The 281,553-nt window shown below is 56.6% G+C and overlaps 1 protein-coding gene across 7 annotated transcripts; it reads left to right on the forward strand.

Annotated features, from left to right (window-relative positions):
- The first annotated feature begins 29,533 nt into the window (after window positions 1-29,533).
- On the forward strand, window positions 29,534-200,344 carry NTRK3 (neurotrophic receptor tyrosine kinase 3). 7 transcript variants are annotated; one of them, XR_006739867.1, is made up of 20 exons: window positions 29,534-29,687; window positions 29,814-30,076; window positions 60,582-60,656; window positions 61,307-61,378; window positions 75,682-75,750; window positions 79,227-79,384; window positions 79,942-80,084; window positions 80,706-80,847; window positions 81,212-81,508; window positions 84,692-84,715; window positions 85,250-85,314; window positions 86,253-86,355; window positions 123,442-123,630; window positions 171,048-171,178; window positions 174,461-174,633; window positions 175,634-175,877; window positions 185,087-185,161; window positions 197,724-197,882; window positions 199,415-199,783; window positions 199,873-200,343. XR_006739867.1 is itself a non-coding variant. In XM_036411849.2 (20 exons), the coding sequence occupies exons 2-20, from the start codon at window positions 29,829-29,831 to the stop codon at window positions 199,598-199,600; spliced, it is 2,595 nt and encodes an 864-aa protein (XP_036267742.1). In that variant the 5' UTR covers window positions 29,534-29,687; window positions 29,814-29,828; the 3' UTR covers window positions 199,601-200,344. The 7 variants fall into 7 exon arrangements, 6 of the variants coding, with proteins under 6 accessions (XP_036267742.1, XP_045427966.1, XP_036267738.1 ...); XM_036411849.2 differs by adding an exon at window positions 192,851-192,892 and having other exon boundaries at window positions 199,415-200,344; XM_045572010.1 differs by having other exon boundaries at window positions 199,415-200,343.
- Window positions 200,345-281,553: the final 81,209 nt, after the last annotated feature.

A 281,553-nucleotide genomic window follows, 5' to 3' on the forward strand; every position in this document is an offset into this window, starting at 1 on the left:
CTCAGTTTCTCCACCTGGAAAATGGGGGCAATTCTGTTAACCCCTCCACGTTTTAGTAAAGATGAAAGGATACCACGTATGAAAAACTGCATAGTGTGTAGGAGGGTCTCAGTAATGCCAATGCCTTTTTTTTTTTTTTTTCTTTTCTTTTCCCTCATCATCTGTCAGCCACTTGGGGGAATTGGGTTACACCCCTTGGAGGGTCTCAGGCCATAAACTTCGCTGGGGAGGATGCAAGGATCAGGGAGGGGCCTTCCCTGCCTGTCCCCATCCCTCACGCAGGCGCATCTGCGGCTCGGCAAATAGCAGGCCCATCCCCCTTGTCCCCGGAGGGAACCGGACGTCTGAGACCCTTTTAGGTGTTGGGTATCAGGGTCCTAATGGCCATAGCTCCCGACTACTGCGTTTTTACTGTGAGCCAGGTGTCACATGACGTGCTGGGTGCCTCCTCACCCAGGCGATGCACATGGACAGCGTCAGGGCAAGGAAACCCAGGCCCCGGGAACCGAGGCTGCTTATTCAGAGGGCACAGGGTGTGAACCCCAAACAAACCGAGAGAGGAAGGGAGAGGGAGAGGGAGAAATTAACATCAAGGATGAGAGAGAATCATGGATCAGCTGCCTCCTGCACATCCCCTACTGGGGATGGAACCCCGAAACCTGGGCCTGTGCCCTTGACCGGGAATCCAACCATGGCCTCCTGCTTCCTAGGTCCACGCTCAACCACTGAGCCACACTGGCTGGGCCAAAATCTCCCTCTTAAGCAAGGGTCCCAGCAAGCGTGTGGTGTGCACGCAGCTTTTCATGGGTGCAGCACGCAGGCGTGTTACAGCCGTGCTCAGAGCTGCATAGGCATTGATCATGCGCAGTTTTAAATTTCTGACTCCAGCTCGTTAAAATGTAGGTTGTAAGTTGGAGAGAAGAGCCACTCAGATGTGTGCTGCACTGCTGGAAACGCGAATTCTCAGTCCCCCCTCCCCCCGACCTCCGCCCCCTCCCGCCCCAGGCCTGCTGCAGCCGGTAGGGATGTGTGTTGGAAGAGTCTCCGGGTTTGTGCGGGAGTGTGAGAAGAGGGGTGCTAGGAGGGACGCTTCTCTGAGACGCTGGGCACTCGGCCTTGCAGCAGGATGGAGCGTTTAAGCCCATCCCGTCTGGTCTGCTCCGCCGGTGGGTGGGAGGTTCCTGCCTTGTGCTGGAAACCTTGCTCCCCTCCAGCTTCCCACCATCCAAGACAGGCCCGCTCTTGTGCCGAGAGCTGGTGGCTGAAGAAGGAGCCGTCATCTCTTCTCCGGCCAAAATGCTCTCCGTCCAGCAACAATGGCAGCAAGCGTGGCCCCCGCTCCGGAAGATTTAAATACTCAATTAATCAATGGAATATTCCATTAGCGGGACAATCAGTTGCCATTGCCCTGATCTATAGTTACATCTCAGCTGGGCCTCCCAAATTGATTCCTGATGAAGTTCTAATTGACTGGACCATCTGATAAGGGGCCAGTGGAGTTTATTGAAATGCCCGGTGAGCAGTCCCCGAGGTCAGGGACCTTCCTTAGGGGAAGGCAGGGGTGGAGGAGGGGCAGAGCAGCGCGATTTATGCTCTGATTTCACCTCATCTTCTCTCCATTGCAATGTTTATGGGTCCCAGGCGAGGGACGAGCGCGCATGCCCGGGGCACGGGGTGAGCCAGCCGCTCTGAGCCCACCCCCAACTCCCGGGAGCAGGTGGCCAGATGGGATTTGCCCAGGAGTCCTTAAGTCAGGCAGCGGTCCTTAAGCTTGTGTGCTGGTGAGGATGACCCACAGAACTGCTGAGATCTGTGGAGTCCTGGTCCTGGTCTCAGATATTCAGACAGAGCCTTTGGGTCCAGGCAGCGTCCAGGCATCGGCATTTTAACAAACTTCCCACGGGCTAGGATCCTGATGGTCTCCAGCCCGCCCTTCGAGAGACACCAGCTCAGGGACCGGGGCTCGGCCGCCCCGGGGACGTTCGGGTTTCCTGGGCCTGTGGTGACAGATGGGTGCGTGCGGGTCACAGGCTCCCGAACTCTCCCTTGCCTAGTGTCCCTGTCATTGTGTGTGTGTGTGTGTTTTTTAACTTGTTTTGAGTGATTTTCCTTCCAAATGATCTACATTTACTACTAATAGTAAATTCGATTTTCTATAACAAAGGATGTCATTAAAAAAGCATAGTGTCACCTTTGTCTCATTCATTCACGGTCTTATTCGCAGACATCTTTTTTTAAAAAATATATATTTTATTGATTTTTTTTACAGAGAGGAAGGGAGAGAGATAGAGAGCTAGAAACATCGATGAGAGAGAAACAACCAATGTACATGCCCTTGACCGGAAGCGAACCTGGGACCTTTCAGTCCGAAGACCAACGCTCTACCACTGAGCCTAACCGGTTTCGGCTCGCAGACATCTTTTAAGACTCCTTATGTTCCTGGCATTGATAATTTATTTTATTTATTAACTTCTTCCTCCTCCTCCTCCTCCTCTTTCTTTTCCTCCTCCTCCTCTTCTACCTTCTCTCTTCCTTCTACTTTTACTCTCCCCCCCGCCCCTTTCCTTCTCTCTTAATACACTGTGTTTCTGTATATATGCAGCTGTAATCTGTGTTTAGATACATGTTCTTTCTGTGAATAATAGATCCTGGTGTTTGGGATGACGTGGGCCTGAGTGGGGAGCCTCAGAATGGGCCCGGGGCTAGTGAATGTTCTAGTTCCCGTAGACACAGCCCCGACCCAAAGCGCCACCGTAGCTGCTTGGGAGATGGAACCTTCCGTGTGGTTTCACATTCCCGTCTGCTTCGTCCCGATGCCGCTCCTGGCAGAAATCGCCAACTAGGTCAGAGGGTGTTCCCGCCATGCCTCCCCTCGCTGCCACGTATTGAGTGGCTCCTATGTAAGAAGCACCTCGGAGATGTGACTGCCATTAGGATGTCGGCTTGGCCGGCCGAGGCCGTGGCCTTGAAGAGCGCCCCCCAGTGGGTGTGGGTCGCTGGTGGGCACTCCTCATGATGATTATTTTAGGGTGCATGTCTCAGTGTACTTGCTAATCCCCCTTTCAAAGAGAGAACGGACGGCAGGCCTCGGGCCCACAGCCTGAGACAGGCTGCAGAACGGAGCCGGACTCACATAACGTGGTTAGGTTCGCCTTGCCTTCATCTCCTGTTTGTGACGAGCACAGTGGTTAACGTGGTGTGTCAGCTCGCCTGGGCCGCAGTGTGCCCGGGCATTGGTCAGGCGTTACTCTGAGCGTCTTGTCCGTGAGGCTGCTGCTGGCTGAGAGTGACATTTGGACCCCTAGCCTGAGTGCAGCAGATGGCCCTTTGCACCGAGGGTCGGCCCCTTCCAGTGTGAGGCCTGCGAAAAGGCTAGGCCTTGGTCTCAGGATCAGGCAGAGCAGAGGGGACAGAGCCAGGCCCTCCGGCAAGGGGCGCCATCACTGACGGAGGCACTGCGTGTCCGAAGGCGGCCGCAGCCCTGAGGTGGGGGCTGAGGGCAGGAGGGCTCGGGGGTTCGGTAGTGGGGACAGGCATGTGAGGGGTGCTCTAGGGAGTAGGCCAGAAGGGGAGATGCTACAAACCATCTGTGGGGTTCTGGGTATTCATTTCTTCAATCACTTATTCGGTGGGCAATGCAAGACCTGCCCCGGGGCAGGCAGAGACGGGAGGTCGCCTTGTAGCCACGAAACATTTTGGGAAAACCAGAACCTTAATATGCCCAGCTGTTTTCTCAGCAGCGTATAGAACAGACATCATCACATCCCCAAGCCGCATCCCCCGGTCAGCCTCACCCCTGAGGGTGAGCATCGTGGCTGGGATGGGAGCAAGGGTAAGCTAGGACTCGGGGGTTTACGTATGGATGTGGCTTGCCAAGAGTTGTCAGGTTGGTGATGTGAGTGTCCTGCTCTTGCCACATACCGTGCTGAGCGTGGGCAGTCGTGTGGAGGAAGTGACAACTGAGCTGGGCTTTGAGGGGAGGGGGGCGTTGACAGGTAGGGATGGAGGGGAGGACAGTCTGGCAGAGGATGGAGAACGAGCAGACCCAGGTAGGAGCGTGGGAGTGTGCCTGGGGACGGCGGGTAGACCAGTTGGCTCGAGGACGTATGGGTGCCGTGACAGATACAGCTGGAGAGATTTGCTGGGGCTGGTTAGGAAAGGTTTTGAATGCCAGGCTAAAGGAATCACCTTTATTCCGGGGGTAACAGGGCACTGAGGGGGTTGAGCAAGGCTAGGTCAGCGGGAGATGGGGATGGTGTGAGATGGGACAGAGGCTATTGCGGCTGGAGAGGGGCCGGGACCAGTGTGCTGGCACAGGCAGTGAGAGGGCTGTGTGTGTGTGTGTGTGGGGGGGGTGTATGTGCGTGTGCAGGGGGAGTGGGGAGAGGGTTAGTCACTAAAGACCTTAATGCAGGATTTGGCTCCGCAGCTCAACAAATCTGCGTCCGGTCTGGGCTTGGTCAGACAGGCCCGGTGCTCGGTGTGTGGACAGGTCAGGAGAGTGGGGGCTCGTCACACACGGCCCCCCTGTCCCCCCGGGATGTGCTGCTTGCCTGGGGGCAGAGCAGGGCCCCGCTGAGTTCCACAGCAGCGACCTCGGTCTGAGAGGGGGGCTGCTGCCGGGAGGGAGGGCTTGTGGGTGAAGATCGGGCAGGCATGGCTGGGCCCAAGGAGGCCAGAGGGCAGGTGTGTGTGTGGGGGGGCAGCAGCAGGGGCAGCGCTGAGCCAGGTGTGAGCCCCGTGGGGAGCTGGAAGCGTGCCCTCCACAGGATTGGGTGATCTGCATTCGGCACAGGACTTCCTGGAAGGAGGTTGTGCTTTTAGAAGGAAGACTTTGATGGCTGCATTGGAGTCTATGACACCACCTGGTTCTTTTTTAATTTTTTTAAATTGATTTTCAGAGAGAGAGGAGGGAGATGGATAGAAACATTGGTGAGAGAGAAACATCATTGATCAGCTGCTTACTGCTGCACACCCCCTCCTGGAGATGGAGCCTGCAACCCAGGCATGTGCCCTGACCAGGGATCAAACCAGCAACCTCTTGGTTCATGGGTCGATGCTCAACCACTCAGCGATGCCAGCTGGGCACTACCTGGTCTTTTTTTTTTTTTTTTTACCAAGGCCGGCTGGGGACCTGGCAAGAGCTTGCCTGTGCCACTGGTGATGATCAGTGTGGAAACCCACGGGGCTTCAGCGGGCATAGCGGGCGCTCCCCCGGGGCCCGGCGGGCAGCAGGTCCCTCCTGTGTGTTTCCGCAGCGGCCGGGAGAGGCCCGCCCGCCCGCCGCCCGAGCTGCGCGCCCAATTAGAGAGCTTTCAAAGGGGATGAGCCTTCAAGGTACTTGGTTTGCGGGCTTTTTTGATTCGGTTTCTCTTTGTCTCGTTTCCCCATTGTGGTTGTAATCCCAAATGGGACCGCGGGAGAAGGCAGTGTGTTATCAAGGCAGAGTTTATCTCCGCTCATTACCGCGCCGGGCGATGCAGGCAGAACCGCCGGCCGTCTCTTCGCTTCCCTGCGTGATCGGGGTGTAAACGCCCCGGGGCCGGCTCCCAGACGGAGAAACCCGGGCCCCTGGGCGAGCATGCCCTCATTTCACCCCCAGGTCAGAAACCCTCCCTGCCTCTGGGGCGGGGCGCAGCCCGGGGGGCCAGCTCTCAGAAACCCCAGGGGCCTCTCGCCAGCCTTCTCCAGCCCCGCACCCCTTTCTCAAGCGCCGCCAGTCAGAAGTGTGTGCGTCGCCATCCTCCACGATGGAGCAGTGCTGAGGGCTGTCCGGGAGCTGATGGTGCGGTGGGGACACTCAGGTTAGCCAGTGCTGTCCTGCGGGCTGGAGGCCCACAGCAGACCGGCGGCAGGGCCAGGAAGCCACGAGAGGGGTTAGCCTTGGCTCCGTGTCAGTGCTGATCGAGGTCACGTTTCATCAGGCAGGGAAGTATGTGCTCTGGTGGAGGGGGGTGGGGTCTGGCCTCTCCCTTTTCCTCCCTTCTGCCCGCCTCCCTTCCTGGGCCCCTGACCGGTCCCCTTCAGCACCAGGGAGAGCGTCATCAGCGTCGCATCCGTTTCCTTTAAGAGAGGACCGTAGACTTGGTGGCGTTTAATGCAGCGCAGACTTCACGTTGTACAGTCCTGCAGGTCAGAAGTCCAGCTCGGCCCACTGGGCAGAAGTCAAGGTGTTGTCAGGGCTGCGTCCCTTCTGGGGCTCCAGGGCTGAATCGGGCTCCTGCCTTTTCTGGCTTCTAGAGGCCGCCCTCACTCATAGGCGCAGGGCCCCTTTCTCCACCTGCACCCCAGCAGCCTGGCATCTCGGTGCCTTCCTGACCTCGTCACATCTCCCCCTGGCCCTCCTCTTCTGCCTCGCCTTCCCCATTGGAAGGCCCTGTGATTACACTGGGCCCACTCGGATATCCAGGGATGTGCAAACACCGAGCAAAAGGCCTCGGGAGGACACAGAGAAGGCAGCCGTGTGCAAGCCAAGGACCGAGGCCTCAGGAGAAACCAACCCTGCTGATGCCTCGATCTAGGACTGCCATCCTCCAGAACTGTGAGAAATAAAAGCCTGCCATGGAAGCCGCTCCATCTGTGGCACTTTGTTACGGTAACCCTAGCAACTGAGACTGGAACAGGGTGACATCGCTGTCTCCCTGGGCTCAGCACCCTGAAGAAAAAGAAGCTTATTACTGGCGTGCAACCCGATGGCTCCCACGACGCTTCCCCCTTGGGGCTACATTTGTGCATCTTCCTTCACCCAAAGGTGATTCTTTGGAACAAACAATTCTCTCTGCCCGCATTCCTCCGGGTTAGTTTTCTGGATTCTGGAAGGTGGAGGTGACTCATTGGATACCCCTGGTGAATCCAAGGACTGCAGATATCTGGACATCTCCTGGACAGCATAAAGCCCAGAGGCCTTTGTCAAGGTCACTTAAAACACGAATTGAACTTGGATCTCACTCTCCTTACCATGAAACAAAGAGGCAAAGTCAGAGCAGAGATGGCGAAGATCCGGCCTGTCCAGTTCCAGTCCGTTCTGGGTGGCAGCCTGCGGCCAGTAGGAGAGAAAGCTCCGGCCAGTGGGCCTCGTCTGCAGAGAGTGCTGGAGGAGCAGACGGAGCAGGCGAGCCAGGACCACCACCCCAGTCTGATGGCTCCCAAGGCTTTCCAAGTCCCAGGACCTCAGGAGCGTGCAGCCCCGGGTCCGAGTGTCTCCTGATTGTGTGCCTGGAGCCCCACCCCTGTCCCAACTCTGGGCCCATGCCCTGCAGTCTGCTGCCGCTGTGGCTCTTTCGTGGGCTCTTTCCCTGCTGGTGCCTCCTCTGGCTCCAGAGGATGGCCATCAAGCCCCCCTCACCGCTAATGAAGGTATTTCTTCTGAGCCTCTTGCTTAGCAGCTCGGATGGCTGATCCCGCACAGCCCTCGGGTTCCCACTGGGACCCAACTCTGACTTCCTGTAGGCGGGCGCTGTTGCCAGTGGCCACCAGCTGACGGTCGGCGTTGGGACTGGAGAGCTGCCCACACACCATTGAAGTTACGGTCACTGCAGTCTGTCCCGTGGTGGACAGAGGGACTGGCCTTTCCTCTTTGTTCAAAGCAGAGATGCGTGTGTGTGCGTGTGTGTGTGTGTGTGTGTGTGTGGTTTTCTTCCTCCGAGGAAAGCCTTTCTAATGTTCATTAGGCAGAAGTATCTATTCTACATGCACGGTAATTGTTCTCCCTGCGATGAAATATGTTATTTTTCTTAAGTAAAAGCTACAGGCAGTTTATTAGCAGAGCTAATTAACCCCCCAATCAGCAACTGGCTCACCCCTCCTCACAACCTGCCCGCATCTTCACAGGCGGCCCGGCGGTGCGACAGCACTTGTATTTATAAATCTGTACAATATGAACTATATTTATGCGCCCGGCATCACTCTGGTTGGCCACTGCGGCTGACCTACCTAACGCAGATGGCGCGAGAACTGGACCGCAGGGCCCGAGCTGGGCCCCGGGCCCCTCATGGCCGCTGCCCAGAGTCTCTTCTCGTTTGAACCTTTCAGCCTGTTTAGGTGGCTTTTCCTCCCAACTAATATTCCCGGGGGGAAGGGCTGCCTCGTGCATGGCGTGGTGCAAGTTGGGAGGGTGTCAGCCTTTTTCTGCCTCCCTCCCCCGGTTCCTACTGAATGGGGGTGCCTTGGTCAGGGGTGGTCCTTTGGAGAAGGTGGACAGTCTGCTGAGGCTGGAGCGGAGATGAAGGAATTCCTTCCGAGCATCCTAGCAGGCGGAAGTTATCCCGTGGTAGCCGGTGGCACAAATTAGGTTCAAATTTGACGGTCTGTCTGCCAAAGACCCAGCAACTCTCATGTCTTGTCCCGACCACTGTCTCTGGAGGGTTCCCGGACACTGAGTGGGAGAACCAGAGGGAGTGAGGGGCCCCTTTATCAGCAGCCGGGCTGGGCTGGACTCCGTGGTTAGGACGCCTGACGCAGACTTGACCCGGAGGCGCCTCAGATGAGGGGGATCCTGCGGCATTTGTCTTTGTGGCGAAAGCCTCCTCTCCCTGAGCCCGTCTTCACGTTCCACCAGGCAGCACAGCTCGGGGGGGTCGTGTGGGCAGACCTGTATCGGAGGCACTTCAGCTTCCGGCTGAGTTTCTTGGCGAGTTTCTCTTTTCCACAGGATTTCCTGGCGAGCCCACCCACGTGCTACTGACGTGGCCGGGATGGACCACTCCGATTGGCCAGGCCTGGGCCACGCCCACCTGTGAAGTGGAGGCTGAGCACCAGGGAGGGGTTGGTCAGCAGGGGGTGCTGACCCAAGACCAGGGCGCGGAGAGGGGTCAGGCAGCGCCAGCAGACGCACCTGCACCGTTCAGAGCCCATGATGACGCGTAGGAGATGGACGGGTGACGCGGCCCGGGGCTTAGACTTGCTCTAAGCTCATGTCCACGCCTTCTCCTGCCCCCTGCCCTCTAGTTTCTGGGTGCATGTTGGCCTTCGCCGGGGGCTCCTGCCCTCTCTCTAGCCCAGGGGTTGGTGACCCCGTCCCAGATGACCCGGTCTAGCCCATCGCTGCCCTCTGCCTGGAGGGGACTAGGGGGCCTGCCCTCCGTGTCCGCCAGGGCTGCAGGGAGCGTGCCCCAGATTGGGGGACTCGCCTTCAGAGGCCGTGCTCTCACCGCCCTCGCGCGCTCCCCCCCCCCCCCCCCCCCTGCCTTCGAGCCGTGCCTTTCCCGATCCCGGTTATTTTCTTCATTTGTCAGCTTCCTGTTGTGACGCGGGGCGCTGCTTGTCGGTGGTGTCGGTTTGTTATTTTCACTCTGCTCTCTGCGCTGACACTTCCCAGAGGTGCGGGCACATTCGGAAATAATGATCTCCCGGGTCGCGAGAGCCTGACCCTCTGCAGGGCTCGGAGCGGCTCGGGTCTGGGGGGGAGGGCCGGGGTGTCACTCGGGCCCAGCGATGGAGAATGGGGGTGCAGAGGCCAGGGCTGCGGGTGGACGGGAGGCAGGAGGGACTGGAACAGGTCCAGGTGGTGGGGCCTCACAGTGCTGGTCTGTGCTGGCAGCTCCTGGCCCCCCTCAGGTGACCCTGAGGCTGACCAGGGCAGCAGGCCCCGAGGAGGCAGGTGCTCCAGAACAGCAATGGCCGATGCGCCCTGGAGGGTCTGGGCAGGGAAGGGGTGCGGTAGGAGCAGGGGCTCCTGATCGTGAACGCTCACAGGTGAGCCCCACCCTGTCCCCACCTTGCTGTTTAGAGGCACAGGGATCATCCCGTTATTCAAGGGGGCTCGAGTCCTTGCTGGTGGCTTCCGGATTCCGTTCCCGCCTCTCGGGGCCCGGCGGCCTTGTTCAGAGCCGGGTGGAGGCGGTGTGTACCACCAGCCCCAGGCGGGCAGCCTTCTCTCGCAGGAGCAGCTCGCTTTGGTCCTGCTGCTCGGCAGCCTGGGTGCAGCATGCACCCCTCCCCACTCCCCCCATGCCCACATCCTGGCCCCCACTGCCCTGGGACGCCCCCTGTGGGTGCAGCAGTGACCATGACCTCACCGCCCAGCCAAGCAGGGCACGCTCAGGTGCTCTCTGAGGGGTGGAAGGGAAGGGGGGCCCCCAGTCCAGAGAGGAGGGGCCACAGCTGTGGAGCAGGGTCTGGGGCTGCTCCCCTCACCCCCAGGGCCTCCACAGGTGGCAGGTCACAGGTTCTGCTCCCCAGCACTATCCCCACCTCTGAGGCCTCACTGATGTCTCTGGACATCCCCCTCCCTTCCTGCCAGGAGGGGCTGAGAAGCTGAGGGATTTGGAGAAATGGAGGACGGACTGAGGAGCCAGCGGGGCAGCCGGGAAGGCAGACACTGCCCTCCAGACAGGGCTGTCGGGGTCCTTCCCCGGCCTCTCTGGGCAAAGGCAGCCGTGGACCCCGGATCAGGGGCTCCTCCCACAGAGACGAGGCCTCTCCCTGCGCTGGCCTGCCTCCCGCCACAGCCAGAAATCCAATTTGCAGAGATTTCCCCTGGCCTGCGCGTGACTGCCTGCCCGTCTCGCTGGCTGCCGGTGCAGCGGGCCCTCCCTCCCCTGCCCTGTCTCCTCTCGGGTTTCGTGGGCGCAATTGATTCTCTCGGAGCCTCTCACCCGGATGCAGCTCAGAGCAGTGGGGCCAGGGACCATTTTCTTTAGCAAACTGCCTGCCTCATGTGACGAGCAATGCCCACGAAAGCCTCCGACCGTGTGTGTGTGTGTGTGTGTGTGTGTGTGTGTGTGTGTGTGTGTAAGAGAGAGAGAGAGCGAGGAGGGGAGGGAGGGAGAGGAGAGGAGGATGTATGTATGTGGCCCGTGGGAAGGAATTGAAGGGGGCAGGGGGCAGCTCCCTTAACCGATGTGAAGGCATTGTCCCCCAAAACAGTGGCTCTGCCCCCAGGGCGGGCCAGGGCAGTGTGTAGCAGCAGGTCCCACTGGTCACCTGTGAGGACTGTCCCTTCCGCTGGGCACTGACGGAGGCAGGTGGGGGCCATGTCCACCTCGGAGGACCAGAGAGCGACGGGGTTCCGGGTGAAGCTCAGGCTCAGGAGGCAGCATCCCCCTGCGCCTCCCCCCACGCCTCCGAGGCCGCTTGCTGCCGGTGCCCCTGGAGTCCCTTCGCCTCTCATGGCCGCGGCACTTCCCGTGGACCCTCAGGGCCCATGCGGATGGCTGCAGTGGGCTCTGCTCTGCCATCGTGGCCTCCAGCCCCCATGCCCTCCAGAAGCAGGCGCATTCCGTTCAGCCTGCCTTTCCTCCCTCCATCCCCCGACTCCCCATCCTTCCTGCACACCCGGCTCCTCTCCAGCCAGGAGCGCGGGAAAGGGGCGCTGGCTCCACGCCCCGGAGTCTCTGGCCCGCGCTCCCCACCAGGCCTCACCAGCCCGCTACCTTGAACCATCAGGCGGGGCAGTGCGGGCGCGCTCTGGTGCTCTGCCACTTACCGCTGTGTGATGGAGAGCCAGTTTGCTGCTGTTGTTGTTTTTAATTTTCTGAACCTTAGTGTTCTCACCTGGAAAATGGACATTAGGGGCCAGATACGTCTTTGTTATGGGATGGAGGCTGCCCTGCATTGTACGTCCTTTAGTGGCATCCCTGGCCTCCATCCACCCGGTGCCCGTGGCCCTCCGCGTTGCGACAACTTACAGTGTCTCCAGGGATTGCCAGACGTCCCCTCGAGGGCAAAAACCACCCGCAGCTGAGAGCCACTGTTTGAGAGCTCTGTTTTCACTCCTGCCTGTACGCCTTACCTGTGTGGTCCCTCTGCCCGGCACCAACGTCCCTGTCCGTAACGCGATTGCTCGTCATCTCTGTACCATGCAGCTGCCAGGTCCCAGGGCTCTCTGATTCCCACAGGGCCCTTCGGAATCCCACACCTCCCCGGCTTCCCACTCTGCCATCCATCCTCTCCCCCACTGCAGTTCCCCGCCGATTAGTCCCTCACCCTCCTCCCCTGGTGGGAGGGTGGCTCTTATGCATGTAGCTTGACCTCTTTAAAAGCAGGATAGGTGATTTATTCATATTTATTCGGTCTTTAGCATAACATGTAGCGTCTGGAATGTAGTAGGTGTTCAAAACTTATTGAGTGAAAGAATGCAAGAACGGGTGAAGACTAGATGGATTGATGGGTGGGTGAGCTGATGGTACATTTGTAGGTAAGTGGGTGAGAGTAGTTGCATGGAGGTGAACTGGTGGATAGAAGGATGGACGGATGGGATTTAGGAATAAATTAATAAGTAGATAAGTGAATAGGTGTGTGGCTTGATGAATGGATGGAGGATAGAGAGATGAATGGATGAACGGAGAGATGACTGGGTGGGTGGGTAACAGATGGATAAGTAAGCGGATGAGAAGATGGATGAGTGAGTGAATGGAAGAGTATGCAGAGAATGGATGTGTGAGTGCGGAGGTGATAGAGGGATGGATGAAACCTGTGACTGAGTCAATGAGTGAATGAATGGATAGGTGTGTGGTCTGATGAATGGAGGACAGGTAGATGAATGGGTGAATGGATGAGGAGATAAATAGTCTGGTGGGTAGATGGGTGGGTGTGTGGGTGAACGCACAGATAGGTGGGTGGATGCTTGAGGGAATTAACCCAGGTAAGATCAGAAGGTTATGAATGGTGGATGGGACGAATGAATGGAAGGCACGGATTCAGTGTGAAGGAGAGAGGCGTCCCTGTGCTCAGCTCCTCACCTGAACGCCCTGGGGTGAGACGGGATCAGGGCACCCCATGAGGACACCCTGGTGAGGACACCCAAGGGCCTGGATTGTGAGGGAACCCAGCCTCCAACCCTATGTTCACAGGCAGCGCTTCCACACAGCAGCTCCTTCCGATCCTCCCCTCAGTGACATCCCTCCGGTGCTGATGGAGACTGGCTCTTTAAGAAGGGCCCTGTTGTCCCATTTAAGCGAGGGGCGTGGAGCCACAGAGCAGGCCCGAGCCCTTGGGTGTGGGGTCCAGATCTCTGCCTCGCGGGCTGCCCCTCCGCACACGAGCATGTGGGGCGCCTGAAGGGCTTCGGCGAGTGTGCGTCCTCTCGCTCTCCTGAGAGGCTGGGGCCGGCAGCCCTGGGGGTCAGGCCAGCGACAGTCTCATTCTGGATGCAGCGGAGGCTGCAAGCGCCAGGGCTCGAGGCTGAGCACCAAGGGGGAGGTGTGCGGAGAGCTAGAGTCTAGAAAAGCCAGCGGCGAAGGCACTGCGCAGCCAGAGAGCCGAGCGGCCTGGGAGCCGAGCGGCCTGGTGCCGGGCCTGCGGTGATGGCCCTCCCCCCCCGCCAGGCTGCGGCCCAGGAGCAGAGATGTTCATCTGCCCGATCAGCAGCGCTGACTCCGAGCCATATGCCGGCTCCGGGCTCCCGGAGGAGGCTTCCGAAATTAGAACCGCAGTGCCAAGCTGGGGTCACGCCTCAGAGCAGGGGTCAAGTGGGGAGCTGCTGGAGCCGCACAGGCAGCCGCATAGCAGGCTGGCCACCCTGGAGGGCACCCGTGGCCCGGGGAGGGGCCTGCCTCTGGGACTCCAGGGCATGGAGCAGAGGCCATCTAGCTAATGGCGGAGGGAGAGGAGGGAGAGGGCTGGGGGAGGAGGGAGAGGAGAGAGAGGGTTGGGGGAGGAGGGAGAGGAGGGAGAGGGCTGGGTGAGGAGGGATAGGAGGAAGAAGGCTGGGTGGGGAGGGAGAGGAGGGAGAAGGCTGGGTGAGAGGGAGAAGGTTGGGTGGGGAGGGGGAGGAGGGAGAAGGCTGGGGGAGGAGGGAGAGGAGGGAGAAGGCTGGGTGAGGACCCACAGCAGGTGGCTTGGAGCTGATATAATAAAAACACATGGACCAGGATGTTCTCTCCCCTCCTCCGAGATCTCAGACTCCCCAAGTTCCCCTCAGACTCCCCAAGATTCCCCCCAACTCTCCTCCCACCCAGGAAGGGGCAGCTCTTGGCTGGGCCCCAGCCACCTGCCCAGATTGGCTCCCATCCAGCCCGTGGGCCCCAGCCTGAGGCACTGGGGTGGGGTTGGGGTGGGGCTGGGGCGGGAGGGCTCTGTCCTGTGAGTGCTGAGGGTGCAGGTGTGAGAAAGGAAGGCGCTCCAATAATTCCACGGCAGAGGGTGCCTCTGGGTGGGGTCTGAGAACTGAAGATACATTTCACTCAGAGCCTCTATGCTTAGAGATTCAGGTTCCTCTCTCTTGTACACAAACGCTTTCATTATCACTGTTGTTATTTGGCAACCCAGCTCCAAGGATATTAGTGAGTTCTCTGCCTGGCGGGACCCTGAAGGCAGGGATGGTCCTTTGCATCTGAGACCTGCGGGTGCCTCTGTGTGCCTGTGCCCGGCACTGGTTACTCGAAAGGGTACAAAGAGCCTGGCATGGCCCAAGGGAGCCTGGAATGTTCCAGAACGGGGTGGTTGCTCTGGTTCTGGGGAAACTTGGGCTGGAGTTCAAACTGCAGCCTTACAACTGTTGGAAGATTGGGGGGGGGGGGGGGGCATTTCCGTGCACGGACTCCGAAGGGGACATGTGTGCTTCCAGCCCCAAGTTTAGAAACGGGGGCAATGCTACTGGCCAGGAAGGGCCTCGGGCCAGTCCACAGAGTCCCATGCAGCCAAGTCGCACCCCGAGACCCGGCCTTCAGAGGAGCTGGGGACCCCTGAGAACGGGGGACAGAAGGGGAACGGATGTGTGCCTTCTTCTTCTTCTTCTGAGGGCAGTTCTGGGAGCTTCTTCCCGTTTGCCAGAAGCTTCCTCCAGGCGTGGTCAGGACGACGGACCTGAGGCGGCTGGATCTGACGGGGCCGGGATGCGGTGCGGGGTGTTTCGTGGCCACTGGCGCAAAGATGGGGTGCGGGCAGGGAAGGGAAGGGGGCTCAGACGGCAGCCGGGCTCTGGTGAGCCCCCATCCAAACGGTGCCCGCCCTGGCCGTCCCCCTCCCCCTTCCCCTGCAGAAACGCTGGGCCCCGTGGATGAGATGTGTTTGATGCGTTTGTGGCCAGAGCAGAGCCCTTTGTTAAGCAAACACAGGGCCCTCCATGGAGCAGAAGTGGCTCCGAGCAGAGAGGGAGTGTGTCCGCAGAGCCATTTGCGTCTAGGTGTCAGAAATAAATTTCACCGCTGGAGTCTGCAGCATCTGATTAGTGAATTATTCAGTTGGGATATTGCGTTCCCTCTGACCTCATTAGTAACCCTGAGGTGAGAGGATGCATTAGAGTAACCACCAGGCTGCCACGGAGCAGACGAGTGGGGGCATTAAAGTGGATTAAAGTGCTTTACCAAGAACTACAGCACAACTCGTAAAAACAGCGCATTGGTAAACCAGGCTCAGCAGATAAACAGGCAGACGTCACGGGCGGGGCGGGCAGGGAGGGGAGAGGAGGGGAGGGCAGCAGGCGGGAGAGGAGGGGCGCGGGGCTTGGGGCACGGCTGGCAGCTCTGCCCGCCTGGCTGGGGTTTTGGGGACACGGGTCTGGGGACAGGGCGCTCTCCAGCCTGGCCCGACCAGCTGATTTGGTGTTGAGGCCCCTCCCACAGCACCTGGCACCATGCGTGCTCATCCCTTTTGCCCCGTTTTTGCCAGGGAGTCTAAAAAAGCGCCGGCGAGCTGGTAAATTCAGAGTAAACAAGAGCGTATTGAACATCTGCTGTGCCTGGGCCTCTGACCGGCTTTCCCATTTCCCTGCAGCCTCCCGCCCCGCTGGCCAGTGAAGAGCTGGCCGGGGCGGTGGGCAGTGGCTGTGGGACCCCTGGGCCCCTCAGTGCTCAGACTCCCCTGTGCACCCCACACCGGGAGGCAGTGTGGGGTGAGAAGCGGGTGTGGGGTCAGGAGGTGGAGAGACCGTCCCCCTCCTGCCTCCAAGGAGTCGGAGCTCCTTTGTGAGATCCCGGGACCCATGTGCTCCAAACCCCACTCCGACCCTCCGACCAAGCCTACTGCCCACGCTTTTGAGTCTGGTGCCCCATGGAAGGAGCGGGGATGGAAGGGGCTGTTACAGTGACTGCCCGCCTCGCTGGAACCCCCACGGAGCCCCACAACCCCTGTCCCCCGCTTTGGGGACCTGGAACCTGCGTGTGATCCTTAGCACGTGGGCACTACAGCGGCTGAATTAGACAAACGCATCTGGTTCTGAAAGCGATAGGACAGCCGTCTCTGCTCATCAGGGCATTGCCCACAGGGTGCCGCTGCCCAGAGCTCCCCCTGCCCAGGCCCAGGCCGCCCGGGGAGGCCAGCAGCAGGAGGGCTGCGGGGCCAGGCCTGCGCCCCTGCACAAAGGCCAAGGTGGGGCCGCTGCGGGCACCCCCTCTCCTTTGTTTGGGGATGGGCCCGGGCTGGAGTTCAGGGCGGTCCCAGGAGGCCCGCGGCCCGCTCGTCACGGTGTGTTTGCAGTTGTTGGTTCAGCAGCAGTCGCAAATGGACGCTAAAAGGCTTTGTGGTTCATTGATGGCCATGCGCCTCGCCAGCCCATTCTTCATCCCCTTCTTAGGTGAGCCGCAGCCCTGCCCAGCCCCGATCTGCGGGCGCTGGGTCCTAAGCCGCGCCCGCTCGCGGCCTCCAGGCCCGCAGTCTGAGAGCCCAGCCCGAGACCTGGCAGGCCCAGGGTCCTGCTGGCTTCCCCTCGGACATGGCTTCTGCCCGGGCTCCTGGTAGCTGCGCAGGTGGGTCCCTGTGGGAGCTTGTGGGTCCCGCTCGGTCAGTAGTTCCCCCAGGACACCCCTGAGGCCTTCGTCACCCGGGGAAACAGCCCAGAGAGGGGCTGTGGGGGTCCCCGGTCACTCGCCTGTGGACTGGGGCCCCACCACTGATCCCACGAAATGCCACTGTGCCTGACCACGTGGGCTCTTTTCTTCCCAGAGAGCAGAAAGCGGGGATGAGGCAGAGGCAGCTAACGGGACGCCCCTGGCTCAGGACGCCTCTTAGTCTGCTCTGCTCCCACGTGGGTGCCCCCGAAGCCACGGTGTCCGTGAAGAAGCCACGCACCGAGGGCCACGTGCTGCCGCTTCCGGCGAGGCGGCACGGCCAGAACAGGCAGATCCGCGGGCACCGGGAGACCGGGTGGTGTGGGCGGACGGGGATGAACGCCAAGGGCCCAGATCTCTGGAGGGATGGAAGGTTCTAGAATGGGCCGTCCTGGCGGGTGCCCACGGTGTAACTGCAGTGAAGTCTCTGCACTGTGTGCTGGGAGCGGGTGGCTCGTGTGCTGCGCGCACGTCTCAGTAAAGCTGTGCCAAGCACGCAGGTTTCCTCGCTCACAGGGTGGCTTCCCCTCCCCCGCCCTGGCGGGTGCCCGCCCTCAGGCAGGTTACGGGGATGCCCCTTCCACGGGCTGCTGGGCTTCAAGCCCGAACATAGGCAGGGCCAGGTGAGCTGGAGGAGGCGAGGGAAGATGCTCGGGCACAGACAGCGCGTCGTGGAGAAGCAAATAAAAAGCTGTCTTTGGAAAAACCGCCTGCCCGCGGGACCGCATGTGGCCTGGGCGAGGGCCTTGTCTAGAGCAGACGAGGCTGGGAGCCGCCAGACCCCCATGGCACCCAGAGGGGCAGGAGGCGCCAGGGGCGATCTGAGTGGGCGATGGCTGGGCCAGTCGTCGGTTCTGTTGAGGGGTTCCCAGGGAGGAGTGGCAGAGAGGCCCGAGGACGGGCAGTGTTGGGGGACATAGGCCCCGAGTCATGAGTGAAACGGGGACCTGGTCCCGGGACCTGCGGGGACCAGAGGCGGGAGAGGCGGGCAGAGCCGCTCCGTGAGCTCAGCGGAGACTAGAACTGGAGAGCGGCTTCCTAAGGATCAGGGAGGGGGCTGAGCGGAAGGAGAAATGGCAGAGAAAGAAGGACGAGGCAGGAGAGGGGAGAGAGGGAAGAAGGCGGGCGGGGGACGCGCTGTGGGCCTGCGGAGGGCCTGCGCCCGGTTCTGTGCCCGCTGTGCACCCAGCTGACGGAGCAGCTTTGTGTCTCACCCTGGCTGGCTGGGGTGGGCTGCCTGGCAGGACCCTTGCAGAGGGCAGTAAGGGTGGCAAAGGAGAGGAGCAGAGGCCGGGAGGTCAGGGGGGACCACTGGAGGGAGCTCCGAGGCCCTAGAAGCTGGGGGAAGTCGGGGTGCAGCCTCGGAGGCCCCCCTCCCCCCTGGCAGATTCCGTTGCGTTCAGGACAGAGCCGTTTCCGTGACAAAGGCACACATGGCAGCGCCCACGGGCCCCCTCGCTTGGAGAGGGTCCCGGGAGCTGGCACAGGAGCCGGGCCGGGGAGGGGGCGCGCAGCGGGGGGGCGGCTTGCCCTCCCCGATTTGCTATTTCGGACCCAGAGTCTGTTCCTCCCGGGTCTCCGCTCAAACTAAAGTGACAGGGCTCCTCGCCACAGCGATCTCTCCCTTTAACCCCTCGCGCTGGCCATCTGTTCCTCGCGCTGAGTCTGCTGGTCCCCGGAGCAGGAATCCCATTATCCCGCTCCCTGCTGGCACGCCGGCCGCCCCTCCCGCTGCCCCCGCCCCCGCCCGGCACAGCCAGCCACTCGCTCACGTCCGAGGGCGTGGATGCTGGCAGGCCCGTGGGCGACCGGCTCACGGCTGAGCAAAAAATACCGGAAGCCGGTCCCCCACGAGCCCTCCGGCAGATCGGAGCCTGGGAGCCTGTGCCTCGCCCCCGCCGACGCCCCCAGCCTGGCTTGGAAATTGCCCCTCTGCTGTGCTCCGCCACCTGGCACTCGCTCACACCCCATCCTTCTGGAGAGGCTGCGAGAGCCGAGCCGTACCCCCTCCTCCGGCTCCTCAGGCTCCAGGCCGGGGACACGCCCTCCCCTCCCCTCTCCTCGCCCTCATCTGCTTGGACATTCCCGGCGTCCAGGGCAGACTCTGGACAACACTGTTCTGTCCAACCCCGTGTGATGGTGGGATGTCCCGCGTCTGCCCCGTCCAGGATGCTGGCCACGAGCCGTCTCTCCCGGCGGAGAACGGACCTGAAGGGAGCCTCGCCGCTGCCATCCCACACGGGGAACTTGTGTGCGACCCGTTTACCATCCGATCCCCTCGCCCTGTGCCTTCTCCCTCTGTCTCTCCCCATCTTTGTGGCTCTCTCTCCCCCAGCCAAACGGAGCAGGGCCCTGAGCAGCTGCCTCTGACTGCAGCTGGGTCCCGGGAGCAGCCAGGCAGGTAGAGCTGGGCGAGTGGCGTTGCCTAGCACGGGGGCACCTTGTGGCACCTGCTGTGGCCGGGTGTGACCTCTTCCTGAGACCTCAGTGTCCCCCAGATTGCTTAGGGAGACTGCACACAGCCCGCCAGCACCCGCCCCTCCCCTCCCCGCTCTCCTTGTCCCTCTCCCCGCTCCTGCCCAGGGTGACCCCCGCTGTCTCATCTCCTCTGCTCGGCCTGTCCCGGGGCCTGACAGCACCAGCTGGCTCCGTGGCCTCTGCTTCCTTCGGAGTGCCCACGCCACCCTCGAAGCTTCCCTTCTGCCCTTGGATGAAGGATGGGGTTGAGGGGGTGGTGCGGGTGTGAAGGGGTGTGACTGCCAGGCCAGGACTGGTGTCAGGAGCCCCCTGGGAGAGGTGGCCGCTCAGCCTTCGCGTTTCCCCTGGCGGCCAGTAGGTGGTGCTAGATGCCAGCCGAGGCCCAGCTGTGGCCTTGTGGGAGCCACCGCAGCCCTCCTTGCAGGAAAGGGCTCTCCCTGCCAGCTGGGTGCCCGGTCCTCTGCGCAGGCCCTCCCTGTGGGGCGGGGTCCATGCTGGCTCTGCTCTCAGGTGTGTGGGCTTCCTTCGCGTTGTCCACAGGCCCTGCAGGAACACGGGACCCCACTCCTCTGGGCCCTTCCACAGAGGCAGCCTCCCAGAGAGTGAGAGGGCTGACTCGGCCAGTCCGCCTTCCACTTAAATCGCTCTCGAGGCCACGCTGCCCTTTGTGGGCGAGGTTTGACCCTGGGCCCCGAGGAAAGGCTGGGGTGTTGGTCGGGGAGCAAAGAATGGGAAGCAGAAGATTCTCTAGTTGAAGTCACTGTTTAGTGGATCAACACAGGCGCCGGGCTCTGCAGATACAAACCCTGGCCTCCGGGACCCCGAATCCGGAGGGAGGCAGAGCACGCCTGGCCGCCTCCGAGCCAGGGCGGCTCTGGTTCACGCTCTGAGCAGGCGCGGAGGTGAGCACGGGGAGGCGAGCTGTGGAGGCGGGTGTGCAGGCATTGGCAGCGAGGCAGGCTTTGGACAGGTTAGAGATGCATCACAAGACGTCCCAATGGGGAGAAAGCCCCTGCCGCACAGATGGGCCTATGCAGTGATCGCCCCCCTTACTCTCCCCCCCCCCCCCCCGTCCTTCTGGAGGCAGGTCGCTCCAGGTGGCATGGGCTCCTTGCTGAGCTCCTTAGGATGCCACTGGCCTTATAACGTGCCTCTCTGTCTCCCTATGGGATAACCAGGGCGTCAGTCAGGAGCTGTCCGGGTTCATGTCCATCCTTGGCAGGCAGTGTCCTGTCCCAAAGGCTCCAGTTCTGTCTGTGGAGGCCTGGCCCCTAAAGCCAGGAAAGATGACCGGCCGGGGCTGGTCCCAAGTCCGACTTCCACCATCTTGCCCAGCCTGTGGTTGGCCCTTAGTCTCTGAGAAGCTCCTAGGTTCTTCTTTTTCACGCTCCTGGATCCACAGCAGCGAGGGATGCTGGGAGTGAGAGGATATTCCCATCCTGCCCCACTGCCGCCCCGGTCAGCTGGAGAGAAGGAGGAGGCCTCCCTGCCCACCGGCCCCCTGCACAGAGTCAGCAAATTGGCCATGCTCAGGAAAGGTCAGCTGAATCAGCCCCCCTGCAGGACCACGCCGGGTATTTTTAGAAGCTTTTCAAGCCTGTGCTCCTGCACTCAGCAGGAGGCACCATAGCCTTTGTCCTGTCAACTCAGCCCCAGCTCAGCCCCAGCCCCAGCCCCAGCCCCATCCTCAGCCCCAGCCCCAGCCCCATCCTCAGCCCCAGCCCCAGCCCCATCCTCAGCCCCAGCCCCAGCCCCAGCCTCAGCCCCAGCCCCAGCCCCAGCTCAGCCCCAGTCCCGGCCCCAGCCTCAGCCCCAGATCAGCCCCAGCCCCAGCTCAGCCCCAACCCTAGCCCAGCCCAGCCTCAGCCTCAGCCCCATCCCCAGCCCAGCCCAGCCCCAGCCCCAGCCCCAGCCCCAGCTCAGTCCCAGCCCCAGCCCCAGCCCAGCCCCAGCCCAGCCCAGCCCCAGCTAAGCCCCAGCCCCATCCTCAGCCCCAGCCCCAGTCCCAGCTCAGCCCCAACCCCAGCCCCAACCCCAGCCCCAGCCCCAGCCCCAGCCCCAGCCCAGCCCCAGCCCCAGCCCAGCCCCAGCCCCAGCCCAGCCCCAGCCCAGCCCAGCCCCAGCTCAGCCCCAGCCTCAGTCCCACACTCTCATAGCTCAGGCTGGTGGAGCAGAAGCTGATGTAATCATTTAACGAGGCCGGGTGGGGAAAGCCGGCTCTTTTTCAGTGGTATAATACAGCACGTGACCCTGTCCACTCCCCTGCCCAAGGTCTACCTTGTGACCTCGAGAAGCCAGGTCCCCCGGTCATTCCCGTCTGCACAGTGGGAGGTGGTGCGTTCACCTGCACATCCCCGTGGGACGGGAGGCCGGAAGCACAGGGAACACCCACCACTGCTGAGCTCTGCTGCCTCTGGGCGGTGGTCCTGAGGCCCCTGTGCAGTTGGCCGGAGAGTCTGTGTTTCTTGGAGAAAGATGCTTCGAGAGATGATGTCATAAAATCTGTCCGAAAGCGCCGCTGTGCTCAGAGGTAGCTTTGCGTTTGGGGAGAGAGGTCCGTGGTCCAGGAGGGCCAGCTGTGTTTGGACAGGAGGCCCCGAGAGCTCCAGCCAGAATGTTTTTTGTGCTTTGCTTTTATATTTGTTTATTTTTTTCGAGTGACGGAACGGGTGCCTGAAAATAGAAGTTGTTGGCTCTGGTCCTCACTAGCCGTGTGGCCTTGGGGACATAACTTAGCCACTTTGGGCCCAATTCTACCTATTAAATGGCAGGGCCCAGCCCGCGTGGCCCCGTGGTTGAGCGTCGACCTATGAACCAGGTCAGTGCACAGGCCCGGGTTGCGGGCTGGATCCCCAGTAGGGGCGCCGTGCAGGAGGCAGGCAATCCATGATTCTCTCTCATCATTGATGTTTCTCTCTCTCTCTCTCCCTCTCCCTTCCTACCCAAAATCAATAAAAAAAAAATTATTTGTAAGAAATGGCAGGGATGGGGAAGAAGGCGTGTGGACTAAGTGTGAGCTGCTTCACGGGGGAGCTTCCACGGAGGGTCTTGTGGCAGAACACCAGGCTTCTCCGAGGGGACGGGGAAAACGGACTTGGCCTCCATCCTCCGGGCGCAGCCGCTGACTTCACAGGGAGGTCGTCAAACATTTGTGTCTACCGGAACGCACGCAGCGTGCTCTGCAGGCGCGTGGCACACTAGCACACATTTCCAAAACAAAGCGTGAGACTTCAAGGAAGTTCCGCGCCTGCTGCCTCCTCCCCCCACCCCCTCCTCTCCCTCACCCGCCACCCAGGGGTGGGCCTCATTCTCCCCTGTGCTGGGGGTTCCGGTTGGAGAAGCGTGAGAAATGCTGGACTGTTTCATCTCGAAGGTGTTTGTTTTTCTTTTTCCAAATGTGAACCTTCTGTAGTTCTATGACCCGCTATGTTATTATTGCTGTTATTTTTGGTCTGTGCGTGGGGGCAGGTGAGTTCATGCTAAACTGAGCTTACAGGGAGAAAATATCATATCTTTTTCCTTTCCCCCCCCCACCCCCGGAAGTCCCAGGACCGGAAGCTTCCGGTGGGCTTGGGCGTCGGAGGGAAAGGGAGCCAGCAGGGAGAGGCGGGAGAGGGAGTGGGAGTCAGGAGACGGGCTGATATTTAAAATGTTCTATTTTGTGAGCTTCTCATTGAGAGCTAACAGATGAGAAGCACGGCTCCTAACCTATCTGAAGACAGCCCCCCAACTCTCCCCGGGGCCAGCAGTGGCCTCCACACACACAGCACCCCCACCCCCAGGCGCCCTCAGCCCGGCGTCCTCCCCCGACCCCACACACGTGTGCCCAGCGCGGAGGTCCCTGCCTCAACAGCACACCCTCCCGCCACCCTCCTCGCCCATCGCTGTCGCTGCCCACACCTCCCCCAGGCATTGGGCACAGGCTGGTTTACCTCGTGCAGAATGAAAATAAACTTTCTGGAAGCCGTTCAAAGGCTAATGTGCATCCTCTCTTAATTATTGATCTGTTTATTACAGATGCTCCGGTAGGACATCCAGTGCGGCCCCTGAGCCAAGGGCCTACCTCTCCATCCTTCCCCTCCGCCAGGCGGGAGCTGGGACAGTGATCCCCGAATGGGAAGGGGGAGCTGGGGGCTGGGAAACCTGCTCCCAGGGCTGGTTGTGCAGTGACCCTTGTCTCCCTGACACGCCCAGCCACACCCGCCCCGCCCCGCCCAGTGACCACACCTGGGGGCTGCCTCCACCCTCCTCTTTCCTGTTCCCAGAGGAAAACCCCCGCAGAGGGCTGTCAGGGGCAAAAGGCGGGTCGCCCCTCTCCCCTCTCCTGGGCCTCAGGAGGTGGCAGGGTGGCGGTGAGGGCTCACGTCCGGCTCATGCCACCAAGCAGCTGGGAGGTGGTGGGCAGGAGATTTAACCTCTCCTCTGTGTCTGTTCTGTTTCCTCATCTGTAACACAGGGCATCGCTTTGCAAGCATTCAGTGGAATCGTGCGTGGAAAGGGCGTAGAAATTGCTACTACACACAGCAGAAAAGTGCTGCACGCAGAAGTCTGTGCATCAGGGATTGTCGCCATCATTCTGCTCACTCCATGCCTGGAACCCCGGATCGGGGAGATGGCCAGGTGGCCCGGGGCGAAGCTCCGCTTTCGGTGTGGGGCACAGCCTTCGGAGGCCCTGAGCCTGGGACCACCCTCCACCAGAGGCCCGAATTCAGGTGAGTACATGAGGAAGGCCGCCCGCCCTGGGCAAGGGGACGCGTGGTCTGCCCGGGAAAAGGGCCACGGCCATCCCTCCAGAAGGCTGGGGTCCTGGGCTCTCTTCCTTGCAGTCCTAAGGATGGTTCTAGAACATGACAGCAGGAGGGGGGCATCCCGGGGGCGGGGGGAGACTAGTGCCCCACCTTTGAGGGCCGTCTGGCTTCCACCCGTTGGATGCACCCATGGTGCCTGCCTGCCTTCAGAGTGTGTCTCCGGCCGGGTCTCTGGGACCCGCCCCCACCCTGCACCCTCACCCGCAGCTCTGGGTCTGAGTCCTCCCCGGGCCCGGCCTGCACCTTCCCCCATGGCCACCTCCGTGCCTGCTCACCCCCGCCCCCCCTCCCGGAACTCCCTGGGCTGGGCTTTTGTTCCTGGTTCCCAGGCAGTGCAGCTGGTGCTGTGGGCTGGGAGGGGGTGGCGGACGTGGCAGAAAGCCTGTGGGAGGGAGCCGGCTCCCAGTTCCAGAGCAGAGGGGGCTCCTCGGCCCCTCCCCCAACACGCGCTTCTCCCAATTCCCACGCTGGTGTCCCAGCACGTAGGACTAATTTTTTTGGGGGGGGGAGGGGCGCGGGGAGGGTCCACTTGCTCTCGATACCTAAGGTGTGAGCATGCGGTGCTCCCAGCCGCCGTCCGCCAGGGGAAACGAGCCGATCGGGTGCTTTCTTGCTTTGAGCCCCAGGTCCGCTGGCAGCCTCCCCTTCTCCAAGCCCAGGACTGGGGGCACCGCCTCTGCAGCCCTCTGAGCTGCCGGAGGCCTGGGCACTTAAAAGAGCCGGAAGCAGGCCGGGCTCCCCCTGGGGAGGGCCCCGGGGGCTGGCTGCCCTGCGAGCCGCTGTCTCCCCAGCCTTCTCCGGCTTTGGGGCTGAGAGCAGGAGCCACGAATCTTTGTGCTTCCAGAAGCCCCTCGATATTGGCCCGACCAGGGACAGGGCTGTAGCAGCAAAGGGCACAGAGGAGGTGGTCAGCTCAGGGCACCCGTTTCTGTCCCAGGCTTCCCTGTGGGTGCACATGGGGTCCCAGGCAGCCAAAGGGCGCCTTAAATCACCCCCTAAGGGGCGGTGTCCACTCTCAGCTGGCATGCAGGCCGGCCCCTGTCCTGGGAGACAGACACTGAGGGGTCAAGCGTGCGGGGCTTAAGGAGCATGAGCAGAGCGCCTGCCTGTTCTCAGGGCTGTTTGTTTAAAGGGCCAGTGACTCTGCCAGGGAAACAGGCCAGGGCCTTGTCCTCAGGGAACTTACACTTATTTTCTTTTAATTTTTATTATTATTTCAAAATATATACTTTTTGTTGATTTTAGAGAGGGAGAGAGAGAGAGAAGCATCAATGATGAGAGGGAATCGTGGATCGGCTGCCTCCTGCACTCCCCCTACTGGGGATCGAGCCCGAAACCCCGGCAAGTGCCCTAACTGGGAATTGAACCCTGACCTCCTGGTTCCTAGGTGACACTCAGCAGCTCCCAGCCAGCAGGGACAGTCCCCCGGGGAGGCCAAGGAGGAGCGAGGAGCTGGCAAGGGAAGCAGGGAGGGTCGGGGGGCTGCTTCTCAGCCGAGACATACCCCTGCCTGGGCCTGGGGCTGCCTTCCCAGGACCTAGCAGCCAAGAGCCGAGCCTGAACCCATCGGTGGGCGGAGGCTGCGCCGGCCGGAAGCATGGACTTGCCAAGAGGTGCTGCTGTGCCCCTTCAGACCGGCTGCTGGTGGACACCGATGCGGGGTTTCCTGCCGGGTCAGGACAGCCTGGGGGTGTCAGGCCCTGTTCAAAGCGCTGTACTGCCTCTCCTCCCAACAACCTCGGGAGTTAGATACTTGCGACTCCCAAGTTTGCAGGTGGGGAAACTGAGGCACAGAGTGTTAAGTGCCTTGCCCGGGCTCAGACGCCGCTGGGGGGATGGATGCAGCCAATCCAGTGTTATATGGAACCACGTTTGGTCCCCTTGCTGCTGCCTGCTCCCCTGTCCCGAGCTCAGAGCCTCTGAAAGCTGCGTGACTTCAAGTCACACTTTCCGGGCCATTGACAAACCTGAAGGCTTGGCCACTGACCGGAGGGAGGGCCGAGGGCTGTGCTCTGGCGACAGGGAGGGGCTGAGGGAGTTTGCTCCCGGAAGATGGGGGAGGTGGCAGCCTCCCATGGGCTTCTCCCTGGGGTGCTCTGTGCCAGCACTCGAACCCCAACCCTGATCGGAAGCCTCAGGGGGCTGGCGGCATTGTTTCAGACTGAGGGCGACCAGGGAGTGGGGCTGTGTGGGGGCAGAGTGGGAGCCCGGGCTGCGAACTTGGGGTGCTGGTGCGGGATGTCTGCAGCAAGTGGGGGTTGTGGGTCCTTGACCTTGGGAGTCTTTCCAGGCCAGAGCCTCTGTGAATCAGCCATTCAGGGTCAGTAGAAGCAGGCTCACCTGGGCAGCGTCCCCGGGAGGGCCCCAGCCCCTGCGTGCACTCCCAGCAGGGCAGGATGGCTCAGTGAACCTTCTGTAACAGACGGCAGTGAGCGGCGGGCCCTGGCCTGGCCCCCAGCCGCTCTCCCTCTGACGGGTGTGTGTCTAAGATCTTGGGACCTGAGTCAGGCTCCTGAGCTGGGGCCTCCTGTGGGGGGACTTCCCTGCTGCTGGGGACCCCCTGGGTGCTTGCCTGTCTCCCCTTCATGAGTGGGCGTCCGCTCCCCAGGCCTGGCCAAGGACCCGGTGTGGGCATCGCGATGATGCCATCTCCGGGGCCACCAGGGCACTCTTCCCAGGAAGACGAGCTACTCCGACCCCTGCTGACCCAGAAGAGGGCGTCCGTGCAGGAGACGGGTCTTGCATCCCTCGCCCCGGGCCCTGGGGGGACTTGGCACGCCATCTCCCCACCCCTCCTGTGTAGCGCAGCCACCAGGCACCTGGGGAGCGTGCGTGCTGACGGGCTTTCTGGGCTGGTAGGCTGGGCGGGGGCCTGGGATCCTGCATTTTTGGCAGGATTTCGGGGGACGGAGTGCCACTGGGCAGAGGGCCTCGCTGTCATTTTACAAACACCAGAGCTGAGGCCCGGAGGCTTCCGCGATCCGCCGGGGGTTAGACATTGGACTCGGCCTGTCCGTGCCCAGGCCGCCCTCTCCTGGGACAAGGTCCCCCCCCCCCCCCCCCCCGTCAGCTGCCACTTCCTGCTCAGGCTCAGGCTCCAGCATCAGTGACATCCTGTCTCCATCCCGTTTCATGTCAGGATGAGTGACGTCCTGCGCCACCGGGGCCCTTGCTGCACAGCCTGTGTTTTTGTTGTTGTTGTTTTTTGCTATCTCCTCGCCAAAGGGGTTTCTGAAGGCTCTGTTTTATTTGTTCTGAGTTATGGACACCCCCCTTTCTCTGCTGGGAATGCTAAAAATCACTTTTCATTTTCAAAAAGAAGTGTGCTGGGCACCCGGGCTGGAGACCCGATGCTGGGCGAGGCCCACCTCCCGAGGGGCCGAGCTAGAGGTCTGGCTGTGCCTCAGTTTCCCTGGCTCTCGGGTATCTCAGAGCCGACCCCAGAGCGGGCCTTGCAATGGCAAGGAGATGCCCAGCAGACTGAGGGGATCGGGATTGGCCCAGGGCCAGTAGGCACTGGTTTGAGAGTCTGAGGCGGTCTCCACTCTCTGTCCCCTCCTGCTGGTGGGAGGGCAAAATGCCAGTGTGGGGACCAGGCCATCCTGGCAACTGGGGGAGAAGTCTCATGGGGCCAAGGGCAGGCAGAATGCGAGGGGGAGCCGGGGAACTGCCTTTTATAGACATGTTCTCTCCCTTTCCTTTCCCCCCAAGTTCACTCCCGGCGGCAGTGCCACTCGCAGGCGCCAGGCCCGGCGGTGGCTGGCCTGGGCGGGCGGCACCGCGCGCCCCCTCCCCCAGCCCGCCTGCAAGTTGCATGACCTGCATCGGAATCCGCAGGGGGCGGGGAGGACCTTTCAGAGGCTGAAAGCGGCTGAATTCCGGGTCTTCTTTCCTCGCCTGCCCTCGCCCCAGCCGCTTTCTCCTCCCGGGAATGAATGCTGTATGTGTCTGCCTGCCGGGGCCCCCTAACCCTTTCTTCCCCTGCGCCCGCCAACGCGCCGCTTCCCTCCCGGGCACACGGCTCTCACACTTGGCATTTTGGCGTTTTATTAAAAAAATAAAAATAAAATAAAATGAAGTCCCTACCGAGAAAGTAGGGACTCCTCCTTCCTCTCCTCTGGGGACCCTGAGCTCCCGCCAAAGGTCGGCTGCACCTGCTCTGCGCCCCTACCAGGAAGGGGTGGCTGGGGGGGGGGGGAGGGAAGGAAGGAGGTGCCGCACCCCCATCCCGAATCCATCCGGAGACAGCAGCCCGCCCGCCCCTCACCCAGCAGCCAGAGCAGCGCCCCAGGGGAGAGCCCAGCCCAGAAGCCTGCGCTGACAGGGCTGGCCTGGCGCTTGGCAAAATATGCCCCTTGCATCTCAATTCCCCCTGCCTCTCCACGCAGGGCCACCTGCGCTCCTCCCCTGCCTGCCCAAGGCCCCACGGGGGCACAGCCTGCCGCCCAGGAGGCGCAGGGGGCACGGAGGCACCCACGGGGCGTGCCCCGCAGCCCCCTCCCCGCCGGGCCCCGCGCCGGGCTCCCCATCACGGAGGCGAGAGTCATTTTAGCCGCAGGACCACGCGTCCGCGGCCCTCCTCGGGGCTCCGGGCATCCTGTGCGCTCCCTTCAGCGAGCCGGTGCCCCCCGCCCGGGCTCGGGGGCGCTCCCCGGTCACCTCGGCCGCGCTCGCGCCCCTTCCTCCCCGCGGCGGGGATTGCAGCAAAACCGGGCAGCGCGAGGGCCAGAAAGTGGGCAGGAGAGCGCCTTTCCGCATCGCGCCGCCGGCCGGCCAGCTCCTCCTCCCCCGTCCAGACCCCCGCGATCCCGACCGCAACTTTTCCCCTTCGCCCGGGTCCCCGGGGCTGCGCCCAGCGGGCGGGCGCCGGGCCGCGGGGCGTGGAGCGGGCGCGCGGCTGCGGGTGGCGGTGCGGACGCGAGCCGGCGAGTGGGTGGGTGGGTGGGTGGGTGGGGAGGGAGGAGGGGAGAGGACGGGCGGGGAGAGGGAGGGAGGGAGGGAGGGAGGAGGGGAAGATTCCGCTCTCCTGCCGCTCCCAGCCCGGGCGGGGGGCGGGGGAGGAGGCTGCGCGTGGGGAGGGGAGGAGGGAGGGGAGCGGGAGGGAGGGAGGGAGAGAGGGCGCCGAGGAAGACGCTCTGAGCACCCGTGCGTTTCGCAGGCTCGGAGCACATTTCTGCAGGCGCGGCGAGCCCTCCGCGGCGGCTGCGGCAGCTCCGCGCACCCTCCTCCTTCCTTTCCTTCCCTTCCCTTCCCTTCCCCGGGCTCCGGGCGCCGCGCGTGTGCGTGTGCGTGTGCGAGTGTGTGTGTATCTTGCAGGTGTGTCCGTTTTAATTCTGCCCAGTAGGTGGGACTTGGTGACTTTAGCACCATTCTCCTCTCCTCCCCCCCACCCCCCACCCCGTTCCTTTTTTTTTTTTTTTTTTTTTTTTGCCTCCCCATCGTCTGTTGCAACCCTGCAAAGTCTCGGAGTGGGCGAGCGCGGCTCGCTTTCCCCGAGCCCCCCGGCCCCGGAGAGCCGCGAGCGCCCAGCCGGCCACCATGCCGGGCGGACCGAGCCGCTAGGCGCTCCCCGCGGCTCCCACCCGGCGGCGGCGGCGGAGGCAGCGGCGGAGGCAGCGGCAGAGGCAGCAGCAGTGGCGGCGCGATGGTTTCCGACGCTGAAGGATTTTGCATCTGATCGCTCGGCGTTTCAAAGGCAGAGGCCCCCTCCCCCTCCCCCCTCCCTCGCTGTCTTTGTTTCCTACCCCCCCCCCACCCCCCACCCAGCTCTCCCCGCTGCCCCCACCCCAACCCCCTCTCCTCTCCTCCTCGTCTCTTTTAGAAGCAGCGATCGGAGATGGATGTCTCTCTCTGCCCGGCCAAGTGTAGTTTCTGGCGGATTTTCTTGCTGGGCAGCGTCTGGCTGGACTATGTGGGCTCCGTGCTGGCGTGCCCTGCGAATTGTGTCTGCAGCAAGACGGAGATCAATTGCCGGCGGCCGGACGATGGGAACCTCTTCCCGCTCCTGGAAGGGCAGGACTCGGGCAACAGCACCGGGAACGCCAGCATCAACATCACGGACATCTCAAGGAACATCACTTCCATGTAAGTCAGGCGCCGCTCCCTCCCCGGCCGCCTCCCCTGCCCGCCCGCCAGCCCTCCCGCGGCTCCCCCTCGCTGGCTCTCCCGCTCCTCAGCCCGGAGCTGGGGCCGCCCTCCGCGCCCCAGGCTCGCTCTGGCTCGGAGATGCTCCGGCTGCGTACGCAGGTGGCTGGCCCTGTCCAGGCTGGTCCTCCGTGCGTGTGCGCCTCTCGGGGAGCAGACCCCCGCCGGCGAGGGTGGGGGGGCCCGCCCGTCCCCGCTCCCACCCGCTGCAGCTGGTTTCCAGGGTGCCAATCGGGTTCTCTCCCCCCGCGAAATAGCAACAGTTTGGCCACGCTCAAGTGGGATAAAGTAGAGGAGGTTGGAGCCCCTGGCAGCGGTGCTGGCTGCCTGCGGTGGCAGCAGGCACAGAGTCGCTGAGCCCAAAGGGAAGGTGACAGGGACTGCCGGCCATCCCATCCGGCCAAGATGTTTCGCCGTTTCCTTTTGGAAAGAGCACACAGCACGCCCGCCGACAAGTAAACAAGTTGAGAGCTGGCTGCTGTGTGTGTGTATGTGGGGTGTGTGTGTGTGGGGGGAGACTTTGGACAAGGCCAGGCCGGCATGGACACCCACCCCTTGCCTGCCTTCTGCCTGCCCTCCCCAACCCCATTTTGGGCATTTCCGAGACCCCTCCCCTCTCTCCTCTTCCCTGCATCTGGGCGCCCACAGATCGCCCCTGTTCGGCGCAGAACAGCTGGGGATTGACAGTGAGGATGGCGAAGGGAAGCGAGGGCTTGCCTGTTTTGCAGCCGGGGCTTCTGATATGATCGCGCAGATCTGTTTATTTGGAAAACTGAACTCTGACCCGTGCTTGTGCGGTTCCTTCCCCATAAGTGAGCCCTGTGGTGGCCTGTTCTCAGCTGGTGATGTTTCCTGGGCAGGGAAGCGGCCGGAAGCCTGGGCAGGGGGCAGGAACTCGGGGTTCAGGGAGCCTGTCCATCTTCTCTTCCCCTGACCTCAGCCAGGTGACCCCCTCCCTTCCTGCCACCAGAGAAGGGCGGGGATGGCCTGCCGCTCTGGCCTGTCTCCTCCCAAGGTCCCACCCCTTGGGGGCTGGTGAAGTGGGTGGGATGCTGGGAAGGGTTCTCACTGGAGTCTGAGAAGGCATTTGGGGGACTGGGTGCCAGTGGGGGACTGAGTGCCGGTGAGGGTGTGTGAATCTGCCATTGGCTAGGCTCTCTCTGGCGCCAGCCCTCCCTGTGCCAGAGCCCCAGCGAGCTGGGGCTGCGAAGCCAGGAGGAACTCAGTCCTCTCTCTCCCAGCCCACGGCCCTCGGCTGATGGTGTCTCTGCTGGCGTTCTGGCAGCCAGCAATTCCAGGGGAGCGCTCAGCCCGGGAGAGTTCCCACTCTTGGCCCAGGAGGCAAGCCTGACCCATATCCTGGCGGAGCCATTCAGCCCCTCGCCACCTCCAGTGCCCGGCTGGCTGGCTGGCGAGGACCTGAGGAGCAGCAGGGTGGGGGAGGGCAGGAAAACAGACCGGACAGACCATGCCTCTGCCACCCTGCAGGCCTGGCTTTCGGGCATGCCAGGGCGCAGGAGGGTCTGAGCCAGATTGTTGGAAACTCCGAGTCCCCGTGCACGCTCAGGATTGTATGTGTGTGGAGGTGGGGAGCCCAGGAATGGGTCCCAGGGCTCGGCAGAACCTAGGGATTTCTGGGGGCTGTGGGGGCCAGGGGGTCCCAGGTGCCCCGGGGAGCGGGTCTCCGGGAGCCGGGAGCTCATCCGGCTTGTTCTCTGCTCTGTGCTGTGTGTATCTGTGGGAAGTTGGTGGGTGGCAGGGCCGGCCTCCGCCGTGAAGGCTCCGTACAGCCACACAGAGCTGTGGCTCCTCTGAAAAGCAGACTTGGGCAGGGGTGGGGGTGTGGGGGGGAGGCTGTTTGGTAGCAAGAGTCCATGTGGTGTTTCCAGGCAGAGGGTCCAAGATGGGGATGCCGGGAAGGCTGGCGATGGGCAGCCTCTCTCCCCTTTGGCACAGGAGGACCCCCAGAAGGCATCTGGGGCGACCGGGAGCCCCTCTGTGTGTGTCCCCATCCTTGTTTCAGGGCTAGGCCTCCGGCCAGGGAACTGGATTCTCACAGGCGCTCGGAAGAGTGGCGGGTGTGGGGGGTCAGAGGTCGTGGGCCGGAGGCCCTTCCTCGCCTCTCTTCTCCCCAGCGCCCTGTTATGTCTATGGCTGGTATTGACTGAGGTCGGGGCAGGGCCCTGCCTCAGGCCCAGAGGCGGGACGGAGAGGGAGGGGAGCATGCAGACCCTGGGGAGCAGCTGTCACCATCCCTGCTCCCCCCCGGGAGTGGGGCTCAGGGCGGCCAGGTAACTTTCCCAGGCACACAGTCCTGGGGGGCCAGGCCCTGAAGCCGGCACCCCACTCTGGAGCTGCCCTGGAAGCAGCCGGAGGAGGGATTGGGGCAGAGAGAGCCTCTGGCAGGGAAGGGGCCTCGCCGGAGAGGAGCCTGGTGCTGCCAGAGATGAAGAGCCAGGGGTCTCCCAGCCGTGTCACCAGGGGTGCCCTCCAGACTTCACCCTCCTGGTCTGGGGGCTATGGCCCTCCTCTCGGTGGTGCGTGCTGTGGCTCCTGTGTACCCACTGGAGGCTCCTCGGATGGGGAGCCCCCCCCCCTCCCCCATGAGTATCAGAAGGAAATCAGCTGCCAGGCATCGGGGCAGAGTGTGGGTCGCACCTCCGCCCCTCCCAGCGCCCAGCGGCTCCAGCGCCCCCCCTTCTGGCCTCTCTGAGGAGGCCGGTCCCCGTGCCAGGGCAGCGCTGACACGCGGTGACCTTACCTAGAAGGGCCCACGCGCAGCCGCGCCCAGCCGGGCCCTGACGTCACAAAGGCAGGCAGGAGGGTGGTGGCCGGGAGGTGGCTGTCTGGGCCTCTCTCGGGCCAGGCCGGCTCGGGGATGGGTGGGGATGGCGCAGCCGTAGACCGCTGGGAGGGAGATCAGGGGGAAGATGGCACCGCGGGGCTGGGTGTCCTGGGGTTGGCTTCCGGGCGTGGGCTCGTGGCTGGGGTTAGCGGTCACCCGCTAGGTCTCCCGGGCAGCCCCTGCAGCGGCCCCGGTGTTGGCCGCCCACCCCCCGGCCCGCCCCGGGTTGGGTGGAGGGTCTTTCGGAGCCCTGGCTCCTTGCCCCTCAGCCTCTCCAGGGATCTAAGGCACAGCCAGCCTTGGCGGTTACCACCGAGAGCTGGGGCGCAGATGGGGGGGGTGGGCCAGGCCCCAGAGGCGTTGTGGGGCCTTACTCAGGAGCCCCAGGATTGGGGGCAGCCCTGAGGGGGGAGGCTGAGTGGGAGGGGCCTTTGAGGAGAGCTTTGGAAGCGGGAGGGGGCACTCCAGGGAAAGAGGGGCTCCAGGGTGGAAGTTGGGGAGCCTGGGCTCCGAGTCTTGGGATGCTGCCTGGAGGCCGATTGGGGTAGGCCCCAGGAGGGGTCTCCTTGGAGCAGAGTCTTTGCTCCTGAAAGCCAAGGTCAGTCTCCCGAGGGCCCAGGGCTCAGCCCTGCAGCAGGAGGGGCCCGAGCACGTGACAGCCTGATCCCCGAGTCTGGAGGTGCTCAGGGCCCTGCAAGGCGCCTGCTGCCCTCCGCATGGCCTGGGTGGCTGTGAAGGAGGGAGGGGCCTGATGCTGCCCCCTGGCACACTCCCCCCTGCCCTCCTGCCCCTGTCGCTGATGTCTCTGTCTGTCTGACGGCGGGGATGGGCGGCCCCACCGGCTGGCTCGTGGGGGGTGTGGTCCTCCGGGCGATGGCCCTCGCCAGCCTGTGGCATCTCTGGCTGCCTGGCCCCCCTTCCAGTGCCCGTCGAATGGCTTGTTCCGGGACTCCCGGGCTCCCTGGCTCCCCGGCTCCCCGGCTCCCCATTCAGCGGGGCTCAGGGCTGGGGGTCTCCTCAGAGCCCCAGCCAGTTGCTGGGCCTGAAAAGAAAACGCCAGAACTTCTCCTTCACATCCTCCCTGCCTAGACGGAGGGATGTTCAATACGTAGCGCGTGGACTGAGATACACACGCACGTGATTTAACGCACACGGGCGCTCTGGGGTTGCGAGATAAATGTTTCATTGCTGAGGAATACGTCATCAAGAGCTCACTGCCGCTGTGTGCAGGGAAGGTCTGAGCCCGAGAGGCCGATGGGTGGCCATGGCAGAGGCCAGCGGAGGCCCTGGCTCCCCGGCTCGGTTCCAGGAGGGGCTCATCGGTGGGGAGGGGGAGCAGGTGACGTGAGGGGCTCAGGCTGGGTGGCAGACCCCATCAGGGTCCCCAAGGCCCCCTAGCCCCCGAGGGCCAGGCCAGTTCTCGCAGCCGGTCTGTCCGTCTGCTCAGCACCCTGCCTTGGCCCCTGCGGAGCAGACGCGTCATCCCCGTGCCCGCCCAGCGCTCCTCCCCACCGTGCTTCCCGCTTACGGTCCTCGGGCTGGCTTTCGGGACAGCAGCTGGAGGCACGCAGGCAGGCTTACCGGTCCCACTTACTGGTCACCAGGATTTGAGTCCCCGTGGTCGAGTTGTGTGGCCACAGACGGAAAGATCTAGAAGGGTTTCGGGGCTCCTCCTCTCTTAGGGCTTCTCTGGTTCTGTCCACCCCACCCTCTCTCTGGCCAGGACTCCCCGCTGCTCGTGAGGGAGGGAGGTGCCGTCACCCACAGAGTCCTGTCCTCCCCAGAGGGCAGCATCCTGGGAAGAGCCCACCGCGAGGGCTTGTGGGACGGCTCAGCGCCTGGCAGCGGGTCTCGGCGCGGCCGGGGTGGAGATGGTGGCCAGCGAGCCATCGGTGCGGTCATGGGTCACCCCCTGAGCCTTCCCCACCTCCACCCGGGCCCCCCAGTGGGTGGCCCCTCTTCCGTGGACTGGTCAGCAGGGGAGAGGGCTCTGGGGGGCCAGAGGGGAAGGTCAGCGCCCAGTGGAGCCCCCAGAAGCCCCACATGCCAACCCCAAACTCGGGGCTCTCCAGGATGCAGGGCTGGAGGGATTCTGCAGTTCCGCCTCCCTCCTGCTGCCTACGGGGGGGGGGGCCCCACAGAGGCCGAGAGAGCAGAGAGGGGCGGGGCCTTTCTGCCCCCCTACACCCGCCCCTTCCTTAGCTAGGAGATCTCGTTTCCCAGGGGTGGGCACTGCCCTCTCCTGCTCTGCTCTGGTGCCCGTTCTGGGCTCTCTGTCAACGCCAGAGCCTCGCCCACGACCGTGTCTCCCTCTGGGACGCTGTTTCCAAATCCAGGGTCCCCAGAGGCAGCAACTATGCGCGGCTGGCAGCCCACGCCAATTAGAACTCCACTGGGCGGGCCCCTGCGGAGCTCTGCTCACACGCAGGGCTGGAGTCGGCGGGCCTCCCCTCTGCTCCCCACCCCCACTCTGTCCCCGTCTGCGGGGGGTGCCGTCCAGAGTTTCCCACTGGGGCCTGGGTGGTGGGAGACTCAGGATTCCTTCCCCAGGCAGCCAGACAGCCAGCCAGCCAGACATGGGTTTCCCCCGCAGCTCCTCCCCAGCTTTAGACACATCCCTTCCTCCTCTGGACCCGGGTCCTGATCTGTGAGGTGAGGTAGGTGACCTCACGGCCAGGGCCCTGTGCCATGTCGCGGAGGGGAAGCCGCCAGCGCACGATGGCTAGTGGTGACCAGCCTCTGCGAGCACCTGCTCTGTTCCAGCCACCCTTCCAGGCATTTTCGAGGTCGTGCCTCGTTATGGCGTCCCACCAGCCCTATAGGGGAAGTACTGCTATAAGCCCCATTTTACAGACAGGGACACCGAGTCCGGAGGTGGAGTTGGCCTTATTTCATGCAGCCAGTGAATGGCAGAGCAGTCTGACGCTTAACGTGCAGCTGTATTGCCCCGTGCAGAGTCATGCGGGGTGGTATACACACATTCACACACACACACACACACGCACACACACGCACACGCACACACTCACAAACACACGAGCTCCATGCTGGCTTAGTAAATTAAAGGTCCGGGAGGCTTCTCCCATTGATGACACTCAGTTCCCTAGGTGAGGGCTGCCTGGCCGGGGCGGAGGGGAAGGCAGATGCGATAATGATGGCATGGTGTTGGCCAAGCCGCGCCGGCCAGCAGTCACAGCCGGGCTGCTGGCCTGTTCCCGGCAGTTGCCGCCCCCAAGGCCTTGTCTCGGCCAAGCCTCTTCCCAGGCCTCCGTGACCAAGCGTGGCACCCTGGCCTCGGAGGGCAGGGCAGGCCCACAGGAGCGCGGGTGCCAGCGGAGGCTGGCAGGGGCGCAGCCGGCTGGCGCTGGGTCCAGGCCAGCTCCGCTCGGGGCCGAGGCGCAGTCAGCATCATGGTGTCCCTGACTGCCCGCGGCAGGGAGAGGCGGACGGGAGAGCAGAGGGCTGGGTGGCTTCTCCAGGTAGAGTTTGGGGTTCTGGGGTGCCTGTGTGTGCAGAGCAGGAGGGGTGTGTGAAGTGCTGAAGGACCAATCGTAATTCTCCAGGCCCTTTTCTTGCCGCCGCCTCCTCCACCGAGCAGCTTTTCTTCCCCTCGGCCCCATCTCTTTCCCCCTCCCCCTGCCCCCTTGCTCATGGAAGCTGCCAGCCCTCAGCGTAGGAGCGATCAGTCCCCGTGGAGAGAGCCCGAGGACCCAGCAGACAGGGCGGGCATTTGTGGGACCACCCTGTTTTGGACGCTGCGTGGCTGGATGAGTGGGCTAACCATATCATAGACCCTCCCTGGCCTCAGTTTCCCCTTCTGGGGGTGGGTCTGTCTGGCCCACAGGGTCGCTGTCAGGTCAGTGTGGGGACATGCGCCTGGGCTCGCCATTTATGTCCATTTCTAGATGTCTGGGAACGTTTGTGAGGTAGGACGGAAATCAGACAGGGAAGCATAAATCATCCCATCTGGAAAGGGGCTCAGAAATGACTGGAGCCGAACCCAGTTTTACGGAGGGGAGACCTGAGGCCCGGGAGGGGTGGGGGAGTTCCTGGCAGGAGGGTGGGTCCCCAGGGTGGTGGGTCTCCCGCCCCTGCCCTCGCCTCCGCTCCAGCGCTGAGGGATTCCGGTTCTCCCTAGGGGAGGCGGGAGAGGAGCACTCAGCCTCCTGCTGAGAGCGGGAAAGAGGAGAGCGATGCGACCGACTCGCAGTGCTAACCCGCTGCCTCCACCCGACCCCGTGCTCTGTGCTCCCTCAAGGGCGGCTCTGCTGCTGGGTGCACATCACCTCTGAGGTCTTACAAACAAGCCCTAAGCCTTGGCTTCTTGCCTGCCAAGGCGGTCCAGACCCCTGGCGGCCACCAGAGGGCAGCACCGCGCACGAGAGCGGCTGGCTTCCCGCTGGAGCTGGGGTGTCACACTAGCCGGGTGAGGTGTGTGCAGGTGGCCCGGCTTTCAGAGCCTCTCCTGGGCCCAGCTGAGCGGAGGGTCAGCTCTCCCGGCGGCCCGGCCGCAGCCCTGCAGCCCAGGGTGCGAGGTCCCAAACATGAGCCTCCTAGGCGGCCGCCGGGGGCCCCGGGGGCGGACAGAAGCAGCCTGGGCGCTCTCTTCCCCCCTCCTGTCTGGCAGCGCGGAGGGATCAGGATGTGGCCGGCCGCGGGGTAATGAGTTGGGTGACTGGGACACAGTCCCGCCCAGGAGGCCTGATCCTGATGGGGGCACAGAGACGCTGGCCGATGGTGCCCTTTGGGGTCAGTGTCATGGGAGAAGCGGCTTTATAAACCGCTTCAGGCCATATTGGTATCCTGGCCCCAGAGGGGGTGTCTCTCACCTCTCCTAACCCCTATCCCCCATGCCAAGCATGGGGATGGCTAGGCCCCGAGTGGCTGTTTGGTAAACACCAGGTCCTCGCATTTCCCAGACCTGAGAGTGGGGTGCTGTCCTAATCTCCCCACACCCCATCTCTGCTCCCAGAGATGCCTCTGACCTGCTGGGCATGGCGGTGCCTGCAAGCCAGCTCATGGCCCGGCCTGTCGGCTTCCTCCTGCGAGTACGTGCGGCTCTTCCCTTCACCCTGGTGGTTCCCGAAGGAGCATCTTCCACTAGCGCTGTCTTCGGCCTCGGGGCCGGACCTGGTGCCTCCGTGGTGGCCTTGGCTTAGAGGGCGGGCCCTCCATTCAGTCCTGAGGGTGACCCCTGGCTGCCGGACCCCGGGCTGCGGGCCTGACCCTGTCGGTTATGGTCAGTCTTTCCCCACCCACCTATTTCTGATGCTTTTTGGAGGGCAGTGACAGGCACCCTGACTTCAGGGACGCAGCTGACAGCTCCCCTCCTGCTGAGCCAGAGGGTCATTTGCATGATGACCTTGCATGTTGGCAGCAACTGCTACATGGAACTCGAGGTCACAGCTGTCCTTATGCGCTGGGACGCCGCGCCGTCTGCTTTTCTGGTCCCCCAGCTTCCTCACCTGAAAAACGGAGAAATAATAACGCAGGCTATGTAAGGTTTTGATGAGAACGCACACGCTCGCTGTCGTGGTAACAGTAGCGGTTTCTTTGGCCAAACGGCCTTCGGTTTAAGCCCTGGCTCCGCCCGTGTGAGTTTAGGTCCTTTCTCTGAGCCCCACTTTTCTCATCGGAATAGTCACGTGGGCTGCGCCCATCCTCCCAGAGTGCTTGGGAGAGGGCAGGGAGACTGGGCGGTGCCCGGCATGTGTGGGTGCTTGGAGGCCAGCGTGGCAAGGGCCACTGCGGGCATCTCTCAGAGGCGATGGGCAGTGACCGTTCTGGGTCCTTGAAGAATGGATTAGGGGAAGTTATCTGCCAAGAGAGTTAGCACCTGAGCCAGAGCTGAGGGGATCAGCAGAAGGACCAAGAGGGTGCGTATTTGGAAGAGGCAGAGACACGCGTCAGCTGGAAGAGCAGGGCGATAGTTATGGCTCCACTGAGAGACTCGCTGGGGTGCCAAGCGGCAGAGTGTCCCAGGCAGAGCCCGCCTGCTGCCCACCTTCCCCACGCTCCACCCCGGGGTTTGGATGCCAGGCATCTTGGTCCAGGATAACTCGGTAACACCCACCCCTTACAGACGTTGTCCAAGTGGTTCTGCTGCTATTGTCACCCCGTCACCATTCACTGGCTGACTCCCTTCTGGCTGCAGTCACTGACCACGCCTCTCAGCTACAGATGGGGCTGCAGGACCAGCCCTGGGACAGAGTCTAGGAATCCAGTAGGAAGTCCTCACCTCTAAGTCTCACCCATCCAGCCCCAAGCTTCCCACGCCCATTCATTGCAGTTCCATACTCAGCCACAAGAGGGCACTAGACCATGCCCTCTGCAGGGAGGGAGGTGCTTGTTTGGCCTGTCCCATTGTGATTGGGCCTTTGATCAGAGCAGCAGGTGGTTTCTTCCCAGATGCCGGCCTCTCTGAAGGACACCGCAAGCCAACTTGACTTAACAGGAGCCATAGCCCGTGGGCTACTATCTCAAAGGAGGCTGCATCGGGGCAAAAAGCCATGGCATTTGGCATCAGACTTGAGTTCCAGTCCTCTCCCTGCCCCTTGCTGGCTTTTCTGGACGTTGAGTCCGTTGCTTGGTTTCGCTATGGCTCCCTTTCTTCATCTGCAGAGCATGTTGTCATTGGGAGATGTTGCTGCAGGGATGGAACGACATGACCTGTGGGAAGTGTCTGGGATGTGATGGATACTCCATGGCTGGCCATCTGTTTCTTTCCGGAAGAAGGATGAAGTTAGGACACAGCACAGGAGACATTTGTGGGATCCTGTTGGCCGGATGGGATCGCTTTCCTCCCCAGTAAACTCTATGGTTCTGGTTCATTGGGGGCAGCAGTGACCCCCAGTGGCCGGAATGGAGAACAGCAGTGCATGCAGACGGGGTGGTGGGGTGAGATGGCGGGGGCGGTGCTGGCGGGCTTTGCTGGGTATTGTTGGGGCACATGAGACTGAATGTGTCAGGGGATAGTGCCTTCAGAGGATCTGTCAATCAAATTCCCTTAAGATGCTCGTGGCTAGAGATGGTTCCCTTGAGGGCTTGGTGTGATTGATGGCGGCCCCTGGGATGTTTGTTGCCTGGACCAGTCGCTGAGGCCTTAACTGCAGAACACACACGTGCAAGCGACTGACTTTACTGTAGCCACCCGGTCCCGCCTCCAACAGCCAGACCCGTGGTGCGTCCTGGGATCTGCTCCCCCTGTGAGGTGCTCTGCCCCTCATCTCTCAGGGGGGCCTCCGCCAAGGTCCTGATCCTCAGTGTGTTTATCTGGGAAATGGGCTGGCTGGCTGGTTGACTGGGAGGGCTCCTCCAGCTTGGACCCGGGTGCCCAGCCTCACTGCACATCCTTCGCGCACTGTGCTTGTTGCGTGTGGGAGTCCGTGGGAAGTGGGGATAGTGAGACCTGCCTGCAGAGCTTCCGGCCTTCCTGGCACAGAAACTGCAGCCCAGAGAAGAGAGGGGCCCCTCTCGGTGGAGGTGTGGCCCCGAGGCTGCAGTTGGGGTGTCTCTGACTCCCCACCTCACGCAGCCTCTTCGTTACCCACCTGTAACGACCAGGGGAGTCCCGGCAGATGCGCTGGCTCAGGCCAGGACGGTATCAGGGCCGGCCTTGCTCCAGATGGGGTTTCCGAGTCCCTGCCACCCCTGAGTGGCAGTCATCTTAAATGCGGTGCCAAGATGCCACATGGGAAATAGCATTCGGACTGGGAGGGGCAGGGCGCAGGGAGGGGGCAGTGTGTTCCCTGAGGGGCTGTGAGGAGGGTCAGTGGAGCGGGCAGGGCCCCTCAGCCCCGGCCGGAAGGGGAGGGTGGAAGCATGCCTGAGTTCCAGGGCAGGTGGCCCGTGGCCGGCTCTCCCCGCTCAGGGGAGGCCCTGTGTCCTTGGGGGACGCCTGGCTCCCGTTCCTGGGGCAGGTGCTGGAGGGGAGGCCCCGATTTTCATTTTGCAAAGGACGGTCTTCCAAGCGCGGACAGACAGCTAACGGGCCTGGCGCCTGCGGAGCGGCTTCTGGACCTGGGCTGTGGGCGCCAGGTGTCTGGCCGCCCGCCTCCCTGCCTGGCAAGGCCCGTCCGGCAGCTGAGCGTGGGGAGGATGAGCAGAGGCACTGGCCCGGCGGGGAGGAGCAGCCAGGCCTCCCGTCCTAGCCCGGGGCGCCAGCCGGGTGCCGGCACCGCACTGAATGCTGGGACACCAGGCCGGGGGGGGGGGGGGGGGGGGGGAAGGGGCAGGGCAGGGCAGGGCAGGGCTTTCTCTGGGAGCTCACAGCCAAGCTGGGGCGGCGGGCCTGTGCATGGACCTAACGCTAGCCCGTCTCCAGAGAAGCGGGGGCAAGATCTGTCTTATTTATTTTGTAACTTTTCTAAGGAAGCTTTCAACTGATTTCAGAGAGAGAAAGGGAGAGGGAGAGAGAAGCATCCATGATGAGAGAGAAGAGTGGATCAGCTGCCTCCTGCACGCCCCTCACTGGGGATCGAGCCCACAATCAACCCGGGCGTGGGCTCTGACCAGGAATCAAACCGTGACCTTCTGGTTCCTAGGTCGATGCTCAGCCCGTGGGCCAGGCCGGCCGGGCACAGGGGCGGGGTTTTAGAAAACGTGCCCGGTGTGAGGTTTAAAGAGAAAGGCGTTTACATGTGGGAGCATGGCTTCCTGACCCTGGAGAGGGCACAGATTTTCTAGAAGGAGATTCAGAAAGTCTGTGTGTGCCGGTCCCCGGCCCGCCTCAGACTGACCCCAGAGGAACTGCTTCAGGGTGGCGGCCTGAGCCGGGAGGTTGACCCACTGCCTTGCTGTGCCCACAGGAGGCCCCGTAGCATCTGGGGGGAAGCTCTCCCGCCCCTTTCCGATTGCCCACTGCGGGGACCTGAAGCTGGGGGGCGGGCCCTGGTGGGAGGGGAGCCCGGCAGCCAGGAGGGCAGCGAGCCAGGTTCTGCGTTGACTCGGCGGCCTGTGTACTGGGAACCTGCGAGGGGCTGGCCCCTCTGGAGAGGTGGGGAGCGTTGGCGAGTGAGGTCTCATGAACTTTCCATCAGCTTATAGGGCGTGTGAGGTCAGGCCCCTTTCTCTTGGCCCCTGGCCCCCGCTGGTGGGAGTCTACCTCCTGGCGGGGGGTGGGGGTAGGGCCAGGTGTGCTGAGGGGCAGCCATCTTCCCACAGCCCCCCACCCCCCAGTTCCTGGGAGGAAGTTCCACCCGAGGTGATGGGGGGGTAGAAGAGCTCAGGGCGGGCTCATACCCAGCAGGCGGCTCTCACTGCACAGGTGGGGAAACTGAGTCCAGGCCACAGTGCAAGGGCCCGGTTCGGGCTCAGACCCAGGCCGGCTCCAGCGCCCACGGCCCACGGCCACTGCACTGTGCAGGCGCCTGGGACGAGCTCACGCCATTGCGAGAGGGAGGGACAGAACCGGGGGTGTCTGTAGGCGGGCGTGTGGCCGTTTGGATACTTGTCTGTGTAGTAACACGGCCGTATTCCGAAAACATGGTGCCGATAAAGGAAAAGCAAGTTTCAGAATGACATATTATATGTGCGGTTTAAAAAACACCATGATAAATATGATGCATTGTCTATGGACACAGATATATAGTAAACGGATAAAATCACGGCCTGGATACAAAGCAATTTCAGGATGGCCCCGGGGAGGGAGGGGGCCATCGGGAAGTAGCACCGGGCTTTATCTGTGCTCTTTTCCTCCTCTTTTGCTGCGAGATCCCAGCTTAAGACAAAACGGAGCTGCCGCTCACACCAGGCGATGGGGAAATAGGGCGTTCGTATAGAGCCCTTTGCTTTTCTCCGCGAGAATGAAGCGTTAGCCTTGAGCAATAAAAAGACGATCACACCCTTCAGATTTGCGATTTAAAAAATAAAAACCACGTTCAATCGTCCTGTTCGGTGGCCAGGGGCTGCCATCACAGAAAAACCGCAGACGCAGAGGCCTCAACCGCAGGCGTGGGTCCCTGTCAGTTCTGGAGGCTGGAAGTCCAAGGTCAAGGTTGAGCAAGGCTGTGGAGGGCGGTCTCCTGCCCGCCGCACGTGGGCATTCCTCTGTGTGTGTCTGTGTCCGTGCCCACCCTGCTGACTTCACTCTGCCTCCCACCGTGAGGACCCTGCCTCCAATACAGTCATATGTGCAGACGCTGGCTTAGGACGTTGACATGGGAGTATTTGGGGTGGGGGTGGGGTGGAGGAGGAACAGTTAAGCTCACAGGACTCAGCAGACAAAACAGTTTGCACGTCGGCTGACTTTCCGAGGGCAGACACTCGCGGAAGTCCGTCAGAGCTCACCTTCTTTCAGCTTGAGTGCCTCCAGCTAAGGGCACCTGGGCATACCGCTTGGCTGGCCTGTGGGCGGTGGGACGCTCTGATAGCTAACCTTGTAATAATAAAATACCCCAGGTCTGTGCCAAAGTGGTTGCACCTGTGGGCACGCCAGGCCTGGTTTGGATGCACCTGGGTTAGGTAGGCCCCACACAGGCCTCGGCTGTGCCACTGGCTTGCAGAGGAGGAAACGGAGAGGCACGGGCCCTGCCACTTGCTCAAGGTCACCATGGGAGGTGGCCGAGCTGGGCCTGGCTGACTCAAAGCCCCCAGGATTTCCACTGTGACGCTACGTCTTGCCCAGGCCGGGCTGAGCAGGCAGGAAAGCAGGCGCTGGCTTCTCAGGGCACCTCTGTGTCCCCGGCCCAAGGACATCCCCGGTCCCCTAGGCCCCTGTTCTCTCTGACACCGTGGCATCAGGGCACGTGGCAGGTGGTGCTCCCAGCAGGGCCTGGGCAGGTGCTCACTGGCCTGGGCTGGGCTGCTGTCTTCTCCATCCGCCCTGGTCATGCAGCCCCGCTCAGGGCTCTGGGCTGCGTCCCATGTGGTGTGTGCTGTGGACAGACAGACAGACAGATGGATGCTAGACAGCAGCCGGGACCCACAGCTCCCCCTGCTTGCGGAGTGCTCAGACACTTTGCAGGGAGGCCCCAGACCAGCGTGCCCACGTATTCCTCCACATCCTGGGGCTGTGCTGAGCATGAGGGTGCGCTGCTCAGCCTGGCCGGCCTGGACCTGCCCCCCAGAGCCAGACTGGGGTGCAGACGGAGACGCACACGGGTGAAGTGACAGGCCGGGCCTCTGGGGTTGGAGACCATTAGCATTTCTTTTTTTTTTTTTTTTTTTTTTTTTTTTTTTTTTTTTTTTTTTTAAAATATATTTTATTGATTTTATACAGAGAGGAAGGGAGAGAGATAGAGAGTTAGAAACATCGATGAGAGAGAGTCATCGATCAGCTGCCTCTTGCACAGCCCCTACTAGGGATATGCCCGCAACCAAGGTACATGCCCTTGACCGGAATCGAACCCGGGACCCTTCAGTCCCCAAGCCGACGCTCTATCCATTGAGCCAAACCGGTCCCGGCGACCATTAGCATTTCTGTGACTCACTCAACCCAGCGAAGGGAGAAAGCCGAGGGGAGACAGGGAGACTGGCTGGAGGTGGGGCTGCTCCTTGTGAGGTGGGCCTGTTGGGGGGGGGGGCTGGGGGGAGGAACCAGGCCAGCAGTCCACTGACAGTGAGGAAGGGGGGGAGCTTAGGTTTGGGAGATGGAGGTAGAGGTTTCCAGCAACATAGCACCTCTGTGGTGGGGCCGGTGGGAGAATTTGGGGGGTGGAGTGGGGTGTGCAAGGCGGTGAGGAGCAGGAAGCCTGGCGGTGGGGGTGGGGGAGCAGGCCTATCAGCTGCGAGCTCTGGTTGAGGCTTGGGGGCTCAGTCCTGCTGCTCTTATCTTCCCAGTGCTGGGTCTCGGCCTGGCTGAGTCCAACACGCGGATGAATGAACAGGAGAATGGGGATCGAGTGTTGACAGTCAGGAGCTTGGAGGGAGCCCTGGGCCCAGGGCACAGGCGGTTGGACTGGAGTGTGTCCATCACCCTCGGCCGGAAGTCAGCCCGGTGTCCGCGGCCCACGGGGCAGGCCTGGCGCCACCTGCAGGCCCGAGGTGCAGGGTGGCAGAAAGCACCTCTGCCTAGGGAGGACCGCCTGCCGAAATGTATCTGTTTATTCAGAGATTTAATTACATGTTAAATATTAAAGAGTAAACACCGTGTCTGGTGGGACTCAGCCTTTACCAAGTCACTGTGCTTCCCCGGCCCCGAGAGCCGCAGCCCGGCTTTGTCCCCGGAGGCCCGGTTCTCCCTGGAGAAGCAGGGAGATGGGCCCAGGGGAGCGGGGAACTCCGGAAGGAGGAGCGGGGTGCCAGGGCAGGAAGGAGGGAGAGAAGGAGGGGAGGGGAGAGATTTCTGAAGAGGCGGCGCTGTCCAGGCCAGAGCACCCCCACGCTGTAATCTGTCGTCCGTGTGTGCAGGGGGAGGGAGCCCCGGGCGTGTGGGCAGCTGACAGCAGGGGCCAGCGAGGGAGTCTGGAGGGGTCTCCACCGTTGGGGGGTTGGCGGGTCTTGGGGTCTTCCTATGGGGATGCCTGCTTCCTGTGCTAAGGTTTGTGGGACCCAGCTTCTCACCTGCCGTCTAGGGGGCCGCAGCCCATAGAGCAGCCACCAAGGCTCTGCCTCGCTGGAGGGAAGGCGCAGGGTGGGGTAGGGGGCAGGGCCGCCGCCGCAGGCAGCTCTGTGCCGGGTGTTCGGGGACCTGTGCGGTGACACCCGCAGACGAGGTCCCGGGCTCGGGGAGATTACACGGGGTTATTTATCGGCGGGGCGCTCTGGGCTTTAATTTTTCCTTTTTGCTTATTCAGGCTTTGGCTCCAGAGGAAAATAGCCTGGGGTGGCTCCGAGATAGATTCTCTCTGCCCCATTAACTTATTCAGCGCGTTTAATGGCCCTCTCTCCCCTCAGCCTTGAAGCCATCATTAAAACGCAGAGATTTATAGAAGCAGAGACACTGAGCTTTAGTCAAACTTTTGCTCTGGGGTGGGGGAAGGGCAGGGGCGTGAGAGGTGGTGGTGGGGGGGCAGCCTGGCTTGCCTTCACCTGTGCCCCCAGAGCTGTGGGGTGGCCTGGGAGCGGGTCCTACCGGCACCGCCCCACAAAAGCTCTCTGGGGTGAGTGCCCCCAGCTTCTCCCACTCTCGGGCGGGCTGTCTTGGGGTGTCTCTGAAACATGGCTGACAGGCTCTGGGGTGAGCTTGTCCTCAGTGGGTCCCTGGGGCCATGTCTCCCACATGTCCCCGCCGCTCACCTGCCACTCAGGAGTCACTTAGCAGAGGAGTCCGAGCCGGAAGCCGGTTCTCTGACTGATGGACAGCCGGTCGCCCATATGCCGGCCGAGCAAGGGACCCATTTGCCACAGGCCACCCACGGAAGGCCTGCTGCTGGGCGCTCAGTGTACCGGTAATAATAATGCAGATCCTTTCACTAGATGGAGTGACACCTGTGTTGACATATGTGCGATTCGATATTATGCTATTTTGTTGTATTGACAATGAGCTTCAAAACTTCCTATGTCAAATTAGCTAAAGGTGTTGACATCCTAGATATTTTTTTTATACGTAAAAATGTTGAATTTCATGCCAAAAAGAGAGCGTTCGCGGGAAGTTTTAGTTCATTGCTTTATTCTGAACAAAAGTGCTGCTAGAAGGTATTATATACTTCGGGAAGCTTATGGTAAACGTGCTCCATCCCAAGATCCTTGTAAATGCCAGTTTAAACACTTTAAAAGGGATGATTTCGATGTGAAAGACAAAGAACATCCAGGTCAACCAAGAACATTTGAAGACCAACAATTACAAGCATTATTGGATGAAGATGCCTGTAAAACTCAGAAACAAATTGCAGAAAGATTAAACGTCGCTCAACAAACAATTTCCAACCGCTCACAATGGGAAAGATTTTAAAGGAAAAAAATGGGTGCCCCATCAACTGAATGAAAGACAAATGGAAATCCTAAAAGTCGTCATTAAATGTTGCCTCAACAGCCGAAAGAAAGTCTTTTTTTGCATGAAATTGTGACTGGCGATGGAAAGCGGATTTATTTTGAGAATCCCAAATGCACACAATCATGGGTTGATCCAGGTCAACCATCAACATCGACTGCAAGGCCAGATCGCTTCGGAAAGAAGACAGTACTCTGCATTTGGTGGGATCAGGAAGGTGCGGCGTATTATGAGCTTCTCAAACCAGGCGAAACCATTAATACTGATCGCTACTTAAGGCCGTCTCCTGGACTGCTGGGGGCTGTGCCCTCTGCTCCCAGCAGCAGCTGGCACCTCCCAGGATCGCCTCTGAGGGTGCTCTGGGCGCTGGGGGGCCGGGCAGCCTCTGCAGCTGGCAGAGCGACAGGAGTGGCGTACTGAGGCCTCAGGGTGGGGGAGGGCGGGGCAGGGGTGTGGGCTGTGCTATTTTGGGGCTCACAGTCTCAGAGCTGGGTGCTGGGTCCACAGGCAGGAGGGCTGACCTGGAGCCAGTGTGGACCAGACCATGCGACTCATACTTGCGCCTTGGACCCCCCGTCCAGCGCTCCCTTGACGACGGGGCTACTTCCTGGAATCGTCCTTCTTAGCCACAGCAGCCCTTGGCACGGGCCACCTGTCTGGTGTCTGGGGTTCGAGGGGAGGGGCCTGACTCGTTCTCTGTAGGGCCAAGCAGAGGGTGCACCCAGCTCCCCGCCCGAAAGCAAAGCTGCGTCTGCTTGAGCCCCTGTCGGACCCAGATGGGAGGAGACCCCGTGGGTGCAGGACTCATCGGGGTTCCTTGGGGGGGTCCCCTTTGGCTCCATCTTGAGGTTCCTTCCCTGTGCATTTCCCTAGCCTCACCCTCTCCCCTGCCCGCGCCCTGTGAGAGACTCCCTCTTTCTCGTTGGCCTTTACATGGAAAAACACACACACAAAACCCAACCCAACAAAAAGCAACTTCACCGAACACGAAGAGAACCAAGTGGAGGTAATTATAGGGGAAAAGCGAACGGTATTAAAATAGTCCGCTTTTGGAAGCAAAGGCGGCCGCTCTGCCCCCCAGGGCTAGCTCTAGCCCCTCCTGTGACCCCACCGGGGCCGGGGTGTGGGGGCTCCCGCCGCCTCCGCTGCCTTCGTGGTGCCAGGATCAGTCCTCAGGGGCCTCCGAGAGAGGCGGCGATCCCTCAAGGTCATCAGCAGTGTCATCTCGGGGTGTCCCAGCTCCCGTGCAGCCCGTCTGGGCCCCGTGGCGGGAGGAGGGCCGTCCCGGCCAGGCGACAGGAAGGCCGTGCAGTGGTGGGGAGCAGGTCATGCTGCCGCCGGAACTTCCCTGTTCATGTCGATCAGCTCCATGGGCTTGGCTGCTGGGAGGGTGCACCGGGCCCTGCTGGCTCTGAGGGTGCCCCATTCTGCACCCAGGCCCACCTCCGCTGCCACGTCGTCACTCGTCCCCTGGTCCCCTGCCCGAGGGTACTGCCTGTCTCCATCCTCCACCCCGGCCCTAACTTCCTGTCTCCTCCCTCCGCCCATTAATCACGGCAGCGCCGCTTCATATCAGCTGGGACTCGGTGCCGGCAGCTCTTGCCGGGCACGGCCCAGGCACTGCTCCCAGGGCCCCAGCGGCTGATGCTGCTCCTCTGCCTGCCGCACTGGAGGGGGATGGGCACCCGGGGCGGCTGGGTCCTTGTCCCAGGCACGGAGAGTGAGTGGTGATGCTGCCTCCTTACATGACACCAGCCAGGCACCTGCCTTGCTGCCCACGCCCATGCCCTCTGTCCCTGGTGCAGCCTCTGCCTCCAGCACGTGGCTGGGCAGGGCTCCCGGTGGCAGAGCACAGTCATGCGGGAGGGCCCAGCTCGCACGAACTCCCCCCACAGCCCGCTCCCACCCTGGGCAGCATGGGCGCTGAGGCCTCCTGGGTGGCCTTCGTGTGCCGTGTGCCCCGGCCAGCTGGCTGAGGACAGTCACTCCGCTGCTTCGGGAAGGTCACTGTCTGCTCTGGGGCCGTGTGCTGGGCGGGCTCCAGCTGCAGCTGCTGCCATCTGCCTTCCGCCAGGCCCGGCTGCCTCCGGCCGCAGCCCTGCCCGCCACCTCCTGCCAGCCTCCGCCTCCCGTCCGCCCCCTGCCCGCGGCCTGTGGGAGCTTGAAGGGCGCGGTGCGAGGCAGCCCGGGGTCCCCAAGGACTCCGTGGGCCCCGCGGCGATCTTATAGCCCTCTCCGCTGCTGCCCACCTGGGGGAGGCCAGCAAGCTCGGTCCTTGCCTCGGTTCCCCGTGAAGTGGGCGTCACGGGACGTTTCATGGCAGCGTGACAGGGAGTTCTGTGCAAAGTGGCGTGTGCGTGTGCGTGTGCGCCGCGAACCGCACGCACAAGATGTGGTTCCTGAACGGCAGCCTCTCAGGCTGCGGAGCTGCGCGGGTTGCGTCCTAGGCTGCCATCTGCCCGCTGTAAAACGGGCATCATCGTGGCACCTGCCCCCGGGGCCTGAGGGTGTGAGCACCCACTGTGTGCGGCCACGCGGGGGATGTGGAGATGCCTGTACTGTGAGAGGTGGGCACCAGGAGTCGTGCCGGTGCCGGTGTGACGGACAGGGCCCGCCTCGCCCCCGGCCCTCCGTTCCGGCTGCCCACGTGCGGGCCGCCGGGAGCCAGCTCTCCGGCTCCGGCTCCGAGGCAGCCCGCCCGGCGCAGAGAAGGCCTTTGCGAAGCCCTGACTCAGGGTGTTATCTCTCCAGTGTCACGTAAGCCGTATTGATAAATTAATCTTATATTGTCGGGCCCAAACGGCCCTGTAATTTTTCCATTGTGCGGCCTAATCGGTCTTGACAGCTGCGGCATTAGTTTATGTTTGTTTGTAATCTGGCTGCCCGGGCTGCCGTCTCAGCCCCAGAACAAGACCCTCACCCCCGCCTTCTCCCACCCCGCCTCCCCCTTCACCTCTCCCTAGGGCTGGGCTCCCGTTCCGATGTGAATATCGTCGGGGGCCTGGCTGGCTCCTGGGCGAGGGAGTGAGCCGGCTCCAGGATCGGCCACTTGGGCCCAGGCGTTGCCCTGGGAGGTCACCAGCTCTTTACCTTGTATATTTACTGTGTATTTACCTCTCAGGTTTTTCATCTTCATTGATTTTCTCTTATGAATCTGTAAGGACAACAGAAGACACTTAAGATGAAATACAGGGCAGGGGAGTGGGGACGGCTGGTGCACCCGCCTCGCGCTCTCTGCCCCAATGAGGCCGAGGACACGCCCCCGCGCCCAGGGTGGCTGTGGCTGCGAGCCGCGATGACGAGTGGCTTTAATTTTCCTGAGATCTTTTCATTTTTCCCAAACTTCTCACGAGGAGCCTGTGTTCCTTACAACGGGGGGAAGAGTCCCTGAGATTCATCAGCATTAAGTCCATCAGCAACAGTTGGCTCATTTGTAAAATGGAAAGGTTGGACGCAGTCCCCGGCCCTGGCCGAGCACCAGGAGGGCCTGTGAGCAGGGCCCGTCTGGCGAGCGTGACCCTGGGGCCCGGGGCTGACCCGGGACCGGGTTCCTGCAGGTCCCCCAGACGTTCCCGGTGGCATCGAGGGCTCAGATCTCCAACTCTGCATGATCACTTCCTACGCATGCGTCATCTTGGATTGTGGGGTGGGAGCAGGGAGCCCAGGGCCCGACTCCCCTCTGGCTCGTTCTGCTCCAGCTGGGAGGGAGCCGGCAGCTGTGTGTGTGGCCGGGAGTAGAAATGGGTGGTCCGAGGGCCGGGTGGCCCAAGGGGTGGGTGGGCTCCGGGCCTGCCTGGAGAGGCCTCCCTGCAGCCAGCATTCCTCATCGCCCTGCAGGGCTGGGCCGCTCCCCGTCTCTGATCGCATCGCACTCTCAGTCACACCCGGGCCCGCTCTCCCCGCTTCTCAGATCTGAGCCCAGAAAAGCTCAGTGCCTGCCCGGCGTCACACAGCTAGAAAGATGCGGAGCCTGGATGGGAAGTGCCACCTGGAGCCGCTCATTGCTGGCAGTTTCTTTAAAGATATATTTGCTATTGATTCAGAGAGGAAGGGAGAGGGAGAGAGAGATGGAAACATCAGTGAGGAGAGAGTCATCGATTGGCTGACTCCTGCATGCCCCACTCTGGGGGTCAAGCCTGCAACCCTGGGCATCGACCTGCAATTGAACCTTGACCTCCTGGTTCATAGGTCGACATTCAGCCATTGAGCCACACTGGCTGGGCTGATGGCATTTTTTTTTTTCCTACAGCAAGTGCCATTGAGGGCTGGCCACGGGTCTCTGAGGTCCCAGTGTCCCTCTGGGTGGGACAGGCAGGGGTTTTATTTGCGGCTTTCCTGTAGCCTCTGCAGTCCCAGCTTCTCCTCCCGGCCCTGCTTCCTGGGTCAGGGGGCACACAGCACACGTAACACAGCTGGCTGGAGAGGTTTGAGCCTGGTTTGATGCCAGTTAAATGGATGCCCAGGGCCCCTACCCTTTCCCGTTCCTTTGCTTTGATGTTGAGAAGTTGGTCTTGGCTAATGGGTGTTCGTCTGTGCCCAGGCACGTGGCGTCAGGCCCCGGTGGGCGCTGCTGGCTCTCCTCACCCCTCCGCCGCACATGGTCTGTGGCTGTTTATCTATTTCCATCTAGCCTGTGTCCAGGAGGCTGTCTCCTGTCATTGTTGCTAGGGCCGTTGCTAGGGCCTGCCATCCAGGCTGTGTTGTGATGACCACCTCTTCCGTGCTCCTCGTCCTTGCCGCTGGGACGGAGAAAGGCCCGGATGGGGCACCTGCTGGGCTTACTCGCAGGAGGGTTTAGGTGAGAATGAGGAGGCCTCACTCTCAGGGTCAAGATGAAATTGAGGCCCCTGTGCCGGGAGCAGACACAGGGCCGATGCTGGCGGGGATGTCATTGAGGTGCAGGTGCGGGGCGCACAGTTACACGTGGCCTGGGGTCCACCCCCCAGGGACCCAGGTCCCGCAGCTGTGAGCCTGCCAGTAGGGAGGTGGGGGCTGGGCTGACAGTTCCGTGGTGCATCTCAGAACCCTCCTTGCGTGGCCACTGTTGACTGCCTTGTACCCGTCAGCTTAGCAGATCCGCCGCTAATCCTCCGAGCAGCGCTGTCAGCGGCATGGGCTCCGGGTCCGCAGAGGGTGCCCAGGCTCAGGTCCCGAGCTGGGGAGAGGCCGAGGCAGGGTTCAAGTCCGGGTCTGTCTCCAGCATTGCCCGTGGCCACGGAGGCCTGTTTACTTCCCTCGGGTCGTTTTCTGTGGACCCTCACCCAGGGCAGCCTTCTCCCGAGAAAGCCAACCAGCCCAGCGGGTTCCGACAGCGGGTTTTGACGGCCTGCCCCGGTGCGTCTGTACATCAGCTCCTCCGCCTCCTGGCCTCTCTTCTGGAAGTCCCCAGGCCGCTTCTTCCCACCTCTCATCCCTGCCTCAGCCTCTGGAGTTCTCTCCCAGGGGCTCCCTCCCGGCCTCAGCATGGTGGGAGGCAGCTTTTGGCACTGAGTGTGTGTGTGTGTGTGTGTGTGTGTGTGTGTGTGTGAGTGTGAGTGTGTGTTGGGGAGGGGGGTGGCTGAATAAATGACGTGCATGGCAGGCGTGAGCGTGTGCACACAGAGTGAAGAACTGAATGAGGGAGACGGGACTGCCAGGGTGGCGAGCAGCCGGGCTGGTCCCAGTCGTAACGTTGTTGGGCCGGGGCTGCGCTGACACAGGCAGCTGTCAGCCCGCAGCTGCGCACACACCCCCTGCCTGTCTCCCGCAAGCGGAAGGCTCTCCGTAACCAGCAGCGTGAAGTGTCAGCGTCACCCGCGCACGTGAGAGAAACCGGAGCCTGCTGGGAGGGAGCTGTTGGCGTGTCAGGGACACGTGGTCCGTCCTTGCTCCGGGCTGCCGCACGTGTGGTTTGTGTGCTCACAGAGTAGTCAGAGTGCGGGGCCCAGCATTGTTAGCTTCGTCTTACCAAGCTGACTTGACTGAATGACAGTAAGTGTGCTCAGGACCCATATTCTGTAGCCGATCAGAAAGAAACACAAAGCCTCTCGTTTGGAGGACGCTGCGGTCTCTTGCAGAAAGAGAATGTCTCCACCACGCGACACGCACTCTTTTATGCCAGGATCCATGTTGCGGGTGCCTTTCTGGACTTGAAGTTTATCATCTGCTTTCCCTTTTCACCTCAGCTGCCGGGAAACTCGGGCCCGGCTCAGAGCCCGACGCGGAGATTAGTTCATCTCAGGCTCCTGGGAACAGAGACTCCTTTGCTCCCTTTTAAGGAGAGTCTGATTGTTCACATGTTTACATAGATGTTCTCCCAAATCCTTTAAACATGGGTGGAACTCTGGGGTGTAGACCCTCCCCCCCCAAACTGCAAATAAGTGTTCAAACAGTGAGTGATCATAGCAGCGCCGTTTAAAATAGCCAGTGGTGGAAACGACCCTGGTGTTGAGCAGCTGTTGGGTGGTTAAACAGAATGTGGTACATCTACAGTGGGCTCTTACTCAGCGAAGGACGTTCTGACATGCGCTGAAACATGGGTGATCCCCGGGCACATTGTGCTGGCCGAAGTAAGGCCGACACATCACACGCGTGTGATTCTGTTTACATGAGATGTTGGGATTAGGGAAAGCCACAGGGGAAGAAAGATTGGCTGAGGGGTGACGGCTCAATGTTGTGTTTTTGTTGTTGTTGTTTTGGGTGAGGAGAATGTTTTGGAATAGGAAGAAGCCGTGCTAAATGCCACTAAACGATACACTTTGAAGGTTAATTTTAAAATGATGTGGGTTTTATCTCAATAAGAGGGACCATTGCATTGAAATAAAAAATGAGTGGGATGTACAAACCCCTTAAATAAAAATGAGGCGTTGGGGTCTGCAAAAGCATTGGCTGTCTTGGCCTCGGAAGGCGTGTCTCCCTCCTCATTCAAAGCTGCCACTCATGGGAGATGGCACCTGACCTAGGTGCCCATCCTTTGGTCAAAGGCAAGTCACTGGCCACCATCTCAGGGTGAACTTCACGCCCCATTGGTAAACAAGTAACAGTACTGGCTGCTGTGAGGGCAGGCCTGGGCTTTCTCATGAACTTGACTGAGATGAACTTAGAGGGATTTCCGGGTCTGGGTCTGATTCTGGGTGTTGGCAAGTCTTTACAGCGACGGCTGTCCGTCTGAGCAGCTCCCGCTCCTGCTGGTCAGTGCCCGCTGCCAGCTCCCTCCCGCCACCAGCTGTGACCCTGAGCCTCGGGCTCCGCCACCTCCCCCTTCTGTCCCTCTGGCCCCTGGGCCTCCTGCTGCTGCTGGTCTCCGGGTTGCAGTGTGGTTCTGCTTGGTTTTACAGCGATCCTGGCAGATCTCTGGGTGCCCAGCAGTTCCCTCGGTCACTTTCCCGGTTGGATTCTGGTTGGCAGCCTCCAGGGACAGACAACCTGCGTTCGGATTGGCCTTATTCTCCGTGCACACCTTTCTCCTGTCCACTGTAGGCAGCTGACCCGCTGTCAGGACCCCGGGCCCTGGCCCAGCACATGCCCTGTGCTCAGTCACAGGAAAAGAGGAAGGGCCCTTAGCCCCTTTCCCCCGGGAGCCTGCAGGGTCGCACCCAGGCCCTGCCTGAGCGTTTCCTGCTCACCGTCTGCGCTTGCTCCTGGCGGGACCCATAAGGGTGGTCTCTGTCTCGACCGTTTTGGCCTGGGGCCTCGGAAGTTCTGTCTCTCACCTCCATGGTGATCCCAGGCCTGGGGGACGTGAGGGCCCTGCAGCTGGTGGCCACACTGCACACACCGACGTTCCCCTGGCGGCACCACCTCTCAGGAGGAGTGTCATGCTGAGGAGGGCGTGGCGCCAGAGACAGAGGTGGCCCTGGAGGACTCCCAGGGACAGGTCTGGGGTCCGGCCGGCCACACCTTGACAGGGAGCATGAATGAATGAATCTCTTGGCATCAAAGGGCCCCTCTCGCCTGTCACCCTCCAACCAGCAGTGCAGAGCGGGTCGCCGAAGCACTGACTCACTCGGGTTCTCAGGTTCTGCCGTAGAGCACCAGCCTCTGTCATCGCCGCCAACTATGACTTCAGAAGGCGCAGGTCGCTGGCTGGGAGAGGAGCTGGGCGCTGAGTGCGGGAGGGAGCGGAGGAAGCAGGGGGATGGGTGGCCGGGGAGGGCGGGAGGAACCCAGCCAGGCTGCTGAGAGGCAGGAGGTGGTGAGAGCAGCGCCCCACCTCCCCATTGGGGACTGGAATTACAGAGGGCCTGGAGGGCTCACGCAGCAGGCAGGAAATGCTCTCGGAGGTGTTTGGGGTGCTAGTGCCTGCACCTGGACCTGCTTCAATGAGAGAGATTGCAAATTCCCCTCACAGCGCCCAAGGCGTCCCGGGGCTGGGATTGCGAGGGCTAATGCCACTGTGCCCTCCTTAAGGCCTCGCATGTGAGCCCAGTGCTGAGTCTCTGAGGGACCTGCCTCACTCCCTGCAGCTCCCAGCCCTGCCCGCCTGCCTGCCGTCCGTCTCCATCCGGGGCCTCTTCTCGGTGGCTTGTCACGTCCCGCTTGCTGTGCAGGGAGCACCAGCGCCACCACCGGTGCGATCTTGTCTCTCTGATAGCTACCTTGACGAATCGCTCTGACACCCTCAGGTTCCAAGGATAATTATTCCTGCAAAGTCAAGGACTGCCCCCCCCCCCCCCCATGACCTGGAATGACCCTCCAGCAGTGACCTTGGAGCGACTGTCCCGCATTAACGAGCGGCAGAGTGGCAGTGAGGACATCTGCCCGTTTAATAGGGGAAAATATTGCCTTCGTGAGGCTCTACGCAACGCACTTGAGCTTAATGCTCACTTAGCAGCTCGCCTCTGGAACTTCCATGTTGAGTGAATTACGTGCTCCGGGCTGGTAGTGATTAGAGAAGTGATAAGTGCTTTGTAATTCAGTAAAGGGTGGCCTGGCCATTTCATATTTTCCTAAGGAAATTGGCCACCCGATGGCCGGTGCTCCGGGGACCCGGGGGCCAGCTGATCCCAGGCACGGAGCTCGCAATGCTGGATCCCTGTCGGGCCAGCTGCTCTGGCCGGGGCCAGACTCCTCTTGTCCAGACGGTCCCCTCCGAGGCCACTGGGGAGACAGGGTCCCTCCCGCCTCAGGCTGCTCTGCTCCTCATCAGAGCCCTGCTCGCTCCTGCTTCAAAGGCTGCGGCTCCTCGGAGGGGCTGGAGGTTCTACAGTCCACGTGGTTCAGGCCTCATCACTCCAACCCCATGAGCACGGTCTTTTTTTAAAGTTTGATTTCAGAGACAGGAAGAGAGAAACATCCGTGATGACAGAGAATCATTGATTGGCTGCCTCCCAACCACCCCCCACGGGGGAAGGAGTCTACAACCGGCATGAGCCCTGACTGGGAATTGAACCGAGACCTCCTGGTTCCTGGGTTGATGCTCAGCCACCTCCCTACTCCTGACACTTGAACTCTGGCCCATGGGCCATGCAAGGCCTTTGGGGGGTCCCCTTCCCCCAAGGCCCCACCTCATTGCTGCGCTCTGCAGTGACTCCCTGATTGCATGTTGAACGGTGTGCCCAGGGCCACATCCCTTCTCTGATACCAAGTTCAAGGTGTCAGTGGGGCCTGGCCGGGGTCTCTGGGCTGCTCAGTGGACCAGGGGGAGGGCCATGCAGGGGGAGAGCGTGGGGCGTACTTAACCGAGGTCGCTGCCCGGGTCGGAGGTGAGCGAGTGGTGAACGAGACAGATTCGGTCCCTTCCCCATGCATCATCGTTTCAGCGCACACACTGACGACAAACACATAATCAAATAACCCGATAAGGCAATTACCGCTGGTTCGTAAGGCTGTGAAGGACGTAAACAGGGGCTGTGCCAGAGCGCAGCTGGAGGGGAGGGCTCTCCGAGAAGGTGACCTTTGAGTGAGGGGGAGGGGTGACAAGGAGCTGGGAAGGGTGTTTCCTGGACGTTAGGGTTGGTATAAATACACACACACACACACACACACACATATATATTTTTTTTGTTAATCCTTCCCTGAGGGTATTTTTCCATAGATTTTTAGAGAGAGTGGAAGGGAGGAGGACAGACAGAGAGAAACATCGATGTGAGAGAGACACATCCATTAGTTGCCTCCTGCACATGCCCTGACTAGGGCTGGGGTTCAAGCTTGCAACCGAGGTACATGCCCTTGACCAGAATCGAACCCGGGACCCTTCAGTCTGCAGGCCGTGGCTCTAACCACTGAACAAAACAGGCCAGGGTGGTCGGGCCCGGAATCCAGGGGAAGGTGCTGGCAGAAGGGCCAAGGGAGCTGTTCCTACAGGACCTTTGGGCCAAGTCCCGGCGTCGGATTTTATTGTCGGAGCCAGGGGAGTGGTTTGAGGGGTTCGGGCTGGGGAGAGGGCGATGGCTCTGGTGTGGAGACTCAGGGAGAGAGACAGCGGGGGTGGGGGCCAGGGAGCTGGGGATGGGTGCGCAGGTGAGAGGTGTGCTCCCTCGTGTGCCGTGTGCCCCAATCCCAGGTGAAATGCCGCTCCGGGAAGCTAGGCCTTCTGTCTGGGGAGGGTTTGGAGGGTGCTCCCTGACCTTGTTCCTGTGGGGAGACCGGGCCGCTCAGCCCCACAGAGCACAGGGCTTGCACACGCCTCCCCAGCTCCTGGTGCGTGCGCTGGGCTGGATCAGGACGCCAGCTACCATCTGTCCGATGCAGGAATCCGATGTTCCTTTCTGCCGCCCTGGGTCCCGGGCGAGGACGGGCTGGCGTGGTCCCGGCGAGCAGGTGCTGGGGGAGCTGTGGGCACTCGTGGGTACCCTGGAGCTGTCCCCCCAGGGGGGCTCCGGGCACCGGCTCTGGGGCGAGGGAGGGCGGGCACGGGGCTGGCGCGATCCGACATGGCTTCCCCGCCGCCCTGGTGCCTGCGCTCCGTGGGGCTGCTGCTTGGGACAGTTTGTTTACAATGCTAAACATATCAGATAATTGAAAGCTAATGCTGCTGTCTGGATCACTAGACATAATATGCCTGGATAACAAATCAATTTCCTCATCGCCCCACAAGGCTTCCAAGTCAGAGGCACAGCATGTTCCGTGTGCGTGCATGCGTGTGCGTGTGTGTGTGTGCACGTGCTCTCCATCACTGACTGGGTATTTGGGAAGTGGAATTCCAGGCTGCTTTCCCAGGTGCCAGCTCCATCCTTCTGTGTGGGTCTGCATCCCAGGGCAGGATTCGGTGAGGCGGGCAGGGCACCTCGGCTCTGACGGGCCACAGACAGCCTGGAGAGAAGGGACATCTGTCCGCGGCCTTGCTCCCCGAAGCTCAGTGTTCCGTGCCGGGCGGACAGGAGCTCATGTACCAAACCACGTGCGTGCGGAGCGCCAGCTCCCACTGCCTCCTGCCGGGCGCAGCCCCGAGGCCGGGCCCCGGGGCGGCGTGTTAGCGGTGCCACCAGGTGCCACCAGGGGCGTGGGGATGGGGACACTGCCTCCCAGCAGACTTCACTCACCTGGCGACCTCCATCAGAGAGGGGGTGGGAAGCCAGGGCAAACACTACGTGTGTGTGTGTGTGTGTGTGGGGGGGGGATACATGTGTGTGAGGATCTCCTCGTATCCCCTTCCACCCCAGTTCAGCTTCTGTTTATTCTCACTGAACACAGAGTTCCCACCATAGTGAGGGAACCAGCTGCTCACCGCGCAGGTGCTGGGCACGGACCCTGGAGGGAGGTGCGGGCACCGCCTGGGCCAGTCCTCACAGCATCTGGGCTTCCCAGGAAGAAACAGGACAGGAGGGGCTGGACCAACTGGTCCAGCGGCTTTCCAGTTCAGAGTGTGGGGGGGAGGGTCTTGTCCAGGTCAGCCCGCCCCCAGGGTGCCCACTCCTGACCTCTGTGCTCCCAGAGGCCGCAGAGCAGTGGCTGAGGCACCATGGAAGGGGGCGGGGCCCTCCAGCAGGTGCTCAGGGGGTGATGGCCCCCAGCCCGACAGCAAAGAAAGTGCCAGAACACCATTGGGCGGGGATGCAGGAGCCTCAGCTTCAGGAACTGGCTCAGGGCGGGGCCGTCTTGGATGGGGCACACATGCGGGGGGCACTGTGTCACCGTTCAGCAAGCTAGTTATGGTCACCCAGGATCATTAAGAAAATGACGCCCAGCTGGCATGGTGGAGCGTCGACCTATGAACCAGGAGGTCATGGTTCAATTCCCGGTCAGGGTACACGCCTGGCTTGCGGGCTCGATCCCCAGGAGGGGGCGTGCAGGAGGCAGCCGATCAGTGATTCTCTCTCCTCATTGAGCACACGGGCTTTGCAGTTAAGGTTAGTTGTCCGGGAAGTCTGGTTACCAGGCAGCCGTGAGACGCGGCAGTGAGATCGCTGAGATCAGACAGTGAGGGCGGAGCCGGGCCTGCACAGCTGGAGGCAGGCCTTCTCCGTCCCTCCCGCTGACCCCCGGTCTGGCCGAGGCCCCAGGTGACCGCGGTGCCGTGCCCTTCCTGGGCCTCCCCAGCAGCCTCCGTCCCCTGGCGTTCCTGCGCGTACACTCAGCCGCCGGCCTTATGAACAACCGAAACGTATCCACATGACGTGTTTTTAATTAAAATACGGGTCACACAGTCTGCGCCATCTAATTTCTCTGTGCGTGGAGGTTGCCAATTCATTTCCACGTTGGCACGGAAGCTCGGCGGGATTGATTCTAGCGCCGGGGGACGCCGTGTTTTCTGTGGACGTGGCCGTTCATATCTCCCTGTGCCCTAGCTCCGTGGTGGGCAAACTGCGGCTCCCGAGCCACACGCGGCTCCTTGGCCCCTTGAGTGTGGCTCTTCCACAAAATACCACGGCCTGGGCGAGTCTCTTTGGAAGAAGTGGCGTTAGAAGAAGTTTAAGGTTAAAAACTGTGGCTCCCCAAAGAAATTTCAGTCGTCCTGTTGGTATATTTGGCTCTGTGGACCAATGAGTTTGCCGACCACCGGCCTAGCTCTTCCCCGAGGGGTGTGAAGGGCCCATGTGTGGTTTGGGGGTGTCTGCCCCAGACCTGGGCCCCGTGAATGGACGGATGAATGAGTGCACATCGCGGGAACGCTGTGATCCGCTTGTAGATCATGTGAGCCGATGGCCCGGCGGGTACGCTGGCGGGTACGCTGGTGGGGGATGGGGCTGGCACAGGGCCTCCTCCCCCAGGCCTGCTTTTCATCAGACATGGATCTGGGTCCCCACCCCGCTGGCACCAGGTCCAGTCAGCTGCCGGTGGCTGCAAGCTTCCAAGAGAAGCCTTTGGCCTCGGAGCTGGCCACCGAGCTGGCCACCTGGTCCCCGGCCCCAGCAGATGCCCGCGTGTCTGGCTGCTCAGCAGGGGCCCCGAGAGAATGCGCTGCACGTGGCTCTCGGCATAGCTCGTCACCGCGGCCCCGAAACGCTTCCCGCCGCCAGCCACTGCCCCTCGGCCTTCCTGGCTCCGGCTGCGCGTGGCGGCAGATGGCGGGGCCACGGGTGCTGGGGAGGGAGGCGACGTCTGGGGACGGTGGTTGCCACTTCTCGGGCCTGGGTGTCCCGGGCGAGCTGTCACCTCCCTGCACTTCGAGGCCACTGATGGGAAAGTCGGATCCACGGAGGGTGTGTGGGCACTGACTCTGCCTAGCCTCCTGGGGCATCTTGGGATTGAAAACTGCCTGGCAGGTGTGGGACCCACATGGGAACTGCACCCAGGTTTCTCTGGCTCTCGAGCCAGCGCGCCTTTCCGTGGCCCCTGCGCTGACCTGACCCCCGCCTTTCCTCCCATAGACACATAGAGAACTGGCGCGGCCTGCACACGCTCAACGCCGTGGACATGGAGCTGTACACGGGCCTGCAAAAGCTGTGAGTGCGCGCCCGCCCCGGGGCCTCTGGGTGCTGGGATGAGGGGGGGGCTGTCCATCTGCCTCCTGGGCCGGGGGAGGGCACTGTCTGCACTTCTGGGGGTTCCTCTGTTAGTGGAGGTGGCACTGCCCACTCAGGGAATTGGGGGGCTTGAAAGGCCAGCCCCTCCCACTGGTGCATTGCACTGGGCCTGCAGGGGCAAGGGGTCTGCGGGACATCTCCCCCGTGGCTCAGGGGTCGAGGCAGGACCCTCTGCGGGGCTAACGGGCCCCATGGAGCATGAAGTTCCCCTGCCTCCTCCTCAGGACTGCAGTGCTGGTGGTTGAGGGGCGAGGTTTGGGGGTGGGGGAGGCCCCAAGGGGGAGCCCCGCTCTCCTGCACCTGCCAGTCTAGGAAGAGGACAGCTGCCAGCACTGCCCACCCACATCCCGAACCATCCCCCGGTCCCATGGGGGGTGAGCCCGATCCCTCACTTGGCACCCTCAGTGGGTATCATCGGTGCCCCATGGTGCCCAGTGGTACCCGTGATGAAGTGAGTTCACGTCAGCGGGGCGGCTGCCGGTCCGGGCCTGGCCTGGCCTCCTGTCGCCCTCGGCCTGCAGTGGATGTCCCTCTGTCCCCTGAGCTCTGTGACCTCTCTCTCCCTCCAGGACCATCAAGAACTCAGGACTTCGGAGCATCCAGCCCAGAGCCTTTGCCAAGAACCCCCACCTGCGCTACATGTGAGTAGAGCGGGGTCCAGGCCCTGGGTGGGGCTCGCCTGAGGTGCGTGCTTTGCAGCCGGAGGCGTGGCCATGGCCCGCAGGGGGCCCGGGGCCAGCTTTTTCCCGGGTGTTTATTTTATAGGGGACCTGAGGTTTAGTGCAAAGCATCCCAGGGGGAGCGCTTCTGACCTCTGACAAGCCTCCCTTTTCATACTGGGCCACACAAAGGCCACAGAGCCAGTGCCTGCAGCGTGCCCGGTGCGGGCAGTGCAGGTGCAGGTGGGGACCACGTGTCCCTTCTGACGGAGCCACAACGCTCCCAGCTGACGGCTGCGCTGGGAGGCGGGACTTCCTGCTGCGTGTGGAGGTGGGGCTTCCTGCTGGCAGATGTGCTGATTTTTATTTTATTTTCCCAAGAAGAGCTGAAGTTCTAGTAAACCTCTCAGTTTAAGCCCTAGCAACTAAAAGTAAAACCACTCGGCCCCATGGGCCACACAAGCCTGCTGTGGGCAGATGCCATGTGGGCACATGCTGCAGGAGAGTAGCCCTCAGCATGGGGATGGTGGTGAGGGGAGCTCTGTCTCCGCTGGGGCAGTGGCGTTCTGACATTGTGTCGCCTGCAGCTCTCCGGGCAATCGGGAGGGCTTTGGGGCTGTCACGTTTCCAGGGGCCACAGAAGAGGGAGCCGGGCTGCATCCGGGTGACGGGAGCCTCTGAAGCCGGTTGCACTGGGGCGCCTTAGACTTACCCTGAGGTCCCAGACGGTGACCCACCGTCTCTTTGGGGATGATTTGCCCTCTGCTGGGTGGCGAGTGACGGGCCGATGAGCTTTACGAGGTCCCCAGGCTCCGGGGTCAGAGTGTCTGCTGGGACTCAGGACTGATGGACCTGGGAAGTCTGCCCAACCCTGGACCACGTCTACCAACACTGTTGACCTTGGGTTGTCGGCCGAGTCCTCCAGCCCCACTCTGCAGCCGGCTCAGCCCTCCCTGGTCGGGGCGAGTTAACCTCTGGCCTGGCTCACACGCTGGCCGGTCTCCGGTCTGGGGTTGCCTGAGTAATGTCGCTGCACTGCACTCACAGGAGGGCATTTTCTTTCACCCGTAGAGCACCTCATGGTTCCCTCAGTGCTTCCTCCTACGTGATCTCATTTAATGCCAGGAGGATCCTGGGTGGAGGACTGTGGTGCAGCCTCATTCACAGACCCCGAGCCCTGACTTGTAAGGAGCAGAAGTAGGTTGCCAATAAATCCTCTTGATTCTCTTCCCAGGGGTCTTTCTGCTCTTCCTCCTGGGCCAACAGGGCAAGCATTTTCCAAACAGTTCCTAAGATATTTAGAAAATTGTGTCACAAAAGGCTGGCATCAGAAGAGAGGGGGGGAAGGCTCACGTTGGTTAGGGATTCCCTGGGCGCCCAGGACTGTGCTGGTGCTTTTGCAAAGCCAGCCTCACTCCTCACAGGAACGGACGGCCGGGTTCTGCTGTGCCCATTTCACATACGAGAACATCGGGGTTTGCAAGTCACCCCTGACTTCCCTCAAGGTTGAGTAGCTGTTAGCGGAATAGCCAGGACTTGGCCTCTAGGCATGTTTTGTCTCTCTCTAGTTTTCACAGTCACTCTTGTGAGTGGAGAGAGTAAGAGCCAGAGAGAGCGAGAGCGAGAGTGATTTCCCAGGGGACTTAGCGCCAGCCATCCTCAGACAGCTCTGTTGAGATAGCAGGTCTCCTTTCTTCCCTTATTCAGGTCAAACGCTGTAACCACAGTCGCACTGCAGCCTGGATATCTTTATTATAGAAGGTTTCTGAGCGTTAGCCTCTGGCCCACTTATTTCCAAGAATATGTACCGTAAGAGTCCGGCAGCCGAAATAATTCTCTCCTCCCTCGGAGTTGTGGTGCCGGGCCTCTCTCGTGTTTAGATTCTTGTTTCCCCCGAAGACGCTCTGGGTGCCTTTTAAGCCATTTCTCTCTGTCTTGGGCAAACGTGACCTTGATCTTCAGCTGTGGGCGTGTGATGGGTGAGGAGGGGAGGGTGTCCTGATTTCGGCACCATTAAGTCAGCGACACTAGGCGGAAGGGAGGGGAAGGGGCTGGAGTCCCAGCCCTCTGGGGACATGAAGGCGACAGATTCCCCTCAGTTCCCCGGATGGAGACACAGTAAGACTGATTGGTTATGTGTTATACATCACTCAGCTCTTTCTCCTTGGAACACCCCATCCTGGGCCCCAGGACAGTGGGGTAGCGGTGACATCAGTAGGCGTTTGTGTCCCCCCTGCCCCTTGCCTCTGCGTAGAGACCTCCCTCCGAGTCCCAGCGGGATTGTCCCCCGGCACCCTGGTCCCCGCATGGCGTCCCACGTGCCCTCGTCTGCTCCGCGTGGAGGACACAGCCATGGAACTCCGTGCAGCTCACAGGCAGGAGCGTGGGCTCTGAGCTGGAAAGGCCAGGGTTCAAATCCTGCGTCTTCCGCGTCCTGCTTGCGCGACCTTGGGAAGCTGGTGAAGGTCATGAGTTTGAGGGGATTGCTCTACCCTCATTCGGGATGCGCTTATGACAGCGACGACTTCCTGCCCGCTCATTGGCCTCTGATTTCATAGGGAGAGGAAGCTGGAGGGGGCTCAGAGTCAGCCTCCCAAGGGCACATCCCGTCCCTGCCCCCACCCTGCCCTGTGGACTCCTGGTGAACTTCCCTCCTGACACGGACAATGTCAGGCTCAACCTGGCCCAAACACGTCTTGATTCAAGGTCACGGCCTCACTCCCACCTGTGTTCCCTCCGGGTTTCTTGTTAACCCTTCACCTGCACCCCTCCCACCGTTTAATTCACCCGTCCCCGAGAGATGTGCCCCCATCAGGCCCTCGCCCGCATGCTGCCGTCTGAGTTTGCGTCAGCGTCCTCTCTGCTGGCTCCATGGTGACGGCCTCCCGGGGGCTCCCTTCCCTCCACTTTTGTCCCTTACATTCATCCTGGCCCCGTTTCCAGAGTGACATTTTAAATACATAAAGTCAGTCGTGCTACCTCGCCGCACACGGCCCTCTGATTGCTTCCTGCTTTCCTTAGGATAGAAGCTACGTCCCCTCCTTCCTGCCCTCCGCCCCGGCCCCCTGCTGGGCCCGGGCCCTCTTTCAGCCCCTCAGCCCCTCGGAGCCCCATGCTCGCAGGTGGTTGGCGCCTCCTCATCCTTCACTCTGATGCCACCTTCTGAGCAAGACCCCCTGCCCCTCCACCCAATCTTCGTGGCGCTCTCCTCCTACTCCTGTCCCTCTTCATCTCCTCTTGTGGCTTCCTCGTCCCCCCCCAGCTCATATTTCTGGGGACTGGCTGCCAGCATCCTAAGTTCCTTCATGGTGCTCTGTCTTACCCCCCCCCCCGCGAGGAGGTAAACTCCCATAAGCGGGCCTTTGTGATGGTCACAGCTCGCTCCAGCGCCCAGGAGCACGCCAGCAATGGGCGGAGTATAGGGGGGACTCTAGTCTAACGTGGTCACTCTGTGGGCGGCAGGATGGATGTCCAGGGTGGAGAGCGCCCCGACCAAAATCTCACAGGTAAGCCCAGGGCCGAGGTCTCACATTCAGCTCTTGGCACTGTTTTTTTTTTTTTTTTTTTTTTTTTTAAATCATCATCTAAGGATATGTTTTATTGATTGTTTATAGAGAGAAAAAGGGGGAGAGAGGGAAACATCAATGTAAGAAAGAGAAATTGACCAGCCTCCCGTATACACACACCCTGCCTGGGACTCGAACCCGTTACCTTTGATGTGCAGGACCATGCTCCAGCCGACAGAGCGGCCCAGCCAGGACGGTGCTGTCTTTGGACACTCCTTCCACTGTGTTGCCCTGGTGACTTCCTGGGCTCTTCCTAGCCCAGCTCTCAGACTTCTGGGAGGGCAGGAAGGCGCAGTCCTGTTTGAAGGAAGGACATACGGGCAGGTGTCCTGTGCCCGGCATTGACATACAGCGCTGGACAAGAGGGACCGGCACACGGCAGCATCGCTGCTGAAATGTCACATGAACATGTGCCACGGAGGCAGCTGGTCTCCTGGAGCCTTCTGCTTGCCTCGCTCCACCTGCCCACCAGCCGACGGACCCGGTGCCCGCGCCGCGGCCTCTGACGGCTCCCGTCAACCCCTGTGCTGGTTTTGCATCTTAAACCACACGGCCCGAGTTTACATTCTGGTTCCACCACCTCCCTGTACATCCTGGCCGAGTTCCTTAACGTATCTGCATATCTGAGCCTTAACGTCCTCCTTTGGAAAATGGGATAATATGGTCGTTAGCCAGATGAAGATGCTAATGCCTGGGAAGCATTGAGAGAGGAAGGGAGGGGGGCGGGAGGGTGAGAGACAGAGAGAGAGAGAGAGAGAGAGAGAGAGGTAGACACATCAGTGATGAGAGAGAATCATGGATCGGCTGCCGCCTGCATGGTCCCTACTGGGGATGGAGCTCTGATAGAGAATTGAACCCTGACCTCCAAGTTCAAGGGTCAACCCTCAAGCAGTGAGCCACACCGGCTGGGCCTGGACTGAACTTGAAAGCTTGGCTATGATCTTGTCAGCCTTGCCTCCCAGAGACTGGGTCTGAAGCTGAGTAAGCACTGGAGCCTCCGGCTGTGTATCTCCTGGCCTTGGAGGTTAGACGGCGTGCCCGTGTTTTCCAGCTTTGTTTATTCTCAGTCGATTTTCTTTTCTCCCCCCGCCTCGAGGCTTCATTACTCCCCGTCTGTCCATATCCCTCCCCCCCATTGTTCTCGTTAGGGACAGCTTAGAAAATGAGATTAGTCCCTGGCTATTTTGGGTCATCATTAATTTCTGTCCCTCTCCATTCCTTAGCAGGCTGGCAGCCTCCCGTCTCCCCCTTGTTCCTTCTTGATGGATTGTCGCACGTCTCTCTCCTTCCCCACTTAACCCCGTGCCTCTTGGGGCTGCTGGCCTTGGTCCCGAGGGGCCTCAGGGACCATCCGTCGCCATGTTCTGGATTGGAGAGCAGAGGCGGTTACTCTACAGCACATGTGTCAAACACAAGGCCCGCGGGCCAAATCCGTCCCGCCAGGCCTTGCAATGTGGCCCGCACAGCGCTGTCATCACTGCACTCCGCTGCGTTTCCATCACAATGACAGTTTATGACTGTTCAGTAAACCATTCGGCCCGCGATTTAGGCTGGATTTTAGATTTTGGCCCCTTCTCTGACTGAGTTCGACACCCCTACTCTACAGTGTGACAGGGACCCACACACCACGAGAGGACACCTGGTCCTCCTGGTGCGCCCAGCTGTGCCCCAAGGGGCAGGCAGCTCACCCCGCACCCCCGGGAGGCAGGCAGCTCACCCCTCACCCCTGGGAGGCAGTGGGGCTGCCACACCACATGACAGCTGTCCATCTCCAGTCAGCAGCCGATGCCCAGGTTTGCATGAGCAACGGTGAGCTCCTTATTTATTGTGCGGAAAAGAAAACAAATTAAGGCATTGTAATTATGCAGTCGGGCTTGTCCTTAAATACAGCTTAAGCGCCGGGCTCCACTCAGAATATTAATAATCGCATTTCCAGCCCGGATCCCCAGCAGCGCTCTGTCTTCCCTCTCTTCCCCTCCCTCCCCCCACTCTCCCTCCTCGTCCTCCGTCTCTCTCTGGTGTGGTCTCTGGTCGGACCTCAGGTGGGCGCTGGCTGTGACTGGACTTCCTTTTCAGAGATCAGCAGTGGCATTTGTCACGTGATTTCATCCCCCGGGGCTGTGCTAGGATGTCTTTCCCTGCCCGCTCCCCTGTCTTGGTTGAGCATTGTGGGGAGAGGTTCCGTGTTGGACTCGAGGTCACAAATACCGCAGTCAGGCAGGCGGGCACCTTTCCCAGCTGTGAGGCCTGGGTCATGGCGTCCCACCTCTGAGCTGACTGTCTCCTGTGGCGAGAAAACCACCGCCCTCTTAGGCCTGTTTGGGACTTGGCTGAGATGCAACATGTGAAAGTCCGGCAGACGGCCGGTTCTTTACAGATAAGTGGTCTCGTCCCTTCTGTAGTGTGGGGCCACATCAGAATTTTAGGGAGTTTCTTTTTAAAAAAATACATCTTTGTTGATTTCAGAGAGGAAGGAGAGAGAGAGAGAGAGAAACGTCAATGATGAGAGTGAATCATCAGCTGCCTCCTGCACGCCCCCTACTGGGGATGGAGCCTGCAACCAGGGCCTGTGCCCTGACCAGGAATTGAACTGTGACCTCCTGGTTCATAGATCAACCCTCAAGGACTGAGCCACGCCTGCCAGGGGAGGGAGTTTCTTATTCTTGTTGTCCTGATGTCCTCTCACATTGATGTGCCTAGAACATGCCAGGCACCTGTTAGACCCTGCTGAGCCCCTCTGAGGTGAGAGCATGCGTCTCTTTGGGGTGCCGTATGGGGACATAGGATGGGGGTGTCACCGTGTGGTGCGCAGCTGTGCGAGTCCACTGACCTTTCCCTCTTACGGCTAAGGACCAGCGCCCTGGGGATTCAGCACCATGGCCAGAGCTCAGGGAGCACCCTGCGCAGGTGCGCTGTGAGCAGCTCCCTGGAGAGGTGCCCAAGCTCTGGCTACCCCTTACCTTCTCTCCAGCATCCTTGGCACTGCCGGCGGCTGCCCTCTGTCCTTCGGGGCAGGTGGCACGCTAGACGAGGCGAGGACACGTGGCGGACAGGGGCCTGCTCTCTGCCTGTCCGCCCAGTGGGATCCAGATACAGCCAGGGGGAGGATGGGAGGAGGGCCTGCTCCTCCAGCCCCCGTCCTCCCAGGCCCGGGCACAGGGACAAGGGCTGTGTTTATGACTTCGGTCGCCCCCCCCATGGGGACTGTCGGGGCCACGGAGCTGGGAAGGGACCTGCACCGGAGCGCCGTTTTTCCTTCCAGGCAGAGCTCCCAGGTGTGCGTCCAGGGCTCACCCTGCCCATCGCTCTGCCTGCCCTGCTCCTGCTGTCCCCCTGTCACGTGCGTTGTCGCAGGAACAGTCACAGGGGGACAAAGTTTTCCCCTGGGTGTGTAAAGCAGAGTCCCAGCCGGAGCTCTGCACACCTGGCCTGCGCATGTGTGCGCAGGCCAGGTGTGTATGTGTGCGTGTGCATGTGTGTGTGCACATGCAGTAGTGAGCTAAGCATGTGGATTCTGGAATTAGACACAGTGAGTGATTCAGGCCCTATTTTGCCATTACCAGCTTCGTGACCTTGAACTAGTTGCCTGACCTCTAAGCCTCGGATTCTTTATCTTGAAAATGAGAACAAATCATAACAAGAACACGAGCCATAACAGGTGGCTGGGGAAGTTCAGGGGCCTCATACCTATAAAGCATATAGTGATTAGTTCCTGACAGGCACTCGTAAGTGATATTTCCCAGAAAATTGCTTCTGCATCCCAATTTCCTTCACACGATTGTCATTAATGATTCTGAAAAAAGTCCCCATAGCAGGCGGAAATGATTACAAGTTAATTAATTGTTTGCACTTGTATTCAAAGCTCCAGGCTTTAAATTAAGTTGAGGTCAGCCGCGGTCTTGCTGGTATAAGAAAGAGCCGGGTGAGGTTGGCACCATGTTCAGTGCTTGGCGGGTGAAGTCCGTGCCATTGGGTGAAACGTACCTTCATGCGCTCACTGAGCAATGCCTGCGGTCAAGGTGCAACCCGTTCTTCCCTCTGTGGAAAGGACTGTGAGCAGAGACCCGGCTGCAAACCCTCGTGGGCACGGTCACCTGCGAGGCCAGCCCGTGGCAGGCCCCAGCACCCACTGCTCTTTCTTCTCATTTCCCGGAGTCTCCATTCAAAGGGTTTTGTCTTGCCTGGCCAGTGTGGCTCAGTGGTTGAGCATCGACCTATGAACCAGGAGGTCACTGTTTGGTTCCCGGTCAGGGCACAGGCCCGGGTTGTGGGCTCCACCCCCAGTATGGGGCGTGCAGGAGGCAGCTGATCCATGATTCCCTCTCATCATGGATGTTTCTCTCGCTCCCTCCCTCTCCCTTCCTTTCTGAAATCAGTGAAAAATATTTTTTACAAGGGCCCTGTCTCATAGACAAATGGCCTCTCACCCCCAGTTTACCTCCGTCCTCACGCAGACGCAGAAGAATCCACGTGGATCCCAGTGGGGTGGGGGTCGGCTCCGGGTCCACGTATTCAACACGAGATACGGTGCTTGTCTCATCTCGTCCCTGCGTCCGCCGGTGCACGCTGCCAGGTCCCTGCTGGGGGGCGGTCTTGGGAAACGAGCAGACACTGCTTTCCCCAGACATGGCGTGGAACCGGACAGCAGCGGGCAGAAGGCCGAGCGTGGCAGGAATTACAGAAAGCGGGCGTGATGGCCTTGTTCGGTGACTCAGTGAAAGCCCTGAGTCATGAGGCCAATGGCAGAGAGGGAAGCAGAGAAGTGCAATTAAAAGGAGAAAAGAGATGTTTGCAGCTGACACTGGAGCGAGCGAGACGGAGGTGGGGGCTGGCGGCCGGGCAGCCGGCCCCTTCGTGGCTGTGGCTCAGGACACGCTCTTCCTGGCAGGCGAGGCGGGCAGGGAGGGCGGCCCGCGCTCTGGGGGCCGAGGAGAGGGGTGGCCGGGAGGACTGCGGGAGCTTTGGGAGCGGGATAGCGGTAAGGTCTGAACGGGCAGCACTTGAACGTCAGCCAGGACGGAGAGGTCTGTGTGTGGACAGCTGGGAGCGGGGTAAAGTGGGACCTGGCCTGGGGCGGGTCTCTCAGAGCCGCGGGATCCCGCGGAAGCTTCGTCAGGCACCTTGTATCTGCAGCTGCACCTGCTTGCCAACACTGTGCCTTCTGACCTGCCCTCTCTAAGGGTTAGAAATGAGATCCTCGCTACCGCCTGTGGGGCCAGACCTCATTCCGTATCAACTCAGCACCACGCGGCTGGAGGCTGGGAGTAGGACTGTGCCAAGCAGATGGGCCCTGGCCTTCACCGGCTGGGGGGACTCTGTGTCCTCAGATGTAACATCAGAGGACCCTCCAGGCTGTGATGGGGGGAGGGAGCCGGGAGGCCGGCGTCTGCCCAGACATGGGGTGGGGTCCTTCCCGGGGGCTGGCCCTGGCCCTGGCCGTGCCCTGGGCAGGGCGAGGGGCTCCCAGACACCCATGTGTACTGAGAAGGGGAGCTGGTGCCCCCTCAGCATCGGGCCCCATGCACCTGCCCTTCTTTCTCTGCTGGTGTTGTCTGGGCAAACAGTGGCCACAGCACTGGGCCCGGGCAGCCGCCGCCCGTGTGTGCGGGATGGCAGGTCCAGACTCCTCCCTGGCCCTCCCTCGCGTCCCAGGAAGAGGCCGGGTGGGGGTGGCGGGCGCCCAGGAAGCCGGCCCAGGAGCTGGGCGCTGGGCGCCGCTCAGAGAAGGCCCATCTGCCTCCCCGTCCCGGGCTTCTGACTGTCATCTGAAAACGTTCCTCGTTGTTTTCCTTGGACGAGGTTGGTATCCTGATGATATTAATTATTCTTAAAGGTCAACAGCGCTCTTTCGAATCCCCTTCTGTTCTAGCCCGTAATCAGTTAATTAATTGGAAACCGTTTAGCAGCGTCTGCGAGCACGGTGGGCTGGGGGTCTGGCGTGAGGTTCCTCCTTGGTTCCCGGCACATGCCCGTTGCTCCCAGGGATTGAGGGCCCGGAGCCTGGGCCCCGCCCCGGCCCCTGCTTGGCTACTGATGCTTAGGAGGTGTTGCCTTCTCAGCTTTCTTCTTGTGAGTGTTATGGGTGCTGGTAGCCCATTGCCACTGGGCACCTCCGTGTGACAGGCCCGCTGTGGGGCGCCCCTGTGTTATTGCAGTCCGTTCTCACCATCAAGTAAATGTGCCCATTTCCGAGGAGAGAAGGGTGAGGCTCAGCCAGGAATCGCAGAGCTAGAAAGTGGCCAAGGAGGTCGGAGGTTGGGTGTCAGCCTATGAACCAGGAGGTCAGGGTTCGATTCCCGGTCAGGGCACAGGCCCTGGTTGCAAGAGGCGGCTGGTCCATGATTCTCTCGCATCATGGATGGTTCTAGCTCTCTGTCCCTCATCCTTCTTCTCTGAAAGCAATAAAAATGTACTTTAAAAATCAATAGGAAAATATCCCAGGGTGAGGATTAGCACCAGAAAGGTCACTAGGCTGGTCGGAGGTCCGGGGAGTGGCTCCCGGGCTGTCCCCATCGCCCGGAGCTGGAGCGCTTCTCCCAGGCGCTTCCCGGCCCCACACCCGGCCTGCTCCCCTCCCACGGCTCCGATCAGGGAGGCTGGAGGCCTGAGAGGTGTGTTTAGAGAGGCCCAGAGCGGCCCTCGAATGAGGACCAGTGTGATGTCCTGGCTCTACCACCATGACGTGGTTTGCGTGCAGAGCCTCCACGAGGCCCGGGCCACTGGGCCCGTGTGTGGGCACCGCTGGGGTGCCCAGTGTCGGCCAGGCGTGCCCCCCTGGGCCCCAGAGGCCGCTCACGTGCTGAGGGCAGATTCGCTTTTGGTTGATTTGTCTGAAAAGGGCACAGCCCCCTTTCCGTGTTGCCTCATTGACCGGGACTTCGTTGACGCTTGAATTCAGCGGCGCAGCCTGGGCCTCGGGTGTTCTCTCTAATGGCTGGGACTCGTGGCGACTGGAGATGGGCAGATAAGGGAGAGACGCCAGGCATGGACAGTGACAGATGGGAGAGATCAGCCAAAGGACATGTGTGCACATACCGGCCATTGGTGCCCGATTCACCCTGCCCTCTCCTTCCTGGAACTGCTCGTGGTTTTCCTGGCCACCACCTCCATCTGGTGGGGATTTCCACACCCACCTCACTCTCCGAGGTGATTTCAGGAGCGGAGGACCAAATACATGTTTTTAAAATATATATTTTTATTGATTCCAGAGAGAAAGGGAGAAGGCGGGGAGGAGAGAGAGAGAGAAAGAGAGAAAGTGAGGGGGAGAGAGAGAGAGAGAGAAACAACAACGATGAGAGAGATTCATGGATCGGCTGCCTCCTGCACGCCCCACACTGGGGATGGAGCCCATAACCTGGGCCTGTGCCCCGACCGGGAATCGAACCGTGATCTCCTGGTTCCTAGGTTGATGCTCAGCCACTGAGCCACGCCCTGGTGAGACCAAATGTTATGCCAAAGATGCCCTGATTGTGCTTCTCTCTCAGGAAGCCCCAAGGGCTTGGGGAGCTGTGAGCAGGAACCACGGACTAAGAACAAACCTCTATTTCTTACCACAACCATCGTTTCTGCAGACACGCCGTGTGGCTGATGTTTCTGCTGGTGTCTTCACGGAGAAAGCTGTGGCCAGTGAGTGTGAGGCCTCGGGCCAGGGCCTTCTTTCATAAAGGCTCTGAGCAGTCCTGCAGGGCAAGCCCTTTTGATTTTGCTCGGTAGGACACTTTTTTAAGCAACATGACTTTTTTTTCTCTTTTCATACCATCCATACTCTGCAGCCCTCGATTCCCAGGAACTTACCCCGGGAAACCCTGGTGCAGCCCCGCGCAGGGCCTCGGAGAAAAGCCGCCTCAGGCCTCCTGATCGAAGGTCAGGACACCAGTCATGCCACTTGAGATTTGATTAGAGAAAGCATTTTGGCTTCATTAAAGTTCATTAAACGAGCCATCCAGTGCCATTTAGCTGAATAAAAATGGCTCAAATGGCTTTCACCCCCTCCCCCCACCCACCCCCTTTTAGAGCAATTTAATTGAGGAAAAAGCAAATATGTCAGTGATGCAGACAAACATCTCTCCGCCTTCGAGGGGCACATCGCGGGCTCTGGGTTTGCCGGGGCTGGCTGCAGGCCGTGGTGACGAGATGACGTGGTGCTTGCCTGAGGGGTGGATGGCGGTGAGGCTGACCGAGCCGGAAGTCACAAGGTCAAGGCTGATGAGGTGTCGGGTCCCTGCTCACAGGGAGGTGGGCAGCACCTGTCGGCCTCCCCACTCCTCCCGCGGGTTGTTCCTTCCACTCGCACTCTCTGTGGGGCTGGGGCTGCCCTGGGCGTCCTCCTCCCCTGACCTTGCCTCCACGTTCTTCATCAGTTTCAGAAGAGCCCCGCCTGACTTGGAGGGGCAGGGGGATGCTTCTTCCAGGGGGAAATGAGAAGACAGACAGACAGACAGACAGCCGAGGGGCCGGTGGTCTTAGGGAAGGGCTGCCTCGGTGGATGAAGGAATGAGGTTTACGTCATGTGCTTGCAGCCAGGCGGGGCAGCCTTGCCGGTGTCTGGCCAGCTGTGCTTGGTGCTCTGAGCCCACACTGCACTCCGAAAAGGGCCTTTTGTAAGAGCAGAGAGATCCCCGAAGGGGCCAGGGACCGTGGCATCCACCTCAGAGGCAAGCGGAGCAGACCGCTGGTTCTGGTCTCTCTGTTAACAGGGGAAGCTGACCGAGTGGACAGAGAGCAGATGGGAGCTCAGGGGCTGGAAGCTAGAGTGACTGGGCACAGACAGAGAGAGGGAGGGAGGAAAGGACAGACTCCTGGACAGTAAGCTTGGAATCGATGCTGCGGGGGCTTCTCCGTCTGCCCAAGGGCTGGAGGCTCTGGAAGCCGAGGCCCCTGGGTGAGCTGGTGCCCACTGCAGTGTCCCCGCCCCGCCCCCTCTAACTTGTGCGATAATTCGATTTCTTATTCTTTATTTGCCCGGAATGCCTGTTATTGTAGTTCTTTCAGAATCCAATTTTCTCGTGACATTTCTGCCTAACATAGCAAAGCGTGACCTTTGCCAGGGGACATGGCCGGCCGCCCGCGCCTGCCTCGGCCCGACGGTCCTCCCACCCCACCTGGGCCACTCGGGTCTCGTCCCCTCACCCCCTTCCAGCTTCTGTTCCCTGGGCTCAGGGAACAGATCGGGTTCCGGTTCTGATCGCTCGGTCTGTCCCGGTCCTCCGCCCAGCACAGCTGCCGTTCTCGGGGCTCCTCGTTTGTGACTCCAGCGTGAGTTCCAGAGGGGCCCTCCCAGGCGTCCACCCCCTCATTCCTCAGGGAAGCCCGTATTTGTCTCCATGCAAATATTTGTGGGAAAAGCCCTCTAAATATAGACGCACCTGGGAGCTACGCGCTTACGGGTGTGTGTGTGTGTGTGTGTGTGTGTGTGTGTGTGTGTGTGTCTCTGCATCAGTTACCACGTGTCTAACAGACACAAACACACACATTGTGTGTGCACGTGTGCGTGCGCGTGCAGGTGTTCACCTGAGTGGTTCCTGACCTGTCATCGCTGCCAGATGAGAGCCTTCCCCTGGGGCCGCTTCGGCTCCCGCTCGCAGAGTGGCTGCCTCTGCAGCCGATCACACCCCATGGTGTTTGTTGGCGTGGCAATAATAGCGGTGGGTTTTCCTTCTTTTATTCCAAGACTAATGCCTGCTCCTTCCCCCGGACATCCTAACGAGGACGATTAGGGGGAGAAAAGAAGTGCGAACAAAAGGCTGATGTCTGGGTCCCTGAGAGGCATCTGCAGGGAGGGAGGCAGGTGCTGTGCGCTGTTTTCTCGGCCTGTGAGGGTGTTCCCAGTGCTTGGGGGGAAGGTTCGGAGCTCCCGTGGTGAGAAGTCCCAGTGACCTATAGCACAGCGTGCTGCGCGTGATCACACTGTATTGTACGCTCCGGGAGTGGCTAAGAGGGTGCAGCTTATGCTAAATGCTCGTCTCACAGAAAGAGAGGGGGCCCTGGCCGGTGGATAGAGCATCGGCCTGTGGACTGGAGGGTCCCAGGTTTGATTCCAGCCAAGGGCGTGTGCTTTGGTTGTGGGCTCCATTCCCTGGTCAGGGTACGGAAGGCAACCCATCGATGTATCTCTCTCACATTGATGTTTCTCTTTCTCTGTCTCTCCTCCTCCCAGCGCCCCCTCTCTCTAAAAAAAAAAATAAATAAATAAAAGAGGGGAAGAAAACTTTTAATTAGAGGTGATAGTTCAGTGTATGACATTGTTGATGGTGATGGTTTCATGGATGTATACTCACCTTCAAACTCAAAGCGTCAGCCCTCAGACTGAAGAGTCCTGGGTTCAATTCCCGGTCAAGGGCACATGCCTGGGTTGCAGGCTCAATCCCCTGTAGGAGGCATGCAGGAGGCAGCCAATTAATGATTCTCTCTCACCATTGACGTTTCTCTCTCTCTCTCTCTTCCTCTCCATTCCTCTCTGAAATCAATACAAATATATTTATTTTTTTTAAAAAAAGAGAAAAAAATTTATTTGTGAAATCTAGCTCTTTGAAAGGCTTCACAATTCCCTCCAAACCTGGCCTGTGGCCTGGATGAGTGGCAGGCGGATGGGTCGCAGGATGGGGCCAGGAGAAGGAGGATGATAAAGCCGGGTTCCCATGCAATGGCCAAGCCTGCCCCCCAGAGCACCGTCTGGGCCCAATTTGCCCTTTAACCCCCCTTTTTCTGTCCCCCTTGCAGAAACCTGTCAAGTAACCGGCTCACCACACTGTCATGGCAGCTCTTCCAGACGCTGAGTCTTCGGGAATTGTAAGTCTGGTTTTGGAGACCCGCTCGGCCTGGCGGAGTGGTGGTGGAAGGTGGGTGGGGAGTGTCCAGTTGTGGAGCCACCCGGGGCTGGGCGTCACCTGAAGGGGCTGCAGGACTTGGTGACGTGGGTGTACCATGTTCAGTGAGAGCCAGTCAGCCCGTCGCTTGATTTCACACGCTCTTTCCAGCACAGTTCTCAGGATGTTGCCCTTCCACCTTGTGTTGGCACAATAGGCATGGGGATCAGGGTTCCTTAGTCCCACAGGGCTGTGCCAGTCTATCGAGTGATGGGCGTTACTTGCTGCAGTCCTTACAAAAATCCTATAGGTAGGGGTTATTACTGTCATTCCACACTGGGACACTGGGTGCTGAGTAAGGTTAAGTATCTTGTTTAAGGTCACCCATTAACTACATGCATAGCCAATGGACTCAAGCTCTTGCCCACTGTGCTCGGCTATCTCCCAACTTCTTTAAAAAATGGATTTATTTAAAAAAAAAAATGGTGACATTGGTTAATAAAATTAAATAGGATTCAGGAGTACAATTCTATAACACGTCATCTGTACACTGTACTGTGTGCTCACACATCCCAAGTCAGATCTCCTTTCGCCATCATTTGTCCACCCTTTACCCTCTTCTACCACCCTCCACCCCCTTCCCCAATGTTTTCCGTCTGTTTCCAATCCAAGGATCTGTTCTACAATCATTTTCAAAGAGTGAGTGTTTACACTTTTTCCATATGGAGACCTTGAAGTGACAAGGGGTCCTGACATAAGGGAGGTCATTGGGGGAATCTCTTTTTTGGGGGAGTCTTGCATCAAGTTACCCTGGAATGCCTGACCCTTACGCCTGTGGGGGGGCCAGGGACTGGTGCTCTCACCTGGAAACACCTGGGGCCTGCAATTGCCTCCTCTATTGAGAAAATGTCCCGAAAAATCAACGGATGCGAAATCCGTGGCGCGCTGTCCCAGTGACGGGTTCCATGGAGTTTTAGAGACAGTTGTTCGAGGATATATATTTAAAGCAAATGCCAGGCTCCCCCCAGAGGATCACGGGATTCTGCATTCATCTCTGCCCGGGATCGATTCACCGCGCGCTGCCTGTGACTTACGGGGGAATGAAGACATTCCCTCCGCGCGTCAGCACGTGAGCCCCTGTCCACGGAGCGTCCCCCTCTGCCGCGCTGTTAAGTAGGAAGAGAATTCACTCGTCAGAGAAAGAAGCCCCTCTGAGGAGCCATCGCCCTGGCAGGGGTCTGGTTTTTGAGGAAGAATGGAATAGCCAGAGCGGAAAATTTATCTTTTGGCCGGAGGGGCCGCGTGTTGGCTCTTGGCTGTGGCTGTGATTGAAATGCAAACAATCCCAGTTCCTGGCCAGCGCGAGAGGGGCAGTGCTTTCTTGTCCGACTTCTGATGGGTCCACATGGCGCCATCCGCCGGGAGCCACCGGACTGCCAGGGCCTGCCAGTGGGCCGTGGGCCCGTGGCAGCGTGCGGGATGGGCCGGCTCTTTGCAGGAAGGAAGGGTTTCGCGCCGGAGGAGATGGCTCTGAGAGCTGTGGCAGCCAGAAGGGGGAGGCCGAGGCTCCAGCGACCTTCTGCAGGAACCGAGGGCAAACTAGGGCATCCAACCATTTCTTTCTGTTTTAAAATATCTTTTTATTGACTACTGAGAGGAAGGGAGAGGGAGGAAAAGAGAGAGAAACACCAATGATGAGAGAGAATCTTGGATCCGCTGCCTCCTGCACGCCCTCTATTGGAGACTGAGCCCTCAACTCGGGCCTGTGCCCTGACTGGGAATCGAACCCTGACCTCCTGGTTCATGGGTCGATGCTCAACCACTGAGCCACACCGGCCAGGCCCTTTCTCAGTTACTTCTGTGCGAGATGGAGGCTGTGGCCTTGGCCCAGCACCTGGCCAGGGTGTGTCCCTCTCACTGAGAGGACTGGCAGCGTCTTCAGAGCTGTCAACACTGTCCCAGGGCCCAGCTTTGAGGAGATTCGAGTTGGCACTGCTCAGTGCCCTCAGAAGTTTCTGGTTAAGGCAAGATGGTGTTTTTCCTTACAGGGAAGACTGGAACGGCCTGGCCAGAAATCAGAGCAAGAATCCGAGATTCTCTCAGAGATAATGAATTGGAAAGAAGAGAAGCTTGGATTCTGTGTCCCATGATGTAATTTAGGCAAGAGGCTCGGGGGATAGAAATGGATGGCCCAGAGCCCTCCAGAAATACCCCGGGGACCTTCCCTTTCATGCCCTGCACACATGCCCTGCAGACATGATTCAGATAGCTAGGAATACTTCATTTTTTAAAGCAAAGTGATCCGTACTCCTGGTACAATTGGCAGGTTTAATCGACTTGGTAAAGTGTTAGCTCAGGGTTGGGATGGGTTTGAGCTATCCTGGCCTGTGACCGCTCCCCACGGATCTCTGAGAAATCAGCAAGCCATCCTGGGCTCCAGGGTCCATGGCTTGTGGAACACCTGCCTCCGTCTTCTCTCGCTGTTTGTCTATCCTTTCCATCTCCTTGTCTTTGGTCTCTCTCTCCCCACTTTCCCCGATAAAGAGGCCAGTCATTGCCCTAGCCGGTGTGGCTCAGTGGATAGAGCATCAGCCTGCGGACTAGAGGGTCCCAGGTTCAATTCCGGTCAAGGGCATGCACCTTGGTTGCGGGCACATCCCCAGTTGGGGGCGTGTGCAGGAGGCAGCTGACCGATGTTTCTCTCTCATTGATGTTTCTAACTCTATCCCTCTCCCTTCTTCTCTGTAAAATATCAATAAAAAATATATTTAAAAAAAAAATAAAACAGTGCCAGCCTACATCCAGAATGACCCCATCCCACAATCCTTGATGTGGTCACGTCTGTGAAGACCGTGGGTCTAACGCAGGCTGCCTGCGCGGGCGCTGGGGCTGAGGAGTTGGCACGTCCCCTGGGCCGGGGGACCCTCGTCAATGCACTCGATCTGCCTGAGGTGACCAGCTGGCTCCACCCACGGCTTCTGGGTACTTTTCCTGCCACCGGACGGTGCTGTCAGGCGGCCCGTGCTGGCCTCTTGGCCCTTTGGGCATGTGCTCCTCTGTGAACAGCGGACCTGGCCCCTTCCTCAGTTCCCACATCCTGGGCCCAGCCCGAGTGCCTGTCCTGCTCTGCTCCTGCCCTGCCTCTGCCTGGACCTGCCCTCCGGATCGCTCAGCGAGGGCCGCTGTGCTGAGACTTCATGCTGTGTGTGTGCCTCGCTGTCTGGGAGGCAGGAAAGTGCGGGCAGTTCCCAGAAGGCTCTGGGGCAGAGGAGAGGAGCGGGTCTCACGTGCGTCCTCCCCGTGGGATCGGGTCCTAGAGGGAAGGGTGGAAGGAAACAGATGCCGTCAGTGGCCGTGCTGGCCTGTCTCACACACAGACAGCTCACCTACCCTCCCGCCCCCGGGAGGAGCCGGCCGCCTGGGCTCAGGAGCTCCCCCCCCCCCCCTTCTCGCCTGCAGGAGGTTGGAGCAGAACTTCTTCAACTGCAGCTGCGACATCCGCTGGATGCAGCTGTGGCAGGAGCAGGGCGAGGCCAAGCTCAACAGCCAGAACCTCTACTGCATCAGCGCCGAAGGCGCCCAGCTGCCCCTGTCCCGCATGAACATCAGCCAGTGTGGTGAGGGCGCCGCCCCCTGGCCCCGGGAGGGAGGCGTCCCTCACTCTCCCGGGAGGACACCCTTCCCCCTCCGCCCTCCCCTCCTGGGCACTCCTGCCCCTCCTGAGCAGCCATGCTTCGGGAATGCAGAGAGGGGTCCAGTGCGCCCCTCCTCCCCACACCCCACTACTTCCTGCCTGGCAGTCACTTGCCAGCCAGACCTGAGCGTGAGTCCTTACAGTGTGGCCCCCAGACCCTCAGGTGCTTGCAGAAAGGCAGGCGCCTGGGCCCAAGCACGGACTGACCTCAGGTGTCTGGTCCCCAGGATCTCAGAGCTCATTTCGGAGGGCCAGCTCCCCAAGGCGGAGCTCTGCCATCTGACTTCTCGCTGGGCCTGCCTCCCCCCGCACCCCGGGGCTGTGTGGGAGAGTCCCCCGGGTGATGTCTGTTGGGAGGCGGTGTGACCTCCGGGGCTCGGGGGCTCCTGAGAGCCCCAGCGGGCGACGTGGGCGTCGTCGTTGGGGCCAGGCCACGTCTGGGAGTCAGTATTTGCCTGTCCTCTCTGCCCCCGCCTCCAGACATCCCGGAGATCAGTGTGAGCCACGTGAACCTGACCGTGCGGGAGGGCGACAACGCCGTCATCACGTGCAATGGCTCCGGCTCGCCCCTGCCCGACGTGGACTGGATGGTCACCGGGCTGCAGTCCATCAACACCCACCAGGTCGGCACCTCGGCTCAGGCTGCACCGGGAGGCTGGGGCCCACCAGCTCTTAGTCTTAATGAGACGCAAGAGTCCAAGCAAGAGACGGGAAGAGAGAGAGTCGTGGGCCCGTCTCTCCAGGAAGGACACGGAGACCTGATCTTAGACATGCAGGGCCTCAGTTTCCTCACCTGTAAAATGGGTACAGCGCTGCCAGGCACCTCATGTGAGGCTGAGGGAGCCCTTGATTGAGAGAGCCTGGCCCTCGGGCTGTGTGCATTCGCTGGCGGAGCCCTCTTTATCCTCCGCTCAACTTTTCCTTTTATTAAAAGATATGTTTTTATTGCTTTTTAGAGAAAAAGGAAGGGAGAGGGACAGAGATAGAAACACTGATGAGAGAGAAGCATGGATTTGCCTGCCTCCTGCACGCCTCGTACTGGGGATGGAGTCCGCCATCCGGGCATTGGATGCCCTGACTGGGAATCCAGTTGTAACCTCCTGGTTCCTAGGTCATCGCTCGACCACCGAGCCACCCTGGCCGGGCTGTGCTTTTCCCCTGGACTCCAGAAGCTGTGTGGGGTTAGGTGTGGGAGCTGCCCGTGTAGAAACTGTCTGATGGCTGTCTTTTCACTGGCCTTTCAGACAAACCTAAACTGGACCAACGTGCACGCCATCAACCTGACGCTGGTCAACGTGACGAGCGAGGACAACGGCTTCTCCCTGACGTGCATCGCGGAGAACGTCGTGGGCATGAGCAACGCCAGCGTCGCCCTCACCGTCCACTGTGAGTGGACGCACGGAGGGGGTGGCTGTGTGCACGCCGGGCAGGGGGCTGGTCCGCCAGGAGGGGCGAGTCAGTCCTGGGCTAGTGACCCCGGGAAGGGGCATCCCTGCCCGTCGGAAGCCGGTGCCTCCCACTCAGCTGTGCCTTCACGACTTCCAGTTTGACCCCTCGGCCGAAAGGTCGTGAGAGGGAGCACTCCAGCCCTGGAGATCAGGGCGCTTCCGCTCTGTTTGGGGGTGATGTGGGGAAGGGGGGACTCTGAATCCCCGAGTCTTTTCCGAGCAGGGTGGGGGTGAGCAGTGGGATTCCCGGGCCGGCTCCTGGGAGCTCTGTGTCCTGGCACCAGCTGGCCTCTCCCCGGCAGACCCCCCGCGCGTGGTGAGCCTGGAGGAGCCCGAGCCGCGCCTGGAGCACTGCATCGAGTTCATGGTGCGCGGCAACCCGCCGCCGACGCTGCACTGGCTGCACAATGGGCAGCCCCTGCGCGAGTCCAAGATCATCCGCGTGGAGTTCTACCAGGAGGGCGAGGTGTCCGAGGGCTGCCTGCTCTTCAACAAGCCCACGCACTACAACAACGGCAACTACACCCTCATCGCCAAGAACCCGCTGGGCACCGCCAACCAGACCATCAACGGCCACTTCCTCAAGGAGCCCTTCCCGGGTGAGGCCATCCGGGAGCTCGGGGGGGAGGGGCGGGGCCTGGCGGCTGGAGAGGAGAGGCAGCAGCCGCGGTGATACTGTTACCATGGCAACCAAACGTCCGCGGGAGCGTAGTCAGCCACCCCCAGCGTCGTGTGTAAAACAGATGAAGTGTCTGGTTTCCAGTAGCCGTCGCCGTTCAAACCACGACCCCTGAGAGGTACCCGGTCGGGCACAGGAGACCTTAGCGTGTTTTGGTGGAGAAAGCAGGGTCTTGAGAGTTGGACAAGGAGGACAGAGACTCTTGACCCAGCCCTGTCTTTGTCGGGAGACACTGGGCCCAGTCGTTGCTTCTCAGAGCCTCTGTTTTCTCACCTGTGGGACGGGCACGACTGCACGGCTCCCGTAATGACCTCGAATCTCTTAAACGGCTTAAGGGGCACAAAGCACACAGTGAGGGCTCAGTGACCTTGTTGGGGGGGAGGCGGGGGCTGTGGGGCCGCTCTGCCCAGCTCTGCATGTGACGGGCGAATGAGCCAGCCTCCTCCTTCTTGCTGGTTAGGGTCCAGGCTTCCGGGTCTGCGCATCCCCCCGCCCCCCCCCCCCCCCCCCGTGCTGAGCCGATGGGGGTGTCTGATGCTGTCACCTGGGATGTCGCGAATCGCTAATGTCACCCGCACCTGGGTAGTCACGGAAGCAATGGAAGAAAGACCTTAGGATACCTGGGAGGCGATTCTGTCTCTGTTTGGGCGAGAACGTGCCTGTTACCTTCCTGACGGGGGAGGGGTGTGGGGGAAGCGGCTGCGGCTTCTCCCTGGGGGGTCGGCAGCCGTTGCTTTGCTGCTAAGGAAGCCGTGTGCCTGTGCCGGCCTCGGCGATTTGTGCCGGGAACATGCTGGGTGACCTCCGGGCCTTGGGTCCCCAGAAATCGTGGGTTCTAATGAGATGAAGGGAAGTGTAAAGTCTGTCGCCTCTCTCTCTCTCTCTCTCTGGCTTACTGCCGCATGCACACACACACGCACACACGCACACAGGCAGGGAGAGGCTGGCTCGGTGCGGCATCTGCTTGTGTGAAGGTGACTGAACAGCCACAGAGAACCAGGGCCGCAGCGCCAGGCAGCCGCGTTTATCTTAAAAAAAACACACACACACACACACAAACCAACACACCTCGAGCTAGGTGCTCCGAGGGTGAGACGGGGGAGAAACCAGGCCACATGGGAAGCGGCCTTCTTGCCACTGACGTCCAGGGCGTGATGGAGCCACGGCGCATCCGACGCGCTGATGTCCGAGTCCCCAGGGGTCCTGTTGGGCCCCCGTTTCCAGCATCATCCCCACTTTGCCCAGACACAGGCCCCGGGAACCTCAGGCGGGCCAGGCCGGCTCTCCTTTGGGAGCCAGGCGGTCCTGGCCCGCACCGTGGGCGTGGCCTTTAGGGTGCGGGGTTGCCATGGCTGCCACATGAGCGTGGACCTGCCCGGCACACAGGGCTGCGTGGCCCTGTCCCTGCTTGTGCGCGTCTCATGATCGGAGAGGGATTCTGTTCGGAGGAGGGTCTCCGCTCCCGGGTGTGTGTGTGTGTGTGTGTGTGTGTGTGTGTGAGAGGTTTCCAAAGAGAAGCCTGGGGCCTGGAGGGAGCGGGTGCGGGTGCGACAATGACTCCTGTGCGGTTTGCCAAGTGGTGATTTGTCTGCTCTCATCCTTCCCCCTGCGCCTACTAACGGGAATTCTGCTGCAAGGGAGAGCTTTCTCTTTTCCGCATTTGTCCATTCAGTTATTTATTTGCTCTTGGTATGGATTCGGGGATAGTTATTTTGCCCTATGCCTTATGACCTGTGCGTTCATTGGCCCTGGCTGCCCTAACAAAATACAAGAGCCCCCCGCAGGGGCTGGGGGGGGTTATACAATAGAAATGTACTTCCTCACGATTCTGGAGGCTGGACCTCAGAGGTCAAGTGTCAGCAGGGCTGGTTTCCTGAGGCCTGCCTCCTGGGCTTGCAGGCGGCCGCCTTCTGCCCATGTCCTCCCAGGTCTTCCCTCTGTTCACCTGTGTCCCAATCTCCTCTTTTTATAGGGACGCCAGTCATATTGGATTAGTGCCCACCTGATGACCTCATTTTCACTTAATCAGCTCTTTAAAGACTGACTCAGATGGTCATAGTCTAATGCGCTGGGGTCAGCACTGCCACGCATAAACCCGGGGCGGGAGTGACTCAGCGTGTGACAGCCCCTGGCTGTCGCCATCACTCTGCTGCTCACATGGTGCCAGGGCCGGCCGTCGGGGACCGCCCCACACGGCTCCGTGTCCTTCCTCCACGCCCCATGAGTTCCTGAGCACGTTCTCACTTTCCGGTGGCACAGAATGTGCCAAGCACGCCTGTCCTTTTCCTGAAATGCTGGCTTCTCCCGGGGCCCTCACTCCTTTCACTGGGGAATCGATGGTGAGCACCCTCTGGGTGACTCTGCCTCAGGCTGGGTTCCGAGTCCCTCTGCCAGGGCCCGGGCTCGGGTCCGAGTCCTGTTTTCAGACGAGTGAGATCGCACCAGTGAGTTCGTTTCTCTCAGCCTGTTTCCTTCCTGTTAAACGGGGGGTAGTCCCGCCTCCCTCCTAGGAGGGCTGTCAGGACTGAGCGGCACCGGACAGAAAGCGTTTAGCATAGCCCCGGGCTCACAGCTAAGCTTCCATCAGCAGGCGAGCCCCCGCTGTGGCTAAGCGGCGTCACACAGTGCCATCGGGGCCGGGACCCTGTGGGGTCCCAAGGATGCCACAGTGACCTGCTCGGATGACCTCCGCACTCTGTTTGAGGAATGCCGTCTTGAGGTCACAGCTGGGGGGCACCCAGGGAAGCCTATGCAGCAGACTCCTCTGGACTCTAGTGTACCAAGGTCCCCCGTGTGTCAGCGACCGGGAGGCGGGGACCCTGTCTCAGACTAACTCCCCACCTCATAGCTGGGTCCCTAGCTGGGCTGGGCCATTTCTCTTGAAATCGGGAACTCTGTGTTCATTTCTTCTGCCTTGGGAAGACCAGCCTCCTACGGAGGCAGCGGGGCGTGGGGCCGGGGTCACGTGCCCGGGACTTGTGTTTCCAGCTGCTGGGGTAACGTGGGGTCACCATGAGTGGGGAGGTCGTGGCTGTTAAGATCACAGTGCGCCCCGCTCCGTTGCTGATGACGCTGGCTAACAGCCTCTTTGTCTCTTTTGCAGAGAGCACGGATCCCTTTGACTCCAGTAAGTCCGCTCTGCCTTTTGCTTTGAAGCTGGTTTATTCTGAGCCTTTGGGTCACCATGGAATCCAAATAATCCTCTGCCCCAGGCTGCCCAGCCCCAGGCCCCTGGCCGCCCGGCATGGCATGTCCGAGTGACCGAGAAAGGGGACGGAAAAAGCCTGCAGCAAAGAACAGTTGGCGACAGCCACCGTCACCACCAAAACCTGGGGGATCCGGACCCTGGCTGGGACCCCAAACTGTTTTCTCGTTGTTGTTGTGCTGTTTTATGCAACAGCCCGGGGCCCACGCTGCCCGGTGCCGTTCTTTGCTCTGAGGATGGGGTGGGGGTGAAGGTCCCGCGTTCCCCATGGAGCCTCCCCTGGCGGTCACAGCGGGCAGCCAGGCGGGGCCTGGGTCTCTGGGGAGGTCAGGCAGCAAAAGCAGGTTCAAGGGCATGCTGTCCAGCATGGACTCCGGGCGTTGGGGAGCCGGTGGGGCTGGCACAGAGCCCCCCTGGCCAGGAAGCTAACCCTCCTCCTTTCCGTTCGGTTTTCAGTCTACGAAGTGAGCCCCACACCGCCTATCACTGTGACCCACAAGCCAGAGGAAGACACTTTTGGGGTGAGTTACTACTGGGCTGGGAGGAGGCCGTTTTCACGTTTCATCCGAGCAGTGGACACTCCGATTCCGCCCCACTCGGAGCCCGGGACGTCAGGCAGGAAGGGCCCTGACCAGCGACCTCCTTCCAGGCACGGGGTCCTCCCTTGTCTGAGGAGAGTAATTCACTGTTTGAGGAAGCATTGGGGCTCTGCTCCCTGCCCGGGGCCGGGAGGGAGCAGCGGGAACCCCCCCCCCCCCCGTCCTCCGCTAGCAGCCAGGCTAGGCCTGTGATTCGAAGAGGCTGCTTACTCTGCCGGCCTCGTAGGAAGTCAGTTATCCCAGCAGCTCCTGGGTGGGTGGGTGTCCAAGCCCTCCCCCACCCCCGACTGCCAGGGCCTGAGATTTCTCGGGGAAGAGTCCAGATCTCCCAGAATTCCTTGGTAAGAGTATTCTGTAGAGAACGTCCACGTGCATACCCAGCATTGGCCTGCTAACTAAACAGTAACAACATGAGAGACCGAGGCCTCGCGAGGCTTCCGAGCACATTTATAAGCACACCCAACCCCCCCCCCCCCCCCCCCCCCCCTGCCAGGGGCTCAGAACCCCGAGCCGCTGACTGGAGTTTCCCTAACCGGGGTGGGTCATTGTTAACCGGAGGCTGTTAGGGCCTCATCATTCACTGCCTCTGAAGCAGGGCCGGGGGGCCTCTGTTCTGCAAGGGCCATTGGATGTTTACGTCCTTCCCGGGCCGTACACCATGGTCAGCTTACAAACCGGCCTGCTGCGTTCAGCTAAACATCGAACGAACTCACCCTTACCGCCTTGGCAGGGCCGGGCCGCATGGTCTCACGGGCCTTGCACGGCCCGCGGGCCGGAGGTTCCCCACCCCTGGTCTATAGGCTCCTTGCGCGCTCCTGCGAGAAAGTAACTGTGGATGCTTGGCCCTCCCTCCCTCCCAGGTGTCCATCGCCGTGGGGCTCGCCGCCTTTGCCTGCGTGCTGCTGGTGGTCCTCTTCATCATGATCAACAAGTACGGCCGGCGGTCCAAGTTCGGGATGAAGGGTAAGGCGGCCTCGCGGTGACCAGGGTCTCGTGTGTGTGTGTGTGTGTGTGTCTGTGTGTGTGTGTGTGTGTGTGTGTGCGTGCCTCTCCTCAATGCTGCTTCCACTTCCCGGCTCTCGGAGGGAGGGGCCTCCTCCCGCCTGCACCTTTACGGCTACTGTGCTGGTGATGATGGACTGAACGCTGCGCTGGGATCTGCGAGGACCCAACTGGGAGCCCATGGCTTTGCTGGGACAGCGGGCTGGCGCACGAGGGTGATTTGGGAGGAAGGTTGCATTTGCAGGCCAATGAGAGGACCTGTTTCTTTCCGGTACCGGAGGGCAGGCAGGCGGACACGTTGTTTGAGTAACTTGGTTCTTTTCTTGCTGCCCATCCGCGCGGGGTGGTGGGGAGAAGGTCCTAGCAGGGTAAGATGTAGGGGGGCTCCACGGAGAGTCCCAGGGCGGGTGCTACGAGCCCCCTGCCCGTCTCAGTGCTGGCCAGCTCCCCAGACCCACCCACTCCGCCCTGCCACGGCCTGGCCGGGCTCTGGGATCACCCGGGCACCCCATGGGCCAGCGCTGCCTGTCAGCCCCAGATTGGAGGGGCGTCGGGTCCCGGGAGCGCCCCCCGGGAGTCCGCACCAGCTAATAGGCACTCAGGGCAGAGTGGTTGCCGATTTGATTACGATGGGGGTTATTACCATTTTTCCGTAAACAGATGGTAACTGCCCTCGGAGTGGCTGGGAGAGCCGTGCCAGCGTCTTGATTTGGAGGGGCTGGCTCCTGCCAACACATCTCAGGGGCTGCTGCCGCGCGCATGTCTCGTTATCCCTCTGGTTAGCTGCCCGGTTACAGGGAAGCATCGGGCCTGGGGAGGAGCCACTCCGCCTGGCTCCTAAGCTTGGAGCGGGGGCTCAGGGCTCCTTCCAGCTGCCGGGGGCGGGGGCGGGGCTGGGAGGGAGGTACCGGATGTCCAGGGCTGGGCTCTAACGGGACAGAGGGGAGTAGCGTGTGTCTGCAGCCAGGAGCACAGAGCAGGGCTCGGTGCCGGAGAAATAACAAGGATGTAGATGGAGGCTACTCAGAACATCGGAAAGGGCCCTGGGCCCGGCCAGGGAGGCACGGCTGGCACCATTGATGAGTGCTGCTTTTGCCCGGCGGGTTCAGGGGTCAAGGGCAGTGCCCAGCAGCAGTGAACCCGGTACAGGACCTGGCATTGTTGACTTCCTGCACTAAGTCCCTTCTTCCTTCTGCTTGCCCCGTCAGTGCTCGGTGCTCCACATGACCCCAGTGCCTTTGCTCAGACTGCCCCCACCGGGGCTTTACGAGTTCTCACGTCCCTCTCGGTGAGGTCTGGTCTTCAGGTCCCCACGCCGGCCTGCCTTGGCGCCCAGGGCGGGGGCGGCCCTCTCACGGGCCTTTATAGCCTCACCCACATGCCCCTTCTGCCCCTGGCACCGAGGCTGCCTCCCCAGCTCGCCCCTGGTGCGGCCACCATTAGGGTCAGACAGGTCTGGGGTCAGATCCCAATCGACTGCCTGGAAGCTGAGGCGTGCACGTGACTCATTAACTCTCCTGGCCCCCGTGTCCTCGCTGACAAATGAGAGGGATAATCCTTACCAGGCAGGGTTTTATGAGAATTAAATGAAATTATGTATATCAAGCAATTAGCTTCGTCCCTGGCCATGCCGTAATTGCTCAGTGACTGTGGCGAGGGGAGCAGTGATGATGGCTCCTGCTCCATTCATACAAGCCGTGAGTAATGCACAGCCCATCATGCACTGGGGCTTTAAAAAATATCGCAACGGCCCAACCGCTCCCCTGACCAGCGAAGTCAGAGTTTCTAAAGCCCCCCAGGTCTGCGAGGCCGGTGTGGCCCAGTGGTTGAGCATTAAACCAGGAACCAAGAGGTCACGGTTCAATTCCCAGTCAGGGCACCTGCCCGGGTTGCGGGCTTGATCCCCAGTGTGGGGCGTGCAAGAGGCAGCTGATCCATGATTCTCTCTCTTCATTGATATTTCTATTTCTCTCTCCCTCTCTCTCTAAAAATCAAAAAATTTTTTTTTTTTTAAAGAAAAGACCTCAGCTGACCGTTTTAAAGCTGCTCAGGTGATGTCAGGGGGCAGCCTAGGTCGTGACCCCGAGCTGTGGCCTCCCCGCCTCTCTCTGGCAGAGCACCACCCCATCTGGATGTAAGCAGCTGGGAGGGGGCGCTCTCATCGACTGGGACCCCAGTGTGTGCCAGGCCCCGTGCTTGGCCCTTTATCTGCACGTTCTCATTTGATTCTCACCGTGAACTTGAAACACACAAATTATTGTCGCTTTTCTTATCTGAGCTTCAGGAAGGATGAATGACTCGCTTTATGTCTGGCCTCAGCTGGCTTCAGGGTGCAGGACCAGGAGACTGGTGGGGCCAGGGCACTCTCTCCTCCTGTTTCTGCCCCCATTCCCCCCCCCGCAGCACACTCCTCCAGTGAGGTGACTCTGCACCCCAGTTTCCCCCACCCTCTGTGTGGGGGCTAGCTGCCACTCCCGTGCATTGTTAATGGCCAGCTGCCTGTCGCTGCTGGGGCCCTGGCCAGCCACCCGCCACCCGCCCTTCCCTGCGTGGTAGGTTGTGGGAGAGATGGAGCACCTCACGGAGGCTCCCCTTGGCTGAGGGAGGAGCGGTCGCGGACCAGAACGGGCGCATTGTTGATGTTTCCGCTTTTATCGCCATGAACTCCCAGGCACCCTGTTGGGTTGGGGAGCTTGTGCCCAGTCCCAGTGGGCGGGGCATCGGCTCTGGAGTCCTTCTGGGTGGAAAAGGGCTCTGGAAACTGGGGTCCCAGCCTCACGGTAGCCCCAGGAAAGCTCGTGTCTCCAGCACAGGCAATCTGGAAAACGCCGAAAGAAAATCAGTGGTAATTCTGTTATTCCGCAATCACTCCTGTTAGCGCAATCAGTAAAGCGTGTGCGTGCGAGCATTGGCTGTGAATGTGTACAGACCTCACAACTGCACGTCCTGCGTCTGTGGTCACGTACACAGTCTGCACATACCTTTAAGTGAAAATGGTCTTGAGCCGTCCAGTTATTTGCCATATTTTTTCACGTAATGTTTCTTAGACATTTCTCCATCTCATCCACTGACTAGACCATCTCCGTAGGGCTTCCATTGCTCTGCAAAGCTGACTTTCCTTTGCTTGCTTGCCTTCTGCTTCTCCCGTGGCTTGTGTGTTATATACCATTTCGCTTGGTTAATTCAGAAGTTAATTCCTTTGCCCAGAGCATGTGTGGCAGAGGGCCCGAAGGCGCAGGGAGGAGATGTGAATGAGCGCGGGGAGGACACGGGGCTGCGCCTGCTCCGCAGCCGGGCTCCCCGGGGCTCCCGCTTTGTTCCGGAGGCGGCAGGTAGAGGGACTGGGCAGCAGCCAAGCGGACCTGTTTCTGCCGGCAGCGGCCCGGCCGCCGCCTCGGTGGGCAATTACGGCTCTCCCGCTGCGGGCCGTTTCAAAGGCCTTGAGGGACGAGCTCCTCGCTGAGCAGAAACCAGCGTGGAAGCTGCGAGGGACGCAAATGAAATGTGTAATGGCAGCAGCAGAACCCTCAATCACGGGCGCACACACAGCAGCACACACTGAGGTGGGAGGGGGCGGGCGTGGGAAGCCCTGGCTGTGGCCACGGGCTCTGGGCTGCGGCTGGGGCTGGAGGCAGATCCGATCCTTTCTCTGAGCCTCAGTCGCTTCGGGTCTCAGAGGGAGGAGGGGCGCTGTTGGGGCATCTAGGGTCGCTGAGGGTCACCGAGGGCTTCTCGGGGTTCCTGGCTGCCGACTCCAGGGTGGGGGCAGTCACCACTGGATAGATGGCTGTGCCCCTCCCCGCTTTGGATGCAGAATTGGAGACTCGGGACAGAGAAAGGTCACTGGCTTCCTATTGGAAGGTCCTCCCCCGTCGGCTGCACACCGGGAAGGTAGGTGACTCCCCCACAGGAAGTCACGTGGCGGCTAGGGCGGGGGTGCGGGGCAGCTAAGACTGGACCGGCGACTCTGCAGTGGGGGATCCTCCCCGGCGAGCCCGCGTAGGACTGCGCCAAGCAGCTCCCCGGTCTAAATACCGCGCCGCCTCCGTGGCGACCTCGGCGTTGGAGGGCGCCGGGTGCTGAGTGCACGGGCTTCTTCTGTGTCCACAGGTTTTGCTGGGGAGTGTGGGTCTGTGACCTTTTCACAGTAAAAGTCACAAAGGCTGACACTGCGGGCAGCGCCGGCTGTCGTGAGGTCCTGAGCCACCCGAGGTGCCAGCTGCTTGGCCGGAGAGGCCGTCTGTCTGCCGAGAAGGGGCGTCAGGCTGGGCTGGGCATTGCTGCGAGTGGGCATTCCTGCATGTGGGCATTGCTGCGTCTGTGTGAGGCAGGGGGGCATCCTAGAGCTGGGCTTCCCACTTGCCTCGTCATCACGTATGATCCACGTGAGATGCTGGCGTTTGCAGATTTGCATTAAAACGATGAACTAGGTCCGATGAAGGTGCTTCATTCTGACTGTCCTCGGGTGGGACAGGGAGGGGTGGAGTTCAGTTCGCTCCCCTGGGAGTTTTGCGGGGATACTTACTTGGCAGGTGAGCCCTGGAGATAAGAGTCCAAGAGCCGTGACCCAGGACTTACCGGTCCCTCCCGTTCACAGATGTGGGCCAGATAGGTGTCCCCCTCGTGTGCATGGCCGATGCCCCTCGCTGACCAGGGCACTATCGGCCGGGACTCGGCACCGAGTCCTGACACGGCCCGTTAGTTACCCCGCCAGTGGGGAGGCTGACACGCATTGCCACGCCTGCTAAGCCTGCCCCAGCTTTAAGACCGCTGTCCGCCCCGATTCCCAGCAGGCATGCTGGGCCTTCCCCACAAGGCGGCCATTTAATAAGACATCTGGCCTCTCTTCGCTCAGGATGAGCTGCCGGTGTCAAACCGGTTCCTATTGTGCCACGGGCTCCCCTGCAGAGCCACGGCCAACGTCACAGGAGAGGGCAGCCCCGACTTTTCTCCGGGTCACAGATCGCAGAGGAGGCACGGGGACCATATTTAGAAATTGGAGCTCTCCCGCGATGGGGATCGGCGGTTTTTGGGTTTTGAAGGTGTGAGACTCTTGGCCAGATGCCTAGTGCACTACGACCTTGCTCCAGGCTCCCAGAGCTGTGGGTGCAAGGAGCATCATTCTCAGGTTGTCTTGGAAACCTCTTTCCCCCCACCAGACAGAGGTGCGGTGGGGCCATGTAGCTATATGAGGAGAGCGTTCCTGCAGAGGGATCTGCCAGTGCAAAGGCCCTGAGGTGGAGGGTCTGGCAGACTCAGAGAACAGCAAGGAGGACAGCGTGGCTGGAGGGGAGTGGGGGGTAGAAGATGACGTCAGGGCCTTCCAGGCGGCCTGTGAAGGGTATGAGGCAGGGGAGGGACATGGGGGAGGGACATGTGCTTTAGAAGGGATCACACTAACTCTTAGGGCTGCTGGTCCAGGCGTGCAGGTGGTCCCCACTCAAGGGCAGGAGGTTGGGGCTGGAAATGGAGCCAGTGGGTGGGGATGGGGAGCATCTTTCTCTAATTCCGCCAAGGAGCCTTGCCGCCAGGAGACCCGCTAGTTTTGTAACCCCCTCTTTCCTCCTCATACGCCACCAACATTCCCGGCGCTTTTTCCTTCTCCTGGAAATCCATATTTATTCATGAGCAGCAGCAGCAGCAGAAAACAAATGTTTATCCATGGAGACAGTGGGACGCTGCACTTTGGCAACAATGAATTAATTGCAGACACACACAATGACAAACATCAGAGAAGTAACATTTAAGTTGAAAAACACACACACAGATTTCAGTAGGATTCCGATAATACAAAGTTCAGAAACTTGCAGGATGGTTTAAGGATGTGAACGCAGAGGGAAAAGGTAAAGAAATACAAGGGAGCAGCAAACACAAAGTTCAGGAGAGCGGTGAGCGCCGGGACACCCCCGGCACATATTTTTCTTAAAAAATATATCTTATTGATTTTTTACAGAGAGGAAGAGAGAAGGATAGAGTTAGAGACATTGATGAGAGAGACTCATCGATCAGCTGCCCCCCCAACACTGGGGATGTGCCTGCAACCAAGGTACATGCCCTTGACCGGAATCGAACCTGGGACCCTTCAGTCCGCAGGCCGACACTCTATCCACTGAGCCACACCCGTTAGAGCACTTCACATATTCTCATTAATATCCTCTCCTAATTGTTTACTATTTAACAAAAACATTAGAAACACATCCAGCTGAACAAGGAGAGATGGCTTTTTGACGATGTCACGTAGAATATAATTTCCATCAAAACAAGCCCATGGAAAGGAGATTTTTAAACAATGGGATGCGAAATCAAGGAATGATAAAGAACAGATTACTCCTCACCATTTCATTACTGCAGTATCCCAGGCATCATCTCTCTTCTTTCCTCAAATGAACCAGCGAGAAACAAAACAAAACAAAAAAATAATTCCACTCTCTCAGCTTTGAGTAATTATTTTTGGAAAGGTGAAGTCAATTTTCTCGAACAAAAAAAAAAAAAAAAAAAATTAAAAAATCAAGTGCCTAAAAACATCCCTGCTGACGAGGTGTGCATTCATCTCCGTTCATCTGAGTTGGAGCTAATCAGCGGGGTGTCGGGGAGCAAGGCGCCCGCCAAGGAGCCTCCATCCTCACCCCTCGGTGCTACGGGGGGACCCTCCATCCCAGCCTCCCTTTCCGTGGCCACGCCGCAGCCCCCAGCTCTCTCAGGGGGCTTCGCCATTGGGGTGCTAGTAGCATATCCGGTATCCTCTCCCAGCACAGGGACTCACTCTGGTAGGACCAGGCCTTCATCCTCGTTCCCGTCCCCACCCCAGCGCAGAGTTACTTACCAGTGTGACACCCCGACACGCTCCCCTCTGGGCTCTCGCTGAGGCCGTGGCTCTCAGAGGCGCCGGGAGCACGTGGGTGGGGAGGAGCTGCATTGTCTGGCCTCGGGGAGGGCTGGGGGGGGGGGTGCTTGCTCCTCAGCTGAGCCTCTCCCTCAGGGCCCACAGGTGGGTGCCGCCCCACTCCCACCCCGTGTCTGTAAATGGTCCTCAAGAACAGGCCCTTTAATGGTTGAACAGCATTACCTCATCCGGATGCTCCGTAGTGTCATCAATCTTCCGCGTTGGAGATTTGGATTATTCCCAGTTATCCACTATTTCAAAAGCCTGCTGATGGACGCCATTGTACGCAAACCTCCGCGTGTGCGTCTCCGATTGCTTCCCGGGCGGCGGTGTCAGAAGTGGGGCAGTTGGGTTAAATAAGAAGGAGTTTCTAAGGCCCTCAGTTATCAAATGATGGTTCAGGCGTGGGGCTGAGCTGCGGAAGGTTATGTATAATAACTGCCTCCGGACGTGTGCGTAGCCAGGAAGTGGCAGAGTGGGATTTGAGGGTTGGACTCCAGACCCATCTTCCCGCCATCACGTGACGCTAATGACAGCTTAGACGTCACTCAGCCCACAGCCTGGGCCCCATGGCCTCAGCTTGACTGGCTTTGCTCGTGGGATGTCCGAGGACCTCAAACTGGCCAGCTTTCTTAGCTCTGCTGGGAACCGAGCTCAGCACAGAAAGTACCCCATGGGACACTCGGAGTAACCCTCCAAGGCAGTGACCGGTCCTGCTCCAGTGGAGACCTGGGAGGTGAGAGAACTAGGCGCCTTCCCGGGGCCACACGGCTAGGACGCGGGAAGCCAGGGTCCAGCCCCTCTAATGCCTGCGTTCTTCGCCATCTCGACTCGGGGCCCCCCAGGGTAGGAACCAAATGGCTAGTCCCTCCAACCATAGGCACTGGCCCACGCAGGCTGCCTGTCATCCCGCAGCTGCCCGGCCTGCCGCTTCCACAGTAGCTGCCACTGTTACCAGCAGTCCCTTACTTTTATGGCCGTGCGATATGCTCTGATGGTGATGTGTGGGTATGGATGATCCAAACTGCGGTGGCGATGGCATTTTTGCCTGCGAAGGCTGCATCCCTCACCTCAGGGATGTTTCACAATAAGTCTGCTTCTCAGGGTGAGAAGAGAAGAGGTTGGAAGTAATCAGCAGGTTATTATTTTATCCTCACTCGAGGATGTTGCTGTTAGAGTGGAAGGGGGGGAGGAAGGGCCGAGAGAGGGTGGGGGAGAGAGAGAAACATTGACGTGAGCTAGACACATCAGTGGGTTGCCTCCCTCACATGCCCCGCCCAGGGCCAGGCAACGAGCCTGCAGCCCAGGTATGTGCCCTTGACCGGGACCCGAACTCTCCACCCCTCAGGGCGCAGGCCGATGCCCTAACCACGAGTCACACAGGGCCAGGGCTGACGTTGCTTCTGCTTTATTTGACATTGGCCATCTTATTTCCTAGCCTTTGACCTTGAGAATTCATTCACATGAGAATTCATGCTTAATTCTCCTCTTGCTCTCCGGGGACTTGCAAGCCCCTGAACCACATGCTATCTGAACTGCGTGCCGTGTGCGCTGGGGGCTCGCGTGCGCCGCTGGCCCCGTGGTCCCTCTGTCAGGACAGGCTGCGGCTGGCCACACGCCGACCAGCGCTCACAGCGGCTCCCCAGGCCTCCTCCCCCGGCCTCAGCTGGCACTGGGAGGCGACCAGCCTTCTCATTCCCTGGCGCCGTGAGAGCTGCGGCTCCGCGGGGCAGAGGGCAGAGGCGTCTCTGTGGAGGTGCGGGGGCGAGCGGGACGGGAAGCTGCAGTGTCCTCTCTCCGTCCATCTGGCCTGGCCTTCCCAAGTTCACTGCCGTTCCAGAGACCCCGGCCGAAGGCCACGGCTGTGCTGGGGCCAGGGCCGCGGGCCATCTCACGAGGAACCTGCTTGTAGGGCTTCGGGTCTGAGTAAAGATGCTCCGTCTGCTGAAGCGGAACGGAAAGCCTGGCCCGCCCTCTCCCTCCCTCCCTCCCTCCCTCCCCAGCCTGCAGGCCTCTGCGGCTCCCAGAGCAGGGACCTGGCTGTGAACGGAGCGCCTGGCCCTGCAGCGGCCAGGCCCTGCCCCCTCTCCTGGCTTCCCCTGGTCGGGCTCTGGCTCCCAGCGCGGTCCAGGGAGCCAGGGGGCAGTGGGATACCCTTCTCCTTGGTGGGGGTCTCAGGGGAAGCAGGAGCTTTGAACCCAGTTTCAACCTTTCAGGGTTCAAGTTCCTGTTCTCTTGGCACAGTATGATTTCCTGTTTCAGAGGGAAAAAAAACAAACACCCAGGGTTTTAAGACCTTTAAAAAAAAAAAAGGCACTTGGACGCGAAATGGCTCTTACAAAACAACATGTTGATGAGTTAAGTATAAGTGAATCAGGGACATATGGATTGAATTTCCCTTGCAATCCACAGGGGCTTCACAATTAGGGGAAGAGCGTTTGTCAGAATGTGTGTCTGTCTCTGCCAGGGCCCGGGACAGAGTCAGAGGCTGTGGAGGAGTGTGGGGGGGAGGGGTGCAGGGGGGAGCCTCGCCCGCCTCCCGCCCCACCTGCCCTCCCGTCCAGCACTGGGGCTCCCAGCCAGGGCAGGGACAGGCAAGCCTTAGGTTGGGGCTTTTATTCTTGTTTTTATTGATATTGATTTCAGAGAGGAAGGGAGAGGGAGGGAGAGAGATAGAAACATCACTGATGAGAGAGATTCATGGATCGGCTGCCTCCTGCACGCCCCCTACTGGGGATTCAGCCTGCAACTGAGGAATCGAACTGCGACCTCCTGGCTCATAGGTCGACACTCGGCCAGAAGGCTACACCAGTCGGCCTAGGTTGATTCTTTTGACTCCTCAAGCCTGCAGTCCTTCAGCTGTTAATGGAATTGTTCTCCCCTGTGCCTCCAAAGCGGGGACCAGTGTTTTTGTCTGACTTCTCTAGTTCTGACTGAGGAGCAGACACACAGCGCATTTGGAGGGACCCCGAGCGGCTCCTGTAGCTGTGCTGGTGTTGTTTTGACTGAGAACCTTGCAGTCCAGCCCCCGGTGCAAAGCAAGTGCTGCCCCAGACCAACCAGAGGGGATGCTGCCCCCATTGAGCCCCCTGCCCTGTCCCTTGCCCTCGGCGGGGGGGGGGGGGGGAGGACTCACAGGTCTCCCGGGAGCATAGGCCATGCTCAGAGGCGGGGTCTGCGCATTCTTCAGCCCTCAGTGCCAGCAGCGAGCTTAATAAACATCTCACGGACATGCTGCTGAGTGAGAGAAGCCAGACACAAAAGAGAACATGCTGTGTGATTCCATTTACATGAGGCCCAGAAACACACAAACCTAATTAGCGCTGATGGAAATCAAGCAGCGGTCGCTCCTGGCGTGGCTGGGGGAGGCACGGGGACGCTGGGAATGCGCATGTCGGCGTGGCTGGTGGCACTCGGATCCAGCGAACTCTGGAACCGTTTCCCCGAGCGGCGTGTGCAAGGTCAGGGCACCTTACCCTTTGCATCGCCCGCATCCGATCTCGAGCAGAAAAGCCACCATTCCCTCCACCCGCCTCTGCAGTCTGGGTAGTGATGGGCTCTGGGCTTGGAGGTGTTGGTGCGGGGCTGAGACAGAGCTGCCGGAGCAAGGCCGGGGGAAGGGTCAGCCCTGTGAGCTGCAAGCAGGGCTGTTCCTGAAGCAGGGCTTTGTGGAGCTGGGAGTGCCCCGCAGGTTCTTACTGAGCAGCTCCAGCCTAGTCACAAAGGTAAAACCGGAGGGAGGCACAGGGCGAAGAGCAAGCGGGCCTAAGGCACTTCTCACCACCGTATATGGAGGGCCCAGCTCAGCTCCTGTCTGCAGCACCCCGATTCACAGGACTGGGGGACGGGGGCTCTGGCGGGAGGGAGGCCCTGCCTTCCCAGCCCTCAGACTCAGAGGGACTTGGCGCGTGGGAGGCATGCAGAGACGGAGTGTCCTCGCCCCACGCCAGGCTCCCAGAAAGGGGCTGCACGTGTCCGGGTTGGAAGGCTGGTGGAGAATGGAATGAGCTCGGTCGGGCTGGCGTGCCTGGGCGCTGGTGAGGAATCGCCGTGGTTCGGTGGGATGGAGGAATGTGGCCTGGACGAAGCTGGCAGCAGTTTGCAGAGTGTCAGGGCCCTGACAGGAGCAGGGGCGTCCAGGGGTGTGTGTGTGTGTGTGTGTGTGTGTGTGTGTGTGTGTGACCCCCTCCTACCTCACCCTTCTCCCCCTCCCAAGCCCGTGCCCCATCCCTACACCCAGGCCCCTGCCTCCTTGCTAAGGTGCACATGTGGGGGCTTGGGACCCCGCCAGGCTGGGCACACTCGTGCACAGGGCGATTGCAATTCTCTTTTGGAAAACAGTTTCCCTTCCAACCCCAGCAGCTGCCCTCTGCCAGCCCGGGCTAGCAGGGAGCTGTGTGCAGCTCGGCGTATAACCCCCCTCCCGCCTAACTCATCCCAGCCTTTCGCTCTAGTGCTACGGTGGGGCAGCCAAACGCGCCTCTCTCGCAGAGACTCCAGCAGCCACCGGCCCACGCTCTTCTTCTTGAGAGACAGCGAGTCATTTGGGTTTTTACGTGGAAAGGTTGGGCCAGCCGTGCCAGTTGTACTGTGTGCGGCCCCTTCTCAACGGAGAGGCCAGGTGTCGGCCATGCTGGGGCCGCCAGCGCCATGCTGCTCCTGAAGCGAGTGCTCCCCGCCTGGGCAGCCCGGGCCAGGGACTGGCCTCGCCTTCTCAGCTCTGGTCCCCAGCCCCTCTCTCCTCCAGTCGGCGTGCTTTGGGCCTGGGGTTGGAAGAGCCAGTTATTTATGGGGTTCAGCCAGACCTAGAGGGAATTTTTGTAAGTGATACTGGTCCTCAGGCTCATGGTGGCTTTTTAAACTTTTCCTTGTAAACCGCCTTTGGGCCTAATAAGCTCTCAAAAATCAGCATGCAGAAGATAAACAAAAGGCAGGAACAGGCAATTCCCAGAATTGAAAAAAAAAGAAAAAAAATGAAATGGCTAATAAGCACATGGAAATTTGTTCAGCTTAAGTAGGGATCAAAGAGACACTAATTAAATCAGTTACAAGATTCTGATTTTTTCCTATTAAATGGGCAAAAAATAATAACACACAATGGCTTAAATGTGGGGACGTGGTGCTCCCGTCCCAGCTCCAGGGCAGTGCGTACTGCAAATTGGTACAGTTTTTCGGGAGGGCTGTTTGACAGTACGTCTCAAAACCCTTCAAAATGGGTATTTCCTTTGACCTGGCCATTCCGTGCCTTGGCATGTCCCATACCTTACGGAATCCATCAGAGATGTTCGCAGAAGTTCACGTCCAGGACTGTGTACTTCCGCATTATCTGTAATGCTGGGAAAATTGAAATGGCTGCAGTGTCCAACTCCGCGGGATCTGTTATATAAATCACGGTTCATTCAAATAATGAAACACCAGGAAACCATTATGCTGTGTCGCGGAACAATACTTAATGGCATGAAAATATTTACCACATTCGCTCCATAGAAAAAGTCAGATTGTACGTCAGTATATTCAATGTGATTCAACTTCATGTCAACAACAGCAAAATTCATATGGACGCACAGGAAAACAAAATCGGAAAGACATATGCCGGCAATTTAATTCTGCTTCTTTCTAGGTATAGAGAGTATGGGTGAAATTTGTTTTCTACTTTTTTTGGTCAATTTCAAATTAAGAGTTTAATGCAGCCGAAACCGGTGTGGCTCAGTGGATAGAGCGTCGGCCTGTGGACTGAAAGGTCCCGGGTTCGATTCCAGTCAAGGGCATGTACCTTGGTTGCGGGCACATCCCCAGTGAGGGGTGTGCAGGAGGCGGCTGATCTATGATTCTCTCTCATCGATGTTTCTGGCTCTCTATCCCTCTCTCTTCCTCTCCGTAAAAAAAAAAATCAATGAAATATATTTAAAAAAAAAAAAAAAGTTTAATGCAGTGGTTCTCAACCTTCCTAATGCCTCGACCCTTTAATACACCTTCGGAGCCTGCTTTCTGTCTGTTCTCAAAGGCACAGCCCGGGCTGGCGTCGCTGTCCTTCAGCCTTTCTCCAGGCCGTGGGGCTGCTGGCTGGCTCCCCAGGGCCCGGTGGTCTGTGGGGCCCCGTCTGTCTTTCCCTTTGCAGCCTGTCCGTCTGCTGTCGGCCGTGCCGTGTGGTTGTGGGTGCCAGTGCTTCTGAGCTCTGTGTCTGGGAAGGAGGTCTCCCCGCTCTCTACCAGGATCCTTGACTGAGTGAATGGCTCTGCTCCCAGGGTGTGGAAAGACCCGGCTGCCAGTGGGCCACACCCGGCTTCCTGGGCAGCAGGGAGGCTGTCACGAGTGTCCTCCTCCGTCTTCCTGGCGTTATTTACGATTAGCTGAGTGCCCCCTGTGCCCAGCACGCCGGCAGACACAAAGTCAGCGTCCCCACCAGAGGCCGGGCAGTCTCCGGAGCGAGTCAGGCGTAAGCCCTTCCCAGAGAAGGTGCTCACCTCTCCCAGGCGTCAGGTTTCTCGGGGTTTTCAGTTGCACGTGGCTTTCCATTTTTAAACTCCCCCTGGCCGCAGCGGAGACAGGTCTGAGGTGAGGGCGGGTGTAGGGAGGCTGGGCAGGGCGGGCTGAGGGGGAGTGTTGACCGTGTGAGGGTCATTGAGGAGAAATAGCACCACAGGAGGCAACTTCAGGGCAGGCAGCTCGTGATGGAGACATCGCCTTGGGGTGGGACCAAGGGGACGCTGAGAAGCAGAGAACGTGAAGGCTGAATCGCAGTGAACGGAGACAGGTCTGAGAATCAGGGCCCCAGAGCCAAGGGTGTGACAGAAAGGAGAGCAAACATGTTTCCAGCCAGCCAGCCATTTCGCGGTGAAGTCAGCCACCCCTCGGTACAGGGCCAGTGTCAGCTGGGACCCTCCTAGGCCTGGGAATGCGCCTTGCCCGCCCTCCAGGAGCTCAGGTCTCCCAGGAGAAATGCGGTTTTACCCTCAAAAGTGTCCAAACCTGGGCTCCCTGGCTCACTAGCCTGTGTCAGGTCCCGCCGTGACTTCCGCTTGGGCATGTGTCACAGTCTCACGTGGTGTGTGGGGTGTGTGTGTCTGTGTGTGTGTCTGTGTGTGTGTGTGTGTGTGCGTGCTGGCTGTTCCGCATCCGGCTCCCTCCCGGAGCTTCCTGAGGACAAGGCCTGTCCGTCCTCCCCGTGCCTGCCAGCTCAGGGCGGTTCTCAGCAGATGGTAGGCAGCCGGAATCCGTGGAGCTAGACGGAGCGCAGGAAGGAGGCGCGCACGAGGCATTAGAGGTTAATGGAGGGTGCAGTGCCGGTCAGGAGGGACTCCATGGCGGGAATCCCGCTTCATCGGCTTCCCGATGCTCCCTGTGCAATGACAACAAGAGCAGGCCACCAGCCACACCAGTGCCTTCCCGCACTGAATGCCGTGTGTGCCCAGCGTCATCTCGTAGGAAGTAGGGGTGGCCACCCCTTATTTGTAGGTGAGCAAACGGGGGCCCGAGGGAGCCCAGGAATTTGTCCAAGGGCACACGGCCAGCAGGCAACACTGGGGTTCTCCTGTGACCCCCACAGGCACTTAGGGTCCCTCTGCTTTATTGCCTACCGCGACCGCTCTCGCCAGTAAGTCACAGGATTGAAGCAAGAGAGACTCCAGCTGGCAAGGGGGGACTTGGGGTGCAAGGATGCTCTTTGAGGGGGATGGAGGGACCCCTTTAGGGACAGACAGGGGCTCAGGACTCTGCTGGGGCCCACCCAGGGCTCTTTGTCCCTCAGACTGTGATCGGAAGGTGATGGTGCCAGGCGTCTGGTCCTTTGGTGAATGTATCTGCGGCCACAGGTCTGTCTGCTGCCGGGGCCTGGCTGATTTGGGAATAAATGTCACCCAGAGGGGGGCAGTTTCCCATCTGTCAGACGCGAGTAAGGGCCGCGGCTGTTGTGAGGGCTGAGTAAACCAGTGGTAGGTGCTTCCCTAAAGGCTTGATTTCCTCTCCTCTAAACACAAGCCGTCCCGCCCGGCTGCCGCGAGGCTGCCAGGAAACGGAACATTCTAGCTCTGGCGTTGTCCATCTGTGGCTTCCTGCTCCCCGCCTGGCAGCCTCATCAGCTGCCCCGCCCTGCAGCCAGGCTGCCAACCCTCCCAGCGTCCAAGTGCCTGCCCTCCCCGGCCCTCCTGCTCCCACTTCCCCCCGTTTCCCAGACAGGCCAGGGCCCTCACATTGTGCGCTCGCCGTGCTGCCACGGAATCAACGGCCTTGTTTCCAGACGACTTGGCGCTCTGGGCTGCCTCGCCTCCGTGTAACCAAAGCAGCGAGAGAAAAGGAAAGAAAGAGGATGGAAAACATCAACAGAAAGCAAAGGGCGGCTTCAGCCTGGTGCGGGTCTTGGAGATGGAGCCCCTCCCCCCCCAATCACCCCAATAAATGGCCCGCTGCCTGGCAGGGTCCTGCTGGGTCATGGGTCCGTAGAAAAGGAAAACCAGCCCTAGGCCTTTTCTCCTCCCAAACTACATGCAAGGGCGAAGGACAGGATGCGGTCCGGGTTCCCAGTGAAATTAAATGTCACAGGGAACGGGGATGTGCGGGTGGGGACATGGCCCCTCCCTCGGAGGACCCCTGGGCGGCCCGAGGGGAGTGTGAGGTGGAGGGTGGGTGGCCCTGGGTCTGTGAGGACCAGAATTCACGGTGATGGAGCTGCTCTGCGGGGCAGGAGCTGCGGGGAGCTGAGGCACAGAGGCAGGACTCGGAGCGGGAGGGGGGCAGGGCCGGAGCACGCGGCCCGCGCACGCCAGAATTCTAGGCCTGGTGCTTTGTTATCCCCACCAGTCCGTCCACTTTCTCCCCAGTTCTCCCCGGAGCGTCTGCGCTGCCCAGTCAGGTGACGTGGAGTGCGTTATTCGGTCTGCCCAGCTTCAGCTTTTCCAGCTGTAAAACGGGACCAGGGACAGCCTCGCGCACAGGCCTGCTTGTCAGGCCGAGCATGTTGGTCCCGACAGACAGCATGGTGCCTGAGGCCCAGCGGGTGCCGGATGGCATCTGTCCCCCTCCTCAGCCCAGCGGCACGGGGAGCCGGGTCCAGATGCTCTGAGATGAAGGCGTGCGCCTCTGCATGGCTCGGACCCACCCATACCCCTCTCCGGCCCCGGCCTGGCCAGCTGGGCAGACACGCCCGCAGAGCCACCCCAGCCGGGGGCATGTGGGACTCCCCTAAGCAGTGGGCACCCTGGCTCTCCCACTTCCACCTGGACCAGAGGCAGGCGAGCTGGAGCGGGGCCTCCCAGGGGTCGCCGCCCCCCCCCCCCCCCCCCCCCCGTGGAATCAGGAGGAAAGCAGCACCCAGCCCTCACCCTCATCGCTGGGATGTGGGGGGCCCCGGCCGCAGGTGCAGGCCGGCGTGTGCAATCCCCAGCTCATCAGGCCCTGGGCTCGATCGGAGCCGCCTCCTGCTTGACCGCCATCCATCTTCCCCGGGCGGTTGAGGCTCAGGGAAGAGGTGGTAGGACATGAAGGATGGGGTCGGAGTAAACCCCAATCAGGTCGCTACTGCAGCCAGAGGGAAAAGCATGGCAGGCCAAGGCTGATGTCTCTTTCTGGATCTTTTATCTGTCCCCCATACCCTGGATTTGTGGATCTTTCTCTTAGAGCGTTGGGAATCTTTCTCCTTCTCAATAATGAGAGAGGATCGCTGATCGGCTGCCTCCTGCACGCCCCCTCCTGGGGATGGAGCCTGCACCCCGGGCCTGTGCCCTTGACCGGGAATCGAACCGTGACCTCCTGGTTCCTAGGTCGATGCTCAACCCCTGGGCCACGCCGGCCGAGCTGAGCTCTCTTTAGCCTCTCCCAGTGACCTGTGGATTCTGGCTTCCTGGGCGTCTGCCAGAGAGGAGGCACTTGGCTTTTCCAAACAGCTCTGAAGCCGAGGTCCCTGGCCTTTTCACCGAGCCAGCCTCCTTCCCTCAGGGTGGTCAGCAAATGCACTTGGACTTGGACTGTGTAAACAGTGAAACACTAAAGGAGAGGCTGTGACTCCACAGCAGATGGAAAGCTGTAGCTGGCAGCTGGCAGTTTGGAAGCAGGATCTTGCATGTTCTGTGCCAGCCTACTCCATGTCATGTCCCCATCTGTCTGCCACCCTGTTAACATGGGCCCGGGCATCTCTGAGTGGCAGCAGCCTGCTTCTTGCTACTGCCCATGCTCCATTGGCGCTGCTCTCCACAGAGCACGCCTCTCCGTGGGAGGAGCCAGGGCGGCTCTGCCTGCACCCAGGCCCCCTTCGGACCTCGAATCCCAGATATTTGCATGCGACCTCAGCGTCTGGCCTCGGCTGAGGTCTTGGCTAGCACCTTTACCTTTTCCCCTCTGGGGAAACTTGTGCCCAGGTGAATGTGAGTCACTCAGACTGCAGCAGCGTCCGACTTGGCGTAACGATCCCAGGTCCTCAAGGTGATCTACCTACCACCTTCCTGACAACCCCTTCCGTTGTCATGGAGAGCAGAACCTGTCCGGAGGCTGTTACGTCACGATGGGCATCTCTCTGCAAGGTGGTTCTGACACAGCCTCACGCGTCTACTTCTGCTTCTGGGATGTGATGCAACGCTGATGGCCCTGGGCCCTCCTGGTCTGCCTTATGTCACGGACCCCTTCCTCGCCAGGGTCCTCCACTTCCACCCCTTTTCAGCCTGGAGCAGCAGGCCACTGCTTGGCTCTCCCCAAGGCTTGGGATCTCTCTGAGGTCTAGACTTTGCTGCCTCTCTCCCTCCCTTCTCGCTGCAGATTTTCTTTCTGCCCTACCTTTATGCCCATGTTGGCATCCTGTGACTCCATTTAATCTTTTCCAGACCAACCCCGTTGTTAGCCATTGAATGCCTCCTCCTATATCTCCCCCACCTGACCCTCTTCCTGACCCTCATCATGCGATCTTTCCAGCCCTGAGCTGTTGGGCCGATATCCGTGGACTCACGCTGAGTGGCGCCCTGAAAAGCTGGCCTTCAGCCCCAGCGGGACCCTCACTGCTGCTGGGCAGACCTTGCAGTCGGCAGCTGCTCAGGCCGTGGGCACCCCTTTGAGCCCACAGCACCGCCCTTCACCTCTCAGTGACCCGTCTCCCAGGCTTTGCTGAGCCCGAAGCTGCCCAGCGCCGGCACCTGCAGCGTCCCCCCCTCCGCACCTCACGCAGCTCTGCGTCCTCACCTCCCTCTCCTGGGTCGCTTCAGCCAAGAGTCCGGATCGGTCCGTTCGTTAAAGAGTTGTCGGTTTTCCACTCTGTGATTGGAATAGAAACACCAGCGTGTCCACCAGACCACAGCTGCCGCCTCTCATGAAACTGCTAAATATAGCATCACAGCTTGGTGAGAATAGCAGCAATGATGAGAGCATCCGTTTTCCGCCGTCCCCGTGCGAAGGGCTTTTCGGGTGTAACACACCTAGTCTCGCCTCCCAATCCTCTGAGCGAGGCACTTACAAGATTCTCGTGCCACAGAAGAAAACTCACGTCACAGAGGACCGAGAGCTTACGTCAGAGGGAGAGCTGGGATTTGAACCAGGATGCGCCCGTAGATTCTTCCATTCTTGCCTTCTTCCTTCCCGTTCTCCCTCCTCAGAGGGGCTCCCCCTGGGAGGGTCCCCGGGGATCTGGCAGCCCCTCCCCTCACACCCTCAGTGCCCACGTGGCTTCCCAGGCCCCTGCCTTTCTGCCGAACAAGCGCTGGCTCCGCCCCGCCCCCCGTTTAGCTGCTGAGCATGTGGGGGATCACGTCGTGCTATTAACCGTGGGCGAACCCGTCCCCTGGGAGCTGTCCCAGCTGGAGGGTTAGAAAAAAGACAGTCCTGTTACACAGAGATAAATACTACAGACAGAGGGAGGCGTGAGCACGGAGCCGGGAGGGACGGCAGATGTTGTGTCTGAAGAGAGACTAACGATAACTCCATGGAAGCCATACACGATCATTGCAGGAGCCCTGCTCCGCGGGAGGCCCTACGGAGGTACGTACAGGCCTGGGGCAGTGGACACAGGTGGAGGCAGGGAAATGAGAACAGCGTCTGGGAGACTCCGATGACCCTTGACCCTCCTCATCTGCCCCGTGTCCTGGGCCCTTCCTCCCCCATGGCCTTCCTCGGTCCCTGGAGGGCTGTCTGAGTGGGGGTGGTGACGGAGGCAGACTCGGAGCGTGCACAAGTCTGAGATGTGGAAGGCTGCATCGAGCCTGGGAGGAAGGGGTAGCGGGAAAGGGGAGTGAGAGTCAGGTCCTTCCAAAGGGCCCACTGAGTGAGTGTGGGGCCCCAGGCCTTGTGGACATCGAGAGGAGTGCCAGGTCCTCTGTCCAGCAGGGGGTGGGGGGCAGTTACCAAATATACCAGCTAATAATGCGGATTGACCATTTACCAGTTAATAACGCGGATTTTGTAATAAAAGAAAACATGGTAATTTCAAGAAAAACATCAAAAATGCTCTATTCAAAGTAATGTCCATCGATAGCTACCCATTTCCCCGGGTAGTTTGTGGGTACCGTCCCAACAGAACTTGTCTTGTTTTGAGGTAGACGGTTCAGAGACCCAATTTCCCACTTCTTCGTACGTTCTGAAGTGCTGCTCAGAAAGTGCGTGTGCCACCGATCGGGGCAAGTGGCCACCTGAAGGAGAGAGGTCTGGTGAATACGGCGGGTGGGTTCCTACTTCCCAGCAGGATCTTTTCACGTGTCTTTACCTGGCGCTGAAGTGTGTGCTGGTGCGTCGTCATGAAGCACAGTTACCTTGCCGTGTCTTCTGGCCCATTCTGGGGTGGTTTTACGATCAAAACGCGTGATTTGGCTGCCACCATGTTGTTCAGACCTCGGGCCCAGGCGTGCTTTGGAAGGATGAGGCCCGACAGTGGGTCGCTCAGTCTGCTGGACGAGAATGCTGCTGGTGTGACTCCTGGGGCAGTTCAGCACACCGGAGAGACCCAGCAAGCCCAGAGCTGGCTTCGATGGCGTTCCACGGAGCACACGGGTGCTGGGCCCCCTCGGGGTTAAAATTCCTGCCCCTGTGCAGACAAGAGGCGTCTGCGTAGAAGCAGGGGAATGGTTCCAAGAGGACCTTTCCTAGTGGGGATTTTGGCCAACTGCGTCTCTGGCTGGACTTGTCCCCGGAGGATTCATGAGAGTGAGAATGGAGGGGACAGGTGCCCAGATGGCATCTGGTGGGGAGTCGGATCGCTCCAGCCATATTCTGGGGTGCCTGCCCAGTCCCGGCCGTCTGGAACACCCCTCCCTCCACTCGAGGCAGGAGGGGTCCCGGAGAACGGGCAGCCCTGAGCAAGCCATCTGGTCACCGGGCAGAGCCCTCAGCCACCTAACGTGGGGACAGGGACCATATGGGCTTTTGGTGATTTCACCTGGCTTGCTGCTGACTTTGATTTTAAAGTCCTCTGGAGTGGAAACAGGACGAAGGAGAAAGGTTCCTGCCGGGAGCGAGAGGCTTTGGCCCCCCCTTTCCCCACCCCTCCCGGGGGCAGAGTGGTCATGATGGGCAGGACAGCGACCCAGGAGACCACGGAGAGTGGCAGAGCCGGGAAAGCCAGCTTCCGCACGGGGTCAGCTGCTCACCGCTCTGAGAAGCTAAGATGACCTCTGCTTTCTTTCTTTGTCCTTTGTTTTTAAATATAATTATAATGACATAGATTTCATAACCCCTCGATTCAACACAAAAACCTCTATGAAGCATAGGTTACATGCCAGTGAGTGGGCCGGGCGTTGGAGAGACAATAAAACAAATGAGGCCCCTGCATGTAAGGAGCTCTCAGTCTAAAAGGTGCCATTCTCCAGTGCGACTGCCCCCGCTCAGACTCAGGGAGCCCTGAGCCCATTCCTGCGGGCAGGGTCCCAAAGGGAAGGCGCCGGAATCCGCAGGAGAGACCCCGGAACCCGCGTTAGACTAAGTTCTGGCTCTTCTTCAGGCTCCAGGGTTCTGTCATCTCCAGCCTTTCTCGATGAGGACATTGACCCCCCTCCCCCCTGCAGTGCAGGGGTGGGGGGCGGGGCTGGCGGAACGGCAGCCAGCAGAGCAGTTCCGAGCACGGAGGCCAGACAGCCGTGGGCAGGCGTCCCAGCCGTGCATCAGGGAGCACGTGGCTCGCCCCCTGTGAGGCCGAGCGTCCTCCTCTGGGAAGCAAGGACAGTCGCAGAGCCAACCCCGCTAGGTCGTGGGCGCGTTAACTGAGACAATGTGTGCGTCTCTGCTGACATCTGCGGAGAAACCGGAAGGAAAGGCTGGAAAGCGGAGGATGGAGGGGCTGCAGATGAGAAGCTCCCAGCCGGAGTGAGGGAGTGTGGCCTCGACAGACTGTCTGTACCGTCGGTCGGTCCATCCCTAAGCGCCTGTATCAGTTTCCTAGGGCTGCCCTAAAATCGCCCCAGATTTGCTGGCTTAGCACGACGAGACTTTGTTCTCTGACAGTTCTGCGGGCCGGAAGGCCAAATAAGGTTTTGGCAGGGCCTGGCCGCACCAAAGGCTCTTGGGCGAACCCTCCCTTGTGTGCCAGCCCTGGGGGCTCCCCAGGCCCGTGGCTGCGTACACCCCCCCTCTGCCTCTGTGGCCACATGGCCTCCGCTCTGCATCCTGCGTGTCCTTTCCTGTCTCCCATAAGGACACGTGGTGTTGGATTTAGGGCCCAGCCTAATCCAGTGTGATCTCATCTCCATTCCAGCCTAATTGCATCCGCAGGGACTCTTTCCAAATAAGGTCGCGCTCCCGGGCCCAGGTGGCCATCTCTCTCTCTCTGTGGCATCGGCGGCCAGCGAGCGCTGTTCATCCCGCTGCGGTGACAGAGGCAGGAGCAAGGGAGCCGCCTCGCCTTGTCACCCCGCTCGCTCGTCACTGCTTGCTTCTGGGCCCTGGCGCCTCGGAATTCTGTGGCCAGAGAATAGAAGCTGCGAGGAGCAGCTCATCCATCCATCTGCCCGGCCCGCCCGCATAACGGAACAGTGCCACAGGGGAGGGGTGGTGCCAGGGGCCGGAGCACAGGGATAAAGCAAAGAGCGGACGGGACCTGCTAGTAACGGGCCGGGAACGGGCTTCCGCCCGGGAGGCGAGGGCCAGCCTGGGAGCCGGCAGGGGCACCCAGCGGGCACGGGGCTGCCCGCAAAGGCCTCCTGTGAGAAGTGACCTGCGCTGAGTCTGTAGGGAAGTGACCAGGCAGAGTGGGAACGGGAGACTGTTTCTGTGCCTGGGACCCTCGCCGCACAAACCCTTTTTCTTGTAAGACGCGTCGCCGGGGGTACGAGTGGTCTCGCTCCCAGTTGACTGAGAGGGACCCAGGGCTGCCACAGGAAGCAGGTCTTGCCATGGGGAGGGGCAGAGCAGCATCCTGAACCAGCTCCCAGTGTGCCCAGAGATGGCCCGCGGCCCCATCACGCTCCGCCGCGTCCCAGCCAGCGCCAGGAACAGGTCTGCCCGCGGGGCCTCGGAGCCCTGGACCCGGCCCAGCCCGTCTGACGTGCACGCTGGCCCGGACTCACCGCCCCGCCAGGCACCAGCTGAAGAAGCAGGAAGTGCGAAGGACTGGCCTGTGGGCGCTGGCCCCGTGGGGCGGGGGAGGCGGAGGCGAGTGAGAGTCAATGAGCCTTGTCTTCTCCCACCAGACGTGCCCTGTGGATTTGGGCAGCAGCCCATAGTCCTGGCCGCTCCTCTCCTTTAAAAAAAAAAAAATTATATTGATTTCAGAGAGGAAGGGAGAGGGAGAGAGAGAGACATCAACAATGAGAGAGAATTACTGATCGGCTGCCTCCTGCATGCCCCCCACTGGGGATCAAGTCTGCAACCTGGGCCTGTGTGCTGACCTGGAATCAAACCATGACCTTCCGGTTCATAGGTCTATGCTCAACCACTGAGCCACACCGGCTGGGCCTGGCCACTTCTCTTAATACCAGCTCGTTCTGACCTGTTGTGGGCATCGAATTCAGGGCATTCAACGTGCTCTCAGCAGCCGCAGGCCGACCCTACCTACATCGCATCGAGGGGAGGGAAGCATGAGCATTCTGTGTCCCTTTTGGCCGCGGGGGGTCCATTTGGCGTTCAGTCAGCGGTGCTGGGAAGCCTTGGTGGCACTCTGTTCTCGGAGCCCAGTTTGACTACTAAGCATTCCAGCTCGATCGCGTTGTTTAACTACGGCTCGAACCCATCAGGTAGAAGTTAAATTTATTCATTTATTTAATCTTTCTTAAAGGCAGCTCTAAAGACTTATCGATTTCTTTATTAGTAGCAGGGAGAGGGACGCTCACTCTCTTGACAAGCAAATTATTACCTGATGCCAGGTTTGAAAGCCGCTGAACAAGGGGCCTGCTTTTGAAAGACTCAAAGAAGTATTTCAACATAAAAATCAATGAAGATACATAAAAAATTGAACTGGGTGAGCAAATGAAAAACAACTCCCCTTTTTTTTCTCTTAATGAAGCTCATTTTACATTAAAAAAAAAAAAGAAATAAAATAAACGGGAAGGGAAGCATTGCAACCGTTTCCCAGGTTGCAGGCTCGATCCCCAGGGTGGGTTGTGCAGGGGGAAGCTGATTAGTGATTCTCTCTCATCAGTGATCGATCTCTCTCTCTCTCTCTCTCTCACTGAAATCAATAGAAAGTTACATATTTTTTAAAATGTGAGGATATCAGCGGCTGAAGGCAAATATCATTTAGCAAAAGTAACTTATGACGCTTGGGTTTGCATCTGTCTTTCTTCCTCAGACTATTGGGATAGCATTTATGGGGGCTCCTTGCTTCTGCTCCCCGCCCTCCTGAGACGGTGCCGCTCCCTGGTGCTCAGGCCCATGGCTTCCCGTCCCCTGTGGAGCAGGTGCACTCTGCCCCACGGTCCTCAGGTCCGTGTGGGGCCCTCTGCTCTTACCTCCCCTTTTCCTCCTCCCGTCACGTCCCACCAGGCCCCCGGCCCTCCAGGCTCCTCCTGCCCCCCCCCCCCCACCTTCCAGCATGCTTTTCCTTGGGGGCTTGGCACGTGCGGTTTCCTCTGCACTGAGCATACTGCCTGCCGTGGCCTCACCGCTCTGTCCCCGGCCTCAGCCAGGCCGGGCCTCTGGGAGTGTCTGTCTTGAGGTCTTCTTGCAGGCTGAGGGCCACTCTCAGGCCCGTTTCCTCCTCCCTACCTCTTTCCGGGTCTGAACGCACCACATTGGGGAGCTCTGAGGGTTAGGACTCCAGCCTCTCTGAGGGGACACCATCCCGCTCATGACGGGCAGCGATTCGGGGTGAAGGCAGACACGCCGGGGGTCCCGGACGATGGGTGGAGCAGGTCCCGGCCTGCTCGCCTGCCTGCTGGGGAGGCGCCTTGGGCGCGGCTGGCACTGCGCAGAGTGGAGTGGGTGAGGTGACTGCGGGGCGGGACGCGCTGGGCAGGGCCTGGGCTCCTGCGCACTTGCCCGGTTTGTGTCTGCGGCTCAGGGCTCACAGGCAACAGAGCGACAGCGCGGTGAGCACGCCGGGCATGTGCGCTGCACGCCAAGTGAACGCCGGCTCTCGGGGGACGAAATCATTCCGTATTCTGGGCTCCGGCCTCCCTGCGGAGCGTCCCGATCCATCTGAATTACACATTAACCGGCATCGGAGGGACGGCCGGGCCCGCTCAAATGAATAGCTCTCTAATTTATTAAAGGCTTATTTATGCTGCCGGGATCAGGCGATCGTTCAATTCCTGGAGTGGCTCCGGCCCCTCCGCTGCCCCCCGACCCGCCGCTGCTGGAATATTTTATCTTTCCAGCTCCGGCAGGGCTCCTGGCGGCTGTGTGTGGGGGCAGCGACGGGCTGCACACCTCTCTGGCTGGCTGTGTCTCCTGGGCCAGCAGTGGGCTGGCTGCTCGTGGCCCTCCCGTGGCGCCATCCCGTGTGACTCAGACACGTGGCCCGCGGCCTGCGCTCCTGAAAGTGACCCCCCCTCCCTTTCCAGCACGTGACCCTGCGAGGTGGGGGAGGCATGGCTGCTGGAGGCTGTTGTGTCTGAATTGACTTCTGCCAGGTCCGCTGGCACCAGCTTTTGCGGGGATTGAGCCCGGGGCGGGCCGAGGCGGGGGGGATGGGCTAGCCTTGCCTTGGGCAGCGCCAGAAGCCGTACAGGAAGGGAGGGAGGCTGCCGTGTGACCTGAGGTTCTCACTGACCTCCAATTTATTCAGCTTCGCGTGTACTAATAGCCTAACCCATGCCAAACGCTCTTCCTGTGTCAACTCACGTAACGCTGCTAGCTCCTCTGTGGCTGCAGCTGTCTTACCGCTCGCCCGTATGGATGATGAAACTGAGAGAGAAGGGCGTTCATTGTCCCAGGCCACCCAGCTAGGATCTGGGGGACTGGGACGGGACCCCCAGATCCACCTGATGTCAGATCCTTGTGCAGGACACTCAGGCTCTCCCCTCTGCCCAGCCCAGCCTGCTCCTGACCCGTCAGAGCCCATGAGGTCCCTGCCATCTGCTCTCACCTTCCCCTGCCAGGGAGAGGGAGGACCGGAGAGCGGGAAGTCTTACCCAGGGAGCGGGCTCTGTCACGGTGGCTTTTGGGGTCTGAGCATCGTCCCTGGCCCTTCCTTTCCCGGAGCAGACAATTCACTACGTCCTGTGTGTGCCCCACGCTGGCAGCAGGCTTCTCCCTGGGCCTCACGAGAGGCAGAGGAAGAACAAGATGGAAGAGGCCGGCTCCTCTATTCCAGAAAGAAGTTTGCAGTTTGGAGGGGGCGTGAGAAAGGCGGGAGAGCCCAGAGCCGACCTGTTGCTGAGGTGGGCACAGCGTGGCTGGCCGGGGGCGGGCGTCAGGCTGAGTCAGCACCTTGGCCCTAAGCACGGAGCTCCCTGCTGGAGGCTGCCCGCCTCCCAGGCGCTCCCGAAGCTGTGTCTGCTCCCTGTGTTTTCTTACCTTCCGTCCGGGGCTGGCAGGGAGCTGGGATAACTGCCCTGGGTGAGGACGCTTTAAAAAATAAATATATTTATATTGATTTCAGAGAGGAAGGAAGAGGGAGAGCGAGATGGAAACATCAATGACGAGAGAGAATCATGGATCGGCTGCCTCCTGCACGCCCCAAGCAGGGGATCCAGCCCGCAACCCAGGCGTGTGCCCGGGCTGGGAATCCAACCGGAACCTCCTGGTTCATAGGCCCACACGCAACCACAGAGCCTCGCCGGCCGGACACGGACACTTTTCTTTCTGCTCCCGATACCGCGGAAAGGTGGTCACCACTAAGCGAAGATGCTCATCAGAAGGGACTGTGCCCTCCCCCGAGCCTGCCAGCCAGGGAGAGGACGGGGTGCTCTGTGCCCTCTGGTGGGGCATCGCGGTGAGAAGACACCAGGAGAGGCAGAGGGACCTGCCAGGCACCCTCTTAGCCAGAGGGTTCCTAACCCCGGAAGCAGGCTGGGTTTTGCGGGAGACCAGGGCACTGCACATTCTTGTGAGAACGCCGTCTCTATCATATTTGAAATCGGTGTGAGGTTATTTTAATTCTTGGAATAAGTCTCTTCCCACCTCCAAATTATGATCTCATTGTCGAGTGGAGGCAGCATACTTGTTCATAAGTGAGCAAGGCCCCAGGGCGGATGATAAACTATAGGTAACGCTGTATTTATTCTCCCAAATATGGACCGAGAACTGAAAAAAAAAAAAAAAAAGGCAATTTTTATCATCACCCTTCATCTCCAACTCTCCAGCTCTCTGCCCTAAAAATTTACTTATTATTAATATTTAGGAGCTATCACTCTGCAGGAATCATTGCCTATAAAAAGCCATCCATTCTGCTACACTCCTATTTTACACACATCTCTCTCCAGCTCCCTGCCATCTGATCGAGGTTCCGCATTAAAAATACATGGCGATGGGGAGAGCTGCGCGCACACGCCTCCCCCACCTTGTCCTAGCTGGCTCGCTCGGCTGAGAGCTCGAGGAAATACCCACAGAACCCAGGGGCCTGCCACCCTCTCTCTACCCCCCCCCCCCCCGCCCTCCTCTGCCTGCTCTCTCCCCAGTTTGACCACCAGCCGTGCCTTAGCCCCCATCCAGCCCCTTCCCGCCACTTTTCTTGGCCAACTGCACGCTTCTTGCAGTTTGGCTGGTTCATCTCAGCGGCTCTGGGGGAGATAAGATGTGAGGCCCCTTTAAATCCTGCCCTCTCTCTTCCTTATCAAGGCAGCCTGAACTCCAAGTCTGCTCCAGCTGCCAGGAGGGGAAGATGTTGACTTTAACAAACGTTGTGGCTGCCCCGTTCCATGCCCCCTCCCCCTCCCCATCCTGGGTGCATGGCTGCGTGGATTCCGGGAGGGCTGAGTGGGAAACCCCGTTGTCACGCTGCCTGGCGGGTTGAGCCACCCCAGGCGTTTCCGTGGGTCTTGGTTTGGTCACAGGTGGGGAGGGCGGGACGCTGACCTGCTTCCGTCTGTGTCGGAGGGTAATGGAGAGAAGGAAGCAAATGAGCCGTGAGTGCCGCAGCGCCTGGCATCTCAGAGGCTGCACAGCTCTATCGGGACGCCGTGAGGTTGACAGCTGGGATGCCGATGGTGGCGGAGTGTCTAAGGGGTCATTGGTTTAGTGCATCTCCCACTTCCAGGAAATGTGATGGCGGTTCCCATAAGACTGCGTGATCAGGATGCGGGCTTGAGCCCAGTCCAGAAACAGGGACATGCTTCCCCTCCCGGACTCAGCTGACTCACCAGCGACCCGGGCTGGATGCTGTCACCAGGCCGCCACGGTCCCCACCCGCCTGCTCCTCTCGCTCTAACGCCCTGAGCGGCCAGATCTCCTCTAATCCCTTCCCTGCAGAGAGCAGGCGGCTGGGGCGGGCTGCTGGCGAGAAGCTCTGAGCTTGTCTGGGGGTGTCTGAGCCCCGAGGCTCCTCCGTGGGCTCGGGATTTGCATTCATCATCAGAACCAAGCTCCCAGGAGGCACCACAGCCTGGACATGCCCCCCCACCCCCCTCACCCCCAGCCTCTGCCACCTCAGGGCAGGCTCTGAGCCGGACACCTGTGCACCGAGGCCCTCGCTCTGTTTGTTCCCACGTGCTCGGGGTTGGGCGAGGAAGGACGTTTCTCTGCGTCTCTGTTTCCCCATCTGCAAAGCGGGGTTGGAAATAGAAGCCACCTGAGGATGGCTGGAGTCCCCCTGGGTTACGTGCACGCAGACGACACAGTACCCAGCACTCCGTGGCACCGGTGGGCAGTTCTGTGTCCTGCTGACCCAGCAGGACGTGCAGCCCAGGGGTAATCCGGCTGGATGCCCGGGGCTGCCACCATCATGCCAGCCACCAGGTTCTTTGCAGAAACTGCAGAATGAAGGGAGAGGTGCCACCCTGTCTGCAGTCTCGCCCACCCACCACCCACCCACTCGCCCATCCATTCTAACCGCATCACACGCCTGCTGCTCGCTGCTCCTTTCGCAGGGCACAGACGTGAACTTGAACATGTCCCTGCTCTGCACGGACCTAACACCCATGACAGCTGCAGGGCAAGGTGTGCTGTGCTGGGGGTAGAGCTGGATGCCAAGGAAGGGGAGGGGTCCCTTCCAGCTGGGGGAAGGGGTGGGTGAGCAGGGCTCTCAGATCAGAATTCACAGAGAAAGAGGCTATGAGCTGGGACAGTAGGATTCAAAGAGCGCTTGATTAAGTTCTCCACAAATGGTGACGATTACTGTTATTTAATACTTTGCTCGCTACAGGCATTTATATATATATATATATTTGGATTGACTGTGTAGCTGGCAGTACAGACAAAGGAGGCACGTTTTATTATTCTTTTTGCCCAGAAGGGCCTCGGGCTTTTATTGGCCTTGGTGCTCCATCAGTCAGGGGGCGGGGCCCGTGATACCACCACCCCATCTGTCCTCAGCCTCATTTCCCCTCTGACACACAGCAGGGCACATCCATCTACCTTGGCACAGAAGGGGGCAAACCTTCCTTCCGTTGACTTCCCGCGGAGCCAAATCAAACAATCAGCGCCTTTTTGCAGAGTCGGATCTCAGGGAGGAGAGCGCGGGCACATTGCCAAGGGACCTGAAATCCTAGCTGCCAGCAGTTTCGTTCATCACAGCGTCTCTCCCCTTCAAGGCATTCGTACGCGTCCACACTTAATAAGCCCGTTAATAACATCTCGAGTTTGTGTAGGCCCTGCTGGGTGCCAGGCTCTACGCTAGGTATTTTCCAGACATTTCAAAATGTAAGTCTCCTAGGAAGAGCAGATGTGACGGGATGGGAGTGTAGATTGCTTATTTGGGGAATAACAAGAAAAGTATTTTTTCTCAATCAACAGTGGGAGTTGTGGTCGTGGATAATGGCGGGCTTTGAGTGTAAGTCTCAATGGCACGCGTTTGTGAATCAGGGCACACTTACGTAAAATGAGAGCGTGAGCCTGATGGAAATCCTGCAACAGATCCAAGGAAAGTGTCAGAGATGCTCTCTCTCTCTCTGTATTGCTTTTCAGGTTTTCTTAAAATACCGATGGCAGACAGTTTGCTGTAGGAAAAGTCCCATCCTTGACACTAAATGTCTTTTTTTTAATCCTTACCTGAGGATATATTTTTCATTGATTTTTAGAGAGAGTGAAAGGGAGGGAGGAGGAGGAAGAAAGAGAGAGAGAGAGAGAGAAACATTGATGTGAGAGAGACACATCGACTAGTTGCCTCTAGGGCCAAAGAATCAATAAAATATATCTTAAAAAAATAAATGCTCCTGATAGGCATTGGCAGTGCAGCGTGGTGACGGGGACCAGGAGGTCCTGCCCCTGTGGATTCGTTTTTCCTGCCTGGGCTGTGGCACACTTCCTTGTGAATTCATGCCCACAGCTGGGAAGGCAGTGACCAAAGACCCTGATGCTACATTGGCACTCCCTTTACTTCTCTTAACTGCATTACTTTTTTTTAATTTTTAATTTTTTATTCTGGAGGAAAATCTACATTAATAAAAGAGCAAAATGCAAATTGACCATACCTTTGTGTTGCCCACCAGCCAATCAGGAGTGAGTATGCAAATCAACCCAATAAAGATGGTGGGTTAATTTGCATATGCAGGCTCAGCCCGGGGAGGGGGCGCAGACACAGGCATCTGCCCCTGTCCCTGGCCGCTAGGGGCCTCTGGGCAGTGTGGGAAGGTGGAAAGCTGGCTCTGGGCCTGAGTGAAAAGGCGCTTCTGGCTGGAGAGAAGGCCATGCCAGCAGCCAGAGGAAGGCAGGCCCATTCTCGCACGAATCTTTGTGCATTGAGCCTCTAGTGGTTGAGATAATGAGAATCTCCTTCAGTGAAGAAACTATGACCTGACAGTAGTTGGTAAACCTATTCCCATAGACATGTTTCCAGACTGTGGAGTCTAAAGTCCATCACAGTTGCACCTGGGAGCATGAGACAGTGCATGTGTGTATCTGGTAAACCCTGCTCGCTGTCCAGCACTTTCCTCCCCCAACAGTTCCCGACACGCTTGGTCATTGATTCCAAACCACCTTTGATTGGCAGGAACTTCTCACACTTCAGGTTTCTCTTCCCCAATTTTTATTTTTATTTTTTTTATTCCAGTTGGTTAATGATCTCGAACTGCTGTGTCTTTAGGGAGCCTGCTACTTCCAGGCACCTCAGGAGGAACCCCTGTTTTGCACATTTGCATATCAGGCCAAGGTTCTGCCTGTGCTGGGAAGTCAGCAATTCCAGATAATATCGACGACGGCTGCCTCTTGGCCCTGGCGGATGCCAGCCTGCTGCACACCCAGCCCTTCCATGTAGCACTTTGCTGGCCTAACTGCTTAGGTCAATGTCAAGATCATCTAATTAATGCTGGTGTTTGCTAAGCCCCATCAACACACACGTAACCCGAAATGAACACTTAAAGGAGGACAGATTTTAAATTCCATCATGAAGCACCACGGGGTTTTTCCTAGAATGCTAACGCACAATATTGTTAAGCAATTAAAAAAGCAGGAAAGCAAACTCACTTAAAATAGCTGTAACCTCACGGGTTCAAACTTGTGCCCGTTGCCCTGGGAACGTAAACTCGTGAGAACGAAGGCGAAGACACTGCTGCGCTAGCGGATGTAAAACAGGCGAGACAAACTGGAGAAGTGGTCCGAGCCTCACTTCCATATTCCTCGTGTGGTACCCGAGCAAGAGACAAGGCTTGGCCTTCTCTCCCCAACCCCACCGTCCGCTGCACCTCTGCATCTTTAATCAGGCACAGAGGGCAGCCCATTTTCCCACGCCTGGCCGGGCCTCAGACGCCCCCTGGTCACTCTGTGGCCTTCATTTCATTCCCTCGCTGCGCTTCAGGGCGGCGGCAGATTATGGTTGACTTAACCCGAGGCATCCAAAGCCCCAAAGATACAGAGCCTGCTTCCTGACTGCACACAGCCGTGTTCCCAGCGCGGCTGGGGCGGGGGCCCGGATTAGAACCCGGGACCCTTGTGGCTCCCATCTATTGCTCTTGCCTTCCGTGACAAATCTTCTCTCCTGCGACGCCGGCTTGACTTTTACAGGATCTTGATTTCCATTTTAATAATCCCAAGCCTTCCCTCGACACTGCAAGAGAATTACATTTAAATACACAGCTCACATTTTCTCTTGACATTTTCTTTAGAAAGCAGGAGAGGGGAAAAGGAGAAAGGGGGTAGGTAGTCATTCTTCCCATCACAGAGCGAAATTCTCCTCTTTGATCAGAACTCTTTGTTCAGATCCTGCGGGGGGAGGGGGAGGCCACGGGCTGCTTCTCGGGCCTCCCGGCTCTCCGGTTACCCCTGGAGACACCGGGCCGACTCTGCCTCCAGAGGCCCAGGCTCGGTGGGAACCCACCGGAGTCAGCATTAAGCGATAGGGCCCAGAGATAGTCTTGTCAGTCTAATTGATCTTGAGTCGTTGCCTCTGCTGTCAGAGCTGTCTATCTCCTTACCCATAATCCTCATCACTTTGATAGCCCGTCAGGACTATGGGACTTGGCCCAGCCTCGCCTTCATCCAATAACATTATGAAATTGATACTGACACTTCCATTGGCACTAATTTCTCTAAGAGATTGGAGCCAGAGGACAAGTGGTTTCGCTTCACGGCAGTTAAGCTTTCCAAGTGCATGGGGATGGCCTAAGATTGATTGACCCGTACCCCGAGGAAGGGAGGGGGGCAGGAGATGGGAACAGAGGGAGGAGAAGGGATGGAAAATCAATGGCTCCATCGCCATCATCAAGCGATATTTATCGACTGCCCAAGGAGGACAGTGTCCTCTCTGGACATCCTGAAGGTTACACCAAGTCCAAGACTGCTTCTTAGGGAGTTGGAAGAGGGGCGTGTTGGCTAGAGCAGTTCACCTCCTCACTTGTAATACTGCCCCCTCGTGTCTGGAGTCTGAAACAGCAACTGATTCTACCCAGTGTCTTTCCCCCCCACCCAACACCCCCACACAGAGAAGGCCAAAGCTACTTTTCAGTAGGGCGACTGTCCTTGATCATCCAAACCAAAGGAGGCGCCGTGAGTAATCACGCTGGATGGCAGGAATAGGTAAAGGCCGTGTGGTCGCCCTCCTCTTAACACGGAACTAAATATACCTGCACCGAGCGAGGAGCGATTCTCTCTCCGGCAGGTTTTAATTCACGCCCCAGCACTCCTTTAGGTTAACGGATGCACGCCGAAACGGGCTTTTGATGAGGGGGGTCAAAACCTCTTACTTTTGAAAGGGAGAGGGTTGGTTTTTTTTTTTCTTTTTATGAATTGATAGGTTTTATAATATGACCGGATCTGAAGGTCAGTCTAAGAATAACACCTTAGAAGCGACGGCAGGAAGAATGCATGTTTTCCGATGGGATGATTAGACGGTTGGGATTTTTTTTTTTCTTTGTGCCAGTTGGACCCCGGTGCCTGTCTGTAGAAAAGCAAAGGGATGCCTCCCCTGTGCTAGAATTTTCCCGGCCCACATCCACCTCACCACACTTTTTTTTTTGGGGGGGGGTATTTGGTCTGGGTGTTCAATATCCTTGATACATTACACTTAAGTCTGTTCTATAGGTAACCCATGGACATACGTTATCTGGTGATATGGAGAAGGGGTGAAATTATAAAGAGACACAGACCAGCCAAAACCGGTTTGGCTCAGTGGATAGAGTGTTGGCCTGCAGACTGAAGGGTCCCGGGTTCGATTCCAGTCAGGGGCCTGTACCGTGGTTGCAGGCACATTCCCAGTAGGAGGTGTGCAGGAGGCAGCCGATTGATATTTCTCTCTCATTGATGTTTCTAACTCTCTCTCTCTCCCTCTCCCTTTCTCTCTGTAAAAAAAAATCAATATATATATATATATATATTTTTAAAGAAAGAAACACAGACCAGTAAGTCTCCTTGCGATCTGTTTAATGAGCTGGTTCTATGAGCTGGTACTAACTGGTTCTACTCTTATGTGTGAGCTTGTGTCCATTCCGGCCTAGGAGCACATCTGTGTGAGCACGCCTGGGACCGGGGCCCGTTTATGAGGGTCTGGAGTGGGGTACGCACGCCACCTCACGGCTCTGCCCTGTGTGCTGACGAGAGCGTGGCGCCCCGAGTGCCGGCCGGCCTGGCCAGCGGAGCCCCTCCTCGGGGCCGGAGCAGGTGAGCACGCAGGAGCAGGAGCCGCGCGAGGGAGAGGGCGCCAGGCGGATACAGCCTCACTCCATTGATTTTGCTGTTGTATTCGGGCCCGGCTCGCTGCAAGTCATTCGACCTCTGCCCCCTCCGCGGATCCTGCCGCAGCGCCGCTCCGATGAAACGCGTCCATCACTTTTACAGCCTGTCCGCGGACGGGCCGAGCCGCCCGGAGAGTAATAGGCGCTGCCGCGCCCTGCCCACAGCCGCCCCCGTGCGCGGGGAGGAGAGGCAGCGAGCAGCCCGGGTTCAAGGTGTCCCGGGCGGAGGCCCCAGGGAAGCAGAGAGGATCTTGGGGCGGCAGGGAAGGCGAGCCCTGGGGGACGGAGCAGAGTGAGGGGCCTAGAGGCGTTTGCCGGGCTGGGGGCCCCCCTCTGTGTAGCCTTCCCCTCCCTCCTACCCTGGCTCAGGCCCCCGTGCGCCTCTCTTCCCCTGACTGTGCCAGAGGTCACTGTCACAGCTCCCAGCCTCAGTTTCCTCACCTGTGAGAGGGCAAGTGTAGGCCCTGCCCTGAGTGTCTAAGCCGGTTGCTATGGTGATCGGGTGGATGGATGGGAAAGCTCCTGGTGAGCAGTGAAGGGCCATACAGACACCTCACCAATTTGCTCTGCTGATGTGGGTTTTGGTGCATCCGGTCACCAGATTCCCTCATTCTGAAGGCTCCGTGGTCGGGATCTCTCACCGCTCTCCCTCCTTAAGGCTCCCGGGAGGCCCCTCCGCTGTCGCGATGACGAACTGAGATCAGGGGCGCTGGGTGCGCAGGGCGCGCATCCTGCCTTCTCCTTCCTTAAATGTGCTCCGGGGCCAGTCGATCGGCAGCACGATTTTCAGTCACCAGGCGATACCTCCGGGCTGTGCACGCCACAAGGCGTGAGCAATGCCTTCGGTTCCTGAAAGAGGCTGGGAGGGAACTGGAGCCAGGGAAAAAAGCTCCTCTTTTGGGAAATGGTTCAGGGCGAGAGGCAGAGAAGTGCGGAGGGCACGCCTTGTTGGTGATCCTGGTGGCGAGGCCTGTCTGGAGCCAGAGCAGCGGCGAGGGGAGGGTCCGGCGTGGAGGGGTGGTGACCGGTCCCCGCAGTGCTCTGGGGCCCCCGTCCCACGTGTGCCAATAAAAATTAAGAGATTGATTTGCTTCCGTTTGCCTGGGAGGCTGGGCTCCTTGTCTGAGGCAGCGGCCACGTTTCTAACTGTGTGTGCGCTGTGTGTGCGCTCACTCACTTCTGGCTGATGAGTTCCCGCTCCCCGTCTGTTGATGCCACGCTCTCGCCCACCAGGGACACGCCAATATTTGATTTTTATCAGTAGGAGAGGCGTGAGGTTTTTAAAAAGTCATTTTCTAAATTCAAAGGTTGGCTTGTTTGTTTCAGTCTGACACATGGCAGAAGCACGGGACTCGTTCTGCGTGGTTTTCTCCATTCCCTAAGGGGACTCGGTGCCAGGGTGGATGCTGGCATCTCCCTGGTGGCTCTCCACCTGGGCAGCTCTGTCCCCTGCCGGGGCACTGGGAAGTGTGTTGTCTGGTAGGTGGCCTCTGCCTTCATACCCCTTACATTTTTTATAGGATTTATTCTTTAGAGCAATTTTAGGGTCGTGAGTGGAAGGTACGAAGAGTTCCCATGTATGCCTTGTCCCCGCATATGGACAGCCTCCCCATTGCCAACCCCCCTCCCCCCACATTTATTACAATCGATGGGCCTGAGAGGGGGTGTCCGTGCTCACGTCCCGGGCTGTTAATGCCCCGCCAGGCCCAGCGTGGGTGGGAGCCAGCTGCGGGGTCTCCTGGCCCCTCCTCGGAGGCCACTGGGACTGTGTCTGCTTTGTTGACCTGCGTTTTAAGGCTTGTGGTTATGGAGAGATGTTTGTATCTCTCCATTTCCCTTCCTCTCTAAAATCAATAAAAATATATTTTGAAAAATAAGCTTGGGCCGAAACTGGTTTGGCTCAGTGGATAGAGCGTCGGCCTGCAGACTGAGGGGTCCTGGGTTTGATTCCGGTCAAGGGCATGGACCTTGGTTGTGGGCACATCCCCAGTGGGGGGTGTGCAAGAGGCAGCTGATTGATGTTTCTCTCTCATCGATGTTTCTAACTCTCTATCCCTCTCTCTTCCTCTCTGTAAAAAATAAATAAATAAATAAATAAATAAATAAATAAAATATATTTTTAAAAAACAAAACAAACAAACAAACAAAAACATTTCCTTCATTTCTTCAGACTTGAAGAAGGAAGATAAAAAGACCGATCGGTGCTCGGCCGTTTGTGTTCAACTGGAAATCACACTGACGTTTTCCAGAAAGTTCCCAGGGTGTTTTCGGAAACGGGCCTCTTTGCAGGACGAGCGATTCCCGTGAGGCGTTTGTCACGGCCTGGGGCTTGGAACCGGCCGCCTGTGCCGGCGGGGGGGACTCTGGGTCCTTGTGAGCAGGTCGCGGTCTCCCACTTAGTTCTGCCTCATTGGCGCTCATCTCGCTGCTGGATGAGAGCCTTCTCCTCATAAACTCGAGGGCGATGTAACGGTTCTGCAGCGGGAATACGGTTCGGGCCGCAGAATCACCTCCCAGCGGGCGCTCCGTCTGGGGACCATGTGTCCTGCCAAGCAGCCATTTCAAACGTCGGGGCACGAGGCCGCGGGGCCGCAGCTAATCCACTTGATGGGGCTTTTATTTGTGTGTGTGGGACGGTCGCACCAGCAAACAGAGTCATCGCTCCCCCGGAGAGCCCGCATTCAGTGTCTGTCAGCCGTGCTTGTAAATGACCGGACCCACGCGTTTCTCCTGGGGCTAGAAAAAGGTGGCGTTGGGTGCTGGAGACGCAAGCCGTGTGGGTCCTTTGAGGGAGGGGCAGGGGCCCAGAGGCCTGTGGGCTAATGGTGATGGAGCCCAATGACTGTCACCGTGCAAGCTGGTTCCGGCCAGACCCAGCTCACACCGGGCTTGTCTCCTGTGGGTTGGCCGCAGCTGGTGGCAGAGTCCAAACTCCTTAGGCTCCTGGTGGCCACGCTGCAGAGGCACTCAGCCCCCGAGGCCCTGGGTCACAGGGGCGCTCAGCCCCAAACCCCTCACCGAGGTCCTAGGCCGCAGGGGTGCATGGGACTCCCAGGAGAGCCTTCAGTGCAGACGCTCGGGCTGCAGCCAGCCCAATGGACTCAGACTCTTTGGGGTGGGACCCCGGCTGGGCCGTTCTCCAGGTTCCTAAAGGGAGAAGGGTCAGCATGCAAACTGCTGCTAGGTCTTTAAAAAAAAAACAACAACAAAAAATCCTACTGCAGCTGCATAAGCAACAACACTTATTATTTCAAACTAACCTGGGTTTGGGGGAAGCGGACATAATTTCCGTTGTGGTCATTGAGGTCTCTGGTTGATCTCTGCGGTGTGACGTGGCGGGTTTTCCTCTGGATTCAGAATCCAGGCCTCCGGGACGTCCTCTCAGTGGGCTTTGGGCCCGTGGGAAACACCGGAGCACAGACAGTGAGAGGGCGTGCGGGCAGCCAGCCCCGGAGCACAGACAGTGAGAGGGCGCGCGGGCAGCCAGCCCCGGAGCACAGACAGTGAGAGGGCGTGCGGGCAGCCAGCCCCGGCCCCCCGGTCACCGGCCCGGTCTCTCCCGCGCAGGTCCCGTGGCCGTCATCAGCGGGGAGGAGGACTCGGCCAGCCCGCTGCACCACATCAACCACGGCATCACCACGCCCTCGTCGCTGGACGCCGGGCCCGACACGGTGGTCATCGGCATGACCCGCATCCCGGTCATCGAGAACCCGCAGTACTTCCGCCAGGGCCACAACTGCCACAACCCCGACACCTGTGAGTACCACCGGGGAGCGCTGTCCCTTCTGGGCGGCGGGCGGGGGTGGCGATAGGCCGTGAGGCTGGGGTTCTGGAACCTTCTGGGGTGACCTGCTGCCTGCCCCCCTCCCCTCTCTCAGAGACCCTCCCTGCTTGTCTCAACACCTGCAGAGTAGCCTGGGCCGAGGACAGGACGCCACGGGCAGAGTCCCGGGAGCAGAGAGGCAGGACCCGGCGAGGCAGGGGGCGCAGGCTGGCTGGGCTTCTCGCAGACCTGGCCTGTGCGTTTAGGAAGCACTTCGACTCTGCCCTGGCGGCTCTGCTGAGGTGGGCGGATTCCCCACCCCAGCCTCCGGGAGGGAGGGAGGGAGCGAAGGGCCGAGCGCCATTCGAATGAGGACATCCCGGCAGCTGCCCCTCCAGCGCCCGCAGCGCACACTCCCCGAGGGTCCCATGGCGGAGGCGCTAGGACCCCCATGCCCTGCAGGGTCTCACTCAGGTCAGGCCTCAGGCACCCGCTCCATCCTGGCTCTCCCCTCCTGTTGGTCCTTTCTCCTTCCTCTGTGTCTGCCGGGGGGGTCTCTCCGGCGCTCGGGGCCTCTGGCTTGGCCGCCCATCCGACAGCCATTCCCCTTGCCGGGTCCCCAGGCTCAGTCTACCCAGCGACAGTAGTGCCCCCTCCCCTCCCGCGCTCCTGCCCCCCAATGCCAGCCACTTCCCCAGGGAGCACAGGCCCTGGAGACGGCCTCAGAGCTGAAGGGACAGACACGGGCCAGGGGAAGGCCTCCTTGTAGGACAGGCAACGGAGGTTCTGGCGGGCCCTTCTCTGCCCCTGGGTTTCTGCCGTTGGTTCTCCCCATCTCGCCCGTGTTGGGGCGGCCTAGGAAGGAGAGCCTGGTCTTGCTCCCCCATCTGAGTTGGGGCTCCCCACTCTTCGTAGCCCCCGAGCTGTCCTGCTCCCCGTCCATCTCCCAGCAGAGCGGGCACCTGGCTTTCCCATCGGGCTTGGCTTCTGCTCTCTGACTTCAGCGAGAGGTCACCGGTGGGAGGCGGGGCTTGAGTTGGGACGGGGCGATCGTCCTCCCCCGTTCCCCTAGGCGTCCTCCAGCATCGGGTTTGTGGGAGCCCATCAGCGTGGTTAGAGGAGGGACTGGGTTCGGGCAGGGGGAGAAAGACCGTGATTCAGATGCTCTGGGACGGCTCTCCCTTCAGATCAGGGTCGTCCTGGCCAGACCGGGGGGTGGCGAGGAAGGCCTTCTGCGGCTGTACCACGGGACCCCGTCTCGGTTGACGTCACTGCGTTTGCTAGGGTGGCATTGGCATGGGCAGAGAGATGCAGGCATGGCTGTGTTGAGTCTGCACTTGGTTCTCGCTGTTCACAGTAGTTATGTTCTCTGAAGCCCTGTGAGCACTGCATTGGGGCCGAGGAGCCATTGCGCCGAGCGGAAATGCAGGGTTAGGTTCCTGCCAGCCCCTGGCCATAGCAGTGTCCGCGGCTGGTCAGGACCAGCTGCTTCATGCTTGTTCTGCTTGAAGACTTCTTATTAACAGGTGCTGTTGCGTCACTAACATTGCCCTCAGGGTCCATAGCACTGACACATGCCTAAACGAAGCTTCCCTAACCCAGGAGTCCTGCCTAACACCCTATTCGCTCCGGAAGGCACCCCAGCTTCTTGCTCTTAGGGGCATAGCCAGCACTTGGACTCTATGCTCGTGGGACACACACAAGAGGGTTTATTTGGTCTCAGCTGGGTTCGTGTGTGTTGGGAGGATTTACCCCCTTGCATGTCTGTGAGTGACCATGAAAGTGCGGCTCACATTGGCTTGGGGTTTCACATACGCTTTAGGGCATCTGATACAGACCCAGGAGAGGACAGAGGCGGCTGGGTTAAGCACAGACCCAGGAACGCCGAGGATGGCCTATGTCCTCCTGTGGACACTCTGGGTCATGGCTGTGCTCCTGTGAGCTCCCGATACCCGGATGGTGGGGTGAATTTGGCTCGTGGGAAAGAAGTTCAGTGTAAGCGGAGAACCCCCCCCCCTGCCCCCCAAGGGAGCGTGGGATCTGCGTGTCCTGTGACGTCAGGCCCCTGCATCCAGGCAGGGGTTTTCGCCCGGAAACCGAGGGAGGTGATGCCGTGGCCTTCCGGGATCTGACAGGTCTCCTATGAAGGTCGGGCCGCAGCGGCCAGGGCAGCAGGTGGCGGACAGACCTGAGGGACAGGGAACAAGCAGTGCCTCCTGGAAACACGAGAGGCGGCTCCAGCTCAGGCCTCTGCCATCAGGGAGGCGGGTGTGTCCTGTCAGGAGACAGCAGATGGCCTTCCTGGTTTTCAGAAAACGCGCTCACTGCGGACCACAGCTGGTGTCCAAGACAGAGGATGCCCTCCGGGTGCCCGCGGGGAGTGGGCTGTCTGCTGAGGAGTGACCACTGCTTCTCTCCAGACCTCCAAGCCCACCTCCAGCCTCTCCCCGCCCTGCAGAGCCCCACACCCCATCCTTCCTCTCTGAGCCCTCTGCTCCACTCCACATCTGTCCTTCCTTTCTCTGCTCTCTGCTCCATCCCACATCTGGCTCGTCTCCAGCCTCTTCCTGGGCCCATGCCAACGCAGCGACGTCTCCCTCCCGGGAACCGCGCCGCCGCAGGGCAAACACCATGCTCTCCCCATGACTCGGAGTCACATCTCATACGTGTGCGTGTCTTACTTCCCAAACCTGCCTCGATGCTCATTCCCATGAGGGCTCTTGTGTGTCCCTTCTTCCTCCGTGGCTTTAATGCAGCTGCCTGAGGGCCTGGCTTCCCTCCTTCCCCAGGGCAGGTGCGGGATGCGTCCTCCAACACACCAGCCTACGAGGCAAGGCCTGGCGCAGAGATTCGGTCCGGTCTGCGGGCTGCGTCCCTTCGGCCGGGACCGGGACTCCTCCCGAAGGGAGCCAGTGGCTGTGTCCTCCTCCCTGGCCCCGTTGGCCACGGCGCCGCCTTTTCTGGAAGAGCTGCAGCCAGGGCCAGTCCCCAGCTGTGGTGGGAAAGCAGCCTTTTGTGCATAATGCAGTATTAATAGCGCGTCGGCATGATATAGATTTCTGTCATCTTCTCTGCTAACAAATATCGCTGACTGCGGGGTAATGATGGGTGTTTATTCCCAGCCACTTAGTTTAGCATAATGGACTTGCAGATGAAATATAGAAAATGGACTCCCTCGTCTGGGAGGCCGGGCCGGCCCTGCTGCCGGCTGCTGCAGGATAAACCTTTCTGGGTGTCTCTCTCTGCAGAAGTCGGGGGGCCCTGCCTGGCGGGAGGAAGGGATGGGGGACAGGCCGGGCTGGGAGTGCGGCTGAGGAGGGGAGGCCGCCTTGCGGGCGGCTGTTCGCTCTGTGCGTGGAGTTGGGATGCAGGCTTGGCTACGTGTGTCGCGGGGAGCATACAACCGATGTGGGGGTGCGCCGTTCTGATGCACCCCATCCTTCATCCTGCTGCGTGGATCTCGCCGGTCCCCTTTCGGGCACCTGTAGGTCGAACCTGGTGAAGGTAACGGTGATAGTTTGCCTGAGCCTTCTGCGCCAGGTGGGCGTCTCCAGGCCTTGCTTGCTAGGCCGTCTCGCGTGCAGCATTCCCAAAGAGCGGTGTTCGGCGGCTCCCTTGGGTGCCTCTTCAGCGCTGTCTGTGGATCCAGTTAGACCTGCAGGACCCCGTGGTGCTAGCTGGGGGAGCCCAGGAGGAGAGGATGACTCGGACACATCACCAGTTTTTTTCTTGTCTAGAAAGGGCCAACGGTGTCAGAATGGATGTCTGGGAACCAGTGAGTCCTGGGCCGTGTGCTTGAGCTCGTCCTGAGGGTCTCAGTCCCTGGAGATGACCTTCTATGGGCTGCTGACTCCTCAGCGCCCGATCGAGGCATCATCCAAGCATTTTGTCATTTTTTTCCCCCCCAATCCCAGGAAGAAAAAAACATGAAATGATGCCATTTCCCCCAAATTACCTGAACACCCTCTTCATCCCTAAGTGTACACTTTGGAGCTGTAACCAACTAGTCCAAAGGGGACTGACTCATGTCCGTCTCCCTGAGCCACCAGCCTGCCTTCCCATTGGACACCGTGGCCGCACCTGCTCTGAGCTTCCTGCCATACCCACTCGCTCCGTTAGCTGCATGCCGTCATGCTGCTTAAGTCATCAGGCATAATTATGCTCACCGTGAATACTCAGTTATTGGCTTACAAAAGTCCTTCAGGAGTAAGTGTGCTTCACGGTGGAGGAGGCGACAGTGATGGGGTCCCCAGCCAGCCTGGAGTGATGTCATTTCCAGTGGATCGTGAATCCCAGGGAAGTGGCGCCTGGCGGTGGCGGAAAGGAAGGGTGGGTGGGACCCGCGTGTCCTGTCCAGAGCCCTCGACACAGAAAGACTGCTCCTCATCGTGGCACGTGGTGGCCTCCGTCTTGTCTTCAAGGAGGAAGAACATTCGCTCCCTTCCAGCTCTGCTCCAGCTCAAGGTCTCCCAGCAATACCTCCGCTCCTTTCTCCTTCAGCTGCGCCCAGGCATCCAGTGTGTATCTTAGGGGGGATCATCCTGAAGCGGCTGAGAACTACAGACAGGGGTCCGATGGGAATCCCAAGGGGGGCTTTATTGATAGACTTTAATAAGTTTGCTCGGCCCAGTCAGCTTGGCTCAGTGGTTGAGCATCAACCTAGGAAACCAGGAGGTCTAGGTTCGATTCCCAGTCAGGGCGCATGCCCAGGTTGGGGGCTCCATCCCTAGTAGGGGGTGTGCAGGAGGCAGCCGATCCATGATTCTCTCTCATCATGGATGTTTCTGTCTCTCCCTCTCCCTTCCTCTCTGAAATCAATAAAAATATTTTTTTAAAGGAAGTTTGCTTGGACTTAAAAGTCAAAATGGGCTCCTTGATGCCTCCCGCAGTCTTGAACTTGGTGAGCACAGTCAGGAGTTGGGTCTGCAGAGCAGACTGTCTCTCCAGCTGCAGTGAGGACCATGGTCTGCCTCAGCTTTCACAAGCCGGGAAGCCCCAGAATATCACACACGCCGAATATCACATAGCCCCACCCAGAGGGAAAATGTGATGGGAAGGTGACGGGCTTTGCCCACCTCACCCATCAGATAACCAAGTGGCTCTCTAGGGAGGAGCCTAGGACACGGGGTGAGGGATGGGCTGGGGTTACGTCAGAGGTGTCCAAGGAGAGGGATTCCTAGTTTATGGGCAGAGGCCCAAAGGCAGGGAAAAGGAAAAAAGACACCCCATCCGACAGCCTATCCAACACCCCATCCTTGGAGACGGCAGGGGGCTTTGTCAGTGTTGATCCCCATTAGTATTCTCCTGGCAGAAGCCCTTTTCCAGGAGAAAATGGCCGTCACTCCCATTTCCTGTGAGTGAGCGCATGAGTCACACCCTGATGGGAGGCACTCCAAGGACGCTGGGCCGTTCCTGTTGGTTGGCAGTGTGCTGTGTCCAGCCGTTCCCCAGCCTCCCCTCGCTGCTCGTAGGTGTTTCTCAAAAATCCTGTTCCACGGTCAGATAGGTTTGGGGAAAGCTGGGTTGAGTAAGTCTTTTACTGTGGGATTCCGAGAGCCTGTCGTGGCAAAGGCCATTGCAGATTTGCAGAAGGGGAGGGCCCGGCCTGCAGCACGCCCCAGATTTTTGAGCCTCTGGTGTCGGAGGTGCCCCTGCAGCCCAGGGGGCTGGACCGGGCTGTTCAGGGGACCACATCCGGGCTATTCTAGGACCGGGGGTTCTGGGTGTGTCTCCCCGGCAGACATCCCCATCCGATCGTGCCCACATGGCATGCACACCGACCTGGCACCCGCACTGTCGCGTTTCTTCCCAAGCCCCTGGGAGTGGCTGTGAGCCGTGGCAATGCCACACTCAGGAGCAGTGACATTCTTCGGGATTTCCGGGAAAGCAGTCGGGAGCACCGTCTGCCGTTCTCTTCCTGAACCCGACCCCGGAGGTGCTGCTCACGGCCATTCCCGCCGCGTTCCTTGTCTCCAGGCAGATCTGCCGCTGTAGCTGGGACTCCAGGGGGGCTGTCCCTGAAGGGTGTGAGATGCTGCCTCCAAATGGCGGTGTGGGAGGGCTGCGCCCCGTCTTTGGAGAAGGAATAGGATAAATGGAGTCGCGGGGTCTGGCACCAGCTGAGGGGGAGCCGGGACTTCTTAGGAAAGACAGTGAAATGGGTGCGGGCGGTCCCAGCCCGCCAGCCCTGCGGCTGCGTGGCCGGGGGCCAGACAGCCACGCTTGTTGAACTCGAAATGGGCCGCCACAGCTGCATTTCTTGAGAGGAGGCGACACGGGACATCGAAGGGGCTCTGTCAGCTTGTGTAAGCGGCACAAACACGATCATCCTCGTCTTGACAACACTATTTTTGCAATTCCCGGTTTGACCTCTGGTTCATATACGCTGTTGGGGCAAAGCTCGACGGTGTCAGAAATAGAGGGTTTCAAAGTTTGAAGTTATTTCTGAAAAGATAAGAATCCTTCCCTCCAACGACTTCTTCCCCCACCCCCCACCCCCCACCCCGCGCCAAGAAATAGCTTTTGTCACCCAGACGGGCAGCCAGCGATGCTCCAGGAGTCGCCGCGGTAATATGAGGGCTGTCTGGACGTGACGGATGGCGGGGTACAGAGGGCTCAGGCCAATTTCCTCTCGGGTTAATGAGACCGAGGAGCTGCGGGCTCGACGAGGAGCTGGCAGGGAGAGTCACGGTGGGACTCTCCGTTTGCTGTTTACTCCTTGTCTTCCCCCCCCACCCCCCCCCCCAGCAAACGCTATTTTGTTGAAACTGCAGAGACTCTAGGTTCCCCTGCTCCCTGTAACCCCGCCAAGCGCCCCGCACCGCGTTACCGTGTGTCAGTGCCCATATGGCCCCCTCTGTGGTGCGGCTTTAAACGCCCGTCTGCTCCAGTGACTTCCTTTTGGCTTGTTCCTGCACGTGAACGCGCAGCCCTTCCATTCCTTCTCAGCAAACTTGTCCCCGGGGCCTCCAGACGGGAACGGACAGATATGTGTGTGGGCCTTGCTCATGGTAGTGCACATGTGTGTGTCCCTGTTGGTGCGCATCATGTTTGGGACACGGATTGTGTCAGTGAGGGTCCTTTGGAATGGAAGGGCTAGGCCCCCTGGGCTTAAGCCCGAAGGGAATCGGTCATCCCATAACCCAGGTCAGCAGCCAGGGGGGGGGGGGTTCCCCGGGAAGCACCCGAAGGCCCCGGTTCTGCTTCCTGAGCTTCTCGGACCTCAGCCTCTCCGTGTCTTGCTTGGCCACCAGGCTGGCTCGCCTCCTGGTTGCAAAATGGTTGCACCAGCTCCAGGCATCACAACTGAACGCTCGGACCAGGGGCAGCACAGAGTCGTCTCTTCTTGTGGGTTGATTGCAACTGAGGACACCTTTTCCCCACCCCCCAGTGGTCTCCCCGTCCTATTGGCCAGATTATGCCACGTGCTTGCCCCTGAACCAGCCGCCCGTAGAGAAACTGGCCCAGCACCTGAGGCTCATCCAGACTGTCCCCTGGGCTTGGGGCTAGGACACACTTCCTGGGAGGCCTGCGATGCCTGGAAACCTCCATAGCGCCCCCCACAGGTTTGTTAGCAAACAGAAAGGGGAACGGCTGTCAGGAATGCCGGCGCCTGCCACCCAGTTCTCCGAGGCCTCGAAGGGCAGACGTGGGGGGAGGAAGATGAGAACATCGATCTCATGTAAATGTCACTCCTCCATGTTTCTCCTCTTAGAGAGAGCAAGCTGGTAATTTGTGGTTTTGTCATTGCCGCTCTGCCTGGTAAATTGTCCTGCTAATTTCCAAGGCTGCACTTACACGCCCGAGCAGAGAGACACTTCTTCATGTGGTTTTAGCTGCATCCGATTATCCCGCCCGAGCAAGCAGTGTGGATTCCGGGAGTGGCGGACTGGCCCTATGGGAGCCGGTCCCAGGGGCAGGAGTGAGAAGGAACAGCCCCTTTTTTTAGCACTTTCATGGCAGCCATGGAGGCCAGTGAGTGTCCGGGGGCCTGGGGGTGAAGGAGCCTTGGAGCCAAGGTGGCCTCTTTCTTGGCCAAGTCTGTCTGTCTGTCTCTCTCTCTCGCTCTCTTTTTGGCCAAGTCTCTTTTGATCCCCTCCTGGCGGGTGTGGAACTTAACTGTGGCCAGCTGGGCCTCCCGCTCGCACTGTGTTAGCTTCGGTCCCCAGACCTGGAATTGCTGGCGCCGCTGCCACCGTTCGAGTCGGCTTCTGCGGAGTGGGGCGGCTCTCACCCCACTGGTAACAAGTGTTGGGACCAACCTCCTAATGGCCCATTGATTGGGCGAGTTATGCTCAGTGTAATTCTGGAAATAGACTTCAAGTATGCGCCCGGGGATTTGTGAGGATTTGTTACTTAGGAGCTGCAACTCAATCGAGGCTGGTCTGACAAAGGCATCAGCATGGTAGCCGGGCCGGGGCCATGCTGTCCGTCTCCCTGAGAGCCCTCCAGAAGGGAGTGTGGGCAGGTCCCCTTCTCCTTCATAGACACCCCTTGGCCGGGGTCTTGGCAGGGCCATCCTGATTGATCCAACCATCGCGAGCCCCTCAATGTTACTAACGTGGACAGGGACACGCAGATCCTGGATTCTTCCTTTACATCCTCTGAGCCAGGAAGTGCAGAAGCCGGTTTTTGCTTTTCCTGGCGCATCCACTCCAGGGGAGAGCCAAAGGGACATCTCCATGGAGACCTAGGCCTGTTGGCATACCCAGGCGTCCTCCCATCCACTGCAATCCTTGAACCCCAGGCCCAAGGAGGGAGCTGTGGGAGGGGCTTCTGGTCCGGGGCTGGGCTTCTAACACCCATGTTTCTTTGGCTGAATGTCAAGTTCACTTGGAGACAATAAGAAAGCCAAGGCAGGTCCCTCTGTGCAGAAGCAGCCACCGGCAGATCATACACAGCGACCTCCCAACACTCCTGCAGTCATCCACCTTAGATATTCCTTTCCTGCTGGCCTTCCATTTTGGGGTGCCAGGCGGGTGTGAAACAGTTGAGGGGTGTTATAAATGAGTCTCCCTGAGGCAGAATGGGAGGCTCAGTAAGATGGGATTTCTGAGGCCAAGTGGCCAGTGGTCCTCCTTCCAGAGTGTGTGCTCCCTCCCTCCATTTGCACCTCCGCCTGCCAGGGTGTTTCCCCTGCCCTGCCCTGGGGTAATTTACGCCCAGCTAGTTATTAGAAAAAAAAAAACAATATTCCAGGGAAGGGAGGAAGTGAAAACAAAACCTAGGAGAAAGGGGAAGAATTACCCTCAGCTCTAATAAAGAAATTACTGACGTGCTCCATCACGAACCGTATTAATTTTTAATGGCCGAGAAAGGAGTTGATTTATAATGCATCCTTCTCGGCTGCAGCGCCTGTCCCCAGCTAATAAATAAATGACAGGTCTCCCGTATTAAACGTATCCGTCATTTCACACGGCTGGAATGTAAACGGGAGAGGCCTGGGCCCAGAGGCCTGGGAGGGGCAGGCCCTGCGGGGCCAGGTTGGAGAAGGGGCGGGGCTGGTTCTGAAGGGGAGGTCAGCTCCTGGTTCCTCCTGGTCTGAGCGCAGGGACCCGGAATAGCTCCAGCTCTCCTGAATCCCTGAGAAAGCTCAGGGAAGGGTGGGGGGGTGGCATGCTTGGGAACAGAGAGGGGGGAAATGTGAACCCTGATCCCTAAGCAGAATTACGTGTCTTCCCCAGGCACTGTAGGCATTAGGTGCTCAGTAGTTGGTCATGTGTTAGTGGTGATGTTTGATGCACAAACCTGGTTCACCTCTCTGTGCCTCTCAAGGAGGATAAAAAGCCTACTGTGTGTGTCTGGATCCAAAGTGATACGTGCTCATGGTAGCTGTTTTGGGGAAAGTCCAGAGAAGTCTGGAGAAGAAGGCAGGGATGACCCCACATACCACACCCATGAGGAGTGCTGTGGACATTTTGGCGCACTTCCTTCCAGTCTTTTTTCTTCGCGTAGATACATACACTGACAGATAACACACCCAGACATGCATATGCCAACCCGCATGTAGATTGTTATGCAAAAAGTGAGATCCTGTTCTCTATACGGTTTTATCATCTGAATTTGCCACTTCATAAATCAGAGGCCTTTATGATTCCATCTCATTAAAGAGTACGCGGCTATTTTCAGTGGCTGCAGATGTGTGGCCAACATGCCGGCCATTGTAGAGCCGGCAGTCAGGGACAATGCACACCTCCATTCTCCTCACAGTGCCAGCCCCGGAGTAGACACAGTGCCCCGGAAAAGCGAGGACAGGAGACAGATTGCGCACAGAGCTCATAATGATGGAGCAGCTGCTGTGTTGCGGGGCCAGTGCTGGGAGCTGGGAAAGGAGCAGAGGGGCCTAGCCCCGCCTGAGGGGGTCCACCTGCAGGTCCCCAGGGAACACAGACCCAGCACAGAAGGGCCCGGCGTGTGGGGAGCAATGGCGTGTTCTAACCCTGGGAGCAGAGGAGGGGGTGTTAGAGCCACAGAGCTACAGAGGAGCTGGACAGCCAGAGAAGGAAGGAAAGGACCTTCCAGGCCACAGCGGCAGTAGCTGCAAGCAGAAAGAGGGTGTTGAGGGGGGCAAGGATGGAGGTCACAGGTGACTGGCGAGGAGGCCCTGGGCTAGAGGGAGCTGCGCCTATTGATGTATTACATGGTTAAGGTTATTGAAATAATAACTTTGATTTGTCTCATAGAACTTACACTTAAATGTCTTTGTTTACCACACTCTCACTGTGACCAGTTTCGCAGTAGGTAATAACTCGGAAAGCAGAGACGCCATCGAGATTGTAATAGGAAAGGTCAGACGAAGTTAGGTGGTTCTCTCTGAACGTAGGAACGTTTTCCTGGCAGACGTAGACCCCTGTTCCAGACAGCACTGAGCTCCAGCAGTCCCTGTGTAAGCCTTCAGCTCAACGGGCTGCACCTAGAAAATGAGAGTCCGCGATCGCTGCCAGCAGCTTTTGACTCCCACTGATTTATTTTTATTGTCTTCAGAGGCGTCTGGAAATGGAAGCTTGCCTGGGTTTTGAGACCAGCACTCCTGCCCTTCCGCATATGCATTTAGCGCTTGATTTGTTGTATGCATGTCTAAGCACAGATAGGCTGGGCCTCTTGCTTCCGAAAAGGAAGTAGGAAAGCCTCTGAAGCGAGAAGAGAGGAAGCAGAGGCTGTGTTTCTGGGAGAAATTGCTCCTGCGCCGTAGGGAGGGGTGCTAGGCGAGTCCCTGGCTTTGCTGGGCTCTTGGGATGTGGCAGCTGGAGATCAAGTCCTCGCGGGCCGTGGTTGTATACCAGCCAATGGCAGAATGATCGTCGCGTTTATTTTCGCCTTCAAATCTTGGACCCAAAATCATTCCCGCGATAGGACTTGGCTACAAGCAAAGTTTTTTCTTTCCTGCTCTTGAATTCTCTTCCACTTCACTTCCTTATAGGACATTGACTTTTTTTAAAATCTTCAAAAATATTTCACCAGCAATTTACTATTTCTATTTTTGTATTGTATTTTTTTTATTCTCATCTCCTCGTCCCCTCCCCTTCGACAGCCATCAAGTTCTCTATGTCTATGGGTCTATTTCTGTTTTGTTTTGTTTATTCATTTATTTTTAAATTAAAATTATTTTATTTTATTTTTTAGATTCACAGGAGGTCATTCGGGATTTGTCTTTCTTTGGCTTATTTCACTTAGCATAATATCCTCTAGGTCCATTCATCTTGTCACAAATAGCAAGATTTCATTCTTTTTATTGCTGAATAGTATTCCATTATATATATGTGCTACTTTTTTATCCACCCATCTATTCATGGAATTCTAGGCTACTTCCAGATCTTGGCTATTGCCAGTAATTTCTTTTGAGAGACAAATGTTTTAAACTTCAGCTTCTTCTAACGCCACTTCTTCAAAATAGACTCACCCAGGCTGTGGTATTTTGGAAAAGAGCTACACTCAAGGGGCCAAAGAGCCACATGTGACTCTCGAGCTGCAGTTTGCCGACCACGGCACTAGGTTGTCTGTTCATTTTGTTAATGGTTTCCTTCACTGTATAAAACTTTTTAGTTTGATGCAATCCCACTTGTTTATTTTTTCTTTTGTTTCCTTGCTTGAGGCGATATACCCAAGAAGATATTGCTAAGTGATGTCAAAGAGTTTACTGCCTATGTTTTCTTCTAGGAATTTTATGGTTTCAAGTTAACATTTAATCCATTTTGAGTTTATCTTTGCATATGGTGTAAGATAGTTGTCCAGTTCTATTCCTTTTGCATTTATCTGTCCAGTTTTGCCAGCACCAGTTATTAAAGAGACCATCTCTACCCCATTGCATATTCTTGCCTTCTTTGTCGTAAATTAATTGACCATATATGTGGGGATTTATTTCGGTTCTGTTCTGTTGGCCTATGTATCTGTTTTTATGTCAGCACCATGCTGTTTTGATTATTGTAGCTTTGATATCAGGGGACATGATATCATCTACTTTGTTGTTTTTCAAGATTTCTTGGGCTATTTTGAGTCTTTTGTGGTTTCATATAAATTTTAGGATTAGTTCTAATTCTAAGAAAAAAGGCTTTGGTATTTTGATAGGGATTGCATTCCACCCTGTATATTATTTTAGATAGCTTCAGCTACATCCCACACATTTTGATAAGTTGTACTTTCATTTTCATTTGTTTCAAGATAGTTTTTGATTGGCTGTTTTATTTCCTTTTTGATCCATTGGTTGTTTAGTAGCTTGTTGTTTAGTCTTGATATATTTGTATTTCTTCCAGTTTCATGCCATTGTGGTCAGAAAAGATGTTGGATATGGATTTTTAATCTTCTTAAATTTAGTGAGGCTTGTTTTGAGCTTAATATGGGATCTGTTCTGGAGAATGTTCCATGTGCACTTGAAGAAAATGTGTATTCTGCAGTTTTGGGGTGAAATGTTATAAAAATGTCTAATAAGTCAATCTTATCTAATGTGCTATTTAAGGCCATTATTTCCTTCCTTCCTTCCTTCCTTCCTTCCTTCCTTCCTTCCTTCCTTCCTTCCCCCTCCTCCTCCTCCTCCTCCTCCTCCTCCTCCTCCTCCTCCTCCTCCTCCTTCTTCTTCTTCTTTGTCATTACTTCCTTATTAATGTTCTGTTTGAATGATCTATCCCTGATGTGAATGGAGTACCAAAATCCCCTCCTATTATTGTATTGCTGTGGATTTCTCCCTTTACGTCCATCAATAAGTACTTTATATATTTGGATGCTCCTATGTTGGGTGCCTAGTTATTTGCATTGTTCTAGCCTCCTCTGGGATGGACGCCTTGGGGTGGTGTGTGCAAGGCGTTTTGACAGGCAGATAGCACTGAATGGATGGATGCCTAAGGCTCCTGGGGCATTGGCCCACACAGCAGGAGTGGCTCCAAGAAGGTGCGGAGGCTGGGTGTGTGCAGTAATGAATGCCCAGTTGGTCCTGCTTGTCCCCTTGTTCGGCAGAAATGGGTCTGGGAACACATTGCAGTGACTTTGTAGGCAGGCTAGATAGAGCACCTGGAGAGAGTTCTGCCCTTCTCTTCCTTCCCCCCATATGCAGGTAGAGGGGAACGGGCCCCAGAGAGTTGCTACTGTCCCCAGAGGCCTCCCTCCTGTCGTTGTGGGAGCTCCAAGGAGCCTAGCATGTGCTCTGGGCGCCTGGACATGAGCCTGACACGGGAGCTGAGCAGGCGCTCTGGGCACCTAGGCACGTGCCTGAGAGGAAGAGCTGAGCATGCGCTCTAGGCGCCTGGGTACGAGCCTGACAGGAACTGAGCATGCGCTCTGGGCGCCTGGGCACGAGCCTGACAGGAACTGAGCATGCGCTCTGGGCGCCTGGGCACGAGCCTGACAGGAACTGAGCATGCGCTCTGGGCGCCTGGGCACGAGCCTGACAGGAACTGAGCATGCGCTCTGGGCGCCTGGGCACGAGCCTGAGGATCTGAGCATGCGCTCTGGGCGCCTGGGCACGAGCCTGAGGATCCGAGCATGCGCTCTGGGCGCCTGGTCACGAGCCTGAGGATCCGAGCATGCGCTCTGGGCGCCTGGGCACGTGCCTGACAGGAGGGCTCTCGTCCTCGAGGCCGCGGCTGTGGCGCCGCCTGTGGTTCCGCCCGCTCCCTGTGCTCCGAGGCCCGAGGCTCCAGGCCGTGTGGCGGGGACAGCGGAGGGGAGCCTGCAGGTAGGCCACGGCCCAGGGGAGGGCGGCCGCCCCCTCAGGCCCAGCTTCTCCGCGTCTCTTCCCTCGTTGGTTGTCAGGGCCTCACTCCGGCTCTTGTCTCTCGGGGTGACGGCTCCCCGTGCTCACCGGTGCTTGGTTCTGCTCACGGAGGGGGCTCAGCGGATGAGCCCGAAGAAGACCCATTGGGACGGGTCTCTCTCCATTCTCCCTGCGAAGAGGCAGGGCGGGGCGTGAGCCGGTGACAGAGCGCCCCGCGCCGGGGGCCGCAGGGGCCGGACCGGGTCCTTCCTGGCTCCGTCTCCCGAGCCTGTGAGCGCAGACGCAGACTTTTCATTCCCCCCCGAAGAGGACGGTTTCGTCCGGGCCATTTAATAAGGAGTGTCTGACAGAAGTGAGCTGTCGGAGTCAGGTGCGGGAATTGCCGCAGACATTGGTTTCGGTGTCTTTGGGGGATTGTGCGCTTGAACCCGGAAGGCAGGCCTCCTGATCCGGCCGTTTGTCCCGGCGCCTCCGCGCGTTTGGAGACCCTCACGTGCCGCCGCGACTCTTTGAAGCGATTCTTCCTTCTCTTGGTCACCTTTCCAGGGACGTCCCTCCTCCGCGCACGCTTCCTGGAGCCCTGGCTGGAGGCGGCCCGTGCGGGGATCCGGGGCCGCCTGCGCCCCGCAGGTCTTCCCGAAGTGTCTGCGCTCCTAGGGGCACGGGAAGGGGGGCGCACGTGTGGCAGGCAGCCTTCATGCCCCTTACTGCGTCCGTCCTGGAGGGGACTGGTTCCCACTGCTCGCCTCACACGGGGGCTGCTCCTTCCCGGGTTCCATGCTGCTGTCCCTGGCCGCTCTAAACGGAGAACTCTGTCCAAGCTTGAGTCAAAGTGTTGTGCGAGTGATAAACGGGGGCGTAAGCAAGATGTGGCGAGGGGTCAGGGCTGGGAGTAGCCGTGCTGGCTTTGCATGTTCCTGGGAAATACCACGGCTGCGAGCATGAAGGTTTGTGTTGTAGGCTGTGTGAAAACTTGCCACGTCTCAGCAGGCTCGTCAAATGGATGCAGTGGGTTTCCCCGATGATCCAGGGCCCCTTGACTTGTGTGTTTGAAGGTGATGTAGCGATGACATGGTTCAAGTCAGCTATCTGAATGTGGATTTCCACGGAGCACAATGTGTGCTTTCTCCTTTCCTCCGTGGTCTGTGAGGTCACCAACATGTTGGTTTGAGCATTAGGCTTTCTGCTGGGCCACCACTTAAGTCTCCATGTGTTTGCTGTAAAGTGGGCATAACGCAAGGACCTACCTCATTGGCGTATCAACCAAGGGAGCTGTGCAAGGGGCTTATAATAGCTGCTGGGGTTTAGGAAGCAACCACTAAATTAGCTATCAGGCTATTGGCACTATATATTTATATTATTATTGGCAATATATATATATGCATATACATACACATACCAACATGTTACATATACATATATAATTGCACACACACGTGTAGCATGTTGGCATATGCATATACCAACATGATATATCTATTTTATATATATATATATATATATATATATATATATACACATATATATATATATATATATATAATTGCAGTCAGCTTCCGTTTCACTAAAGAAGGAATTTCAAATGTCATGAGAACACTTTTGCCCTATGAGGTCATCATGGAGTATTCGGCCTGCAGATTTGATGTCACATCATTTGTAAATCACACTTTCCCCTCCGCAGAGTGATGTGTGGTGGGAAATGTCTGCCTGCACAGAAGCCAGTGTTATGTTACACGGATGTTGTTCAGTGCCTGGCGTGTGCGCATGCTCTTAGGGCCTGTGTGTCTCCTCGCAGTCAGCCATAACTGTGACCCAACCCCCAAATTTCACCTCTTGCCAGGTTGAGGAGGTGATCAGTGAAAATGTAATGATTTTCAAATTGATTTGCAAAAATATGCAAATACAGTGAATGTAAGTCTTTCAGAGACTTATCAGTGGACCCACCTTCTAATTAGGTCCCAGATAAATTTCCTTAAATTCATCTCTATTTTGATTTTTCTAAAGCAAGCTGCAGGCTGGCTTTTCTGTTGGTGAATGCTAGACAATGAGTAGGAATTACAAGCAGCAGGAGCCGAGAGGCCGACCAGGCAGAGGGAACAGCATATGCCAAGGTGTAGAGTCCGCAGTTCTGGATGGGATGGGTACAAGCTGAGTGGCAGAGGCCAGGTTTCAGCGGTCTGAGGTCCCCTGGCCTGGTGCCGGGGTGGGGCGAGGGGTCTGTGTGCCAAGCGTGTGTATTTTAAACCATTTGGAGTTAATATTGGAGGACAGAAATATCTCCCAACACACTATGGATCAAAAAGGAAGAAGAAAAACGTTCGTTAAAAAAAGATGGAGAATCGAACTCCTTGACTGTGTCTCTGGGCTGAGGTTTCTCCCAGACTGCTGCAGCCATGGAGCCTCAGAAGCAATGGGCAATGACAGCTCTCTTCCCAGCAGACGCACTGCTGTCCCTGGGCAGACTGAGGGAAAGGCCCGCCCCCCGTTAGCTGAGTGTGGACCTCCCTGTCCTTCAGTCTTCCTTTGCTCCAGGATGGGGCTGGTCTGTGAAGCCTGGGACATCTGAGCTGCTGCTAATGGAAAAGGAATCTTCCAGCAAAAGGAGGCAGTGCTCACGAAGGTGGATCTGATTTATCCCATTTCCCGGTAGTGGTCAGGATCCTATTTCAGTAACTGATAGGACTGAATGAATAATGGAGCATGGACCGGAGGGGCTGGCGCATCTGTTTAACATGCTGAATCACCGAGGGCCGAGCCCACTTCCCCAGCAGCGTACCTTCACTGCCTCCAGGAACCTGCCAGGGCACAGGGGTGAAGACAGGAGAGCAGACTTACTCAGTGGTCAGAGAATCCAAAACAGGAGGCGCTTACAGGTCACCTGGTTCCCTGGGCCCCAGGTCTGTGTCCTCGGGCGTCTGCATTGGGATCATTGGGAGCTGTTCGGCCTGGTTCGTGGTCTGCGTGTGGGCCGGCCAGCCTGTCACTGGTTCAGATGCACAAGCGATCGTAGCGAGTACTGATTCTGTGCAGTCCTGTGGGGAAACTGGGCCTCTGAGTGGCAAAGACACCTGTCCCAGGGTACACTGTGGCTTAGCGCATCGGTAGAATTAGACCCAGGTGCCTTATCTTCCTTTTACCTCTTTCTTTCCATTATAGGGAAATACTTTGGTTTCCTTAGATCCGTGTGTGTATGCATAAGTCCAATTGTGTGGCTCTGCATGTTTCCATGTATGTGCATGTTTCCATATATGTGCATGTTTCCTAGCTCACACGTGTTTTGACATCAGTCTCAGTGTTAAAGCCCCCGATATCCTGGTACATTTTTCACATCCAAGGAGATGCTTGCTGCTTCTTCAAGCCCCAGAACCTGGCCATCCTGTGGGGCTTCTCGGTCCAACGGCAGCCACCTGTGCTGTTCGCCTTGGAGCTGCCACCTCTGAGCCGAGGCCAGGACTCGCCACCAGTGCTCCTTTCACGTGGCCTGTGGGTGTGCACGGCGATGGCTATCAGTCTGCCCACAGGCACCGGGAGGCACAGCGCTGCGCCAGGTGCCCGAGAAACGCTGCCTCAGTCGCTAATCGGAGAAGCACTTTGCGATGTAGGACACCTGAGACGTTTAAGACTGATGGCCGCAGAGGTTTCGTCCCCGTGTAATTTACACCCCTTTCTTGAGGTTCACGCTTATGGAGAGAGTGGGAGAGAAGGAGAGAAAAGCCTGGGATAATTAGAAGAGGTGTGGGAAAGTATTTTATTGGCTGACTGAAATATTCCTGTTCGATCACTCACCCTGCTGCCTTCTGGGTTTGCTCCTGAGCATTTTTTCCCCCCTTACAGTCAGGGCTATTTTGATAGTTGCAGACGCTGTGTATTATTTACGTCCCACAGATCTCTGCTGGTCCCGTGAGGAGCTCTTGAAGGAAGGGTTCCTCCGTACATCAGTTTGGGAAGTGCTGTGTATCCTGTCCGCCTCTTAGCATCAGCGTGTTCAGGGAGGAGAGGTCTTCCTAGACAGCCCGTTGTGCTCTGGTCGGCCCTGTGTCCGCTGGGTTATGAATATGTTCACGGGTAACATTCTTAGCTGAAGGAAAATGGGGTGTTATGCAGATTGAGGTGCAGACATGGAGTAGCGGTGTGCGAAGTGAGGGCCTGAGTTCATGTCGGTAAGAGGGAGAGATCCCCCATGGCGTCTTTCTGTGGATGTTAGCTGGGGGTTTTTCCAGGACTTGGAGAAGACCAGAGAGGCCTCTTCAGAGGGATGCATTACCTAGCACCTAGGGCTTATGTGGCCTTTCCGTTCATGGAGTCTACAGGTTTACAGTGAAAGCGTGCTTTCCCAGCCACAGTCTGCGATGGGAGAGTCCATCAGGCCCCTCTGGGAAGGAATCCGCGGAGACCCGTATGGCAGATAAATTCTAGGCTTTGGAGCAGCCATTGTCAACCAGCCTGCTGCAAGAATGCTTAAGAGATGCAATGCCTGACTGTGTAGTCAGGCACACTGACCCCTCTTCCCTTAGACTGTCAAAGAAAAACAGTGACAACAGCCAACACAACAATAGTCATCCGATTTGAATGAATTAAAATTATTTTCTGTTTTTCTTGTCAGGTCAGCAAAATATGTAATTTTTGAAGTGCTATGTAATAGTAATAAGCTTATGTGTGTGGTGAGATGAAAAGTGTTGAAAATCTCTGCTTTAGAGACAGGCCCACTGCCAGACCCACGGATAGAGTCACTGATGGCTCTTTGGAGTGACTGGCAGGGGAAGCCTGTCCCCACAAGACTTTCGTCCTAGGTGGTGACATCATTTCTTTCTGTGCCTCTCTGGGGCCACCAGACATCTTGACTGACCTGGAGGCCAAGCCCATAGGTGCCTGATTCCTCCTCAGGGAGACATGGCAGCCTGTCCTCAGGCCTCTCTGTTGGCACAGAGAGTATCAGTGAGGAAAACCAGTGCGGGTGTGCCTGATGGGGGTGGACCCCAGTGAGCAAGGAACCCTGGGTCAATACCCAGAGTTCTTTGCTCACTGGGCAGAGGATGCAGAGTTGCACAAATGTAGATTTAAATCCTAGCTATACTGCCCTATATTCATAAAAATTACTTAAGCTCACAGGCCTCATTTTTCTCTTCTGTAAGATGACAATAATAAATGCCCTTGTGTTAAGCATTGGGAGGATTCAGTGATACGGCATATGGGGTACCCTGATGCCGGGATAAATGCTATCCATTCCTGCTGCTGGCACAGAGCAAGAGGAGTTGAATGCTGGCAAGATCATCATTCACTTGAATCAATCCTGCCCCTAGTTCAATACCCACAACTTTGACATTATTCATAGTCACCCTGCATGCCAACTCTGAGTCCCACGGAACTTTTAAGTTTGGCCTCTCACACTCTCTCTACATCTGCTATTTCTAAATGTTTACTCTCCCTTTAGCCTTCCCTAGATTTTTCATATCTTTTCTAAAAATATATTTTTATTGATTTCAGAGAGGAAGGGAGAGGGGAGAGGGGAGAGGGGAGAGGGGAGAGGGGAGAGGGGAGAGGGGAGAGGGGAGAGGGAGAGAGAGAGAGAGAGAGAGAGAGAGAGAGAGAGAGAGAGAGAGAGAGAGAGAAACATCAATGATGAGGGAGAATGCACATCCCCTACTGGGGATCGACCCTGCAAGCCCAGCATGTGCCCTGACCTGGAATTGAACCCTACCTCCTGGTTCATAGGATCACTCACCCTCCTGCCTTCTGGGTGGAAGGCAGTGGTGTATGCACTCTGCTTGATGCAAATGTGACTTGAATTTGCACAAGATTAAGGCAGTATGCTGTTTTTCCATTAGCTGTTTTGATAATGCTTGGCAGTGTGTTGGCATTTTTGGCCACGGGAGCACATATTGAGACCATATTGTCAAGGAATACTTTGCAGTCTTTTCTGGTCTCTTTTCTGGGCTGCATTGTTCGGAGTTTCCATTGCGGAAAAGCACTCCGCTTTTCTTGCTCACATGGAAGTTTATGTGCCTGTTTTCTGGGCCACCCTTTTCCTGTTGTCTGTGGCACATGCAGAAAGTCTCTTGGGATCCTCCTGTGTGTATTCTCCACCTTTTGTTTTAGCATTATCATACTTGGGAAGCCTTAGAATCATCTAAAAATCAGATAGTCTGGCATAGTCCCTCTGGGAGGTCACGGGTGCCTGGAGGCACCTTGAGGATGGAGGTAGCAGGTAAGCGTGAAGGAGATTATGACCAGGAAGTATAGGGCATCAGACCAGTGGAGGATGGCACAGATGCCGAGGGAGATCACTGGTTAGGTAGAGCCTGGTGTCAAGTCAAGGGCACAGCAGACACACCCCAGGAAAGCCAGGGAGGCTAAGAAAGATGCTCCTTGTCCTGCTTGGCTTTTCTGAGGAATATGTGGCCCTCAAGCAAGGGATTCTGCTCTTGACTGGGCAAGCATCTCCGAGGGGCTCTGTGACCAGTTTCCCTTCCTCCCAATTGCCATGGAGACTTCCATTTTAAAAATAGTCATTGGGTGGAATCTCAGTGTAAAAGGAAAGAAAGGAAGCTAAATCTGAATATATCACTGCAGTTGGCTCCCCACACCCTGTGACTGTTGACTCCCTTGAGGTTGTCATCAGGTTTGTCTTTTCCTTACAGAGAACACGTTCATGCCTCCATATGTCCCATTGGCTTTCGCCGTGTGTGGGTCCCTGGTTGAAGCCGGTTATATGGTCCTCTTGCTTCGGGAGGGTCGGTGGACGTTAGGTGTGTGGCTGCTAGAGGCATCTCACTTGGCTCCAAATCTCAGCTTTGCCTCCTAGTTGCTGTGGAACATTGGGAAGGTTACTTAACCTCTCTGTGCCTCGGTTTTTCTGATCTGTAGTACTCTCAATAACAACGATTTTTTTTTTTTTTTTTTTTTAAAGAAAAATAAGTAAAGGAAGTAAAACCTGGCAGGTGCTCACAACAGTGCCTGGTATAAAACAGTCCCTCAGGACGGGCCAGCTACGGCTTTTCTCTAGGGAACATAGAGCTTACCTTTGGGGCCTCGGCTCTCTGCAAAGCAGTGTGAACAGTTTAGTCAACGGATAGAAAGCTCCTAGCATTGCTTCCCAGCTCACAGCTCGGAGGTAGCCGTAGCTGGCTCTCCGAGTTGATCTCCATCTCGTTGTCAGAGTTAGACCCAGAACATTCTGTTTATCCTCCTCATCTGCCAGCTGCAAAAAACAAAGGCGTGGGTAACATCTGGTTGCCTCAGTGAAGAATTAGTCAAGCAATTCAATAATCTTTATCTTCCTTGTCCTCTTCACAACCCTAGGTGTACTTTCCTCTGTGAGATGGCGTAGAACTAGGATTTATGTCCTGGCCTGCTGCCTTGGATAGATTTAACGTCCTCCCTCTGCCTGGGAGGGTTTTGCAAAATGCTGCCTGAGTGTTTGGGACGCATTGAGTGCCTGGTTTGGACCGGCTTTCTGATCTCCCTGGACCCCCTCACTCTTCCGTTTGCCTGGGGAGTCTGATTTGTGTGTTTGTAGTGTACCTCCGCTGTTGTGCTAGGCTGCGATTCACCTGTCGGCCATCTAGTTGTCATTGCTGGCTTTCTAGAGCCTGGCTGTTTTGATTCATAGGAGTCTTGTTTTTCCTGGGCTCCCTGGGGGAGCAGATGGACCCGTGGACTGGTTCCGGGGGAGCCTGTGGTCAGGCTGGGGGCAGGAGGCATTACAATGTTATTTCTCTTCCTGCCTCACAGAGTTGTTTTGAGGCAAATGCAATTCTTATTTAAAGTTTTCAGAAGAAGAAACGCTTTGCAAACGCCAAGATGCTAACTAGAGTAGAACCTCAAAATAATGTGATTCACACACAGACACACATGTGCCAGTCATGTCACATGGCTCCGAAAAACAGGTTTTCTAGTTGTGAAATCCCAGTCCATCGGGAGGGAAGTAGGTAGAGCCGGGAGATGTGCTTCCTATTGGGTGTGCGTGTAGCTGAGCCCAACTCCCAGAATGCACCGGAGCGGGACAGAGAGAGCCCGCCTTCAAGCTGCCTGCAGCTCATTCACTGGCAGCCTGGCCTGAGTCCTGGATCCTCCTGGCTCCTTGGTTTCCTCACCCACAAAATAGGGACCATAACCGGGGTGTTCTAAACAAATATTATAGAGCCTCAGTTTTCCCATACATAAAATGGAGTTAATAATATCAACTTTTAAAGATATCAAGGGAAATGGCAGTGATCTTTGGGTTCCAGGGTGGTCGGCGCTGTGTCTGATGGGAGAATTGTCCTATCTGGGCATTGCCAGGGGCCACTTCCTCAGCCCATATCTGCAGGAAGCATGTTCAAACGCTTCACCTCTTCTTACCCCTTGAGGAAAGTTGGGAATGCTGAGGCCATAATGTCCTTGACCGCGGTGGGATGCAGAGCAGGCTCCCCACATCCAACATCTGACCTGCTAGCCTCTCCTGCTCTCACTCTCTGTTTGACAAGGATCTGAATTGCTCCGTGCCTTCTCTTCCCTGTTGTTAAGCCGCCCAGTGCCGGGCTCCTGTGTGCTTCCACCCACTCTCGGGCGTAAGGCGCGCCTCTCTCAGCCCGTGCTGTGTAAGTTCTGAGCATTACGGCAAATAGAACTTTGGGATGACAGACAAATACATTTGAGGAGGAAATGTTGGAAAATAATCCAATAGTGAGCTCCATTTGGTATTGGGCCTTTTATCAAGGCCATAACCTAAACCACTTTATGGAGTTAGGTAATAAAGTTGTCAGACAATAAAAGGAGGAAGCAAGGACAGAAAAGAGGCCTAGAGACTCCTGCGTGGGATGAGGAACTTGTAGGCAGAAGATTCGGGGACCATCTCCTCACTGGCAGGTGCTGGACTCCGAGTCCTGGAGTGTGGGCGCGGCCGGGTGACAGCGGGAGGGGAGACGATCAGGAAAGCAGAAGTCTGGAGGTCTAGGCCTCCTCTGTCTTGCACAGCCATAGGGGCTGGTCCATCTTTTGCAGCCATGAATTTTAAAGGACTTGCCCATGAAGCCGTAACCAGCTCTTGGTTCAGTGGAATTGGCCCCCAGACCTCTCATCCAACCCTTGGGGGCATGCAGCGCCCCTTCTCGCTGGCCTGTCTTCACAGCCCCCCTTCCCCTTCCCGAAATGATCCCAGAGTCCCTGGCTCGCTTCTCTGGAAACATGCACCTAGACAGTCCCGGGGGCCCGGGCTTTGTTCTGAGCTCCAGGAGGCTTGCGAGTAGCTTTGCGCTGGGTGACTTCGGGGAACGCAGTCGACAGATGGAGGAGAAGGTCGGACGTGGGGACCCTGAGCCAGGGTGGGCGAGGTCTTCTTCGGAGAGTATTTGTTCCTCTTGGCCTCCCCGCCCCCGCTGTCCCTTTCCCGGCCATGTCCCCAGTGGCCCTGGCCTTTCCTGCCCTCCCCCAGCAGATGACTTTTCCTTTCTGCTCCGGGCTGTTCTGGGGAGGAGGGGAGGAGGGGAGGAGGGGAGGATGTTGGAGCACTGCCTCTTATGCTATCAGACTCCAGCATTAGAATCTTGGAAAGGCTCCACCTGGAAAAGAGTTCCAGAGAAAACAAACCTCAGATCCTGCTCATATGGGAAAAGGCCTGTGAGCACGGAGGCAGCTTCGGGGACCTTGGCAGAGGCTGACCGGCTTGGCCCTGCCGCTGATGGGCCTGCCCCAGAGCCTCCCGGGGCCATGGACGCTGATGGCCTCCAGAGGAGACTTCTCTCTCAAGCGGCCATGCCGCTGGTCACGGGCGCTGTAGTCTGTGTTTCCCTGGCGAAGCAACCGCTTTTGTTTCTCCGGCCTTTATGTCCTAACGAAGGCAAGGAAGATTTTAAGGAGCCGAACACCCCCACTCGTCTTCCCTCTCCCATCCTTGTACTTGTTTTCCTCTAGAGATGAGCTGAATTTCTTCTATGGGAGAGAAGGTGCCAGAAAGAGGGTCTTGGGACCTGCAGGGTTATCTCCCAGGTCCTAGGAATCCTCCTTCCAGCTCGAGGAACCACCCAGATAGCAGTGACGGCAGGAGCCCAGGCTGCCCTGGCCCCATGGGGAGAGGGACCAGCACGTTAGGGAAAGGGGCTGACAGAGGCCAGGTGATGGCGGGTCCTTCTCCTGACTCCCTCGCGCAGTTCTTGAATGCCACCTTGCCACACTCAGAGGATGCCAGCTAGACTTTACGCTAAAATAAACCAGGTGCCCTGCAGGTCAAGCAGCGTGAGAGCAGGGGCTGGCAGCACCTGGGTTTCTGCCTGGCACTGTGCACTCAAGAACGGTACTTCCCTGTGTTTTTGCACTCAGGGCTCAAAACTGACCATTAACTGTCTGCCTCTTCTGCCAGGGGTCTTTTCAAACATAGACAATCATGGGATATTAAACTTGAAGGACAATAGAGACCATCTAGTCCCATCAACTCACTATATATATGAGGAACCTGAGGTCCAGAGTGGGGAAGTGTCTTACCCAAGGTCACATGGTGAGTTACCTCCTTTGGCTTTTGAATGCGTAACAGACCCCTCCCCCGGCCAGTGTTGATTCTTATGATCTTAAGACCTCACTGAGTCTCCATACGCCCCAGAGGTGCCCGTGTGGGGTTGGTACTAACATCCCTTAGCTTGGAAGAGCCTTCCAGGGTAGGATGCTTCAGAGGCCTCGGTGAGGGCTGTGTGAGGGCCTGGAGAGGAGCAGAGGTGTCCCAGCCCTCGGGGCAGGCTGCCCAGACCCAGGAAAGCCCTTTGCCCCGTCAGCAGCGGGCAGCCATCCCGGAAACGTCACATCTTGAAACGGACCCTCTCTCTAAACATGATATCCTACAAGGGAGGTTCCTTCTATCTTCACAAACCCGAGCCTGCTTCCTGCAGAGCGGGGCTCCCCACATCCAAGATGACTCCACTCTGTTTAGATGAGAAGGAGGGAGAAGTCTCAACGCAGCCTATTGAGTCTCTCTCCATCATCTTCCCACCTCCAGCTGCCCGTGATGCACAGGCAAACCAACACACTTTCTATAGACACTATTTTACCAACCTCGTCTTGACCTGATGTTAACAGAAACACCTCCTCCTGGAGATGCAATCAGGAACCCCCCCTCGCTGGACACCCCCACGCATCCATGGCAGTGTGGCCGTGACGGAGCTGAGCTGCCATGGAAGCCTTCCCTTCCTACCCTTTCCTGGTGAAATGAGAGGAAAAGGCCAGGAGAAAAGGGCGGCAGGCTTGGAAGTGCAGCGTTCCCTCCTCTCCCCCCCAGGGTGGTCTGTGTCACTCCAGCTCGGGTTAGAAATGGCCCTCCTGTCCCCTCAGAACGTCAGTTCGGAGAAAGCGTCCTCCCTTCAGGGCTTCAGCAGGGCTTCCTCCCACTGAGAAGCCGAGGCCACGCCCCCGATACTTTGCTCACTTCCCTTCCGGGGTTCAACGGAGGCTGCAGCAAAACGGAGAGCTTCCGGTTTCTCTGACCACGCGTGGTTTTCAGTTAATTTCCTCCTCTCCTGCCCTTTGGCTGCCAGTTCACGGTGCCATTCCCAGTACCTCTGTGCCCGCATCTCCCGTTCTTCCCCCTTCCCAGCTCCCTCTCTGTTTGCCCTCCTAGTTTTGGTCTTCTTTGGGGGTTTTGGCTTTTTACTTTATTTTGCCTTTTTCTGTTTTTCTGTTTTGTTTTTGTTTCTGTTTTTTATAGGTTTCAGAGAAATTATGTTGAATCCAATAAGCCTTCCTGGACATTCCAAGCCTCTTAACCATGGCATCTATGTTGAGGATGTCAATGTTTATTTCAGCAAAGGACGTCATGGCTTTTAAAAAAAACAAAACTCCTTTTAAAGCCTCCCTGTTCTGATGCCGCCTGGGTAGGCTGGCCCTTCTGAGAGGTTGGAAGCTCTAGGCCTTGTTCTCTTTGGATCCGGGGATGCTAAGTAGAAACTGCATGAGCCATGGGTGCCTGCACCCTTGACCACCACCGAGACGGGAGTTCCCCATCCACCCTGCAGGGCTGCCCTCTCCCTCCAGCCATCACTGTGTACCTCTTTGTCTGGCCTCCGAGGCAGCTCCCGACGCCATCTTTAGAGCCAATAAAGAGAATTCCAGACCTGTGCACCAGGAACCATCCTGTAAACACGCTAGCCATTCTCTTTCTTTGCAAAAAAAGACCCAGCCATCACAAGCAAGCCTGCTGAAGTCCAGCTTCGCTCCGGCCTCACTTGCCCTGCCTGGAAGCCGGGGGTCTCCCTGGCTCATCTCTGAGCCACCTCGTCACCCGCAGCCTCCGGTGGGGAAGAGCATCTAAGCAGAGGTGGAGCCGGCGGTGCGAGGAGGGGGAGCCAGGCCCGAGCATTGGCGCCAGATTAGGCCTCAGAGGAACGAGTGAAAACCCAGGTGTTCTCTGCGCTTTTATTTTTGGTGGAGAAAACCAGACCGTGTATTTTTGGACACAGTTCCCCCTGCTTCCTCTTCTCTGGAGCGGCCCCCAGTGCGTGTGGCGTTAGAAACTCCTCGGAGGGTAGGACCCCGGGGTCCTCCCTGGCACCTGGGGCTGCAGGAGGTCCTGCCTGTGGACTGGCCGACCAGGGACCAAGGCCCTTTCTGGTAGTCCGTGATCCCAGGATTCTGTCTCTTCCCCGTTTCACTGGTTCTTGACTCTGAGCACTTGTGGAACCCAGTGGAATCACCACGTCAAGGCCAAGAGGAGCTGAAGGGGAAGAGAAGTAAAACCAGGCCTCCCCCAACCCCTCCCGTGGCGCCAGTGGAAGTGTCATCCTGCTCCCTGGTCACGATGTGCGCGCACCTTGCTGGCTCTGGCTCAGGCCTTTCCCCACGACTGCCCTCTCCCAACGCGGAGGTCCCCTGCTTTGATTTTTTTTTTTTTTTTTTAAAGGGGGCACAGTTGTAAGGTCTGAACCTCTCCCAGATTTGCTGCCACAGTGGTGAGAGGGCTTTGGCGTGGGCCCAGCGACCACCGCCACGGTACCTCTGTTGTGGGGAGTCAGCCCCGGCTGCCCCCGGGTGGTGGAGAGCCTGGAGCAGGTGCCTCCGCCGGGGCGGGCCTGGAGCCCCATGGTGGGGGATTGAACCCACGGAGTTTGGGTGGCGATGCACAGCACTCGGTCACAGAGTCTCCGCCTTGGGCAGACTTGCCTGGGGGTGGTGAGGATTCCCTCTTAGGATTGAGGTCCTGGTCCTGTGCGTGCATGGTGGCTCTTCGTACCAAACGCCCAGCGTGATTCTGCAGACGCTCCCATGGGGTTTACAGACTCCATGTTCTTGCCCAGTATCTGGGGTGGTCTCCCAGGCACCCGAGTCCCAAGTATCATCCGGGGATTCGGGGTCTCTCCAGGGCCACACGAGGTGTGTGCTTGTCCGGCCCCTCCCAGCTCCCCACCACCCTGCGCCCCCTGCTTCGTGTCAGGCTGTTCCCCACTGTGTCCCGCCAGCCCCTGGGCCAGGCCTCCTCCTGAGTGCGGCTTTAAGGCGCGAGCTTGAGGGTGATGTTTTTAATTATTGTGATCATTACCTCATTTCCAGCCTCCCAGGCTCCATCCATCCAGCATCTTTTACTCTGCCATTTTCCTCACCTTGTGCTATCACAATGGGGCGTTGTGTTTCCACAGAGACTTATAGGAGTGTTCAGTGTATAGTTTCTTAATAAACACTTTATTTTCTAATGAAATGGCTGGATCAGACCTCTTATTTGGCAATTTTGCAAAGAATATGGAAGATATAGAAGTTCTAAGCTAGCGCCTTCCCCCTCAGCCCCCCCCCCCCCCATTTTACTGTTAATCTTTTAAAGAAGTTTCTGAGCCCAAGTCCTGTTTCCAAAGGTGTTTATAGTCTGTTCCTTCGGTGGCTGTCATTGAGGCACCTTCAGATAGGTCAAGTCCATCCTGTGAAGTGCTTCCTCATCTTACTAAGAAGGAATTACAGGCACAGAGAGGTCAAGTGGTTCACCCGGGGCCACACAGCACAAGAGGCAGAAGTCAGATTCCTCCTGACCCCCCGGACACTACTCAAGCGACTGAGACTCTTGACTTCTTGGTGGCTGGGGATTCTTGTGTTGTCCGAGCGCCAAGGCTTGTGGAGACCCTTCCTTCAGAGTGGATGTGGGGAGGGGGGTCTGAGAGTGGGGATGGCGGTTCCTGTATCTTTAATGCACCAGCAAACCAGTGGGATGGGAGAGGTTTATCTCCTCCCTGTGGGCCTTGGGTGAGCTTGCCCAGAGGACGATGGGCCAACATGCGGATCATTTATAGAGACACCCCATGCATGCAAACACATACACATTCTCTCTCTCTCCTCTTCCTCCTCCTCCTCCCCCTCCTCCTCCTCCTCCTTCCCTACCCCTCTCTCTCGTGTGGGCTAAACGCTCATGGGCTCATGGCAGGTCTCGTTTGGGCTGCCCGAGAGGGAGGTGAGGGAGTCCTGTGGTCCTGCTGTGAACAGCAGGCTAGCTGGGCACTTCTATGTTCTTGGTCCTGGGCTCCGTCACGGCCGGAAAGGTGGAAATGCCTTCTGTAACCCATAATACCTTCCTCTTAGGCTCCCCAGAAGGGACAGAGGGAAAACTCCCCAGGGCAGCAGTAGCAGGGGATAAAGGGATGGGGAGCCACCCTCCCAGCTCTGCCGCCCACCACTGCCCACGCTGCCACTGGTGACGTGGGTGAAACTGCCTGCAGCCCCCAGGTCCCTCGGCTGGCTCTGACTCAGAGTTCGCCTTTAGAAGTCTCGTTCCCACCCCCGCACTTCCCACCTCCAGGAAAATAGTCTGGATCTGACAGTGTACTTACTCCCAGAGCTAAAGAAGCTGCCTCCTCCAGTCCTACTTGGTCCCAAAAGTGAGTCGCAGGAGAAGTACTGACAAGAGATAAGGTTCTTTGTCTGCTTCTGGGGCGCTTCAGAGATGCCAGCGGGTTCTGAGGCCCATCTGGGTAGGATTTCAATCCCAATTCTTCCTCCTCCTCTGTGGGTAAAGCTTTCCTGGAGTGACCCCCTTTTCCCATTGGGATGCCAGCTCTTGTTCGGGAGACAAGGTCTCCCCTCTCTGTATCCTGTCCCGTTCCGTCAGGGCACTGGTGCCTCCTGTCATGAGCTGCTGGGTGTGTACGTGAGGGGGTGGGTCCTCCTCACCCCCACATTTTGAAGAGGGTGGGAATGAATGCCGTGTTCAGGTGCTGAGTGCTCTGGGTGGGGGATGAAGAGAACTGGGAGGACGAGGAAGCTGTGGGGCGTGCTGGCTTTCGTGAGGACCTCTGAGAAGCACGGATCCTACAGGGCACAGAGGATGCTGACGGCCCAGAGTCTGTGTCAAAGGCCTCCAGCCCACAGCATGACCAGGTCTGTGCAGGCCCGATCTGGAAAGGCTTTGGGACCATGGGAGGTGGAGGGGAAAGGCCGAGTCTCCAGCTCCTCAGAGAACAGCCCTGCAGGAGACATCCTGGCTGGCTGAGGGCTTTGTGGAAACTTGAGCCTGGAAAGCAGGAGATGCATGAGCTTCCTACATGGTCCCGGAGGCAGCCCTGGGCGCCTCAGGGTCGTGGTGTTTTCCCAGGACTCCGTGCAAACGGGAGCTGCTCAAGGCCCCCCTGACGTACATGCGCCTGGCTCTGATCTGGCTGAGGGTGGGGAGAGGGGCAGGTGGAGGAGACGAGAAGGGAGTTTGCTTGGCTCTTCTGAGAGGCAGAGACACTGAGCAGTTCCTCCCTTTTACCCTGACTAAGAGCGATGGCGATTGCTGTCTGAGGCTTTGGAGGACGGCTCAGAGCTCCCCGCTCAGCCGTGGAGGGGCTTTAAGGACAAAGCAGTTTGAGGGTCAGAGCATCACGTCGGCTCAGAAAACCCCTCCGAGCCCCGACTCTGGTGAGGGCCACCGACACCCGGCTTGCCTTTGTGCCTCTCCCTTTCTCTTGGTTCCTGCCACCCACGTGCTGTTACCACGGTAGCAAAATGGAGCCAGGTTCTCCTTCGGGGGCCTCCCTGGAGCCGTTGGCCTGTTTCCCTTAAAAAAGGCACCATGCTCTCCCTGCTTCTTGTCCCAAGTTCATTCCGCAGGGCAAGGGCCTGCTCCCAGTAAGGTGACTTCATTGCTTCCACGTAGCCTGGGATCATTCTATCTTGGGCTCTGAAATGCCACTGACTTTCTATCCTTGTGCTGCACTAGAATTGCATCACAGCGTTCTTCACTCTGCAAGGCTGCCGACAGCCTTTTGGCCAAACAGCATGCGATCTTGACCCCCGCCCCCCCCAACGGACCTGTCAGGGAGAGAGCGGATGGAGGGGTGGGGGCAGGGTTCACTGCGTCTTTCCCAGTGGCCCAGGGAGGCGTGTACTTCACGCCGCCAGGTTCCTGAGGCTGTTGGGGCCTCATACCACGGAGAGTCCTGAGTCTGAAGCTGACAGGACCCAGGAGAGCCCTGGACCTACAAAGGCCCTCTCACTCACGTCCAGTCTTTCTCAGCACTCGCCAGACAGGCAGGCTCCAAGGTCTGCCCTCCTGCTGCCAAAGTCAAGGACAGCGAGTCCTCAAGTCTGGGTCCAGGCCCTCCTGCAGGCTGTCGCAGGGAGCAGGGACATGCCAGAGGCCAGGCTGGCTGCTGGCTAAGCCCAGCTGATGTCTTCCATACACACCAAAGTGTCAGCACGCCTTAGGCGTTAACTCTGAGAGAAAATTCATGTGACAGAGAGCCCGAGAAGCAACCTCAAAGCGATTTTTGTCCAGAGCATCAGTCTCTGAATGCTTAGGCTGGCTGAGAGGACACAGCCGGGGCCCCCGACTCTCTCTGCTTGCCCCCCTCTGGGGCCACAGCTCTGGGCCGAAGCCTGTCACCCCAGGGAAGCCAGGCACAGAGCCGGCCAGTGGGAACCTGAGTTCGCGAGGAGCCGAGGCGACACCTCCCACGGAGCATGTATCCTGAGAAGGTCCTTCCCGGAAGGATTTAAACCCCCAGCCCATGTCTGAGCGACTCACAGCATCGCTCAATCTTTATGGCCGTCCGTTTGACATTTCCCGCTCCTGTAACGGGCAATTGGCGCCTCGCACCTTTAATGCCAGATGGCCGATCTGGTCGTTTAGAAACACACAATAAGCCCGTCGCAGTCTCAGGAAGATGTCTTTGGCCACCTTAATACTTTTATTGAGTCAACCACTTGGCCGAACTGATAAGTTTTCTGGGCAAAGCTCCAGTTTCTGCCCCGCGGTCCTCTCCTCCTCTGAAACCCCCACCTTGCAGAGACGCCTCGTCCTCTGTCTGCCTCTAGTTTTCAGATAAGTGATGTTGTGGGGGTCAGGCGCCCCCTCTTCCGTTGGCTACAGCGCTGCTTCCTTTTAGTCTCACGAAACGCTACCAGTCCAATCAGGTAACTTTGGAGACTGTTGCCATAGCCACCTGTTGTAGATTCGCGCGTGCACGGGAGAATACTAAAGGTTCTGACACGTCCTGCCAAATGTAACGGAACACAGGATGCCCTTCATTTAGCACCTGTTAATAAACTGACACACACACACACACACACACACACACACACACACACTTTAGGAAAACTGAGTTGTGAGGCAGTGAGAAGCTCTTCAAAGAAGAACCAAGCAGATGTGTTCACCAATCACCGCCCTTCCGATAAATACGATGAACAGCACAGCCCGAGGCCAACGTCTGAGCCAGCTGCGGGCTCCGTCCCCACTCCCGCTGCCCTCTGCTTTGCACAGACACACAGGTGATCTGGGAGCTGGCAGGCAGGCACAGGAAACCTTCCCTGTGATCTCTCGGAAGAAAATGGTAAGTTACTTCACCTACGTGCCTAAGACGCCAGCCCTAACCCTGGCCACCCTCCCGGGCTGGTGGAGGTGGCACCCCCTAGTGGTAGCACACAGAAACGAAGACCTGGAGCCCAGGGTGGGCACTTCTAGTAACAAAATGCCTCGGGGTAAGTTGCCTTTCCCTGTTCCTTATTTGTCTCTGAGCTTAGAGAAAAGACTCTGCCTGGACAGGTGCCCCCAGGAATCAGTATTGTCTTCGAGTGGGGGACATATTTTGGTCCTTGAATCTGACTCTCTCTGCTCAGTGCCTTGGTGTATCAGCCGGGAAGAAGGACCTTTGCCCCCTCCTGAATGCTGGGGAGACTTGGAAGCAAGAGGAAGGTAGAAAGAGGGAGAGAGCGAACCACCATTCGCGTTGGGGCCGGGGGACTTCTCTGGATGAGGCAGGAAGCAGACGCTCGGGGGTTAACCGACCCTCTCTGTCGCAGCAGGACAGGGCCAAGTGGGAGTTCTCTTCGAGATTTTTTCCGACTTTGATCTCAAGAAGGCAGCTCTGCCTGACAAATAGTCTGAAATGTCAAAGAATAAATGTGAAAGCTTGAGGGGTTGCTCTCCTGGGAGCTGCCTGGGCCGGTGAGGGAGGGCGAGGAGCAGGGGAGAGAGGGCCCCAGCAGAACCCTTCACATAAAGATTCCGGCGCGGTTTGGTGATATTTAAGAGAAAAAGAAAACGCTGAATTATTTATAGCACAGAAGATGGGAGCAGCCAGGCTTCAGATAATAGTTCCCTTTCCATTACTTAGCTGCCCTGCCTTTGAACTCGTAAAACTTCTCTTACTTGGTGACGTGGGATTGGCCCCTCTTTGAGTTATCTCTTGTCATCGTCATCGCTATTGCTAATTTAATTAAGAGAATATACGTCCTTTGATATGGGAGCGGAGGGGGGGGGGGGCAGTTTCTAGGAATCATGGTTGCAAAAGGCAGGAGTTCTCCCCTCTCTCTCTCTCTTTCTCCCCCACCCTCTCCCTCTCTCTCCCTCTCTCTCCCTCTCCCTCTCTCTCTCTTTCTCTCGTGAAACGTCTTGAGCACGCCCCTCAGGACCTCTTCCCACCCCATCAGCTTCCAGCCCGTGCCTCCTCCAGCAAGGACTCGGGGGACCTCGCTCAGCGTGGGCGCGAGCATCTTGGTTTGGGCCAGGCCAACGATTGGCCGTGTTGATCTGGGAGGGGGATATTCCTTCTCAGTTGTTGCATCTGAAACAAATGGCGGCACATTTTGTCTTCCTCTTCCGGGTGTGCAGGTGTATGAAGGGTACCACACGTTCAAAACACTTCCGTTCCTGGGCAGCAGGGTTGCCGGCATGTGAGTGGGGAGAAAAGGGAGGTAAAGAATTTAAAGGGGGAAACACAGAAGTGATGGGAGTCTTGGTGGTGAAGATGGAAGGAATGGGGTCTTTTCGTCTGTTTATATTAGTGATGTTGCTTTCTGGTTGATAATCATGCCCTGATTCTATAGCATGGCCAATTGAAACCCACTAATAATCCCAAAACTGCAGTTCAATTTAAAATTACAAGCTTGAGATGCCTCACGTTCTCTTGCCACACGTAACACCGACGTGCTCTGGTCCCTCTCCCACTCATGCTTTCTGCACGCCCTTGACACTCACGGAGGCGCAAACAAACAGAGCCACTTTGGGGACCGTTTAGGGTGTTCAGGAGATGCAAATGAGACCATCAGTAAACTTCAAACAAGCAACGTGGTCTCTAGGATGCGTTGCTTTCATTACTAATACTAATAGTTCTGCTTTTTCTCCAGACTTTTTTTTTTCTACCTCCAAGAACCTAGAGAACATTCTGCAGTGAAAATGTCACAGTGACACTCCTGTTCTGAAACTCTGAAAATGTACTTATTTTTATACTCCCAGACCTATCTGCCGCTCAGAAAGGTCGTCCCCGTTGTTTCCCTCCACTCCCTACTCTCAGTGATTGTGGGCGTGTAAGGGACAGGCGTGGTGCAGACAAGTGAGCAGTTTTGAGGCAGTGTGATGGGATTACATGTGAGGTAAGCATGCAGGAAGGTTCTTTAATGTAGTTCTTTTTTTTTAAAAAAAAAAAAAAGCACACATATTTTTATTGATTTCAGAGATGAAGGGGAAGAGAGGGAGAGAGAGAGGATCATCAATGATGAGAGAGAATCATGGATCGGCTGCCTCCTGCTCGCCCCACATAGTGGACCCAGCCCGCAACCCAGGCACATGTCCTGATTGGAAATTGAGTCATGACCTCCTGGTTCATAGGTTGATGCTCAACCACCGAGCCATGCCAGCTGGGCTTAAATGTAGTTCTTAAAATCGCTGAATCGTGGTACCTGTTTGCAGCTGTGTAAATAGAAATGGCAGCTCAGAGAACCCCAAAGTGGGATGACCATTGAGGCGTTGCCTTGTTTAGAGAGATGTCCGTTCCTTGCCGCCTGGGGAAGCCCGATGCCATTGGCACTCAGCTCAGTAGCAAGGTCCTTTGGCAACCCCGGCTGCTTAAGGCAGGCATTCCACCTCCTGGACCATGTCCACGCTCGGGCAGCGCCCATACAGCGGCATGCCCTTGTCAGGTTGCCATGGAGACTGACCCTGAGGCTTTCAAAATTGATTGGTATTTATTGGGGATCTGCAGTTTTCTAGATGCTGTGACCGAGCGAGACAGAGGGAGAAGAGGGGAAGGGAGAGAGACAGACAGACAGACAGACATGGGCTGCACCCTGCCCTCCCTCATTCGTGGGCTGTTGGGAGGATAGCTTTCTCTCTGCAACCGAGAGGGAAAGGCTCTGGCTGAATTGAATGGGAAGGTTTTTCCCTTCTGATAGCACCTTGGTGGAGGTGTTTTTATTTCTGATTATAGAAGCAACTTACGTTCACAGTAGAAAAATCTCTTGAAATCCAGGAAAGCACACAAACATGTAAATTATCCGCCACCCATCACCCAGAGCACCGTTCCCATTTCCGCTTCCCACCCTCTGAGCTTTCCTGGGTGCGCACTCCATTACTTACCAGCACCGAGCCGTTCTGCCTGCACCTGCACACTCACATTATGCCGCTGCTTCCTTTTCCATAAGTGCCATTTAACCAATCTTTTGCAACATAAACATTTTTGTATAGGTGATACATTCAAAACACACACACACACACACACACACACACACACTCATGCAAATTGCACACAAATGTTCATCGTAGCATTTTTCAGAATACCCCAAAAGTAGAAACAACCCAAATGTGTATCCGCTGATGAATGGGTGCACGCACATGATAGAAGACTAACCCAGTGATGAGAAGCAGTGAGGTGCTGCTGCATGCTGCCACATGGGCAGACATCAGAAACAGTACGCACAGCGAGAGAAGCCGGGGCCGAAGGAGGCTGCTTTCTTGGAACCGAGAGATCTTCCTGGTTCTCTCGTAGCGATACACACTGTTGCATTGACTGGTGTATCCAGATGCACTTAACTTCTTCACAGTGTTTTACTCTTGTAAGTAACTGAAATGGGTTGAACCTAAATATATTTTTAAGATAATATTTAAAAAAAAATGTTGTTTTATTGATTGAAGGGGGAGAGAGAGGGAGAGAGAGATAGAAATATCAATGAGAGAGAATCATGGCTTGGCTGCCTCCTGCAAGTCCCCTACTGGGGATCGAGTCCCCAACCCGGGCACGTGCCCTGACCAGGAATTGAACCACGACTTCCAGTTCGTAGGTCGATGCTCGAGCACGGAGCCACGCCGGCCGGGGGCCTAAACATAACAATACAGGGCCAGGTGACTTCCAGGGGGTCATTCGGCCAGAGCCTCCCTGCCTTTCAGGGCTGGGGATCCTGAGCTGTCCAGCCCAGAAATATTAAAGGCACTCCGGATGGAGCTGCTAATCTTGTGTGCTGTGCAGACGACTAGCCAAGCGCGGCCCTTGACTTTCTCAGGGTCAGAGTGAGGGTCGGCAGGCGCGCCCGGCGCATACCGACCTCCTGCCCTGGCCTTTAAGCTGGCAGCCTCCCGGGAACGCATCCAGCGGGGCACCGCCACGGGGAGCGACACTGGAGTAAAAGGCCACAGGCAATTCAGAGAGAGGCACTTGCAGCCAACCCTGGATCTGGGCTCCCGGCGGAGGAGGTGCCCGCCCCGGAGAGAAGTGGGCAGCTCAGGCAAAGAGCAGGGAATAGCAGCGGGAGGAGGAGGGGTAGAGAGGTCGGTGGTGAGATTATCCAAATTGGCAGCTTTGGAGGCCAGGGGATAGCGCTGTTTTCTCTCTTGTAGCGCTCAGTGGTGACAGCAGCACCCATATGCAGGGTTCCAACACCCTCCCTCCTTTTTTCTCTCTGAAAGGGCCCTGAGAGCCCAGCTGGTGTGGCTCAGTGGTTGAGCATCAACCTATGAACCAGGAGGTCACAGTTCGATTCCCAGTCAGGGCACATGCCCAGGTTGCAGGCTCCATCCCTCGTAGGGGGCGTGCAGGAGGGAGCCAACTCATGCTTCTCTTATCCTTGATGTTTCTCTCTCTCCCTTCCTCTCTGAAATCAATAAAAATATACTTACAAGGGCCCTTAGTGTCCTTCTGGGGTGACGGTGGGATAGAAGCTGACAGGCAAGAGACATTTACTGCCCCCTCTTCCGTCTCCCTGGGCTGTGTCTGCCGGAGACCAGGCCTCGGGGAAAGGCAAGACGTGTGGACGACGCAGCAGGTGACTCGGAAGGAACCCAGACATCCGGGGCACAGACAAGCAGAAGGGGGCGGCACGGAGGATCCCGACCCGCCGGCGAAAACACTGGCCCTGGGAGGAGCACTGAAGCCGCCACCAATAGTGCGATTAGGCCGTGTCGCTTCCCACAGCCAGGCAAGCTGTTGTTGGTCATCTGTCAGAGGCGGCTGCCAAGGTGCCATGTGTGTCCAGGATCCCCCGGGGGCTGGGCCTTCCTGGCTGCCAGGTGAGGGCGGGGCCTTGGACGCCAGCCCTGGGCGCCCACTCAGGCGTGTGTGGCCATGGCCAGAGGCGTCCTGGCATCTCCTGGAAGCCAAGGCGCTGGGGACGAAGGAAGCGCAGGGTGGAAGGGACTCTGAGTTCCCGCTCTTCCCCTTCCTGGCGGTGACTGCTGAGAAGCTCGTTGTGAGTGATGGAGCAGGAGTCTGCTGGTGAAGGCCTGGCCAAAGGGAGGCCTGGTGCCCTCATCCCCTCACCCGTGCCCATCTACTGCATAGTCCCTCCCACCGTGCCCGTGGCAGGGAGCGGGGCTCGCAGACAGCGCAGTGCAGCCAGACCTGTCCCTGTAGCCACTCAGAGCTGGCTCACTTCCTGCCTGGCCTCGCCCCACCCGCCTCCTGTTCCCGCTGCCACTGCGAGTCAGTCTGCAGGTCTGCTATCGCCCCAGCACCGGGCATGGTGGCCGCCGGATAAATAGCTGTTTCGTTTTCCAAAGTTGTTAACCAAGGCCTTCGTGAAACGCTCCCTTCCTCTGAAAGATCTCTTAGGGAGGAATGTTTCCCGTTTCCCTGGGCATTCACCCACACGATCGACCGACAGACCGAGGGTTTTTTATGCCTCAGTGGCTCATATTCTCTTAATGACAGTCAGCAGGTTAACGACTATTTAAACATCCTGCAAAGTGCAGGGCTGTGCACGCGGGTGACGAAGATGGTTCCCATCTGGCCGCTGCCATAGGCACAAGGAAGTCACACACAGCATCGGGGATCAACACCCAGGCGCCTGCGCTTCCTGGGATTCCAGAGTCCTGATCACACCTGTGTCTGACGATACCTGAGCATCCCCTGTGTGCTATGCAAGGCAGCTAGCGTCGCGAGAGCTCAGGGAAGCCTTGGCCAGACCCTGAAGGACCTGAGTTTCTCCTGTGTTGAGTGAGGACTAAGAAAAAGCCATTGCAGTTGGAGTCTCAGGGAATCCCGTGATTTTGGGACCAGTGGGTCAGGGAGTGAAGGGGTAAGAGAGGGTGACGGCTTGGGAATGCGTGGAGAGCCGGAGCTGGGTAGATGGCACGGGAGAAGGTATATGGGCCGTCCGTGAGTCTGGCGGCGAAGGGGGACTCAAGGGGAATTTTCAGGGCAGGCAGGGTCAAGCATCATTTTTCATGAGGCTGGGAAACCTTATCCTGGAGGGGACACGTCAGTGGGAAGGACAGAGGTAAACACGAGATTCAAAAACTGGATGGAAGAAACGGGCCACGCAAGCGTGGGCGGAGGGGTTGGCCTGGGCAAAAAGAGCCACCAGTTCATCTAAGACAGCAGGGCCAGACGGAAAGGGGAGAGGTAGATTGGAAGAGAAAAGGGATGGAGGTCATTCCGTGCTGTTTCCTTAGCGAATCAGAGAACAGAGCCACTGAGAGTGAGTCCGTTGACCTGCTGTCCCCTTGGGAAGGGGTTCGAGGTCAGTCCTGCTTGGGAAGGGGTCCCGGTATGGAGGGCCTTTCGCTAAAGAGGCAAACGCAGCCTGTTCCCACTGGTGAAGATCTGTTTCTCTGCACGTGTCCCTGGGGTCTGCGCCTCCTGTTGCCTGGCGGCAGGCCGAGGGGAAGGTGTCGCAGGCCAGCTCCCTGGTCCTCAGTGGCCCGTCCTGCTGAGAACTGAACATGGCAGCCATTGCCCCGCAGCCCCCCTGCGTCCGAAGACTGAGTGCACCCACCCCTTGCCGGTCTCTCGCCATCCCCTTTGAAAGAGGTTCCTGGGGCTCAACTGATTGCAAAGGAACCGAGGGCTTCCCAGTGGACGAGGCGGCCCTTTGTGGTTCGGGGAGTCACTGCCGTGCTCAAGCCCTCGTCTGAGTGCAGGGCCTCAGGTGGAGGAGAAACTGGGACTTCAGGGCAGATGGAGAAGCTGAGGGTCCGGTTTTAGAGGCTCTGACATCCCCGTGTTCACTGGCGGACTCTGCGCTCAGAGGACTGTGGTCTCCTGCCCGCCCGCCTGCCCCATAGGAGCCCAGAGCTGGGACGGCCCTCCTGCGGGGCCCTGGCCGGCTTTGGTATTGCTCTGTCTGCCTCGGAGTCTGAAATCAGTTCTGCGGAAGCTGCAGCCAGCTCGGCCGGTGCCGGCTCGCCTCACTCAGTGTCTGGGAGTCCCGGGGGCCGACGGGATGACGATCATAAACCCGCCACGGCAGCCTCTCATCTGTCCGGCCAGCAGGCGCGGAGCTGCAGGGCCCTGGCTCTGACGGAGACTCAGAGCCAGCCCTCACGGAGCGGCACTCCACGGGGAGCCCGGCTGATAAACGGGCCGGGAGCCGGGGGCGGAGGCTCTCCCTGAGCACCGCAGCGGGGCCTGGGGCGGCTGCCGAGCAGGTGTTTGTTCCGGGACAGGCGGTCGCCGCTGTCCAGACGGAAAGTGTGGGGCGAGAAGGAAGGGCAGTGGTTGGAGAGGAGAGCGGTGGAGGAGGGGCCACGGATGACGTGAGAGTGGCAGGGGCTGGGGCTGGGTCAGATCCTAAAAGCGGCGACGAAGCAAGTTCGGTATTCAGCCTACGCCAAGGTTTGAATATGAGGGGAGAAACATCAAGAGGGAGAGAGGATTGGACGGGAGCAGAGCAGCTGCAGAAGGCAGCAAAAAGCAGGCCTACATAGAAAAGGGGTAGATGGGCAAGGGGGTAGAACGATAAAAGGGGTGAAGGAGTGTGTAAGGGCCAGGAGAGCGAGGTGGAGGTGGCTGAGTGTGAAGGCGGCCACAGCAGGAAGAAGGTGTATGCTGTCTCCACATGGAGCAATCCTCTCTTTCGGAAAATGAGAGGGGAGGAGTCCCCAAGGATGGAGGGAAGTGGGGTGTGGGCCCCTGTGGGGGGTGGGGGGAAGCATGCCTTCTCAGGGGGCTCCTGAGGGTGACTTCTGAGGCAGGCCCCCTCGTGATGTCTCGGAAGCCACTGAGGGTGTCCGGCCCTTACAAGGAGAGGTGGCTGCGTGTCACCACACAAGTCCAGCGGTGTCTAGTGAGGCCTTCTCTCCTGTCCCGATTCTCTACCAGGTCCAGAGAGACCCTTGACCCCAGCTTCCGGCCTCTTCCTTCTGGGGAGAAAAAATGCTGTTGACAACATTCAAGGCCCGGACTTGTCTGTGGCTCTGTTTCTTTTGGCACCAGGAGAGCCAGAAAGAATGATCTTCTCACCGGAGGCCCACGGCAGGGTTTGGAGTGGGCGCTCACGGACCCTGGTGAACCCAAACAGACCTCCCCTGAGCTGCCACGCCGGCGGGGGCTTCCAGGGGCCGGGAGGGGGCGCCCGGAATCCCCCTGGTTTTGACTTTTATTTTAAGAACAATAGAGCAGGAGGAGGTTCAGGACACAGGCCAGGAAACCACCGGCCAGTGCGAGGAACATCTGGTGCGGGGGGGGACGCTTGGAAGCCAGCTCCGAGGATGTGGTGGGAGAACACCTGGCAGAGGGAGGGGAGGCCGGGATCCGGGATCTCAGAGGCCGTGCGGAACGACTCCTGTCGGCTGTGCCAAGTTCAGGCTGCCCATGCCCAGGGCCTGCGTGGCCCACACCCGCTGGCTCTGACCTCTGACCTTGAACCCCATCAGATATAGAGCTGGAGAGAGGGAGGACCAGAGAAGAGGCTCAGAGAGGGTGGCAAGGGGCGGGAAGGGTTGGGGGAGGGGGAGCTGGCAGGTGTCTCGGCTGCAGGAGTGGGAGCCGGAGACGGGAACATCCTCCTTGGAAGAGGCCCAGCCGCCGACTCCCCTGGCCACTCCTCCTCTGCAGCGTGGGCGTGGGCTACGCCGAGGCCCGCTGAGGGAGGCCTGGCGGGGAGGGCCGGTGGGCACGCGGTGAGCAGGCGGCAGAGCGGTTTGTGCTGATGGGGCCGAAAGGCATGCGTATGTGCTGAGCTGGGAGGACGGAGGGAGCTGGCAGCCCCATAGAGGAGCCAGACTCCCCGCCTCAATCTCCCCGATGTCTGCTATGTAAGAGACTAATGCTGGCCCCTGCCCATGCCCTGGGCTCCCCCGAGGTGGCACGGCTGTTCAGAGCTTGTCTTCCCCGAGCCGCCCGGGGGTGGGCTGGGTTTACGCTGGGCAGCTCAGGGGACTCGGAGGTGGTCCGACTGCGCCTGTGTTAGCATTGGGCGTCGACATTCTGAGGAGAGAGGAGATCCTCCACAGAAGGCTGGCAGGATGTGGGGTTAGAGCCCGTCTTGTGATGTGGTGGATTCCTCCTGGGGAAAGTGGGAAGGGACTCCCGATGGAGGGATGGGGGTGAAACCCCAACCGTGAATGACCAACCTGTCCCCACGCTGCCCCTGTTCTATGCATCCATGGGAGGGATTTATGAGGTGACGTGGGCCAGAGCTTTCCATAGCAGAGATGGACATTTCCTAACGTCACTCCTGGCAACACCGAGGCTTGAGACTGGCCCAGTGAGTGGTCCAGTGCTGCCCCCCAGGTGTGCCCAGTGTGAGGGTTCACCCCGGGCCCCGTCCTTCCTCACTGCCCCTGTCCTCCTCCTGGCGCTGACGTACAAGGCCGGGTGGACGGACGAATGAGTGAGAGCTTCTCGTCCTTTCTTCTCCGTGCGCTTGCTTTTCTGCATTTTGAAAGGTTGCTGCCTCTGACTGCCCAGGTCTCTGAGGGGCTCCGCTTCCTGTTGGAGCCATTGGGAGCTGGCAGTGGTGAAGGCCAGTGGGTGATTGTGGGCTGGGGCCAGCCGTCTGGTTCACCCCGTGGTTCTCATAAGCATTCCTGCTCTCTGGCCTCCTGGGCGGAGCCCTGAGCTCCACAGCTGGACGGAATGACCGTGAACGTGCTAAGCCCTGGGTTTGCTGGTGAGGATGAGGCCACCAGACAGCCTTGGGGGACAGGGGCAGACGCCAGCGGAGGGGGAGAGGGGAAGGCTGCCTCTGGGGAGACTGGGATGCAGACGGAGCCCCTGGCGTTGGCATTCTGAGGGAGAGCGTGTCTCCAACAGGCTGGAAGGAAGCTCCAGGCCGGGAGGGGTGGGGCTGGGGGAGCCGGCGGCAGGTGGTTGGAGGGACAGATTCCCAGCCGGAGCCTGAGCTTCGTCGCTCAGCACCTAGCTCCTCACTTCCAGATGCTCTCCTCGGGGGCTCGCTCCGCGCTCTTGGCTCAGACTGTCCGCGCTTGATGAGAGCCAGAGGGGGCCCCTCACCACAGAAGGGCCCGTGCGACGCGGAGACAAAGGGCGCGGGCGTGCGATGTCGGGGGCTTTGGTGTCAGTAAACCTCTGAGCTCAGGACGGAGCCCCCAGAGGCAGCACCTGGGGGCAGGGACACGACACGGCGGAACCGTGTAGCCTCTTTTGCTGAACTCGTGTCAGGAAACGTGAGCTGGAAGTCGCCCCAGAACAGGCGGTCCTCCGCTGACCCTCTTTCTCCACCGCTTCCAGCAACAGCGGGGCCTCCTGTGTGTTTATCCGCCGCGTGGGAACACACGTCTCCATCCTTGATCGTGACCCCTGTCCTTGGCGTGACCTTCAAGGGTGCACGCGTCCCCTGGAGTGGAGACCGTGTCAGACGCAGGCCCCAGAGGCGCTCTGTTTAGGGGTCCAAGTGGCAGAGGCTGCGGGTCAGATGCCGGTCTCGGCTGCCGTGGTTCCGTGAGATCCTGATTTGGGGGCCGGTCTTGGGGCCGAGACATAAATAAGGCTGCTCTTTGGAGCTTCCTGGATCCTTTCCCGTTCTCACTCCTCTTTCCCGCCTCTCCTCCCTCTTTGGAGTGCTCTTCATGCTCCGTCTGGAGCAGTGCTGAGAGGGGCTTCTAACCCACCCCCCACCCCTCACCCAGTCATTAGTGAGAGCCTGCCGTGTCCTGGGCCCCGCGCTAGGCCCAGTGCACAAGCTCAGTAACACGGGGCGCTGGCCTTGGGCTTGAGCAGCTACCAGCACCCTCTCTAGCCGTTTTGCAAAGCCACCCAATTCCGGAAATAATGGGGGAGCCCCAGACCAGCAGGAGAGCCCTGGGCGGGGCCTGGGCTGGCCAGCAGGAGCATCAGGTGCTGAGGCGACCCTGAGTCCACCTCAGCCAGGACAGGGACAGCGGCCACATTTTTATTGATTTTTTTTTGAGAGAGAGAGAAACATTGATTTGTTGTTTCACCTATTGATGCCTTCATTGGTTGCTTATTGCATGTGCCCTGGCTGGCGATGGAACCCACAACCTTGCGTATCAGAGTGACCCTCTAAACAACTGCGCGGCCAGCCGGGGCCGGGCACAGAGCCCTGCAGAGTTCTGCTGGGGGCCCTCCGCCCTTTGTCTTCTCCTAGAAAACCCAGGACATGAGCTCGGGACACCCCCTTGCTTCCGTGACCTGTCATCCCCCGGGGCTGCTCTGCAAGCATCGTCCCTCCCTGCGACAGCTCGCCAGGCTCTGCAGGGTCTGTGCCGTCCAGGGGCGCCCTCACCTGGTCACGCTCTTACACGGTACCGAAGGGAGACCAGCTCCATGTCCACAGGAGGCGAGACGTAGCCCATGGGGCCGTGAGAAGGCGGGAGGGCAGGAGGGATGCCCCCCCCCCCCCCGTACCGGGGCGGGGCCGGCCCTCCCCGCCGTCTCCTTCCCCCTCACAGGCCGGAGCCCGCCCTCCGCCTCCCCCCTGCCACTTCAAACCCTCGGCCGGGGCCCTGGGAATGTTGTTCTTTCCCATTTAGAGACATTCCACTCCATGTGTAATTAAATGTGTGGGATTGAATTAATGTTTTCTCCCGAGCAGTCTTGGCAGCCTGAGACCCCGGGGCCTGGCTAGTGTAAAGCAAACACGCACTTCCCCGAGACCCTCCCTTCCTCTCCCTGTTCCCGCTCTTCTGCCAAGAATCTCCCTCCTCCTTCCTCCTCCGCAGTCATCCTCGGGCCTCGCCTTGGGATCGGAGGGCCCCCGAGGCTGTCCAGACCCTCCGTTCTCCTGTGGGTGTTGGGGTCTTCCGCTGTCACCTTTGGGTGGTGCCACCCTCATCTCCAGAGGCATCCTCCTTGCTCTTGGGGAGCTCCGGTGGCACTGACCAAGGCGGCAGGAAGTTCCACGGGAAACGAGTGTGGTTCCCGCCAAGGGCTGTTGCCAGTTCAGAAGCAGCGCCTCTCTCCCGGGGAGGAGGGGCGGGCCAGGGAGGCTGGTGTGGAGGAGGGCATGGGTGACACGGTCTGCTCAGGCCGGACTCAGAGTCCAGAGTGGGGGGCAGTGCCAACATCCGGGGCCTTGGGCAAGGTACTCCATCATCCTCCAACTTCGGCCTCCCCGTCTGTGGCACTTGGGGTGCTTAAGAGAGTCCAGAAGATGAACGAGGCAATTCCTGGTGAGAGCTTAGCCCAGTGCCTGGCTCGGGGAACCTGCTCGCTCAGTGGCGGCCATTTTGTTATTAATATTAAGGCACCAGGGCCTGGCTGGTGTGGCTCAGTGGTGGAACATCGAACGATGAGCCAGGAGGTCACGGTTCGATTCCCGGTCAGGACACAGGCCCCAGTTGTGTGTGTGCAGGGGGCAGCCGATCCATGGTTCTCTCTCATCATTGATGTTTCTCTCTCTCTCCCTCCCTCTCTCTCTCTCTCTCTCTCTCTCTCTCTCTCTCTCTCTCTCTCTCCCTTCCTCTCCGAAATCAATACATACTTTTTATAAAAAGGGACCAGGGGACAGCCATAAGGTAAAACAGACAAGCATGGAGGAAGGAAGGTGCAGCTGATGGGGACCCACTGTGAGACGGGGAGTTAGCGTGGTTCAGGGACGAGGGGAAGGCGAGTGCTTAGGAGAGCCTGTCGGGATGAGGTGACAGAGCAGCTGGCCAGCCTTAGGGGTGCCGGGAGGGCCCGCATCTGGTCCCCGAGGGGGCAGCCTTCAGGGAAGGACCAGCTCAGGCTGCCACACACATGGCCTCGTGGGACAGGCACCCGCAGAGCTGCAGGACCGCCAGGGAACTGCTGCCAAGGCGTCCTGGACCCGGAGCAGGCGGCTTTGGGGACTGACTGCTGCCTGACACAGGGCCCGACCCACCGTTATTTATAGTCGCCGACGCCGGGAAATCTGGTCTTTCTCTGCCGATCAATAGCCACCTCTGGTAGGTGGTTGTCTCTGTCTTGATGTCTTCATCCCAGAGTCTGGCCAGCTTCCGCCTGCAGCCTGCTTTGAACTCTGAAGGAGGACGAGGAGGGACATGGCGGTGGCAGGCTTGGACGGCCTGTGTATGACCCCTTGTGTTGGAGCTGGTTTCCCTCTTGGTTTTTTAAAATTTTTATTTTATTTTTTATTTCAGAGAGGAAGGGAGAGGGAGAGAGAGAGAGAAACTTCCACAATGAGAGAGAATCCTGGATCGGCTTCCTCCTGCACACTCCTCACTGGGGATGGAGGGCACAACCCAGACACGTGCCCTGACCGGGAATCAAACCGCGACCTCTTGGTTCGCAGGTTGACGCTCAGTCTCGGAGCCACACCTGCTGGCTCACCCCTCTGAGCAACATCAGGCCATGTGATTTCCAGGGAATGTCACCATCCTTGCCCAAGGTTCTTTCCAAGCCCCTGTGAGTTTGCAGGCGTATTTATCTCCTGGTTTTGTTTAGATGAGAACATCGCAGAAAGGGAGGAAACGTACTTTTGTTAAATGCCCATTATGTTTCAGACACTTCCTGTTATCTGTTATTTAAAAGTTATCTGTTATTTAAAAGAGTAGGGGGGAGAATAAGGCATAGGGTCAGGATTCAAACACAGACCTGGCTCTTTCCCCAGTCCTCACTCATTCGGTGATATCGTTTTGTGTGAGTGTTATGCATCCTCTTCATCCCAGGGCAGCAGGTCTGAGCAATCTATGCCTCCATTTCCCAAGAACACAGAAGTGAGGCTGACCGTGGCCACCTGTGTCTCTGGCCACGTCTGTCCAGTGGATTGACCTGTGCAGGTCACAGAAGGCGCTGCTCGTGAACAGAGCAGAGGCAGGAGAGGGGATGACCCCAGCCTGCCCTCTGACCTCTCAGGGCTCTGAGGTGGCAGGTGGCATCTCGGGTGAGCAACCCTGCCTTGGACCTCGCAGGAGTGACTCCCACAAACACGGCGGCATCATCTTGGCCCTCGGATGGAGCAGGGACGGAGACGCAGAGATTGGCGTTCTGTATCTGTCTGATGAGCCTGCTGTCCGACGGAGACAGTGGCATCTTCCCATGGATCGCAGGCGGTGGCTCTCTTACAAAAAAGGAGTTTGGGGAAAGCCGGGCCTGAAAGTGCCAGGGACCCTTTCATCTCCCCAAGACGCCTCCTCACTCTGCTGGCCTGCTTTCTCTCCAGCCGCCCGCATTGCTGGGGACTGCGAGGGCCTCCCACGCCCGGGCTGTGCGGACCCCCTGCCCGCCCTCCTTTCTCTCCCCGCTCCCCACAGTGTCCCGGCGTCTGAGCTTGGTGACCCAGACGCTGCCGGGCTGGCCCGCCAGGCAGTAAAAGGAGATGGATGCCCTCTCCTCCCAGGGAAATCCATCACTTTTTAGCATGTGGGTCAGAGGGCGGCACCAGCGGCAGCTCTGAGCAGTACGGCGTGAGCTAGAAATAAGCGCAGAAAGAGGCCCAGACAGACGCCCGGACGTCAGAAATAGACCGGCCTGCTCCAGCCCCTCCCACAACTCCTCCCGGGGCCTCCTGGAAGGGGTGCCCACCCTTCCCTTGGGAAGATGCTGGGCTAGAGTGCCCGGAGGAGCGGGTGAGAAGCTGGGCGGGAGAAGGAGGGGAGGTGGAGGGCTGAGCTGCTGTGGCCCTCACCCTCTCGGTGGCCGCAGGGAAGGGACTCCCAGGACCCGCAGCCTCGATCATGGAAAGAACGCAGGCTCAGAGCCACGAGGAGAAGAAAGAGTCCTTCCTTAGTCGTGTTTTAGCTCTGAGGACCTGGGAAAGTTACCCCGCCTCCATTTTTCCATCTGTGAAAGGGGTGCAGTAACACACATCTCTCACGAGAATCCAAAGTTGAGCCAGTGGTAGGATTGGACACAAATTGTTCCTGCCTCAGTGCAGGGAAAGCAGGTGCCACGATGGTGGCCTGGGCCCCAGAGTCCCATTGGCAAGTGGGATTGTCCCGGTGGAGGTGTGTTTGGCCCGTATCCAGTCTCTCTCTGCCACAGCTCGTGGGGCCTCTTGGAGCCTCTTCCCCCAGGGCTGGGCGGACGTCCTCTCCTGGGAGGACTCATGGGACGGAGGGGGAGGGCACACGGACGTCACCTGGAGTCTGAGCTGGAATCTGCCCCAAGCCACAGCTTATTCCTCCCAGAATCCCGTGCACTCATCAGCGCGAACTGCTCCCGGCTGCGGTCTGAAGACCTAGGGGCGTGGCAGGGGCAGAGCTGGGATTTGATTCCGGGTCCGACTTCCACGCCGTCGTGAGAGGCCGTCTCCACACCCTCTCGGGGGGGGTGCTGCCCGAGCCTGCCGCAGGCTCTGGAGCGGGGCTCCTTGCTCCAGGCCCCTGTGCTCCCCTGCCCCCCGGGTCTCTAAGGGGGACAGACTGACGTGGCCGCCTCCTCTCTGTTCCCCCCGCAGACGTGCAGCACATCAAGCGGCGGGACATCGTCCTGAAGCGAGAGCTTGGCGAGGGCGCCTTCGGGAAGGTCTTCCTGGCCGAGTGCTACAACCTCAGCCCCACCAAGGACAAGATGCTGGTGGCCGTGAAGGTGAGCCCCGGGGCGCGGGGCCAGGCACGCGGGGGCAGGCGGGGCTGGGGAGCAGGAAGGAGAGGCCCCTCCTTCGGGTGCAGTCCGGCCCCTGCTCCAAGGTCAACGAGCTGTCCTTGGGACCAACACCCACTTCCTTTGGCGTCAAAGGCCCAGCTGTCACACACACATGAGGAACAGGTTTTTGCTTGGGAAGGGCCCTGGCCGCCTTCTGGACACCCGGGGCTCAGTCCCATCCCCAGAAGGGTGTCCCTCCCTCCTCCTCAGTGACCTCCCAGGAGGTGTCGCTGCCTGCAAAGTCACCTGGCCATTGCTCTGAGGGGAGTCCGGTGAGGGTGGGCTCCAGAGGGCACCAGCCATCACTGGGAACAGGCCAGGGGAGGGTGTCGGGCCCTGAGCAGGGAGAGCAGTGCCCACGGGTGCAGGTGGCGGGCCTGAGGGGGACTGCCTGCTGGCAGCTGCGGGAGGGGCCTGTTCACTGCGGGCTTCTGTGCTGAGCCGGCTGTGCAGCTGTGAGCTCCAGACGCATCGCCTGGAGCGGCAGCGCAGGCCTTGCCCGCCCCGCACCCTCCCACAGTAAATCCGTATCCGACAAATCGCTGGACATGATTGGCACAAGCAGGAGTCAAGCCGGGCTGGCGCGGCTCAGTGTCTGAGCGTTCACCTATGAACCAGTTTGATTCTGGGTCAGGGCACCTGCCCGGGTTTCAGGCTCGATCCCCAGTAAGGGCTGCACAGGAGGCAGCCAGTCAGTGATTCTTATCATTGGTGTTTCTCCCTCTCTCTCCCTGTCCTTTCCTCTCTGAAATCAATAAAAGTAAAATTTCCAAAGAAAATAAAAAGGCAAGTAGCCTCGCCGAGGCTGTGTAAACCAGTGGTGATGGCTGTTGTTCAGTAACGTTTTAAATAAACGAGGCGTTGTCTGCCGAGCTCTGCCCTGGGAATGAGTAAGGAGGCAGAGTGCTCCCTCATGGAGGTTAGTGGTGGTTCCTGCTGGACACCCTGAAAACGGGCTTGCGCTGTGGGTCTCCGTAGACCCGCGATGGTCAGACGAGATGGGTTTTCATGTGGCTTGCACCAGGGGTGTGGGAACGGTTCTCGGTTTATCCCTGAGCTTAGGGTCTGCGCTGCCCTGAACCCTAATTTATAGGATGACACTCATCCGCTGGGCTTCCAGCAGCGCCTGGGAACTGGTGAAGGGCCGGGGCATTCCTGGACTCTGAGCAGGGAGTGAAGTGATGGCCTAAAACCCTGGGAACCGCTTCCCGCCGAGGGCCCGGCAGTGGGGAATGCAGGAAATGTGTTTCTGCTTTCCTCCTGTTGGAAGGCTTTCCTTCTCCCCCGGGGCCTGGGGACCTGGAGGGGATGGGCGCTCCGGGATGCCACACCCTCGGGTGCCCCGTGGGCCCAGTGGTGGTGATGGTGGCCATGCCAACGGCATCTGACAGGGTCCTGCTGTAGGTGACGTGTGCAGGCTCATGCTTCATTCTCACAGGAAGCCTCAGAGCCCGGCCCGGTTCTGGTCTCGTTGTCCAGAAGAGACAGGGAGGCACAGAGGGACGGTGGGCAGTGCATTCAGGACCCACAGTGGTCAGTGGTGCGGCCAGTTCACGGCCGGACAACTCCTCTCCATCCCCAAGAGGGAGTGAGACCCTCGCCACGATCATTCCTGCCCCCTCTGCCTCTCCATGCTCTGTCCCCGGCTACCATTCTCCCTGCGGTTTATCCAGTGGAGGCTCAGTCTTGTCTGCGGCTCTTGCTGTTTTAGCCTCAGTGACTGTATAATTTATTTCCGAGATAGCTAATTGGGTCTTGATTTTATTGTTATCTTACGTCTCCCTGTTTTTACTAAATAACTCTGATTTTCTTAATATATTTTTTGCTGATTTCAGAGAGGAAGGCAGCAGGAGAGCTAGAAATATCTCTGACGAGAATCATGGATTAGCTGCCTCCTGCACTCGCGCGCGCCCCCCCCCCCCCCCCCCCCCCCCCCCCCCCCCCCCGGGGATCGAGCCTGCAATCGGGCATGTGCCCTGACTGGGAATCCAACTGTGACCTCCTGGTTCCTAGGTCAACGCTCAACCCCTGAGCCACACCGGCCGGGCAGAGTGTTCTGACCATTTAGATAGCTTCCCTCCCACCTGACTGAACAGACCCTCAAAGCCAGGGAGCTGGTGCCCAGAGGGGAAGCCGGAAAGGGCAGGGTCCTCAGACGTGGGGGGAGAGAAGTAGACAAGGGGCCGAATTCCGGCTCTGCTATTTGTTCTGCGGGTCCTGCTCGAAGGACTCAGAGACCCCGGAGTGAGACCCATGTCCCCGGATCCTGGTGCCACCAACCGGTGACCCACTTTGAAGTTCTGCTCAGAAGAGGACCCCATGGAGACGGGCTGGGGTGTGTCTGTGATTTTCCTCCTCATTCTCCTCAGGTCATCTCTGCCCCAATTGTGTCAACCCCTGGCCCCTGGCCCCCTACTTGCTGAGCACCACCCTTTGCCAATTACATAAGCACTCCGGGTGTGACCCAGGAGCGGGCATCCCGTGGTGAGGGGTGTGGGCAGGCTACGGGCGATGGTGGTGCCTCAGCTCCTGGTGCCTTGCAGGGTGCCAGCCCCGGGCACGCCGGCGGGCACTGCTGGGAGCGGAAATCCAGCGGCTGCCTTTGGCCTCCGGGGCTGCTCGGAGAATGATTTACGGAGATGGAGAGAGGCCATTTGGCTGGCCCCACGTGTGATCTACTTTTCCCTCTCATAAGCGCAGGGTTCCCATAAATCTCCGCATTCTCCCATCCCACCCATGCTGGATTCCTCTCCCCCTCTGTTCTTCCTGAAGATAATAAATCGCTGGCAGTCACCCTATACCCACGCCCCGGCACATGGAGTTCAGGGCTGCCGCCAGGGCTGGGCCAGCCAGAGGCGCCCTCTGCCTTCTCCCACCCACAGCATCTCGCAGATGCCTCTGCTCTGGTTGTTGGCATCAGAGCTGGTGAAATGAGCAATGGGCACACGTACCTCAGTTGCAGGTCCGATCCTGGCCCTAGTCGGGGCCTGTGCGGGAGGCAACCAATCGACGTATCTCTCTCACATCAATGTTTCTCTCTCTGTCTCTCCCCCTCCCTTCCACTCTCCCTCTATAAATCAATGGGAAATATTAAAAGTAAAAAAGACAATCTTCTTCCTTGGGCACAAGCAGCCTTTATTCTGAGCACCAGGGTTCTGCTCAGGAGGGGGACGGGCACATCCCGTCCCCTGGCTGCTGAAAACCTCTTTCCTGCCTCGTCCCCAGGCCCTGAAGGACCCCACCCTGGCCGCCCGGAAGGACTTCCAGAGGGAGGCGGAGCTGCTCACCAACTTGCAGCACGAGCACATCGTCAAGTTCTACGGCGTGTGTGGCGACGGCGACCCGCTCATCATGGTGTTTGAGTACATGAAGCACGGAGACCTGAACAAGTTCCTCCGGTGAGCCCTGACCCCGCCCCGCCCCCAACCCCGCATCCTCTCCGGAGCCAGAAGCTGTATCTGCGCCTCTGAGCACGAAGGTCCAGGGGTCAGACGTGAGAAGCAGCCTTCCGCTCTTCCGCATCAGCTCCTGAGCGGCTGGATTCAGGCCTTCATCCCTGCTTTGGGGCCGTAGGCCCGGGGAGCCCCAGGCCTGGGGGCTCTGTCACTGGGCCCAGCCACCAACAGAGTCCCCCCCCCAGTCCTAGGCCGCCCTGTGTGGTCCAGAGAGTGGACTTAAGGGTCTTCCCACCCAGAGCATCCCTGCGGGGGAGCTTGTAGAAAATGCAAATGAACTAGCTCCATGTAGCCAATCAGAACCCTGGGGGTGGGGCCGAGGGAGCTGGTTAACAAGCCCTCTTGATGCTCCTGAGCTGCATGTCTGGCTTCCTCTGCTCCTGCTCACCCCTGTGGTCCCTCTGGCATCTCTGTGACATTGGCCAGGTGATGTGATCATTTGTGCCTCGGTTTTCTTATCTCTGGATTGAGGTGGGAGGATTACGTGACTGAATATATTTAAGATGCTTGGAGCAGGGCATGGGACAGAGGAAGGGCAACATAAGTGTTAGTCTGGGTTTTGTTAAATATTCTGTATTAGACCTCTAGAACTTGGGCAGCCCTAGATATAAAGGAAATAGTCTAAAAGAGTAGGGTTACTCCCTGACCCAGAGCACGTCTGCTGTCATCTTAGTGTGGAACCTGGATGCAGTGTTTCACCTACGTCTGCACTCATACATTTTGCTGTAGACAGAAATAGGCCATGGCTACGGCCATACCACCCTGAACGCGCCTGATCTCGTCTGATCTCGGAAGCTAAGCAGGGTCGGGCCTGGTTAGTACTTGGATGGGAGAAATAGGCCATGGGCAGTCTGAGAAGGAAGATGGCACACATTGCTATGGAGCATTCCAGAAACCTCCTGAATTCTCTCCGCTCCTCCCTTCTCCCCCGCGTCCCCTGCAGGGCCCACGGCCCAGATGCCATGATCCTTGTGGACGGGCAGCCGCGCCAGGCGAAAGGCGAGCTGGGGCTCTCCCAGATGCTGCACATCGCCAGCCAGATCGCCTCGGGCATGGTCTACCTGGCCTCCCAGCACTTCGTGCACCGGGACCTGGCTACCCGCAACTGCCTGGTGGGCGCCAACCTGCTGGTGAAGATCGGGGACTTCGGCATGTCCCGGGACGTCTACAGCACCGACTACTACCGGGTAAGGGGGCTCCTCCACCGCAGGGTTCCGTGCCGAGCTAGCGCCTCGCTTACGTGTCTTCGTCCTTGTCCATTAACCCCGTCACTCGGAGCACAGGTAGACACAGCCACGCCCACACGTGCCCTCAGGGACTCTTCCCTGGCCACGCCCACATCCTGGCACCTGTTTATTATTCCTTCTCCTGACACTAAAAGGCCATATGCATCGTGTCCTCACTTGTGTCATTAGCTAACACTCATCCTTCGTGCAACTATATACATGTATATAGATCTGCACGTGTGTCCGCAAGCGCACACGCAGACAAACCCCACGCGGTGCTAGCTTTCAGCGCCTCCGAGTCAGATCCCACCCAGCCCTCCCACAGCACATTGGCGTCTCGGATTCTCTGCTGACCGTGCAGCTCGATTTCAAAGGCAGTTCTTGATCAGAAGCCAGAACCCAGCGTAAAGGAGCAAAATGGTTCATGTCGTGCTGAGTGTAGCTCTCCACACAGCTTAGGAAAGGTGAGGGAAGGAGGCACGTGACCACTGCCCGCGCTGGAGGGGGCGCCGGTTAGAAGAAGCTTTCTGACCCGGGGAGGAGGCATCACGTCCAGTTTCACACCACGTGCTTGTCTGCATTATCAGGAGTCTTACTTTGCTCCCAGGCTTTTCCCCCTTGGTCTTGGGGAATTATCTCCCCACGGATCATTGAGTGGTTCTGACAGTGTTATTATTGCCAGCGAAAGTGGGCTGAGTGTCATTTAACTCAAAAAATAGCAGCGGGGCGGGGAGGGGATATAGGTGCAACCTGGGATACAGAGACAGAATAACTTCTGCAAACTGAATGCAGGTCAGTTGCTTGGAAAATATGGAACATTTACTTCGGGGGACGTTGAAGGGGTGAGGACTTGCGACGAGTGGCATAGGGAGAGGGCGGGGCGGTGTCTCCGGGGCATGGCAGCCATCTGTCCCATGTTGGTCAGGAGCAGATGACCATATTGTGAGTAAAGAGCTCATGGCTGTGCCATTGGCTCGCGCCTGTTGCTTGGGGCTTGGCGCCTGCAGAGCAGCTCTGTCTGCTTTTCCTCCTGTGGGCTCTGTCTAAGCATGACGTTAAAACGAGTCACTCAAGACATGTCACCTTAGCCCGGGGCCTCGAGAAAAACAGGAGGGTTGAGAACGCCCTTTGTGTTTGGAAGGTAATTTGTTCATGGGATAGACAGAGGCTGGCAGATGACAGAGCATCAGGAGAGCATGTGAAGCAGAAGTAGACAGACAGCGGGGGAGGGTGTGTGTCTGCAGCAACTGGCCGGTTTCTCGAGCCACCATCGCCAGCCACGGGGAAAGGAGCAGGGAGCGGCTGTCGCCTGACGGATGGCCGGGGCGGGCCTGCCGGGAAACAGCCCAGCAGAGCCAGTCTTTAGCTTCCAGAACTGTGCTTTCCAGTCATTTTGAAGACAGGCATCGGCCTGGTTCCTCAGGGCCCGCGGGTCACAGATTCCTCGGGTCTCGCCGGAGCTGGCACCGTTTAATTGCCTTTGCACTCCGCGTAATGGGGTTTGCGGGCCTGTCTGGCTCGCTCGGCTCCGTGTCGGTGTTGATAAAAGCGAGGGGCGGCTCGTTGTTTTTCTGGGCGAGAGAGATGTTTGATTAGGCCGGTCTGGCCTCCGCCGGCTTCCCCAGGGTCCTGGGAAACAGCATCTGACCGGGACGTGTGCAGACTCGGCACTGAGTGTTTCTCCATTCCGGTTTCAGAGAGGGAAGGAAAAAAAAAAAAAATCACATCTTCCAGCGATGCCGCGGCGCCCTTGCTTTAACAACTGCGCACTGCTGCTCTTCCCTCCCGGGAGAGCGCAGGGAGTGAATCCGTCTCATTTCCGTGGGCACCGGGCAGATTGGAACTGAGGAACGGGGGGCCTGGGGGGACTGTCCACGTGCCAGGCACCCGCAGTGCCTTTGTCGTGCCGGCCAAGCCAGGTGTGAGCTGAGGCCAGCTGGCTCGAAAACGCGTCTTCGGTCCCCAGGAAGTATGAAATAGAGACGGGTAGCTGTTGCAGTGAGAACTCAGGGCGTCCCTGGAAAGCTGCCTAGTCCATTGATGGAGGGTAGGCACTGGCCTGTCCACATTCAAAGAGCAGCTTGTATCCCATCTCCATGTCTAGGTGCTCACAAGGTGCTAATGTATGCACAGCCCCTCCCCTTCAGGGGGAAAAAGGAAGGAAGCGATTGGCCAGCAGTCACATCAATCATGCACCCGGAAGTCCTGCTGTCCTATTGGAAGGCATCAGGGAGACGGGCATTCTGCACTGGAGCCTGACTTTACCTGTCCTTACATCCCAACCCCATCACGGGGGTAGCAGCCACGGTGCCTCATGCCCTTTCCTCACCTCTGTTTTAATTTCCCACTTTAAGAACAAGGGCAAACACAGCCTCTCCACGGAGTTGTTTTGATGGTAAGCAAGTTCATTAGCGCCAGGAGCCTGGGATACACGCCTTCCTGGATAAATTATTATGTATACTTTATTCCTTAGTCCCCTGCTCACCAGACAGGAAACCCCGGGGAGGATCTCGTTTCCAGAGGCCATTCCTGAGTCAGAGAGAGGATCTCTGGGCCTCTGGACAATAAACTGGGGGTCACACAGCCGCCCCAAGGGAGAAGGGCTTTAAGGTGACTACTTTGGCAAAGTCCCTTCATCTTAGTCGGCGCTCGCCTGCTCTGGTCGGTGTTTGCAGGGTCCTGCCATGGATCTCCGAGCCACGGCCATGTCCAGGGATTTAGGAAAGCTGTGTCTGCTCTGTGTCCCAGCCGAAGCCCCGGGGAGAGCAGGGATTTGTTGGCTGAGAGGGCCAGATGCCGAGGACTCTCTGCAAGCTGCCCCAGCACCGGCCTGCTCCTCTCTGCTCCCCTCTGCTCCTCTAGGGTCTGAAGTCTATCGGGCCCGGGGGCTTGCTGGTTTTTGGTGACTAATACAGCTAAATGATGAGGATTTAGGCGTGTGTGTGTGTGTGTGTATGTGCGCGCACACGCATGTGTGTGTGTTATCTGTACACACCTGCCCAGGGCAGATTCCTCGCTGTGTATAGCAGGACCGGCGGAGAGGTAGAGATAAACTCTCTGCCTTATGTTCTTTCTTTTTCATTTTTAATTTCTTAGAACAAACAGGCACCATCTGGCTCAGGCACGAGCGGTATGCAAACAGTTTACTAAGGTGAACTGCCTAATTTCCTGCTACACGCTTAGAGAGGGAAGCGAACATCTCTGCCTCGGGGTGCCAGAGCCCTGAGTTCCTGCCTCTTAGGGCCTCCTACAGGATGCTTTTGAGCTCGCCTCAGACCGGCTCTGGCAGGGTGCTTGGAAAAGAGCTGTGACCTCCTGGTTCATGGATTGATACAACCACTGAGCCACACTGGCTGGGCCTGTTCTTCAGTTTTAAGAGCGGGTGCCTGGTGCTGACCGGAGACACGGCCACAAAGCAGACAGGCAGAGGCTCAGAGCTTCAGCTGCACAGCATCCGCCGCAGGGCTGGGAGCCACACTGCTCCAATCTTTGCAGAACCCCGTAAACGCTAAGCCCCGCGAAGCTGCACGCACAGCAGCGGGAAGGAGCACGGAGGGAGGAGTGGAGGACAGGCATGCTAATTATAGTATCACATTCCTGTTTCCCCGATGAAAGCCCCGGCTTTGCACACTAATTATCTACCGCGTAGCAGACATTTCGCAGGTCTGCGGAGGGACAGGGCCGCTCTTTAGGGCTCCTCACCGCTCCGCCAGCGCCGTGTCCGTGTGGCCAATTAGCGGCTCCCTTTCATCTGCCAGGCCTGGAGCGCGGCCCCAGCTCTGTGGTCTCTTTCAGGCTCTGCCTTCCGCGGGGCTAAGTCCCACGCGGGATAAGCGAGCAGAAGGCGCGATTTCTTCAGGAGGGGGGGGGGCAGGGCGAAGGTCTGAGAACACGGCCGGCGGCGGCCCGCTCCGGATCGGGCACTTCTGCTTTGCCCCAGGCTGCGGCTGGCCAGATCCCAGCCCCCTCCCCTGCCGGGGAAAACAGGCAACAGCCTCCAGGACCCCTAGATCCAGTCGAGCGACTGAGGTTTGCTTTTCTGCTCTTCCTTCTTCCTCTCCTGTGAGCCACGCAGGGTAATTGGCCAAATTCAGCCGGGAGGGCAGAGCATCCCTGGGAAGGCCTCCTCGGCGCTTCCTTCAGTGATGAGAACTACCTGGCTTCCTCCCTCGGCCTCGGTGCTTCCAGACCCCAACCTGCCTGGACCAGATTATACTTGGTGTCAAAACACAGCGGCGGTGCCGAAACCGGTGTGGCTCAGTGGATAGGGCGTCGGCCTGCGGACTGAAGGGTCCCAGGTTCGATTCCGGTCAAGGGCATGTACCTTGGTTGCGGGCACAACCCCAGTAGCGGCTGTGCTGGAGGCAGCTGATGGATGTTTCTCTCTCTCATCAGTGTTTCTAACTCTCTATCTCTCTTCCTTTCTCTCTGTAAAAAAAAAAAAATCAATAAAATAAAACACAGTGGTGGTGCTGGGGTATCCACCTGCCACGCAGGCATGCGCGCCACAGCGTGCAGAAGGGACTATGGGGCGGGATCTGGCGTGCTGGGCCCTGGGACACGCCGGCAGTCCTGTGTGGGGGTGACTTGCAGAGGAGGTGCTGAGCAGGAGGTCGATGGGCAAACCATGGACCCTGACAGGGAGGCGAAGCAGTTCCTTGGACCGTTTCCCCCATAGGCCTAGGGTGCTGGGCAGTTGCTCTGACGAGGGCACTCACAGGAGGCTTGTCGCCTGTGTCCGTGTAAATGAGGCTGCGAGTGAGGACCCGCCATCGGGCAGTGGCGTGTAGGATGGACAGCTGGGGACCGAGGCCTCAAGGCGAAGGCAGGCCATGACAAGGGTTCCGGGAAGAGGCGACAAGGCCCCTGCTCCCCTGTTGGTGTGGAGGGGAGGCCTGGGAAGGTGACCTGAGGCCAGGGCCGGGGCGCTCAGAGCCCCTTCGGTTTTGGGTTGTAACCGTGAAGAGGAGTGACAGTGAAATGGGAGGTCAGGATGGGCTTTCTACAAATGCGCCTTTTAGGCCACGTTCCGTGTCCCTGGAGGGTTGGAGACAGATGAACAAATGCCACATCGTTCCCTCTGAAAGAAACATGAAGCTGAGAGAGTCTTAAATGTCACCGGCTTCGCCCCATGGCCCGAGCAGCGCCGCACTGACAGCGCCCCGGACAGATGGCTCGCTCGCTCACTCTCTGCGTCTCCGGGGACTCCACAGGCCCCCCCACTCCTTCCCGCAGGGCCCAAGGGAGCTGCTGGCAGTGAGAGGTTTGTCTTTCCCTTTGTGGTTCGTAACGCCCCTTCCGAGTGGGAAGTTCTCAGTTAGGTCTCGCCAGAGTCCCACCGGCGGCAAGGCGAGTGTTTCATCCTCTGTCCTAGGTGGCGACAAGCACGATGGATGTTGTAAGACAGACTTTCTAGCGCTCAGGACAACCGAGGGAGCCAGTGAGCCCTCCTGCGCCTCATTACTCACGGGCTGTAGCTTCACTGGGAGGGAAACAATGGAAGATAAACTTCCCCGGCCCTTGCCCAGCCGAAAGCCAGACCCTCTTTCTGAAAGTAGTTTCCAGTTGTCTCGCTTTTTTGTTTTGTTTTTAATATATATTTTTATTATTGATTTCAAAGAGGAGGGGAGAAGGGAAGAGAGATAGAAACATCAACGATGACAGAGAATCATGGATCGGCTGCCTCCTGCACGCCCCCTACTGGGGATTAAGCTGGCAACCCGCCGGGCATGTGCCCTGACTGGGAATCGAACCGTCAAACCGTGACCTCCTGGTTCGTAGGTCGATGCTCAACCACTGAGCCACGTCGACAGATTCCAGTGGTCTCCTACACATGATTTTATCTCCCTGCCATTTTGAAATCTGATTGTGTTCTTTGGCAATGATGATGGCGCAAGCATCCTCCATGAGGACAGATACCGGGGAAGAAGACAGGAGGCGCCCCATCGGAAAATCTCAACGCCTCGAGGCGTGTATGTGTGTGTGTGTGTGTGTGTGTGTGTGTGTGTGTGTGTGTGCTGGAGCTCACCCTCCAGAAAGGAGGGGAGCAGCAGGTGGTGGGAGGCTGCTGTGTGGGGGGTGTGCTGCCTGACTCCATCTCTGGGAGGGCGGACAGGCACACCCCAGCACCCGGCTCACCCTGTTTGGGTCCCTCTCGAGCGGAAAAGGCTTTTATTTATTCCGAGGAAACCTGAGTTTATAACACATACAGATACATAAATTTCCATACAAACGTCTTCCTTACCGCTGTGATTAAGGTATTTGCATGTAAAGAGAGCAATGTGTCCCTGACTCCCTCCTGGTAGGGAATTGTATTTCTCCCCTCACCCTGGAAGCCCAGGTCCTTGTCTGTGTCTACACTGGAGGAGCAGGAGGCAGAGGACCGGGTCAGTGTCGCATCTGAATTTTTTTTTTCTTTTTTCTTTTATTTTTTTCCCCTTAGGGTTTAGCTTATCCCATAGGATAGTTGGAGGTGGGGAGGAGAGAGCCTGAGAGAGTGGGCAGAATACCCACTAATTCTGGACACAGAGATAGTCTTTGAACCCTGAGCTCCCGTTTATGGGCTGTTGTGACCGTAGGACATTTTCTTAAATGCTCTCAACCTTAGATCCTCATCTGGGGAGGAACAAAAAAAAGAGAGAGAGAGAACACATTTTTGTGTGGTGCAGATTAAATCAGATAATGTATGCAAATTGCCTGGTATCTATTAGGCTCTCCATAGATGGTAATTATTATTATTCTTTGTAAGTGAATAAGGTAGAAATTACCTGTAAGAAATTTCAAGTGATTTGAAGTTACAAGCCAAGGCGCTGCCCAGGGTGGCCCCTGGTGCCAGGTACTCAGGGTGAAAGGGAGGAGAACCCGCTCAGGAGGGCTCAGGGGAACGGAACCAAAGCCCCTCTCATTCAGGTTGATCTGTTCGAGGCCCAGCGGGAAGGGGAGGTGCGGGGAGCTGGTCTGAGGCCCAGCCTGCGCGCTGTGGAATGGATGGGTCTGGCCAGGAGCTCCCTTTGGTGCCCGGAGCCGAGGAATTCTACCGCAGACAAATGTCTTCAGCGTTAGATCATCACGCACATTCTGGGGGAAATGAGTCAAGTTCCTCAAGGTCCCAAAGTGGATTGCCAGGGGTGGACAATACGCCATCCCTCCCTCCAGGCAGTTACCATGACAACCTTGGCTACCTCATCCCCCCCCCTTGAGTTATGCTCTTCAGCTTCTGTAGCTTTGATTTGTGGTCCAGTTTGTTCTTGAAGTGGATCATTTCCTTACCCAGTGGGTCCATCCCCAACTTCCTGGTCTCTGTATTCGTTCATTCATTCATTCATCCATCCATTCGAGTCTTGGCGTCATTGGGTATGTGCATGTCCTACAGCTCTCTACAGCATGCGCAGAGGAATCCATTATGTTTCCATCACAGTGATTTTCCACATAAAAAGTGCTTCATAAACCTACTTAGTTAAAACATATGTGATCTCCTGTCAGATTTCTACAACGAGTAAGGAATGATGCCCCCAGTGGCATCGGCATTTTTAAATGGACAGGCCTGCGTTCTTCCCCTGTTCCTTCCCGCCTCGCCCTCTGCCACCTGCAGGCCGCCAGCTCACCTCCCTGGGACTGCTGGTCTTCCTGAGACCTTGGAGCCTGTCTCCGTCCTCTCTCCTCTGAAATCCGCCGTCTCTTCCCCATTAAAGAAACATTTTCCTCTGACCTGTCTGCCCCTCTGTGTCCTTGACCGCCGGAATGGGACGTTTTCATCTTAATTCGGGGGCCTCTGATCTTGCCACTTCATTGACTCTGCTTTTCTGGGGTCACTAATTATCTCATCCTAGCAAAATCCTAATGAGTTTCCTCTTGAAAAGTCGAGTCCTCCTTTGAGCAGTGTGAGGAGGGAAGGGATTAAGGCCCCCATCCTTTCTCCCACCTCTGCACTCCCCACCTCGTCACTTTGTTGTTCATTCCCCTCCGGGCGGTTCCTTACCTCTTCCCCTCCTCTTGTGAAGGTCTGTGTCAGACAGACATCCCCCAGGGTCTTCCCTCTGCAGGTGGCTGGGTCCTTGTTTCCTTCTGGGACTCACCCACATGACCTCGTTTTACCTCAGCTCCCTCTTTAAAGACCCTGCCTCGCTGGACAGCACATGTCAGTGCTGGGGGTGAGGGCAGCATAATCCATCACGTCTTCTGGTCCCGCCCAGCCTCCCATCTGCTCTCTCTCTCTCTCATTTCCCTCCTGTCCTTTCTCTGCCATGGCATCCCAGCGGCCCTCTCACCGTCCCCACGCGTCCGCTCAGCATCCCTCTGTCGCTGCCGGCTGCGCACACCGGTGTGTTGCTTCATAAGCTGCTTTCTCGGGCCATTCCGTGCCGCTCCGCCCCCCCGGTGGACCGAGCGCGGGCCGGTGTCCGCTGTCTCGCACGCACAGCCCGTGACCCGCAGGTGCAGGAGGAATGTCCTGGCTCAGTGACCGCCCGTCCCTCCCCGAGGCGGCCCCACACCCCTCCTCCGACTTCTCCAGGGGCCTCTGGAGGGAAGCAGGTTTTTCCTGAGGGTCACGGGCCTCGTTCACCTGACTCTGCTGTCAGTGTTGGGGCAGGGGGAGAAGATGGAGGCTCCTCCCAGCAGGTGGCCGTCCAGCCCGCTCACCTCCTTTCCAATCCGGAAGGGCGGCCGGGCAGGACATCGGGGCGGGCAGCCTGGAGGAGGTGGTGAACTTGGCACTTTCCCCCGCGGAGGGACGGATCTTCCCTCGGAAGCTCTGGGGAAGGCACCACGCCTCTGCCCTAAGGCGGGGAAGGTTCTAGAAGAAGTCCACTTGGTATCACAGGGGTCGTGGGCTGGGGTCCCGTGGGAGCAGGGCGGAGCCTCGGAGGGAGCTTTGGCTGCCGGTGGCTCACAAAGGCAGCGGGCGGGGTGCCGTGTGCGGGGAGCGGTGACGTGCGTGTGCTGAGCCGCGGGCAGCCCCTCCAGACGGACTCAGGGCCTCGACCGGGGTTGGTGCGCGCAGCCTTCCTCCGGGGGCGAGTGAGGCGTCCGAGGTGTGGCCTGGAGAGACGCGCCATTCGGTCCACAGGCTGCGGCCCCTCCCCTCCCTCTCTCTGTCCTCGGTGCTCCTTCCTGTCCTTCACCCCTCTCTTCTCTCTCCCCTGCCCTGCTCTCTCCTGCGGTCCCGGCAGGAAGGGCCGTGCCAGAGGGGCCCGGCGAGCGTGTCGTGGCAGCGCCAGAGGCTAGCGGCGCCGGCGGCTTCCACAGTGAGTCCGGGGTTCCCTCCCGGGGCCGAGGGCGGGCAGGGCAGCCGCACCCGGGCTGGCCGCTTGCGGGCTTTGGAGAGGAACGTCCATGGGGGGCTGCTTCCCCCCTCTCCCTCCTGCCTCTCCTCCTTGGGGCATCACTGACTCCCATGGAGGTCTCCTGCCAAAGCCGTCGATGTGCTTGGATGTCTCGTGGCGAAAGCATGGCGGAGCGAGGGCCGTGCCTGCTGCCAGGTGCGCCCGGGAGAAGGCCGGGGCGTGGCCGCCCGGCTCTGTCCAGCTGCGTGCGGAGGCGGGAGGCCTGCATGGACCAGCCTGGCTGCTTTCTTGCCTTGCAGGAGCGCCCGGTGCATTGGGTCGCGTTGGATGCCCGCCTGCTTTAGGGACCGAGACTACCCCAGAGGCAGGCGCCAGGGCCTGCGGGATCAGAGGCCCCTGCTGACCCAGGGGCAGTGGGGGTAGGAGGTGCGCTGTCCAGGGCAGGGCTCCTGAGAGGTCAGCCCCCGAGGACTTGGGGAAGGCTGTCCCTCTGCAGGGGGACTTCTGGGGGTGTTTCTGGCCTGGAGATGGGCGTGCTGCGGAATCAGTGATGTTCCCCCCGCCCCGGCTCCACCATCAGCCCCGGGCGATGGCTTCCTCTCACGTGTGCTTGGGGGCCCTTTCCTTCCCTGCGGGAGGATAGAACCAGGTCATGGACCTGTAAGTCCCATCTGGCCAGAGGGAGCCAGTCCTGCTGCCGTCCCGAGATCCTCCCCCCCCCCCCCCCTTCCCGAGCCACGTGCTGTCTCCATGCACTGACTGCGTGTGCGGTGGCTCGTCTGGAAGTGAGAAGCTCGGTTTCTCACACAGGGTCAGGCTGGGCGCACGGCGTTTCTGTAGTTCCACTCATCCCTGTGACTTGGGGAGGGAGGGCAATGCAACAGGGCCTCAGGTTTTCCCAGGATCAGGCTCAGCGGCGTCTGTCTCCTCTCGGCACTGGTGCTGACAGCGGCGTTGACAAATCCCCACCTTCCATGCTGTTTGCTGAGCTGAGGGCGGAGGGGACAGCATCTCCAGGGCCACGCATGTTGGAAGACGGGGTGCATGGGTCTGTGTGCAGATGATGGGGTGGGGGGGGGGGTGCATGCAGAGGTCTGAGGCTGGGCAGAGACTTCCCGGCAGGGGTTGGGGTGAAGAGTTGCATTTAAAGAGACTTCATCCCTGGGCCACATCGGGTTACGGCTCTGCTGACCATCACTCTCGCTGTGGGACTTTGTGTTTGTCTGTCTTGTGCATTCATAGACTTTCCAGGAAAAAAATAGGTAGCATCTTATTTGATGCATAACACGAGCTCTTAGTAAGGGTGCGTGGCAAGCAGGCCGCCATCTGCAAGCACCGCGCTGCGGTCGCCACGGGAAGAATTATTTGGGGACGCCAGTTACCCCCGTTTTCGCTCTATGCTGAGGCGGCTGTTTCTACCCGCGGTGCTGCTATGTCCCGGGACTTCTGGGACGTCTGCACCCAGCCGTCTCCGTGCACGTCCGGGCGGTGTGCCTCTCGGTTTCACGACATGTGTCACACGGGTGGAAAGACGGTATTAGGCTGTCACCTATCGAGGGCTTTCTTTGCCATCACAATGTCAGTGTCACTTAGGAATATACTCCGGGCACTTGGACGTCCCTCTCTGCGGTCTCCCGTCTGTCAGATCCTGGCCACCCCGCCAGGCTCTGGCTCCCTCCGTCCCTGCGATTCTCAGAGCCGAGGACCCAGCGTCACTCGCCTGCCTCCAGACGGCGGGCTTCTCTGACTTAGCCGGCCGGTCTCCCCCCCACAAAAACACAGCAGCTTCCAGCCGGCTTCCCGCCGGGCCCTGGGGTCTCTCGGCACCTTTCTCCTCCAGTGCCTTCCTAGAAATAGGCATGTGAGTCCCAGAAATAGAGACCAACCGGAGGGTTGCATTTTCCAGGGTTCTATCAAGATCCTCTCAGCTGCCGGTGACAGAAAGCCTAGCCCGAGCTGTCTTAAGCAGAAAAGACAACGTGTGTGTCAACAGTCACGGCCTCCAGATTCAGGCGGTATTTCTGGGGCGGCTTAATTCTGAGACCCAAATAAGTCACCGGCCTCGGCGTCTGTTGCTTCCCTCTCCCTCCGTCCCTCTGCCTGCCTCCTCTTCCTGCCTGAGACGGCGACGGGAGAGAAAGAGCCGTTCACGGGAAATAGATTCCCAAACGATCCAGGCTGCTGCATTTGGAAGGCGGGGTGCTGAGTGCCGCAGCCGCTGGTCTGGGGCCCGGAAAGGAAGACTGTGCTCCTTAGAGAGGCCCTGCCGTGGCCGACCACTGAGCCGCCCGACCACCCCCCGTCATGTCGGCAGGAGTCGGCCAGGCTTTCCGGGGAGCACAGCCTATGGAGGAAGGCTGAGGAGGCCACGCCAGGACTGACCGCTCTCTCCCTCTGTCTGGGGAGGGACCCTGCTTCCCGGGGTCACTGTCTTGCACTCCTGCAGGGCCCGTGTCGGGACCAGCTTCCTTCACCCCCTCTGCACGCAGATGGCGGTATTTCCGAATGAAGCCCCTCCTTCTGCGCTGACGGGTGTGTCTTTTAAAGAAAGCTGATTCTAGGATCTCCATCACACGCTTCCAAGCCTGCCGCTCCAATGTATGTCGCTCACAGTGCCTGTGCAGTGAGCCCTCTTCCAGTGGGGGGCGGGAGAACGCGGCGGGATCAGAGTGATTGCGGCCTGAGGCTTGGGTCTTGGGCTTGTCAGCCTTTGAACTCAGTCCTCGCTTCCTCCCTCCTGGCGTCGCCTCGGCACTCACCGGGTTGTGGTGCTGCTGGGTCCCTGTTCCCAGAGACAAGCCTTCCACTCCCTGCATCTCCCTGCATCTCCTGCGGCTCTGTGGGAGGGAGCAGAGGCCCAGGTGAATGATGGCTAGATGAGGGCTGCTACCCCCAGGATCGCCCACCCCAGCCTTATGTGGCGCCACCTCTTGGTGACTCCAAGAAATAGATTTCCCCCCCAGTTTTGTTACCGGTGCCCTGACTGGGAACAAGATCACAGGTGACGTGCTCTGATGTGCCTTCTGTGCCCTTAGAGACATGCATGTGTGTAAGAGTAGGAAGGCATGGCTCAGTGATTGAGCATCGACCTATGAACGAGGAGGTCATGGTTCCATTCCCGGTCAGGGCACGAATCCGGGTTGCAGGCTCGATCCCCAGTGTAGGGCGTGCAGGAGGCAGCTGATCCGATCCTCATCATTGATGTCTCTCTCTCACTCCCTGTCCCTTCCTCTCTGAAATAAAAATATATATATATGTATGTGTGTGTGTATATATATATATATATATATATATATATATATATATATATATATATATATCTCAAGAGTAGGAATGCTTTGGGAAAGCTCATGCAGCTGATTACTGGCTTTGCCTTTAAGACTTTCTCCTGGGTTCATCCGCAGAGCCGTCCTCCCCTCTGCAGTCTGACCTTGAAAGGGAAGCCAGGAGCTAGGGCTGTTTTGAAGAGAGAGGGAGCCACCTGCAGCAGCAGCCTCCCAGCAGGGCCCGGGGTGCCAGCTGCTGCGCGGAGGGACGGACAGCTCCGTCCCCCCTTTCATCCCAGCCTGCCCTGGGCTCACAGCTCAGAGCGGGCCCTGGGGCTGCCACAGAGGCGGGCTGTGCGGGACCCTGTGTCTCAGAACCCCAACCTCCTCCCGGTGCTGGGAGGGGCAGCCAGAGGTTTCAAAGGGAATATTTTATTTTGGTTCAGTCAGCCTGAATCTAAACCGAAACCTGTCAGGACCCGGGTCGTGCAGATGAATTGCAAATCTAGATTCAGCGCCAGGAGGCCCTGTTCTCCCTCTGCCTGTTACCCTGTCGCGTTGAGCAAGCACGCGGGGTACGCAAGGACCGTCCCAGGCCTGGTGGTCCATGGTGCATCTGAGCTGAGTGAATGTGGACCGGGCCCTTTTCATATCTTCTCTGAGGTTTGTTTTCGCGAGGAGACTGGAGAGCAGAGAGGAGGCTCCCCCCTGGGCATTCCGAAAGGAAGACAGGGCCGAGTTATTTTCCAAAGGACATCTCTGACCTGCAGCATCTGCTCTGTAAGGAGTGCACTGCTCGGGGCCCAAGGGGACAGTGAGGTGTCAGGGGCGCCAGCGTGTAGACGGGGCTCGCACAGGGAGACAGAAGGGCGCTCCGTCCCAGAGCTGGCTCCGGCAGAGGTGGCACCCAGTGGGGGAGCTGGGGACAAGCACAGCGGGCGATTCATCCAAGCCCTTGCCTTCTGGGGAGCCTCCAGGAGTTCTGCCCGATCCCGGGGCAGCCATTCCTCAGCTGCTTTTGCAGAAGCCGTCAGGAAGCCCTGCTCAGAGGGAGCGGGCTGAGTGAGGGCTTCGAGGGCCGCCTCTGCCCCTCTGCCTCCAAGGAGTCCACAGAACCTCTCAGACCTGGGGCCGAGGTCTCTCTCCACGGATTCCACAACAGTGGGCCCTGCACGGAAGGCAGGCAGGCCTGCCGCACTGAGTCAGGAGTCTGATGTCACTGCAGACAGCCTTGGTCTCTGTGTGAAGGTGGCATCCGCGGGATTTCGTGACTGTGTGAAGCCATGGGTAGGCGTGCGTTTGTGACTGCACTACACACACGCACACGCACACGCACACGCACACACGCTGTAGGTCTAAGTCAGACAGGCACGCAGCTGAATACACCCCCGGGCACCCTCCCACAAACGGGGGAAACAGAGTTCTGCCAGGCGCACCCAGCCTGTGCGCATCAGGGTGGAGAACAGGAAGCGGCCCAACCAAAATTTTACCGTCGTCAGACTGGACTGTATATATATGTGGGTATTTTAAATATTTTTACTGATTTCAGAGAAGGCGAGAGGAAGAGAGAGAGAGAGACAAACATCCATGATGAGAGAGGATCATGGATCGGCTGCCTCCTGCACTCCCCCTACTGGAGATCAAGCCACCAACCCAGGCATGTGCAATGACTGGGAATTGAACCAAGACCTCCTGGTTCATAGGTCGATGCTCAACCACTGAGCCACACTGCCATGCCCAGGTTGCAGGCTTGATCCCCAGAATGGGGCATGCAGGAGGCAGCTGATTCATGATTCTCTCTCACCATTAGTGTTTATCTCTCTCTCCCTCTCCCTTTCTCCCTGAAATCAACAAATTATATATATATTTTAAAGGCATGTCTGCCTCTTGCATGCTTTAAGTTGCCATCTAAAATTTCCAACATAATTTTAAAACACTTGCCAGTAGCAAATATTGACATTAAAGGTACATTATTTCTTTAATGTATCTAATAAACTCTAAATACCAGAAAATCTGATACAGCATCTATTAAACACATGAACAAGTCCTTAAACAATTTTACATGGTTTCTTTTTCTTCTTGAATTTATATTTCCATTCCAGCTCCCCTACCGAATTTTATCCTTATGTGTTATATTTCTATGCATGAAAGCCTTTTATTGGCCACTCTGTCATAATTTACTATGACAAAAGTGTGTATGAAGATTTAAATTTAATTTTTAATGCCCAATAACCATAAGTTTCTGGATGTTAAGAGCTTTTGGATTGAGTTATCATTACAATTATTAGTAATATACAGAAACAGGCAGTGGATCAACATAGCGTGCATATATGCCAACCCGTGATGAATATGAAAGATTACAAGTGTAATATTCCCAATACTTCATGTGTTTACTAATAAATATTATTTGTTGCTAAAAGTAAGAAAGGTTCCGGATCAATTCCGCTTCCTTCTCTTTTTTATAAATATCAGAAATGAGAAGTGTTACTCACAGGAGACAAGTATGTGAGAAAGGAACGGGTGTTGTTACTGACACGTGCCTCGGTTCCTGCAACTGTATTCTAGATCCTTGCCTAAACTCTCCTGTGGCTCTCTTGCCAAAATGTCTCTTTAATCTTCTCTCAGCTGATCATTCTTTTGGATCAGTTGTTTGAAAAGAACTGCAAACTACCCGACTGCAAAACGATTTATTTCCCAGCCACCAGAGACATTTATTTTTGACAACTGTACCCATATTTCATGGAGTGTCTCTGTACTCGACGTTTTCTTTCCTGTGGTTGAGAGTGAATGAGAAATTGGTCTTTCTCTTTGAGGGTGGCAGGTAGGAGTGTGTGTGTTTGTGTGTGCGTGCATGCTTGCACGCACGCGCATACAAATGCAATTGAGAAAGATTGCTGGCCCACAGGGGTCCTCAGTTTTAGAAAACACGCCCACACTGTAAATGCTCCTCGGTGGGAGAATTGACAGCCAATCCATACCCATCTCACGCCTGTACACTCATCAAAGTTTACACCAGCTCCCTCCATTCCTCCTCTCACTCTGCATCGTGTCTATAACCATCCCACGGGCCAACGCAAGAACCAATGAGGAGGAATCTGTTCTTTACAATTTTGTATTAAACGCCCCATAAATTCCTGACTTCTGTTTTTTAAAACAAGAACCCAGGTACAATAGAACATTCTACTACCTTCGATCACAAACATACCTTTCTTTAAAAAAAAAAAATCATCTTTGTGTAGAACTTAAATAAATTAAGTCCCATGTGTTCTCTTTATTCATTTCATTGTTTTTAAACTTATATATATATATGATAAATTTATATATATATATGATACATGACCAAGATAAAAGTTTGAAATATGCATAATAAAATATGAGGGGTATTTTTTCTTTTTTAAATCAGGGCTCACCATCACTCACCTTTCTAGAGGAAACCACTGGTGTAATGTAATGCTGTCTTTCTGGACCTTTTCCTGTGCACTCACAGAGTGATACACTGTTGCCACTAACACATTATTTGCTTGTGTACACTTATAGAGTCATACATTGTTGCTAGTGATACATTATTTGCTTGTGCGCACACACGTATTTTTACATGAATGAAAATGCTGATACAGATTTTGGATGTCTTGAGTTTTTTTCATGTAACATACTCCCCATCACCACACAATACTCCTTTTAACTACCGCATCCACGTCTAGTGACAACGCGTTGCCCTTACAAACAATGAAGCTGCCATCTTCGACCAAGGATGTTTGCTTCCAGAAGCAAGGATTTGTGTAAGAAAGACCCTTAGAAATGAAACCGCCGGTTCAGAGGCCATGTCACATCCCCTGTGTGGGCAGATTCTGCCAAAGGTCCCCCAGACAAGGCTGCCCTAACCTGAGCAGCCACAGTTGAGGGCCCCCCTTTCCTCACACGCTCCCCAGCACCAGACAGACGGTCTTTCCACCTTTGCTCACGTGACATTAACAAGTAAACGTGTCTCTCTGTTGCTGTGATTGGCATCTCTGCATATGTTCGTGGCCATTTGTAGCTTTTTTGTGGGTTGTCTGCTCTCTCTCTTTCCTCGTTTCCCCCCCTGGGTTGCTTTCTTAAACTAATGTAAAGGGCTGCTTTATAATACATGGGTTTTAATTCTCTGTGTGTTACATATGTATATATTGCAGATATTTTCTCTGTCATTTGTCTTTTAGCTATGTTTATTTTGTATTGTTGCCATGTAAAAAAAAAAAGTATTTACTTGTATCTCCAAGTCCTAGTCTTCATGGCTTCTTGAACATGTGTCTTATTTAGGAAGGTCTTCCTCTCCTAAAATTGTACCAATACTTTTCTTAAGTTTTCTTCTAATTATTATTATTGTTTTGTGTTTTTTTATGTTTAGCTCTTTAATCCATCTGGAAATGATTTTTGTATATGGTGTGAGGTAGGTATCTAAGTGTACTTTTCTCAATGAACAGTTCATTGTCTCGATGTGTGCTTACTAACCCATCATTTCATGTATTGGATGCCAATATTTACACACGGGTCTGCTCCCAGACTCTGTTTTGTTCCATCGATCAATGAAATTTGTCTGTTTCTACGCCAGTAACACAGTGTACGCATTGCTGTGGTTTGGTAATACGTTCTGCTGCCTGATCAAGCAAATGCCCCTTGTTGTTCTATTTCAAGCGTATCCCAGTTTTTACCAGGCATTCCCTCCTCTGGACGGCTTTTGCTATCATTGTGTCAATCCGCACACATCACTCCATTGGGATTGTTATTTGGCTTGTGTTGAGTTTTTAAATTAATTTGAGCGGGGCACAGGAGATTTGGGAGATTTATTATACCGATTCTTCCCATCCCAGGAAAAGACGTGCCTCTCTAATTGTGTAGATCTTCTTTTATGTTTTCCAATACTTCCTCTCAGCTAGACCTTCTATATTTTCTGCTAAGGTGTAAGCCTAGGAACATTAAATGTTCTGTTGCTATTGCTACAAGCAACCTCATTTTCTACTGAATTGTGGAGTAAGCCGTAGCTGTTGGTGTATATGAGAATGGTTTCATTTTTGGATGTTCGTTTTACACCTGGGTAGCTTACTAAAGCATATAATTGTTGTGATGGCTTTTTAGTGAATCATCTTGAACAGTCACATCATATGCAGACAAAGGCAGTTTTGACTCTGCCTTTAAAGTAAATAAATATATTGATTTCAAAGAGGAAGGGAGAAGGGGAGAGAGATCGAAACATCAGTGATGAGAGAGAATCACCGATTGGCTGCCTCCTGCAAGCCCCCTACTGGGGATCAAGCCCACAACCCAGGCATGTTCCCTACACCAGAATGGAACCTGGGACCCTTCAGTCCACAGGCCAATGCTCTATCCACTGAGCCACACCGGCGAGGGCTTGACTCTGCCTTTTAAATAGTCTCCCTTGTTTAAAGTCTGCTTTATCACATAGGCTAGTACCTCACCTGAACAGTGTTGGTAAAATCAGTGGTAGAAGAGACCTCTATGGTTCTGATGTTGCATTAGTCAGTATGATCTTTAGTGTGTTACACAGAGCTAAAGCATTGAACTAGAGCTTTGAATCAGGAAAGGTGTTGGAAAAGAATAGTTTTCCCCCTTTTATCTTTTACTTTAGTAAATTAAACAGATTTCTTAAAAGGACTGAGGCATTCTTTTATTTGCACATAAAATGTGTTGAGTTATAATATGGAATTATTATAATCTATTGCTGATTCAATAAGATCCTATTTTATTCGGGTTTTGAGACTATATTCATAACAGAGATGCTTTACACATATGTAGATATGTTACCTAGATAGTATCTGCGTTCATTTGCAAAAGGCTGCTTGCTAAGCTTGATTGATTGGGTCAACAGGGAATTCAAGCCACAGTGTGTGTCTGGGGGAGTTCTTTTTACTTCCTGTTTTGGTTTTTGTTTGGAAAAGTATCAATAGGTTAGAAAATCCTAGTAGAACTCATCCATAAGACCATCTGGTCCTTGTACATATTTTTAATGTGTAGCTGCTTCTTCTTCTTTTTTTTTAAATGCAATTGTAATTGGTTTTGTATTTAAGTTGTATCTTTCTTACCTTTTTTAAAATTAAAATTTTCAAGTAACTCAATCATGGCATCTATACTTCATATTTTATTGTTGCCTCATTCTTAACATTTTTGCATTGTGTCCTTGGTGTCCTTATTAACCTTGCAAATGTTTATATTACTTTTGAAAGAACTAGCAATTGATTATGTAGCTATAGTCTGCTTTCCTTCGCCCTTTTGATTGATTGTTTGCTTTGTTTTGTTATAATTCCTCATTATATCTTTATTATTTATTTTTTCCTGCTTTCCATACATTTGCCTGGTACATCTTTGCTACCTTTTTAAGGTAGAATTCTTATTTAATTAAAATCTATTTTAAATTATTTTAGAAATAAGTGCTTAAGCGCTATAAGTCCCCCCCTCCTCCCCGTTACCTTATTATTATTAGGACAGTTTTAAATTTTATTTTCAATTGTGTTCTATACCAAACGGAGTTCTTTTTCATCAGCCAAAGAGCACCTTTTAAAAATTACCCTCTTACTCTCCATTTCAATCTTATGTTATTTGGTACAGTAAATGTTTCTTGCTTCCACTTTATGTTGCTTACTGTTTTGTCCCCTTGGCATTTCAGATTTCCTTTGAGATGTAGCATCGCGATTGGTGTTGACACATGTTTTTTAGGTCATTGAGAACAACATGGAACCTCTTGGGGAGGCCTAAAAACACACAGCACCCACATCTTGGGGTGACAACTCACTGTTTGCATTTTAGAAACGCATCTCCACTTGTGTTGTCTTCCTGATGTGTTAATTTTCAAAAGAAGGGTTTTATTTTCCCATCCTAATTATAGGTGTCAGTTCCCTTTTATTTATAACCTGTTTCACTTGTTATACGTTTTCGTTGCAATCTTAATTGGACCATAAAACTTTATAATTATCATAATGGTGGATTTACCATCTTTAAATATGCTATAAATCACTCTGTTGCCATATAATTCTTGGCATCCTGAAATTGTTCATATATACACTTAATTTCAATATATTATCTATTTAATACATGTTATAATGTACATGGAATAGTCCGTAGTCAACATACATTCATCTTTCCTTGTATTGTTTGTTGTATTTATGCATTCTTTCATCTTTAATATTTTCTGATACTTTTTCTTAGCTATGTCTTTTATAAAGAACATGCATTTGATTTTTAATATACTTTTTTTCTTATTTAACAGGTGGTATTCATACTTATTGTCTTTAGTGACATTACTCAAACTTTCTCATTTTGTGCTTTCTACTCACCACTATCCCATTCCTTTGTGTACTGATTTTGTTATTAATTAGAGGGTTTTTTGTTCTGTTTTCCTAAACTGATTTGGAAGCTATATGTTCTATATCTATTCTTCTAGAAGCTACTTTAAAATTTTAGCAAGCTCATTTAAATTTAAGTCATTATAATCAACAGCTGATGACTGGCTGTGAGCTCCCTTTCGGTCCTTGGAAGGACAAAGACTTTATCAGGCTTTTAATTATCTCTCCACCTAATTTCCTATGCACTTATAGCTGAAATTATCTAGAAGTTCCATTCCAAGTAAGTATTGCTAATAGTGGCAGTGGTAACACTGTTAGCATTATTAGCATTATTATTTACTTTATGGCTTTGTTTAATAGAAGCCTTTATTAGTAATTGCACCCCATTTTGCTACCAAATTAGCAGCCATTGTTTAGCTTTAAATTGCATTTGTGTGGCTAATTTGCTTCGCACTGTTTGTTATGTCCCAAGTCAGTGTATATCCTAGCATCTCCTTCCTGCTTCTCTGTAGCACACCCTCAATTAATTTCTGTGTCTCCATTTTCTGAAAGGCTGTGAGGGGTCAATAGTCCGAGTCTTGGCTTGTCTGAAAGCAGCATCACCGTCCGTCTTTGCTCTTGAAACGGAGTGATCTTGATGATCAAATCCCAGGCCGAAAACATCATCTGCAAATCCGTATCATCATTTATCTTCTAAATCACTTCAAGGGGGCCAGGAAAACCTGATTTCTCCTTCGAGAAGCGTGATTGCCCATCTCCCCCATAAGTCATCCTTCTTTAAACGCTCATCATTAGGATTCCTCCAGCCGGTCCACGCCGGCGGAGGCTCTCCTGATTAATAGTTCATCGGGAATTCGCAGAGAGCTCTTTTATCAGCGGTAATCAGTTTCCTAACAACAAATCTGGGGTCCCAGCCACAAGCTCCCGTTCGCAGGGCTGCCTTTGCTAATGATGCACTCAGTCCCCGAGTTCTAAAGCAGGCGCTGGCTGTGACTTCGCTTATGCTAATGCCAGAACACTGCTGGGCCGTGAGGATTCCCCCTGATGCAGTGTTCGGCAAACCGCGGCTCTCGAGCCACATGCGGCTCTCTGGCCCCTTGAGTGTGGCTCTTCCACAAAATACCACGGCCTGGGCGAGTCTATGTTGAAGAAGTGGCGTTAGAAGAAGTTGAAGTTTTAAAAAATGTGGCTCTCCAAAGAAATTTCCATCGTTGTCCTGTTGATACTTGGCTCTGTGGACTCATGAGTTTGCCGACCACTGCCCTAGACTCTCAGATCCATAGTCCCCCACCCCCATGGCTGCTGTCCTCCTCGGGCTGTTTGGAGACTTTCTCCTCACTGGCCTTTGAGCTCTTGCTAAGAGCTGCTGCCCCTTCTCTCGTGGTCCCCGAGGTTTCTTATCAGCGTGTGGTCTTCCAGGCTTCCCTGTCCCCTTCCCCGGAAACACGGAGTCCCACGTCGTGCTGAGGGAACACCAGGGCTGTGGTGTAGAAATTAAAGGCATATTCGCCGCACAGGGACCGTGTTGTGTCTTGAGCTCCTTGGCCACGGAGTCCAACCCGAGGCCTGCAAGTGCTTGGATACCTGACCCCTCGCTGAGGCTTCCTTTCGCGGCTAGGAGCCTTGTAGTCCCACATCCTGACGTCATCCCTCCTCCCGAACCCATCTGGTGACCCCCCTCATCCCTCGTGCCAGGGGCGCCTCCTTCCTGGAGGCACTTCCTCTCGTGGCCCCTCCACGGCCGTGGGCCTCCTCCGTCCGGCTCTGCTCTGGCCTCTGCGACCAGTTGCAGGCAGGGGTGTCTGTCTCAGGATAACGTGCATCGGGTCCCTCTCGGTGGGAAGCGTGCAGGGAGCCGGGACCCCCTGGCCACCGGCTCACCTCTGTGTGCCTCTGTCTCCCTCCCCCCCACCCCCCCGCTAGGTGGGAGGTCACACCATGCTCCCCATCCGCTGGATGCCCCCCGAGAGCATCATGTACCGGAAGTTCACCACCGAGAGCGACGTGTGGAGCTTCGGGGTCATCCTCTGGGAGATCTTCACCTACGGCAAGCAGCCCTGGTTCCAGCTGTCCAACACGGAGGTACCGGGCGCAGGGGCCTCAGCGGGGAGAGGGGCCGGGGGGCCGACAGGAGCGGGCTCCGGCCAGGCCTCAGGCGCAGGAGGTGGAGCCAGGAGAGCAGGCGGAGGCCTGAGAAGGGGCGAGGGAGAGCTCTGAGTGGGAGGAGAGGAGAGCTGTAGGAAACGAGGTCTAATTACCCAGAGAGCGTGAAATCACATCTCTGGATTGAGACGCAGGTCACGCTTCTCTCCGCTCCGCGGCTCTCCGCATCGCCACCGTTTGGCTAAGAAACAAGGCCGGCAGAGCCACTGCGAGGCCTTCGGCCGTGCCCCTTGTGGGGACACCCCGCTCAGGGTGCCCAGGCGTCCGCGTCCCAAGGGCTCCGGGCCTGCCGGGCCGGGCAGGCCGTGAGGTGGGAGGGCGGAGCCCGCGTGGTTCACGGGACACGGGAGCGCTGACGGTTCACGCAGTAACAATAAACACTGACTCGAATCCTAAAGAATACAGATCCCATTAAATCCCCAAGCGCCTCGGCTCCGTGTGGCTCAGCGCTTTCCACACACACACCTGGGAGACGCAGGACAGAGAGGGCAGGGGGGTCTCTCGTGCGGAGATGGACCAGCCGGGGTCTCAGAGGCGAGAGCTTCCAGAACCTCCGGCAGGCTCTGGCCAAGGTCACCCGGCTCTTCTGCCCCCAAAGCCCGTCGGGGCGGCTCCGCGGTGCCTGCCCTGGAGCCGGGCCGACCCAGGAGTCAGTGCAGCTCGTAGGCAAGGAGGGGCTCCGTCCCCCGAGGCGAAGAGCCCGGCGAGGCGGGCCCATCCCCGTGGCCTCTGCTTTCCGGAGAGACGGGCGCACAGGCCTCGGACCGGAGTCTGCCCCGATAGCCGTGGGAGCCGCGCCGTCTGCGCTTCCTTGTGCCCTGGCCACGTGACCAAGGGCTTCTCATCGTTTATGAGCCGAATGGGCCCGGAACGCATTGTCTAAGATAGGACAAGACAGTTTAACGACCTTTAAGAAAATAAAAGCGTGTATGTCAGAACCCATTGTTAGAAAAATTACTGCTTTCTTCCTGGGGTTGGGACTGGGGGTGGGCGCGCACACGCACACACACACACACACACACACCTGCACACACATGCACAGACTTGTGCCCTGAGCATAGCTCAGGCCGTCTGGTGGCCCCGTAGAGACAGAACCTGGGCTGAGGGTACGAGTGGCAGCGGATGCCCTGACATCCAGGCCGGCCTGGTAGCCAACAGTGTGTCTGTGGCTGGCCATCCGGAGCATCTTCAGGAGCGAGGTCAGAGGTCAGAGGTCAGAGGAGATCGCCTCGGGATCTATCCAGGAAGGCCGGCCAGGAGGCGGAGCGCCAGGAGCACCCTGCGATGCCACGCCAGACCCCGCCCTCGTCTCCCGCACGCACAGGCTCTCCAGCGCCTCTGCTCTGTCTCCCGCCCCGCCCGCCCGCGGCCTGTGCCATGGGCCCCGGGCCCCGCGCCGCACCCGAACGGGAAGCTCCGATGTAACGCCCTCGTTCTCCCCGCTCTTCCAGGTCATTGAGTGCATCACCCAAGGCCGCGTGCTGGAGCGGCCCCGAGTCTGCCCCAAGGAGGTGTACGACGTGATGCTCGGCTGCTGGCAGCGGGAGCCGCAGCAGCGGCTAAACATCAAGGAAATCTACAAAATCCTCCACGCGCTGGGCAAGGCCACGCCCATCTACCTGGACATCCTGGGCTAGGCCCACCGCGGCCACGGCCACGGCCACGGCCACGGAGCCTTGCCTGCTGCCTCCTCTCTCCAGCCTCACACGCCCCCCTTCCGCCTCACAGCCCCTTCCCCGCCCTTGACTGAAGCGAACATCTTCACATAAACTCAAGTGCCTGCTACACACACGACACTGAAAAAGGAAAGAAGAAACCCTGTAAGGCAGTTGGCGTCTATATATATATATATAAAATATATATATATAATATATATATTTATATACCTACTATCTATCTATATCTACAGAGAGATCCCTTCTCTAATCCCGAGAGAAGCTGCTAACACAGAAACCGCGAGACTACAGCGACAGCTCGGAAAACCGTCACCGTTACGAACACAGACTAACGTTCCCTTTGACTTAAATGGCGGCCCGTGCTTGCGCAGCTCCGGCTTTTCGGGCGGAGGCCCCGGACAGAGACGGGGGGGACCCCGACCCCCTGCACAGGGGGCTGCCCTCCAGCCCTGCACAGGCTCCCGCGCCAATTGGCAGGATGGCACCAGCCGAGCTCAGCAAGGACCTGCTCCTGACTGACCGGGGCCTGGATCTTCCCTGGCCACGCCCCCAAGCCTTCCCTCTTCTGGGGACCTTTGTCTCCTCCGAGAGGGTTTTCTAAAGCTTCTCCATCCTGGAAAGTGGATGCCTCCGGGAGCCGGCGATGGTGCCCACGCACTGAGCAAAGAGCAGCAAGGAGCAAGGACGTACAATCCTGGCAGCCTGTGGGGCTGTCGTCTGTCCTGGGAGCGTCAAGCACCGGTGGCCTTTCTGGACGGACATCGTGCTGTGACTCAGTTTCCCCACCGAGGAACGAGCTGTGACATGGGCTCTTCTTCGGGCGCTGCCCTGCCTTTCCATCCCCGGAGGGACTCCCCGGCCCCGCCTCCCACACTCAGGCCTCCGGGCGTCGGGGTCTCCACATGTGGATACAGAGGGCCTCGGCAGCAGGAGGCTTCGTCTTTGTCGGTCGGTCGGTCCTGATGGGAAGCGCCCCTCGGGGCCCGCTGCTTCCCCCGGATCCTGGCCCCACTTCCTGGGCGTCTCCTGAGCCCGCTGCACAGGCCCTGGGCTCGCTCCTCACGTCCGGCCCGGGGAGAACTGATGCGTCTGCCTGCCTGGGAGCTGCTGTGGATGCGCAGGGGCTGAGGGTCGCTGTGGGGGCGGGGGCGGGGCTTCTCTGGGGGAGGCCAGTGCGTGGCCAGTGCACTGGTGAGGCTGAGCCCTGCTCATGGACAGGATGAGCCGCCTGCTCCCCGGCCTGCCCTCCCGGGCCTCTGCTGCCAAGGAGCGAAGGCCACAGAGCTGGGACAACAGAGCCTCCTGCCCGGGAGACCAGGGTGCGCCCTCCGCGCCGCCAGCCCCGCCAGCCACCGCCCCCCAAGCACAGAGCCACCTCATGGACTGGTCGCTGCCCGTCGGGGCCTCCGGGGGCCTCTGGCCTGGCCCCCTGCGCTGCCGGCCGGAGGGACGTCCTCCTGGGCGCCCGGTCACCTGCAGCGTGGGCCTCCCCGTGCGGAGCTCGGGACTGACTGCTGCGTTCGCCATTCCCCTTCTTTTTTTTAGACCAACATGTTTGTACTCAGACAGACAGCTGTGCTCGGCTGTAGGCTGCAGGGGTGGGGAGCGGCTGCTCAGCTGGGCTGGGACGGGGCGGGGCTGGGTTTGCTGGGGGTTTCCTCGGTGCCGGGTGCCCAGCCCTGAGGGCTTTTGGGGGGAGTGCTTTGGATTGACCCCCTTGCTGTCCTTTGGCAGTGACCCCCCTCCACCGGAGGCCCTGGGCGCTGTGGGCTGGCGGGGCTGCACGCAGGCGCAGTCAGGGTTCGGGCTGGTGGCTCAGGGCGACGTGTGCCTGGACCGGGTCACCGGGGCCGAGGGGAAGTGTCAGCTGCCTGCCGGGAGAGCAGAGGGAAAGGGTGGCGGGCAGGGGCAGGGGCAGGGGCAGGGGCAGCTTGCGCTTACTGCCCTTGCAGGACTGTGTAGCATCTGCTTTACGTGGTGGCCTGTGAGCCTTGGCAAGTGAAACCATCCAGGGGTCTGGATCAGGAAGGAGGTGGGGAGGGCGCTGGGAATGGAGGGGGTGGGGGCTCTGGAGGGGGAGGGGTGTGCATACTCCTGTAGCGAGTCAGGGCAGTGGACTCATTGTGCCGTGACTCAGTTTCCCCACCTGCAAGAGGAGGGGTGTGCTTGCTGACCCCTGGCCCCATGTACCTCTTAAACCATTGGATTCTAAGTGCTGTCACTGTGGTGTTTTTCTCAGTCCCTCGTGGAGTTCCGGACAGCCCTCCCAGGCCCCAGGTGGGGACAGGGGGCAGGGGGTGGGGGTGGGTGGTGCAGTTGCCTCTGAGGGTCCATCGGCTTGGGCAGGGCTGGGCTCCAAAGGGGCGGGGGGGGGGGGAGCGCCTTCTCTTCCTCGCATCCTCATCCCTGCGAGCGATCCCGAGGCCCAGAGGCCGGGGCTATTTCTGGCCTAGCCGCCCCTCCCCGCCTCTCCACGCGCCCGAAAAGCACTGGCACGGCTCCCCGTATTTATTCTTAAAGCGCCTGCTGTTGCGGAATGAGTCTGGAAACGACCCCCTCTTCGACCCCCGTGGCCACAACAGGCCACTGCCTCCCGACATCCACAGCCCGGCAGGCCGTGCCGAGGGGCTGCGAGCGGGTAGCCCCCTGCGAGCTGCGTCCCGCCGGCCGCCGGCTGCTCCTGTTCGCCCCTGCAGGCCCCCTCCTGGACCGGGCAGGAGCGGCCTGCAGTTGGGTGCCCACCGGGAGTAGGATGCCACGGCCAAGGGTCATTCCAGGCCCTTGCTCTGGACTTAGACCCCGCGCTGCCGTCTGGTCGCAGCCCTGACCCGGGAGGGGGATGTGGAGGCTCACTGAGCCGCCCTCCGCGGAGAGACCCTGGACTCGCCGCTCCCTCCGCTCAGCAGAGAAAAGGCACAAATCACCCCGGGCGAGGCTCCCGGGCTCCGCCGGGCGGTCCTCTGCCCCTCGCGATAGCTCACTTGCGGACGACTCCAGTGCAGATCTCTTTGGTGCTAAAAACCCTACAGAAACCACCACCCACAGGAGGGCTGACAGCGCGGGGGGCTGCACGGAGCTCGGCCTAGAAGCACAAGCACATCGGCCACGCCCAGAGCACAGGCTGGCGGGGCCGGTTGGAAGGGGGATGGAAAGGGCGCTGGAGTCCGGCCTCCCCTCTGAGCGGCCCAGGGGACCCCGCCCCATCAGCTAAGCTCTCCGAGGATCAGACTTCTCATCTGAGTCACGTGAGAGGTTCTATGAGGTATTCTTCGAGTCCCTTTCAGCTTAAAAAGAATTCTGCGTTCTGGTCCCACTTTTTTTTTTTTTAATTGTTAGAAATAAGGGAGGACTAAAGCCTGTGAGAAATAAGAGAAAGTGAAAGATGGGTGAGGACAAGGAGGAGGAGGAGAAGTTACCAACGGCAGGAAGTTGATTGTATTAGAAGGCAAGGGGACGAGGGAGGCTCAGTTTCTTAGTCTTAAGGGATGTTGGGGGAGGGAGAAAGAGTGAGAGCAACATCAATGATGAGATTGAATCATCAATCGGCTGCCTCCTGCACGCATGCCCCAGACTGGGGATCAAGCCCGCCACCCAGGCCTGTGCCCTTGACCAGGAATCAAACCGTGACCTCCTGAGTTGACGTTCAGTCACCGAGCCATGCCAGCCAGGCTCTCGTGCCCTTTAAGATAGGCTGCCAGCAGACCCCTGGCTGCCCTCCCCACCCTATTCCATTCAACACCCACACCCCACACCCCTGTGCGGGCAGACACTGTCCCAAGAGCTGGAGTCTGCCTACCCACCCCTCACACAGGCCGCTGGCCGCCTGAACTCGGGGTCAGAGCCCAGGGGCTGTTCCCTCTCCCCGCTGTGGTTAGGAGCGGCGTGGACCGGTGCAGGCTTCATACTTCCTCACGCGGGAATGGCCGGTGGCTTCTTGGCCCCGCTTTTCCAAACGGCCGGCACCGGTATCCTCTTGCTGTGAGCTGTCCTTGTTGCCAGCACATTCCTGAGGCCTGGAACAAAGCAGCTGCCTATTGAAGGAGCCCGTGTGCCCTCAGCGGCGGGAGGGCTGCCTCCGATGTCCCCGGGAGGCCACTGCGGGCCTGGGCGGAGGGCCAGCCTGCGGGGACATCCTGCCGCTCGCCTTGGCGCAAACTGGCACCTTGTACCCAGACCTTGGTGCTGTGTGCTGTGCCCGCTATGTTCTTCGGTCCCTGGATCATCATCAATCTTTTCTTTCTTTCTTTCTTTCTTTCTTTCTTTGGCCAACACATAATAGGTTTTAAGAGACATCCCAAGGTTTTGTATCATCATTCTGATCTCTGTACGAGCTTCAGGATTGCTTTGGAGCGCTCGCTGGGGCGAGTGTAGGCCTCAGCGCCTGGTACGCTGTATCTGCGTATTCCATCGGAACGGCGTCCGCGAGGGTCTGTGCGCAGCCAGCAACCCCGTCCCACAGCGCTCGGTCGGCCTGAGCCTGGCGCTTCCCCCGGAGGAGGCAGCAGCAGAGGACCTGGCCTCGGAGGCATGCAGAAAGGCATGATGGGAAGTGTGTCCTTTCGTGCAGCCGGGTCACTGGGTGCTTCCTGAGTCGGGTTATGCTGGTGATGACTGCTCCCTGAGCGTCCGGAAGCCACTCTTGCCGGTGGTCTGATAGGTCACACGGGAGCCGCCCCTGCCACACCCTGTCCCATTGGGGGTTGACATGTCAGTTACGGGCACGGCAGGGGGAACCAGGCCCTGGCGGGGACGGGCAGAGAGGCCGTGAGAGATGGACCATCGCTCGCTGCTTCCGGAAGGCATTGCCGACTGTGCGGACATGTGCCTGTGCGACACGGGGATGGGTGTTAGGACGTTTGCGGTGAGCGTCAGCTCTTCCACGTGAAGGCCTGCATCTTAGCTTCTGACGGCCTGTTTCCCTGGTGCATTCTCTAGAGCAGTGTTTCCCAAACTTTTGACGCATGTGTACCCCTTCTATAATTTTCGTAACGCTGAGTACCCCTCGTCCTCATGAGAACGTAGAATCAGGAGCAGCTAAGCATGGTGCAGCCCGTATCCCCACCAAACTCTTGGGAAACTGCTCAAGAGGATCGGCCCCTCGAGTGCCTGCACAGGAGCCATACGTAGCACCCAGCACAGACACCGTTCTGTTTCACAGGTACATCCTGGAGCTTGGGGGGCCGGGGGCTTGGAATTCCTGGTCAGTCGGAGTAAGAAACTCAGATTCCCGTCCTCTTTAACCAAGGTCCGAGCTTAAAACAAGACCCTGGGAAGGGGGTCTTCCCCCGCGTGCTGGGCTGTCAGAGGCAGGACAGCAAGCTCCCCTCGCTCCCCCTCATCACCGCAGCGAACGTTGCTCTGTGCGCCGTGGCCGGCCCCCCCGCGCGTGGCTCGAGAGAGATACTTAGAGCGACAAAGCCAGGCGCCGCTGACAGGAGATGTGTCAAGATAGCGGCAGTGACAGAGGGCCGGTTGGACATCTGAGGGGCGCTTGGCACTCGGGTCTGGCTGTTCAGCTTAACATCTTACGGGAGCGATTGGCTTCCTCTCCCTTTCGCCAGTGACAGATCCGGCGGCGTCCTTGGCGGTCTGAGGGTAGAGCGAGAGCTTGGATGTCCACCGTGTCCGCGGACATTCCCCCCGATGCAACATCCCCGAAGCCCAATGAGAAATGGGAGCGCAGAGTCTAAGACTGGAGGTTATGCTTTCTTTTCTCTTAAAGATACACTTTTATTGATTTCAGAGAAGAACGGAGGGGGAGAGAGAAAAACACATCAGCGATGAGAGAGAATCATGGATCGGCTGTCTCCTGCACGCAACCCTGGGCATGTGCCCTGACAGGTTCCTGGGTCAATGCTCCACCGCTGAGCCACACAGGCAGGGCCTGGCCTCTTTTCTGCTGGTTGGGACAGAAGATGCAGCTGTTCCTCAGGCCCCACCGGTCAGCTCTCTCCTCCCTCGGTGGGTGGCCCAGGCTCCCAGATCTCTTCCTCACTCGCTGGTGGTGCCACGTGGAGACACAGCGGCCAGGGGAAGCCCATTGCCGAGCCACAGCTCCTCTGCGAACGGGGGCCGTTCAGGACGCCAGGAGTCTGAAGCGAGGCCCCCTCCCTTAGCCGCAGCCCCTCCTGCCCGTAGGTCTGCCTCGGTATCGGGCATTTGGGAGACCTGTCTTGGGGGTTTCGGAATGCTCGCCCCTGAAGGCCAGGGCACGGATTTCTCTGCGGCCTTTCCGATTCTGATGCTCTGTGAAATTTTATTTCCCTCTCGACTTTGAGACGAGTAACAAGCTTCTCTTTGTACAGTCTCAGCTCTTTCTTTCGGAGCGATGGCAGCTTGCAGCCAAAGACACTGTGTTTATTGACTGGGAAGACGGACGTCTGGGCCAAGCCATGTCGCAGCCGCACAGAAGCAAACCTGACCTTTATTTACTGCTGGTAAACAAAGCGGCGTGTTCTGTGCTAGATGCTCACGCGCACACAGGGACATAGGACAAAGTCTGACACATGAGCAAGCGCACACACATACACTCACACACACACAACCGCACTCCCATTGGTCCGATGCAGTCCAACAAGGCCATGTGCTGCACGTGTTTTTTTCACGGATCTTCGTGTGTGTGTGTGTGTGTGTGTGTGTGCGCGCGCGCGCGTGTGCGCGCGCTCGCCCATGTGTGCTCACCGATAACTGTGAATCGGACGTGTGGCTCCTTAAATTGATCTATAGCTCACTGTTGGGTTTTTTTTTTTTGTTGTTGTTGTTTTATCATCACCTAGTCTTTGTGCGTTTATATAAAGTTAGGGTTTTTTCCAGGAAGACTGAATCCCGAGTTTCCACAGCCCTCCTGGGTCAAGGCTGATTTGTTTTCTTGAAGAAACACAAAACCCTACCGAAGCCGGGTGCAGATTTTCCAGGATTAATTCTCTGGGGCGGAGAGAGGTCGCACGCAGTGAAATTAAACGCAAGTTCGCCTCAGTGTCCTAAGGGGGTGGGAAGCATGGAATGCGGGCTTGAGTAGTGCCTCCTATACATACACGGGAGCTGGCTGAGGCAGATGGTGGGACCTGTGTTGGGAAAGTGAAGTGAGAGTTCAAAGTCACATGGCTGTGCAGCAGGGATGCGCTAACGCTGTCCTCTCCGCGGCTGTGATGGGCCGTCCCATCACATTAGAAACACACTCAGCACCTCCGGCCCAATCCCTGGGGCCTACAGACACTCTTTCTCCTAAGTGAGACTCCGGACGAGCTCACAGCTGCCCTCGCGCTCTGCGGGCCCCCGGGACCTGGCCTGCCGAGAGGCCTCCTGGGCAGTGAGGGTGGCGGGCAAGCTGCTTTAGTCCCCCCGGAGTCCGGCATCCGGTTAACCCTTGGCTTTCCCCCCCCCCCCCCCCCGAGGGATGGATGCCACCTGGACAGAACTCCAGGCAGGAAGAGGCTGTGCTGCCACTGGGCTCTGTCCCTGGAAAGGGGCTGCTGGCAGATCTTGTTTGCAGGCCTGCGGTCCCAGACAGTTCGTAGCGAAATGGCATCTCCTGTGGTTGCTGTCCTGAGGCTGTGCACATCCAAATGTCTTGTTTTTCTGAAAGTAAGACCCCGTGAAGCCACCTCCGTAAATCGGGTGGTGCGCCTGATCGTGCGGAGAGCGCCTGAAGCGGTACCACGTGCCTTCCAGCGCCGTCAATGGAGGGGGTCCAGGTGCTGAACCCCCATCTCATAGCCCTGAGCACCAGTGAGGGTGAGCGTGGGATTCCCGCTGAGCAGTGCACCTGCCTGGACGTGAACCCCGACCCTCCTTCCCGAGGCTGGATTGCAGCCGCAGTGTCACCCGCCACCCATCTCAGCACCCGGCAGGGTGGCTACTTGGCGAGTTAAATCTCCGGAATGGCATTTCCTTTAGCTCTTCAGGAAACAGCCAGGTGTGAGGCAGCTGACTCGATGCTGTGCATGACTTAAAAAAAAAAGTGTTTTGGTTTTTTTTTTTTTGTTTTTTTTTAATTTGATTTCAGAGAATAAGGGGGAGAGAGACACCCATGATGAGGGAGAATCGTCAGTTGGCTGCCTCCCGTCGCCCTGACCAGGAATCGGACTGTGACCTCCTGGTTCGTAGGTCGAGGCCCCACCCCTGAGCCATGCTGCCGGGCAGGGTGTTTTCAAAGCTGGGAAAGACTGATGGTCGTTCTCGCCTAAACGCGGAGGCCCCTGCAAGTTCGTTGCAGCTGGAGGCAACCCAGATGGCCCGCGTTAAGCTTCTGTTACCCGCAGGGGAGGACCTTCCTGGTTCTGTGTGTGGGCCCTGCGGGGCAGCTCAAGGGCATTGTCAAAAGGGAATGAAAGCAGGCAAGTCAGGGCAAGAGAATTCTCTCTCTGAATGAGAGAGAAAACAGCAGTCCTGTGCGCGCTCCCCTCCCTTTTCTCTCTCTCTCTCTCTCTCTCTCTCTCTCTCTCTCTCTCTCTCTCTCTCTCTCTCTCTCTCTCTCTCTCTCTCTCTCTCTCTCAGTTCCAGGAGCAGTCAGGGGAAGAATCGAGTTCTTTCTCAGGTAGGGTTGATCTTCTCAGATCTCGTGTGTGTTGGCTGGGGGAGGTGGAGTGGCGGTGTGCGCGGCAGGTAGGAAGGGTTGGTTATGAGGTTGGACTTTCCCTAGAGCATAGTCAGGCCTCTGCTCCGTGTCTCAGAACGTGACAGTAAAATCAGGGACAGAGACGAAGTCAGAGGCCCGTGTTTCGGGGCGTGGTCAGCAGCACAGCAGTCCTGTGTCTGCAGTGTGTGTCGGGGAGCAGGTGGGCGGGGTGCCTGCAGACCCCGATGTTGAATTTGTTCCCTTACACAGGCTTCCTAAGGGCGTGGGCTCCTCCCACCATGAGGAGCTGTGCCCGCAGGGCCGGATGGGGAGCTGGTTGGCAGTGCCGCCCCATCCGTGTTAGGGTGACGTGTTCACTCCGTCCCACAGGGAAACCGGGGTCGCTTCAGGGCTGCTTCCCTTGGAAATGGGGCCCCTCCCCTAAAGTCAGCCTCTACTGAGAGCTAGCACCGGGGTCTCCGTTTCAGCACCAGGGACAGCGAACGCCCCTCAGTTGGCCCCAGGCTGGCGGTCCTCATGGGCCTTCCTTCCTGGGCACTGGCCCTCCTCCGAAAAGACTTCCTTCTAAAGTTCAAGTGCCTGCATCTCGTACTCATGCCACGCCTGGAGAGGCTCAGCTGTTTCTGCCACGTCCTTGGCCTCCTGAGGAAAAGGACAGGATTTGGACTCACACCCCCCAACCATTCACTGCTAAGCTTTTCCCAAGCCACGCCACGCCGTCTCCTGGCAACAAAGACACGCGTGGGCACGGACGGGCACGCCCCAACTACAGTCTTCACCAGGCACCTTCGGCTTGTCCGCTCCCCAGCGGGGGGACCGCTCCCTGGCACCCCCTTTCTGTTTATGATGGGTGCCCACGCCCACGACCAGGCATAAGTCTTTGTTCTACTCTGTGCATTGGAGGCAGCATGGCTGCTGTGGGCGTCTTTGAGACTCAGGCTGGGCACTGCTTTGCATGCCAGCGGCCACCCCTTCATCAAGCGTGTGGTCCGGCAGCCAGCCATGCCTTACACAATCCCAGGGAGAGTGCACACGGCCCCCCTTAGCTCTGTAAGGTGGAGACGGCAGGCCAGAGACCAAGGGGCTGTGGGAGGGCGATGCTTAGCCCTGGAGCCAGCGAGGGGACGGATGCCATTCTGCCTCCGTCCCGCGTCCTCTCGCGGGCATCCCATCTCGGCGCTCACACCCGCCACGAGAAAAAGGCACGCGTGTCTCTGGATTATTGGCGAGGGCAGGGTCAGCAGTTCTCTCCGAGAATCCTCTAGAACAGGAGCTCTGTTTTCTGTCGGAACTAAGGACAATCCTAGGCTAGAATGAGCGTGCCCCGGAAGGACCAAGGAGAAAACCCCATTAGAACGGAGGAGGAGCAGGCGGGAGTCGCCTGATGGGAATCCACCGGTCCACTGGCTGGGGAAGGTGGTCCGAGACAGGGCTGCATCCTTAGACGGAGAGGGGGTGTCGCAGGAGCCCCGGGAGGGGGCAGGCCAGAGAATAAACCCCCGGAGAGGTCCTCAGTACTCTCTCTGGACAATTCCTAAAATGTTCAAGGGCGCGCCTAGCCCCCCGCCTCCGTGGAGGCGAGCTCAGCCATACGTCTGGGTTCTTACGGCAAATGCCCTACAGACACCAAAGTCTTGCATTTTCCACTCCCAGCCGTGGCTGGCTGTCCCGAGTGGAATTTTTCCCCCCCTTCCCTATGCGAAAGGGACCCGCTTTCAGGAGAAGTGTCCTTCAATCGTCCAGCACAGACTGGAGGTAATTTTTTGCATGAACGGCTTTTTACGGCTAGGTCTAAAAGCAGAAGAAAACTTGTATTTAAACTAAGTGCTACTTTACATATCTTATTTCAAGGGAGAGGAAGGATTTATTGCCTTGTAAATGCTGTACACAGACTCGTTTCCTACTGGACGTCACGTGTCCCCTCGTCCTCGGGCTGATGTCCCGAGCAGCCTTCGGCGTCCGGCAAATCAGCCGGCACCCGCTCCAATTCTCCGAGAGCAATTTTGCAAATGAAGCTCGGGTGCCGTCTTAGCTGATTTCCACCCCCCATCCCCATCCCCACCCCGAAGCTTTCTGTACTAAATATGTGTAACGTGACTCTATCTCCTCCGATCCTGTGTGTGTGTGTGTGTGCGTGTGTTCCCCCACGTTCGTATTCATATAGTGGCCATCTGACCTCGAACATGGTGTGTATGGCCTGTGGGCGGCCTGTGGGCCTGGGGACGCGTGCACACACTTGTTCTGAGGCCAAGGTTATCTTACAGAGCTCAGCGAGAAAGAAGGAAAAACTACCACCACGTGGCGTAGCCTGAGAGAAGCTTAGCGGTGGACAGATTCAGGGTTGCCAAGCGGGAACTCGCTGGTGCAGAGCGTGGCCCGGGCAGAGTCGAGGCGTTCTCAACTGCGTCTGTTTCCATCCCCACGGGTGGTTCCTCAGTTAGGAGAATCCCTCCACGATGCTGGTCTGTTGCCCTCCCCCCACCCCACACACCCCTCCAGGCTGCTTGAAAGTGTTGGTCCTGCTGGCTTCCTGGCATTTGGATCTCAATGTCACTGCCTTACAAGGGGCGGTAGAGGGTTTTAGCAATCCTGGGACTCACCAATCATGCCCCTCCTTTGATGAGGGAATGTCTTTCCTTTTTTAAATTTTTTTTTTTAAGGACAACTTAACCCATTGGCTGTGCTCAGTTTATTTGCATCCCCGTGAGTCTTGGAGAATCACTTTCGTTAAGCTGATGACTGTATTTGCCTCTGGAGAAGAGGCTCACGAGCAAGGTCAAATTTTCGTGTAAAGGTGTTCTTTATGCAAAAAAAATAAAAAATAAAGAGATGGGTCTTACCTTGGTCAGGGGGCCTCAGGGTAGGGGGGACGTGTTGTCAGTCCATTTGAAGGGATGTGTTGAAAAGGCAAGAGCTCTCTCCCTTCTGGGTTCCCAGCCCCAGCCTTCCTTCCTCCCCCAACCTCAAAACAAGAAAACAGAAAAATTATTTTTTTAAACCGCGTTAATAACTTATGTTTAATACAAAAGGATGATGTAACCGGTGTCACCAAAGGTCATTTCCTCCCACTGTGCATGTCCTTCGCTCTCGGCCCCGTCCCCATTGTCACCCCGCCCTCCACCCTCACGCTTCCACCCCAGCCAACGTGGGTCGTCATGGGAACCAGTTGGCAGCATCCGCGGGACATGTGGGGGCGGAGCCTAGCGCCACGAAGCTCATGAAGACCCGCCATTCTTCACTTTCCAGTGGGTAACCGCTACCCGAAGGCATACCCTTTCCTTGGTTTCTGTCGAAAAGCGTTTTATGCATATATATGTGTATATATGTGTGTGTGTGTGTATGGCCCCATGTATGTATATGCACATGTACATGTATATATGTATATACCCACTCCGGTATCAACGGAGCCTGTGCGAGCGAGCAAGCGTTGTAAATACCCCCTGGCCATCTATCTGTCTGTCCGTCTCCCTCATGGTATCACATCTCCCGTGTCACGTTAACGACTCCATTTACTGAGTGATGAAATGGTGTGTAGACTGTATCCTCCTGACATAGTTTATGTAGGGTCTCTTCTCAAATAAAGCGATAAAACACCCGTGCTCTCGTTTGAACTGGATTCATTCCTCTTGTGTTTTATTATTATTATTATTATTATTATTATTTTTATTTTTATTTTTTGCAATGACCACCACATCTTATTTTGCAAGGCTGCTCCCTAATTGCCGTGAATGTTCAGTCTTTAAATAATATAACCAGATAGCCGTTCAGGGTAAGCACCGTCCTGAGTTCAAGGCTATCTAGAATTGCAGTTAAACATGTGAGCAAAGATCACGTCACCTTCACAGTCGGTCGGAAAACGATGCGTCCAACCTCCTTGAAATCCTTCAGGTATAAGTCAGCAGCCTGCGTTCCCATCAACAGGGAAGGGTGCTGGATACAAAGGTCAAGGTTGAAGGTGGTCAAGTCCAATCCTGTGCAGTGATCTGGGGAGCCGGGCCCCGGGTCCACTGAGGGTAAACGCTGCCTGTGTGGTGCCCGAGGCCGCCCTGGGCTGGCTGGGGGGCCAGATGATGTTCCCGGAAGGACATTCACACATCTGAGCCTCTCAGACACATTCCTGTATGATTTCCTGGTACAGCGGGGCCCCTCGGCCTGGGCCCTGCCCTTTGTCTTGCTCCTGTTGGGGTGTTTAAGGCTCCTAGGCTGTTACCCAGGGAGATGTTCGATATTCGCCTCTCTTTCCCCCATCCCCGAGGATCGCAGTGTTCTCGATTATGAAAATCACCACTGGGATGTGGCATACATATCCTTCTCCCAACCAACCAACTTCAGTTCAGTTCGGGGAATGTCAACGTGTTCGCCCACAACACATGCAGATTAGTTCGCTGAGACATGAGGATTGGGAAAACCTGAAAGGAACTTGGTCCTTCCCTTCATCTCTAGCGGGTGGAGGGTGCAGGCACGTTCACAGTTGATCATGACCCTGGGCGGGGGGGGGGGGGGGTCACATCCCCAAGAAGCCACAGGGAAGTTGAGGAAGAACTAGATACCCACAGGTGGGAGGAGAGAAATTGAATGGGCTCTGAAGGCAGAGGACCAAGGGCGGGGTCTAGGGCAGGACAATGCCCAGCAGAGAGAAGAGGTGGGGCCACAGCAAAGGGCAGAGCATCTTTTTTTCAGGGACCCCCATTGGGGCTGCTGAAAGGAAGAACTACCAGGTCATGACCTCCAGCTTCTCTCCAGCATGTCCACCGCAGCTTCTCCGGCCCTGGAGGGTACTCCCACTCACGTGACCCTGGTAAGTGAGATTCCGTGATTATCTGAGTTTTGAACCTTGTTTCTGTTCCCTGCGGACTGGCTGGCCTGGGCCTCACTTTCCCCCTCCTGCCACACATGCCTCCTAGCACTTGCTGTGGTAATCTACAATAATAAAAGCATCATATGCTAGTTAGACCAGACAGCCGAATGACCACTGGGACAAAGCTGGAACTGCAAGCTGCCATTGCTGCAAGGGCTAAGGCCCTTGCACAAATTCATGCATCGTGCCCCTAGGTAAATACATAAGCCATCACCACACGGGTTCCTAGAACGCGGCGCCTGTACAGTGTGCTCATTTCCTTGGAGGAGACCAAGGTGAGGGTCCCACTGCAGCCGGGTCTGATTCTATCAGGGTGACAGCCACAGGCGCTGTTCATTGCTCGCCCCAGAGTTGTCTTGGCTGTTCGTTGGTGTCTGTCCCTCTCAGTGTACAGAGAGGCCCTTAGAAGGTGCGGCAGCTATTTGCAAAATGAGTTTCGAGCGCTTGAACTTGTGGCCAAGGAGGTCTTGCCCTGGCAGGTGTGGCTCAGTGGATGGATCGTCGGCCTGTGGACTGGAGGGGCATGTGCTTGGGTTGTGAGCTCAATCCCCGCCCCCCAGTGGGGGGGGGGCGTGCAGGTGGCAGCCAATCAATGATACTCTCTCATTGATGTTTCTATCGCTCTATCTCCCTTCCTCTCTGAAATTAAAAAATATATATTTTTTTTAAAAAAAGAAAGAAATGGGGAGGTCTTTTTTAAAATTTTCCTTCTTGTGATGTTTTGGGGACAATTTGCAATGGGTGAGCGTTTTATTAAAAAAGGGAGCAGCTCCTTTCCCCTCCTCTGCAAACTCTGGCCGGGCAGCAAAGAGGAGCCCCAGGCCCACGTGCAAACGCTGCGGGTCCCTCGCTCTCCGGTTCCACTCCCACCAGCCTCCTCTGAGGAGGCCCTTCCCGCTGTGCGAGGCCGGACAGACGGGGCCCCACGCTGGCTCCTGGCTCCCGGCCAGGGCCGTTCGGCTCTCCCTCTGACAGTGTGAGTGGGCGTCCCATCCCCCCAGGGCCCGGAGCAGGGACATTCCTGACCCTGCAATTACGCGCTGACCTCCCGAAACCTACCCTGCTCCTGCACTTGGCACTGGCAGCGCTTTTCTCTGGGTCCTGACTGCGAGCCTTGTGCCTGATTGGGGGGGGCGGGGGGATAGATATCATGTTTTACCTCCCCCGCCCCCCGGCCCTCCCTGGTCAGCAACAACTGCAGGCAGCCCTCGCTGGCTTGCGAGGACTCGGGGCATCTTCCTGTGTCTGAACTTAGCATCTTCTGTGTCTAACTTAATTATTAGAAAATGGACCTTTCTGACGATTCTAACCTTTCTCTACTCTGACTACGCGATGAAAAGCTCTGTCTGTGCCACTCTGCCTCTACGCCAAGGACTTGTCTAGGGTTAGGGACCGGGAAGTGAAACCTTGGGGTGGAAGGATGTACATATTTTAAATTCTGATAGAAACGGCCACACCCACCTCTGAGATTGTGGTACCACCTGGCACCCCCATCCACAGCGTCCGAGGGCCCGTTTCGGCACACCTGAGCCAACGCTGGCTCCCGCGACCGCTTTCACATTGTATAACCTCGCGAGTGGAAGCGATAGCTCATTGTTCTTTTAATTTGCCTCTTCATTTGGTTACTAATGAGGTGGAGCCACGTTGCGTTTGCCGAGATCTCTTGGAGGCTGAATTTTAAAATTGTATTTTACTTTAATAAATGAGCGCGTGTCCGGAGTATAAGGAGCCGACTAGGGCTGGAAGGGCTATGATCGAGAGGAAGCACCAGCGCCCTGCTTCCCTCTTTTTTTATTCTGTTGTGTTTCTGACCAAAGACAAAACCTCTCAAATGTTAGGACTGTTTCCGCTGGGTTTCGCTTTCACATTTCTTTTTGTACAATATAAATTTATTGATTTGAGAGAGAGAGAGAGAGAGAGAGAGAGATCAATGATGACAGAGAATCATGGGTGGGCTGCCTCCTGCACACCCCACATTGGGGATCGAGCTTGCTACCAGGGCATGTGCCCTGACCAAGAATCAAGCCGTGACCTCCTGGTTCATGGGCTGACGTTCAACCACTGGGCCACACTGGCTGGGCTGCTTTCCTATTTCTAAATGCTGCGCATGCAATGCTGTCTTTTGGCTCTTCGTTTTTGTGTATTACCTAGAGACTTCTGAGGCAGGAATTGCCAGTTTTCCAGCCCAAACGTACCCTTGCTTGCTCAGCCACAGGCCCTTGCCTAGTAGGGTCCGGTGGTTCCAGCTGAAGGACCCACATGTCGTAGCAGTCATTCTGAACGCCGATCACAGGAGCCATTTTTACTTCCCGATGTTCGCTGTCTACGTTCATCTCCAGGGGCTGGGTATGGCAACGTCGACAAGAATAAGCCAAACACTTTTTGTTGTTGTTGTTGTTGTTTTTAAATAAAGGGGAAATATTTTGATAATTTGCACAGAGGGCCAGGCACATAGAATGTGGCTCTGAAAACTGGCTTTTCAGGAGAAGTTTCTAAGGCAACGGAGGCGAGGAAAGGAAAATTGCTCAGGCTGAGAGCCGTCAGTGGCTGTCTGCACGCTCTTAATGCGCTGTTCCCAAAGAATGGGAACTATTTGTGTCCTGCTAATGGCTCACTTGTGATTATGGGCCTGAAGCATCATTTCCTTGGAAAGATCTTAAAGTTGTGTGTGTGTGTGTGTGTGTGTTTTAATGTTTATTGTTGAAAGTATTACAGATGTCCCCTTTTTCCCCCCATTGACCTCTTCTAGCCCACACCCGCCTCCCACCCCAGCCCCAGGCCTTCACCCACCATTGTCTGTGTCCATGGGCTACATATACACACACCCAAGTCCCCGCTTTGTCACTCCCGTGCACCCTCCCACCCTCCCCAGCCTTCCCTCCGAGGACCCTCAGTCTGCTCCATGCTTCTGTGTCTCTGGATTTTTTTTTTTATGTTTTATTTTTAAAAATTTTTTTTATTGATTATGGTATCACATATTGTCCTCATCCCCCCATTCCCATCCCAACCCCCTCCCCATGGATGCCCCCACCCCCCTGCTGTCCGTGACCACTGGTTAGGCTTATGTGCATGCACACAGATCCTTTGGTTGATCTCTCCCCTTTCTGGATCTTGCTTGTTCACTGCCTTTTTGTCGGAGTGGGGGGAGCGGGGAGTGGACGAAAGGGAGGGGGTCTGTGCTTAGGGCGGATACTCTCCGAGGACATGACCCCCCGGTGGGCTTCTGCGCCTGCACGGAGGCCTGCAGGGACCCAGGCTCGCGGACACCCGAACGAGAGCAGCAGATAAGCCCTCGGGCCCCCGGGCTGACTGGAACACAGGCACACACATGCGGCGCAGACACGGCTTGCAATGTGGTCCCTCTGCGGGGCTGGATTCCGGGGTGTGGCCAGGAGCCTCGATTCAGAGCAATGACCAAGCCATCCCTCCGGCATCCATCCTGGCTTTCCAGGCACGTAGTTGGCTGCTTGTTAGTCTGTTGTTCTTCTTTTAGAGGGAGCCGCGTACCTCCTTGGGGCCCTGGGGTACCCCACAGAGGGGAAAGTGGGTCACAGGGCGCCGGGGGTCCAGCCCCCGTTTCCCGTTCCTCCCCTATGGGAAGGACCCTCAGCAGCTGGGTGCACACCCACCCCCAAGCTCACCCTCCGAACGAAGGGCTTGGGCCTAGCAGGGGCGGCTCAAAATGGCCTCCGCACCCAGGTCAGGCAGCTCCCAAGGTGCAGAGGCCCGCCCCCAGGAGCCTCACGTTAGCCAGCTCCCCATTCCCAGGCCGGTCACCGCCCACGGTGAGCTGGGAGACACCACCCCAACATCCCCCATCCCCAGGAAGGCAGGGGCCCGGAGCCCGCCCCGCGCGGGGCCAGCCCTGCCTGCAGGCCCGGGAGTGTTTTCACAGCTGCAGGCGGGGGCTCCCCCAGCTCCCTGCACGCAGTTGGCCTACAGGTCCGGCAGCTGCTGCGCACACCCTGGCGTGACCCGGTCCCCGTGGGGGAGCCCCGGCTGGAACGGAGCACCCCGCCAGGGTGGGCTGCCCCTGCTCCTCCCACCCGCCCAGGGCAGGTGGCCATGGAGCCCTCTCCCGTGGCCTCCTGGCTCCCGTGATCTCCCCGGGCAGCGCAGGGCCTTATTAAGTGTAAATGGCTGCCTGTGGCGGTGTTCCGTCTCTCACGGTAATAATCAGCATTTAATAAAAACAAAGAAGAGGAAAGCACACTCAGAAAAAATGCACCGCTTTGTGCCTTTCCCATTTATCACTCTGGTGGGAGCCTATGGCCAATGCCAGCCGTGCACAGAGGGCACCCATGCCAGAGACGCAGGCATGTGTATGCACACGTGGGCAATGCACACACATGCACACTCACATGAACATGCACACACTCGCATGCTTGCACACACTCACATGCATGCATACTTGCACATGCACACCCACGCACGCTCTTACACATGCACACTCATACACACTCACACATGCACACACATACAGGCATACTCGCCCACACAATCACATGCACACTTATGCACACTCATATGCATGCACACACACTATACGTACATTCACACATGCACATGTATACATTCACATGCATGCACAAACACACGTGCACACTCACACGTGCACACACACATACACACGCGCACACATGTACACACAGGCATACTCGCCCACACACTCACACCCACACTTATGCACACTCACCTGCTCATACTCATGCACGCACACACACAGTCTTGATGTGGCCGACGTCAGACGTAGATCCCCCTCCGTCTCCCCGCCTGCCTCCCCCTGCAGGTCCCCCGTGCAGCTGCTGACATCCACGAGGTGGAGAAGATGAGGGCGGGCTGCTGGCTCCGGCCGGCCTCTCCCTTCTCCCTTTCCATCAGCCCGTCATCCCTAAGACAAATGGCTCCCTCCTGCCAAGGCCAAGGAGAGCCGAGCTAAAGATGTAGTCAATTACATTCACTCCAGAAAGATCAACTCTCCAGATTAGGACCTGGGTTTCGCGCCACTAAAAATAAACAGGGCAGGGCAGGCGGGCGGGCGGGTGGGTGGGCGGGATGGAGGAGCGAGCAGGGGGCAGGCAGGTGGGCGGGGGCCGGGAGGGACGCTGGGCCGATATTTAAAGACCTTTTACTTTGGAGCGATCTCAGCGAGCCGAGCAGCTGTCCTCTCCGGGGGCCCCGGGGAGGTTTTAGGATAACAAACCGTCCCGCTCAGAGCGGGGGGAGGACTGTTCCGTGCAGAAGGCGGAGGGAAAGGGAGCTCTTTGTTTGTGCTGAGGAGGCCAGGGCTTCCATGCCGTCCTTGACCCCCACCCCATTCTCTTCTTCTACCTCAACTATAGGCAGAAAGCTGGGGGTGCACCCTGGCCAGTATTTCCCAGTGGTTAGAGCGGCGGCCCAAGCACCACGGGATCGCTGGTTCGACTCCCAGCCAAGGGCTGGAGCCTGGGTTGCAGGTTGGATGCCCAGCCTCAGTTGGGACACATGCAGGAGGCAACCAATGGATTTGTGTCTCTCACATGGCTGTTTCTCTCTCTCTCCCTCTCTCCCACTTTCTCTAAAAATCAAACGGGGGGAGGAGAACGTGCTCAGTGGAGGATTAACAAAATAGCCGTGTTCCACAGGCCCTTCCTCCTCCACACAGATCAGACCCCACATTGCCTGGACACCCTTTCTCCACCTCTCCGGGCGGAGAAGTCTCCCGGCCAGGGTCACCTGGCAAAGGCCGTGTGGAGGCTTCTGGAGAGTCACTCATCCAGGCTCAGGGAGCTGAAATCCGGAGCCTGAGGGAGGGCCTCAGACGCACTGAATAGCCCAGGAATCGGTGACCTGATGGTACATGGCCTTATTTGTTCAGGCTCCTCTGCTGCTGCAGGACTCCCATGCCATCTTCAAAACCCTACCCAGGTGCCCCTTCCTCTGACCTTTCTCCCCCAGTTCCCCGGGCACCACTGCTCTAATTCAGTGCTCAGTCTTCCTCTTGCCCCCGTGGCCTTCTCTACGAAACCACGGGCCCCATACGTGCCTCCTGGGCTTGCTCTTCCCAGCACCTGCAGGGAGCTCCGATGCTGGGCTGTGGTTTGAGGAGCAGGAGCTTTGGGGTGCTGAGGGGAGACAGCAGGCAGCCTCCCCTGCAAACGGGGTTCCATCCTGGTCCAGCCGTGGGGGCCCTGACACCAAGAGAGTTGCTTGAGGGCACCCGGGTGTCAGCGACTGTCGCCAGAGGGCTCCCGGCTTGACGGATGGCTGTCAGCCTGCTGTCCCGAGCTCTGCCTTGCAAACATCCAGAGCACAAAGTCAGTGCCTCTCAGCTTCGCTTACTCATCAGGATGTCACAGGAAATCATCTGGTCTGGCCCTGCCAAGGCATTAGGGGCGAGCGAGTGAGTGAAATATTTGACCAAACAAAGCAGGCTAATTTTTTTAAAAAAATATATGTTTTTTATTGATTTCAGAGAGGAAGGGAGAGGGAAAGAGAAATCAAAACATCAGATGATGGGAGAGAATCATGGATCGGCTGCCTCCTACTGGGGATCGAGCCCTCAACCCGGGCCTGTGCCCTGACTGGGAATCGAACTGTGACCTCCTGGTTCATAGGTTGACGTTCAACCATTGAGCGCGCCTGCAGGGCCAGGCTAACTTTTAAGCGGATAATTTTGTATGGCCCACGGATGATGTGCTGAATATCCAAATGGCCCTTGGCAGAAAAAAGGTTCCCCGCCCCTGCTCTCGAGATACTTGCTTCTCATTTAGGGGTGATGCCTTTTGCGTGGCCCAGACTTTGCATCGGGCAAGATTTATTCTCTACACACATGTGCTCTGATGTGTGTGTGTGTGTGTGTGTGTGTGGAGCATGCCGAGGGCGGCGTGTGCTTTGGAAGACCCCAGGAGAGACGACAGCAATCAATAGGCCTGTCTAAACAATTAGAAAGAGATGTTTCCAGTTTCCTAACTCTCTCTCAGGCATGTGTCAGACGCCTGCTGTCAGCTGGCTGCCGTTAAACAGCTTCTAAATAATGCGGAGACAATCAGAGGTACAACTAAGCCCTTCAGTGGGGGTGATTGATTATTGGGATAATGCTCATTAGGCAGTAATGATCTTCCCACCTCCGCCCGCCCGTGGCAAGTGGTCTCTGGGCTGGGGGCAGGGCAGGGTTCCGTGACTGGCTGCACATCTTGCTCGAATGTCCCTCGGATACGTGGAATAGCCGTGTGTCTTTTGCTTTCCTCCCTACAGTAGGGAGATATCCCCAACTTTGGGTGACATTCTCCCAAACAAACGTAGGACGTGTGTTCAGGAATCTCTGGAAATTGAGGTCTGGAGGATGATCTTAATATATTGGGTTTGGCTCTCCCATTTTCTGTCCGAGTTCTTTAAGCGTTCACAGCTCCCAAATCTCCCCGGTGCTCCGATGGCCCTTACTATTTGTAGTTGTATTTTATTTTTTTATTTAATACATTTTAATTGATTCCAGACAGGATGGGAGAGGGAGAGGGAAAGAGAAACATGGATGAGGAGAGAGAATCATGGCTTGGCTTCCTCCTGCACACCCCCTGCGGGGGATGGAGCCCCCTAACCGGGCATGTGTCCTGATGGGGAATGGGACCCTGATCTCCTGGTTCCTAGGTCAACACAACCGCTGAGCCACTTGCAATTTAGATTTTTTTTTCAGTGCTGATACAGTAGAGGGATCTCCGTAGAATGTTCTCAGAACCTGAGGTCGCACTGAAACCACTCTGCTGAATGCAGTTCCATTCTAAACTTTTTTGGAGGATGTCTTTTCAATTGCCCGCGAGCCGTCCTGAGTGTTGATAGTGAAGTCTCGCGAGACCGTACCCGTCCAGCACGAGTAGACGAGACATGCAAGCGTCCATCGCGCATAGCGAAGTCTCGCGAGACTGTACCCGTCCAGCACGAGTGGACGAGACGTGCAAGGCGTCCACCACACAGTCGCAGCCGCCATCTTGGTGACCAGAGCGGCTGTCTCCTCTGACGGTGTCCCCGTTCAGGGCACCCTTGTTTTACTTCCTCACGGCCCCCAAGCACAAGAGTGACGGCGTGGGCGACCCAGACATGCCGAGGAAAAGCCTTCGGGCGCTTTTGCGAGTGTCGCCAGGCGGTTGGGAGCCGTCCCACGCCACCTCACGGCGCCGCGTCCCCGGGGCCTCGCTTCCTGTCGTCCGGACGCCTTCGGTCACCTCCCCGCGTCGCGAGAAGGTGAGTCCCGAACGGCGAGACGCGTTGGGGGAGGAGGAGCACGTGCGTGTGACGTGTCCGGCCGCCATTGGCTCCTGTTCCTCCCGGGGACGCGCGTGTCATTAAACGTCACCACCGGAAGTGGGCGTGAGGAGGAAACATGGCGGACGCGGGGTCGGGGACTGTCTGTGGAGATGTCTCCTTCTCCCCTCCGTCCCCCCCATATAAGTTGAATGAACTGTCTTGATAGAAGAGGCTAATTGATGCCAAATAGCAGTGCTCAGTCCACCAGCTGATGGGTGCGTCTCGGCTCCCCTTTCCCTGAACGAGCAATGGCGCGTGTGAGCTTAGAGGGGCGCTCGAAGCCCTAACCCCGTGGTCGGCAAACTGCGGCTCGCGAGCCACATGCGGCTCTTTGGCCCCGCGAGTGTGGCTCTCCCACAAAAATACCACGGCCTGGGCGAGCCTGTGTTGAAGAAGTGGCATTAGAAGAAGTTTCAGTTTAAAAAAAAAAATTGGCTCTCAAAAAGACATGTCATTTTCGTTGTCCTGTTGATACTTGGCTCTGTGGACTCACGAGTTTGCAGACCACTGGCCTAAACGGTGTGGCTCAGTGGATAGAGTGTCGGCCTGCGGACTGAAGGGTCCCGGATCTGATTCCGGTCAAGGGCATGTGCCTTGGTTGCGGGCACATCCCCAGTGGGGGGTGTGCAGGAGGCAGCTGATGGATGTTTCTCATCGATGTTTCTAATGTGCCATCCCTCTCCCTTCCTCTCGGGGGGAAAAAAGAAAATAAAAAAAGGAAAAAAAGAATCAGAAAGTAAAAATAAGTAAATAAAAAGAACGGTGCTCGAAGACATAAGAAACACTCACAAATGGGGCTTGTGCGGGTGCATAACCCAGGGACACAGACCCCAGGGCGGTGAGGGCCTGGAGGTGGGAGAGGGCGAGATGGGGCGGGGACTGTTACTTGTCATTCAGGCAAAATCTGAACGTCTCCACCCTTGGCTTGTGCTGGGTTTTGGGGTTTCGCGTGCGTGGGTGGACCCCGATGCTGTCTCCAGGCAGGCGAGTTCCCACACGGAGACATCTCTCCAGCTGATTTAATCCCAAGGCCCCTTGGCCAGCCCCGGAGCAGGGGCCTCAGTCGCTGCTGCTGCTGGGCTGGATGCACCCCCTCACACCCCCCGGGGCATGCTTTCAAGGTTAATTTACGTGTCCAAGTCAGATTCTGCCAAACTCAGCTCTGGCGCTGCCGCCGCCTCCGGGCAGCCTTCCGGGATCCGCTCCCCAGCTCAGCCAGGCGCTCCTCCTCTGCCGTGGTCCTGTTTTATTATGATTTATTACCGTCCACCTCTCTCCGTGCCTACTTTATAAATGACACTTCGTCGCGGGAATGTGGGTGGAGGGAAACAGAGTGCACAGCAGGGCGTGGTACTAGCCGGGGTTGCTTTTGCTCAGCCCTGAGCCGAGTTGTCATCTCTGGCTCGTCTGCTGGAGAGACAAGCCCTCGGGATCCACGTGTGGGTCACTCGCCCTCCCACTCGGTGCCTGGACTCGGCGCAGCCACAGGAAGGCAATGGCAGGCCGGCCCCGTCCCCCCGCCCCGTCCCCAATACTGGCGCCCGGATCCTCGGTATTTAAGGCAGTTTCGTTCTGCTGCTGCGTCGGAAAAATTATGGATATTTACTGCAGGGAATGTAATACCCACCTTGCTCTTCTCGGGACTCCTGGGGCTGTCTCGTTTTCTCACATGCTCCTCAGCTCCAAGCAACACCTTCTCTCCTCTTTCCTCTGGCCCCTCTGGCTTCTCTCCTCAGAATATGCAGACAGAAGCCAAAATGTATCAAACTACCACCGAGGGCAAGCTGCATAAGCAGGAGTGAAGTCTCCAGCCAGAGGGAAACGCTTTCTCACAAATTCTTCATCACCGCAGCCCTGCTGCGCGCACACCGTAGTGAACACGACGCTGCTCTTGCTCTCGTGGGACTTACATTCCGGTGGGGGAGGCAGGGACGTAGTAACCTTTCCAAGAACAAATGCACCTTATACTCTGGGAGAAGTGTCTGAGGGAAATAGATGGGGTGATGGGGCAAGGGTATCCTGGCAGGCCTCCCGGAGGAGGTGGTATCTGAGCGGAGGCTAGCAGGGTAGGCCGGGTATGTAACAAATTTGAATTTAAAATTATCCGCCAAACGAGTCCATTTCTAAATGAGGATGCGGTGCCCTCATCACACCGTTTCCTCTCCTTGGATACCTGGGAACAGTGGTTCTCAGCCTTCCTAATGCCGAGACCCTTTAATACAGTTCCTCATGTTGTGGTGGCCCCCAACCATAAAATCACTTTTCATTTCTACTTCATAACTGTAAATTTTGTACCTTTATGAATCGTAATGTAAATATACGTGTTTTCCGATAGTCTTAGGCAACCCTGCTAGCGGTTCTCAACCTGTGGGTCGGAATGCACCAATATTTACATTGTTTTTTAAGGAGCTAAGATACTAGAAAATCCCCCTAATTTTAACCTCCTGCCTGCTGTCTCCTGGACCCAATGAAAAAATCAAAATGACATCTAGGAGCCCTAGGCAGGTTGTCCCAGTGGATAGAGGGTCCTGGGTTTGATTCCGGTCAAGGGCATGTATCTCGGTTGCAGGCTCCCAGCCCAGGTCAGGGGCATACGGGAGACAACCAATAGATGCGTGTCTCTTACAGTGGCGTTAGTTTCTCTCTGTCTCTCCCTCTCCATCCTACTGTCTCTAAAAATCAATGGAAAAAATATCCTCGGGTGAGGATTAAGGAATGAAGAAGCAAATAGATAAAATGAGCTAAGTAGGCAAAATAACGTAATGTGTATGTGTGTTGTTGTTTTTTAATTGACCTCTAGGAGGACGAGAGAGGCTTGCATGAAACCCCTGGTCTCTCCCTGTCCTCCTCCGCCCACTCCCCAGGCCCGGAGACGGAGAGGGGAACACTGCGCCACTGTCTGAGAATCCAGTCCTTAGTTCACAGAGAGGTTTGCGCCCTCGTAGATTTTTGAACTTCTGCAATTATGTCATTAAAAGCGTCCTGAACTCCAGACTCGACGTGAACTCCAGAAAGAGTCTGCCCTTTCAGCTCGCGGCCTTTACGTAATTCATGCCTTTGAGTCTTAACTGAGAAATGCAGCAGGGGATCCGGAAAGGGTCCAGGCGGCCCACGCGGGCCCTCATTCCTCTGCCCGCCCCTGCAGAGTCTCTATAACAGTTCTCCCCCCGTGGCGCAGGGGGCACGACCTTGAGGGTTAGAAGGTCTTAACCTGGGTCTTGGGCTGCGTAGAAACCTGTGGAAATGGGCTCCAGGGCCCTGCAGCCCTGACTTGCACATCTGTGTGACATCTGGGACCCAGGGCTAATGGCTGCATCTAATGGATGGCTCCACCGGGGTTCTGGGTCCTCCCTCTCCGGCCCTCACCCCTCAGGAGGCATGGGCTCAGGCCGGGGGTGACTGTTGTCTAGGGTGGCCTCCTGGGCCTTTCTGCAGGCCACCAGGACCAGAGCCCCAGGCTCAGGGATCACACCGCCTTCCTGTGGGCGGGCTTGCTCCTTCGCTTCGGCATCCCTCCTCTTCTCCTGTCCCACCATCCCTGCTGGGGAAGGCTGGCGTGCTGTTCTCAGCGTTTCACATGGACTGTGGTCAAGGGAGGTGAGTGATTGTGGGGCACACTGCCCGGCAGCCCCAGAGCTATCTCACCCCGGCTACTGACAGGGCACCCAGCATGCAAAGCGTGGCGTGATACTGGCCCGATCATGGCCGTGGTTATGGCTCAACCCCGGCCTCCTCGCCCCGCACCCAGTCCCTGGGGGGACATCGGTGCCAGGAATGACCAGAGCTGACTCCCAACAGGTCCAGAGGAGGCTGGCAGATGCTGCCATGGTGACCTTTGGTGACCTTCAGAGCCTATGATGACAGGTGGGGGACCTGGAGTGTGGACAGCGTCTCAGTGCTGGGCTGGTTGGGCATTCGTGTCGGTGCCCAGAGGCCCTGGGGGCTGGTGGGGGCCGGCCTGGTGTTTCTGTGCCTTTCTATCAGCCACAAATCCCTGTCTCTGACAATGAAATTACGAGCAGCTGGAAATAATGCATTCAGTAGAGCCCCACGCGAAAGGCCTCCCCGGCCCTCTGATCAGGTCGCTCCTAGGACAAGCACCAGGGACTACACAATTATCTCATTACAGAGGGCCTGCCAGGGAGAGGGGGTCCTCTCTCTGCCTGCTGGCACCAGCCCGGGCCTGCCTTCTCTGAGCCGCCCTCCAGGCCCCTGCAGGGCTGTGCGCCCTCAGGGAGGAAGCGGCTGGTGTCCTCCCTGTGCGAGGATGGCTCACTTCCACCCCGAGCCTCACAGCCTCCCCCCCAGCCTCACAGCCTCCACCCCACCCTCACAGCCTCCACCCCACCCTCACAGCCTCCACCCCAAGCCTCACAGCCTCCCCCACAGCCTCAAAGCCTCCCCCCCAGCCTCACAGCCTCCCCCACAGCCTCACAGCCTCCCCCACAGCCTCACAGCCTCCCCCCCAGCCTCACAGCCTCCCCCCCCAGCCTCACAGCCTCCACCCCACCCTCACAGCCTCCACCCCGAGCCTCACAGCCTCCCCCCCAGCCTCACAGCCTCCACCCCGAGCCTCACAGCCTCCCCCCCAGCCTCACAGCCTCCACCCCGAGCCTCACAGCCTCCCCCCCAGCCTCACAGCCTCCCCCCCAGCCTCACAGCCTCCACCCCAGCCTCACAGCCTCCCCCCCAGCCTCACAGCCTCCCCCCCAGCCTCACAGCCTGCCCCCCAGCCTCACAGCCTCCACCCCAGCCTCACAGCCTTCCCTGCAGTGCGGGCCTGCTGCTGGGGAGGGGATCGGGAGTCAGAGAGCAAGGTCCATCACCGAGACCAAACAGACCATGTGTCTGGCCCACCCAGGGGTCAGTCCCATAGCAGAGGGCTACTTTCTCTCTTTGGGGACAGCAAAGGGCCTTGAAGGGCTTCTGTCGAAAGACGCAGTATTAGGCCCTGGCTGGTTTGGCTCAGTGGGTAGAGTGTTAGACCACGGACTGAAGGGTGCTGGGTTCGATTCCAGTCAAGGGCATGTACCTCGGTTCCAGGTTTGGTCCAGGCTCGTGTAGGAGGCAACCAATCGATGTGTCTCTCCCACATCTATGCTTTCTCTTTCTCTCTCTCCCTCTCCCTCCCTCTCTCTTTCTCTCCCCCCTACATTCCATTCTCTCTAAAAAATGAACCAGTAAATAAATACAGACGCAGCATTAGGAGGAGGAACGTGGCAGAGAGTCGGAGCTGGTTTCTTGTCTGTGTCGCTGGGTGGTAGGAAACGATGCCTGGCGCCTGCCCCGCTCCCTGCTCCTTCGCTGTCAGTGGAAGTCACCCCATCCTTCACCTGGACCAGAGCCTTGGAGGAGCCCGGGTGGCCGGGGGTGGGGGGAGGGAGGCGGATAGACGTGGCCAGCTGGCGCTGTACGTTACCTACGGACGGGAAGACACACAGGTCTTGGCCAGGGAAGAGTAATAAGAGCTGGTGTTTACATGGACTTTTACAGGCGAACCCCAGGGCAGTCTGCACTATTGCCCTCCACTGTGTTCTGTGCCAGGGAGCGGAGGAAATGGGACAATTTAAGAGAAGGATAAAACCCTTGTTTCGAGTTTCACCCGTATTTCATTTATATGTGAGGCCACAGTGCAGGTCTGGGCCGACGTTAGGTGAAGTAATGTTTAGCGTGTTCCCATTACACACAGCCGCCTCCAGCTGAACGTAGCAGGGGCACTACTGGGACTGGCTGAGTGAATGAGTGCGCGGCTGTCCTCCTGTGACTCTCGTACCCACCGGGGCACAGGGCTCCCCCCTCTGCTGAAATCCTTTGAGGTTAAACATCATGTGGACAAGGAAGGATGATAACTTCCTCAGACTCTAAACCAGAGTCAGCACACTTTCTGTAAAGGCCACCTTCGCTGCTTCATATACTTATTCATTCATTCAACCATCCATCCATCTACCCACACACCAACCTATTCATCCATCCATTTGTCTGTCCTTCCGTCCATCTATCCATCCCATCCATCCGTCCACTTATCCATCCATCTGTCCAACTACCTGTTCGTCCGTCCATCCATCCATCCATCCATCCATCCAGCTCATCCATCCACTCACTCATCCATCCATCTGTCCAACTATCTGTCTGTCCATCCATCCATCCATCTCATTCAAATATTCATCCATCCATTCATCCACTCATCTAATCATTTATTCCATCAACAAATACCTAGTACCTTCTATGCATTCTTTATGGCACAGGGTACTAGCCAAGTGAGCAAGGCTAAGTATCTTACACCCTATGGGCAGGACAGACACACACTTGTACAGCTAATTATGTAATTGCACCTTTTATAAAAACTATGGAGAAGTTTAGGGTGTTTTTATTGGTGAAAGAGGGGGGCCCAAGGAGGGTGACGAGAGCCCCCAGCATGCTCTTCTGCCTTCCCCGATCTGTGAGGAAGAGTAAAGAAAGTCTCGCCCAGGAAGAAGGAACATTTGAGGTTTGAACTGAAGGGTGAGTGGGCGTGAATGGGGGAGTGGAATGTGTGAAGGGCCTTCTGTGGCTGGCTCCCTTCTGACAGCTTTTCTTTCGTTCTTCATCTAAGCACCACCTAGTTCTGCCCTTCCAGAGGTTTCCAAATGGCCCACGCCTCCAGAGCCTCTGGGGACTGTGGTTTCGCTCAGTGGGCCTGGCTGGACCCCACGCTCGGATCAACGTGCCTGTAAAAACTCTCCCCTTTTCTGAGTTTATCACCCACCCAGATGTCTGGAGTTTTCTTCCTTTTGGGTCCAGGTTTTGCTCATCTCAGTGCTCATGCATCACTACAACTGCAAACAGGAAAAAGTGATGAGACTTAAATCATGCGGCTTTTGTCAGGATTGCATGCGTCTGGGTGACCTGTGAACCCGTCCCTCTGCCCTCTCTTGCTTTCTCATTATCCGTGAATAATTGGGGCTGGCCGTCAGGATCAAATCAATAACAGCGATCGCCAGTCCCTTGGGAAATGTTAAATATTCGCCATGATGAGAAGTTTTAGCCATGGGAATTGTAAGGGAAGGTCTGAGCTGTGCTCTCTAGTCCTCACAGAAAACTTCAGAAAAATCCCGTAAGCGGTCCAAGCAAAGATCCGAACGCACCATGTCCTTTTCACCTTGAGGCCCACAGCCGTTTTTACTTTTCCCTCCACGAGGACAAGCATTGTGCTGGAACAGCAGCAGCGCTCGGCTGCCTCTGAAGGGCACGTAAGGAAAAACAGCCCACAGGCAGAGGAGGTACGGATGAGCACGTGTGCTAAGATGGTCCCCGAAGTCCAGAGCAGCAAGGCACACACCCCACCCCCAGCTCAGCGGTCCGTGTCATTGCACTGATTGACGCCAAACATGAGCCGCACACTCACCACCACTTAGGCTTTTCCTCTCTCTTCCCTCCCCCCCCCCCCCATGCCTCTTGTTGGAATGGGAATCTCTGGGATTGGGAACCAATTGTCCGGAACTAGCTCTGTGCCAATTAATAGTCACTCAAACAGCTCTGCACAAGGTGTCCCTTCTGGCACCCAGACTCTGGCTGGATCCGTGCTCGCCAGGCACTGCGTCCCTCTTAGTCGGCTCCCGGTTGGCCCGTCTACGGGGGAGGGTGCCAAGGTGGGCGATGAGAGCCCCCAGCATGCCCTTCTGCTGAATCGATGCGCAGCCCACCGCACACAGGGCTGGGAACAGCTGGGCAAGTAGGCAGGTGCCCTGAGCAGGCCGCCTCCCCACTGTCAGGTGAGGCTCATCCCGACAGCCGAGGGAAGAATTGAGGCTCTTCCTTGAACTGCACACTCTTCTGCCTTAGCCACAATGTGTCTTTTTTTAAAAAATATATATTTTTTATTGATTTCAGAGAGGAAGGGAGAGGGAGAGAGAGAAACATCCATGATGAGAGAGGATCATGGATCGGCTGCCCCTGCACGTCTCCTACTGGGGATGGAGCCTGCAACCCGGGCAAGTGCCCTGACTAGGAATCGAACTGTGATCTCCTGGGTTCCTAGGTTGAAGCTTAACCCCTGAGCCACACCAGCCGGACACCTGTGTTGTTTTTCAGTAGATGCTTAAGAATCCCAGGGTGGACGAGCTCTTCAGGGCTCCAGGTGCTCTCCATCGTGGCATTGGCACTTGACGGTTTTATATCTCTGCCGGATTATCTACCTCAGGCATTTGCTAGCGCGTTGACATGACCACCTTTGGAGGAAGTACTGCCACCGTGTCAGTGATGAGCTTCGCAGTTGGTTTAGAATCCCATCAAAGCCGGCCAGTATTATTCCAGTGGTTTGGACAAAAGGCGAAAGGGCAAGAGAGAGATAAAGCATGAAAGATGTTTTCTGTCCAATTGGTGTCACTGCACCCTGACCAGGGGGTGGCTTGGCAGTGATGTTCAAAGAAGAAGAAAAATAAGTAACGGGAGGATGGAGCCGTCACAGAGCCCGTGTCAGTCTCGGCGAGCCAAGTTCAAAACACTTCATTCCCCTGTGCCTGCGTCACCCTCACAGCGTGAGCTGAAATCTAGCCCTGGCCAAAGAGCCATGGCCGTCGTGTTCAAGTAACGTGGTGGCTCTGAGTCTTATTGATTGGCTTCACTTGTATTTAAGGTGGCACTTGGTTTTTGTTGTATAGTTGTATGAAAGTTACAAGAATCAGGAAAGGCAGGCCCGGCCGGCGTGGCTCAGTGGTTGAGCATCAACCTATGAACCAGGAGGTCTCAGCTCGATTCCTGGTCAGGGCACAGGCCCAGTGCGGGGAGTGCAGGAGGCAGCCAAGCAATGATTCTCCCTCATCATTGATGTTTCCATCTCTTTCCCTCTCCCTCCTTCCTCTTGGGAATCAATAAAAATATATTTAAGGGGGGAAAACAGAATGCCAACACTGACAAATTCTTGAGGGCTCCAAGGGATCTCAACAATGATACGTAAACTTGCTGGAGAGGTGTCCCTCATTGTCCAGGTGCGAGGCTCAGAGAGGCTAACTGGGGTGGGGTAGGATGTCATCAGAGGTGGGCTTTGCTCCGAAGCTCAGTAGCCCCTCCCTCTGTGAGTGCCCGGATGTCCTGCTGAAGGCTGCAGGCGGGGCTCCCGCAGACTGAGCTGTGGGCCTGTCCCACACCAGCCACACACAGGGTGTCCCACCCAGGCAGCTTCAGCGAGCTGTGAGCCAGGCACCCGGGCCTGCACCTTCACTCCCAGGCTGACCTCGCCATCCTTCCCGGATCCTCCGGAAACCTGAATGCCTCTCTCAAACCCTACGTGCCTCGGGGTGTTGGCCAGACCTCCTTCCACGTGTCGTATTTGAGCTGTGGCTGATAAAACGGTCCTCCCTCTGCGAATGCGGTGGCCTGCTCTGAGCCTGCTCTCCTAGAAGGACGTTCGGCGGAGTCATGCCCCCCAGACTATCCTTTGTCATGTCAGGTCCACTGGTCGATTTGTCTCCCCGAGCCCCCAGATCTGTGGAGGTCATATTGCTCACGTAACTGACAGCAGTTCCCTGTCAGGTTCCAGACAAAAGTCTCGCTGGCCTATTTTTTAAAAGCCCCAAAAGGTACATCATCGGTGCAGAAAAAAAGGAAAGAATGTCCTGCGATTAATTGTTGAAATCCCCCCGATAATAATATATTCTCATCTCATTTTCCAACCTACTTGAGGCTGAATTCTCTTCACCCAAAACGATGGCATAAAACTGAACTATGGCGGTGAGGCGAGGGATTTCCTCAGTGGCCCTGTTTCCGTGGGTTCTGCCCACTGATTGCCCCGTCCCCCGTCCCCCTTGCCTCAGGCCAGCGTCCCAGCTCTCCGGGGTTTTTAAATGATTTCTAACTCCCATCACTCCTAGCGGCCCAGTGAGAGAGCTCATTTCCTAAATATCAGGAGCCCAGCCAGCCGTCGGGACCTGTGCCTTGTATACATGCATATTCCCTACGCTCGTCCCATTTAGCTCCCGACAATAGCTGTGTGGGTACGGATTTCATTACGCCCTAATTGCACCTATATCTTTTCTCTATTTTCTCTCATTAAAGACAAACGTAGAAAATGAGTTCTTCTGAGCTTTGTAGTCTCGCCCTTCATTCCACGGCCCTTATTCCCTTCTGAGTCCTCTGAGCCAGGGCCTCTGCCCTAGCCAGTGCACTCTCTGCTCACTCCCTTTCGAAAGTAGAGAAAGCTTGGTCCTGCCTTTTAAGCTTTATTGTTTTTAAACATATTTTTATTGATTTCAGAGAGGAAGGGAGAGGCAGAGAGAGAAGTATAAGTGATGAGAGAGAATCATGGATTGGCTGCCTCCTGCATGCCCCATGCTGGGGATTGAGCTCGCAACCTGGGCATGTGCCCTGACTGGGAATCCTGGTTCGTAAGTCCACACTCAACCACTGGCCCGCACAAGCTGGGCTGAAATTGTTAGTTTTTGAGCAAGGGACCCCACACGCTCATTTTGCATCAGGCCCTGCAAACCTGTCGGTTCTGGATGAACACACGAAACTCAGGTCAGATCCAGGGAGAGAAGGAGAAGATACTCTGTGACTGGGCCGAGAAGACTTCAGATGGACGGATGGCACTGTTTGCCATAAATTGCCAGAGGTTAGATCTTTGCCGAGAATCAGATTGGTGAAGCTCTAGGAAAATAAAGAACACTGACTTTTTTTTTTTTTTTTGCCTGTCTGCACCCTGGGCCAAGATTCCTGGAGTCTACTGATGGGCAGAAAGCGAGCTGAGGGAAGATGGTTAGATAATTTCTGGCAGATTAACGGGAAGTCCCTGTAGAGTTTTGAATCTTTGTGAAAATATTAGGAAACCCAATTCTCATTCTCTGCGAATCCTGTCCAGATTTATCCGGCTGCAGCGTGAGGCATCAGGGTCGCTGCGAGCGCAGAGGAAATGTCCTCATTCTTATTCATCACATAGTCCTTGTGAATTAAGCAAAAGCCTTTTCTTTCCCTCCAAGAACTCTGAGCTTTAGGTCTGAGATCAAAAGCTGGTTTGTGTTAAGTAGGCGAGCTGCGCCGTGCAAGCTGCCTCCCCAGAGAGAGGAAATGAGACAGTCTGGGAACATCAGAGGCACGTAGGGACACAGGCAGGACCCGCGGCAGCTAGCCGGCCATCTGACGTGGACACACAGACTGCTGATGTCCGTTCTGGCTGAGACAGACACCATCACCCCAGGGGACTGGAAAATGGGCACAAGGGAAATGCCAGGGCTTGTAGGCTGCTGTGTTCCTGAGGCCGTGGTGTCTCCCTGGCATGGGGCTCAGGTCTACTGAACAGCACCCATCCTGGGCCATGACAACGCATTATTGAGGCTTTGTTTTAAATATATATATATATATATATATATATATATATATATATATATATATATTTATTGATTTCAGAGGTGATCAGAGATGAAGGGGGAGGGAGAGAGAGAGAAACATTAATGATGAGAGAGAAGCATGGATCGGCTGCCTCCCTTATGCCCCCACAACCTGGGCCTGTGCCCTGACTGGGAATCGAACCCTGACGCCCTGGTTCATAGATTGACACTCAACCACTGAGCCATACCGGCTGGGCTTGGCATTTAGTAACGCATCATGGGCTTTTAATTGCCTAGAAGTAGGTTTAGTATGGGTAAGGTGATTATGTATCCTGTTAGCAGGGACGGAATTGGTTACTGCCTGTTGTCTTGGCGTAATTATTGGTTAATTCCCTTGTTAGCGCCCCAAGTGTGCTAGTTTAGAAGACAAATGATATGGCCATCCTTTCGTGCTGTGTGATATGCATACGTTATAGGCCTCACGTTGTCGCTGTCTACACAAAACCCAGAATGGATACCCCCGAAAAAGCTTGCATTGAGGAAAGAAGGGTGAGAAAAAAGCTCACGACTTGAAATGTACTGAAGATCACCAGGTGAGCTCAGAGGTCAGACAGTAAGCATGTCCGTGCGTGCGAGGGTCCGGGAAAGGCTGCAGGGAGAACATGGCATGGGGCCCTGCTTTCAGCAATCTTATTACCTCACAGTCCACGGAAGCCTGGAGAGCAGCTGGCCCTTGCTCACGCTGGACCTTTTCTCCTGTTTGTTTGTGGTGCCTACACCCTCTCAAATCTCTTCCATCCTTTGGGAACTTAACCTGAGCCCCCAGCTCAGGGCCTCCTCTGCTCGCAGTGATCCTGCTATCTAAACTCTTGCACCTCTTAACCTGGCTGGTGTGGTTCAGTGGTTGAGTGTGGGCCCAGGAACCAAGAGGTCGGTGGTTCAATTCCCGGTCAGGGCGTGTGAGCTCAGTCCCCAGTGGGGGTGTGCAGGAGGCAGCCGGTCAGTGATTCTCTGTCATCATTGATGTTTCGATCTCTCTCTCCCTCTCCTCCTTCTCTCTCTAAAAAATCAATAAAAACATTAAAAAAAAACAAAAAAAAACTCTTGTACCTCTTAAAGCTTCCTCAATGAGTTTGTCAGTCACCATAGGTGCCTCGAGTCTTCCTTTCCATGTGTAGTGTCTCTCCTTTGCTCCAAGTAAAAAACACGCGAGCTGGTAAGACTCGGAAAGATTTGGCTGGAGGGACTGAGACGGGAGACCAGTCACCCTGGAATTACTGGCGGACGGAGGGGTACGGTTCTGAATCTGAGTTCTGGACCAGACCTCAGCCAGAGAGGAGGAGACGTTACCTGTGAGAAAACTCCTGTCCCCAGCCCACAGCAGGGTGAATGGCTCTGTGCTGGTGATGTGGGGCACGGCTTCCCACAGGTGTAACGGGACAAGGGGAGGAGCAGCAACGGCCCCAAGGTAGACTTCCATGTGCTGGTGGCATAAGAAGGTGCTGGCTTCTTCCAGGTCCTGCTCGGGCCTAAGCTCTGCCCAGGCGAAGGCACAGGTGCAGTCCAGAGAGGCAGCAGGGAGAGCTTTCCAGAATGTCCTTCCTCCTCTGAGCAACCTCTCCACTGCCCAACATCTCTTCAGAAGCACCTTGCTGAGACGTCACCTCCTCTGGGAAGCCTTTCGAGATTTCCTCAGAACTGCCTGTGTGAGTTCCCCAGGTTACGTTCTCCACGGCTCCATCTTAGTTCTTCATTCAGTAATTTTTTTAAAGGGGATTGCCACATGGCAGGCATTCTGTTAGGAACTGGGCAAAACAGTAATCAAAAGAGACAGGACCTTGGCATCAGGGTCCTGAGAGTCTGTGTCTGCTCCCGCTGGTGAGATGAGCACTCGCGTATCTGTTTTGTGCGTCAGAGAAGCGTGCCTTCTGGAGTCAGGCTGCCCAGGCTCTGCAGTTACCTGTGCTGGGCAGCTGGAAATCATGCTCTCAACTGGCTGTGCCTCGGTTTCATAATCTGTAAAATGGGCATATTAATATCACCTCATAGGGTTGCCAGGAGCAACGAACTAACGTTTGCCAAATGCCTGAAATGCGGCGAGCTCGCTTTAAAGAGTAGTTTATTTCCCTGTACGTTCTTCCCTCTGGAGTAGGTCCCCGGTTTTAGTTTATTGTGTTTTCCGAACCCTTGATGTAGTGTGCAGCCTACAACGAGTGCTTAATAAATGTTTGTGAAATGAATGAGCAGTATACGGCAGATTAGTCTTAAAAAAGAAAACGCTCTAATTCGTACATCGTTTGTAAGGCCTGGAACTCACTCTCTGTTCCCTTAAGACATTCAGCTCCGACAGGCGCGCGTGAAACCGTATTAAGCCTGAAGAATTTCCCACCCGCTCCGGTGGCCTCTATTGATTTTACCTACTGAGATATTTGGCTCCTTCGTGAAATGAAAAATTATTCACAAACGCAACAGGGAAGCCGTTGTTAAATGCTTCTATCTGCAATGCGCGTGTGATTTACCATCTTTTTGCTGTGGGATGGGCATGAGAAATTGCTCTGTGTTCTGCATGAGAGTGAAAAATGGCTCCAAATCAATCGGTTATTTGGACTGTAGTCATTTCAGGAGAATTATGGGAAACAGAAAATAATTTCGTAAAGTGATTTTGCTTGGAAACAGCAGACGATCAGATTTCCTCCCTGGCTCGGGCAGAAGTGGAGATTTTATGCGCCGGGTTTGTTGTGACAGAAATTGCCAGTTAACCGGGTCAAACGTTGCATTTGAGTCATCTCTCTGCTCTGCCTGATGATGACTTACACTAACTTGATTGTGCTCTTTGGAACGGGAAGAGAGTTTGGGTATGGATGCAACACTGTCGCACTTTGCAGGGGCCTAAGAGCAGCCTGTACCTTTTTACTGGATAACTTATCCTTGTGGGCATCGGAGTCTTTTGATAACACACTGGCCGCCGGCCCCTGTTCCACGTCTTCCCCAAGGTTCATGGAGGCCCCGCCTTGAGGCCTAATATAGACTGGTTGTTCCCTCGTGTTTTTCTTTTCTAAATCTGTTAATCCTCACTGAGGATATTTTTCCCCCTTGATTATTAGAGAGAGTGGAATGGAGGGAGGGGAAAAGAAGGAGGAAGAGAGGAATATACACACACACACACACACACACACACACACACTGTTGCCTTCTGCACTCACCCCAACCAGCTCCAGGGATCGAACCTGCAACCCAGGTATATGCCCTTGACCAGGAATCAAACTCGTGACTCTTCAATGTTAAGGCTGATGTTCTAACCACTAAGCATCACTGGCTAGGGCTCCCTTGTTTCTTTATTAGCATCCTAATCGGTGGCTGGTCACACTGATGCGTTATGTCCTCACTCAGGCACCATTCCGTCCCATGTGTCCAGGGAGGCCTTCCCCCTAGCCATTTAGGGGCCCAGGCTCCTCCCACCTAGGGACTCGGCCTTTCCTGGGATGGGGGCCTGCGGGTCCTAAATCCAATGACTAGTGTCCCTGTGAGGAAAAAAAAGGTATTTTAAAAAATATATTTTTATTGATTTCACAGAGGAAGGGAGAGGGGAGAGAGAAACGTCGTGATGAGAGAAAATCATTGATCAGCTGCCTCCTGCACGACCCCTACTGGGGAGGAAGCCTGCAACCCGGGCGCGTGCCCTGGCTGGGAAGTGAACCCTGACCTCCACCCTGGAAAGGAAAGAGGGCATTTTCTTGGGCTCTCGTCTCCCCGTGCCCCACACATCACGGCATCAGCCTGCTCTCCTCTGGGAACCCTGACTCACCGCCTGGAAATCCAGGAGCTTCTGGGTGGCGGAGCCGCCTCTGTTGTCAGACATTGACCCTCAAATTGGGGTTCAAGTGCTGCGGGGGCCAGAGCCACCGTAAGGAATTTCTCCGACAGGCAGTTATCTGCTTTGCATGCCGAGGCCAGGCGGTGCTCCCCGGAAGGCTGAGATTCACGCGCTGTGCACACGCCCATCGCCTCTGAATTAACAGCGGTGTCTGCGTTCAGATGAGAGAGGGGTTGGAAAAAGAGAGAGAGCTGCAGCCAGCCGGTGTCATTACAGGCATCTGCCGTCTGCCCCTGCCTGGCGGCACTCGGAGCTTCCACCGGGCACAGGGCTGTGGAGGGGTGGCGATGAGGTGCAGAATATTACTGTCCATTCTGCACATCGGCGACTCCTCCTCCTCCCGGGCACAGCTGCTGAGGCCAGGTCCCACCTCAACGAGGAGATAAACGATGGGGCGAAAGGCCAGGGCAGGGCCGGTGGGCTGGTTAGAGGCGTCAGGAAAGAACGGGCAGAGACTCGAGGCTGGCTCTCGCTGGCAGAGAGATGAGGGTGATCAGAGGTTTCTATTTCGGGGGCACCTGGCATGGCTAGAGTCCAGGGCTAGCGTCCAGTAAATGAAGCGATGCAGGGCTCCTGAGAGGCCACGTGGGTGTTCCTGTGCACTCTGCCGCCGTGAAGTTACGTACCAGCAGGTTTGACGTGGACAAAAGGGCATCTCTCTGGAAGCACAAGGTGCCTGGTTTTCAGGGTAGTGGATGGGGGTGGCCTGCACGTTGAAGAGAGTGCAAGGGAGATGAGGCTGGAGGCGGGGTGTCTGGTCCCCGCTGCCTCTGCCTGGGCCCCAGGTTCTGCCTCTGCGGCTCAGAGAGATGGGGGCACCGCTTTTCTCTGAAGACCCTGGTTCCTCGCTTCCACCTGATGTCAATCCCTTCCCTCCTCCACCCCATACCCCTACAGGAAAGAATAGGGACAGGCAGCTGAGAAATGGGCCTGCAGTTGGCAGAGGCGATGCATCCAGCCGCTGCACTCAGAAAGGAGGGAGGAGATGGGACCCAGGGCTGTCAGCCGGAGTCAGACCCCTCTGGGCGGGAAGCTGTGAATGGCAGGAGAAGCGCAGTGGCCGTGGGGACGGAGGCAGGTGCTGGGATGTGTGGCATAAAGGAAAGACGGCCCGGCCTGGCTCAGTGCTTGAGTGTCAACCTCTCAGCGAGGAGGTCACAGTTTGATTCCTCCTCAGGGCACGTGCCCTGGTTGTGGGCTCAGTCCCCAGAGTAGGGTGTGCAGGAGGCAGCTGATCCATGATTCTCTCTCATCATTGATGTTTCTCTCTCCCTGTCATGCTTCCTCTCTGAAATCAATAAAGAATGCTTTTTTTTAGAAAAGGAAAAATGAAGTAGCAGCAATAACAAATGCCTCCCCAGGGCCTGCTATGTGCCGGCCCCTCCCGGGCACTGCGTCCCACCAGCTCGAAGATGCTCTCTGTGCTTTGGAGCAACAGACGGCTCTGCTACAGCATCTTCTGAACAGGCAGCCAGGCCAGTCACCACCCCAGCTCTCAGTTTACCTGTCCCTGAAATGGGGTAATACTGTTCACACTACAGAGCTGCTGTGAAGGCTTAAGAGAATGCATGAAAAGCGCCTCACAGTGCCAGCCTGCCTCGCAGGGAGCACGCACAGCACAGGCACTGCTGTTGTCGTCGTGTCTGTTTCTGAAGGACAGCGCAAGAGAACCACAGGCCAGGGTGTAAATCCGTGTGCGAAGCCTCCAGGGTCAGAGATGGCTCCAGCGTTCCATGGTCAGCGCCAAAGGAAGGGCTGTCACCACGAGAGAAGCGAGAGAATTGGTGTTTGGGGAACAGCTCTAGGCTTGGTTTGGTTTTGGAGGGGCTGGCCGGCCGGGCACTCACCCAAGCAGAAAGAAGTGACGGGCCCTTGGAAGCATCGAGTCAGATCTCGGGCAAAACCCCAATAGTGGAGAGGAGAATTGAGCCATTTATCAAGAGCCTAAATATCTTGCCCACATTATGACAAACACCCAGATTTTTGGAACCCGCTGGACACGGGTTTAAATTTCGACTCGGCGCCTCAATCCTCGGTTGTGTTGACGTGAGACAAAGGCCTCTTGTATTTCTCTGGGCCGCGCACCCGCCGTTTCTGCCAAGATCCACACGCCCAGAGCGCCATGCGTGCCGCCGCCCTCTGCCAGGAAACGGCCCGAGGGGCTCAGCGAGAGGTTCCCCTCGTCTCCGCTCCTGGCGTCTCTATTATTCACACCTCGACAGTCCTCCCTTCATTACTTTTTGGAAATTGCAATATGATTTTGGCGATTAAGTTTAAATTGGGGATAATCCGCTGACAGGCATTAACATCCTGTCCAAACATCTCCTTCACAGTTATTTCTTAACCTCCATCCCGTGGCTCTCTCCCCGCGGACCTTTGATAAAGTGCCACGGACAGCTCACCAGGACCCGCGCCGAGGGGAGGGGACGGGAGGGGACGGGCCGCCCGGAGGGCTCATCAGGGTTGACCAAGGCCTGTAAGATCCGGGAAAGCCGTGAGGAGGCGCCTCCTGGGAGCGCCGCCTGGGACATTCGGGTGAGAGCGTGGTGGGCAGAAGTTGTGTCCCCAGCTTCACCTCTGTCGCTGTTCCCCGAAGGGAGAGGGAGCAGCGTGGCAGGCCCAAAAGAGGTGCCCAGCCCCACCCGGGGAGACTCCGGAGCCAGACAGCACAGCGTCTGAGGGAAGCAGAGGTGGTCGTAACGAGATTGATAAAGCAAGGGGGTCTTCAAAGAGTTTTCAAAACATGTTCCCTTGTGCCCGGCGGGCGTGGCTCAGTGGTTTAGCGCCGAGCCATGAACCAGGGGGCCACAGTTCCGTTCCCGGTCAGGGCACACGGCGGGGTTGCGGGCTCCATCCTCAGTGTCAGGTGTGCAGGAGGCAGCTGATCCATGATTCTCTCTTATCGTTGATGTTTCTCTCTCTCTCTCCCTCCATCCCTGAAATCAATAGAAGTGTATGAGAAACAAAAGCCAGGATCCTCACTTGTATTGTCCACGTGGGAGCCCCAGCCCGCTGGCGGAAGCCAGAGCGGTCGGTACGGACCATCCGCGTTTCAGGGAAGTGCAGACACATTCTGCCACTTGCCTCCGGTCCTACGGGGAACAGGAAGTGGGTTTAGCTGGGAGTCAGACAGCACGGGGTCCCACTGGGACCAGGAAAGTAATTTACTCTTCCCGGGTTCGGTTTCCTCGTCAGTGACGTCAGATGATCGCAGGGCCGCGTTGCGCACAGAAGGGAGAGCGCACACCGAAGGCTGTCCGTGTTGGCAGCTGTCACGTTGTCACTAGCAGCACAGCCGTCTGTGCTGGACCTGGAGCTGCCCGGGGGCTGGAGGTGTGAGCAGGGCACCAGGCGCCCTTCGTAGGCTGCTGTGAAGTGGCTTTCATGGGGGGGCAGGCCCTGCAGGATGGTGTGAGGAGTGACTTTCATGTCGGGGTGCAGACCCCGCCGGGAGGTGCACCCCTAATCCGCAGAGCTGTTGCCTTGGCAGCCCTGGCTTATAGCACCCGCACGGGGGGCAAGCAGGCGCACCTCTGAGTCCCCAAGTGTGAGCGGTAACTGAATTTTAAGAAGATTATAATGATGAATGGAAATGTGCTCACACACAGCTCCTGTGCAGCGTGCTAAGGGAAGATTTTATGATTCTGAGCGGCTGACAAGATAGCCCGGTGCTTGATCAGCTTAATCAAACCGGGGAGTCTGTTGATGTTGCCGTACCGCGAGACACAGGCTCCCAGGGCCCCGGCGGGGAGTAAGAGTGAGCGGCCGCGCCCCAGAGCGGGCGCAAACAGGCAGGCCATTCCCCTGGCGCGGCGGGCACATTCCACGTCGGCACCTGCGTGCCCACCGTGTGGGGGGCTGGTTCCCGGGGGCGAGGGGGCCTGGCATGGGAGCCAAGCCCTGGGTGAGGAGGGGAGTCAGGACCGCGTTTTGTTTTCGTTATTGTTTTTAAAACCACATCCTTTTGGGGAAAGTTCAGGAAGATGGCATTACCCTCCTTTATCGGAAGGCGAGAGGGAGCTTAGGAGGGGAAGGGCCGTGCCCGTGGGCATGCCTCAGGCAGGCCGGAGAAGTGAGCCCTTTGCTCAGGGCATTTGAGTTTTCTCTCTTAAACATTGTGTTTGGAAAACTTTCAAACTAGTTGAAAGTTGAGAGATTAGTACAGGCAAACTTTATGTTTATCTACCCAGCTGCAATTCTTAGGATTTCGGTCAGTCCTTTTTTTTTTTCTTTCTTTCCCCTGTAATAATTTGAAGCAAATATCAAACTCAGAATCTTTTTGTCTCATGCAAGTTATTTAAAAAAAAAAAAAATATATATATATATATATATATATATATATATATATATATTTTTTTTTTTTTTTTTTTTTTTTTTTTTTTCAGAGAGGAAGGGAGAGGGAGACAGAAACATCCATGATCAGAGAGAATCATAGATGGGGCCCCCTACTGGGGATGGAGCCCACAACCCAGGCATATGGCCTTGACGGGGACTCAAACTGGGACCTCCTGGCCAAAGACGATTTTTAGGCCTCTCGCCTTCACATCTCTCCCATGTTTCGTGGTGACCCACGCTTTACTCTGCTTAGCCCCTTGTTTGAACACATACGGTCTCTGTAGGATTCTTCTCCTCCCCTGCTGTTCAAGTGGATATATTGGATTAGAGCCGGGAGAGTCCTCAGCGTGCCTAGAGCTTTCTGCTGCCCTCCCTCCCTCCCTCCCTCCCTCCCTCCCTCCCACAGCCCCTCCTGCCCCCCCCCCACCCCCAAGCTGCCTTTAAATAGTTTGTAAATAAGTAGATTGGTCCACTCACTTGATACCATTCTAATGACTGATGTGGAGTAAATAAAAAACTAATAAAAAAGATCACAAGCATGTGAGCCTATGGAAGGAGGGCTGATTACTTTTAACAGTTTCTGCTTACTCTTCACACCTCGTTATGCCTCTCCGTCATAATGGAAACATCAGCGTTGGGGGTATAAACACCCTTATGGTTTGCTGTCGTGTTCATCCCCCCCCCCTCCCGCCCCGACCCCCCCCATTTCTGCTAACATCCCCCTCCCCCCCCTCCCCCGCTGACAGGAAACACTCTTGAAAGCACCTACTTGAAAACGCAGAAGGGGAGGGGAGGATTGCACCATTCCCTCCCACACCGCGTTTTCTGTCTCTGGAACAGAAAATACACTTTCCGGGCCCGGCCGGCCTGGCTCAGTGCTCAAACCGTTGAAATCGGACACTGTGTATAAAGAATAGGCCACCTTCAGGAGATGCAGTAAGGACCTCAGTTAGATAGAAAAATGAAAACGCTTTTAATAGAATTTGTATGTTTGTTCTCGTGGTTTCAGTATCTGGTTAAAACGCTCTTGTCTTCCTGCATAAAGCCGGGAGGCTTTGGGAAACAATGTTCCTCTTCAATTTCGGTTTATCTGAAGCGGCTCCGAGCAGAAATACTTGGGAGTCCGTGCTGACCCAAAGGTCAGTCCTGCCTGGGCCTCGGTGTGTGGCCTCCGGCTTACCTGCCGCGGGCAGGCCAGCTGCGAGACGTCGCCCAGATCTCCCCACGGCCTCTCCTGAGCGCAGCCTTCCCTCGGCGGTGCCGCACAGTCTCTTCTGGCCATCGGGCGGACACAGCCAGAGCAACTCAGCGGGGTTATTGGCTTCCGTCTCCTGTCTCCTTTCGGCCTTTGTTTCAAGCACCACGATCTCATGCTCCGAAAAGCAGTTCCGGCCACGGAGTGCTCTCCTCTCCCCGTGTGTGCTCATTCTCCCGCCCGTCGCCGGTGTGCGGAGGGAGAAGTTCTCCGTGGCGAGGAACCAGAGGCCTCAGCGTTACCTCCGGAGCTCACAGAACGGCGAGGGCGGCGCTCGGTGAATTCCGCCGAAGGCTGACGGCCGGCCGGCACCGCCGTGGAACGTGTGCAGGGACTGTGCTGTGCGTTTCGTGTGCACTGGTTATTTCTGTAAGACAGTTGTTATTGATCTCAGAGGGGGAGAGAGAGAGAGAGAGAAACACCCATGATGAGAGAGAGTCATGGATAGGCTGCTGTCTGCACACACCCTACCAGGGATTGAGCCCGCAGCCCGAGCATGTGGCTCAATGGTTAGAGCGTAGCCCGGCAGACCGAAGGGTTGTGGGTTGGATTCCCGGTCAAGGGCTCATACCTGGGTTGTAGGTTTAATCCAGGTCTAGTAGGGGTACATGGGGGAGGCAACCGATTGATGTGTCTCTCACAGCAATGTCTTTTTCTCTCTCCCTTTCCTCCCTCCCTTCTACTCTCTCTCAAAGAATAGATGGAAAAAAAAATATCCTTGGGTGAGGATTAACAAAAAAAATAAATGTAACCATTGTTAAATGTTTTGACAGTTAGCTCTCTCACCTCCCCCCGCCCCTTCCTTCCCTCCCCTCCCTCTCCGTCTCTCCCCTCCTTAAAGCTCATCGGCATAAAGCTTATCTTGTGTGCTGTAAGGACTGACTGAGCCACAAGGCTGCTTCTGAAAACTACGGCACCAGGTAACCCTCCTCTGACCTCAGGCCCCACGGCCCCCATCCCAGCCCCGCCCTCTCCGGAGACTGACCCGGCGTCTTCCTCTAACCTCTGCTGAGACCTTCACACCTCACAGGCTCCGTCCTTCCTGTCCGGCAGGCCCCCGCCCCCAGAAGCGGCCTCCCACCTCCAGGAAATGGCGAGAGCCGTGCCCCTGGCTGGTTTACGGCACAGTAGCTTCCTCGGAGCATGCTTATAAATATTTATGGCGCAGAGTGGGCAGTAAGGGGCTGCTATTCAGACACACCTACCGGGGAAGAAAGAGGTAAAGAAGGAAAGGAAAGCACGAACCGAGGACCCAGGGGGTCACCGTCAGTTCCTAGGCAGGGCACAGGCCCGGGTTTCGGGCTTGATCGCCAGCAGGGGGTGTGTAGGAGGCAGCTGATCAGTGATTCTCTCTCATCATTGGAGTTTCTGTCTCCCTCCCTTCATCTCTGGAATCAATAAAAATATATTAAAATTTTCTAAATCTTAAGTAGAAAGAAAAGGCAGTGGCCCTGAGGATGATGTACGGTTTCAGATGCTGCCGGCCTCCCACGCCAGCTTTGCTCTGGGTGAGGGGAGAGAAGAATGGGAAAGCAGAACATTAATTCAGATTCCCGTTGCCATGTCCTTGGCTTTATTCTGCAGTGATCTCTCAGAATCATCGCCGAAAGGGGTGTGTTTGCTGTAAGTTCTATGCAAGTTAAGAAGGAAAGGTCACTGGGTCCCTCTCTTTGTCTTTTCAGATCCTCTTAGCGTCCCTTCGGGTGCTCCTGGCTACCCATGCCTGCCTTAGGAAGGACATAGAATTACAGAAAATTAGGATTTGAAAGGAACCTTGTATTACTTGCTGCTTGTGTCCCTGCCGAGAGGTGAGGAGGTAAGCAAGATAGTTGTTAGAGAGCCCCACCAACAGGGGGCGCGCGCTGCCTTGTGGTGGCTGGCCTTTTCTAGGTTACTTGTCCAATTTCCGCCTTCAGAAACACTCTCTCCCTTCTCCCAGGAGCTCCCGGTACACCTGAGGGCAGCTGCCATGTCCTCCCTACGCTGCCTTTTCCCCATCAAAACGTCCACCCTCCCTCCCATCCTTTCTGGGGTCATGTGTCCAGAGCCTTCCCCATCCCTGTCAGGGTGATTGGCACAGGCAAGCACAGCGTCCTCAGGGCGACTGGCCAGGGCCATGCATTTCCAGCTCTGGACACGGTGCCCCTTCCAGTGCAAAGTCTGTGTGTATATTTTAGCAGCAGCACACTGCTAGTGGCACCTGAGCTAAATCAGATTTTTTATCTTATTTTAGAAATGAATGCCAAGTGAAAGGCACTCAAGGCAATTTTGAAGTTTTTTAAAGGAGCTCATTCTGAAACTCCAGTGCTAATTCTGATTCTACTGCCATTTGGCTGTGAATCCTTGAAGAAGTCCATTTTCAAAGAGAACCATTGCTTTAAAAAAAAAATGTTTTTATTGATTTTTAGAGAGAGAGGAAGGGAGAGGGAGAGACAGAAACATCCATGATGAAGAGAGAATCGCTGACCGGCTGCCTCCTGCACACCCCCTACTGGGGATGGAGCCCACAACCTGGGCATGTGCCCTGACCAGGAATCCAACCGTGACCTGCCAGTTCATAGGTTAATGCGCAACCACTGAGCCACACCAGCTGGGCAGAATCTCTGACCTCTTGAAGGTGAGGCCAGATCTCAGGAATCCCTGTTCCATGTCCAGGAACCTAGTGCTGACCCCAGTAGGGGGGTTCAGTCACCATCTGAACGCATGAGAGTATCACTCCGCCAGAGAAGAGATTCTGGTGAACCATGCACGCCGTTCCCTTAGAGTGGGCTGAGAGGGTGAGTTACATGTACAGGAACCACACGCACTAAGACAAGTGTGAGAACAGAGGGTGCTGAGGGCGCGGGAGCCAGGAGTCGGGGCCTGAGAATGGCACCCTGGCCTCGGCGAGAAGCCAGAGGCCTCCTGTGCCCTCGGAGGGTGCTGATGCCACCCACGCCGTCCGCTGGCTGCCCGTTCATATCCCCACATAGCCTTTCCCCCTGGAAACCGAAAGGAGGCTGGGTGGTAGGGGGCAGGCTGCTGGGGAGCCCCGTGCCTATCTGCCCGAGCCAGCAAGCAGGCCTCGCCCCTGCAGCCCACACCCCTCCCCCTGAAACTGTACGCTCATGCTCCAGCGCCCTGCTGTCTCCCTGTGACATCCCCCGTGCCAGGAGTGAGCAGTGAGCGGGGCCTGTGCCTGAGACAGCCGGGTGCACACAAGCACATACGCACACACGCCCGCACACACGCACCGGGGAAGGTAAATGATTGCACCCAGGGCATTTATCTCTGAGGTTGTTCCCCCCGGCAAAACCAATTACTGGCCTCTCCCTGGCGAACGTGGGCTGAGAGTCAGTGCGGCCGGGCTGGCGAGGAAGGAGGCTGGGGACTCTGTGCTACTCGTGGGCCTGCCAAGGGGCCTGCAGCGGGGAATGGTGGTGCCTCTGGGCTCCTGCAGGTGGGCCGGGTGTGCAAGGCATTGGAGAGGGGGAGGGGCTCGAGGCCTGGCCAGTGTGGCTCAGTGGTTTGATTCCTGGTCAGGGCACATGCTCGGGCTGTGGGCTTGGTCCCCAGTAGGGGCATGTAGGAGGCACCTGATCAGTGATTTTCTCTCCATTTTCCTTCCTCTTAGAAGTAAGTAAATAAATAAAATAATACACACACACACACACACACACACACACTATACTGTATACACTGAGTAGCCAGATTATGATGATCTCTAAATGCATAATAATCTGGCCATTCAGAGTGTGTGTGTGTGTGTGTGTGTGTGTGTGTATTTGAGGCTTGGTGCATGAATTCGTGCATGGGGGAGGGGGGGTGTCCGGCCATCCTGGCCAGGGGGAGGGGACATGGGCAGTTGGCCGGCCTGCCTGCTGGCCGAACTCCTGGTCGAGGGGACAATTTGTGTGTCCCTGGCTCCTGATGCTGCTGTTTTGACCTGTGAGCTTCATTTTGGTTCAGTTGAGCTTCAGGATTGCAGCCTGGCCTCTTACTACTGATCCCCATGGCATATGACTATACCTCCCCACCCACCTGCAGCACTCTCTCTCTTCTTCCCACGCTCCAGGCCCCTGAGTCAGGGTCCCTCCCTGAGATTATTCGTACCGTTTGGCCAAATGACATTTCTTCCCCACTGGAGCCGTCCTCTCATCGTCATAATGGTCTCACTCTGGCTTCAGCAGGTCAGAGAGTTCCCCCTCTCTCTCTGCTCTGAAATAATTAGACCGGGATGCTGTAGGATCCGCATGTATTTTATTCTACAAATGGCCGAGTTAAAGAGTCAGAAAACCCTCAACCCTGCTCATTAAAACTAAAATAAATCGGGATTTGGGCACACCCAAGGACAGGGAGATTAAGCAAATCCAATGTGTGTGCCCAGGAATTCAGGTTAATCAGAAGAACAGACTCTCTCCTCTGGCCTTTCTTTCTTTTTTTTAATATATTTTTATTGATTTCAGAGAGGAAGGGAGAGGGAGAGAGAGCGGCCTCAGTGATGAGAGGGAGTCCTTGATCGGCTGCCTCTTGAGCGCCCCTACTGAGAATCGAGCCCACAACCCTGGCATGTGCCGGTGACCTCCTGGCTCATAGGTTAATGCTCAACCAACGGGCCACCCGGGCCAGGCTCCTTTTGGCCTGTCACCCAGGGACCGCGCATGACAGTCATGTTCAGCAGAAACATCATTTGCTGCCGTCACCTTGCCTGGGTAGAGAAAGCCCGGCGTTGAACCTTTACATGCCAAAAGGGCCATCCGTCATTCGCTCCAATGCCAGGAATTGTTTTACGGGAATGTCACCATGACCTCCTCCCCCTACGCCCACACACCCCGAGGCTCACAGCGGCCATTCGCAGAAGGGGCCCCCGGGGCCGGCGGTAACCTCTGCTTTACACCGTGGCCCCCCTGCCGCGGGGCACCGCAGGACGCGCATTGTGGGCTCGCAACACTGGGCCACTGTGGGCTCTGCCGCTGGGGTCCCGAGGTCAGTCCTGAAGGTCACAGTCCCGGACTCCCAGCACCCAGGCCGCTCCGTGCCTCCCGCTCCAGCTCCTCTTCCAAAGGCCCCTCCTCGCGCTGCGGTGCTGGAGAAACTGGCTCAGGCGCCCAGTCCAGGTTCCCATCCTGAGGAAGCAGAGGGCTCATTCTTCATTGAGCAAAGGGATGGATGAAACGCCCTCTGGAACCATGACAACATGACAGCGCCGCAGCAGATCACAGATCTTATTAAAAAAAAAAAAATTTTTTTTATTGATTTCAGAGAGGAAGTGAGAGGGAGAGAGATAAAAACACCAATGATGAGAGAGAATCATCGATTAGCTCCTCCTGCATGCCCCTCACTGTTGATCGAGCCTGTAGCTTGGGCAAATGTCCTGACCGTAAATCTAATCCTGACCTCTTGGTTCCTGAGTCAATGCTCAACCACTGAGCTACACTGGCCAGCCGAAATTGTCACTTTAATAAATTGAAACATGGAATTCATCGTAGAAGCTTTTGAAAAAACAAATAATCATTCATAATTCTTCCACCCACTGCTTAAATTTTATCATATGCACGTTTAACCTTTTCCTCATGCATGATTTTATATATTTAAATACCATAGGGGAATTTTTTTTTCCCAATCAAAATATCATCACATTGTAAACATCTTTTTACAACCTAAAAGATCAACTATTCATGACATTAAATAATCTCTTAAAACATGATTTTCATGATTGCAGGCTCGTCAACTCTCTAGAAAGCTTACTAAGCCAGATTCCAGTTGTATATTTAAATTGTTCTTAGGATTTTCTTTTATATTTTCTTTTATAAATACATATTCAAATTTCATGTCCCCTCAGGATAAAAATCTTAACTGTAGATATACTACTCAAAATACTTGCTTATTTTATTTTTTTTGTTCATCCTCACCCGAGGATATTTTTCCTTTGAGTTTTAGAGTGTAAGGGAGGCAGGGAGGGAGGAAGAGAGAAGAGAATCATCGATATGAGACATATTGATTGGCTGCCTCCCACTGGGGCCCTGACTGGGATGGAGAAAGAACCTGTAACCCAGGTATGTGCCCTTGATGGGGAATCGAACCCGAGACCCTCTGTTGCTCTGGCCGACGCTCTGAGTACACCAGCCAGGGCTCCGCTAGTTTTTTTAAGCTTCTGATAAACATTACCCAGCGATTCCCAAAGAGCTTCAGATTCTCCCGAGTTACACACCGGCAGCAAGTGAACATTTTCATTCACCCTCATCCACACTGCACAGTGAAATGGAGGCTTTTAACAACCACAGGAATCTTCAGAAATTCCGTCACATCGGCAGGGCTCTGGATCACACGCTAAGAAAATTGATTCCCATCTGCCATGAAAAATGCAATGCATGCTGCAAGAGACAGGGGTGCCCGCTCAGGGAATAAAAAGCCTTTTCCAATCATTCATTCCTGTCAATACTTACTGAGTGCCAGGCTCTGTTGTAGCCACTGGAGACATAACAAGGGAGGAGACCGCTACAATACGCATAGGGTATTTTTAGAAGAAAATTCGGGCCCAGGAAAATCAAGCATGGATGCAAGGTGGGGAGGTGCTGGTCAGAGAGGGCCTCTTTAAAAAAAAATGTTTTTATTGATTTTGAGGGAGAGAGAAAGGGAGAGGAAGAGAGAGATAGAAACTGCTATGATGAAAGAGAATCGTGGACCGGCTGCCTCCTGCACGCCCCTTACTGGGGATCCAGCCTGTAACCTGGGCATGTGCCCTGACCGGGAATCGAACCAGTGACCTCTTGGTTCCTGGGTCAATGCTCAACTGCTGAGCCATATTGGCCGGGCTGAGGAGATGCTGAGGTCAGGGATGTGAAGACCCAGGGGAAGCACATTCTAGAAGAAGGGGTGGGAAACGCAAAGGCCTGAGGTCCCAGGAATAGCTCCTAATTCTTGGAGGACCAGAAAAAAAGGTCCTTGTGTCTACAGCACCGTGAGTGAGGCAGGTCATGATTGAGAGTGAGGTTGGTATGCTGGGCAGAGAAGAGGGTAAGGGGCTTTGTCTGTCCTGGTCAGGAGTGGAGATTTCATTCCAAGTGTAATGGGAACCTCCTGACAGGTTTTATACATGCTGCGTTGTGTTGTATTTAAACATATAAATAAGCCTGGCCCGTATACTTTAGAGTAGGGGTGTCGAACTCAATCAGAGAAGGGGCCAAAATCTAAAATCCTGCCTAAATCGCGGGCCGAATGGTTTACTGAACAGTCATAAACTGTCATTGTGATGGAAACGCAGCGGAGTGCAGTGATGACAGCGCGGTGCGGGCCACATTGCAAGGCCTGGCGGGACGGATTTGGCCCGCGGGCCTTGTGTTTGACACATGTGCTTTAGAGGTTGAGTGCCGACCTATGAACCAACAGGCCACCAGTTCAATTCCCCATCAGGGCACTTGCCCAGGTTGCGGGCTCAATCCCCAGTAGGGGGCGTGCAGGAGGCAGCCCATCAATGATTCTCTCTTGCTCCCTCTCCCTTCTTCTTCTCTGAAATCAATAAAAAAAATTATATTTTTAAATTGCTCCATATTGGTGGAAAAGCGCACACATGGTGCCCACATCTTCCGAGTCCCCGTGAATCTCCCTCAAATGAGCAAAGGGGGCTCCTGAGGATGCCTCACTTGAGAAGGGGAAGCCACCGTGGCTGCTTGGGTCTGGACCCTATGGGAATAACCCTGCGTATCTCTGACGTGGGCAGCCCCCTCTTCACAGAGACCAGCTCCAGGCACTCCTGGCCCGCACCGAAAAAAATCAAACAAAACTGACACAGGCTTCCCTTTTCCTTTCCCGTTACAAGGGCGCTTGAAGATGCCGACGGCAGGAGGGAGAAGAGGGCCCGCTTAGCTGCCAACCGTTTATCGGCAGGCGTGGTCATAGGTAAGTCCATGCAGGAGGTGCAGGAGGGATGCCCGCACCAGCTCTGTGGGTGGCCTCGTCCGCTCCCTGTTCACCTTGGAATCGTGAGTCCCACCCAGATCCACACCAGTCTCCTCTCCCTGCCCAAGCACCGCTGCCCTCCAAACTGGGTGGTGATCCATTTCTCCCAGTGCATATATTTACACATAGAGCAGTTTTCCACCGAATGCATTTTATTCACATCGCTGCCTGGTGACGACGCCAGAATATCTCTCCTGATTATCCAGTCCTGAAATAATATATCGGTGCCAAGCAGCAGCTTTTAAGTGGCTTCCGATTCTCTCCCCACCCCCCTCCTTTACATTGAACGAGTTATTAAGGCACAGACAGGCTAATCCCATTATCCCCACTAACGGGAGACAGCAGCCTTGTTCAGCCTGGCCGGCGTGGCTCAGTGGTGAGCGTCGACCTAGGAGCCAGGAGGTCTCGATTCCAGTCAGGGCACATGTCCAGGTTTCGGGCTCCATCCCCAGTCAGGGGTGTGCAGGAGGCAGCTGATGAATGATTCTCTTGGCATTGATGTTTCTCTCTCTCTCCCTCTCTCTGAAATCACTAAAAATATATTTTTAAAAAGTACAGATGCTGGGGAGTCAATCCAGGAGATAGGACCCCAAGGTGTTGGTGTTGTTTAAAATGACCGCAGCGATTTTAACATTCTGCTGTTCCGCAGGGCTGGTGGCCTGTGGTCTGGAAAGGGGTTGAGTCGATTAGAGGGGAAGATCAAGAAGGTGGACCTTAGGGACTGATGTACAAAGGGGGTGGGAAGCTGAGCAGAGCCCCAAGTCCAGCCTTTGCCCAGGAGGCCCCGAGTCCTGATCCAGGTGCCAGGCCAGGGCCCAAGACCTGGACGGAGATGCCAGGAGGTGCCCAAGACCAGCAGGATTGGGAACCCGCTGCTTCTTAGCCTGGGGGGAGTCTCCAGCCTTTCACCGACAAGTGTGATGACGGTTGTAGGTTTTGCGTAGATGCTTTTCTCAGCTTGCAGAGATTGCCTTCCATTCCTAGTCCGCGCAGGGTTTTTGTCTCCTCTGTTTTCTGGGTTGGGTGGTGCAGGCAGGTTATTCTTACTTTGTGTCCTACTGCGGTCTCGCTCTGAGATTGGTCTAGGGACACCTGAAATTAATGTAACTTTTGCTGCTTTGGAAGGAAATGTCTTGTAAATATCAGTTAAATTCATCTCATCCCCTGGGCCGGTTAAGGCCATTGTTCCCTCGTTGATTGTTTTATCTGGAAGTCCCCTCCATTGAAGGCAGAGGGTATCAGGGTCGCCTACTGGAACTGCTGCTGCCCATCTCTCCCGCAGCCTGCCAAGTGTTTTTATTGTTGTTGTTTTTTCATTTCATGTAGGCGCTTCTGTAGTGGGTGCATATGTATTTACAAGGGTTATATCCTTTTGTTGGATCGATCGCTTAACAAATTTTTTTTTTTATTTGCTTTTTCTACATCCAGGGATATGACCTTGTGGTTCATCTTCTTTAGACTGTAAATAGTGAATCACATTCATAGTTTCAGAATATTGATCTAGCCTTCCTGGCATAAACACTGCTTGGTTGTGATACACTGTTTGTATATGTTGATCTATTGATTTGCCTGTATTTTATTGACAGGTTTTGTGGGGGGTTTTTTCTGCATGAGGGGTATTGACTCCCATATTTTATTTCTGGCTCCGCCTTTGTTTTTTGTTTCACAGTAACACCTGCCTTACAAACTGAGACCGACAGTGTCCTCTGTTTTATGGAATAGATGGTGTAGACACGGTATTCTGTTGTCTTTCCATGTTGGGTGGAACTTTCCAGTGTCTGTCTGAGCCTGGAGCTTTCTTTCTCAGAAGACTTTTAACAACAGATCCAAGTGTTTAAGAGCCATATAAATATTCCCGTTACCTATTTCACCTCGAGTGAGTTTTGATATTTTACCCTTTTTGAGGAATCGGCCCGTTTTGTCTTAGTTGTCAGACTTACGCGTGTGGAGTCGATTATAGGTTATGATTTCCTTTTGCTCTCTGCAGTGTTGTAGCGATGTCTATTCTCTCCTTTCAGATTCAGTGGCAATTTTTGTCCTTTTTTTTTTTTTTTTTTTTCTCCTTTGTAAATCTTACTAGAATTTTCTCAGTTTCATTGATCTTTCAAAGAAACCAGCTTTTGGCTTCATTTATATTCTTCGTCGTTCCTATGTTTTCAATTTCATTTCTTTCTGCTTGTGCCTTTATGACTTTCTCCTTTCTGCTTGCTTGGGTTTAATTGTCTCTCCTCTCCCCGGTTTTGTGATGTGAAAGCTCAGCGTGTCGATCGGAGGCCAGCCCTCCTGTTCAGTGTGAGTACCCAGTGCTGTACGTTCCCTGTGAGCACCACGTGAGGGAAATCCTGCCTGTTTTGGCAGTGCGGCCTCCTCAGTTTTGTCCTTCCTAGTTTTTCACGTCCTGTTTTCCACAGGTGATTACATCCTCAACTATGAGCTCCCACAGTGGAGTTTGAAGCTGACTGTGCCGGCGTAGATGACAGCATCGACGCCTGAAGGCACGTCTGAGCTGGCCGTCACTCCCTCCCTGGCTGCTGCTGGAGCATTTGCTGTGGCTCAGGTGCTGTTCTGCGCACCTCAACAATGAGAGTCCCTGCCTCTTGGAGCTTCCCTCTGAGAGCGAAGGTAGGTAAAAAATAACGATGCAATTCTGGCCGAAACCGGTTTGGCTCAGTGGTAGAGCATCGGTCTTCGGACTGAAAGGTCCCGGGTTCGATTCCGGTCAAGGGCATGTACCTTGGTTGCGGGCACATCCCCGGTAGGGGGTGTGCAAGAGGCAGCTGGTCTGTGTTTCTCTCTCATCGACGTTTCTAGCTCTCTATCCCCCTCTCTTCCTCTCTGTAAAAAATCAATAAAATATAAATAAATAAATAAATTAAAAAAAAAAAACAAGATGCAATTCTATTTTAGACAGCAATACGTGATACGAAGACACTTGCTAAATTCCACCCTTCCCTTTAGCAGGAGGGTTGTATTAGACAGGGAGACCAGGAAAGATTCTGAGAGGTGTCATTTAAAGAAAGACCCGAGCCTTACTGGTAGTAGGTTTTTCTCGGTGGTTAGAGCATTGGCCTGCAGACTAAAGGGTCAAGGGTTCGATTCCGGTCAAAGGCACATACCTCAGTTGCAGGCTTGATCCCCGCCCAACTGTGGAGCTTGTGAGAGGCAACTAGTCGATATGACTCTCTCACATCAATGTTTCTCCCCCTTCCTCTCCCTCTCTCCCTTTCATTTTCTCTAAAAATCAGTGGGAAAAATATCATTGGGTGAGAATTGATTAAAAAAAAAAGAAAGAAAGAAAGTAAGAAAGAAAGGAAGGAAGGAAGGAAAGAAAGAAAAAGCCCTGAATGAAGTTTGGGGCCACACCTGGTCACCTGGAGAAGAGCCCTCAGGCACGGCCCTTGCTGGGGCGTGTGCTTGGGAATCGTTCCGTCCAGCCACCGGCAACAAATCCCCACCAGCCTCCTCCGACCGGGTCTTACTCTGTCCGGGGAGCTCATTAAAAGCTGCCGAGCTCCATCCCTAACGATCCCCACTCACACAGGAGGCCCTGTTGGAATCGAGTCGTCTGCGTCGTCTCCAGCCGGGGCTGGCACAGGGGGTCCCTGGCCCGCACTGGGCACACCCCAGCCTCTCAGCGCTACGCTGTCACTTGGAATTTCTGAAGGCACCGAGACGTGATCACAAGGCTGAGACAACAGGAGCCATGTCATGCAGACGGACAAACAGATGGACAGACAGGCCCACAGCACTCCCCCGCCTCCCTGTGAGAAGGTCGAACCTCACTGTTGTGTCAGCTGTCACAGCACCGTCTCCCGGGGGCTGCGGGGGTGAGGCTGAAGCCACCGTTAGGGCTTTGCACACTCTGGAAGCACTGGCTGTTTGAATCACAGGCTTTTCTTATATATTTTAAAAAGACATGTGTATTCATTTCAGAGAGGAAGGGAGAGGGTGAGAGAGAGAGAAACATCAGTGATGAGAGAGAATCGACTGCCTCCTGCACGCCTCACCCTGGGGATGGAGTCTGCCACCTGACCGGGAATCGAACCTGGGACCCTTCAGTCTGCATGCCAACGCTGTTTGCACTGAGCCACACCAGCTAGGGCCACAGGCTCTTCTTAGAAAGAAAAGCAATAGGGAAGATAAATAAAAAAAAACACAAAAAAAACAGACATGTAAATAAACGGACAAGTTCACATTTTAATTAGCAACCACATAATCAGTAGCAAACCCACTTCCGGGCAGGAGCTGGAGCAAACCTCTCCGCTCCTGTGCTGAGGCTCTGGTCCCCTAAGGCTGTTTATCTCTAGGATCCCACGGCCCTCACTGACGCTGCACCACCCAGACCTCGGGGACCCTCAGCAGCCATGTCCCCGCCATTACAGGGAGAGTGGAGCCTTTGCTTGGAGATTAATTAACTTGTCAAACAATTAAGCAGACAGGCTGCCATCGTGGTTTCCATTTCATAATTGATTCATCACTTGGGAGCCTCTTGAATCCCAGGGCTCAGCATGGAGGGCTGCCCTGCAGGCTAACACTCGGGGACATGGCGGGAGGCACCGCGCAGTCCCACCCGGCTCAGCCCAGCCTTCGGACACAGTGACAGTTTCTACCTTCCAGTAGCCCTGGCCACACAGTCTCCGCGGGTCCTCAGAGCCCTGCTCTGTCTCCTCGTGTTGTTTGGAGAGGCAGACACCAAGGAGTGTCCACGGAGAATACCTATTGTTCCCGGGCCTCCCTCCTTTAAAAGAACATGTCATTCATTATTATTTTTATATATATATATATATATATATATATATATATATATATATATATGTGTGTGTGTGTGTGTGTGTGTGTGTGTGTGTGTGTGTGAGATATATATATCATATATATTTCATATATATATTTCATATATATTTCATATATATATATTTCATATATATATATTTCAGAGAGGAAAGGAAAAGGAGAGAGAGAGAAACATCAATGATGAGAGAGAACCATTGATCAGCTGCCTCCTGCACGCCCCCTACTGCAGATCGAGTCCACAACCCGGGCATGTGCCCTGACTGGGAATCAGACCGGGACCTCCTGGTTCATACGTTGACGCTCAACCACTGAGCCACCCCAGCCAGGCTGGCATGCATTTCTGTTTCATGCATCATCCCCCTACGTCTCATAAATTACTTTCTCAGACAAGGCGTTCTGTGAATACCCTGTCCGTCCCACTTAGCCCTCCTCGTCACCTCTGGCTTTCAGCGACATCCCGAGAACTCCCGAGCCAGTGCCTTGTGCCATCAGCTCTCTGAAGTCCCACCGAGTGTCATCGAGATGACACTGAGACCTCCAGCTTCGATAAACGAGCTCAGGAACCTGGGCTTCCTTTAGGGAGCGATCCCTGCTCCCTAGTGGATTCCCCAACAGGGACCTCAAACCACGTACCGAGTTTGGAAGAATTTCTTCCTACTCCCCATGACAAGAATGGCTTTTATTCCTTCACCTCAGAGCACATGGCTTTTGGACAAAGCATTACCGAAGGGTTGGAAGCCTTCCTCTCCACCCACATCTGTCTCCTCTCCCTCTCCCTCTCCCCTGCAGCTACCATTATCCCCAGCTGTTGTCCCAACCCCGGTTTTATTGTAATGCTTTCCTTCTGTGTATATGTATCTATGGCAACACATCCTCTTGTTTTTCTAAAACATTGTTTCTAATTTACACTAATGACATTCTTTACTGATCATTCTGCAATGTTAACAATTACTCTTAACTTGCTTTCTGCACTAAATATTGTATTTTCAAGGTCTTTTTTCTTTTTTCTTTTGCCCTAGCCGGTGTGGCTCAGTGGATAGAGTGTCAGCCTGCAGACTGAAGGATCCTGGGTTCAGTTTCAGTCAAGGGCAGGCACCTCGGTTGCAGGCTTGACCCCTGGTCCCAGTTGGAGCTTGTGCAGGAGGCAGCCAATCGATGTTTCTCTCTGTCGCTCCTCCTCCCTTCTACTCTCTCTCTAAAAATGAATGGAAAAATATCCTCGGGTGTGGATTTTGCCTTTTGTAGGTCAAGGCCAATCATTTAACTGCTGTGGAGTATCCCTCCCTCTGCACCTCGCCTTCCCCTTCATGTCCTTCCTGTCATGAACTTTCTCCACTATTCACCACTGCCTTTCCCGTCTCCCCCGCCGCAGCTGTGAGGGGTACTTTTGGGGAAACACCAGGAGGAGGGGTTGTGAGTCCAGAGCGCGTGTGTTTAGAATTACATTGGAGCACAACATTTTTGTGGGGGGATGGCTTGGGCTCAAACGGACAACCCGCAGAGTGAGAGACCGAGATGGATTTAAGCATAGGGAACTCAGGGCCTAAAAACAGAATGAAACTCACTCACTGAGTTCTTTAAAAAGTGCACAAAGCAGTGAAAAAAATGCAAGAGAAAAATAGAGTTTCTTTTCAGTCGCAGCTGTTGGAACCCAAAGGCAAGTAGATATAAATGACAGGCTGCCAGGTCTTACCTCTCCCCGGTCTATTTTTTTAAACTTTATTGTTGAAAGTGTTATATAGGTCCCCCTTCCCCTATTGGCCTCTCCCACCCTGCACTCCCCCAACCCCAGGCCTTCACCACCCTGTTGTCTGTGTCCATGGGTTATGCATATAACCATATGAGTTCATTGGTTGATCTCTTTCCATCCCCCCTCCCGTCCCCTGTCTGCCTTCTGATGTTTGACAGTCTGCTCCATACTTCTATGTGTCTGGGTCTATTTTTAAAAATATATATTTTATTGATTTTTTTACAGAGAGGAAGAGAGAGGGATAGAGATCTAGAAACATCGATGAGAGAGAAACATTGATCAGCTGCCTCTTGCACACTCCCTACTGGGGATGTGCCCGCAACCCAGGTCCATGCCCTTGACCAGAATCGAACCTGGGACCTTTCAGTCCGCAGGCTGACGCTCTATCCACTGAGCCAAACTGGTTTAGGCAGGGTCTATTTTTGTTCTTCAGTTTATGTTGATCATTGTATCCCACATGCGACTGAGATCATGTGATACTTACCTTTCTCCGACTGGCTTATTTCACTCAGCATAATGCTATCCAGGTCCATCCATACAGTGGCAAACGGTAACAGCTCTTCCTTTCGTACAGCGCAGTATTCCACTGTGTCGATGGACCACAGTTTTATAACCCTTTCCTCTGTGGTGGGCACTTAGGCGGTTTCCAAATCTCAGCTGTGGTAAGTTGCGCTGCTGTGAGCATCGGGGTGCGTGTATTCTTTGTGATGAGCGTTGGGCGTTTCTTAGCATATATCCCTAGAACGGGGATGACGGGGCCAAATGGGAGTAAGATTTTTAATTCCTTGAGGTCCCCAGTCTTTCGATCGTGTGGCCTCAGGACAGGCATCGCAGCGAAGTGCGGGCCGTGGCGCTCGGCCCTTTCCTTGCTGGGCGATGCTGAATTGCAAGCACACAGTCCCGTAGCCAGTCCCTCCGTCCTCACCCTCCGGGCCGCAGCCAGCGCCCCCCAGGACTCTCCCTCCCGCACGCCGTGTCTTCCCTTCACTGAGCACGCCGGTCCGCATGTGAATGATGGCGCTGCCTGCACTGTGCTAATGAGGACCCGCAGAACCTGAATAATTGATGCGCGTGTATCTTCGGGCTTAATTATCCGCAAACATCTCTCTCCTCTCTTCGCTTTGTATTTGCACACATTGCCTTGGCGGCCGTGGCTCTGAAGGTCACACAGCCAGACTAGCGGCAGGAGAGGGGGTTCCCGGTCCCCTTGGCCCCCCAAAGTTAGCTGACACTGTCCAGGTGTGTATCTGGGTAATATTCAGTTAGCTATTGATTGATGGATGTTAATTCTCACCTGAGAATGTTTTTCCATTGATTTTTAGAGAGAATGAAATTGAAGGAGAAACATCGACGTGAGAGAGACACATCAATCAAGTTGACTCCTGCATGCACCCTGAGCAGGACCAGGGATGGAGCCTACAACCGAGGTATGTGCCATGGGCCCTCTAGTCCGTGGGCTGATGCTCCATCCACTAAGCCAAACCGGCTACGGCGCTTGTGGTTTCTTTTTATAAAAAATACCTTTATTGATTTCAGAGAGCAAAGAAGAGGGAGAGAGAGAAACATCAATTATGAGAGTTAATCATGGATCAGCTGCCTCCTGCACTCCCCCCCATTGGCATCAAGCCCCAGGCATGTGCCCTGCCCTGGAATCAAACCATGACCTCCTGGTTCATAGGTCGACGTTCAACCACTGAGCCACCCCAGGTGGACAGGAAGCTTTTCTTATACTCTGACCACCAGGCAGTGCTGTCCTATGTCTGCTTAACAGGCATGACCCCGGGTTAACTCTGGGGAAAGAGGCCCACACCCTCTCCCCAGCATTCACCCCCTTAGGCTCTGCCCTGGCCTCTGGCTGAATTCTTCTTCCACTTGACTCCCCTTCAAGAGCCCCAAGGCCGTGTATGTGTGAGCAGACTCCCCCTGTCTGCCAAGATGACCGCATGGTAACCGGGCAGACGAGCCAATGCCCAGAGGGTCTCTCCAGCTGCAATGTGTCCTGGAAACTGTTCTCAGAAAAAGGCGAAGTCAAGCCGCTGAGGAGTCCTTGCTGACCTTGAACCCTGCCCTTGTACCGACCTTGATCCCCAATCACCCCCGTTTTGTTTGTTTTTAGGATACATGGTCCTCTCTCTGGTTTTCTGAGGGTCTCGGCCCACCACGCAGCTCGCAGAGCCCACATCTGGCCAGCGTGTGCCTGGCCGGCGTGCCAGCCCCCTGACAGCCAGGGGAGGGCACAGGCTCAGTTTTCACTGTGTCCTGGCAAACGGCGGGACATGCGCGGGCCTGGGAGCCTGATGTCCACCCTCGGGGAGGGGGGCCAGGCTGGCCCCAGCCCCGCGCGCGCCTGCAAGTGGCCCTGCGCGTGCCAGCTGTGTGCAGCCTCTCGGGAAAGCAAGCAGCGCCCACAGCACAAAGCCCACCCCAAAGGCAGCGCTCAGATTCGGTCTTCTTAAACCGGCCCTCTATCGGCATTCTGCGGGGTTTCCTTAAATGTGAACAGAAGCGCTCCAACTCCCCGGCCCTAGCTGTGCGCCGTGACCCCGTGCTGTGTGGGCCAAAGGGTGGTCCATCCACCCAGCTGCCCCTCATCGCCTCTCAGGCAGCCTCTGGGGTCGGGCCTGAGGACTAAGGATGGGACCACAGGCCGCCCCGTCCATGGGCCTCGCCATGGCCATCGTCCTGCCACCTGTGACTGCTGTCCCTATCTGCCAGGCTCAGCCACACCTTCCCATCTGGGCCACCTCAGCCTCCCCCCCCCCCCATTTTGGTGTTGTAGACAGAGAACAAGAACATGAGGATGGGCGCCGCCAGCCTGGCTCAGTGGTGGAGTTTTGACTTAGGAACCAGGAGGTCACAGTTTGATTCCTGGCCAGGACACAGGCCCGGGTTGTGGGCTCGATCCCCAGTGTGGGGCGTGCAGGAGGCAGCTGATCAATGGTTCTCTCTCTCATCATTGATGTTTCTCTCTCTTCCTCTGTGAAATCAATACAGATATATTAAAATATAGATTATATATAGACAGAACAAGCAGTGTGACAGCGGACACGGGAGGGAGGGTGGCAGCCGGACAGTAGGGGTCAACAGCCCTGTCCAGGCTGAGCTCAGAGAGGGCTGTGCTCCCTGACATCTCAGGCTGTGGGACTCCCGCTCAGAGTAGGGCAGCCAGCCCGATTGGGATGCCGCCTGTTGCATTTACAAAGCCTGGCCTTTTGGAAACTGACCCTGTGCCCCTTCCTCCCTGGTGTTGTGCCCAGGAGGGGCCACACACAGGTGACAGTCTGACCTGGCATCCACTTAGCTGTGACTGCTTCTTTTCTTAATCTTTGTTGTTGAGAGTGTTACAAATGTCCCTCTTATTTCCCCCCATTTACCCCCCTCCACCCGGTTCTCACCCCAGGCCTTCGCCACCTTATGGTCCGTGTCCATAGGTCATGCATATGTGCATATAAGATCTTTGTTTAATCTCTTCCCCCCCCCCCCTTCCCACTGAGGGTCTTCAGTCTGTTCCATTTCCATGCCTCTGAGTCTATGTTATGCACCAGTTTATTCTGTTCATTAGATTTCTTATTTATTTTGATTTTTAGATTCAATTGTTGATATGTATTTATTACCTTTTTATTGTTCATATTTTTTACCTTTTCCTCCTCTTCTCCCCTTCCCTTCCTCCTCTTTCCCCCTCCGCTCCTCAGCATTTCATTAATACTGGTTTGCTGCTGCTGTAAGTCCCAGCAGGATTGACTGAGGAAGACAAGGGTGTGGGCGTGGCTCACACGCTGTATGCTTCCTCCACCTGGAGATAATGGCAAAGATAACAACGGTTAACAGAGCTAATGTTTTATTCAATATTACGGTGACTTTCAATGATGCTCAATTATAATTCAACTGCGTCTCTATTGAAAACAATTATCGCCCTTTCACAATGAGCTTTGAGGTACATAAATTGTTTGCATGATTAGTTACTGCATGTGCCAGAGGTCGGTTTCTCTCTCCCTCTCCCTCCCTTTCTCTCTCTCTCTTTCTCTCGCTCTCTCCTCTCTCCACTCCTCCCCAATGCTGCAACCTTTAAATTTGCCACTAACTAGCATTAACTCTTTCTGATCCAGAAGGTAGCAACATAGCTCACTTACATACTCGGGAAGAAAAAAAATGGCTCGAGTCACACACACACACACCCCAGACAGTTATACTCATTAAAAATCAATGAGGGTTGTCTGGCCCGTGTGGCTCAGTGGTTGAGTGTGGCCCTATGAACCAGGAGGTCATGGTTCCATTCCTGCTTAAGGCACATGCCCTCCATCCCAAGTAGGGGGCATGCAGGAGGCGGCCAATCAGTGATTCTCATCATTGATGTTTCTATTTCTCTCTCGCTCTCCCTTCTTCTCTGACATCAATAAAAATATATTGTTTAAAAAGAGGGGGTAGGAGGCTAATGGAACTAAGTCATGGTGTTTCATTATACTTGGGACTGATGCTACATAGGCTTTTTAGTCCGGAGTCTGCATTGGGGAGGGTCCTGGGAATCTTGGGGGGGGGGGCTTACCTGCAGGGGTCACCCCTTCACCCAGGCTGCACTAAGTGCGTCGCCAGTCTCCAGGGCGGGAGTTAAGACAAGAGGAAGCTTTTTTCCCTCCCATTAGAAGTGCAGGTATTCTAGAAATATCGGCACTTGCAAGAGATGCCAATGAAAGGGTGAATTGACAGAATAAATAAACACACGTGAAAAATGGCATCCTAAGGCAATAATGCCCGCCGAAGCCGTTTGTACCTTTGGGGACGTGTGTCAGAGTGATTTCTCTTTCATGTCGGCAACATCGCCGTTTATATTGGGCGGGAGGAGCTTAGAAACAATCAGAATTTCCCACCGGAGGGAAACCAGCCACATGAACTGTCTCGCACATGTTGGCTCCTTGAAACGAATGAAACAGGTAAGAGGTGACAGCTCCAATATAGGAGAAGCACTGGAGCATGGAGTGAATTAGCAACACACAAAATTGTATGTCAGCTGCTACAGCGTCTTACATATTAAAAACACCGTGTGCATATGATTAAGGGTGGGAGGACGAGAGTACGGAGAGAACGAGTAGACATACTTGTCAGAGTCCCTGTCCATATAAACCCCAGGCAAGGCTCGGTGAGCTTGGTGGTAGTATCCCAGTTTTATAGATGAAAAATTAATATGCAGAACAATGAACGTCGTTCGTCTGGCGGTACCCACCTACTAAGGACAGAGACGAGACTCAAACCCTGCTCTGCTGATGCCTGCATTCTTCCATCCCCACCTCTCAGTGGGATGTAATTTAATAGTTTTTCTGTATCTTCTGTGGCGTTATGAATGTGCTAAATTTTGAATATGGTAGTGGTGGTGGTTCTATTCACTGTCCTCATGTTAGATCTGTCTTTCTCAGCTCTTAACAGGGATGGATCCTATAGGTATCTATCCTTTGCTATCATTAAAAAGTCCATCTTAAGCCCTCGCTGGTTTGGCTCAATGGATAGAGTGTCAGCCTGTAGACTAAAGGGTTATAGGTTTGATTCCGGTCAAGGGTATGTACCCCAGTTGTAGGCTCAGTCCCCAGTAGAGGGTGTGCAGGAGGCAGCTGATCCATGATTCTCTCTCATCATTGATGCTTCTCTCTCCCTACCTCTCTGAAATCAATAAAATGTAAAAGAAATGCACAAGTAGCATCTACTTGATTGTCCTATTTTATCTTGTTTTTCAAAGACCACAGGCATCCTTGCTTATTATTTTAAATTTTAATTAAAACATGTGCTGGATGCCTGGGTGACCAGCAAATAACGAACCCATCATTTCACCATCCAAGCAAGTTTGCATGTCAGGCTGTGGTCACGTGGGCACCAGGAGTCCTCTAAAGAATTCTGGAGCCGAGATTAATTAAATTCATAAATAATAGGTGCATGACAAGGGAAAGCCAACTAGTGTAGGCGGTGCTGTGAGGATGGCTGGCCCAGGGAAAAAATGAGGGTGGTTGCATGGCCCAAGCATATGACAGCACTGTATTAACACCGAAAATGGAAATTTCGTTTCAGTAAAGTAACACCATCCCTCTCACTGAGTTAGTGCTGTTGATGGAAATGTCATTGTTTTTCTTAGTTTTTTAAAAAGTATTTTTATTGATTTCAGAAAGGAAAGGGGAGAGTAATAGAAACATCAATGATGAGAGAGAATCATGGATCGGCTATAATTTTTAGAGCTAATGCTAATATTTTTTCTATGACTTTTCTTGGATTTATTAATGTATAAAATTTTATTGTCTGCAAATAATAACAGTGTTTTCTATTGTCTTCTCTCAAGCTTCACCTTTTTATGTCTTTTTTATTTTCTAGGAGCTCCAATACATCATCGAAAACGGTGCTGGGGGTAAGTTATACATTTTCCATCGTTTAATATGCAGTTCCCATTTGCTCTTATTGATTGAGATAATCTTTGTACATTTTAAAAAATCTCTCATTCCAAGTCTAATTTGCCGAGAGGGGTAGGTATGCATTTTTAAATAATACATGAGAGCATTTTATGTCAACCTATCTTTCCTCTGGAGTGGCCGGTTTTCCTTCTTTGTGCTGAAGTTCACGTTGTGATTCTTATTTATCTACTTGTTTGAATCGGTTTTTGTAAAACCAAGTTGTTTTCTCAACACCGGCACCAGCCGTTGGAGATGAGAGACGACATTGTTTTCTGTGTCTCTCACTGTGTCGGTGAGTGTCAGACCCGTGACCGTCACTCAGTAAAGGGGGTTGGCGATGGCGAAGGGACCCCATGTCCTGTTCGCCAAAGCTTCCGCTCTCGAGCTTCCGCATTTCATGGGTAACGTGCAGGTGAGCCATGAACCCTAGGCCGTTCTGTTCCTGCCCGCTCCCGCATTAAACACCTTTCAAGGGAAACAGATGACGAAGGTGCTAGGGACAGGTCGGCTTGTGAGATGCGTCGTGTGCAAAGTGGAAACACGTCGTGATTGTGCCTGTTGGGAGGACCTGTGGCTCCACATTCTTGACTTTTTAAAGTGGGTGGGATGGGCCTTGCCGGTGTAGCTCAGCGATTACACGTGAACCTATGAACCAAGGAGGTCACGGTTCGATTCTGGGTCAGGGCACAGGCCCGGGTTGTGAGCTCGATCCCCCGTAGGGGGCGTGCAGGAGGCAGCCAGTCAGCGATTCTCTCTCACCATTGATGTTCCTGTCTCTCCCTCTCCCTTCCTCTCTGAAATCAATACAGACATATATTTCTAAAATAGATAAGTAAAAGGAGGGGTGTCTGTGGACTATGGGCCTGAGTGCTGGGGCTCCTGGCTGCTAACAAGGAGATACAGTTACAGGACTGTCTGTGTTCTTGTTGCTGACACAGTGAGGCATTCTTTTCTCTCTCGAGAGAGAGATAGGCGTCGATTAAAGAGAAGCTGGTTTTTCTTTGTTCCCTGCAAGTGTCCTGAAGTAGCCAATCCTCACACCCATCAAGCAAGCAAGCAAATAGAACCTCCGGCGTCAGTGTACTTGGCAAGATAAGATTAATCTCAGCCCAGGGAAACATTATGAGTATGTAAAACACGCGCGCGCGCACACTCTCACTCCAGCGAATAAAGCGGGAGCCTTCAGCAAGAGGCTGGCGACGGGCGCAGCGCCATCCTGCAGCTCGGGGCTGGTTTCGAGGTGCAGATTTTGTTACGAACAAGGGCTTGCTGCCCAGCATTTGAGCGAAGAAAAGGCGCCATTGCAAGGTCGGCCGGCCAGGGGACACGAGCCCTCGGCCTGGGGGTCTGGGCGAGATGGATGGGGTTAAGGAGACCGTGCTGGTGTGATGGGGAGGTTTCCATAGCTCGGCTTTGGGACTTGGTAGTTTGGCAGCGTACGGTCAGAGGTGGAAAAGGGGTGAGGATTCAGCACCCGTCTCCGTGGACAGCAGCCCCGCGGCTTAGGAAAGGTTCTGGCCTGCAGGTTCCGGTCCTGCCCCCGTCCTCCGTCCTCCGGGTCCACTGGGGACAGGGCGCTTTGGTCAGAGTTCTCTCCTCTGCGCATGCTCCAGTTGCACGCCTTGTGGTTTTTGTTCCCTTGTCTCCAAAAACAACTCGGCATAAAGCCACTTTGAGCTGGGTTTGCGATTCCAGATCTTGACCAAAATACTTCTGCTTTTTGATTTAACGCTCAAGAATACTCAACCCGATGACTCAAGATTGTTTTTTTTTTTTTTTATCTTCACGGGGACTGAAACGTCAGGGAGCTCTGGGTTCGAATCCCAGAGCCGAGGACTGTCGGGTGTTACCCGGGGTGAATTCCTGAAGCTCTCGAAGGATCAGTTCACTGTTTTTATCTGCGAGGAGGGGCCAGCACCGACTGATGCTTTTGTGGTGCGTAGGGGAGACAACCAATCCGTTTCTCTCTCCCCCTCCTCCTTCCTTTTCCAATATCTCTATAAAAAAAAGAAAAAAGGAAGATTAATAATAAACAAACGCAAACAGATGTGTCCTAGAAACCATGGGGTTCATGTGAACGCGATGCTGGCACAGACGCGAGCCCCTTCCTGACTTGGTTGGCTCTCAGTAGTATGTTCAAGCGACGTTCCCAGGCTCGGGCGGGGAACGACACTGGCGTTGCACGAGAGAAATTCAAGTAGCGCTCTTCATTGTTAGAGAAAAGCACTCATCTCGTTGCCTGTGAAATTACAACGCGAACGTCAAACCCTCCTTCGCGGGTGGCATTGCTTCGGATGGAAAGAGGCCTTTTCGGTAATTTGTCTGACGGGGCATCGGGAAGCCGTCTGAGAATGACCCGAGTTCAGGGAATGATTTAAGGGAGCCCCCGAGCTGCAGGAATAATCATTGCGGAGGGCACAGGAGCCCTTTGGGAGGTGTCTGCTCGCGGGGTGAGAATTTAATTCTAGGCCAGCGGGAGGCGGCCCGTGGATTAAATCGTTCTCGAAGCCGTGGTCACTTCCGTGACCAGGGAAAGATAACCCCTGCCTCGGCCCTCGCCCCATAGAGCAGAACAAAGCCAAACTGTCCATCACATCGGGCGGATGGGACTCACCATGGCAACAGAACTCAATTCCTTCATGCATCATTCACGACAAGGACACTTATCTTTCCTTCTGTGCGTGTTCCAGAAGCTGTAAGTGTGCACTTAAAAGAAACAAAGGAACCAACAGTCCCGCGTCATTTTAAAAATAATGAACCCCCCTGCCAGGCTGGTGTGGCTCAGTGGTCGAGCGTCGACCCATGCACCAAGAGGTGGCCGGTTTGATTCCCTGTCAAGGCATGTGCCTGGGTTATGGGCTTGTGCGGGAGGCAGCTGATGGATGATTCTTTCTCTTCGTGGATGTTTCTCTCTCTCTCTTTTCCTCCCTCACTTCCTCTCCCCCTCTCCTCCTCCCTCCCTCTTTCTCTAAAAATCAATAAAAATGCATTTTAATAAAAGATGACTAGAGAGGAGCTTAGATGCAGAGGTAGAGTGGGGTGAGGAAGCAGGGCTTGGAGGAAGTGGAGTGAGGCCGCCGTGGGGAACGTGAGCAGGTAGAGAGGGAAAGGCGGGCGAGTTCATTGAAAGCCTCATTGTCCCTCCCAAGAACCTGGCCTTTCTTCCACAGGCAGCTGCTCCCCGGCGAGATCAGTGCTTCGGTCCCCAGAGACATCAGCTAGGTCATCTTTCCCCTCTTGATTCCTCCCTTTTGATCCTCCTTTCTCCTTCGCCCGCCGTGGATTCCCTCCTGTTCCAGCGCAGTGGGGAAGTGTGGGTCGCTGGCACTTCGATTCTACAGCGAGGACCCGGCTAAGCTGGGGGCAGAGGCGATGCGATTAAAGCATTAGCTGCTGCGGCATCTCGCCACCCCACCTCCGCTGTCAAAAGCAATGAGTGTGGATCACCCACATTTGAGAGAGGAATTTCTTTCATTTCCAACCTGGGCGCTTCTCCAGAGAGGATTAGGTGGGAGAGTGAATGGCAGCATTTGCATAATTCGGGAAACATGAATCAGAGGTGGTGTTTTGGGAGAAGGTTGCTCACACTCTTCCCAACAGGTTGGCTCAGAGGCTGAGTACCAACAGGAAGTACAGCAGTCACAGGACACAAAACGCCCTATTGTCTGCTGCCTGTGCTTTGGCGCAAAAGGAAAAACATAAGCGCATCACAGCAGCTAATTTTGGAGCCAGTCTGCATGGCCGCTTGGTGGGTTGAGAAGAATACAATCACCTTTACGAGACGACTGGGGCCCGGCCGGCGTGGCTCAGCGGTTGAGTGTCAACCTATGAACCAGGAGGTAGCGGTTCGATTCCTGGTCAGGGCACAGGCCCGGTTGCAGGCTCCATCCCCAGCATGGGCTGTGCAGGCAGCAGCGGATGGATGCTTTTCCCTCATCATCAATGTTTCCATCTCTCTTCCTTCCTGTCTCTGAAATCAATAACAATACTAATAATAATAAAGAAAAATCAACTCTTTGCTTGGACCTGAATTGAAGTGATTCTCTATTTACGACATCGGAGGAAGCTTCCCAGGCTCCTGCTTCTCGTCTGGGTTCTGAGCTCTGTTGGAAATGAAAGACAAGCCTCTCTGAGTTCGCCCCGCGGGCTTGCTTTGCAGCATTTTTAGGTTCCCGGGGGCTGCCGTGGTGAAAGGCAGATGACTTAGCAGGAGACACCCCTTTCCGACACCCCGGGCGGACGGGAGCGAGGGCGTGGGTGTGGAAGCTTCGGACTCTGGCCCCAATCTGAAATGGGGAACCAGAGTTCGGTGAGTTAAATGAGAGAGACGGGGTTATTTCCAAGCTATGTCCAGGCTGCCGCAGCTTCATTTATCAGCACGCTGGGTCACCCTGACAGAGGCGGAGGCAGCTCCGATAAGAAAATACATTAATTTTCTTTTCTGCAGATTAAATATAAGGGGGCGGTGGTGAACAGTCCCAGGTAGGCTTAATTTGGTTTGACCCATCGAAGTTTGACATCAACTGATGTTAATAACGCTGACACACAACATAATCTCTTTTTTAAATGAAAAAAGGAATGTTTTTATTGAATTTGGAGAGAGAGGAAGGAGAGAGATAGAAGATAGAAATACCAGTGAGAGAGAAACACCGTCGATTGGCTGCCTCCTGCACACCCCCTCTTGGGGGGATCCCTGGGCATGTGTCCTGAATGGAACCAGTGACCTTTTGGTTCATGGGTCTGTGCTCAACCACTGAGCCACACCAGCCAGGCGACATAATCCCTTTTTTAGTAGCTTATAATCTAGATGGAAAGATAGGATTTCTGACTAAGTAGTAGGAAATGCATCTAAAAAGGATACATGTGTACTGTTGCTCTCTGGCCATATGTGTATATAGTGGATATAATATTTTAAGATTAAGGATGGCTGCATTTGTTAGGGCAGTCTTCCCAATAGACTGCATTCTTTTGGGGGAAATACCCATCTATTGTCATCAAATTATGGATGAGACACGGTAGCATTCTCATACTGCTCCCTGGTACCATTCTTCAGATCCCAGAATCCACTCGAACCCTCCTCCTGAAATCTCTCTCCATCTCTAAGGTCGGAGTCAGCAACCGTTGCTAATTGGCTGTGGGTTTGCTCTCTACACCTTCCACTTCCCAAGTCTTTTTCTTTTAATTTATATTTATTGTTGAAAGTATTACAGATGTGCCCTTTTTTCCCCCAATGACCCCCTCCACCCCGCACCCACCCCTCCCAGGCCTTCACAGCCCTATTGTCTGTGTCCATGGGTTATGCATTGACCCTCTCCCAGCCTTTCCTATCCCCACCTTCCCTTTGAGATTCCACAGTCTTCTCCATGCTTCTGTGTCCCTGAGTCTATTTTGTTCATCAGTTTTTTCTGTTCATTAAATTCCACATATGATTGGCGTCATGGGATCCTTGTCTTTCTCTGACTGGCTCATTTCACTTAGCATGATACTCCCCAGGTCCCTCCATACTGTCTCAAAGGATGTTGTTGTTGTTGTTGTTGTTGTTGTTCTTCTTCTTCTTCTTCTTTTTTCTTTGTCTCAGAAATTTCTAATTCACGTCTACCAGTCCCGTAACTCCCTGGCTATCAGCAGCCACCGTAGGCAAGAAGCGTACGTGGCATCGCTTCCTAAAGAGCAACAGGCCTGTTATCAGCTGTGCTTTCGACGTAGGTGACAAGGGATTAAACGCCGGGGACTTTGGGTTCGGTGTTTGTTTGCGTGGAGCAGAAGGAGCCCCAGTGGCTCAGAACCCGGCCATGGAAAGCCATGGGCTGGGAAGCCATGGGAGCTGTCAGAGTGTTCTAGGGAACGGTTCAAGGCCAGAGCCTCGGAGTGGTTTTTGAGATATTTCTCTCCAGCACAACCCTTTTATCTGACCTAATTAAAATGTCTCCGCATTGTTTTCTCAACACAGCGTTTAATCAAAACCCTCTGCCAGATTCTCCCCAGGATGCGAGTGTGATCCACGCGAGCACAGGCGCTGGGAGCGATAGCAGGGACGGGGAGGGTCACAGAGCTCTCTGCTCCTCTGCGGAACCGCAGACATTTTAGCAGCCCAGCTCCATTTTCTCAGAACGAGTTTCCCTGGGAGTCACGTGCGGCTTTGCTTCAGGTGAGAAGCACGCTGCATCTCTGAAGAGCAAAAAAGACTGAAAGGAGATTATAAGAGTTCTATTTTCTTGTATTTTCTTCTTAATCTTCCTATTCGCTCCCACACATGCCCCGACCAGGCTGGGGGACCTAGCCTGCAACCGTGGTCCATGCCCTTGACCAGAATCTAACCCAGGACCCTTCAGTCCACGGGCTGACGCTCTGTCCACTGAGCCAACCAGCGAGGGCACAGAGCTTTTTCTTCATCACACCCGGGTTGTGGGCTCCATCCCCAGTGGAGTTCTTGCAGGAGGCAGCTGATGGATGTTTCTCTCATCATGGATGTTTCTATCTTTACACCCCTCTCCCTCCTTCTCTCTGAAATCAATGGTTTCTTTAAAGAAGGGGTGTCTCAGAAGAAGACAGACGGTAGCCAGAAGGGCTGCTGGTCAGTGCTGGTCGCTGCTGGGGGCGGGCCATGTCGGAAAGGATTGACAATGAGGCCAGCTGCTCCAGCAAGCACTTCAGGAAGTCACCCGATTGTGCATTGAACTTCTTCTTCCCAGGGCCACGGCTCTAGCTGTTACCCTCCAGGCTAAAAATAGGCAATCAAATGGCGTGCTTTTGAAGTCAGTGCTCCCCAAGCTGCGATTCATGGAATGTTCATTCCGTGCGTTGTTAGTAGATTTTCTACAAACCGAAGTTGATGAACGAGACGTTCTCTTCCCAAATGAGCTCAGAAAACTCTGGGTTAAAGTCCCTGTTGCAAGACTTCTCAGAGCCTTTCCTATCCTAGTGGAGAACTCGATCTCTCACCTAGGGATATAGTGCCCGGCCAGTGTGGCTCAGTGGTTGAGCGTTGACCTATGAACCAGGAGGTCACAGTTCAATTCCCAGTCAGGACACATGCCCGGGTTGCAAGCTTGATCCCCCAGTAGGGAGCGTGCAGGAGGCAGCTGATAATGATTCTCTCCCAACACTGATGTTCCTATCTCTCTCCCTCTCCCCTCCTCTCTCAAATAAACAAAAATATATGTATTTTTAAATACCCTAGGGGTGTCGTCACTGGTATTTACCAAACGTCTGGCTCTCGGCGGCAGGCATTGCCACAGAGCATCACTCAGGGTTGCGTTGTGTGGAGCTCATGTGGGGACCTGTTGCTTTTTACACCACCATTTGGCTCTAGGCTTCGTTTCCCTTTTCACTCTGGCGCATCACACCCTCGCTGCTCCTTCTCTAGGTGCGAGGAGCCCGTTAAAACATGGGACTGCCACTTCTCCGGTGACCCCTGCGCTTTTGTGCGGCAATATCGACTTCCCCACTTAAAACAGTGAGGCGGGCAGCGATGAGACAGGCTCCCCTGAGAACAGAGCTGTTCTCAGGGGCCAGGAGGGAAGAAAGGAAATCTATGAGCTGCCTCCTGTCAGGTAATGGGCCGGACAGGCAGGCAGACCTGCTGGGCAGCGAGAACTCACGCTCCAAGCAGGAGCCGCCGAATGAAAGGTGTTTGCTGCGGGCGCCTCTGAGAAGGGGACTTCTCAGAGGTGAGAAAATGCAGCCGCTCCCTCTCTGGGGAGAGCGTTTTTCTGGATGCTCCTTCCCTGTTCTTGATTCCACGCCCCCCGGCCACTGCAGCTTCCCACCCACAGGGCCCTCGGCGCCTGCTGCACAGTGTGGCCCAGAAGCGCCCGGCGCTCAGGCACCTGGTTCCGATCCCGACCCCGCAGCCTGCTGGGGTTTGACCTCCAGGGGATGTTTGGAGGTCTGTGGGCTTCAGTTTGCTCATCTGTAAAGTGGGGATATTAATAGCATTTCCCTCCGTGCACTCTTTTTACAGACCCAGTGCCGGGCAGAAAGTTAAGTACCTGGTAAATGCAACGAAGTGCAACCAATTCAATAAATGATCAGTCGTTGCTCCCCCTGGCCAGTGTTTCTCAGTGGTTAGAGCGCTGGCCCATGCACCAAAGGGTCTCGAACCCTGGTCACCCACCCTCTGTGGGAGGCAACCCATGGATGTGTCTCACATCAATCTCTCTCTCTCTCTCTCTCTCTGTCTCTGTCTCTCTCTCTCTATATCTCTCTCTCTCTATCTCTCTCTCTCTCTCTCTCTCTCTCTCTCTCTCTCTCTCTCTCTCTCTCTCCTCTCTCTCTCTCTCTCTCTCTCTCTCTCTGTCTCTCTCTCTCTGTCTCTCTGTCTCTCTCTGTTTCTCTCTGTCTCTCTGTGTGTGTGTCTCTCTCTCTCTCTGTCTCTCTCTGTCTCTCTCTCTCTCTCTCTCTCTCTCTGTCTCTCTGTCTCTCTCTCCCCCCCCCTCCCTCTTTTCCTCCCTCCCTTCCATTCTCTCTGAAAAGCAATGGAGACAATACCCTCGGGAGAGGATTAGCAAAAACAACAGCAGAAACCATCATGCAGTTCCTTGTGGAACACTGTCACACAGGACACCCCCAGGCGGACGCTGTAGCGTGTGCGCATCCATAGAATGGAGGTGCTTGCCAGGCAGGCAGAGAGCTGGGCTTAGGGGTTCAAGGTCTGCCAAGGCCAGAAATGCAAAGCAGCCTGTGTCCTGCTGTGGAGCTCGAGGCCTACGTCTGTGGAGGCACCTTGAAGGGCTGTGAGTTAGGGAGGGGAGTGGGTGCCCCTTGGCGTGTTGGGAAGGTCGCTCTGGCTGGAGCATGGAATGTCCGGATCCGTGCTTCACCACGTGACCTGCTGTCTAATTGAAACAGAAATTAACTCGCTGACCCAGCAGGTGTACAAGAGTCTGACTGACAAAATCAGGAACGACTGGCTTGTACGTGGCGATGACAGTGCGTTTAACAGTACCCACCTGCCAGCGCGTTCTGCCGCAGGCTCAGCGAGCGGAACGTATGCTATTTTAAAATGTGTGCAGTTCGGAAAGCTTCCGCAAGCATTTGTCTTTGCCTTATGGGAATGACCTCTAGGTGACATTCGGTAAACCGTAAGCCGAGTCTGAGATTCCCTGGCTCCTGATGGTCCATATTTCAACCAGCTGGGCCCTGTTCTCCTCGCGAAGCTGTGGTCCGCATCGCTCAGCTGGACTTGAACGGAAGTGTACTGCCAGGCTCTCTCTCTGGGAACAAATCCCTGTCATGAACGAAGCAGGTGTGTCTGGGGGTGTGGGGATGCCTCCCGGTCCTTTGACCTGGTGCAGGAGAGACATCGGGAACAGGTGGACTTGGGTGGGAATAAGGTTACGTGGCCCGCCCTGTCCTCGAGCACCAGCCTTTGAGCCAGGGGCTGTGCCTCCTGTGTGTTCCCATGGGAATTGGGAAAAAGGGACATTGTTAAAAGGCCAGCCCTCTTAGGGCCTTTGGATATCTCATTACCCAGAAGTCTTATTTTTTCCATCTGTGAAGTAAAGCAAAGACATTGAAAAAGAAGAAATAAAAATATGCCCAGCCAGTGTGGCTCAGTGGGTGAGCATCGACCTATGAACCAGGAAGTCAAGGTTCAATTCCTGTTGCAGGCTCCATCCCCTGTGGGGGGAGGGGGGGGTGTAGGAGGCAGCCGATCCATGATTCTCTCTCATCATTGATGTTTCTCTCTCCCCCTCTCCCTCCCTTCCTCTCTGAAATCAATAAAAATATGTTTTAAAAATAAATTTTAAAAAATCCAAAAACACCCCATATCTCATGAATATTGTGCAAATTAAATCAATGAACTTTATGTACAAGGCACTTAACACTGCGATTAATGTCTAATAAGCACCCCAAGTGGTTATTATTATTATTATGATAGTCAGTAAGTGAGAGGTTATGGTAAAGTGCTCCTGGAACTTCAAAATAAATTAGTCTCTGTGAGGGAAACCAGGGAAAAAATAAACACATAAAAAATGAGATTAACTGTCTGTGGCATTAAGCTCTCCTAAAGCAGGCTGCTTGTGTGTGAGGCAGAGGAGGTCTGAGTAACGCCACCTCCAGTCCCGCAGGCAGGCCCACACCAGTACAGAGACCCCGCCCACTGGGTGTGGCTGAGGAAAGAGAAGCCCGGATGTCAGTCAGATATAGTATTATTGTAGCATAATTGCAGAAAGAATGTCCCAAGAATTGATAGACTCTAGGAAAAGGAAGGGTCACAGATCAAGGTTTGGCTGCTGCTGTTTTTTTTTTATATATAAATGTGTTTCTTAGAAGAAGGGAGAGGGATTGAGACACAGAAACATTCAGGAGAGAGACACACCCTCTTCCATCGGCTGCCTCCTGCACACCCCCTCCGGGGGGTGGAGCCTGCACCGGGCATGTGCCCTGACCAGGAAATCCTCCTGGTTCACAGGTCAGCACTCAACCCCTGAGTCACACCTGCCAAACGAGGAAGCCACCTTTTGGGCAGGGTTCACTCATTTAAACTCAAGGCTCTACTTAGGTAGTAACTTAGGGAAAGGACTCAACTGAAATAAAACTCTCTCTCTCTCTCATACACACACACACACACACACACACACACACATATGTGTTATATATCTAGGACTAAACCCTTAGTTAAATTACAAGCTGTCCAGCCCATAACTTAAGGTTAGCCATTCATCCAGCTATGTATGTACCCATCCCATAGTAAGGGAACAGGCCAGGGGGCTAGATCACACCCTGTGGGCCCAGCATTACCCTTTTCCCTGAAGCATTTGTGTGGAGGTCAAACCTGACCACTCTGAGCCCCAAAGGCACCGGCAGCCCCCGGGCTGGCAGGAACATTGCTCATAGCATAATTACAGTGTCGCTCTATTGTACTTTTCATGCACAAATATAATACGGTCCGTATAATTAAATCCATCATTCCCTACAGTGAGTGCGGTTCACCTGACTTCGGCAATTCATCTTGCCCCGGCCCCCCGGGAAACACCTGTCTTTCCAGAGCACGCGCTCTCGGACGGAGGCCAGCTCCTCCTTCCTTTTTTTCTCTCTTTCTTCTTGCTTCCTTTGTTCGTATTTTAATATATTTATGTTATTCTACAGTTTGCAGGAGAGTTTTTCCCCTGTTCTAATTTATTTCATTTCACAACAGATGCCTAGGTCCACCTTCTTACACTCGGGGGCAGATACTGAACCAGAGATCAGAGAGGCTGAGTAACTTGCTCAGGGATGCTCAGCGTGTACGTGACGAAGGGGACATGTTAGCGCAGGCATTCAGACTGTGTTATTTTGAGACACATCCCTCCTCAGACTGTTTTTCAGCATGTATGATCTAGAAAACCTTCACTTCTCTAAAGAGATCCCTCTTTAAAAATTCCCTGTCCTCACTCCGGGCTCCTCAGCTGGGCCTGAGTCCGTCAGAATATGACAACACCCTCCATGGCCCCTTTAAACCTTCAAACACTCAGCGCACCAAAACCCTGTGTGTGGCCAGGACACCCACCCTCTGTGGGCAGTAAAAGAATCTAAGAACTCACGCAGGTGCCGAGGTTAAAGAAGCCTGCGTTTTCTCTTCGTACCAGGTTCAATGCAGCTGAGTCGCATCTATTTTGCTTTTATCATTTATTTCTCTGACTGACATCCTCTTTGCCGAGCCTCTGAGTCAGGTGGGGAACCTTTATCCTGCCAAGGGCCAGGTGGCTATTTATAACATCATCCTCGGCCCAGACGAAATTATCAACGTACAAATGAGCCCGCTCTCTTTGGTCGAACATTTCATGAACTCACTCTTAATGCCTTGGCAGGGCCAGGCCTAATGATTTGGAGCACCTTACATGGCCCGCGGGCCAGATGTTCCCCATCCCTGCTCTAAGGATGTGCTCCCTCAGTGAAGAGGAACCCAGCCCTGCAGTCTCTCTGGGCTGCACCCAGTGAGGGTGGGATCACGTCATCCCCGTGGCCTCTGATTGGTCCCCTCCCAGGACCTGCTGAGACCTCCCCAGCCCCTGACTGGAAGCTGCTGTGGGGAGGCTGACTGGACTCTCGGATCCAGACTTCCCAGCGTGAAGGACACGAACCCCTTTCCCCTCACATACCTTTCTAACCTGCTCGCCACCATGAGGTCTCGGTTCCCCTTCTGTCAGGAACATGGACTTCCTCATAAGGCCATCCCTCCCGTACCCTTCTCCTTCCAGGGACCTTCTGGTGACAGCAGAGTGACCACTTGGGGATTCTTACCAGCACCTCCCAAACCCTTAGGCCAGCCCACATCCATCAGCCCTCCTCTTTGTTTGCTTCGAGTTGTATTTTGAGGAGAAATCAGGCAGAAAGGCAATCAGATGCTGCTCTCAGAGTCCTGACCTTGACTCCCAAGCTGTAGGCCATCTTCTCCCTCCCCAGCCCTCACTGGTGGACTATCCTGTTCTATGGCCAGGCCCCAGCCCCCCTACAGCCCTAGCACTGGCCACAGACAGCACGTGGATTATCTGATGGGTATCTCGGTATTAGGCGATCGTTACCAGCCCTGGGAAATGATTTCCTGTTCTTTATTTATTTCTCTAGCAAGGAATCTATTTTCAGTTTGGGGCCCATAGTAGAGAGAGGGGGTGGGGTATTGAGCATCACCAGGCTACCACAACAGGCAGCAATAAGATAAAATCAAATGTTACTTTTACTCTGTTGAGTGTGGGATGCGTTGGTGAAGAAGGGGGAGAGAGAGAGAGAGACATTAATGATGGGAGAATCATTGATGGGCGGCCTCCTGCACACCCCCTGCAGGGGATCCAGCTCACAACCAGGGCCTGTGGTCTGACCTCGGAATGGAGCCGTGACCCCCTGGTTCACAGGTAGATGCTCAACCACCGGGACACGCTGGCCGGGCTGATTTGCTTTGTTTTTAGATGAATTCATTCCTCCGGGGACAGAAACCCTTGCTGTATGGAAAGTCCTCGCTGGGCTCTAAGAGCTTCATTAATTAGCATCTCTTAAATGGCTGGGTAATATTCTCTTCTCCCTTTTCTGAGCCATTTCCCCAAGCCCTAATTTTAACAAAGCTGCTGTTCTTGAACATTGGAATTTTAAAGCCCTCGGTTACAAGAAAGACGGAGGCTGCATTTTAAAAGAGAGCCGACCGAGGGTGACTCCCAGGACGAACACGGCTTCTCGGCTTTTATGAAGCTGCTTTTAAAGACCCAATATTATCTTAAGGCACTTTTCTTCCCTCCTGCACATTGAGCAGAAAACCTGCAGGTTTGGCTTGGGGCAGAGACACGGGGAAGAAAGGAGTAACTCTGGCTTACTTACTGTGGGTGGCAGTTTCATTGAAAACGGAGCAGGCATGAACCTGTTTTCATTTTTTTCTCAGTAAGCACTATATTTTAGGTAGTAAAGGTAAACCATTCAAGGGCTTTTTATTATTATTTTTTTTAATGTATTTTTATTGATCTCAGAGAGGAAGGGAGAGGGAGAGAGAAGCAGTTGGCCATGAAAGGCAGGGTGCTCGCCAGCCGAGGCCCCCCCCCCCCCCCGCCCGGAGCGAGGCTGTGTGTCTCCCCAGCACTAGGGTCACGTGGGAGCCTCTCCCAGTGCCGCTGAGTGGCAGCACCCTGGGCGGCTCCGGGAGATGGCGATGCGATCAGCTGTTGCCAGGGCAACCGCCAACCTTGTCTTTGGGAGACCTGCCAGGCAGGCGAGGAGTGGAGAAATGCAGCTGGAGGGCCTCCTTTGGAGGCCTGTTTGAGCAGCCAGGCCATCATTCTGCATCTAGCTGCCCTCTTACTAGCTCAGCCCCCATGGTGGGTAGGTGAGTGCACAGCCCCAAGGAGCTCTCACCTCTCTGTCGTCAGGGGCTGGGTGTGCTCAGCTCCTCGGTGGAGCTACCGGCCCACAGGTGGTGGTGGTGACGGGATAGTGTCCCAGGACTCTTCCCCCCACCCCTCCACCCCCAGCTCCTCCCTCAAGCCTCACTCCTTCCTTGACCTAGAGCCCAGAAATGGATTGAAGAGGTAACTTGGCAATTATCCTCCCTCCCGTCCTCCCTCTCTCCCTTCCTTCCTATTGTTGATTTCAGAGAGGAAGGGAGAGGGACAGAGAGAGACAGAAACATCAGTGTGCCCTGACCAGGAATCAAACTGTGACCTCCTGGTGTATAGGGGAATGCTCAACCGCTGAGCCACACCGGCCAGGCAGTCTGAGACCTTGGGAAATAAGTGGGGGAGACCCAGTCACTTAAACCATGTCAGTGTTACACAGAGACGTCAGCTGGGTCTGTTCATACGACAAAGGGATGACGTGGGCATTGTAAATCCACTTTTCAGGACGGCGACATTAGTCCCTCTCGCCGTCAATAAACCAGCAGAGATGTTTCACCAACCCATGAAGGTGTGAAGAGTTGGCAAAGCACCTGGACCTTTATTGATCACTCCCTGATCCTACCCATTCAGAGAATTTGAATGGTGCCCAATTTCGATTTCTCGTGCATTCAGATTATTTGTAGGATTGCAATACCTCCCTTGGGTCATGGGAAAAGGATTCTGAAAGGCTCCCCCCTCTGAAAATGGGACTGTCGTCTTCCTGAGGGATAGCAGCTCTACTTTAGGGCTGGCACCACAGCCTGGGAGAGGCACTAACAAACCGATGAGGCGCCCAGGGCCTGTGTAACGGGAGGATCCCAGCATCACGGGGCATCGGGACAGGCTCAGCCAGGCGTGGGATGGACTTGGTCCGTGACGAAAGATCCTTTTCAGGATTCTGTTCTGAGAGAGAGGGGCGGGGTGGGTGGGAAGACAGTCAATCCTTTCCCTTTCCTTCTGGTTATTGCGTTTTTGGACACAATCACCTGCCGCTGTCTCTGGGCGTCTTTGTGGCCATTGCGCTGAGCCATCAGCATGTTTCCCGAGGAAGGCGAAATGCCATCTGCCATTTGCTGAGTCACCTCTGTGGGCTTCCCCTCTCCCTTCCTTCCTTCAAAGGGGTAGAGCAGAGCTTTTCAGCAGAGATTAGAAAAGGTTCTTCTCCAGAAGCACCAGGCGGAGACTATTCAAATGCAAAGACCGGTTTGGTTTCCGGTCAGGGCACTTGCCTGGGTTGCAGGCTGGATCCCCAGCGTGGGGCATGCAGGAGGCTGCCGATCCATGATTCTCCAAGGACTGAAGCCAGCCAGCCCCAAGGTTACGGACAGTCTGGCCCATGGCCGACCTCATGGCAGGAAGACGTGAGCTGGCTGAAAAGCAGTCTGATTGTTGGAGTCACTCAGCTAGATAGTCTCGGGGACTGTCATTCAGCTGGGACAAATGCGAATAACAAGGTTTGCATCTCTGCCTCCATACACACACAGGCAGCCGGCTGGAAAGTTAGAAATAAGAATCATGGAATGTTAAAAAAAAAAAAAAAAAAGCAGTGCCAGACACAATTCTAAGCAAGTTACGTCTTAGAAGAAATACGTGAAGTGCCTTGTAGATGTGGCCCAAATCAAATGGGCACCAGGTCAGTTTGCCTTTGTCATCCACGGTCTAAACTGGATTTCACTCAGAAATGGAGGAGCGGGAGGAGGTTGCAGGAGGTGGGTCGGGGGGAGTTGAGGGGACAGAGGATGGCTGAGATGTGGAGGCATAAGGCAGGCTTAGCTGACCCATGACGTAGCATGCTCCGGAGTTTTAATTCCACCCGATAGCTCGGTTGATAGCTCAGTTCAAGCAGCGATCGATGGCTAATGGGGATTTGGTTATGACTTCATCTTCCACCAGCCTGGCTCCTGCCCTAGGCGTGCTCACTGGCAGGCCTGAGCTTTCACACTCAATCATCTCCTTCAGAGCCAGAATGGACCACTTTATTAAACAGCGAGGCCCAGCAACAGTGAGGAGCCCGGCGTAGTTACAGAATATAAACAGAGTGCGGCTTTTTAAGGAGTCTGATGCTTCCGTGTAATTGGGTTTGTTTTAAACGTTTGCTTTCGCTTTCCTGAATATACAGCCGGTGTGATTAGCTGCGTAGTCTGAGAGTGTCTCATGGGAAATACTAGCGATGATGGTTGTGTACACTGGATGTCAGTGAATACCTTTGGGCCCGGCTGGTGTGGCTCAGTGGTTGAGCATCGACCTCTGAGCCAGGAGGTCAGTGTTCAATTCCCCGAGCAAGGGCATCAAGCCCAGGATTTGGGCTCCATCCCCAGTGTGGGTGTGCAGGAGGCAGCTGTTTGTTCAATAATTCACTCTCATCATTGATGTTGCTCTCTCCCTCTCCCTCTCCCTCCATCTCTGAAATCAATAACATTTTTTAAAAAATACAGTAGGCTAGCCGAGACCGGTTTGGCTCAGTGGATAGAGCATCAGCCTGCGGACTGAAGAGTCCCGGGTTCGATTCCGGTCAAGGGCATGCACGTTGGTTGTAGGCACATCCCCGGTGGGGGGCGTGCAAGAGGCAGCTGATCGATGATTCTCTCTCATCGATGTTTCTAACTCTCTATCCCTCTCTCTTCCTCTCTGTGAAAAGTCAATAAAATCTATTTAAAAAAAAATAAAAATAAAAAAATAAAATACAGTAGGCTAGGTGACTTCTTAGCAACAGAGGTTTATTTTTCACAGTCTGGACGTTCGAAGTCCAAAGTCGGGAGGCAGCAAGGTCAGGGGAGGGCTGTTGTCCGGGTGCCAGACTTCCCCGTGTACCCACACATCTCAGAAGGGCCAGGGATCACAATGTACAACAATACAGTGTGGTCCACGGACGTGACGCGCTCCGTCCGCACGTGCTCACTGAGATCTGGGATGCAGGAGCGCCGGAACTCAAAAGGAGATGCTGACGGGGCTGAGAGCCCCGTCCGGCTCTACCTTCCCACCCTGATGGGAAAGGCCTTTCCTCCTGGGTTGGTGAGGACGACGCTCAGGGTTGGTGGTCACTAGCCGCCCTTTAATCTCAGGCTGATAGATAGAGCTCCCGCCCCATGGAAAGCTCGGTCCCGGGCTCCCAGCCATCAGGCCCAAATCCCGCTCCGTCCCCTCCTGGTCTCTCATTTGGATCCCACTCCTCTGTAAAGCCATCTGCGATTCTTGCCTGCGGTTCCTGGCTCCGACACTTGGATTTCCAAACCCGTTCGTTAAGCCTCAGCTTTTCACAGCGGACTCTGGATAGATGGTTGCTGGCAGCGCAGATGTGTTCAGCAGGAAACCTTGACTCCGTCTCCAGCCCCGCGGAGCCCAACCCGGAGCCGAACTCTGGCCAGTCATCCTGGGTTTGACTCCTCGATGAGTTGGGAAATTGAGACATGTGTCATTGGACCTCCAGATGATTCTTCCAGAATATTCTCTCTAGTCAGCAGGCTCGGTATTGGGCTTAATTTTCTTAACAGCCAATTAAAAAAAAAAGTGCAAGTTATAAGTATGTTTGTGCGCACATAAACATCTTAATGAAAAGAACAACACAAATAAACCTAGTTATTGTGGCACTAATAAAGAAAATCGTGCCGGAGAAATTTTCAACTTCATGATTGGCTTTAATTAGGGAACCAGAGGACAAATAGAATACAGTGAATGTCCCTTTCTTGATTTTATTAAAACATGGCACAGAGCACCCCACAAAGCCATGATCCATCCGGGCATCTAAGTCAGCGTGGAGCCCGGCTGGTGGGGCCTATGAACCAGAAGGTCACAGTTCCATTCCCAGCTCGATCCCCAGTAGGGGGCACGCAGGAGGCAGCTGATCCATGATTTTTTTTCTCATCGTGGATGTTTCTATCTTCCTCTCCCTTCCTCTCTGAAACCGATCAATCAGTCGATAAATAAATAAATAAGTCAGCATGGAGATGAGCGGTTGTGGGAGCCCAGACCGGCTGATGGCTTGAAGAGAAGGGGGCGGGGGGCACGGTAGAAATGACAGCTCCAGGAAAAACAGCGACGAGGTCCGCCTTACTCAGCACCTTTGTGAATGCTGCGGGAGAGGGAGCCCACGGCCGACTAATTACATCTGACAGGGCTGCTGATTTGGTTACAGAGTGAGCCCAGGTTTAGAAACAGGAAGGGGAAAAAATAGGGTTTGGAAAAATGCAAAGGGTGCATTCTGGGAGAGAGAAGCCACGAGAAGACGTTCGGGGAGCCGGGACAAGAAGTGGGGCACGTTTAGGAAATTAGGGACGGGGGGAGCCACACTTGTTTTCTTTCCCCGAGGAAGGCACGGAGCACGTCCCTTTCGGCATCCCCCACGGCCGCACACCACGCCACCAGCTGGAGGAGCTTCTGCAGAGAGGACTTCGTTCCTGAGATTGAGATGCCTGGAGCGGACGCTTTCCATACATTTCACTTACCGGTCCTTTGTCTTCGCTGTATCTCACTCCCACTGTCTGCTAGCACATCATCTGTCAGCCCTCCCTTCCGCTGCTTCCTCTTATCTGAAGCACAAAAGACATGTGTTTAGGGTCAAAATCGTCATCTCCGCTCAGCAGAGGGTTTGCATTAGGGTTGGAGCTGCCTTTGGACGGCCTTCTACCTCAGCGAGTGCTCAGGGGTTGAGTGTGGACCTGTGAGCCAGGAGGTCACCCTTCCATTCACACA

The sequence above is a fragment of the Pipistrellus kuhlii genome, unplaced genomic scaffold (assembly GCF_014108245.1).
Source record: "Pipistrellus kuhlii isolate mPipKuh1 unplaced genomic scaffold, mPipKuh1.p scaffold_m20_p_42, whole genome shotgun sequence".
In the NCBI taxonomy this organism is placed as follows: Eukaryota; Metazoa; Chordata; class Mammalia; order Chiroptera; family Vespertilionidae; genus Pipistrellus; species Pipistrellus kuhlii.

Bases quoted from the DNA above. Each gene is read 5' to 3' on its own strand.
- NTRK3 (XM_036411849.2), top strand. From the start codon at position 29,829: ATGGATGTCTCTCTCTGCCCGGCCAAGTGTAGTTTCTGGCGGATTTTC. The intron at 75,751-79,226 runs GTAAGTCTGGTT...TCTCGCCTGCAG, and splicing joins ACGCTGAGTCTTCGGGAATT to GAGGTTGGAGCAGAACTTCT. The intron at 84,716-85,249 runs GTAAGTCCGCTC...TTCGGTTTTCAG, and splicing joins CACGGATCCCTTTGACTCCA to TCTACGAAGTGAGCCCCACA.